Source organism: Macaca nemestrina, chromosome 5, assembly GCF_043159975.1.
Source record: "Macaca nemestrina isolate mMacNem1 chromosome 5, mMacNem.hap1, whole genome shotgun sequence".
Taxonomy (NCBI): Eukaryota; Metazoa; Chordata; class Mammalia; order Primates; family Cercopithecidae; genus Macaca; species Macaca nemestrina.
The window spans coordinates 132,144,341-132,432,698 of NC_092129.1; the positions used below are offsets into that span (position 1 = coordinate 132,144,341).

General features: G+C 36.0%; 1 long non-coding RNA gene across 1 annotated transcript; it reads right to left on the reverse strand.

Annotated features, from left to right (window-relative positions):
* Positions 1-76,337: 76,337 nt before the first annotated feature.
* Positions 76,338-227,163, reverse strand: LOC105490884 (uncharacterized). Its single transcript, XR_011623122.1, has 4 exons — positions 226,782-227,163; positions 95,318-95,427; positions 79,748-79,980; positions 76,338-76,595 (listed from the first exon to the last, which is right to left on the reverse strand). It is a non-coding gene; the product is annotated as an uncharacterized lncRNA (long non-coding RNA).
* Between the last annotated feature and the right edge of the window lie 61,195 nt (positions 227,164-288,358).

The following is a 288,358-nucleotide window of genomic DNA, read 5'->3' on the forward strand; positions in this document are numbered from 1 at the left end:
TTTTATGAGGCCAGCATCATCCTGATAACAAAGCCTGGCAGAGACACAACAAAAAAAGAGAATTTCAGACCAATATCCCTGATGAACTTTAATGTGAAAATCCTCAGTAAAATACTGGCAAACTGAATCCAGAAGCACATCAAAAAGCTTATCCACCACAATCAAGTCGGCTTCATCCCTGGGATGCAAGGCTGGTTCAACGTACTCAAATCAATAAATGTAATCCATCACATAAACCCAACCAATGGCAAAAAACACATGATTATCTCAATAGATGCAGAAAAGGCCTTCGACAAAATTCAACTGCCCTTCATGCTAAAAACTCTGAACAATGTATTGATGGAACATATCTCAAAATAATAAGAGCTCTTTATGACAAACCCACAGCCAATATCATACTGAATGGACAAAAACTGGAAGCATTCCCTTTGAAAACTGGCACAAGACAGGGATACCCTCTCTCACCACTTCTATTCAACATAGTGTTGGAAGTTCTGGCCAGGATAATCAGGCAAGAGAAAGAAATAAAGGGTACTCAATTAGTAAAGCAGAAATCAAATTGTCCCTGTTTGCAGATGACATGATTGTATATTTAGAAAACCCCATTGTCTCAGCCCAAGATCTTCTTAAGCTGATAAGCAACTTCAGCAAAATCTCAGGATACAAAATCAAGGTGCAAAAATCACAAGCCTTCTTATACACCAATAACAGACAAACAGAGAGCCAAATCATGAGTGAACTCCCATTCACAATTGCTACAAAGGGAATAAAATACCTAAGAATCCAACTTACAAGGGATGTGAAGGACCTCTTCAAAGAGAACTACAAACCACTGCTCAACCAAATAAAAGAGGACACAAGCAAATGGAGGAACGTTCCATGCTCATGGATAGGAAGAATCAATATCGTGAAAATGGCCGTGCTACCCAAGGTAATTTATAGATTCAATGCCATCCCCATCAAACTACCAATGACTTTCTTCACAAAACTGGAAAATACTACTTTAAAGTTCATACAGAACCAAAAAAGAGCCCCCTTTGCCAAGACAATCCTAAGCCAAAAGAACAAAGCTGAAAGCATCATGCTACCTGACTTCAAATTATACTACAAGGCTATAGTAACCAAAACAGTATAGTACTGGTACCAAAACAGATATATAGACCAAGGGAACAGAACAGAGTCCTCAGAAATAATACCACACATCTACAGCCATCTGATCTTTGACAAACCTGACCAAAACAAGAAATGGGGAAAGGATTCCCTATTTAATAAATGGTGTTGGGAAAATTGGCTAGCCATATATAGAAAGCTGAAACCGGATCCCTTCCTTACACTTTATACACAAATTAATTCAAGATAGATTAAAGACTTAAATGTTATACCTGAAACCATAAAAACCCTAGAAGAAAACCTAGGCAATACCATTCAGGACAGAGGCATGGGCAAGGACTTCGTGTTTAAAACACCAAAAGCAATGGCAACAAAAGCCAAAATTGACAAATGGGATCTAATTAAACTAAAGAGCTTCTGCAGAGCAAAAAAACCTACCATCAGAGTAAACAGGCAATCTACAGAATGGAAGAAAATTTTTGAAATCTACCCATCTGACAAAGGGCTAATATCCAGAATCTACAAAGAACTTAAACAAATTTTCAAGAAAAAAACAACCCCTCAAAAAGTGGGCAAAGGATATGAACAGACACTTCTCAAAAGAGGACATTTATTCGCCAATGGACACATGAAAAAATGCTCATCATCACTGGTCATCAGAGAAATGCAAATCAAAACCACAGTGAGATACCATCTCACACCGGTTAGATTGGCAATCATTAAAAAGTCAGGAAACAACAGATGCTGGAGAGGATGTGGAGAAATAGGAACGCTTTTACACAGGTTGTAAATTACTTGGTGGGAGCATAAATTAGTTCAACCATTGTGGAAGACAGTGCAGCGATTCCTCAAGGATTTAGAACTAAAAATACCATTTGATCCAGCAATCTCATTACTGGGTATATACTTAAAGGGTTATAAATCACGCTACTATAAAGACACATGCACACATATGTTTATTTTTTTTTTTTATTTTTTTTTTTTTGAGACGGAGTCTCGCTGTGTCTCCCAGGCTGGAGTGCAGTGGCGTGATCTCGGCTCACTGCAAGCTCCGCCTCCCGGGTTCACGCCATTCTCCCGCCTCAGCCTCCCAAGTAGCTGAGACTACAGGCGCCCGCCACCATGCCCGGCTGGTTTTTTGTATTTTTAGTAGAGACGGGGTTTCACCATGTTAGCCAGGATAGTCTCGATCTCCTGACCTCGTGATCCACCCGCCTCGGCCTCCCAAAGTGCTGGGATTACAGGCGTGAGCCACCGCGCCCGGCCACACATATGTTTATTGCTGCACTATTCACAATAGCAAAGACTTGGAACCAACCCAAATGTCCATCAATGATAGACTGGATTAAGAAAATGTGGCACATGTACACCATGGAATACTATGCAGCCATAAAAAAACATGAGTTCATGTCTTTTGCAGGGACATGGATGAAGCTGGAAACCATCATTCTGAGCAAACTGTCACAAGGACAGAAAATCAAACACCACGTGTTCTCACTCGTAGATGGGAATTGAACAATGAGATCACTTGGACACAGGGTGGGGAACATCATACACCAGGGCCTGTCGTGGAGTGGGGGGCTGGGGGAGGGATAGCGTTAGGAGAAATACCCAATGTAAATAATGAGTTAATGGGTGCAGGAAACCAACATGGCACAAGCATACCTATGAAACAAACCTGCACGTTGTGCACATGTACCCTAGAACTTAAGGTATAATAATAATTTAAAAAAAAAAAACAAAAACAAAAAGCCAACATTTGGTAGGATTTCTTCATCTTTCCCACATGAAGCACTGTCTCAAATATATGTTGTTATATAGCAGAAAGCATAGTAGGCTAGAAATAACTACATATATTCAAAGTCTTTCTTTTTGGGGGCATTGTCCAACTTGTATGGCCCCTGGAGCCCTGCACCCAGGATGGGATTGTCCCAGCCTATTCCCCTATCTAGTGTACTATGATGGCAGTGTATTCTGTGTACTTGTGTACTATTATGGCAGTCAATTTTTTTAAAGTTTTGTTTATATGGATTTAGGGGTGCATGTGTTACATGCATGTATTGCGTAGTGGTGAAGTCTGGGCTTTTAGTGTACCCATCATACGCATAGTATACATTGTATCCCCTAGATAATATTTCATCTCTCCTTGCTCCACCCTCCCAACTTTTGGAGTCTCCAATGTCTATTATCCGTTTCTACATGTCCCTATGTACCCATTGTTAAACCCCCACTTATAAGTGAGAACATGTGATTTTTGACTTTCTGTTTCTGAGTCATTTTACTAAGAATAATGATCTCCAGTTCCATCCATGCCACCTCAATTTTTATCTGTGTCAGTAATATACTTTATTATTGTTCATTTATGTTACAGGGTCTGTTAGGTCCCTTGAATAACATGATAGATATTGATATATCCTCTTCTCTTGGGAAAGTAGATTTACGTAGTATTTGAGGAATGCAACTCCCTCATTTTTGCAGGAAGAAAAGTTCTCTGTGAGCCTTTTATATGACTATCTCTGAAGAGTCACAGAGAGCATTGTATATACATGTGGGTATATACAATGTATTTAGTGAGAAATACAGCTTCTCACTAAATCATCTGTGATTTCTTTGCCTCCCTGGAGTTAGTGTCGGTACAATACAGTAAAATAAAGTAATTCTATACTGAAGTACAGCATGAGCCAAAATATAAGTTCTCTGTCCTTATAAACTCAGGAGTGCAGGTTTCATCAGAGTTTAGGGAGAATAGGATGAATATCCAATACCAGCCTAGCTTACAATAGTTATTCCTGGAAAATGCTAGAGATCTATAACTCCACATTTTCAGGATCCTGATACTTTTATGCAATTTTAGGGCCCAGAGTCCTAATGAAATATGCCCATTAAGGGAATAATTCCTCAATGCTTCTGACCTCATTCCTTTTGTAAAATAATACATCTTGGGGTCTTTTTCTTCAAGATTTCCCTTTTTCATGGCTTAGGACAACAATAGGTTGATGATATCTCACATTTTCAGAAAACATAATTGCTTTAACCAAGATGACATTAGAAGGCTCTACTGGTGAGGTATCAGGTATATGGAAAGCCAAAATGAGAGATTTTTTTTATTTGATGGGAGACAGTTAGTACCCTTGAAATTATAACTCATAAGTCAACTATTAATATGCCAGCCTTGCCAGAACATTAGATACTACAAAAACATACAAATCAACAAAGAAATGTAACCTCTAACCTCAAGCCCTTTGATAATATGTTAAAATTACATGGATTGTCTGGAATTATGTACCTACATATTCTATTAAAGACATATTATACTACCTGCTGGAAAAAGACTTAATCTTTAGTGTGCTGGGCCCTATGCAAAATGCTTATTTTGTAGAACAACAACAAAAAAACACCCCTTCCCACACATACAATAGAAATACAAAATACATTTTACACATAGTCGGTTAATGTTACATGGAGGGCATGTAGCTGGATCAGAGTAAGAAAGCTTATGCCACTTTTTGCTAGGCAATCACTGATGATTTCTTGCTTCATTCAGTCTTCTGTAGGTTTATGATCATCTCTGGCCAAGAGTATGAGATCATGTAGAAGAAAATGTGTGTCCACTGCTGTAGGTTGGTGGGTGTGGCTGGTGGGGACATCTTATAAGCTGGGCCAATAATCCAAAGAAGTCCATCAGAGAGGATTGAATGAGATAAGATATCGAAAGCTTGTAAAGCTTTTAGTGTGATGTCCGGAACATGAGTACTTGATAAATATACAAATTCTAGATTTTAAAATATGTTTCTCACAACATGCAGCTTATGAACTAGGACTTGAAAGATGGCAAAATTTCAATAAGCCTGCCCTGCTGTATTTGCATATAACAGGCACTCACTAAATGATTCCTATAGAAATCCATACTAGTTAGGGCACCACTAGTCTCTGTCATAAACTCACTCAAAGCTTTCGGAGATTTTTTTCAGTAAAAGCTTACTTTCTTGCACACATAACAATCCAGTGCAGATGTTCCTGGTGGGTGGGTTTCCTCCATGTGGTGATTAAGGGACCCAGTATCTTACTATCTTGTTGACCATGCTATTTCTTGGGGCCGTAGAGTCCTCTTCATTCAATGGACAATGGGAAGAGTGAAGGAAAAGAAGCCATATTTACTCTTAACAATGTAGAAGTGAAAAGCACCATTTCTGACAAAATTACATTATCAAGAACTTGTTGCATGGCTCCTTCATATACAAGAAATCTGAGAAAAATTCTGCCTGGCTGGACAACTGATTCTCAAAACTACTCACACTATGGAAAGGGATGCAGAAATTTTTGGTAAATCGCTAGCCATTTCTTCCATAGAATTATTAAAGCTTCCAGAATATAAAATAATAAATCTAAACAAATAGAAATGGTCTATATTCACTCACACATTTGAGTCTCATTAAAGAGTTGTGCAACTGTTTTCAGTTCTCTGACTTGGAGTTTAAGTGCTGCATGGACTGGCTCTTAGGGGGCATAATTTCACGAACCACCACCTACTTTAGTTGGACTAGTCATTAAGGTATTTTAAGGATCTATGGTGTTCTTTGATGTTTTGCTGAATCCTTTTTTATGTTCTGAAGCCTGGTGGTAAGCTGAAGGCTACTAAACATATAGACTTAGGGATTGACAGGGGAGAAGAAGCAAATAATTTATTTATGTTAAAGTTCAGCTTTGGTCATCTCTGTCATTAGATCAGATACCCCAAAACTCATCTTTACCTCTATTTCCTCTAGGCTAGATTACTACAAATCTGTGTTTGCTGGCTGCTGAATAAATTGCTCTCTGAACTTGATTTTTTTTTTTCTGTGTTCATCTGCTATTCTATCTTTTCGTGAAAGGGGCCATGTTTTGTAACCATTGTTCCATAACATCATTATTGCTATATGACACATTCTGAATAAATATCATAATTTGAAGTTTTTATTATCATTAGAATATATGATCATTAGAATAAAGAGAATATTTTAGCAAAAATGGCATTAAAATGAATTTTAGACCTCATGTTTCATTTTTCCTTTAATGAATAACCAAAGCTGAGTTATTTCCTGGGTTTCATAAGCACACTAGTTTGAAACCTTTCTTCATTCCATACATAGATTTTCTACTAAATATGATGATTTCTTATTAATTCTTAAGAAAGATAAGCCTGTAGTGTAAAAATAAGATATTTTAAACATCTGTTTTAATTTATATGTGACAAGGAATTACGGTGTTAAGTCATTACCTACACTTACTCTCAAATTGTTATTTTTAAATACTTTTCTTTTTGTGTCCCTCAATTGTGAGGATTTTTTCCCACATCACATCCTCTGCCCTCTGCAGGATGTGATGAAGTGCCCATATACATTTATACATTCATGATAGAAACCCTCTCACTTACTATTTTTTGCTCTCAGTTGTCATTCCAAAATTGATGCCCTAATTGAAGACACATGAGTGTGTGTGTTTCTGTGAGAGAAGATAGTTCATCAGTAATAGTCTGCCTTCTAGAATTAAAATTCCCCTTATAGACTTCAATTGGATAACAAGGCAGGGACATGGAAGAGGTGTTGATTTTTGTCAGTTTTAAAATAGAATTCAAATTTGTCAAAGTTATACAATCATGTAACCTAAGGTGTTTTAATTGCTGCTTCTAGATTTTCTGGTGATCTATGTCACCTCCATTTTCCAAATTATAGGGATATAAATCTTCCCATATACATCCAGACTTGAAGGTGATTGAGTTGGTTTGGGTTATGGATTGACAATGAGTATGGGTAAGGTCTTGAGTTTACCTAAGACAGAGGAATTGAACATATAAAATGTTACAGTTATGCAGGAAGTATTCGGGCAGAAGAGAAGAAAATTATATAATTCAGTATGCTCGGGTAGATAGTGAGGGTTCATTTGAGAATTAAGCCCAAGGTCTACTAGACATATCCATGTGGACAGAGCTTCCATTTAGTTATCGTATTACTCATGCTTAAATATAAACGGCCATCACTTCATATTTATTAATATGGCTTCTTCTTTACTTTTGCCATCTATTTTGCCACCATTCCATTGGCAGCCAGCTGACACCAGAGCCTGAAAACCCTATCTGTACCTCAGTCAGGCTCCCTGAGAAACAGAGCTGAACAGGGGAAAAGTGAAGAGTAAGTTGGAGGAAAAATAAGCATTAGATCAGCATTTATAATTTATAAAATAAAAAAAGATGAAATGCTATTTTTTTGTATATGTTTATTGTATCCAAGGCAAATCCACCATTATGAGATGTTGACATAATTAACATTTTGCCTCCACTTAAAAATTTTGCGAGTCTATATTAAGGGTATGGCACATATTAGTGGCTCAATAAGCATTTCATAATATACTGCACAAATAGCTATAAAAATGTATTCCATTTCTAATTTAAATTATTTTGGCTTCAAAATATCTACTACTCCTATTCCCTTTTTAAGCTCCATGTGAACAGAATCTAGTAAAATAATTCATAACAGTAATTTTTTATTTTTTTCCAGTTTAGGCAGCATTGGCCTTAGTGTCTTCACTTGTCCTTTTTTCTTCCTTTTCCCTTTAAAATGTAATATTAGCCTTGCTGCCAGGACTATCTTTTTGAAGCAGTCCAACTCTAAATTCAAATACATAGAAATAATCCACATATTCATCTCCTTTTCCAAGTCCTCTATCTTCCAAAAAGTTGTAGGCCAAAATAGGGAGCCCATTAACCCCCAAACAATGTAGGGATGATAAAAATATGATGTAGTGTAATTTTTATAGAGTCATATAGGTAAAATGAGCAATGGGAAAGAATCAATAAAGCAAAAATATTTCCAGGAAAGGAAAAAAGAACTTTTCTTTTGATTAAGCAGGCTTGTATTATAAATTATAGAGAATTATAGTATAGGAGATTATGATTTTGCTCTGTTTTGGGTTACTAATGGGAGTTAATACTCTTGAAAGGATTTGTTAATTTCTCTTTACTAAAAAGTAGTTTTCGGCCGGGCGCGGTGGCTCAAGCCTGTAATCCCAGCACTTTGGGAGGCCGAGACGGGCGGATCACGAAGTCAGGAAATCCAGACCATCCTGGCTAACACGGTGAAACCCTGTCTCTACTAAAAAATACAAAAAACTAGCCAGGCGAGGTGGCGGGCGCCTGTAGTCCTAGATACTCAGGAGGCTGAGGCAGGAGAATGGCGTAAACCCGGGAGGTGGAGCTTGCAGTGAGCTGAGATCCGGCCACTGCACTCCAGCCTGGGCGACAGAGCAAGACTCCGTCTCAAAAAAAAAAAAAAAAAAAAAAAAAAAAAAAAAAAATTAGTTTTCACGGGGCTGACTCTCAGTGGTGCTATTTAAAGCTGCAATACAGTATAACCAGATAAATTAGAGTGGAGAAAAAGCCACTGTCACGAATTTCGTCATGATTATAACCCCTCATTAATGTAAGACTGTTCAACCTTGCTTGTTGGTGCCATCGCAAATTTTTAAAAATATAAATAAAACAATAAGTTATACTACTCATCAAGTCAATGAATCATTAATATCAGAAGCCACTAAGTGAATTATCATAATCATACATATGCTTACAGAAAATTTATAGAGAATATTTAACTGACTAACACAAAATTATTCAGAAATTAATTTTGTAAGTTTCTCCTTTTAGTGGTGAAATGTCAGGTGTGTTTTTCCAGGTGATGATGGCAGAAATTATAATGTAATCTCTGAGAATAGAATGGGTTTTGAGCTCTTTTCCTTCTCAGAAATGTATGGCTGCATCATACCCTCTCTCCCTTTCTCAAGTAAGCGTGAACTCTTGTCAACCCTTGTTAGTTCCTCACTTTATCTTGTGCTAACCCCATCCAGTAGCGCAGGTTACCAAGCAACCACTAGCTGTCTCTGAGAGTGTCTGTGGCAATGGTACCTCCTGATAACTTCTGTCACAATGTCTCCTGTTAAGTTGTCAGGATCGGGGCACCAAGGTGGTTGCCATAGTCACTCTTAGTAGTGGCCTGTGGTTGCTGGACTGAGAGCAGAGTGCTGAGCTCCTAAGATAATTAATGACCTAGGCCACTGTAGCTGTCATTGTTTTTAAAGCTAAACAACGCTTTGATGAGTATAAACAGATTTACACCATGAAAATGTTTCTGATAATTAGGGTAATATTAACAAATATTCGAATGGGGTAAAATGTTATTCTTTCTATGATGTAACATTTGCAAGTATGGCATATGAAGTTTAGTTACCAGTGATGCGTGTCTCAACGCGAGTCACGTTTGGCAAGCATTATTGGTGTTTTACATATATTAGAAAGCAACTCTTTAAATTGTTTTTACATGGTGAATAGCTATGTCTTCATCTAGTAAGGTTTATAAATATGCACATATATACGGTTACTAGTTTAATGCTTAATTGGAGTAAGTGTTGCTAATACTAATAATAGCAAGAGTAGTTACTATTTGTCACTTGTTTATTACGTGTCAGAACTGTGCTAAGGGTTTTACTTATATTACTCATATATTCTTCACAAAGTCTTCTTGAATTAGATGAGATTCACTTCCTTCCTTTAAATATGAGGAAGCCAAAACAAGGAGAAGAAAAGTGAATTAATTAAACAGAGAAAGCTAAGAAGAGCAAGGCTGAGATTTAAAAAAATATTTTAAATTTATGCATAATAATTGCACTTATTTATGGAGTACAGTGTAATATTCTGGAACCTGGAAATAATATGTAATAATCACATCAGGGTAATTAGCACATCTATCTCTCCTCAAACATTTACCATTTTTTTTGTGTTGGGAACATTGAAAATCCTCATTTCTAGCTATTTGAAAATATGCAATAAATTATTGGCATCTATAGTCACCCCATAGCAGTATTATTCACAGTAGCCAAGGTATGGAATCAACCTAAGTGTCCATCAGTGGATGAATGTATAAAGAAAATGTAGTACGTATACACAATGGAGTACTATTCAGTCATAAAAATGAATGAAATTCTGTCATTTGTAGCATGGATGGAACTTCAGGACATTATGTTAAGTGAAATAAATCAGGCACAGAAATACAAATATTGAATGTGCTGACTCATGCGTCAATGCTAAAAGAGCTGGAATTTTAAAGCCCAATCTGCCTGAGTTCAGAGGACTTAAACAAATACAATTTTGAAGAAAAGAACTATAGGAAAGAGAAGTCTGGGGTGGATAAACAGTGCTCCAAGTGAGAAATTATTTGCTGTAAAATCTCTTATTTGCTACACTGGTTCTTAAAGTTGATAAGAATTAATCTGATGAGGAGTTTACTACATGCATAATATAATTAGAGGAATTCACAAAAAGAGAACACCCAGCCCTGAAATTTAAAAACTATTTTCCTTGGCCTCAGCGTGATTTGAGGGTCATCTATTTGAGTGATCGTATTGTGGTTCTAAGAAGTAACTGGATCCATAGTGACCAAGAACGAATATTTCTGATGATAAATAAGAGGAAGGAGAGTTCCCAAGCTTAGTGCACCAGGAGATGGGAACTGGGAGAAATGTTAAATGGGGTGGGGGAAATATCATGGATTATAAATCCACAGGAAAGATAAATTTTAAAGGTAGATGTAAGATGTTAAATATAAATTATTTGCTTCATAATTGCCTCATAATATTGCAAAGGAATTGGCTCTCAGTTGATGCTTAGAGAAGAAGAATAAATTTCTTTCTCATTCTTATTAAGATTTTATTGACATATAGATTAGCTCACTTATTTTATATGTAATTCTGACAAATGAACATAGTAGTATAATCACCACACATAACTCCCCTTCCCTCCCTCCCTCCCTCCCTCCCTCCCTCCCTCCCTCCCTCCCTTCCTTCCCTCCCTCTTTCCTCCCTTCCATCTTTATTTTCTTCTTTCTTTCTTTGTGCAAATTTCAAGTACACAATATAGTATTGCTAACTATACTGACATTTTTTTTATACATTAGACCTTGGGAACTTATTAATCTTGCGTAACTTACATTTTGTACAATTTTGTTTTTATTTTTCAAAAGTGTTTGGCTCTCCTAGTCTCTGGACTTTTCTATACAATGTTAGAATCAGCTGATTGATTTTGACAAAAATATTACACTGAGATTTTAGAATGAAGTTTTATTTCACCAATAGATCATTTTGGAAAGGATTGACATCTTTAAAATATTGAATTGTTCATTCCATGATGTGCTAGATCTCTTTACTATTTTGGTTTTCTTAGGTTCCTTTTATCAGTGTTCTTTTAGTTTTAGCATAACAATAGTGCACTTGTATTGCACAATTTACACTTAACTATTTTATATTTTTGAATATGAAATAGATATTTTAACTATTTCATTTCTTCATGTTTTTGAATATGAAACAGCTATTGTAATGGAATAAAACTAAAAAACCTGCTTCCAATTTTTCATTGTTAATGAATAGAAATAGGATTATCTATTTATGTATTTTGACAAATAATTAGTAATTATATGTATTTATGATATATAATACAATGTTTTGATATATGTGTACATTGTAAGATGGTTAAATCAATGCTAATTTACATATGTATTAACTCACATACTTATCAATCTTTTTTTGTGGTGAAAACATTTAAAATCTAATCTTGGCAATTCTCAAGTATACACTATAGGTGATTGATTTTTTTTATATTGATGTATCCTGTGACTTTGTTAAACTTATTAGTTCTAATAGATTTGTGGATTCATTCTGATTATCTATGTAGAAAAATATGTTGTCTGAGAATAGTTTCACTTCTTTTTTTAATCTCTATGGATTTTATTTCTTTTTATTGCCTTGTTGCATTCACTAAGATATCAAGTATGATGACAAATACAGGTGGTGAGGGTGGATGTCCTTAATTTGTACCTAATCTTAGGGGAAAAACATTCAGTCTTTCAACATTAAGTATGTTGTTAGCTGTAGAAACTTTGCAAATGTATTTTATCAGGTTGATGAAATTCCCTTCTGTTCCTACTTTGCTGAGAGTTTTATTTATTTATTTATTTATTTATTTTTAATCAGAAAATGAGTGTTAGATGTTGTCATATGTTTTTGTCTGCATTTATTGAGGGGACCATAGCATTTTTAATCATTAGTCTTATATTAGGTAAAGTACATTGATAGATTTTTTTTAAAAATGTTGAATGAATCTTGAGTTTTCAGGACAATACCCACTTAAAGGGGATATATTTTCTTTTTACTGTGTTGAATTTAGTTTTCTAGTATTTAGTTAAAAGTTTTGTATTTGTAGTCATTAGGAATATTGGTCTGTAGTTTTCTTTTCTTATGCATTTTTTTTCTGGTTTGGTATAGGGCAATAACCTTGTCTTAAAATGAGTTGCAGTTTCCCCCCTCACTTGTATTCTGAAAGGCCTTTTTGAAACATGGTATTATTTCTTTCTCCAACATGTAACAGAATATGTCAATAAAATTATCTGAGCCTTTCTCTTTTGGAAGGTTTAAACTATAAATTATCTTTCTTTAATAGATATAACAATATCCAGGTTATTTAATCTTCAGTAATTTTCTTACCTTTTGAGGAATTTATGTAACTCATCTATTTTGTCAAATTTACGGATATACAATTGTTTCCAATATTCACTTTGTGGTAGGCATAATTCCTAACACAGAATAGCCCCCAGTGACACTTGGCATATATAATTTTCTCTTCTGTGAATATGATGGGTCATTATTTCCATGATCATGTTACATTCCATAGCAAAGGGATTTTGCAGATGTAATTAAGATTACTAATCAGTTGATCTGAGTAGGACAGTCCTAAGTAATGCACCTTTTAAAAGCAAAAGTTTTTCACTGACTGACAGCAAAAAATGAATTCACAGATATTTGAAACATCAGAATGGCTTTATGAAGCATTGCTGGTTTAAAGATGGAGACTTCTGTAGGAAGAAATGTGGGTAGACTTTAGGAGCAGAGAGAAACTCCCACAACAGCCTGCAAGGAAATAGGGACCTGAGTCCTACAATGTTAAGGAAATAAATTTTTCCAACAACTTTAGTGAGTTGGAAATGAATTTTTCTCTAGAACCTCTAGTCAAAAGCCCAGCTTAGCCAACGCCTTGGTTTTACTCTTATAAAACTCTAAGGAGAAATCAGTTAAGCCCATCTCAACTCTATGGGTCTACAGAGTCATCCCCATAAGTCTACAGGACTTCAGACCTAAACAATTGTGAAATAATAAGTGGGTGTTGTTTTAAGTCATTACATTTGTGTGATTTGTTATACAAGGTATTGAAAACTAAAACACCTTTATTATTCATTTAATGACTATAGGGTCTTTAGTGACGACTTCCCTTCTTTCATTCCTGATTTTAGTAATTTGCTTCTCCACTTTGTTCTTTACAAATCAGGCTGGAGGTTTATTAATTTTATAGATCTTTTAAAAGGTCTAACCTTTAGTTTCATTGATTTTCTTTGTTTTTTAGTTTTCGAGTTTAAAACATTGCTATTATTTCTCTTCTTTTTGTTTGCTTTCTATTTCATTTGCTCTTCTTTTTTTCTAGTTTATTAAAGTAAAAGCTTATGTTATTGATTTGAGACCTTTCTTGTTTTTAATATTAGCATGTTCTCTAAGTGCTGCTTTAGTGCATCCTACACATGTTTGACATGCTGTGTTTTTGTTTTTATTAATTCACAATATATTCTAACTTATTTTGTGTCTCCTCCTTTAGCTTATAAAACATTTAAAATGTGTTGTGTAATTTCCAAATATACAGAGATTTTCTCATTGTATTTCTGTTTTTGATTACTCTTAATTCTGTCATGGTTAGAAAATATGCTTTACATGACTTCAATATTTCTTAAATTTGTTGGAGTTAACTTCACAGCTCAGAATACTCTTGATCTGGATAAATGTTCCTTGTGTTCTTAACAAGAATGTGTATTCTACTATGATTAGGTGGAGTATTCTATAAATGTCAATTAGGCCAAGTTACTTCATAGGGATATTCAAGGCCTCTATATCTGCATTGATTTTCTGTCCACTTTTTCTATTGATTACAGGAAGGGGAATGTTAAAGTGTCTGTGTACTTCATAGGCAAATTGCAAGTTTATCTATTTCTCTCATCAGTTTTGTCAGTTTTTTTTACTTTATATAGTTTGAAGCTGCGTCAGTAGACACCATTAGGGTTTTTATGTCTTTCTTGGTGAATTTACTCCTTTATTTATTCTTTGTTCTTAATTTCTTTTTGTCTGAGATAAATGTATCCACCTTAGCTTAATTTTCCTTAATTTTTTCAGAGTATATCTTTTTCTATGATAATACTTTTAACCTAATCATCCCTTTGTTTAATATGTTTCTTGTAATAATGATGGGTCCATGCTATTTCACCCAAAATAACGATTTATTTTACTTGATGGGTTCAGACTGTTTACATTCAATGTAATTATGGATATGATTGGATTATTGGATATTGCTGATGGTCTTCCTTTGTTTCTTCTTTGCTTCTTTATTCCTTCTCTTTTTGGCTTTATTTTCTATTAAGTATTTTTTATGATTCTGCTTTATCTCCATTCTCAGGTTATTATTTTAGAGCTCATTGTTTTACAAGTTTTCTTGTGGCTTTCATATGGTTTACAATCTCTCTCTTTAATTAATTATAGCTAATACAATAATTGTACCATTGCAACCTTCAAATAATATCATTCTGCTTCACGTGTAGAGAAAAATAGAATTTATTTTTTCTTCCTTTCAGCATTTTCTTTCTTTCTTTGTCATTATCTTCTGGCTTACATAGATTTTGACAAAAAGCTTGCTATAATTTCTTTATCTTTAGTCTCTTGAATAAAATGTGCTTTTTTCCTTTGGTGCCTTCAAAATTATCCCTTTATCTTTTTTTTTTTTTTAAACAGTTTGATTATGACACGTGTGTGTGCGTGTGTGTGTGTGTGTGTGTATTTACGCTGCTTAGTGTTCTCTGAGCTTCTTCATTCTGTTGTTGTTTGTTGTTTTAGAAGTTTCTCAGCCATTATTTTTTCAAATATTTTTTCAGTCTCATTCTCTCTTTGAGTTCTGAAATTCTACTTGTTACACCTAGGGTAGAATGTTTAATATTTTCCCACAGCCTTTGCATAGTCTGTTCTGCTTTTTTTTTTTTCTTTATCTTTTTGTGTTTAGGTTTGAGCAAATTTCATTGACCTCTTTTTGGTTCTTCTGTTGGTTGTGTTTAGTCTACCACAGAGTCGTCAAAGTTAGTCTTTATCTCTCCTCCCAGGTTTTTAATTTCTAGCATTTCCATTTTATGATGTTTTATAATTACCATTTCTTTGCTGAAATTCTCCATATGTTCCTTTATAGTATCTACCTTTTTCACTACAAATGTTATTAATCATAATTATTTTTTAAATTTCTGATAGTCCAACATCTGGTTTATTTCTAGTTGTATTAACTTCTTGGTTCTTAGAAGTATGTTGTTTCCTTTTTTGTCTTTTTGATGTCTTGTGATGTTTGATTGAAAGCTCAACATCTTATGTGGGAGATATAAGTAGATCTTATGCCTGCCCATAAACATGCATTTTCTTTTGCTAGGACTTTAATGTGAAGGAGGTTGAAATAATCTAGTCAGGAGTTCATAGACTTGGCTTTTATTAGTTGCATGATTGCCCTCATTGCACCACAAGCTTTCAATTACTCTAGCATTAACTTGTCTTTATCGTCATTGCCAGAATATTTTTCTCAATGTCTGTTCCACCTTTAACTTTAGATATTGTTTCCTCTTTGTATCTGTGAGTAAAAAAAGATCTCTTTCCACACTCTTGTACCATTTTTAACAGTCAACTACTCTCACTTGTTATTTGGTATTTGTTAACCTTATGTTAGTGGGTGAAGGAATACTCTCTGCTCTGGTTTAACCTCAGTCTCAGGCATGAGATGTGTCTTTAGGTCTTGGGTGTAAGACCTTTCAGTTTTCCCGCCCCCTCTCAGTGTTAGAAAACTCTGAGAGACTGGATCTAGAATGTTTTACAACCAGTCATCAAGGGTAGAGAACTTTTTTTTTTCTATTCTCTTTTTATAGACACAATGAATCCTCACCCTTGGCCTAATTGCAATAGCCCAATGAGGCTATTCTTTCTTATGTTTCCTTATATTTATGGTTAGTTGGTTGTTGGGATCCAGGAAAGTCGTGATTTTGCAGATTATCAAAGATTTTGTGTAAAGATAGGAATGGTACTCTTTCTTTCTTTTTATATCCTAAGAAGAACTCAGAAAAATTATTTTAAAAATAATTGTATTGAGGAATAATTGATATCTTAAGTGTCATACATGTAAATTATACAAGTAAATAAATTTTGACGTATGTATACGTCCATGAAGCCATCACCATAATCAAGATAATGCCCCTATACATTACTCCCCAAAGTTTCTTTATGGTCTCTTTGTAATCTCTACCTCCTGTAACTCTTCTACTGTCGTCCCCAGATAACTACTGATCTAATGTCTGTCACTGTAGATTAGTTAACATTTTCTAGAAATTTATATAACTGAATCATACAATATATATTTTTTCTTCCACTTCTTTCACTCAGTGTAATTATTATGAGAGTTATCTATATCTATCTATCTGTCTGTCTGTCTATCTATCTATCTATCTATCTATCTATTTGTGGTTTACTAATTTTTGTTGTGAAATGGTATTTAATTATGTGGGTATGTCAGTTTGTTTATCCATTCACCTATTGATAGGCACTTAGATTTTGTTTGAAAAGTGCAAATAAAGGAGCTAGCAGCAGTTATGAACAGTCTTATATGGCTATAGGCTCTCATTCCTTTTGGGCAAATAGATAAATGAGAATAGCTGAATTATGTGTTAAGTATATGCTGACATTTTAAATAATTGGCCAGTTTTCCAAATTGTGCCATTTTACATTGCCATCAGCCGTATACAAGAGTTAAAGTTTCTCCACATCTTTGCTAAAACTTGAGAAGTTTTTTGTTAAATTTAAACTTTTTTACTACATGTGTAGTAAATCTCACTAAGGTTTTGATGTGCCTTTCTTTAATGAACAATTATGTTGAATATTTTTGTGTGCTTATTTGTCATTTTCTTTTTCTTTTTATTTCATTAGTTTTGGGGAAACAGGTGGTGTTTGGTTGCATGAAAGAGTTCTTTAGTGGTGACTTCTGAGATTTTCGTACACTCATCACCCAAACAGTGTACGATGTTCCCAATGTATGGTCTTCTTTTCCTCATTCCCCTCCCACCATTTCCCAAGTCCTCAAAGCCTATGGTATTATTCTTATGCCTTTGCATATTCATGCTTAGTTCCCGCTTATAAGTGAAAACATACAGTGTTTGGTTTTTCATTCCCAAATTACTTTACTTAGAACAATGGTCTCCAACTCCATCCTGATTACTGCAAATGCCATTATTTCATTCTTTTTTATGGCTGAGTAGTATTCCATTATGTATATGTATAGTATATGTATAGTATATGTATATGTATATGTATATGTATATGTATATGTATATGTATATCTGTAAATCCACTTGTTGCTTGATAGACATTTGGGCTGGGCCCATATTTTTGCAACTGTCAATTACACTGCTATAAATATGCATGTGCAAGTGTCTTTTTTATATAATGACTTCTTTTCCTCTGGGTAGATACCTAGTAGTGGGATTGCTGGATCAAATGGTAGTTCTACTCTTAGTTCTTTAAGGAATCTCTATACTGTTTTCCATAGTGATTGTACTAGTTTACATTCCCACCAGCAATGTAGAAGTGTTCCCTTTTCACAACATCCTTGCCAAAATCTGTTACTTTTTGATTTTTTAATAATGGCCATTCTTGCAGGAGTAAGGTGGTATCTCGTTGTGGTTTTGATTTGCATTTCCTTGATAATTAGTGATGTTAAGCATTTTGTCATATGTTTGTTGGCCATTAGTATATCTTCTTTTGAGAATTGTCTATTCATGTCCTTTGCCCACTCTTTGATGGGATTATTTATTATTTATTTTTCTTCTGGCTGATTTGTTTGAATTCTTTGTAGACTTTGGATAATAGCCCTTTGTCAGATGACTAGTTTGTGAATATTTTCTCCCACTCTGTAGGTTGGCTGTTTACACTGCTGATTACTTCTTTTGCTGATTATTTCACTGCTTATTATTTCTCTCATATATCTTCTGTTGAGAATTGTCTATTCATGTTCTTTGCCCACTTTTCGATGGGATTATTTGTTTTTTTCTTGCTGATTTGTTTGAGGTCATTTTAGATTCTGGATATTAGTCCTTTGTTAGATACGTAGTTTGCAAATATTTTCTTCCACTCTGTAGGTCATCTGTTTACATTACTGATTATTTCTTTTGCTGTTTAGAAGCTTTTTAGTTTAATTGGATACCATATATTTATCTTTGTTTTTGTTACATTTGCCTTTGGATTCTTGGTCAAGAACTCTTTGCCTAAGCCAATGTCTAAAAGAGTTTTTCCAATGTTATTTTAGAGAATTTTCATGGTTTCAGGTCTTAGATTTAAGTCTTTGATCCATCTGGAGTTGATTTTTGTATAAGGTGAGAGATGAGGGTCTAGCTTCATTCTTCTAGTGACACGTCTGCTTAAATCTTTTGTCTGTTTTAATTAGCTTGTTTTTCTCTTAAGGTTGTGGCTTGAGAGCTCTTTATTGATTCTTGATGCAAGTCTTTGGCAGGTATATAAATTGCTAATATTTTCTTTTACTCGTAACTCTCTATTCTCTTAACAAGGTGTATTTCATGGAAAAACATTTTAATTTCGATGAACTCTACCAATTGTTTATTTAATGGGTTGTGCTTTTGGTGTCAAATCTGGAAATTCTTTGCTCAGTCCTAGATCCTGAATATTTTTTCCTTGGTTTCTATCTACAAGTTTTGTGATTTACATTTTACATTTAAGTCTGTGATTCATTTTGAGTTAATTTTCGTGTCAGATCTAATGTTTAGGTAGATGTTTATTTATTCTTTTGTTCCTTTACTATTTGTTGAAAAGGCTATCTTTCCTCCACTAAATTGCTCTGTCTCCCCTGTCAAAGTTAGTTGAGTACATGTGCGTGAGTCTTTTTCTGGGATTTCTGTTCTGTTTCATCAATCTATGTGTCTGTTCCTCTGCCAAAACTATATAGTCTTGATTATTATAGCTGGAAAGTAAGTCTTGAAATGGGGTAGACTGATTTCTCCCACTTGTTTCTTCTTTTTCAAAAGTCTTTTAGGGTTATTTCCTTTGTTTTTTTTTAAATACATATTTTAAATAATTTTTCCTAGATCTAAAAAATTACTTGCTGAGATTTTCAAAGGAGCTTCATTAAACCAATATACCATTTCTTTGGGGTTAATTTACACTTACCAATACTGAGTCTTTCAATCGATGATTACAATATGTCTTTCCATTTATTTAGTCATTCTTTGATTTCTTTCATTGGCATATAGCATTTTTTAGTATATGTATATCATTGTATCCTCTACATGCTTTCCGAGATTAATAGCTATACAGTTGTAAATGGTATTGTATTTTTAAATCTTTGTGTCCATGTGTTTACTGGTAGTTTGTAAAAACATCATTGTTTTTGCATGTTTATCTTATACCATGTGACCTTACTGTACTCATTTAATGATTCTAGGAGTATTTTAACACATTTCTTCAGATGTTCTATATAGGCAATCCTGTCATCTGCATATAGAGCTAGTTGTATTCTTTCTTTCTTTCTTTCCAATCTGTATATCTTTTACTGCTTTTTCTTACCTTATTACATTAGCTAGAACTTCCAAAACTATATGATAGGAGCCATGAGAATTCACATCTTTGTTCCATATTTTCAATCGTAGGGGGAAAACATTTTTTAAAAATCAAATGTATAGTGTAAAGTGTTTACAAAAATACATGTATTATTCATCAAATTGTGAAAAATCCCTCTCTATTCCTTTTTTTCTGTATGGGTGTTTATTTTTGTCAAATGTTTTTTTCTGTACCAATTACATTTTCATGTGATTTTGCTTCTCTAGCCTATTAATTGGTATCACAGTAAATTATATTAACTTTTGAATATCAATATAGCTTCGTATTTCTGGAATAAGTTCCAATTGGTCATGGTGTGTAATTCTTTTTATATACTGTTGGATTTGATTTGTTAATACGTTGTTAAGGAGTTTTGTGTCTACATTCATGAAAAATCTTGATCTATAGTTTTTACTTTTTTTAACCTTTTTTTTTTCTGGCTTTGGCTTCAGGGTATCACCAGCTTCATAAAAAAAAAATAATAATAAAAAGAAATATTCCTACCTCTTTGTTTTTTGAAAATAAATTGGGTAGAACTGGTGTTAATTCTTTAAACACTTGGTAGATTTCTCCAGTGAAACTCTGTGCGTCTGGAGATTTACTTTTTTTTGCGACTTAAAAATTATGACTTCAATTTCCTTAAAGGAAATTTCCTTAGGGCTATTTTTGTCAGCTATTTTCTATTGGGTGAATTGTAGTAGTTTGTGGTTTGTCTTTTTTTTTTTTTTTTGAGACGGAGTCTCGCTGTCTTCCAGGCTGGAGTGCAGTGGCGCGATCACGGCTCACTGCAAGCTCCGCCTCCCGGGTTTACACCATTCTCCTCCTTCAGCCTCCCGAGTAGCTGGGACTACAGGTGCCCGCCACCACGTCCGGCTAATTTTAGCTTTTATTTTTAGTAGAGACAGGGTTTCACCATGTTAGCCACGATGGTCTCGATTTCCTGACCTCGTGATCTGCCCGCCTTGACCTCCCAAAGTGCTGGAATTACAGGCATGAGCCACTGCACCTGACCAGCAGTTTGTGTTTTTTGAGGTGTTTCTCACTTAATCCAAAACCTACGTGTATAGAATTATTTATGACATTTCCTTTTTATTCATTTTGTTGTCTGCAGGGTCTAAGTAGTATACCGTTTCATTCTTGATCTTAGAAATTTGTGTGTTCTATTTTTAATTTGTCAATCTTCCTGGAGGTTTGTCAATTTTGTTGATTTTTTTCAATGAATCACTTGTTCTATTGATTTCAAATATTATTTTTGACTTTTTAATTATTTTTTTAGATTAAAATTTCTTTGATTGCTGCTCATCTTTTTTTTCTATCTTTCTACTTGCTTTTGATTTATTTTGCTGTTCTTTTTTTCTAGCTTCTTGAGATAGGAGCTTAGATTATTTGAGACTTTTTCCCTTTTCTCATACATGCAATTGGTTCTATAAATTTCCCTATCAGCACTGTTTTAGTTGTATCTCAGAAATTTAAAGGTATTTCTATTTTCATTTAATTCAATGTAATTTTAAAATTGTCCTTGAGTCTTCCTCTTCAATGGTTAGATTATTCAGAAATGTGTTTTAATGTTATCACATGTTTGGAAAATTTCCTGTTATTTAGAGATCTTTTTGTCATGAATAAATTTCTGGTTTAATTCATTGTTGTCAGAGAACACACTATGATCTTAATTATTTTAAGTTTGTTAAGTTTTGTTTGAAGGCCAGATATAGTCTATTTGGGTGTATGTCCCATGGCTACCTGAAAAGGATGTGCTTTGGGCTGTTGGTGATTGGAACAATTTATAAATGTCAAGTCCCATTACTGTACTGTTATTAAATTCTTCTATTAATATTCTTGATGTTTTTCATTTAATTGTTTTATCAACTGTTGAGAGAGGGGTACTGTAATCTCTAAGTATAATTGTGGGTTTTTAAATTTCTCTTTTTAGCTCTATCAGTCGTACATATTTTGCTGCTTTATTGTTTAATGTGCATATATCTAGAATTACTATGCTTTTTGATAAATTGACCTTATTATTATGTAATGTCCCTCTCTGTCTCTGATAATTTTCTTTGAATTCTTTTTTAAAAACCTAATATTAATATAGCTACTTTTGCTTTCTTTTCTCTAATATTTCCATGATATGTCTTTTTCCATTCTTTACTTTCAGCTAGTTTATATCATTCTAGTTGAAATGAGTTTCTTGTAAATAGCATGTATTTGGGACTTGTTTGGTAATCTACTTTGCCAAATTCTGTGTTTAAATTGGTACATTTAGAGCATTTACATTTAATGTAGTTATTGATATGTTAGGATATAAGTCTGCCATTTTCTTTCTTGTCTCTTTTTAATTCTTTTATATTTTTATGTTTTCTCTTTCTTGCCTTCCTATGACCTACTCAGTTTTAAGAATTCCATTTTGATTGCTCTGTACCGTTTTTGAGTATCTCTTTACATAACTTTATTAGCTGATTACTGTGGATGTTACATTATGTAGAGACAACTTTTCACAGACTACTGGTGCCATCATTTTACCAGTTTGAGTGAAGTATAGAAATCTTATTTTCCTTTATATTTCTTTCCTATCTCTCACTTATAATTGTCTTATGTATTTTCTCTATACACACTTAGAATTATTTCAGTGTTATAGTTTATTTTCAATCTTCAAACATAATTTAGAAAACTCAGTAGAAGAAAGAAAATCTATTGTGTTTGCCCCAATTTTTTCTTACTGTGATTTTGCTTCATTCCTGATTCTCCAATATTTCTCATTTTATCACTTTGTTTTTGGTTTGAAGACTGCTTTGCCATTCATTTGGGGTAGATAGGTTGAAGATAAATTCTCTTAGTTTTCCTTAATTCCCTTACTTCATTTTGATTTTCTCTTAATTTCTAAGGAATATTTTCACTCAATATAAGATTCTATGCTCACAGCTTTTTTTTTTTGAGCTTGGGTAAGTTCCATTTACTTCTAGTCTCCATGGTTTCTCATGAGAAATCTGCTGCCATTCAAATTATTTTCTCTGCATATTTAAGGTAGTATTTGTTCCTGACTGCTTTATGGCTTTTTAAATTTGTATTTAGCTTGCCAACGTTTGAATATGATGTGTCTTAGTGTGAATATCCTTGGATTTATCCTGTTTGAGATTTACTAAATTACTTGAATTCATGGATGTATTTCTTTGGTAATATTTAGAAATTATTAGTAATTATTTCCTTGAATACTTTTAAATTCTGCTTTTATTCTTTGTCTTTACAGGACTCAGAGGACATAAATGTTAGGTCTTGTGTTATAGTCTCACTAATCCCTGAGACTTCATTTATCTGTTTTAGGTCTATTTCCTCTTCGTTTTTCAGACAGGGTAATTTCTATTACTCTTTCCTTTTTTTTTTTTTTTTTAGACGGAGTCTTGCTCTGTCACCCAGGCTGAAGTGCAGTGGCGCCATCTCAGCTCACTGCAAGCTGTGCCTCCTGGGTTCTTGCCATTCCCCTGCCTCAGCTTCCTGAGTAGCTGGGACTACAGGCATCCACCACCACACCTGGCTAATTTTTTGTAATTATTTTAGTAGAGACGGGGTTTCACTGTGTTAGCCAGGATGGTCTCGATCTCCTGACCTTGTGATCTGCCTGCCTCGGCCTCCCAAAGTGCTGGGATTACAGGCATGAGCCACCGTGCCCGGCCAATTTCTATTACTCTTTATTCCAGTTTCCTGATTCTTTTCTCTGTTGCTTTCATTTTATTATTGAGGCCATCCTTTGATTTTTTTCATTTTGGTTAATTTGTTTTTTGAGTTAGAGAATGTTAACTTGTTTCTTTTCATATTATCAGTTTATTTACCGGGACTTTCTATTTCTTTCATGATAATTTCTATATATTTTTAGTATGTATCTTGGTATGATACACGGTTATCTTTTAATATTCAAGTTAAATTATTCCTAGTTCTTTGTATGACAAGTTATTTTCTATTGAAACCTGTATAATATGGGCCTTATGTTAAGAGATTTTGATCTCATTAAGCCCTTCTGTTTTAGCCGTCTTCTTCTGATACTTCTCTAGCAGGGGAAGTATGGAGAATACCACCTCATTACTGCCAGGTAAGGGCAGATGTTCCCTACTCAACTTCCACTGATACCCAAGGGTGGGGACTCTGTTGTTACTGCTGAGCAAGGGGTGTGAATTCTGGCTCCCGAGTGGACCTCCACTGATACCTCACTGGTTGGCACAGGTTCTGTTCTTCACTGAAACTCTGCTAACATCATGGCTGAAAGACATTACCACTGAGTGTGGTCGGCAATGTTATCACTGACTTGCACTAGGCCTGCTCTGGCATAATTTCTTCAGGGACAGTAAGGTGCACTTTATTACTACTGAGTGTGAGTGGAAGTTTGGGTTCCCGACGTGTTCTTCACTGACACTGTAGAGGTGGACGTGTATAAAGGAGCCCCTTTATAGGAGATAAAATTTCCTGGCTCCCTACTTGGCCTTCTCTGATGCCACCCAAGCAGTGGGGAGAGGAGGAGGCAGGCATGGGAGTTTGGAGCTCCTCTTACTGCCTTGGAAGGGCTCCCAGTTTGGCCTTTGCTGGTATGGAGGGAGGGAGGCTACAGGTTTTTTTGGTGATATTTCTTTAGCTGGAGCAGAGCAATTATTATCTAAAAGTTTTCTGTCCTTGTAGGTTGCTCCTTTCTATGTCTTTTAGATAGAGGAAAAAGGCTTTTTACTGAGGTTTTTTGTTTGTGCCTATTGTCATTTCTTGATTCCTGGCTTCTTCAGCTCCAAGTCTGGGATATGAGGCAAAAAGAAAACCCAGAGAAATCACCAACATGCTGTTCCTTGAATCCGAAAGTCCCTAACTGATCTATCTTCTTCTCCTCACCTTTCATAGACTTTTAATGTTTGCTTCATATATAATTTCCAAGTATTTTAGTTGTACTCAGCAAAAGGAATAATTGTACTTAGCAGGAAAAGTGTATTTACTTTATCTTTATGTTAAGTTTTCTTAGTTGTCCTATGGCAAAGCGAAAATTACACTGCACAAAGTTAAATAATCAAGGAAGACTTTATTCAAGGCTATTACAACAGAGGAGAGGTCAGAATTGAGTCTGAAGTCAACTCTACTGAAACAAAGGGCTAGAGAGCTTTTAAGTACTGAAGTGGGAGGAGATAATAGGATGTGTTTGCTAATTGGCTTTACCCAAAGAAAAGAATACTTTCTCATACTTCTATGACAGGAAGTTGTTTTATAATTTGGAGCAAGGTGGCATTGAAGTTAAACTCCTATCTTCTGGTAGCAACTGGAAGATAGGAGCACTATCTTCCTTGATTACATTGCAAAGAGATGGTTCCCAGGGATTGGAAAGAAACTTTTAAATGATTTGCACCTCAAAAGAATAGGGGAAGAATTTATAGTTACAAGTTTTCTAAAAAACATGCTTTAAAAGGGGAATCAGAGGCCTAGTGTCAGGTAAAATCATCTTCTAAACTTCAGTCCAGTTGAGGAAAATGTTAAGACTATCTTTGTCACCTACAGGTGATAAGTGCTATACTTTGTCTACTCACAGAATGGCTCCTCTTCTTCTGTTTCTGATACGCACACTCTGTAGATTACATGCATAAGTGTTATTATCATCCATTGCCTTCTGCCATTTATTTTCCTAAAGCTAAGTGGTGTCTTTAATATGTACCTGAGGAGAAACCTACTATATATAATGGGTATGCAAGTGAAAGGTAAGTACAATACAGACCTGTGGAAGAATGCTTAATAGAGCCATCTCATTTTTCCTCTCTATATCCCTTCTGGCTTCATCCCTTGGACTTGTGATTTCTGGCTGATACATTCAGATGTGTCTCTGCATTGTCTTGAATAATCTTCTGTTTCTGATTCTACTACCTGACTTTCTCTTGCCTACCAGTTAACGCAGAGAGTCTGATTCCTGGATGAACATCTTTTTTAAAGAAAAAAACTCTCAAATTTTGTATTTGACAAGACCTGCCTTACAGGGTGAGATATCAACAAGGTAATATATACCACTATCCTAATCATGTACTAAGGATTAGGGAAAGGGTATGAGAGCAGCTGGCAAGAGACTACTAAAATCCTGTAATTTGCCTTTTACATTTCTAGAGAGAATCCATATTCAAATGGCTGTTTCTTTTAAATGAGAGAATAGAGTTTAGTAAGCAATGAAAGTTGTAAATGTTTGTAAAGTTTTACAAGACTACTACTTCATACAAAGAAATGAAGTAAAGAACCAGAATATGTACATTTACCTCTTACTGAACTTACAATTCAATATGAGTATTGGCAGCCTTAAAAAACAAACTTTACCCGTATCTCAGAGGCGCTACATTCATCTTTTAGAAGCTAAAAAGGTTTGCATTGTTTTTAAATAAAGAGCTTGAGTGTTGTCAAAGATTGCTTCAGATCTCTGTCTTTCTTGGACTTGCTTAAGAAATGAATGATGCATGGAAGGACTTCTTGCACAAAGGCACATTTTCATAAACTTATGAGCACAGAAGCCCACAGTGCAAAGACAAACATATTTTTGTGTTTCAAATGGCTCTCATATAGTGATTATTATAAACACAGAAAAACATGTATTTTGCATAGAGGCTGTATTACAGTATTTAAAAGCGGCCTGATAATTGACATTACCTTATTTTCTCCTTTCAAAGGACCCCACCAGGGACATATACCTTAAAAATTATTATTTAAAAGACCACGGTATAGTCTTGAAAAACACTGAGCAAAAGAGAAGGAATCTGAATCTAAGTCTAGATTTTGTAACAATCTTGGTGCAAAAACTTGGGAAAGATATTTCATTTCTTTAAACTTGATTTACTATATTTAGGACTGCACAGATTTTTATTAAGGTAGTATTTATTGAGGAAATGACATACATTTATGTCGTGTTTTAATCATGCTAAAAGGGTCTTTTCTACATGTCATATCTGGGATCATGATTTGATCTTTGCTATTTTTGAATCTACGTAGAATAAAAACTATAGTGGGATTTGTTAATATAACACTACCTTGCTTCACTAGAGGGCAGTATGACAAATTAGACCATCTCTGTTAAATGTCTTCCATGTGAAATATCCCCGATGAATTGGTAAAAGGTGTTACATAAATTTAAGGCACTTTAAAGACCAGCCTGCCCAACATAGTGAAACCCCGTCTCTACTAAAAATACAAAAATAAATGAGTGTGGTGGTGTGTGCCTGTAGTCCCAGCTACTTGGGAGGCTGAGGCAGGAGAATCACTTGAACCTGGGAGATGGTGGTTGCAGTGAGCTGAGATTGTGCCATTGCACTCCAGCCTGGGTGACAGAATGAGACTCTTCCTAAAAAAAAAAAAAAAAAAAAAAAAGGTACTATTTTACATTATCAGATTTTCTAATCTTAGAACATGCATGATTTGAGAATATCCAGAAGTTTTTTGCTATTATTATCCCAAAGGTCACAGAGCCACTGAGTGGTAATACTAGGATATTTCAATCTTAACTCTCTTCTCTTGGAGACTCAGCACTTTATACTTAAATATTATGTGCTTAGGTGGAGTGTGGATTTTGAGTGCAAGGAGTCCAAAGATTGAGAGATCTGTAGTAAGGGCTGCAGTAATAGTCAAGCAAAAACATGCGATAGGAAAACATATTCTAGACTAAGTTGGATCTTTTTGTTTGTTTTTTGAGATGGAGTCTCACTTTGTCAGGCAAGTTGGAGTGCAATGGCGCCATCTCAGCTCACTACAACCTCCGCCTCCCGGGTTCAAGCGATTCTGCTGCCTCAGTCTCCTGAGTAGCTGGGATTACAGGCACCCACCACCACGCCTGGTTAATTTTGTATTTTTAATAGAGATGGTGTTTCACCATGTTGGCAAGGCTAGTCTTGAGCTCCTGACCTCATGATCCACCCACTTCGGCCTCCCAAAGTGCTGGGATTACAGGTGTGAGCCACCACGCCCGGCCTAAGTTGAATCTTAAATACTACCTTGTTTGTGGTTTGTGACTTATAATTATGTGGTTGAAAAAGAGTTTGCCTTTGTGCTAGGTATTCAAAGATTCTTACATATATCAATTTTATTTATCCATAAAACGGATATAGGGAGTTAAGCACTGCTATTGCTTGACATACTCTTCTGGACTTAGTTTCCTTATCCATGAATTGAAGAAGTTGGAATAAATGTGTTAAACGTAGTTCTTCTCATATGTAATAACCTTGATGCTGTAAAAGTTCAAAGGACAGGGGACCGGGCACGGCGGCTCACGCCTGTAATCCCAGCACTTTGGGAGGCCAAGGCGGGCAGATCAGGAGCTCAGGAGATCCTGGCTAACATGGTGAAATCCAGTCTCTAACAAAAATACAAAAAAATTAGCCGGGCGTAGTGGCAGGCCCCTGTAGTCCCAGCTACTCGGGAGGCTGAGGCAGGAGAATGGCGTGAACCTGGGAGGCGGAGCTTGCAGTGAGCCACCATGGCCACTGAACTCCAGCCTGGGCGACAGAGCGAGACTCCGTCTCAAAAAAAAAAAAAAAAAAAAAAAAAAAAAATTTAAAGGACAGGGAGTTCAGTTCATCTAGAAACTGAAATCTCAACTGATGAAAGCAGTAACTAACTCTAGGTTATGAGTGATAAAAGAAAACGATTACTTGCAACTCTTTTCCTTAAGGTTCAGGGTTGTGAGAGTTATTCGTGTCTTCACTTTCATTAAACTTAGGATTTATCACAAGGAAAAACATGCCCAGGTAACTTGCATGCATTGTATAGCCTAAGAATTCTGCTTTGATTTTCACTCTTTTTTGCTCTCTCTTACTCCATCTTTCTCTCAAAGTGAGAATCTGAAAAATCCTAACATTTGCCTTTTTTTTTTTATAGCCAGTGTTCTGCTGCTAAGTCTGTATTGGTCTATGATCCAATTAGACATGGCTGAGTAGAATTTTGTGATTTAGCTCATAGTCAACTGTGTTTGAAGTACCTAGAAAGGGGATATGGGCACAGCAGGCACCGGACGAGTAGATAGTTCTAAAATATCCCTTGTTGTGAGATTCTTGGGAAAATGTTCAAATGGAGTTGGAGACCCTGGAACTCTCATTTAATCATTCTCTTCTTTCTGGAACGGGTGAGTCTAGTAGATTATGGCCAGTTTTCCTAAGCAGAGAATGCCATAAGCCCCTTGCTGTTTCTTAAAAGCAAAGCTGTATTTACACGAAGTGGGTATGAATAACATTTTTAAATATCCTGCTAAAACACAATTAGATTAGAGATTCTGTTTGCTTTCACTTTTTAATTCAATCATGTGTTGCTTAATGACAGGGATGCTTTCTGAGAAATGCATCAGGCAATTTCATCATTGTGCAAACATCATCGAGTGTACTTAACAAACTTAGTGTAGCCTACCACACTCGTAGCCTATGGCTTTTTGGCTACAAACCTGTACAACATGTTACTGTACTGGATAATGTAAGCAATTGTAACACAATGGAAGTACTGATATATCAACACATCTAAATATATGTAAAATATAGTAAAATTATGATATGATCTCATGAGATGCCATCATATATATGGTCTAAGTTGACCAAACTTTCATCGCACATGCAATGGATAGGGTGGGGGAAAATTATTTATTCATAGATAGATTAGGGGAAAAATTATCCATCCTTTTGTATCTCAAATAAGGTAAAAAGAAGTTTTCATTGGTTTCCATCAAAAGCCTGAAATTTCTGCCTTGAAAAGGAATTAATACTCCTCCATTTGTTAGAACCTCTGTTTGTTAGGCGCTGAACTAAAAACTGGGTCCTGACCCAGGTCATTATCTGTAACCATTAAGAAGAATCAGCTACTGAGTTTGGGCGAATTTAGGTTTTAGAAGAACCCCTTAATCTGGGCAGAGAAGCTGGAGGCAGTGCTGAATATTCTAACATTTGGATATTCTTTGATATTGCTTGCATTTGATATGTAATAAAGCTTGAGAATGCTTTAACCAGCCAGCCTCTGGTTCTTGAAGCCTTCAGTTTTTGCTTCTATGTAATCAAAAGATTTGAAAGGTGGATAGGTCTAGGGAAGGAAGACATTTCTAATGTTTGCAGGTCCTAGTAAAACTTCTACTCGCATATTAAATTCTAGGCATTGCGAACCAATTGCCTCTACCGGTCAAGGTTTTCATACCTCCATTTTGCCCCCTTCTCTTTCTTTCTGGAATGTATTTTGTCTTTTTCCTTTTTGCTTGGCAATTTCCCATTACTTAAAGACTCATTATGAGTATGTTCCTCAATAGCTCTGAGGCTCTATTTTTCCATATGCAAATCAAAGATAATAGTAACTGCCTTACCTACTTCAAAGGGTATATATAACAAAAAAGGATATATTTAAAAGTGCTTTTGATAGAGATGTCATCATTAGATGAATAATAGCAGCAGTAGTAGTAATATCTGTGAGAAAGGCAGTGGTAGTAGTCCTTATTGTTAAAACACATGGGCCAGTGGTGGTTTTGAAAGAGGTGTGATTTAGAAAAGAGTATACCTGTTGATATATTTGTATTTCTTTAGTCCTTTACTATAGTCAGTTGATATTAGATTCTCTAAGTTTCCTAAACTCTAGTTATATTTTGTCTTGACTAAAGTTTTGCCAGGAAAAACATTTCATTCCTGGAAGCCAAATTAGATGAGAAATTTTCTGCCCTATTTCACATAGCAATGGTCTGTTAATCAACTAAATGTTAATGGAAAATTTTCCCAAAACTTTAAGAGTGGTAATAATTACCACTCTTATTCTGTCATGATTATGGAGCTAAAAAAATTAGCGATGAACTATTAGAGCTAGATTGGAAATTCATTTTGTGAATGAGAAAACTTAGACCTACCAGTGTTGAGACTTAGCCAAGCTTTCAAAGCTGGTTAGCGATAAACACAGCAGTAGACGCTATGACTTCAAACTCCTAGATTATTCCCTTTCACTATAATCTTTCAGATATCTTTCATTTTTTTATCCTTAGTGGCAAGGTACTTATACAATCTTAGTTTAAGGAAAAATAAAACATGCCAGCATGGGTAAATTCATTATCTGGTTAAATAGACTCTTTTCTATGAGAAATAAATTATGTCAATTTGTGTTAACTATTGTTTGATATTTCTAAGTGAGGTTGTATCAGATATAAATGGTGTTAAAGGACAAAACACAAGATGAAAGCAAGCAAATAATTATGTGTAAGGCCCTTCAGTACGTCCTTAAAGCCTTTTCTTGACATTTGTGGCACCAACTGCTTATTAGGCTGGCGTTCTCTTCCTGGCATCCCTTCCTCTCTCACGGTGCCAATCCTCCATTATCACTTCTGCAGAGACAGGCAAGCATCCACTCCAGACAGGGGTCATTTCGCATCCTGGTTTTGCCACTTTCTAGTTCTGTGCTTTTTACTTCTTTATGTCTCTATTCCCCAGAGATAAAATAGGGGTAATATTAATGCCTGCATTGCAAGGTTATTGTGAGAAATAAATGAAGAAATCATCTGAAACCCTTAGAACAGAACCAGGAACCTGACAGGCACTTAATAAATACTGACTTTTTATTTTCTGCCATCACATTCCTCTGCCATTGTTGCTCTCCTCTCTAAATGGAAATGATAATAAGTTAAAATTGAAAGGGCTGTGGCTCGTCTAAGGGGAACTGTTACACGAAGAGAAACTAAAGTTTAGAGATGCTCTGTAAGTTTCCTAGGTTAGAAGCAGAAGAGGCATTAGAAGTTAATTCTCCTGCAGATCATGTGAGATTTCAGTGGCTGGATGGTGAGGGCTGAAGGAAGTCTCTTTACTTCCTTCTTCCTCTCTTCCCTCCGTCCTGCGGAGTGTAGCAAATCACAGTATTTGGGTGCCCAGTATTGATGTTTTAGGATTTCTGGCCAGCTTTGTAGTACATATTGATGTCCCTGATAACATTGATCACCATTTTAAAAAGTTATATATTTTGTGGCCTAAGAAGAGTCCAGTTCTGTGAATTAGGTGAAATATATAATTGTTTATTTGGTGGCATTGTCAAACATAGGTGGGGTATTTTTTCTACTTTCATGTAGAAAATAGGAAAAAAGTAAGAGATAAACTAAAATTTAGGTTTAAAGAATGAAGTGAGTCTTCGCAATAGCAACATTTTCTGAAAAATGTAATTCTAACTGATAAACATTAGTGATTTTCAGTTGATGTTTGGAATCTTCAAAAAAAACAAGAACTTAGAAATGTACAGATGGTACTAACAATAGAACATTAAAAATTGCTGCTGCTTTCTCACTTCCTGTTACTGAAAAAGAAAACTATCTTCCTTTGTGATTTCTACCTAACATTGCAAGAGTTATGAAGGCAGTAGTGCTTTGTATACTTGTAAAATCCCCTTCAAGCTCTTTACATTTAGTTTCTCTGTCAAAATATCAAAAAAAGTTTGTTACAATTTTATTTAATAGGATGATAAATTAATGATTTCATGAAGCCATTTTTTATAATATCATCTAATAAGTGATATTGTAACATGACATTCTAATTTTTAATACTGTTTAGGTGAGAAAAGAAGAAACAGTACATGCAAAATATGGATATTTAAATTAGCAATTGACAATAAATGTGAAAGTTGCAGCTTGAGAAATGGGCTTCTAGGAAAAAAAATGAAGCAAGCCAGACTGCTATGTGAGAATAATTATATCATGTAATTTGCATGCAAATATATTTAAACTACAGAAATAATTTTAACTTATTCATAGCATAAAATTGACTTTGTATTGCCATTATTCCCTACCTAAAATATGTGCTATAAATCATGCTTTTAATGTCTAAGAGAATAGCTGAGGTGAAAATACAGTTTTCTCCCAGATGTACAAAATGCAATTGAATATTCCACGTTGAGAGAGGTAATTCTCAATTACAGCATATTGGAATTACTTGATAATCCATTATATGTAAGTAGTTTAAGCAAAATGTGCCTCTTTACAACAAATTAACTTTTCTTCAAAGGATGTATTTCTACTCTTTGTGTAAGGTAATAACTATTTATTTATAAACTATAAAACATATAGCACTGTTATGCCTACAGCACTCAGAAATTACTAGGCTATATATTCATTAAAGAGAAGTAATTACTTTCCAGATATCTTGCCTACAATCTTTTATTGACCTCATAATGCAATTTCTATGCTTAATAGATTGATGCAGCTGTTTATGCAATTCTTTTCACAACATATGAGTTTGCTACACAAGTTCAGTAATAATTCAGACAGGCATACTCGCTTAATAAGCTTAACAGGCAGGAACACAGAGCCTCCCCTACGTAGGAAAATATCAGTTGATAGCCCTAAGGATATGGAAAAGGAGGGCAAGAATGATAAAATGTTTTTATGGTAATTGATTTGTAATTGTTACTGCCCACATTTGATCTCACTGGGAAATAACATTTTTTGAGGATAGTCAATAAAATTGTTTGAATTCTGATGGAAAAGACATTTGCAGAGTTTAAATTCATTTTCTTAAAGATGCCACAAAAATATTAATCACTATGGGTATGAAGATATGGGAGCAATAACAGCAATGATACTGCAACAACCCTTTCTCCTTCCTTGGTGGGGTATTTTGTATTTTTAAATTTACGTGCTCTATGTTGTGTCACAGGGTTTTTCATTCAATATTTTTCTGACAAGAAAAACAAGGTATCGATATGAAATAAAAGCGTGAATGCAAACCTCATTGGAAGAGCAAGCAAAATTGAAGAGGAAGTCTGTTATGTGAATTTAAATTATAGTAGTTTGGAAATGGTCACTGCTTTCTATTAACATAGCAAATTGGCAGATTTATTAAAAATGACAAACCTTGAGCATCTAAATGAATGGATGTGTCTACATATTGACACATATATATTATTATAATTGTGTATATTATATGAGCACTTCAGGCAAACAAAATGAACAATTACAAGGAAATGATTAAAATCTATTTAAAAGTTAAAGTGATACATAAATTCTCATGTTCCTATATGCTGAAACAAAGACAATTATTTGTTTAGAAATATGCTGTAGTTTAAATTGATTTCTGCTCATTATTCTAGTCTAGATAAAGAACATATTCGGAGATAAGAAAATGTGTGATTCTGATATAGCCTTCCTTAATTATAAATTATCTTTATTTTTAGGAAGTCTTAAAAAGGCAAAAAGGTTGGTATCCATATATCCATCTTATTGTTTTCCTGTTTCTGGTTAACAAAAGACAAAGAAAAATTCAAGCAACATTTAAAAAGAATATTTATCATGATGATGAAGCAATTAGATCTAAAACTTTTGTATTCAACCACTTTAAAATTGGACTGCAACTTTGGTCAGGGAAAATACTAATCAGTGTTCTCTGCTTAGTATTAGTATCATATGGTGGTATCATTTTTTATTAACATAATACAAATATCCTGTGCAGTGCTACTTCCTTCATTGCTTGCGGCTTCAGAATCAAGATGTCACAGCAAATTTTACTTTCACTAATAGATTGAGACTTGTACATTACATTAGTCAGAGTGAACAGTAGTGTGGTATTATGCCAAAATGGCAAAAGCAGGCACATACAACAATACCCTAAATTACAGCTTGGTTCTCCTCCATCCGCAAACAATAACAAAAGGATAAGAAGCTTGGGTAGTTTATTACCTTTTCTGAGAAGTTTCACCCTTCTGCAACTTCTCTATATGCATTGTCAAAATATCACATTATACAATTCACTGGAAGTGAACTTATTGCTAAATACCCATTAGGTTCCCAGGAGATGCCTTACATTAATTGTTTAGTGAAAGCACCCTTAGGCTATCACCAGGGAAGCACATTTAATGCATAAAAAGAGAAGCTGACAGAGATCCCTGTAGAACAAGATACATCTACCAAGCTCAAGACTTCTCTAGGAAGAATCCTATGAGGCAGAGTCGAGGATGGTTATTTGGGGTCAGGGTAGTTTTTCTTTTTTTTTTTTCTTAGTAGCACAAACATAGAAGTCGTGTGGGAAGGGACAAAACGATGCTAGAAAATGATTAGAAAAAGACTACTCTGTAATTGTAAACAGAATTAGCTTAAGTATCTTGGTTCTGAGGCATCGATGTAGTTTACAGACAGAAAAAGAATTGCAAAAGTTAGAGACGAAGGGTATTATCCACCTAATGATGTTATAAAAAAAAAGAACAACGGCAAACAGTAGAGGGAAGAAAGATAAGTTTTAAAGTTTATGAGACGAAAGTGACTGGTAGCAAAGTTTTAGGCTAATGGCCAAATAGTTTGATAGAGGGAGAAAAGTCAAGTCACAAAATGAATGACAGTGAATTCTGGCAAAATATGTTTTCATGTCTGTCTGCCACATTGCCTCTCAAAACGTTTCTCGTTCTGAATATAGCAGATTTTTATCGCTTCCTTGTTTAATTACAATTGCTGGTAAAACTATTGTACATCTATTATGCACTATTATGTTTGTTTATTTCACATCATTTTGCTTAGAATGTTTCTAAAAAGGAAATGTAAAAAAGCAAACAAAATATGTGCTTGGTGTCATAAACCCCTCCACCTCCTTTTTTGTATGCAGTACTGAAAAAATTCCACTAGAGGGGGCACTAGTAAAACAAGAAGCAAGATTTTAAACTTTTTCATTCTTTTCTCTTAGAGGTGAATATGACTCCCTTCTCTCATACCTGGACAGGAATATTTTGAGGAGGTTATAGGAAAGCAGTGGATATGCCACATGGAAATAATTTTTAGATCTTTAAAATACTTCTATTAACTTTTTAAAAAAATTTAATGTTAATGTGCTGCAGTTAAATATCAACCTAAAGAACATAAATTCTTGGTTAAATATAGATAGAATTTTATGTATGTTTATATTATGACTACTGAAAGCTGAATTCTTAAAGAAGAGATGTTTGGCCCATGTGACTTTTCTTTAGGGACTCTCATCATTACATATGCGAATAAATGACCAGAATGATTCTTCAGTTGTCAAATTGAATTTACCTGAGGCACAGGCATGGTCTTAACTTCTGTTGTTTTAATCACAGGAAAAAAAATTTTTTTTAAGCTAATAGAAAAATATGTCATCTGGCACTTAATTTTTATTACGTGCCAAAAATTTGCCAAGCATTATAAACCTTCACATAACCATGAATTTGAGCTGTGTTTTATTACTGTTATTTTTCTTAAGTCATATTCATTTATGAAACTTCCTTAGTTAGTGACTAACAATGCTAACAAGACAGGGAGACCCTTTGATGTCAGAAGGTGTGAGTGGCATCCTGAGAATCTACTGTGAGCTTTGGCATCAGCGAGGAAAGGCCTGCCCACAAAGAGCTCCAGCCAGTCTCTCTTCCTAAACTCCTACATTTCCTAATACATAAGGTTGACAAAAATTTTAATTGTCAAATGTTGTAAAATGCCATGTGATATCAGATTAAATAAAATCATCTGTCCTAAATCCTTATCATAACACCTGGTGGAATATGTGTATTCAATAAATGTTAGCAAGAATTTTGAATTACCATTCATTCAGAGTCATTCTTTGTATCTTGAAATATATGGTTTGTTTAGATTTTTATGTTGTGCTACCTTTCTTAGTATTTCTATCCCATCTTTTTCTGACATTACCTAACACAGCTTTTCTAGAGGAAACTGGCTACTCCTTGCTTGAAGATTCTTTCTACCCTGACATACTAAAATGTTATGGATTGGTATTTCTTATGCCTTGCTTTTGGTAGACTGCCAGTATTTTCTACAAATGTCAGAAGAATGTTTTACAAAATTATGTGTAAGTTCCCCTAGCCATCAAAATTTCATTGTCACTAAAAATAGCTCTGAGGAGAATAACCATCATGTGCTATATATCAGAGTCATTAGAACATTCGATCTGGAATATGTTCTGGGAAATTATTTAGCACAAATACCTCAAACAAATGGAACCTGAGGCCTAGAAGAGTTAAATGACTGCCTAAGGTCGCACACTAGTCATGAGCTGGGCCACAATTCAAACTGGTGTCTCTGTTCTCCTCTCCTCAGATTCTTTTTTTTTTTTTTAACTCAATTTCTAGAATTGATCATTTCCTTGTTGGATCTGGGAAATTAAAAAAAATATTTTGTGAGTAGATAGAAGGTGATGAAACGTCCCAGACCTAACAAACATTAGCATAGCACTTCAGAGTTGATGAAATCCTTTTCAAAATATGGCCACCTTTACTTCATGCCTTGGTGGTAGGTGATGGAACTTTTTACGTTCACTTATACCGCAAGAAAATTTTGTCATATCTTTAATCAACTTCTTCATTCTGTTTTCACTAATTCCAATAGTAAAGTAAGAGCTGATACCCCTATTATGCAAAACACTATAGTTTAGGTGGACAGACCGCAACTGCTTTAAATGGTTATTTAGGGTACTCAGCTCACTGGTGCTATTATACAAGGTTTTTTTCCCTCCTCTGTTTTCCTGTTCTGTGACCTCAGGTTTGTAATGGACACGAAGAGTTGTGTTGGCGTTTAGTGCCTGGGGCAGTGCCACCAACATGGAGAGCTGTCATGATATCTCTACTCCTTTGATCCCTTTCCTCCAGCCTAAAGGAGGGAGGGAAAGAGGAGGGGGCAAAGATACTACTTTGATCTCTAATTCTCTGTGGCCAACCGCTTTTCTCCATCTCTTTTTCAGAACATACCTACTGACTCCCTTGGGGCTAGTTTGGTGAATTACAGAATTTCAGCATTAGAAGAAACTGTAGAGACTTCACATTCAACTCTCTTATTTTATAGATTCACAATGATTAAAATGACTAGCCCAGGGCCATTCAGTACCTTATCTATGTATTCACTAAACATGGTATTTTTAAAAAGATTCTACTGTGTTGTCAGGGTTGCACAAGCAGTTAGTGGAAGAGGTAGAAATGATATTTAGCTTTCTTGAGTCAAAGCCCAGTGTTTTCTCTTAGCCATGAAGCTTCCCATAAAACTATTGACCATGTTGTCAATATTAAACCAACAATTCAATTCTGAGTCTTTGACTTAACTTGTTTAGTTTTTTAAAGTAGGCTGAAAATTTTATTTTTGGGGGAGCTGTTCTTCAACGTTTAGATATTTAGTGAAATATCTGACTAATAGTAATAAAACTTGTTAAAATGAATTCTAATTTGTATGGAAGTCTGTTATTTGCTTAGAAACAACAGAAGTGTTTTTTCCATATGATACATTCACCATAAAATAGCCTTCCTAAAGTATACTTTACTTCCACTTTCCCATAATTTAAACTTGCATGATTGTTTTACTTTTTGTTAACTACTACAGATCATATTATTTCACAAATAATCTGTGTGCTCAATTTTTGAGCCTAATAAAGATTGCCAACCCTATACAGCTAGGGACAGTCACTGGTACATGATGCAATTTTACTAGTACTTCCAAAAAAAATCCTGTTTGATTAGTTTATGTTGGGAATCTCTATTGTTTCACAGTTCCTTGCTGAGTTTAGGATAAAGAGACAGATGAGGAGGAACCCAATTACTAGGTAATATATTTAAAAATATTTAGTTATCCAATTAAGTAAACTTATTGTCACAGGACCTTGAGTGATTGGCTGAAAGAGCACATTTTGATACAGCGAAAGAAGCAAGAGGTTGAAAATAATACCTAAGGACAGGTAGAATATTGCACCAGGCCCAGCCAGGGGGCACTGGGGGAACAGTAGGCACCAGAGGATGGTGGAAATGTGTGTGTCCAAAGGAATTAGGAAGACGATAAAACAGAGCAATGAAGGTCCATAGATTAAAACAAAACAAAACAAAACAAACATTGGCCCTCATTTACTTTTTTTCCTTTCTTCAGTCATTTTTAGTGGCTACAATGTATAGGACATTATGCTAGTTCTTTAAAATAGTGGTGAGCTTGTATTTTCATTCTAGCCTCTAGTATAACAAGTGAGTTGGCTACAAAATAAAACATCTGAGAAGTAAATATATATTCTAACCCTACAGGCAAAATCCACACTGTCTATTTGCACCTTTGCCTCAGTCTGTCCTTCATCCTTTCCCTGGCTGCTTTTTCAGGGGACACCATTCGGATGAAAGGGCAGAAGTGTGGAAGTGGGAATGGGGAGCTGTTTCCACCCACAGAATTGTCAACAGGTATGCACGTAGCATCTGCGACTCCGGGAGAGCTGACAGGCTAGGAGCCAGCTGTAGCTTATACTTGAAAATAATAATAATATCCACTTAGGGGTATGGAATTATTTATCACCACTGGTGGAATTTTTGCCAAAGGCAAGAAATGAAAACATCCGATGAAAAATGTCCTCAGTCCACAGCCCATCACACTCACGCACTGTACAAACTGATTAACTCTCTGGCCGAGAATAAACAGTACTATAGTTATTACTATTATTATTTTTAAATATTCTTTTTAAAGACTTTGGGAATTATAAGAATTGGAGCCAACACAGCAATGGACAAGATTTATATAAGTAAATTTAATAACAGAGCTTGTATTAAATTGATGTCTCTGAGGGGTCATTCCTTTCTTCCTTCTTTCTTACTTTCTTCATTTTTCTCTTGCTCTTCATCTCTCTTCCTTCCTGTAGTCATTCCGGGGCCCAAGACAGGGATGGGAAGCTGATGAGTGCTGGGATAAAGACTTACTAGTGGCATTTTAATAAAATCTGTAAGTGAGCATTTTATCTGGTTATGTTTATATGCTGAGTGTGTATTGGTACATATGTGGGGGCTATTGGTAGGTTCCTGAACTCAGCTTGACTTATCTATGTATTCTCATCCTGAGGTACTGTTTGTGTGCTATAAGGCACTGCCAAGCATTTGTATGTATGTGACTGGGCAAAGTAACCTGCTACTCAGGCCGGGCAACTCTGTGAAATCGGGTTACTGGATTTCTCTCTCTGTGAGAAAAGTCCATGTCCAAGGGTCTTGTTTCTGTATAGTGTTCAGCCTATGTTCTCATTTGAGACCTGGCTTTAGATTTCTAAAGTGGGTTTGTGAGCACCTCATTTGGCCCCACCTGTCTCTCAGTCTGTATTTCTCCTTGTTTGTGTTCTTGGCATTTAGACTGCTTTTTGTGTTGTTTTGTTTTGTAAATGTCTGTTTCAGATCCTACTCTATTTCTCATATCTGGGAATCATTTTAACCCTAAATCATTGGAGCTCATTTTTGTTTTTTTTTCTGAGTTTCACAAACCAGCCAGTCCCTGGGAGATCCCTGTTCTTTGTTCTCTTATTCTGACCTCTGAAGGGGCCAAGGAACCGCCATGTCAGAGGGAAATTTGGCTTGCTTTTCTTCTGTTTTCTCCTTCTTTTTTATGTATTTCTTCCTCTCCCCTTCTCTTCCGTTCTACATTTCCTTCTCTTTTCTCATTTCCTTTTTTGCCTCTGTCTCTTCGATTTATATGGGTATGCAAAAATGTCCAGAGTGGACTATTCGGGACGTGCCTAATTATCAGCGTAGATATGGTATCACAATGGGGATACCAATTACATGACTTAAATTTAACCAGTGCAGGGCCTCACTTTGCTATTTCTTCCTGAAGTAAAAAAATAATTCTTACGGAAATGAATCTTCTAAAATCTAAAGTTGGTCCAAGATGCAATGCATGGATTTGGGAAACATTCTAGGTTATGAATTAAAAATTGCTATCATAAGTTAAAAAAAAAACTCTGGATGAAACAAAATAAATTAATAAAAATAATGTTTATAAAACAACATTTAATGTACATTTTTTGGTGTTCATGCAAATGTCCTTTGGGCTCCACATTTTATTCTGTTGAAAAACATGTAACAACTCATACGAAGCTTCACATTATATGTAAATTCTTATTTTCTTTTAAACATATGAGCAAATTTTTCTAATAACATGGAAAAAATGAAGTTCACATCTTAACTGAAAAAATATATAGAAATACAGAAAATTTTTTTAGAATGTAGTACATAATTGTGAATCTTTAAACGATAAATCCCATAAATAATATTTTTTAAAATATTAAATAAATTTTACTGAGCACTATTTCTAGAATTGTAGAATTTTTCTGTTCACTTTTATAAGAAATGACTCTCAAAAGAGAAATAGTAAAAAAAATTCTAAATATATGTTCATGTTTTTAATCCTGACATCCAGAAATTTTGGGAGCCCTAAGTTTTAAAAAATTAATTTGGTATCAAAATTGACCAGAACTGACAGGAAGTTATTTATAGTCTTTATTTATCTGAGTTATTATGAATATTCATATATTTTGCTACAGAAATGTTAATGTGTTCAATGACGATCCAGCTCCAGGCTCTACTGAGCATTCTACATAATGTACTGTATACTGCATTCAAAATTTTGCAAACTTCTGAATTACAAAATACATTTGGCTCCATGCTTGAGGTAAGGGCTTGTGGACCTGTTGATGGATTATATTTTTGAAGTGGGTTATAGTTTTTTGGAATCTAAAGAGAATAAATCACATTCAGAAAAAAATTGTGGATTGGGTAGATTGGTCACTGAATAATATTTTTTAAATGGAACTTATTTTTCTGCCACATATACTAAGGGAAAACTATTTTGAAGTGACAGCATACTATAGTATCTGTTCAGCATTGTTCTAACCACATTGAAAATTAGATAAATCATCTTTGTAAATATGCTAATGACTCTTAAAAGAAACAAAAAGGTAAAGCAAAAGATCATAAAACCAGATTATATCTGGTTTATTTTTAAAATCCCATTATATATACTGTACATTTACTTTTGTTCAAAGGTAAAACTGTTATTGAAACCATTTTCTTTTTAACTCAAGGAGTTTCTATTAAGCATGTCTTTTGAAATTCCCTGGGAAGTGCACCATGCTCTGATCATCCTGGCTTATTTCTTCAACCAGTTGCTAAGTCTATAGGAACCTTCACATGATTAATGAACGGCCTCTTCACAAAATCCAACGATGAAAACATTTGACTGCTGCTCATCTGGGCAAACAAGAGGAGTTTGATCTCTGTGTGCTCTGCTGAGCTTAATACTTCACTACAGATACATATCAATACTCAATCTATACCTGCCTTCATATACGTCTGAGGAAACCCAGGGAACAAGAATTTTCATGTTCTCAAAACCATTGTTCTTAACTTTGGAGTACTGAATGAATACCATATATTTATGCATATGGGATGCCACTGCATTCGTGGAAACACAACTTTTGAAAGCAACATTTTAAACTTAAAAGCACATTATTCCTAGACATTAAAGTTCTGCACACTGTTTATGTTCAAGAATCTGCCTCATATAGGTATTTTAAGATATTTTAAAATTAATAAACATTGAATGCTTCTAATGTTATGATTGTTTTGAAAACTCTCCAAAGCAAAATATTAACAAGAATATTTCTTTCAAAGTTGTTTTCCAATATGAAAAATAATTTCTGCATGTGACATGTAGGAAGTACATCTGAATATATATGCATATAAACATAAATAGTAAGTATATATGTACATATAAGTATATATCTAGTATGTATATGTGTATATATAAATATGTGTATATAAGGACTTGCATATATGTATGTATATATTTATGTATCCATGCTATTAAAGAAATTTCTGTCATAATATACATTTTGTAAATTGTATTTTTATTCATTTCATTCTCGTTTCCAAGATGTGTTTGATACATCTCTGGTCACGGATAAACAACTCTAGATCTACAAAAGAAAAAATGGACAAGGCAACTCAGAAAGCAAGGTGCATTCAGTGAATGTCCTGGAGAATCCAGGAGTTTCTGTTAACTACCTGTAAGTTTCATTTTGCCTCCTCTCTCCCACCACTCCTTACAATATCTCAAGGTTTAGCTTTCTTAATCATGGCTTTTCCATTGTAGACAAGATGCTCCTCCTGCTTCTCTTCCCTAGTCTGTTTGCTCCCCTCTATTTGCCTTAACCCCAGGATCTCCCACATCCCACTTGTCCCTCTTCCAATCCTCATGCCCCACATCCTTTAACCTCAGTAAGGTCACCTTGGTTTTTATAGATACACATTCACTAAAGCTAGGAGTGAAGAGTCTGTGTCTGAGACTCATGCTTATTATTACCTTCAAATTATAAGAAATAAAACACGTTTTTTTGTATTTACTTATCAGAAACTTGTTTTAAAGGGTGAAAATATTTTTCCAGTTTATTTTTACAGTTTGACTTGCCAATAGAAAAAAAGATTTCAGAGAATCAATATGGTTTTTTTTCAACCATGGTTATTTTTCCTGTAGTAGAACAGCGTATTGTTGGGAACTTGTTATTTTGGAGACACAGCGAAGCCTCATTCTATTAAGGATGGCATCTATTTTATTTTTCTGAGATAAAGGGGCATACTAAACCCTTTTTTTCTAGCAGCTGGGAAATTATGCCATGATACACATACACACACACACACACACACAAAGGCATTCTGTTTCTCATATGCTATTCCCTCTGGTATTTCCAATCTGACCATGATTACAGGAAAATTGATAATGGTTTTGAGCCCATGGTGCATTTATTCTTATGTGAAACTGTACACTGTGTTCTATGCTTGACCTTCTGGTATAAATATCCTTAGAACACTAAACTGTGAGCTGTATTCTAGGCCTGATTCATCAGAAACAGGATAAGCTAGCCCACACAAGCCATCTTTGGGAGCAAGATAGAGGAATGTGTGTCCTAGCTGTGAGGCTTATCTGTACCTAGAAGCGTGGTAATTGAGATGGTGTGAAATGGCTGCCTGGTTGCATGATTTTAAAAAATTTTTCAGCTTTTATTTTAGACTCAGGGGTACATGTGCAGATTTTTTACATGGGTATGTTTCATGATGCTGAGGTTTGGGGTACAAATGGTCCCATCACAAAGGTACTGAGCATAGTACCCGATAGGTAGTTTTTCAACCCTTTTCCAGTGTCTAGTAGTCCCCAGTATCTAAAGATGTTACCATCTTTATGTCCCTGTGTACTCAATGTTTAGCTCCCACTTATAGATGAGAACATGAAGCATTTAGTGTTCTGCTTCTATATTAATTTGCCTGATTGTATGTTCTTAATGCCTCAGGTTCACAGACAGATGGGGCTTTATGGTCTTCTTCTACCTCATCCCCCCATATTGAATAATCAGTGTAGCTCTGCATATAACTGCCCTGCCATGAATCTTTGGGGATATCATATATTAGAAAATACATTCAAATGCACACTACCTACTGAGAAGGTTGAACCACAGTGGCTCTCAAATCCTGAAAATAGGACACTCTCCTGGCACTACCTCCTGAAAAACAGCTACTTATTGAAGGAAAAAAAATAATGACTCTGCAATTATCCAACATAAGGCAACTTCTATGAATGCAGCTCACCTAAGCTATTTTTTTTCCCTACTCCGAGAGCAAAATGAATACTGCAAGCAGTCAGAGTACTAATGGTCTCCTCCCCCCAACATTGTTTCCCTTCCTTCCTCCCCACTTGAAAATTGAAGCAAGGGACTGGAGAGACTCCAGGAGCCTCTTTACGCTATCACTTCACAGGCTAGAAGGTGACACCTTTGCCAGGAACTAACGCAGTCCGACATAATTCAATGTGGCCTGGAGTCATAGACCAAGGGTCATAGACCAAGATAAGAAAGGCATAGAAAAGTGGATGCAGACAGTATGCAACTTGAGAAACTCTTCCAAGGATCTATATATTACTCCCCCTACATATCACAAAAAAGAGGGGCTTTCTTATTTTAGTTGGGAGTTTGGTTATGAGAGTCACCAATTGGCCAGGCACAATAGTTCACACCTGTGATTTTAGCACTTTGGGAGTTCAAGGCAGGAGCATCATTGAGCCCAGTAGTTCCAGACCAGTCTGAGCAACATAGCAAGACCTTGTCTCTATAAAAGAGAATACTTTTATTTTTAAATTAAAAATCACCTATAAATTTTCAGGTATTGAATGAAGTTTCTCATAAACCTTAAGAAGAAGTGGGGCCAGAAGGAAGCATTTTTCTTTCAACAGAATGATATATTACTCCAAGTGTGGAGGACTAGAATCCAGAAGAAGACTCATTAAGCCAGGCATTCAATTGTGGAGAGCTAAGGGGTTTGCACAAGATCTCACAGCATGCCAGAGAGATACTGGGATCCTAGTTCAGGATATTTTCGTACTCACTCTTATTTATTTATTTTTTGAGTTACTAAGAAGTCAAATTTCGGCAGCCTTGCAAAGCTATTGCAGCTCCTCTGCCCAGTTTAATCTAAGTAACACAATAAATCTATCTTGTAAAGAATATCAATTTATAAATATCCACATTAAGAGGTCTTTACACTTATGACCATGGTGATACTGAACATTTAGTAAGTGGTCGTTAAATAATCACTTGCTATAATGATGTTGCCACAGAATGCCCAAAGTTACCAATATGAAAGAAAGATTTTAAAAACATTTTCAGATGAACAAAAAAGATTAGTGAGATATTCTGGAAAATTCAGAATTTCTGTACTTTTTGGTTGAGTTTATTTGGAAGTGCTATTAAACATGTAATTTTGATTCCATCATAATCGTCCTCTGGACACATCCTCATCCCTGTTTTTTCAACACAAAAATAGAGAGAGAGAGAGGTTAACATACTTGTCCAGTATTACACAATCAGTCATAGGGAAGTTTCCCATATCCTTTAGAATTGGTCTTCAGTGTTTTAGATGTTATATTTTTCCTCCAACTAGATGATATTTTGAGAGTTGACATCACATCTTAACACCACAGTGCCTGGAATTTATATGGGGCCTTCAGTGAACAACTTCTATCTCCCTGCCAATTTCACTGGATAGTGATACTTAAATAGACATTTTAATGAAATATGAGTTACTACCATCCCATTCAACTCCATTTGAGAGTTATATGTTCTGTGTAAAAGTAAAAATACTGATTTAACCTTGAAACCCTCTATTTCAATCATCCTTTAGACATTAGTTGTAGAACAGTAAAGGAGACAAACTCTTCTGGCCAGGGTTGATCATCAAAAATAGATTATGTCCCCAAATAACTTCCCAGAATAACCTGAGCTAGTTTCTCTTTGGCTCCAAATGTCAAGCAGCCCCTTAGGAAAGAAATCTCAACAGCCATCCAACATAAAAAGTTCTGGAAAGCTTAGGGAAAAAGTCAAATATTCCACATTTGCAGATCAGACCCTGCAAAATATCTTGACTGCTAGAGAATCTTTGGGGATATCATATATTAGAATATATATTCCAACGCAACACTATCTCCTGAGAAGGCTGAACCACAGCGACTCTCAAATCCTGCAAATAGGACACTCTCCTGGCACCACCTCCTGAAAAAGAGCTACTTGTTGGAGGGGAAAAAAATAACTCTGCAATTATACAGCACAAGACAACTTCTTGAATCCAGCTCACCTAAGCTATTTTTTTCCCCTACTCCGAGAGCAAAATGAATACTGCAAGCAGTCAGAGCACTAATGGTCTCCGCCCCCGCCCCCTCCACATTGTTTCCCTTCCTCCCTCCTTGAAACCTGAAGCAAGGGACTGGAGAGACTTCAGGAGCCTCTTCACGCTATCACTTCACAGGCTAGAAGGTGACAGCTTCGCCAGGGACTAATGCAGTCCGACATAATTGAATGTGGCCTGGAGCAAAGCAGCTGCCTGCAGCCACTCTTGATTGTAGCTGTCATCAGGTAGAGCCTGCTGCAGGAAAATACATTCCAGTGGAACACCACCCCACCACTCAGCTCCATAGTGATAGCTTATTTACCCTGATGCTGTGACCACAGTTTTGTAGTTAATAATTGTCAGTATCACACTGCTGAGTGAGTGCAGACACTGGGTCTTTGAATTATCAATAATCTTTTTAGTGATCTCTCTCTCCCTCTCTCTCTCTCTTTTTCCCCTCTTGTTCTCTTTCCTCTGGAATGAAATTATACCCCAGAATTCTGTTTATCTACCAGAATTTTATCTGATTCAAAATACTCCATCTATTTTCTACTTTGTTTAATCTAATACCTTCAACATTTTTTTTACAAGCAAAACAAGACACAACTAAAATTGACCCTCTATTTTCTGTTTATTACAATGTTAGAAAATTACTGGTCAAGTTAAGTTTTAAGAGTAGAACTTCATCTGACGTTTTTGGATTTCTCTTTACATGATTACAAAAGCTCATTAAATGCAAATGAATAATTCCAAGTATTGTGTTTTCCTCTAAATATGTAGACACAGATGATTTTATGGGGTCAGGTTAAATTCTATGCAAAGAATTTAACTCAAGAGTAAACATTTTGTAAGCAAATAAAATAATATGTAAGAAAATAAACCGTTATGTTTAACATTTATATATTTTGATATGAAAAAGCAAGCTGTGTGATCCTGTAAATTGAGATACAGGTCAATTGAAATGGAAAGCAAGTCAGTATGATTTGGATTTTGTGAATTATCTTATTTAATTTTGTGTTATTCTTGATTTACTAATTCAGTGTTAAAATCATAAAAACATTTCTGACTTATTGGTACCTATTTGACTTCGAGATAAGAATTAAATTGTTCATATTGCATTTTCTGCAATTGCTCTTTAGTTCCAACTAAAATTCTAATGTCAAATTGTGGTGTGAGTTTTCTTTTATGGCTAGGTAAATGGAGATGCTTGCTGACTAATGCAAGCATACATGTGTCAGATGCCAATGCTGAAAAAAAGAGTCCTAGCTTCTTAAAACCAATTTAAAATGATAAAATCTGCTTATTTCTTGGAAAGTTCAATTATTTCCTCATTATCCCACTCCCACCCAATTATCTAGTGTCTCTAATCAAATATTTCTTACATCTATCTCAGTGGCACCAACACGCTGCCTCACCCCACAGAAAAATATTTGATTCTGCCACTTAGGAAGGTATTTACTCTAGAAGAATATTTCAAATGAGTGACTAAGGTAATACCTTTATGACTAAGCTCAAATCCAGCCAGACCATCATCTGTGTGTGTGTTTTTGACTTAAAGCAACAAAAAAAGTTTCTTTTCTCAGTATTCTGTATGTAGGAGTCAGAAATTAAGGGGATGACAGGGCCATACTCTCTCTGACAGTTCTAGGGGAGAGCCCTTCATTGCTTCTTCTAGCTTCTGATGTTTGCCAGAAATCCTTCTCATTCCTTGGCCTGTTGATGTATCACACCAGTAACATGGCTGTCTTCCCTGATGTGTGTCTTCACATTGTCTTTTCTCTGTGGACATCTGTGCCTATCAGATTGTCATTTTATTGGGACCCAAAGACCAATATTTTGCCTTTTGGTATATAGCTAAGTCATGGCTAAACCAGTTACTATTTACTATTTGACCCCATATACCATGTCCTTAAACTTAAGAAAAAAGATGTGGAAAATTTAACTATTATCTGCTGAATTCTAACAGCAGTATAGACAATAAAACTGGATTTTTTTTTTTTAAATTCTAAAATATCCCCTTTAAGGTCCATATAATTGAGATATGCTACCATATCTCTTAAATGTCTTGAGGTAGCTACTCATCTCTCTAACACATGAAGCAAATTTAGGAGAACTTAGATTATTTATTTTTTCTCTAATAGAAGGAAAAGTGATATTTATTAGTTCACTGTGTGTGTCTTAGGCATTTTCATGTTTTATTTTCTTTGGTATTCTCTCCAGCCCTTCAATGTAATCTATGCTGTTTGACAATATTAAACTAGAAGTTAGATAGTATTAAGTTCTCAGTTACAAATTCAAGATTTTCCATCTTTACTGTTAGTAGCAAATCAATAGTATCTATGGGCTGACCTGTTTAAAGAATAGACTCTACATAATTACAGGACTTCACTATAGAAGTAAATTGCAGCAAACACGTGTATTCTAATATTTTTGCATGATATTTTTTTCCTGAAGTAAATTTCCTGCTTGCTCTTTTCTGTAGATATTAAGCTATATATGTTTCTGTGGGCTAAGATTTAAGGCAATTATCTTAGCAATTTGATTTGCTGGAATTCTAGCATGGAAATATGTGGGTGGGGTAAATATTTGGTTTGTAAGGAAGTATTGCTCTGACTTGCTCAGGTCATTTCTGTCACCCAAAATGTCACGACTAATTCCAACAACATCAGGCTGTATGAAGAAGCAGAGATTGAGGTTTATGTGCTGACGCATAAGTTTAGATAAAAGTCTCTTCCAAAGTGGATAGTTTTTCTCAGTATCCCAAGGTAAAAATATTAAAATTTGATGGGTGTGCACAGTACTGAAGGCTGACGCCTTAAGAGTTAAAATCCACTTCTGATTGATTCATACATGGTAAATCATCCACTCCATTAGTCATCCCTGAAACAAATAGAGATGATATTATGACCCCCATCCCAATCCTTCAATTAATCTGATCATTTACAACCAATAGACAGTGTCAACATTAAAATTTCATCTATCTCCAGAGGCTGAATTTCATGAACTGTTGTTCACAAGGCTACTTTATTTTGCCTGAAAAATATCACACAAATCTATTATTACTTTCTAGATATTAATATACAGCCATTTATATGTGTATAAATATGACAATAATATATACATATATTAAAATTTCTCAGTGAAAGGATAAAAAATTAGGCTGAGCATGCTGGCTCATGTCTGTAATTCCAGCACTTTGGGAGGCCAAGGTGGGTGGACCATGAGGTCAGGAGTTCAAGACCAGCCTGGCCAAGAGGGTGAAACCCTGTCTCTACTAAAATACAAAAATTACCTGGGGGTGGTGGCAGGTACCTGTAATCCCAGCTATTCTGGAGGGTGAGGCAGAGAACTGCTTGAACCTGGGAGGTGAAGGTTGCAGTGAGCCGAGATTGTGCCTCACTGCACTTCAGCCTGAGAGACAGAGTGAGACTCCGTCTAAAATAAATAAATAAACAAGTAAATAAATAGAATAAAAAATTAAATTAGTTAAATGAACCCAAAATGTATGAAGAGATAGTTCAGCGTTTTATGTGGAGACATTCTAACATTAAGAAAAATCTTTCCATGTGGCTCTATGCAGAGTAAAGAAAGTGATCCCCGGTGGCCCAAGCCTGTAATCCCAGCACTTTGGGAGGCCGAGACGGGTGGATCACGAGGTCAGGAGATCGAGACCATCCTGGATAACACGGTGAAACCCCGTCTCTACTAAGAAATACAAAAAACTAGCCGGGCGAGGTGGCGGGCGCCTGTAGTCCCAGCTACTCGGGAGGCTGAGGCCGGAGAATGGCGTGAACCCGGGAGGCGGAGCTTGCAGTGAGCTGAGATCTGGCCACTGCACTCCAGCCTGGGCTACAGAGCGAGACTCCGTCTCAAAAAAAAAAAAAAAAAAAAAAAAGAAAGAAAGTGATCCCCAAACATTTTAGGTGTTCTTTTGGCTCAAGAAATTTGGATAGGATCTATCAGTACTGCAGTGCAGTGTCAAACACATCGTTTTACAGATGTTGCCTTTGCCAGTATATGTTCACTTCAAGTTACAGACAAAAATCATTTACTGATAGTTCTGCTATTTTAATTTTAGATATATATGTATATAATTTTATTAAATGTGCCATTTAAACAACAGTAGTCTATTTTTCTTATATGAATGAAGGCTTTGAATATTTACCTCGTCAGGCTTGTAGGCAATCTGTACTCCTCATTCTGTACTTAAAAAAAAGTAATTGCATTTCACTCTCATATTCATTACAGCATTATTCACGAAAGCCAAGATATGGAAATAACCTAAGTGTCCATCAATGGATAAATAAAGAAAATGTGCCACATGTATATGAGTATAATTTGGTCTTAAAAAAGAAGGAAATCCTGCTATTTGCAACAACTTGGATGAATCTGGAGGACATTATGCTAAGTGAAATAAGCCAGACACTGAAAGACAAATACTGCATGATCTCACTTACATTAGAAATATAAAAAGATCGAACTCATAGAAATAGAGTAGAATGGTGGTGCCTGGGAGGTGGAGGAAATGGAGATGTTGGCCAAGGAGTACAAAAGGTTAGTTATATGAATGAGTTTGGGAGATCTATTGTTCAGTATGGTGACTATAGTTAATAATAATGTATTGTAGACTTGATATTTGCTAAGTGAGTAGATCTTAAGTGTTCTTAACACACACACACACACACAAACGATAACTATGTTAGGTGATAGATATGTTAATTAGCTTGACTTTGTTAATCCTTATCCAATGTATATCAAAACTTTACATTGTATATCTTAAATATTTATCTACATTCCTCACTCATAGCCCTCAATAAAGCTGGAAAAAAATTAATTGCATCTTACCTGTCAGTAATCAGTTATTTTACTATTAACCAATGTGTCAGATACCATCAGCAGCTGTAGCTTTTTTTTTTTTAACTTACCTCACATTAATTGATAACTTTGCAAGTATTTGGTAATGGAGCTACAAAGAAGTCTTCATAAGTCGTTAACTTAGAGGTATCATTCTAAAAGAGCAAAATAGTTTATAATCTATAGGCAGAATTGTTCACCATCCTACATTATTTTAACATAATAGACGTTAAAAATAATATCTGTGCCATTGAAAACAGGGTTTGGGGGATGGAAAGGCATCAGATGAAATAATCTCTGCATCTTTTAAAATATAACCTCCATGAGGTGCAGCAGTCTTGTAAGCAAGGGGAAAGAACGGCATTTGCCCAGTGGTTGCTACGCGGCTGCCGACAAGGAGATTGTTCTTCTCAGAGGAGGACTCCAGGATCCATCACTGAGAGTGCGACACAAGTTTGCCGTATTTTCATGAACATGAAAAAAAGTATATTTTTAGGAGTCGGCCAACTATGACTAGTCAGCTGTCGGATTGTATTTAGATTTGGGGAATGCTGTGAGAGGACTGAAACCACTTGTTTCCCTCTCTGTCTTTCTCTACTTGTCACTGCAATAAAGTTAGCTCTGGCTCCAGGGAGCCCTTGGTAAAGTACAATGCCCAGGGCTATGGGAGATGGAGGCCTCAATAACTGATATGAAAGGTCCTTAATTAAGCACTTAGCATTTCAAGGCAGTCATCACTGCTCGCCCACAGCCCGAGCTGGCAGTCCGTCACCGCCGATAGGCCACCTAGAAGACTAACGTGAGTTGAGTCGAGTCTTTTGTACTTGAGGCGAGCCGCCCCGAGGCACAGGCTGATCCGGTGACCCTCCCAGATACACTTTCTCTGCCGGAAGGAACAGGATATCGGATGTGACAACACTGCAGCCGGGAAAGGATTCCCCCTCCCTGCCGTCCACCCCACACCCTCCGAAAGATCAGGGATTTGAGAAGAAAGTTAGAATGACAGTGGCACTTTCTTGGCTCAGCAGATCAGTATGAATATAACCAAACCCAATGAATGAATAATGATGAATGTATTATGAAGCAAAAGGGAACCCCCCATTCATTGTAAAATGCCAATTATTTTGCAATTACCCAGGGCCTCGAAAAAGTTAACTAGGAAAGAAACATTTCCTTTCTTTTTTCCCCTCACAGCACATAATTCTCTGGGCATGAGAAACCAGAATAAACATAAATGTTTGGGGAAGTTTATCTTTATATTAAGGAGCTGGGAGACTTGGCAGCATTAAAATGGAAAGGGTTAATGGAATGAACTATAGATTAAATTGTAAAGCAATCAAAGAAAACCAAACAGTTTATAGCAGACAACCATCTTCTGGTGTTTGGGTCTGTGTCAAGCCATGGATGTGGAAAATTAAAGCCATACTGAGAAGGGAAATGAACCATGTCTAATACATCCCCAGCAATAAAATGTTTTCACTAGGACTGTAAAACTGTGGCTTACATTAGGAAAAAGAAAATCAAACTATATGTCAATTCCACATCATGGGACATGAAGTGTCCACAAAAATTTATATTACTATTTAGAAGTGTTTCATTCTGGTGTTTTATTGTGATTGGATGCGCCCTCCTCAGTATCTTTTGACTGGTATGAAAATGATTTGAACTACTTTTTTAGCATTTATTTTACATCTATTACCTGTTCTATTACTTTTTATTATTTTATTGTGCTGTGTAGAGGATTTTGCACAGTTTTCATTATAATGTAACATTAAGTCAATTTATTTGTGTATTACATGCTGTATAATTGCACCTTTTTCTAGAACAATTTGGATTTCATTATCTAACAAATCAGCACTGTTACATTTCTAAAAGCTCTTGTTAGAAATCAAGTGCGTTTTCAAAGTAGGACAACAGAGGTCAAGTTTGCACCAAAAAGATTCCTCACTAATGCGGGAACTATTTGAACATCAGGAGAAGGTCATATTGAAAAGAGGGAAATACTTGTTTCTTTGAGAAAATATTTAATTATTCACTATTGTACTAGGTTAAGATCAATAAGGATCAATACTGCAAGAAAAAAGATCTTGTAGAACAAAGGGTTCTGACATGGAACAGATAACAGTGAGATATAGATCCTGGAACAAACAAATTAATCCAGGAAAAATATCAATTGTAACAGTGTTTGGTTTATTATTATTAAGAATATCAACATACCATTTGGCTGCTTAGTTTACAAGGACCATAAATTGTAAAACTACCAGGCATAATGAAGTGTACATATGTTTTTACAGAGCTGTTTTATAAACTGATCTATGCCTAACATAGAGGTAGCATACATTATTTCAGCAGTCACACAGGTAAAATGCAAAACACCAGCAACCACTAAGAAATTGAGTTGTTAAATCCTTAACAGAATGTGGATTGATGTTTTATAGGCATAATTATATTTTACAATTTCAACGAATTAGGATGTAGAGATGGTAAGTTCTTTGACACCGCATTTTCTAGACTGCATGGTTGGTATTTATCCTACACTATTTTAGCTTGTTTATTAACTTCTCATGAGTGTTTTCTTTTCTGTTTTTATGAGACTCTCAGTGGACTTAGGGGAGGAGCGATCTTATACTTCTCCACAACCCTGCAGCCTAATAGAGATCATTGTAATATTGGCTTTCTGCTGTTAGCGGTAGTAAACGTCAAAAGACATTATTCCACTGTTTAAGACAGTAAGTTACTTATTTTATTTAGATTCCAAGACATAGGTTGCCAATATTATTTTTTTCTTCTTAGGATATGTGGTATATGGGAACTTCAGATATCGAGAGAAAATTCAATTGTTATTTATCAAAGTAAATATCAGATTTTCCTTTAATGAATTTGGAGATGTGTATAATCAAATCTATGCCAAATAAAAGCGTTTTAATTTAAAAGAATACATTATTTTATTTAAAAAACAAAATGTTTCATTCAATCTGACATTTTTACCTGTTATAGAAATTTTACTCAAAATGTCCTCAAAACTTTTACAATATCTCTTTGTGAGGACTTGTATGCTTCCTTCCATGATCACACTGTAAGTAATATGGGATAAAATGCTTTAGCAAAATTTTTACCACAATTTCTTGGACAGGTGAATAATATTGCATCATATGTTGGCCTTTTCAACTAAACTGTTTTCTTCACAAATAACATCTTTTAATGACGTTTCTGTGATGTGCTGCTTTGTTATTCTTATACATAGCAACTCAAGCTGTTGGGAACAACAATGAACAATAACAAAATGCATCCTTGTATTCAATGGCTGAGGTACACTTGAATGAAGTCATCAAGGTAATATATTCTTTGGATTTTCGATATATGCTAGTTATGCAAAAGTCAATCAATTTATTGGCCTCTACTTTATCCAGACCCTCATTCCTTTGTAAAACATACTGCCTGATGCTGGCAGCTAGTAGCCTTCATGCTAATAGTCATGTATTTCTGCTTCTATCAGCTGAGGTGTATGGTAACAGTTAGTTCTGTTTGTTCTCAAAACTTTGTACTTTTCACGATAATTATATAGCATAAGTGCTGTATCAACTAATAAACATAAGCCAAGTATTTGCCTTTATGAAAACTGTTGAATACTTTAAGAAGACTGAAAAAGTAAATTGAAATAAAAGATATTCGACGTTCTGTAAGATAGAAAAAAATGAAAACATACTCAACTCTGTGCACACTGCTTTGCAGATCTCAGCAAGATACTCAATTCTAGATTAATCCAAACTCAAAATAGTACACAACACTTTTTTTTTTTTTTTTTTTTTTTGAGACAGAGTCTCGCTCTGCCGCCCGGGCTGGAGTGCAGTGGCCGGATCTCAGCTCACTGCAAGCTCCGCCTCCCGGGTTCCCGCCATTCTCCTGCCTCAGCCTCCCGAGTAGCTGGGACTACAGGCGCCGCCACCTCGCCCGGCTAGTTTTTTGTATTTTTAGTAGAGACGGGGTTTCACCGTGTTAGCCAGGATGGTCTCGATCTCCTGACCTCGTGATCCGCCCGTCTCGGCCTCCCAAAGTGCTGGGATTACAGGCTTGAGCCACCGCGCCCGGCCAATAGTACACAATACTTTATAGGCATAATTTTTTTCTTAAACAATAGGAACTTCAATCAGGAGACCAAAGAAAATATCTTGGTCTTACCTTAAAAGATCAATGGAAGAAAGAATGGATTTTTAACACTTCATAAGTTAAAATAAATGTTTCATGGATGCATATATGCATTTTATTATCCCCCTGATAATGATACTAGTATACATGGTGCTAGTTGAACTTAAGAATTCCTGGGAAATATATTGATACTCCACATCAGTATAGATACATACCACAATAGAAACCCAAATATCTAGATTTATATGTATCATCCAGAATCATAACTAAATAAAATAAAACAAAATGAAACATAATCATTTATCTAAAAAGTGAGCTAACATATATCTTTCATATTGAGAAAATAATAGGCACTATCCCAATTTCTTAGTTTAATTTAAAAAATTAAGTATAAGTTTTGAAAGTATTTACCTTTGCTTTAAAAAATGAACAACAGGGGGCGGAGCAAGATGGCCGAATAGGAACAGCTCCAGTCTCCAACTCCCAGCGCGAGCGACACAGAAGACCGGTGATTTCTGCATTTTCAACTGAGGTACTGGGTTCATCTCACTGGGGAGTGCCGGACGATCGGTGCTGGTCAGCTGCTGCAGCCCGACCAGCGAGAGCTGAAGCAGGGCGAGGCATTGCCTTACCTGGGAAGCGCAAGGGGGAAGGGAATCCCTTTTCCTAGCCAGGGGAACGGAGACACACAACACCTGGAAAATCGGGTAACTCCCACCCCAATACTGCGCTTTAAGCAAACAGGCACACCAGGAGATCATATCCCACACCTGGCCGGGAGGGTCCCACACCCACGGAGCCTCCCTCATTGCTAGCACAGCAGTCTGTGATCTACCGGCAAGGCAGCAGCGAGGCTGGGGGAGGGGCGCCCGCCATTGCTGAGGCTTAAGTAGGTAAACAAAGCTGCTGGGAAGCTCGAAGTGGGTGGAGCTCACAGCAGCTCAAGGAAACCTGCCTGTCTCTGTAGACTCCACCTCTGGGGACAGGGCAATAACAAACACAGCCGAAACCTCTGCAGACGCAAAGGACTCTGTCTGACAGCTTTGAAGACAGCAGTGGATCTCCCAACACGGAGGTTGAGATCTGAGAAGGGACAGACTCCCTGCTCAAGTGGGTCCCTGACCCCTGAGTAGCCTAACTGGGAGACATCCCCCACTAGGGGCAGTCTGACACCCCACACCTCACAGGGTGGAGTACACCCCTGAGAGGAAGCTTCCAAAGCAAGAATCAGACAGGTACACTCGCTGTTCAGAAATATTCTATCTTCTGCAGCCTCTGCTGCTGATACCCAGGCAAACAGGGTCTGGAGTGGACCTCAAGCAATCTCCAACAGACCTACAGCTGAGGGTCCTGACTGTTAGAAGGAAAACTATCAAACAGGAAGGACACCTACACCAAAACCCCATCAGTACATCACCATCATCAAAGACCAGAGGCAGATAAAACCACAAAGATGGGGAAAAAGCAGGGCAGAAAAGCTGGAAATTCAAAAAATAAGAGCGCATCTCCCCCGGCAAAGGAGCGCAGCTCATCGCCAGCAACGGATCAAAGCTGGACGGAGAATGACTTTGACGAGATGAGAGAAGAAGGCTTCAGTCCATCAAATTTCTCAGAGCTAAAGGAGGAATTACGTACCCAGCGCAAAGAATCTAAAAATCTTGAAAAAAAAGTGGAAGAATTGATGGCTAGAGTAATTAATGCAGAGAAGGTCATAAACGAAATGAAAGAGATGAAAACCATGACACGAGAAATACGTGACAAATGCACAAGCTTCAGTAACCGACTCGATCAACTGGAAGAAAGAGTATCTGCGATTGAGGATCAAATGAATGAAATGAAGCGAGAAGAGAAACCAAAAGAAAAAAGAAGAAAAAGAAATGAACAAAGCCTGCAAGAAGTATGGGATTATGTAAAAAGACCAAATCTACGTCTGATTGGGGTGCCTGAAAGTGAGGGGGAAAATGGAACCAAGTTGGAAAACACTCTTCAGGATATCATCCAGGAGAACTTCCCCCACCTAGTAGGGCAGGCCAACATTCAAATCCAGGAAATACAGAGAACGCCACAAAGATACTCCTCGAGAAGAGCAACTCCAAGACACATAGTTGCCAGATTCACCAAAGTTGAAATGAAGGAAAAAATCTTAAGGGCAGCCAGAGAGAAAGGTCGGGTTACCCACAAAGGGAAGCCCATCAGACTAACAGCAGATCTCTCGGCAGAAACTCTCCAAGCCAGAAGAGAGTGGGGGCCAATATTCAACATTCTTAAAGAAAAGAATTTTCAACCCAGAATTTCATATCCAGCCAAACTAAGTTTCATAAGTGAAGGAGAAATAAAATCCTTTACAGATAAGCAAATGCTTAGAGATTTTGTCACCACTAGGCCTGCCTTACAAGAGACCCTGAAGGAAGCACTAAACATGGAAAGGAACAACCGGTACCAGCCATTGCAAAAACATGCCAAAATGTAAAGACCATCGAGGCTAGGAAGAAACTGCATCAACTAACGAGCAAAATAACCAGTTAATATCATAATGGCAGGATCAAGTTCACACATAACAATCTTAACCTTAAATGTAAATGGACTAAATGCTCCAATTAAAAGACACAGACTGGCAAACTGGATAAAGAGTCAAGACCCATCAGTCTGCTGTATTCAGGAGACCCATCTCACATGCAGAGGCATACATAGGCTCAAAATAAAGGGATGGAGGAAGATTTACCAAGCAAATGGAGAACAAAAAAAAGCGGGGGTTGCAATACTAGTCTCTGATAAAACAGACTTTAAACCATCAAAGATCAAAAGAGACAAAGAAGGCCATTACATAATGGTAAAGGGATCAATTCAACAGGAAGAGCTAACTATCCTAAATATATATGCACCCAATACAGGAGCACCCAGATTCATAAAGCAAGTCCTAAGAGACTTACAAAGAGACTTAGACTCCCATACAATAATAATGGGAGACTTCAACACTCCACTGTCAACATTAGACAGATCAACGAGACAGAAAGTTAACAAGGATATCCAGGAATTGAACTCATCTCTGCAGCAAGCAGACCTAATAGACATCTATAGAACTCTCCACCCCAAATCAACAGAATATACATTCTTCTCAGCACCACATCATACTTACTCCAAAATCGACCACGTAATTGGAAGTAAAGCACTCCTCAGCAAATGTACAAGAACAGAAATTATAACAAACTGTCTCTCAGACCACAGTGCAATCAAACTAGAACTCAGGACTAAGAAACTCAATCAAAACCGCTCAACTACATGGAAACTGAACAACCTGCTCCTGAATGACTACTGGGTACATAACGAAATGAAGGCAGAAATAAAGATGTTCTTTGAAACCAATGAGAACAAAGATACAACATACCAGAATCTCTGGGACACATTTAAAGCAGTGTGTAGAGGGAAATTTATAGCACTAAATGCCCACAAGAGAAAGCAGGAAAGATCTAAAATTGACACTCTAACATCACAATTAAAAGAACTAGAGAAGCAAGAGCAAACACATTCGAAAGCTAGCAGAAGGCAAGAAATAACTAAGATCAGAGCAGAACTGAAGGAGATAGAGACACAAAAAACTCTCCAAAAAATCAATGAATCCAGGAGTTGGTTTTTTGAAAAGATCAACAAAATTGACAGACCACTAGCAAGACTAATAAAGAAGAAAAGAGAGAAGAATCAAATCGACGCAATTAAAAATGATAAAGGGGATATCACCACCGACCCCACAGAAATACAAAGTACCATCAGAGAATACTATAAACACCTCTACGCAAATAAACTGGAAAATCTAGAAGAAATGGATAATTTCCTGGACACTTACACTCTTCCAAGACTAAACCAGGAAGAAGTTGAATCCCTGAATAGACCAATAGCAGGCTCTGAAATTGAGGCAATAATTAATAGCCTACCAACCAAAAAAAGTCCAGGACCAGATGGATTCACAGCTGAATTCTACCAGAGGTACAAGGAGGAGTTGGTACCATTCCTTCTGAAACTATTCCAATCAATAGAAAAAGAGGGAATCCTCCCTAACTCATTTTATGAGGCTAACATCATCCTAATACCAAAGCCTGGCAGAGACACAACAAAAAAAGAGAATTTTAGACCAATATCCCTGATGAACATCGATGCAAAAATCCTCAATAAAATACTGGCAAACCGGATTCAGCAACACATCAAAAAGCTTATCCACCATGATCAAATGGGCTTCATCCCTGGGATGCAAGGCTGGTTCAACATTCGCAAATCAATAAACATATTCCAGCATATAAACAGAACCAAAGACAAGAACCACATGATTATCTCAATGGATGCAGAAAAGGCTTTTGACAAAATTCAACAGCCCTTCATGCTAAAAACGCTCAATAAATTCGGTATTGATGGAACGTACCTCAAAATAATAAGAACTATTTATGACAAACCCACAGCCAATATCATACTGAATGGGCAAAAACTGGAAAAATTCCCTTTGAAAACTGGCACAAGACAGGGATGCCCTCTCTCACCACTCCTATTCAACATAGTGTTGGAAGTTCTGGGTAGGGCAATCAGGCAAGAGAAGGAAATCAAGGGTATTCAGTTAGGAAAAGAAGAAGTCAAACTGTCCCTGTTTGCAGATGACATGATTGTATATTTAGAAAACCCCATTGTCTCAGCCCAAAATCTCCTTAAGCTGATAAGCAACTTCAGCAAAGTCTCAGGATACAAAATTAATGTGCAAAAATCACAAGCATTCTTATACACCAGTAACAGACAAACAGAGAGCCAAATCAGGAATGAACTTCCATTCACAATTGCTTCAAAGAGAATAAAATACCTAGGAATCCAACTGACAAGGGATGTCAAGGACCTCTTCAAGGAGAACTACAAACCACTGCTCAGTGAAATAAAAGAGGACACAAACAAATGGAAGAACATACCATGCTCATGGATAGGAAGAATCAATATCGTGAAAATGGCCATACTGCCCAAGGTAATTTATAGATTCAATGCCATCCCCATCAAGCTACCAATGAGTTTCTTCACAGAATTGGAAAAAAACTGCTTTAAAGTTCATATGGAACCAAAAAAGAGCCCGCATCTCCAAGACAATCCTAAGTCAAAAGAATAAAGCTGGAGGCATCACACTACCTGACTTCAAACTATACTACAAGGCTACAGTAACCAAAACAGCATGGTACTTGTACCAAAACAGAGATATAGACCAATGGAACAGAACAGAGTCCTCAGAAATAATACCACACATCTACAACCATCTGATCTTTGACAAACCTGAGAGAAACAAGAAATGGGAAAAGGATTCCCTATTTAATAAATGGTGCTGGGAAAATTGGCTAGCCATAAGTAGAAAGCTGAAACTGGATCCTTTCCCTACTCCTTATACGAAAATTAATCAAGATGGATTTGAGACTTAAATGTTAGACCTAATACCATAAAAATCCTAGAGGAAAACCTAGGTAGTACCATTCAGGACATAGGCATGGGCAAAGACTTCATGTCTAAAACACCAAAAGCAACGGCAGCAAAAGCCAAAATTGACAAATGGGATCTCATTAAATTAAAGAGCTTCTGCACAGCAAAAGAAACTACCATCAGAGTGAACAGGCAACCTACAGGATGGGAGAAAATTTTTGCAATCTACTCATCTGACAAAGGGCTAATATCCAGAACCTACAAAGAACTCAAACAAATTTACAAGAAAAAAACAAACAACCCCATCAAAAAGTGGGCAAAGGATATGAACAGACATTTCTCAAAAGAAGACATTCATACAGACAACAGACACATGAAAAAATGCTCATCATCACTGGCCATCAGAGAAATGCAAATCAAAACCACAATGAGATACCATCTCACACCAGTTAGAATGGCGATCATTAAAAAGTCAGGAAACAACAGGTGCTGGAGAGGATGTGGAGAAATAGGAACACTTTTACACTGTTGGTGGGATTGTAAACTAGTTCAACCATTATGGAAAACAGTATGGCGATTCCTCAAGGATCTAGAACTAGATGTACCATATGACCCAGCCATCCCATTACTGGGTATATACCCAAAGGATTATAAATTATGCTGCTATAAAGACACATGTACATGTATGTTTATTGCAGCACAATTCACAATAGCAAAGACTTGGAATCAACCCAAATGTCCATCAGTGACAGATTGGATTAAGCAAATGTGGCACATATACACCATGGAATACTATGCAGCCATCAAAAAGGATGAGTTTGAGTCCTTTGTAGGGAATGGATGCAGCTGGAAACCATCATTCTTAGCAAACTATCACAAGAACAGAAAACCAAACACCGCATGTTCTCACTCATAGGTGGGAACTGAACAATGAGATCACTTGGACTCAGGAAGGGGAACATCACACACAGGGGCCTATCATGGGGAGGGGGGAGGGGGGAGGGATTGCATTGGGAGTTATACCTGATGTAAATGATGAGTTGATGGGTGCAGCACACCAACATGGCACAAGTATACATATGTAACAAACCTGCACGTTATGCACATGTACCCTACAACTTAAAGTACAATAATAATAAATAAATTAAAAAAAAAATGAACAACAAAAGACTGCATATATTTTGAATTATTAAAGAGGAAAATGAAAAAGTAAAGATTTTTTGCCAAAGACAGAAAAAAATAAATGATTTACAATTAAAAAAAAAATAGAAGACCACTAACATAATCCATGTAGCATATGGGATTTTATACATATATAAAATGTATTATTTAATATATGTAAAATATGTAAATATATCTTAAGATAAACATAATTAAAAATATATATGTAAAATTGAGTCAATAACAAAAGCAATTACCACACAAATAAAACAACTCAAAGTTTATAAGTACAAAAATAAAAAATACAACAAACCCAACAATAATCTGTAATAAAATTGTTAGGATTATTATAAGTTGAATTCAAGTTAAAAGCATAATATATAAATAAAAATACCAATAACTTTAAAAATAGTGACAAAGAATATGATAAAAAATAATTACACTTTTGTATAAACATGTAATGAATTTACATGTTTCAAATCATACAACAGAGAAAGCTAATTTCTGGTATTTTAAGAAGAATTAGACATGTAATGAAACTAGCAGAAAATATTAACATAAATTTTGATTTATTGATAAATTTGTAATACAGATTATAAGTAATGATATAAGTATTTTAAATAATGTAATACAATTAATATTCATTTAATAAGCACATTAAAATTATTTATGCTGATGAGAACACAACTTTTTTACATGCTCATAAAATGTTTTTTAAAAAAGTGACATTTATAAGGAAAGAAAGAGAAAATAAAAGTGGAAATGTTGCAAACCACAATAATATTTGTATAACAAAAGTAGTTCTAAATATCAACGTTGAAAATAATTGAAAATCTCTTAGTCATTTGGAAATTTCCACCTCTGCTCACCCAATTATTCTAAACAAGATTTTGTCAAACTTCAGTTTGTCTAGGACAGCATTTCTCAATGTAGTCAAAGACCACTTTATTAGAATAAATGTGGGTGTCTGTCAAAAAATGAATATTCTTAGCACTGAATGCAGTCATCCCAAACCATAGTTTTTAAAGATGGTATTTGGGAACCTGTGTTTACCATCTAGGTGATTGTTGACCAACAGAGATCTAGATATTAGTGATAATTATCTCTAAATTCTAAGATTGGAAAGAAAAACCAAAGGCTTCTGATGGAAGATGAGAGAGCATATATTTATCTTTTCTTCTCTGAAGACCTTTCTGAAATGCCATAAAAGGGATAAACATACAAATCCCCCAAAAGTAGGTAGATACTAGATAAGAATAGGTAACAGATAAATGCTGAAGAGCAAGAGAGTGTGCTTCAGGCATGAAGAGGTTTCAATGAATCTGGAAGATTAAATAAAAAAGGAATGGAAGCATAATTCATGTAGCAAGTCAAAGACAGACACAGCTTTGATATCTGAAAAGCAGAATATGGACAGGAAGTCAATTTGCCTCTTAGAATCTTAGAGGCTTAGATCTAGGAGAAAGTGGAGAACAAAGAAAAAACGTGGATAAAAATAGGAGGACTTGTTAACATTTACGTATGGGAAACTGACTCACAGCCACTTCCTCACCCGAAATAAGTAATAATACAACCAGATGTCTCCTTCTTCCAGTCTTCAAACATTCCAGGCAGGAGAATGGAGGTTTCTTCTATGCAGAAAGTGAATGGCCTCAAAGAAAAAACTCTATATTCTGTATTTTGTGCTCCCCTGACAAGTTGGCTAGCATTCTGATTGCCCTAAAACCAAGTGAAAAAGTCAGTAATTCAGAAATTCAAAGCTCTCAGTTTGCTGTTTAATGTCTTATAACTATGAATAATGAATCAAGAATTATCAAGCATTTGAAGAAATTCTTTACCAGGAAAGAGGGAGACTCGGGCAAAACAAAACAAACCGACATTACAGTAGCCAGACATAATGAAGTTCTAGTAAAAGATATCCATAAAGGTATTGAATAATAAATTCTTAAAAAGACCAGTACATTGTGACCAAGAAAAAAAAATCAAAGAACAATTCCTGAATTTAAAAACGCGTCAGCAGAAAAGCTAGAATTATGGTGAAAGAAATCTGTTATTAAGTAGAACAAAAAGATAAAAAGATAAAAATTATGAAGGATTATTCTTTAAACTTCAATATCTAAAAAATAGGAGTTCTCAAAAAAGACAAGAAAGAAAACCAAGAGAAAGAAATTATCAAAGAAGTAATAGAAGAAATTTCCCCAGACATGAAGGTAGTAAGACTCTAGGTCTCTGGAATCCAATGTAGTAGTTGCTTATTACAAACTATCACAAACTTACATGCAAAATAAAATAAAGATATATTATCTGTGTAACTAAATGATTCACACAAGCACAGATTTTCCAAAATAAAGTAGGAAGCTGAAAGGTAATGAAACAAAACCTTAGCAGTTCTAAGGAAAATAATTTTTAACCTTAAAATCTAAAATCAGACAGCTCTGTATCAAACTATGTATAATTATAAAGAAAGAATATGGATATTTGCTGATCCACAGCAGTCAGAAAATTTACCTCCCATGTACTGTTATAGTTAGATATTTGTGTATGTGTTCCAGCAAAATCCAGAATCAACCAAGAAATAGGAGAAGATGGGAATCAGAAACCTGGGTTCAGTTCAGAACAGCAATTAAGCAAAGTTGCAAGGTAAACTTTCTTCCCAATCTCACTAAAGTGCATTATGGGAAAAATTCATCTATCACTGTAAATATGGCTTTGACTATATTTCTTGCAAATTGGATTATAATAATAAGAAAAGTTTACTTGTTATCCGGTTTTAGATTATATTATGAAGTCTCTCTTATTATATATTCAGGCCTAAATTGTTTTGCATAAATTTTTATGCTTCTCCCACTATTAGACTAGAAATGCTTATTCTAATATATATCCAATTGTGTCTTTGAAAAAGGATGTCTGGAAGTTTGTTTATTAATCAGTTGTTATATGTTGTCTCTGGGTGCTGGGATTTTGGAAAATTATCTATCTATTTATCTATCCATCTATCTATCTATCTATCTATCTATCTATCTATCTATCTATCTATCTGCCTGCCTACCTTCCTATTTTTATAGTACCTTGTATTATTGCTTGAATTCTTTTTGGCATTAACAGGATTATAAACTATAAATATACAGGGAATTGCAAAACATTTGATGTAACCTAAATGACCATAAATGGGAGGATTGCTTAAATAAATTATGGTCCATCAACACAAAGGAATAATACATCGCTATAAAAATGAAGATACTTGAGTACTGAAACATCACAGGTTTTTAAAAGTAGGAGATCCTAATTTTTTGTAAAGTATAATTTGTATAAAAATGATGAAAGAAAAATGTATATTTGTATTTATTTATGCATAAAATAAAAATGCATAACTTGTCTCTGAGGAAGAAATCTGGATGATTTGGGGTCAGGAGTGAGAAGAATTTTCACTCTATGTCCTTTTTTAAAAAATAGACAATTTTTTATATGACAATTTTAGGTTTATGGCAAAATTTCACAGAAGTTACAGAGATTTCTCTGACTTTCCTTGTCCCTACACATTCATAGCCTCCCCCATTATTAATATCCCCCGCCACAGTGGTACATATGTTAAAACTGATGAGTCACATTTGTACATCATTATCACCCAAAGTCCATATTTACATTAGGATTCACGCATGATGTATATTCTATGGGTTGTTTTCTTACAAGTTTATAGTGACATATATCCACTTTTAAAGTATCATACAGAGTAGTTTCACTGCTCTAAAAATCCACCTTTCCTTCCCCGTAGCCCCTGCGAACCACTTATCTTTTTACCACCTCCATCGTTTTGCCTTTTCCTAAATATCATATGGTTAAAATCATATGGCATGTAGTCTTTTCAGACTAGCTTCTTTGACTTAATGAGCATTTAAGTTTCCTTTATGTGTTTTCATGGTTTGAAACATCATTTCTTTTTAGTGCTGAATAATATTACATTGCTTAGATATATCATCATTTATCAATCATTTACGTAATGAAAAAATCATTGGTTCCTTCCAAGTCTTGGTGATTACTAATAAAGCTGCTATGAATACCAGTTTGTAGGTTTTTGTGTGGACCTAAGTTTTCAACTCCTTTGGGTAACTATCAAGGAGGATAATTGCTGGATTTTATGGTAAGAGAGTATGCTGTTTGGTAAGGAACTGCCAAACTGTCTTCCAAAGTGGTTGTACCATTTGCATTCCCACCACAAATAAATGAGAGCTCTGTTGCTGCACATCCTTGTCAGCATTTGGTATTATCCATGTTCTAGACTTTTGCCTGTCTAATATTGTGTAGTGGTACCTCGTTGTTGCTTTAGTTTGCATTTTCCTGCTGACATATGATGTGTAACATCTTATCATATGCTTATTGGCATCCATGTATCTTCCTTGGTGAGTGTTTGCAAATTTTCAAATGAGAGTTTTTTTTCTTATTGTTGAATTTTAAAAGTTATTTTTATAATTTGGATAACAATCCTTTACCAAATATATATTTTGCAAATATTTTGTTATGATTTTCAGCTTCTCTTTGACTTCTCTAGGTTATGTCTTTTAAACAACTTTTTCAAAACTTTTACTTTGGGGTCCAGAGTACATGGGCAGATTTGATATATAGGTTTACTAGTGCCATGGGGGTTTGATGTACAGATTATTTTATCACCCAGGTACTAAGCTGAGTACCTAATAGTTTATTTTTTCTACTCCTTGCTCTCTTCAACCTTATACCCTCTGGTAGGCCCTCCCTAGGTTCTGTTGTTCCTCTCTTTGTTTCCATGTGTTCTCATCATTTAGCTCCTACTTATATGTGAGAACATGTGATATTTGGTTTTCTGTGCCTGTGTTAGTTTTCTGAGGATGATGGCGTCCAGATCCATGTATGTTCCTGCAAAGGACATGATCTCTTTTTTTTTATGGCTACATAGTATTCCATGATGTATAGGTACCACATTTTTTTTTTAATCCAGTCTACCATTGATGAGCATTTAGGTTGATTCCATGTTTTGCTATTGAGAATAGTGCTACAGTGAACTTATGTGTGCACGTTTTTATGATAGAACATTCGCATTATTTTTGGTATATAACCAGTAATGGGATTGCTGAGTCGAATAATAGTTCTGTTTTTAGCTCTCTGAGGAATCACCACACTGCTTTTCATGATGGTTGAAATAATTTACACTCCCACCGACAATGTATAAGTGGTCCCTCTTATCCACAACCTTGCCAATCTCTGTTATTTTTTGACTTTTTAATAATAGCCATTCTGACTGGCATGTGATAGTATCTCATTGTGTTTATGATTTGTATTTCTCTAATGATCAGTGATACTGAACTAAGCTTATTTTCACAGTATTGTTGGCCTCATGTACGTTTTCTTTTGAAAAGTGTTTGTTCATGTCCTTTGCCCACTTTTTAATGTGGTTTTTTGTGGGTTTTTTTTCTTGTAAATTTGTTTAAGTTCCTTATAGATGCTAGATATTAGGTTTTTGTCAGATTCTATAGGTTGTTTACTCCGTTGATAGTTTCTTATGCTGTGCAGAAGCTCTGAAGTTTAATTAGGTCCCATTTGTCAATTCTTACTTCTGTTGCAGTTGCTTTTGGTGTCTTTGGCATGAAATCCTTGCAAGTTTCTATGCCCAGAAAAAGTACTTCCTAGGTTATCTTACAGGATTTTTATAGTTTTGGGTTTTACACTTAAGTCTGTAATCCATCTTTAGTTGATTTTTGTATGTGACGTGCAGAAAGGGTCCGGTTTCAATCTTCTGCTTATGGCTAGCCAGTTATCCCAATACCATTTATTGAATAGTGAGTCCTTTCCCCTTTGCTTGTTTTTGTCAGCTTTGTTGAATGAAAATCATATAGTTGCAGGTGTGAGGCCTTATATCTGGGCTTTTTATTCTGTTCCATTGGTCTACGTGTCTGTTTTTGTACCAGTACCATGCTGTTTTGGTTACTATAGCCTTGTAGTTTGAAGTCGTATAGCGTGATGACTTCTGCTTTGTTCTTTTTGCTTAAGATTGCCTTGACTGTTTGGTCTCTTGTTGGGTGAATTTTAAAATATCTCTTTTTTTTTCTAGTTCTGTGAAGAATTTCATTGGTAGTTTGAGAGAAATAGCATTGAATCTGTAAATTCCTTTGGGGAGCATGGCTATTTTAACAATATTGATTCTTCCTGTTCATGAGCAACTGTGTCTTTTGTAAAGCAGTAATTTTTTTTTCTTTTCTTTTTTTTTTTTTTTTTTTTTGAGACGGAATCTCGCTCTGTGACCCAGGCTGGAGTGCAGTGGCGCGATCTCGGCTCACTGCAAGCTCCGCCTCCCGGGTTCACGCCATTCTCCTGCCTTAGCCTCCCGAGTACCTGGGACTGCAGGCTCCCGCTGCCACGCCCAGCTAATTTTTTACAGTTTTAGTAGAGACGGGGTTTCACCGTGTTAGCCAGGATGGTCTCGATCTCCTGACCTCCTGATCCGCCCGCCTCAGCCTCCCAAGTACTGGGATTACAGGCGTGAGCCACCGCGCCCGGGTGCAGCAATTTTTAATTTTAATGAAATCCAGCTTAGCAATTCTTTCTTTCATCTTTTATGCCTTTGGTATTGCATATAAAAAGTCATCGTCAAACCAATGGACATCTAGAGTTTCTTCTATGCTATATTTTAGGAGTTTTATTGTTGTGTATTTTACATTCAGGTCTGTGATTTAAGTTAATTTTTGTAATAGATGTAAAGTCTGTGTCTACATTCATTTTTTTGCATGTGGATGTCCAGTTGTTTCAATTTTATTAGTTAAAGATTTTGTTGTATTGTACAATTCCTTGCATTGCCTCTCCTCCTTTGTCAAAAAGCAATTCACTATATTTATGTGGGTCTAATTCTGGGTTCTCTGTTCTGTTCCATTGATCTATTTTTTTTTCACCAAAACCACATTGTCTTAATTTCTATAGCTTCATAGCAAGTCTTGAAGTCCTGTAGTGTCAGTCCTCCAACTTTGTACTTCTTTAGTATTGTGTTGTTGATTCTGGTGTACACCCTTTTATAATTTCTGAATTTTTAGCTATTTGCATGTATTATTTATAATTAATATTAGCCAGGCATCGTGGCTCATTTCTGCAATCCTAGGACTTTGGGAGGCCAAGGTGGGATAATTGCTCAAGGCCAGAAGTTCGGGATAAACCTGGACAACATAGTGAGACCCCATCTCTACAAAGAATAAAAGAATTAACTGGGTATGGGAGCACATGCCTGTAATCTCAGCTATTTGGAGGCTAGGGTGGGAGGATCACTTGAGCTCAGTCCAAGGCTGCAGTGAGCTATAATTTTGCCATAGCATTTCAGCCTGGGCAATGGAGCGAGATCCAATTTCTAAAAAAAAATAAAATGAAATGAAATATTTTTAAAAAACTATATTAGTATTATCTATTAACCTAATTTACATTTTAATTAGGCATTGCTTAAATGAATTCCTAATTAGGCATTGTAGAATGCCTAAAATGCTTCCCCTCCCAACTTTTAGGGTAGAAAACTTGTAATTATAAGAATCAGTTAAAGGTTTAGTTCTTTAGATATTTTTCTAATTACTACCTACTCTTCTCAGAAGGTCAAAGTCACATTCCTCCTCTCTTCTGCCCCAGAATCTTGTGTGTAAATCTCTTTTAGTACTTTGAGTGCTGTATTCCACCCTTTCAATTCATCTTATCTCAAAGAACAGCATCTCCATCTATACAAGTGACCCTGGTTTATCTATTCATCCTAATTTCTTCATCTCTCCTATTCCTCCTATCTCATCAGCAATGTTTGTTTTTCATGTAAGCCCACAGGTGGCAGAAAGTATTATAAACTGATCATGTAACCCTCCCAGGACAAGTGACTGGTTTTCTCCTGATGGAAATGGAGCTGTCCAGGGGTCAGTAACCATCAAACAAGGTTGACACATTTGAAAGAAATGATGTAAAAATCGATGTGTCTAGTACAATTATCAAATTAAAATCTTTCAATAGCTCCCACATTTTCTTAATCATCATATTAAAATGGTTTAGCAAGCCTAATCTCATAGTAACCTTCTTCTCTTCTGTTTCACCCATTTTCCCAGCCATAATGAACTTCTTGTGTCTCCCATGTGCCAAGGTTTCTTAAGTCTTTCGTCTATTTACATGTTCTTTTCTTGGTACTCTATTACTTCCCTCTTGAGTTCCTCATTTCAAGCCATTCTCCAAACGTAAATTTGGCTATCATGTATTTTAAAAAGCCTGTCTTGAACCCACCAGTTTCTGTTTAAGGATAATCTGTTGTGTTCCATTAGCTTTTTTGTATTTACTTTGATTTTGGGATTTATAATGATTTTTCCCATTAGGGGTGAGTCTCTCAGTGGCTAAGATATTTTTTCTGTGATCACTGCATTCTTCATGTTAGCATGGGACTGACTCTTGTTAGTTAAGGCTCTTTGTGTGCAAGAACCAGAAACTTACTTAGGCTTGCTCAGTTGAGGTGGAATTTATTGCAAACATACAAGATAGTTCACAGACATTGGAAATGAAACACACCAGACATCACAGGAAATGGAGTTAGAAATGAAACTTCCTTCTCTCTGTCTCTCAAGCTGAATTACTTTTCATCTCTCACTGATTCCCAAGTGACACATGAACATGATCTTCTCATCTTTGCTTTCTCTCTTTCTCCTCTTTGACAAAGTATAGAGAAAAATGTTATTTTTTTTCCCAAAGCCTCTTTGCCTTAAAAACAGAGCCCCATTTTTTCTTTTAGGTAACTTCCTTTTCTTCCTGAAAATAGCCAATAGTCCCCAGCTCCAGACAAGGCATTTCATGTGACTCAAACTAGGCTTTAATATTCTATATTTTCCCAGGAATTTTAATTTTGAGTGAAGTGACACACTAAATGTGATTAAAGCTGATACTCCTCTGGTAGTAACATTATAGAGAGACTTGATCCTTATTTATAAGGAATGCCTGAGTCCCTGTATTGAGATTCCAGAGTTGCCTCCATTCTTTTCTTTCATTATGTGAACTACCCAGTCTCCTTACATTTTCTTTTTGACATATAGCCAGCTTCTGTTGCTAATAATCACAGAATACTAACTGACATTCTTGTTTTCTCTGTTTCCACATGGTCAGTAGTCTCGGAGCATTACATTTCTTTACTCTCAGTTGCCTGAGTCTCTGTGTTTCTTTGTTCAAATTCTAGTAAGACAGTTTAGTTTCTGGTTATCTGTGTAGTGGTAGTCTTTAATTTAGGTATGCATACTCGTTCGTATCAGCTGTGACCAGATGCAGTGAGGACCCATTAAAAAAGTGTGGCTTCCTAGGGCTACCCTTGAAAGTAGGCCCATGAGCAAGAGAAAATGCTGTGGGACAATAAGAATCCTGAGACATGTGTATTTCCTTGGCACACAGATCTGTGACTCTCCTGTAGAACCCTCTATGTCTTCTTTACATAAGTTGAAGGCCACTGGCAAGATAGGTAATAAGTGTGGATATACAGAGAGTATATTTATGGGTCCAGCTTACTGATTTTGGTTCTGGAGCCAGAATTTGTGAGTTTCAATTCCAGCTCTGCCACTCATTAGCTGTGTGATCTTTGAAAAATTACCCAACTCTTCGAGTCTCAGTATCTTCATTGCTAAAATGAGAATAATAAAACTATCTTATTCAGTTATTGTGACAATGAATGAGTTAATCAATATAAAATAGTTAAAACAGTGTCCAGAAGATAGTAATTTTTGAATGGATGTTAGCTAGTATTATAATTTCTTATTTTTGTTATTATTATTATGTTTGGGATGACACAATGGGAAAAACATCAGGAGTGAATGCTATGTAATCTTGCTAACTTGATATTTGGGAATGAAGAGGAATTAGGAAAGGTTTTAGTTGCCTACTTAATTTGCATAAAGTTTTTCTCATCATAATGTCTGATATGGTTTGGCTGTGTCCCCACCCGAATCTCATCTTGAACTATAGTCCCCATAATCCCAAAGTGTCGTGGAGAGACCCGGGGGAGGTAATTGAATAATGGGACAGCTACTCCCATGCTGCTGTTCTTATGATAGAGAGTGGGTTCTCATGAGATCTAATGATTTTTATAAGGGTTTTTTTTCCCCTTTTGGTCATACTTCTCCTTCCTGCTGCCATGTGAAAAAGGATGTGTTTGCTTTCCCTTCCACCATAATTGTAAGTTTCCTGAGGCCTCACCAACCCTGCAGAACTGTGAGTCACTTAAACCTCTTTCCTTTATAAAGTAGCCAGTATCAGGTATGTCCTTATAGCAGCATGAGAACAGACTAATACAATGTCATTAGCAAGATAAAGAATTTCCATAATTGGAACACAAGAAGAACCATTCTTCAAGCTGTATTTGGTTACATTTCTGCCCTACTAAGTCAGACTTCAGCTCTTCCTTGCCTCACTCCATTGTTGTGATTTTACTCATAGGTAGGAACTGAACAGTGAGATCACTTGGACTCAGGAAGGGGAACATCATACACTGGGGCCTATTATGGGGAGGGGGGAGGGGAGAGGGATTGCATTGGGAGTTATACCTGATGTAAATGACGAGTTGATGGGTGCTGACGAGTTGATGGGTGCAGCACACCAACATGGCACAAGTATACATATGTAACAAACCTGCACTTTATGCACATGTACCCTAGAACTTAAAGTATAATAATAAAAAAAAGAAAAAAAAAGAATGTAGAATTTTTTAGCTTCCTCTTCCTTACTTTATTTGTATCTTCATATGACTTATAATTCATATAATATAGCACACATAATATATATTTCTATTAAGTAAAAACATTCAAAACATTAATGTCTGGAGGAAGCTGTACCTCTAGATGGGATGGCAGGTCCTGAGGTAGACAGATTGGACGAGATTGCCTGAAGAATCATGTATTTGACCTTTACATAACCAGTCTTTCCTTCTTTGTGCCAAACCCAGCATCAGAGAACATAAATTGCTATCAGGACATTTACATTTCTGTGTAAGCCACAAAGGGTTCAGGTTAATTAGCCATATCCTCTTAGGATTTCCTTCTTCCATGGAGCAGGTAGACTTACTTCCATACACTAGTGACAGGGGCTGCCTTTTTCTTCTACAGAAGAGCCTCATACCTGCTTTGTCACCAGGAATCATCACCCAGGATTGTAGTGAGGTTCACTGTTCTCTTCTGAAAAATTTACCAAATATATTCTAGAAGAACAGCATATATGTTTCTTAAAATTTATTATTTTACTACTTGCCTGATTGTAAAATAATTTATGCTCACTGTAGAAAATAATAGAGAAAGATAACACAACTTTCTGTAACTCCACAATCCATAATTCATCATTTTAAATATGTTGATATGGTGTTATGGTATATATACATATATTGGTTTTTGTCCATGGTTCCTGGCTCATAACTCCCACAGCCCTTGTTATAGTCGTTAGAGGGAGCAGCAGGCCTAAGGAAACAGAATATCTATGAGTTTCTCCTGCCCTTCCTTCACCTGCCCCAAGGCAGGACTCTAATATCCCCCCACTTTTCTGATTGTGGATCATAAGACCCTCTCCAGAGAGGGTCTCTCCCTATACCCTTGGAGAAGGAATGCTGATGTCATGAAGCTTCCATAAAAATCCAAGAGGACTGGGTTCCAAGAGCTTTCACATAGATGAAGGCATATACGTTCCTGGAGGGTGGTGTGCTGGGGGAGGGCATGGAAGCTCAGCTTCTCCTTCCCTCATACTTTGCCCTAGGCATCTTTTCATCTGTATCCTTTGTAATATCCTTGATCATAAACCAGTAAACATAAGTAAGTGTTTCTCTAAGTTCTGTGAGCTGCTCCAGCTAATTAATCAAACCCAAAAGGGGATCATGAAAACCTCAATTTGAAGCCGATTGGTTAGATGTTCAGGAGACCCAGATTTGTGACTGGTGTGTGTCTGTGGTGGTTGGGGGAAACTCTTGGGGACTGAGCCCAGAACCTGTGGGATCTTACACTATCTCCAGGTAGATAGTATTAGAATTGAATCAGAGGACACCCGGTTGGTATCCCCTATTTAGTGAGTGGGAAAAACTCCCACATATTTGGTCACAGAAGTCTTCTGGTGTTGATGATTGTTGTGGTAGTGTGACAGTGGAAGAAAAATACAGTTTAAGAGAGTTCTTTTTCCCCTAAACAGTTATTTCTTTTCAGTATTTTTGCTACATCTGTATGGATTTCCTTTTTCTATTATTTCTATAACTGAGATTTGCATTGCAGTGAGAAAGTAAAAATTGGTCCTGCTGATAACTAGGGAAAATGAAAGTATTGGTGAAGAATACAATACAATTTTTTCAAATAGAATTTCAGTGATTTACTCAAGATACAGATGCTCATAATAAGACAAAGACAAGGGCACACTGTGACCAAAAAAACAACACTTCCGTTTTGAAATCACTGCTTCTTTACCAGAAACAAATCTAGACCCATATTAACCTTCTCACTTTCTGGATAAAAATCATAACCAAATAAGAATATTTAAGAAAGTATCACAAAATAATCCTTATTTTGAACAACCAAATTGCTCATGTATTTGACTGTATACAATCTAAAACTGGCTTCTATAAACAGCCTCTATCAACTCCCCATTATGAAGATGCTTCTAAATTTTTTCTTCAGTGTATTTTTCTTTGCTGCATCATGCTAAATAAACCTAATTTTGTGCATTCTTGATGGTTTCCTTGGTTTCAACAGTACTCAGGGTTTTATGTAAAGAATATTTTGGCTTCTGAGGAATTCCTAGAAACCATCATTTCAACGCCTATGTAGTATTCTACTGTATGGTTCTGTCATTGTCAGAAATGTAGTTTTTGTCTGTTTAAACTTTTTTTTAACAGTTGTATTTTTACAAACAATTTTTACAGTTGTACTTTTACAGTTGTATTTTTAAAAAAAAAACAGTTGTATTTTTTTTAACAGTTGTATTTTTGTCTGTTTAAACTTTTTAAAATTACAAATAACACATGAGCATATAAACATTTTCTGGGATTTCTACTTGTTTACTTAGGATAGATATATTAATGCATATTTATAATACAGAGTGTAGAAACATTATTATGCTATTTTATGCATGTTACTAAGTTGTTTCTGGAAAGAATATTACACTTTAGATATCAGTTAGCCATGAATGAGCATCCACTTTATTGCCCTTTCACCAGCATTGAGGATTATATTTTAGCAAATCTGTCAATTTGACAGGTAACAAAAAAAGTCTTACTATGCATTAATATGCATTCCTTTCACTACTTTACCCAGTACGTAGGCCTAAGGCTTCATGGCTATGTATTGAAAAAGGGTCACATGTACATCAGTGCTCCAAATATTAATACTCATTTGGTTGGCAGGAAATTTAGTCTTTTTCCTGGATTTATCTCCCTAATTTTATCCCCCAAAGACCTGGTAACAATAATAATAAGAGCTTAAATGTACTGAGTCCTTGCTATCTATCAGTCACTTTCAAAGTACATCACATGCAAATACTCATTTAATCCCCATAATCATAATTTATGAATTAGGCACTATTATTATCTTGCGTTTTTCATATGAGGAAACTGAGGAACAGAGGAGATAGGTAACTTGCCTACGTTTCTGCAGTTAGCAAGTGGTAAAACTGGAATGTGACGCCAGGCTTTCCTTGGTGAGGGATGAAGGTTTTAATAGACAACTAAAGCTGCTGACCACAGATCTGCAATTACTGTTCTGGGTTTTAGCTTCTGTTCCAGAAGCCACTCCCATTCTCCTAACTAAATACTCTTCTTGCTCCTGCCTGGGCTGTTGCCAACTCTCTTTGACCTGATCAGCTTGAAGCTTACCTTCTCTCTAAATAGCAGAAAAGTTGCATCTGCTTCTCTTGACTATCTCCACTGGGACTCAATATGTTCCTTTATATGACATCCCTCTTTACTAGAGTGTACAAGCATCCTCAAGGTGTGGGGATGGTCCAGAGGTTGAGAGGGCACAGCCTCACCTTGCTCTTGGCAACTGCTCCCTCTAACTTCCATTCCCTGCCACTATCGTCTTCTCTGGGAATCCCTTCCAGTTACAATTGCTGCATTACACATCACCCCAAAAACTAGTGCTTAAAACCACACAATTGGCTGGGCACGGTGGCTCATGCCTGTAATCCCAGCACTTTGGGAGGCTGAGGCTGGTGGTTCACAAGGTCAGGAGTTCAAGACTAGCCTGGCCAAGTTGGTAAAACCCTGTCTCTACTAAAAATACAAAAAAATTAGCCGGGCATGGTGGTGAGCACCTGTAATCCCTGCCACTCAGGAGAGTGAGGCAGAGAATTGCCTGAACCCGGGAGGCAGAGGTCGCAGTGAGCCGAGATCGCACCACTGCACTCCAGCCTGGGCGACAAAGTGAGACTCCATCAAAAGAAAAAAAAAAAAACACCTGCAATTATTTATTATGGTTACTGTGGGTCAAGAATTCTGGAAGGGCTTAGCTAGGCATTTGTTGCTCAGGGTCTTTCATGAGGTTGCAATGGCTACAGAGGGCGGGAGGTCCATATGAAAGGCTTCTTTACGCACATTATTGGTGCCTAGTCTGGAAACACTGAAACAGGAAGGGGCTGAAACAGCTGGGACTCCTTGGCATCTCTTTCTCTCCCTCCAGCATGGAGCTTCAGGATAGCTGGGCTTCCTACATGGTGGCTCTGTGCTGTAATGGCAGACAGAAAGAAGGGGGTTGGGGGAGAGAGGGTTTTGAAAACATGTTTAACATTCTCTCTCTTTGTCTCTCAACATTTAAATTAGTATTGCACATTTGTTACAATTAATGAATGAATATTGATACAATATTATTAACTAAAGTCCATAGTTTTAAAAATATTTTCTTAGTTATTGCCTAATGTATTTTTTATATTCCAGGACTCCATCCAGGGTGCTGCATTACATTTCTCATGCTTCCTTGGACTCTTTTTAGCTGTAAGAGTTTCTTAGACTTTGTTTTTGATGATCTTGAAAATTTTGAGAAGAACCGATAAGGTATTTTGTAGAAAGTCCCTTAATTGTGATTTGTCTGACATTTTTATCATTACTAAACTGAAGTTATGGGTTTTGATGGGGAAAACTACAGAGGTAAAGTGCCATTTTCATTCTATAATATCAAGAATATATATTACCAATATGAGATGTCACTGTTGATATTGACCTTGATCACCTGGCTGAGATAGTATTTGTTAACTTTTTCTACTCTAAAATTACTCTTTTCCTCCCTATCCAAACTCATTGAAAGGAAGTCACTGCCTGTAGTTACACTTAAAGAGTGGAAAATTAGGTCTATTATATTTTAAATTGGTTTCTCTGCCATTTTTATACCTATATAATTTAAAAATATATATCCTAGATATTATTTTGGATTCAACAGATATATTATATGTATTGTAAGTACCTTCTGCCATACTGCGACTTTTCCTTTTGAATTATGTTCTTTGATAAAGACATTCTTAATGAACTCCAGTTTACCACTTTGTTATTTTATGGTTTGTAACTTTTGCATCCTATGTAATAAGTCATTGTCTACCCTCAAACTATGAAGATAGTCACCTGTATTTTCTTCCAAAAGCTTTATTATTATATCCTTCAAATTTAGATTTAGAAACCATGTGGAATTGATCTTTGTGTATGGTATGAGGCAGGAGTTAAGGTTAATTTGTCCTCTTATATGGATATCTAATTAACAGTGTGCTATTTATTGAAAAAAAACTGTATCACTATTGCATTTTAGTGGGATAATTATAGCTTTTTGAATAGGTAATATATTTATGTGATTTAAATATCAAAATGATACCAAATGTTACATATTGGGAACTCTTGCTCCCACACTTATAGCTGTTCTTTTTGTTCCCACCATCATAAATAGCTGCTTTTATTAGTCTCCAATATTTCCTTTTGAAAGTAAATACAAATATTTTATGATGGCCTTTCCCCTTTAAACACGAATACAGCATTTTATACTTAGTGTTTTTATTCAAGATAGAAACAAAAATTTAAAAAATCCTTATGTAAAATTAAAACATATTCAAATGTCTAGAATAATGAACTCCCTAGTGGCCATTCTTCAACCACAATATTTATCAATTAATGGCTACTCTTGTTTCTTTTTTCCTACCCAATATTACTCATCTCCCAACATGTTGAATTATTATGAAGTCAACCTCAGATACCATATAATTTCATCCATGACTATTATGTATTTCTAAATGAAAAGGACTCTTTTTAAACTCACAAACATAATATTGGCATGATATTTTCAGATGTATATGTTCGTAAATTTATACAAATTTGTTGATTTGGGATTTTAAAAATTACTTTTGTGTATGTATTTCACATTATTTTTGCTCAGGTATCCTTTCCTATGATCACTAGTTAAATATTTACAATAACAGGTGTGGTGGCTAATGTCTGTAATCCCAGCACTTTGGGAGGCAGAGTGGGGTGAATCACTTGCTGCCATGAGTTTGAGACTAGCCTGGCCAACATGGTGAAACCCCGTCTCTACAAAAATAATACAAAAATTAGCTGGGTGTGGTAGCGTGCAGTCTTCAAAAGCTGACAATTTGGATACTCTTTTGATAAGAGTTTCAATAGAGTTTTGATTTTTATCATTTATTCGAATATGTTTAAAGTTGGGGAAGTATAAGAATTAATCTAGGCTGGCACAGTGGCTCATGCCTGTAATCATAACACTTTGAAAGACCTAGATGGGCGGATAACTTGAGATCAGGAGTTCAAGACCAGTCTGGTCAACACGGGGAAACCCCGTCTCTACTAAAAATACAAAAATTAGCCAGGCATGGTTTCACGTGCCTGTAATCCCAGCTACTCGGGAGGCTGAGACACAAGGATCACTTGAATCTAGGAGGTGGAGGCTGCAGTGAGATGAGGTGGTGCCACTGCACTCCAGCCTGGGTGACAGAGTGAGACTCTGTCTCAAAAAGAATAAAAAAATACATACATACATACATACATATCTACAACCTGCATGGCAACATGAGATTTTAGGGTGGACTTTAGCAAATCATGTAATTTAACTCTATTATTTTACAAATAGGGAAACTGAGGAGCAATAAGATTAAAGTGACTTGTTCAAGGTCTATGACTAGATGTTGACTAAGCTCACACTAAAGCTCATGTCCTCTAATAAATTAAGTGTTCATTTCACTATTACTCTATTTTTTGGTGTTAGGTTAATTTTAATTGAAAGTCATACAGATTCATTTAATTTTTCCAATAAAATTCATTTTTAACTTCTCACTATGGATAATGGGCGTGCCTTTTAAAAATTATTCTGGTACCAGATAGATGTTTCTACAAATTGCATATTAATCTGTAAGAGCAGAGAAATGTATAGTAATGCTAAAGCAATGTGGCCTAAAATGGGTCCTGCCAAAGGCTAAGAGAATGTTATCCCCTTTTCTAGTACTGAATGCATTTTAGCTCTGTAGGACATTACAGGCCATGTCCACTTTTGATCTCATTTTTTTTTGGAATTTAGTATTACTCACATTTTAAAAAATTATTATATAGACCATGCTGTTGCTACAAATTCATAGTTTTAATTATGTTGTTTCCTTTGCTTGGAATGATCTTTTCACTTTTTTTTTTCTTTCTTCCCTTATAAAGTCATCCTTTAAAGTCCATCTCAGACATTATCTGAAAAAATAGCAAGCTCCCAAGTCTCAGGTTTCACTTTATCCTATTCTTTGGTGCTATCTCAGCACAGTGGCATGTCTTTATTATTAAGATTATCAGCTTACAAAAATAAACATATTACATTTATTTTCTTGTTTTAATGTCTTATAATATTACCTTCAAGCCCCATGGAAGGGTAAGGAGAGAGAAGTAAGTATGAGTAAAAAATCCAGAAGGAAGAAGCCACACCAATACTGATGCATGGTCCTAGAGAGGAGAATCTACGTGTATGTGTGTGTTTCCTGATGAGGGTGAGACTTGAGAATCCACACTTGCACCTATATGCTTTCTCTCCAGTGAAAAAAATGGAAGCTGACATCTCAGGGCAATTCTTTGTCAGAAATATACATCTGCATGAAGAGAAGAGAGTTAAAAATTTAATCTGCAAAGCTATTTAGAGAGTGGATAGGCCTTGACAGGCCTCCCAAATGTATTACAAGAACAAGAAGAGTGGAGTTATGGGAAAAAAAAGCTGTTGCAGCAAACAGAATGAAACTAAGCTTTCTTGACAGAATCAGTTTGCCAAACGACTTTAAAATTGCACTGTCTTGTCCCTTTTTTTCTTAAATATACTCTAATTTAAATGTCTAAGAGAAAATTTTAGGATTTACTTCTTACCTTTAAAAAACTCTAAGGTAAAGACAAATCAGTAATATGTATAGTGGTATTTGGTAAAAGGGTTTATGAAACAATATTAAAACCTATCAAGCCACTAACCAGTGATGAAAAAGTAACAAGAATTCTAACGGTATCTGTGATAATCTGACTGATAATTTTCAAACTGTTACCCCATACCTAAAACATTGCTTGACATGAATGAACAGAGAAAGACATTGTAAATCAGCTTCAAAAATACGACAGTGTGCTGTCACTTTGTACTCAATATTCCTTTGTATTTTACCTAGGACTTTAGAAATTTTGCCCTTATATTGCAACTCCCACTCATCATTGTTACAGGGAAAAGTGCTGTTCTATTTTTTGCCTTACACTTGACACACACACAAAATATATATATATTTCTTCATCTTTTAAATTTATATTTATTCTTCTGAATGCTAAAATAAACACAGATAGGCATGGTTTTTTAACAGGTGGTGTTTAAGTAGGTAGATCACCATTATCAATAGCTAAAAACGTAAAGTGCAAAATCATATTATCTTTATGAGAGACGCAGAAAGAATTGTATAATAAAATTTAACATTTATTGAATGATTTTAATATTTCAACAAAGTTATGGACTCCACTGCCATTTTTACAGCTCTAATTTTTATATCTGACCGGGCCTCAGCCTGGGCAAAAGCTCACTACTTACTTTAGCAATATTCTTCCTATTAATATTGTAGAAATTTTTTTCCATTAAAGTCTTAACAGCTACCGAAGCATAACTTTTAAGTCTTAAGATGTAAGCCTACCTTAAAATGTTGCTTTAAATCTTTAATATCTAGGGTTTAACCATGGTTTCCAAATTTTCCCCTGAAGTATTAACTTGTTAAATATAAATTCTGATCCTTTAGCCACCAAACCCATCATACCTCATATCTACTTTTCTTAACCTATCATATTCTTTGTCAGTCAGTTCTGGGCTATCTTGCTCTCTGCTCAGGTTTATTCAGTGCAATAGAAAGATTAAGGTGTATCATGTTGTGGTAGTGATCAGGCTGCTTATAGATATTTTCTTTTCCCTTCTTCTGCATGAGTATATTTTGAAATTAGCTGTGGTCATGCGCCTTACTTTGGTCAATGAAATATGAGCAGAAGTGATGTGCTTCACTTCCTGGAAGAAGATATAAGAGGCAGGGCAGGATTTTCCATGTTCCTTTCCTCTTTTTTTGAAATCTCAGAAACAGGTATTAAAACGTATCTTCTGTCAGACTTTGCTTTTGAACACTATGATGAGTACAGTCTGTCTCTGTTTTCCCCAGCCTCTGCTGGTGACACCTGTTGGCTCTTTAGTATGAGAAAGAAATGCATTTTTATTATATTAAGCCACTGAAATTTTGGGATTGTCAGTTACTAGAACATAATTCACTACAGCCTAATTAATATACCGTATTTTCAGTTGCTTGGAATGTGGTTCATAGGGAGAAGAATTTTAAACTAGATGCTGAATTTTGTCATCTACTTTTTCTGAATCTATTGATTTTTCTTTCATTTTCTTAATATGGTATACTACCCTGATTGATTTTTAACTGCCTTATTACTCACATACCCTATATTTTAGTTGTTTTAAGTGTAAAATTCAGAGATTTAAATATATTTATAGAGTTGCACAATCACTGCCTCAGTCTAATTTCAGAAAACTTTCATCTCCCTAAAATTATCTATTTTCTATATTTGCGGATTTATTTTTTCTGTACGTTTCATATAAACAAATCATCCAATATGTGGTATTTTTGTGGCTGACTTCCTTCAGTTGACATCATGCTTTCAAGCTTCATTCATGTTGGAACATGCATCAGCATTTATTTTCTTTTTATTATTGAATAATATTACATAGTATGAATATGCTGCATTTTGTTTATCCATTCATCAGTTAGTGAGCATTTAGTTTGTTTCCAGTTCTTGATATTACAAACAATGTAGTTATGACCATTTGAACACAAATATTTATGTGGATATATGCGTTTATTTCTCTTGGCTAGACACTTAGGAGTGGAATTGTTGAGTTGTATGGTAAGTTTACACTCAACGTTTAAAAAAAACCTGCTAAGCAGTTTCCCGTGGTGGAGAAAGCACTTCTTTGTTGAATAGCACTATTAGATCCATAACTTTAAGGTCATAATATGACTTTCAAGAGGAAAAGTATTCAGAAAATGAATCAGAATAATCTTTCTCTTTTTCCTCTCTCTTTAACTTATACATACTCACATATACATCAGCTTTTCATGGAGAATGAAATCTAAGTATGTTTTACCTACTTAATAATTCCTGGTAGGAAAATAGCCTTTAGGCTATGTCTTAGTCTATTTTCTGCTTCTTATAACAAAATAGCTGAAACTAGGTAATTATTAGAAAAAAAATTTCTTACACTTCTGGAGGCAGGGAAGTCCAGGGTCAATGGGCTGCATCTGATGGAGGGGACTTTCTACAGAGCCACAAGGCAGTACAGGGCATCATCACATGGCGAGGGGGCTGAACACGGTAGCTAAAGTTTCTCTTCCTCTTATAAAGTCACCAGTCCCATGCCTATCATAACCCATTAATCTACTAACTCAATAATCCATTAAGTAGGCTCTGCCCTCATAACACAATCATCTCTTAAAAGCCCCACCTCTCAAAGCTGCCACACTGGGTACTAAATTTCAGCATGAGTTTTGGAGGGACGAACATTTGAATCACAGCAGGTTCCCTGTTGTACCTGAGCATACCATTTACTGAATCTCCATATAGAAAATAATGCCTTAAGTGATTTGAGGTCACTGTTGGGATAAAGTCTAGCATGTAGAGTAAGGTGATATTGCTCCTCTAAGATTCCTATTACACACTCCGAATTACCAGTGATGCTTTAACTGTTTAAAAACCATCTGTCTTGTTGGATTTTATTTTTATCATGTGCATACATTACTGTTCCTAAAACAACAAAAAACCAGTTTTTCCTAGTATATAAATCTAAGTGGCTTGATTAAATTTCTCTCAAGTCATTTAAAGAAAAATCTCTTTATGTCTTTTTCTTCTTTTATCTTTTGCCCTAATGTTACTTTTCATTTAAATTGACCAAAGGAATTGACTCATTTTTATTTGTTACAAATAAATATTCTAAGTATTCTCTAATATATGTATGTATGTCCTACGCAAGGACCAAGCCTAAAAAGTGAGACCTAAATTATAATGCTTTCTATGTAATCCTAACTACTGGTGGAGAGCAGAAGTGAAAATAAGAGGGAGATCAAACCATAAAAAAGCGTGATGAGGAGACAGGCCAGTGGACAGAGGACAAAACCAGCAGAGAAGAAAGTACAAGGGCTCAGTTTGGACTTAGAACTCATTGAAGCTCTAAGTTCTCTCCGACCTACAAAGACAAGATGTGGTTTCCTTCTACCTACTGCTGAAAAGCAGGCTCCAAAGTGAAGCGAAGTTCTATGTGTCACAGGTTTCGATCACAAGGCTGGACCTAGGTAAACAGATATCCCTAAGGTTTATCATTGTAGTTACGTGTCTCTAGCCAGCTTGTACTCAATGTCATAAGCTACGTGACCTTGGACAACTTACTTAACAAGCTACAGTGACCTTGGATAATTTACTTAACATGTTATGCTTAATATTTTATATTCAAAATGGGGATAATTGTTGAGTAAATGCCATAGGTCACTTTGTGAGAGTTCATTGAGATAAGGCATGTAAATTCTCCATAAATGTTGGCTATTGTTATTAGTGATAATTGGCTACTATTCTGACTGGTAGAGTCCTTATTCTTTTTTCTATTTTAACAGCTTTATTAATATATCATTATCATATCAGATGACTCACCGACTTGAAGTGCATAGTTCAATGGTTATTAATATATTCACAGATACGTGCAACTATCACCATAGTTAATTACAGAATATTTTAATCACTTCAAAAAGAAACCCTGTACCCTTTAGCTAGCACTCCCCTTTCTCCCCAATTCCCCCTTCCCACCAGACCAAAACAATTACTAACCTACTTTCTGCTTGTATAGATTTGCCTATTCTGAATGTTTCATGTGAATGGAAACACATACGACTTTCTGAGACTGGTTTCTTTCATTTAAGAGAATGCTTTCAAGCTTAATTCATATTGTAGCATGTATCAGCACCTCATTTCTTCTTATTCCTGAAAACTATTCCATGGTTTAGATATACAGGTTGAGAATCCCAAATCCGAAAAATATCTGAAATCTGCAATGCTCCAAAATCTGAAACTTTTTGAGTACCAGCATGTACTCAAAAAGAAAATGCTCTTTGAAGAAAATGCTCTTTGAAGCGTTTCAGATTTTGGATTTTCAGATTAGGGATGACCAACCTGAAAGTATAATGCATATGTCCCAACATCTGAAAAAATACAAAATACAACACATTTCTGGTTTCAACCATTTTAAATAATGGACATTCAACCTGTACCACATTTTGTTCATCCATTTAGCAGTTGAGGGACATTTAAGTTGTTTCCACCTTTTGGCTATTATAAATAATACTTCTATAATTGTTTTGTGGACATGTTTTCATATCTACTGTCTAGGAGTGGATCACTGAGTCATATAGTAACCCTGTTTAATTATTTGAAAGAAATTCAGACTATTTTCTAAAGTATCTTCACTATTTTTTCTACCAAGGTACAAGGTAGATTTCCTCACATTAACTGGTAGAGTCTTCTGTTTCCTTAAAAGTAAAATGAATATAATTTAAGTCGACAAAAACTTCACAAAAACTTTTATTGCTAGAGGGTAGATCTTATAGAATTTTAAAGTTGTCACAGAAACTATATAAGGTCAAAGATAATGAGCGAAAATCACAATTCTTTCCTTTTGGAAGTCTTCATGTCTACAGTCATTTAAACTCACCACATTTTATAGGATGAGCTTATAATTTATTGTCAAAACTACAACACTTTTAAGAATGAGAGGTGTTTTATCTATAATAGTACTAGGACCATAAGAGTACGCTGAGGCTGTCCCAGGCAAACTGGGACATATGGTCATCCTGTATATAATGAAAGATCTCACTATGGACTCACACTCATTTGGGAATATGTTCTATTTGTTTTCTTTTATTATCAGAGGTGATAAATTTGCATTAATCTCACACTTATATGCAAGCATACATGAATGTACATGTTGAATTAAGTTAAAGGTTGTGTCTCTTCCCTCAGAATGAACCAAAATAACTCATGCACACAGGAAATGAATCCTAGCATTTTTAGCAATCCATGTTGTTTTTCCAGCTAAACTGACATGATTGCATCATAATATTGACGTTTTTATATAGTGTCCATGTTTTAAAATGCTTTTGCATGCCCTATATCACTTTTCATATTATTCTACCCTCCATCTCCAAGAGTGCCTATTACAGTGTTAGGCATATAAATGTTGCCTTCCCACCAAAAATGTATATTAGAAAACTAGTTTCTGTCAGAGCACTTAGTAATATAAGAAAGTTGCAAAGGGGCCAGTCTTTGTATCTAAGAGACTGGGATGTCTAAAACAGACTCCCCCCATGCAACTTCTATTCTCCTAATTTTCTTTTTTTCTCACTTTTTCCCATCATAATTTCCAGCTAACCAACCAACCAACCAATTGACCGACCAAACTCACCTCAACATCCTCAGTCTTAAATACAAACTATGTTATTACTTGGAATTCTGATTTCAGAGAACATATAAGGTCAGTTTTACAAATTATAATGTGAGATTCTGGCAGAGTACAACCAAGAAAATGATAAACAAACAGAGATGCACCTGTTACTGCCCCAGGAGGGAAGTACTGAACACCGGTTGCCCTAATTCACCCTCTGGAGGAGTTCCTTTGCCAGCAGCACAAAAAGAGTCATAGCCATTAAAGAACAAACAATTGTGAGAGAAAGACTGAGAGGGAGGAAAATGATGCTGCCTACTTTGAATACACAGGAGGGTTTCTTCAAGAATACTTGAGTTGAGTGGAAGCTTGACCCTCAAATAGTTGCCTAGGTCAACAGGACCTGAGGCAATCCCTGGGGTAAGGTCTGGTCAAATAAGTTAAAGCCGCCTTCAGGGCACTTTCAATTTAGGCACCAATTTCCTCAAGACTAAGGACAAGAAAACAAGGCTGCTTGAGTGCAACTTTCTCCTTTGCCTTTTTACTTGTTTACTTTGTTACTGTGAGTATAGTATATTTAAGAGTGACTTCAAATGACTGGGAAAGCTCATCATAAAGATGTTGCTTCTGATCATGGTCTGATCATGGACTAATTTTTAGCCATCCAAATACATTCCCTGGGCTTCAGGCATGATGACACATAACTTTTTAAAAGACATTTTTACTTACAACCCCTTAAGTTCTAGGTTTCCTTTCACCATAAATTCTGCAAACATTTTCTCAGTGCCAGTTTAAGTGTAGGGGGAATTGCTGTCTCTCATTACAATTTCAGTTTTTAGTCCTCAACTAGTTCTATGGCCAGTTCCTCCCATATATCCCTGAAACTGCCTTAGGTCTCTTAGGGCTGATTTGACATCAAGCTTGAGAAATTCAGAATGTGTTCTTTCTTCCAAACAGAAAGTGTTCTATGCTCATTAACTGTCAAAGTAGAATGTTTTTAAAATCTTTATTTTTTCCATGTATGTAAAGTCTCATGTTCCTATCAATACAAAAACTGAAAAATAGAGAATTCTGTAGTTTTATACTATCATTGACACGACTAACCAAAACTTTGCCTTGAATAAGGTTTGGTGATCTTAATATACCCACTAAATCTCTGGTGTATTTGCAACTCATTAATCTTTTTTCTTTCTAGAAATTCTCTACCTTTTTTGGCTTATAAGACACTGATATTTGCTGATGCTCCCTATAATCCTCTGGTCACATTTTTGAAGTCTCTGATGGCTTCTCTTTCCCAACATTTCACAATTTCATTCTTGGAGCACTGTGTTTCTCATTGTATGCAACAGAGCAACATATAAGACCTGATTATTAGACAGAGTTGCCCATGAAAATCTCCTAAGAAAGAGGCACATTTAGGTGCAAATATACCATATCCCAATAGGTCCACAGCCTTTTTCTCCTGTATTGAAATCCATCACTGCTGATGCCCAGATGAAGTAGTGGCTTGCTCTTAAAGGCCAAGTTGTATACAAAGTTAGTAACTTTAAAGATGAGAAACCTATGTAGCAAGGCAAGACATCAATCACAGGACAAGGATAAGGGTGCTGAGACTAAAGGAGAATATATTTCCTTTGGAATGTGAGCTGTAGTCACTACATTTAATAAGTTGTACTCTTTACCTTCCTTTGCAAAGCATGTAAATTTGAATTTGTAATAGTAAAGTGTATGTATGATCAGGCATTGTTATTCTCACAGGGTGATTCAGTCCATGGTCACCATTTCACATAGCATTGCTAGGTATATGTGTATGTTTGTGTGAAAGCTGTTAGTATTAATATTAGCATTATTTTAGTTTTGCCTTCCTGAATGAATGTGATAGGTTCTGAGCCCACAAAACACACAGGTAGTAGTTACAGCTAAATGCTTCTTGTTACATGACATTATTCCATTCACCCAATAATTATCTATTCAATTCTAATGTGTGGCAGGCTCTACACCAAGTGTGACGGATAGTGAATCAAACTAAGCAAAAGAAAAAAAAAAAGAAAAATCCCTGTTTTAGTACAGCTTATTACCTTATGGAGTTTGGTAAATGTCTGTATTCATTTTGTTAAAGAAGTTATTAGGCATCTTTTATGCATTAAGTACTGTGTAGAACTCTAACAACATATGCACAAAAACATGGCTTCTAATTTTTAGAGGCTTTCAGTTTAGGGTTAGCACAGGAGGGGAAAGGAATAGACAGATAAAATGATTATTACAATACAATGATCATTACAATATAGCCGAACTGTGCAGAGTCATATGGTATTAGAGAAGACGACATTATTGTAGTAAACTAATCTGCACTGGGAGGAAAAAGGAAATATTTACCTAAGATTTATCTTAATTGTGTAATTTATTTATTGATATCATTGATTTGTTCTGCTCGTTACTTCTGTTAAAAAAAAGCCATTACACTGAGTTTGGTGGTTAAGGATGATTTTATGAAAATAAATGGCACTTAAGTTGAGACTTGGATGTGGTTATTATTTTAATTAGGGGGATAGATAGGAACAATGGGCATTGAAGGCTAGAAAGCCAACATAAACTAAAATATAAGACATAAATTATAAGCCATAATAATAAGTGAGAACTGTAGTTTTCTCAATTAAACAGGGTTTGCATGACAGGGAGAGGTAAAAAACGAGACTAAGCAGTGAAGTTGGGGATAGTCTGCAGATTAGTTTTAAAGCTAGGAAGAAGTACTTGTAACTGATACAATATCTAACTATCCATCCATCCTGAGGACTTCTATTAAGTGTTTGCATTGCAGTTATCATGCTGTGTTCTGAGGATACATTAAAAAAGAAGGAAAAAATATAGACTTAACCCTCAAGTTTATAGTCTAATTTGAAAACAGATAAGCAAATAAGAAATAGAGCACAATATCATAACTTGTATAACATAAAAACATACAAAGAAGAAAATCTGGAATCTGCTTGGAGGAGCCAAGAAGGCTGCTGTAGTTTAAATGTATCCCTTCCAAAATTTAGATGTTGCCAATGTGAGAGTATCAGGAGGTGAGGCCTTTAGGACGTGATTGACCCATGAGGGCTCCTCCCCAATGATGGGACCAAATGTCCCATGGAAGGCAAAACTAAAATAATACTAATATTAAAAGGGCTTGATGGAGAGAGTTCCTCTTTTTAGCCCTTCTGCTTTCTGTCACATGAGGACACAGTGTTCCTCCCTGGGAAGACACAACATTCAAGGTGACATCTCCGAAGTAGGGAGGCCAGGACTTCACCAGCTAGTGCCTTAATCTTGAACTTTACAGCTCCCTGAACTGTGGAAAAAGAAATTCTATTTTTTTCTAAATTACTCAGTCTCTGGTATTCTGTTATAGTAGTACAAAAACAAAGGGTATACCCAGTTTGACACCTTGAGCTAAATATTAAAGGAAGGGTAAGACAGTAGTTTGAGGGTATTGCAGGCATAAGAAACAACAAAGACACAAAGGAAAAACAGATAATAGCTTTCTGACAAAAATTGTGCATGGTTCTAAAATGCTACAAATTGAAATTCTTTTCTCTTTGAGAAGAAATGGGGAAAGGTGATACTGAGAGACAGGAAGGAACCGGGACTTTTGAGTTTTATCCTTAGTTTTTGATATGCTCTGGAAGGGTTTAATATGGAAGATTTTTATACTCAAATTTTTGTTTTACAGGTTTACTCTAGACACAATGTGAAAAATATCTTGTGGTGGCAAGGCTGAGATAAGCCTGGCTGCAAGAGGACTAGTTAAGAGGATATTGTACCAAGATGTGGTGACTGAAATGGAGATATAAGAGGCATAAAGTAAATTACAAGACAAAGAGGGTGAGGAAGTGGAGGCATATAGGAAAATTACAGTTTCTGCCTAGGTAACTGGGTAGGTAGTGGCACCAGTAGGTAGTCTAACAGATGACTTATCTGGGCTGGATCAGTGACTCCAAAGCTATGAAATTACAGGATATCTTTTCCCAAGAAGCATATTTGGTGTGAGTTGATAGACATTGGGCAATTTCTCTGGATGAAGAGATGAAATCTGAAGCAGTGTTTTCCAAACAGAAAGAATGAAGCCAAGGACAGCAGAGAAGATAGCATGAAGCTAGAACAGTAGAAGAAATGGCCAGAGTTTATGACAGTGTTTATGGCCAGTATATATTCTATAACTGTTATAACTTCAAGATGATCTAGATGAGAGAAGAGATTCAACCACATATTTTTAAAGACCACTCTTCTCTATAGAAAAAGATGAGCAATGTGTCCTTATGTATTTTATAAACATGACTCCTTCAAGGCATTTTTTGATATTAAAGTATACAAATTTTTAATTATTCCATTTTATGAAGAACACTGCCTTTTTGCAAGTGTGGCTTTGCAACAAGAATTTCATCTAAATTCTAAAGAAGAGAGACTATAAAATATTCAATATGACTTGATTTTATAGTGAAATTTCAAAAATAGACGAAAAATGTGAAACATGGTACACAAAAGTAACTCATGCAGGGGTATATGAAGAAAATAATCCCATGAATCACCATTAATGATCTTCTGCTAATGAAAAGTCAAAGATGAAGAAATGCTTTAAATTTGATATGTATTTAAATTGCAAAAGACTGGGAGTTTTCTTTTATTTGAAATGTAGAAAGGTGTTTATATAGAGAGAGTGAATTATGTACTTCCTTGATTTTTTTCAGGGTTTTCTTAAAACATAAAACAACAACAATCATCAATCCAATTAGAGGAAAATCATTGCGATGAACATCTGTTGGTTTTGCCAGTCAGCATTCATGCAACCTTCTTTAATAAAAATTTCCTTTGGGAAACTAACCTTCCTCCCACTCTCAGCAATATGATTGGATGGATATAACCCACATCTCTCTCTAGGGATGTGCCCTGATTGTAATGAGGCAATCAGCAGAGCCCCTCTCCCTGATGACCATGATCAGTTTAGGTTTGGGCACATTTTCCAAACTGCAAAGAAGAGTTAGATAAGGTCTCTTGGAAAAAAAGCCCCCTACTATATCTCCTAAGGATGCTAAGTGGGGCAATTCTAAGTCTTCTTCTAGATAGTGGTGCAGTAGTAGAAAGACATGAGACCTCGAATTGATGCATCCTCTTTGTTTTCATAGGGGGTAGAACTTTGTGGTTCTTGGGGGAATCACCATGTAAAATCAAAGATAAGGTTTGAAGTCAGAGTAGGGATGCTGGGTCTTTGTGACAATGTTTTAGTTGCATTTCCCTATATTTTCAAGCATGTTAGCTAATTTAGTTACTAACTAATCTTCTGTTGGTACTTAAGAAGCATGTCAGTGGACAATACATACCCTTTAATCATTAACAACTTGAAGTTGCTTATCTACTAATGAAGATAATATCATTAATGTAAATGACTCATTCAAGATTCTGAATATGACAAGGACATTATTAGAGAAGCCGATTTAATACTGCAATCAAGGTAAATGATGGATGTGTTTTTATAGCAAATTTAATAAAATTGAGCCATATTCAGTTTACATGACAGAGTGGGAGTCAGCATGTCCTTCAGTCAATAAACAAAACCTAAGAACCTTGAAAGCTGTTATAACCTGCTTTAAGAAATTTCACGTGCCTAAGTACCTAATTTTACAACTTTCCCAACTGATGAAATATAGGAAGTGGAGCAAAAGAAAAAAACAAACAAACCAAACAAAAACAACAACATAAAAACCCCAAATGTCATGACTTTCTATAGTGTCTCTTCGTTGCTTGAAAGAATAAAGTGAAGAACTAATCATATAGAGTCTTATGACAAGAGAACTCAGGGAGGTAAAGTAATTTATACCATTTTGAATGAGTATTCCATTTCCTTGGCCTCTACAAGGCTTATATAATGTGAGCATGAGGTTTACTCCGAGTTAGAAGCAGACCATAACTCATTTCTGGAGTATCAGAGGCTGCTCTGCATTTAGACTATTATGTGTTTATGTTGGGGCAACTCTCCCTGGGACTGTATTTGGGTCACAGACAACAGTAGTAGTGTGACAATTTCAGGAGAAGAAGTGAAGAATAGAGCTTTAAGGAGCAAATCATTGACTATCAAATGCCAGGCATAAAAAGTTCAAAGTCCTTGCCAAGCATGTACAAATAACAGTTATACCCAGGCCTATTACCCTAGAATAGTGACTTTTACTCTATCAGACCAAACATTTCCTTTTCATAATTGGTGTTTTGTAATCTTCCCCTTAAGATCCTTGAATGAAAATCATAGATACTGTAACTTAACTGTGCATGTAATTAAAAATATAATTGTCTAATTTAACATCCAAAAAAACTACACAAAATTATATGTTACATGTATTATAAATTTCAGTATGTAAAAATTAGGCTCACCTACACCAGATGATATACTGCGTTGGTCAGATGTCTACAGATTCATAAAATTATGAGTGCAGAAGGAACAAATAGAGAAAGAATATGGTATGATTTACTGGCAATTCAAATATGGGAATAGTCTTGCCATTAGCGATTTTCACAAAAATGATAACTCTTCAATCATTTCAAATCAAATAATGTCTAATTTTTCCTGGATTTCCATTCTTGGAAATTTTAGGTTATTAAATTTCAGGATATTGAGGTTGCAAAACTTTTTTATATTTATATGTAATATGGAATTAGGATCTGGGTACAGATATTTATAAAATGATTTTTTAAGCTAGTCTCTTATTTATGATTTGTAACAGATGTTGGAGCTACCACTGCCAGTAGCACCCTTTAATTATTGTGACAACCCCAAACATCCCTGCCCATTTTTAATACTACCCATAGATAGCTGTAATGACTTCTCTAATAATCAGTGTTCTAGATATTCATAGTTACTAAAATCATAAATCACAATGTAATCTAAAACTCTATATAACGATGTCATTCACAAGGCCAAATGGGAATTCAGGATAGGAATATTGCTTGGATAGTTTACAAATATGTAATTCATACTCACAGAATCTACTTTTTAAATTATGTTCATATACATATGTGCTTTCCCTACAAGATTTTTTTTCCCACTCTAAAGTAAAAGAATCAAGTGAGAAGTACAAAATATTTGAGGTCATAACCGCCATTTCAAAGAAAAATATTATTTTAAAAGTAGAGTGTCATTTTTCCTTTCACATGTTCTAATATTTGAGTTAGAGTCTAGCGTATGCTTGAATTCAAGCATGCAATTCCAAGAATGGCTTTTATTTTGGAATTGGGTTGTGCAGATAGCCGTTACTGCATGTGTGGTATGCCAGTCTGATCAATAGCCTGATGAGGCATGTGTGGCCTGCACTGCCCAGCCCTACCATTTTCAACCTAATTAGCAGCTGCTCAAAGATGGGAAACAGGTGCAGATCCAGGGCCAGACCAGGGAAGTCTGCCTGTAATTAACAAGGAAAAAAGGGTCAGATATTGGGAAGAATATCAAATCGGTCCACTGGGGTTAGCATGCTGGCCTCAAAGGCATAGTCACCTGAGATCTTAAGCATGCTAATGTAAATTATGCAAGCTTTCAAACAACGTGGCTGCATAATCAGTTGGCAGAGTGGAAAATGATTTTTTTTTTTGCAATAGAGTAGAGAAAAAGGGCATCTACAAAACTAATTTTTTATCATCATGTTGTGGATTTTGGTAAAAGGACTATATAGAAGTTTTAGCAACAGTTTCTGTGAGGCAGTCATGAGCTGCTTAGAAGTTGTTAATCAATTACAGTTCTTCAAGAAATAGGTAATGTTTGGAGGAAAATTCAGTGATCAGGTTGTTTAGAGAATTATGCACTTACAGATATTTGCAAGTAGACTTATTAGACCCATGTGGTTATGCATAATATATTGGCTTTAGCCATTGGGAACTTTTTAAATTACTCAATACAGTATAGTCTGTTTAAGACTAACAAGAACTTGCTAAGCTTGGAGAAGGTGAAAAACCCAAATTCCTGAGCAAGGAATGAAGGACAAAGTTGTGTGCCAGATTCAGATTCTGGCTTTAATAGTCAAGTTTTTGGTACAAAGTCATTCTTTCTATTCCAATTAATAGACCTTAAAATTTACCCTAGCTTTGCGAAAACTTTATACACTGTCCTTTCTAATATTTAGCATTTAGGCTCCCAGTAAACTATCACCGACTTGGTGCCAAATTTCTCATGGTACCAAGGAGTTTTATATTTTCAGTTGAGCAATTGCCGGCAGTATCATTTAACTTAGTGACATTAATTTTATGGTAGAAACAACCCTTAAACATCAGATGCTTACAAAAACAAAAGTTTATGTTTCACTCACAGTGCATGTCTTTTGGGTTGGCCATGGGCTTCATATTGATTTCATTACAGGCCTTAACTCAAAAGAGCAGTTCTGCTTGGGGACATTACTCATTTTGTGACAGGGGAAACAACATGGCAAGATTTGGGGGTGGTCTTCATCTCTTCCACCCATATACCACTTGATGTGCCATGGCATCAAGAAGACAGAATGTATAATCTTTCTTTGAGGGGAGCAGTGAATACTTCGAACAAAAATAAAATCAACTACAAAGATGTAGACAGGATCTAGATACATTTTTAGACAGCCAATGCTTGCTGTGGTGAGAATACAGATACTACTTTGTCTAAATGAGTGTGTTTTATTATCAGAATTAAATAAAATACTAGCTGCTATTTTTTTCAGATACATACTATGTGCTAGATACTTAATATATATTTTTTCATCCTCATAGCAACACTGAAGCCTTGGGATTATCATCTCCATTCTATGTAAATCATGGCACAGGGATTTTGATTTGCTCAAACCTCCACAGCTAAGTAAGTGACAACACCGGGGTTACAACCCAGCTCTGTCACTGAACACACTCTTCTAATACACTTACTGCCTTTGAAGATGTGGCAGGTCTGACAGGTATCTTAACTCATGGGATTTTAACAAAATCTGTTCCATGAGAGGATGTGCGGGCTGCCTGGAGAGTGTCAGTCGGTACCTCTGGGGCTAGATGAAGGTGCTTGAGTACAGAGCACAGGACACACTATTTCAGGATTGCGTCAAGATGACTAACGTCTTTCTAGGGTCCCTTTACTGCCATACATTTATGTCAGGATTCTTAATAATGCCACTGATTAGTGGCCTTTTTTACTGATTTTTTTTGTTTATATGTGTATGTTTAGGATGTTTAGGAGCACCTCTGGCCTTTACTCATTGGATGCCATTGAAATCCCTCCCCCAATTGTGAAAATCCAAACTGTCTCTAGACAATGCCAAATATCCTTGGGGGTATGTGTACATGTACAAAAACAGACCCAGATAAGAGCCACTGCTTTATATCCAAATGGCACAAATTAACCCTCCTGGTATGTGTTGTACAATAATCATCAATTCTTTAAACAACATGAATTGATTACTTACTATATGTTGGACACTTCACTGGCTTGTCTGCGGAAGGGGTGGTATGAAGATAAGTAAGGCCAGTTAGGTATTCACTGAGTGCAGTTCATAATTCTGAATCCATAAAGAAGCTTTGAAACAAAAGGGAGAGAGAGAAAGATTGGAGAGTCTAAGATTTTTGTGTGGGCAAGAAAATATTGAGGGGTGATGTAATTAATATATCTAAATACAATAAAGAATTTTGAGGAATATTTGATACTAAATAAAAAGAAGGCAGTTTACCATTTATTTCTGTCTCTGCCCTGGACCAACTCTGACCACCTTTATCCAGAGACATGTCAAAGCCTCAAATGGCTTCATATAAATTCCATGTCTGAAGAATTTAGGTATCAATGATGCTAAATCTAGAAGGAATACTAGCCCCCTCTAACTCTGAGACTGAGATCTGCCAGAAAAGATATCAAGGCACACCAAAAAGGTCTCTTTTTATGCTTAGGAAGATGATGAGCAAGAGAAGAGAGAAGAGAGGGAGAAAAGGGAATAATGCTAGAAAAGAGAAAAGAGGGACCTGAAGCAAGAATCAATGTGATAAAACAGGAAAATTAGCAAATTTGGCATCACAAATAATGAGTTCAAACCACAAGAACCCAGGTCAATTGTACATGAAATATTACATCATCTCTAGAATGGAAGGAATAATCATTGCCATCAGTGTAGGTTATAAGAATTAATTGATATGCTACATTTACTCTTAAGGCGTATTTTAACAGTTTTAAATGAGCATGCACATTTAATGTACTTTTTAAAGGTTTCCCAATTCTGCCATATATTTTTAACATGGAAGGCCAGAGGGAAAGTAGGCTTTCTGCTTTGAAGATTCCAGTTTACTTAAATTTTACATACATGTTTGAAGGTTAGGTTAGGGAGACTTGGGATAGGTGAGGAGGAGGTGAAGTGGGTTCCTATTAGAGGAGCTTACATTGGTTAAAAAATGGAATGAATGAGCAACAAAGAAGAGATATTTTGAAACAATCATAGATTTAAAAAAATAATAAAAAAGAAAAGCCATTATGCAAAATTAGAGCCATTTAGCTTTAGGGGGGAAATGTTGATTCCTGGTTGAAACAAAAAACAAAAACAAATCAGAGAGAAGGGAGAGATTTCTGTTCGAGTCCCTCCAATTCTGTTTATAGGCTCTGTAGGGTTGGTTAGAGCATTTATTCTCACTGTACACCTTTTTATTGTTAAATTCCATTAGAATTTTAATGTCTATTAACATTATAAATGACTTGGTAGGACTTGGATCACTTACCTAATTTTTCATCATTAGCTTAGGATGTTAATTACACTTTAAATAGGAATGATCTGAGACTTTCTTGTTTTACTTAGAGAACAAGGCACATGGAATATTAAGTACTATACTTGATTATATTACTTTTCATGTAGGAACAGCTTATTGAATATTGGTTGATCCTGAAGTACAGTACTTGGAGTCCAGTATACAGTTAAGACTGCTCTTCTGAGTTTAAATTTCCTTTTGTGGTGACTAGCTTTGTTTAAGTACAAAGTATTATTTTTAACTGCATGATATTCAAATGTAATAATTGTGTGATCAAGGAAATAATTTATTTCATCTCTGTTTAACAGATGAAAAAACGGAAGTCTAGGCAGTACAGTATTTTTGGGTCACACATTAAGTAAATGTAAGTTGGGACTCTCATTTCTAGGTAATCTTGAAGTATTCAGCCCCAACTACTTTCTTACCCTTATGTCCAACACACAGTAAGCTAAAGCATCTCTTTTACAGGACTGAAATGGTCGTATAGGTGCCCTATATCACATTGCATATTTATAATACTGCAGGAAAATGGCTATATCTTATAAATTAGAAGTAAATAGAGTAGCATCATTAAAAATTTCAGTTAAGTTCAACAGCTGCCCTCAATCCTTCTTTTAAAATTCAGAGACTCAAAATAGACAGGCTAAGATTTATAAAAATAGATTTGTCTGTCACTTCTAATTTTTCATTTTGCAAACAAGTTGTGCTTCAATGAAAATTTGCAGATAGATTGAGCATCTGGCAATAGGAAGATTGTCATGATTTCCATGTTTGTAGTCAGACTACAAAAGATAATTGGTAAAGATAATCTTTCGTTTGAATAGCCTAAATGATTTTACCTCCCTAACCCTGATGACAGATGGTGGGTATCATTATTATCAACTCAGTTTTATGAGAAGAAGGAAACTGAAGAACCAAAATGTTGACTCACTCATTGCTGAAGCAATGTCTCATTCTGGAATGAGTTCCAGTCTAGGGTTGCAAGCCTGGCTTTTCTACTAACTGGCTTTGTGATCCTGAACACATCTCCGAATATTTGGAGCTTTGTTTACTTAGCTGTAATAGAACAGAGTAGAGTAGATCCTCCCTCCTCAAAGTATGGTCCTATGGATCAGCAGTATTGGCACCACCTGGAAGCTTATCAGAACTATAGACTCTCAAGTCTCACCCCAGACCCACAGAATCAGAACATCCATTTGAAAAAGATCCTAGGTAATTCCTATGAACACTGCAGTTTGGGAAGTCCTAGATTTGGGGATCTTAAGGATTCCTTCCAGTTATAACATTCCATCAACTTGAGCACAGCAACTGTCCTACAAGCCCTCCTAGTGTGTCTGGCATGGAGTACATTATGGAATATATAAATAAATAGGAAGTTATTCTCACCTATTCTAATTTCAAAGACAAGTTATCTTGGCCAATAGGACCTTGAAGTCTTGGAAAACCTTTCTGTAAGTTATTTACCAGGGTTAAGTCATTTCCCTCACATAGAAGCATGAGAGTCCTGCATTCTCATATCCATTTCCTCATTTTAAGGAATACTGTCTTATTTTTACATGGAAAAATAGTTGCTCCAACCCTCTTTCTGTGGTTGCTGATTCTGTGGCACAAACACCAAATAAATCTGTTCATTTCCTTGAAGCTGCTTGCCTTCCCCTTTCGCAGCCCACCCATTCAGGCATCACATTACTGCCAGGCCATTTGCACCATCTGCTCATTAAGTGTCAGTTGATGGGAGGACGGAGGACACCTGGTGACCGTGAAGTCAGGCCAGTACACCGAGGGAAATCTGCAAAGTGGTAGAAAACATAAAATAAAACAGACCTTGGGAATCCAGAGGGTTGAGTTTCAGAGAAAGGCAGAATGAGTGAAGCAGGTCAAGCTTCTGAGGCCCAGAGCAGCCTTTTAATTTCCTGACCTTGTGCTCTGTGAGCACTGCCCTGTGAAGGGAGAGAGATTCCTTAGGAAGCAGGGGCACATACATTTTCTGCTGACCAGCTCTTCCTGAAAAGCAAATGGTACATGGTGAACCTGCTATGAGTACCTGTTGGAGTGAAGATTGTTGAATTTCTGAAAGGACACTTTTGTTTCCAAGTTGCTAGCTAGGCTATTGCTTCTAATTCCACAAAGCATCCATAGTCAACTGTTTATTATTTTTGAAAGCAGATTCAGACAGAAAGACCTAGCTATGTCCTGCAGAAATATGGCCAGAGGGCTTCTTTCTGGAAAATTGGGCCTCAGAGAACCACATGAAAAGCCCGAGGACAATGTTAGGACAGACAACTGTAGCCACACTCTGAGGAGCCTCAACAGTCAGACGTCTGCTCAGCTCTGAGTTACTTAAAACCAACTGTCACACGTTTAGGTCATGGCTTCAATTCTTAACAAGAGACAATGACTGCGTTCTGTTCTCAGCTTACGATGTTAAAATTGATTAAAAGCATTAGTAGTGGTGGGCATGAGAATATTTTGGTCTTTGAACCTTAACAGAATCGTATCACTTCAGACTCCATTGTTAATAGTTAATGAGACATATTTTAGCAGGAAATATGTGGTAATTAAGAGAATAGACTCTGGGCTAGAATTCTGACTTCATAACTTGTGTGACTGTGTGCAAATTACCTAATATTTTTCTGCCTCAGTTTTCTTATCCATAAAATGGATAATAATAGTAATCTACATCATAGGTTGTAAAGACTGAATGCATTAGTCATGTACAGTATAAAGAAATAGAGCCCGGCACATAGTTAACTGCTATAGAAGGGTTTGCTATCATTATTGAAGTGAGGTTGCTTTGAAATGTATTTTCTCTCATTTTCACCCATGGAGGGTTAGATAAGCTAATTAAAGAAACTATTATGATCAGCATTCCGTTGGATTCCAGGACCAAAGGAGAGATGATAAACCTCTTCCATCTCTCCGTTTCCTGCCAAGTCTCCTTTCCCATTATCTTATTATCTGACTCCTAGCTTCTGTCAGAGAAAATAAGAAAAAAGAAATCTATGTAATGATCTTTCCCTGTAGTGGCTTCGTTGTCAGCATCTGCTCTATCGCTAGTAGGTATTGATGTATTGAAGGTTCCCTCAAGCTTGTTCAAACAGGGAATTAACTCTAATTCTCAGCAATGCCAGAGGGCTTGGTTTGGGCCAAGGTACCTTGCTGCCCTTAAAACTAAGTCCAGGTTCTGGCAATGGATTAAGCAAAGGGTTTCAGACTGAAATGCCCATAGGTGCCAGACAGGTTACCTGAATGAATGAAGCCAGCTAGAGTAAAAAGCACATCAGTCTTTCTTATTCGTCGCTCCAGATAAAGATATGGCTACAGAAATACATTGTTCCCCTCATAGGCAAATAATTGTGCCAATGCAGTCATTAATGGCTATTCACACCAAATCTCAGTTTGAGAGAAAATAAACAGGACTGGGGCCTATGGAGAACTGGCACCCACATAACCGAGGTGGCTGTTTTTCAACTGTGACCATTTCCTGCCATGTGAGCCCAATAGTGCCAGATTTTCTGATTTTTAAAGAGAAGCTCCAAATCTAAGTATTGGGGGGAAGAAAGTGAAAACTCCAGAGTTTTAACCATCAGCTGAAAATCTCAGCTGGCAGACCATGGAGGACAAATGAATCATGTTTACCAGTTGAATTTGACCTGCAAGCTTCAATTTTGGGTTAAATTTCATGCACTTAGATTCATCTCTGTCTGTCAGTAAGTTATTAGGAACCCTGGATGTAGGAGAGGCAAGGTTCTGCAAAGAGAGAGAGCATGAGAGCACAAAGTTATATATATATATGTGTGTGTGTGTGTGTGTGTGTGTATATATATATATATATGTTTGAGACAGAGGTTTTGCTCTGTCACCCAGGCTGGAGTGCAGTGGCACGATCACAACTCACTGGAGCCTCAATTCCTGGGCTCAGGTGATCCTCTCACCTCAGTCTCTCGAATACTGGGACTGGGACTACAGGTGCTCACCACCACACCCGACTGATTTTTTGTGTTTTCAGTAGAGACAGGGTTTTGTCGTGTTGCACAGGCTTGCTGGAACTCCTCAGCTCAAGCAATCAGTCCACCTCAGAGCTTTTTACATCTTGTTCAGGAGATAGGAGTGGCTCATATGAATACTCTTACACCTTTTATCCCTTTAACTTGTTATTTTGAAATAATTAGACCTAAAGAAAAGTTGCAAAAGTAATAAAAATGCTTCTTACCTACCATTCACCCAGATTCTCTAAATATGGTTAATAATTTACCACATTTGCTTTCTCATCCTCTTCGTCTTGTTTTTTCTATCTCTCTCTATATATGTATATACATATGCCTCTTTCTCTTTATATACATATATTTATACGTTAAAATATATTTCTCTGAAACACTTGAATATTCAGTATCATTTTGTTTCCAAATAGTTTAGTGTATTTCCTAAAGACAAAAATATCCTCTTACGTAGCACAGTGCAAATCAGGAAATTAATCATAATATAATATTATCTCTATTATGTTTATTCAAATCTCACATTCCAATTTCTTCATAGAAAAAGATAAAATTTCAGAGGTGTGATGCAACAGAATGTCATCCACTGCATTTTGTGGCCATGCCCTGTGTTCTCTTATTTTTAATTTTTTGATGACTGGAAAAAGTTCCTCTTTGTCTTTCATAACAAAAGGCAAGTCTATTTTGTCTTTTATAACATTAATATTTCAGAATACAGGCAATTCCTCAGTATTTTAGAAGAGAACAGACCGTCTTTCGATTTGGGTTTGTTTAATATTTGCCAATGGTTAAATTTAGATTGTGCACACTAGGCGTGAATCTCGGCAGGAATACCAAGAAGTGACGTTGTATCCTCAGTATGAGGAAGACTCAGTGGGAATATTGGAGGAAGACTATTAGTTTGAGTTGGGAAGAGAGGCATTTACGGTACAAGCACTTGCCCTCAAAACCAGCATTTTGCTATTTTTGTTCTTTTAGCCTTGTTATTAAAAGATCCTGTCCACGTTCTTCCCGTCTGTATAAAAGTTTATCCCCTCGCTCCTCTTCTCGCACAACCATATTTGTTTTAATGAAGAAATTCTCAGACTCTGGATCCATTTGGCATTGGAATCACATGCAGGCCTGTGAGGTTTGCTGGATTGGTAGCTGAAATGTCTCTCACTTGTGAAGCACCAACAGGCATTTGCGGTCCTTTCACGTGCCTTAGCTCAATTGTCTTCTCGCCTTACAGAAGCAGCAGGAGGTCATCTATGGCTTAATCATGTAATGCAGGTTTCCTATTTTAAAGATAAATATAACTGAGATCTGGTGAAGCAAAGTGAGATGCTAATATTGCAGATATATATATATAATGGCATCTCACTCACAGGCTAGAATTTGAGATTATTTTTTCTTTCTTCCTTGTCCTAATCTTCAGGAAGAATTTGAGATTCTTGACCCTTCATCTAGTGCACTTTCTCCCATACAGATTTTCAGAGCTGTATAAATTCAGGTCCAATTGATGAAGTAGTTGCAGGCACTTCTGAATTATTAATAATGATTATATGATAATATTAGCCAAATGATATACTGCTTATCATATACAAGGGATTGTTCTAAGTGCCAACACATATTAATGCACATAACATTTAATTCAATATTTAAAATGGAATCAACATTTACAATTTTTCCCATGTGGTAATTGTAAAATTTAGATTTTGTTAATTAATGGAAAATGGAATTGTTTGTAGCACTTTAGCACTCTTCGGTTTTATTTGTTTAGAATGCTCTGGATAAATCATTTCCTCATATAACTTTCTGCTTTAAGCTCCTTCCTTGTACATTAGGGGAGTATTTTTCAGGCTACATCTTACTGCTTTTGGTTCAAGGCTGAATGTGACTTTTTCTTGCAGTGTTTATATTTGCACTGAAATGGTGTGGACTCATATGATTAGGTAAAGTTTGTTGCTGGAGGCAATATTATGCAATTGCTTAAAATCTTACTCAGTTCAGATGGTTAATAGTCTTCAGTGGCATTTAACTCCTGTTTTGTGTTCATTTGTATTCAAGTACTTGAAGACAGGAGTTTAGCTAGCTTCCTGGGGTGACTTTCTGCGTGATATTATTGTTTAAGCTACGTAAACATTGGGGGAAAAAGAGAAAAAGAAAAAGGAGAAAAAAAGGATGGAGACATTGTCATTTGTTACCCATTAAATGTTTAGGAAGTCTTTTTCCTAAACATGAACCAGAGATACAATTAACCTGAAAGGCATTGTTTTTTGCATAAATCCAATGTGGAGTCTCCCTGTGAGGGTTTGACATTGAGCGTGGTTGGCTACAGTGGCTCACTGTTCTAGTTCAGGTCCTGATGATTTTTCTTAAAATCCCAGCAGTATGCCTTACACTTAGTTAATGCTCTAAATATAATAGAATGAATGGATTGGACTTAAGAGAGAACTGAAATACAGGAGAGTTTGAGGCAGGGGTTGTTATAGGGGAGGGATATGTGTCATACTGGGAAATGCCAAGGTGAGCTCTGCTAAAGATTTAAAAAGTTATAAGTATTTATAGTTAGGAAGAAACAGAGGAGAGTGAAGAACCAAACTATTAATAGAAGTGCCCACTCTGAAAATGATAATTTATTGTTGCTATCCCCACCTCTCCTTCCCATTTCATGAGTGGTAGGAATGATTAGTCAATCATGGAAGTTTTTCCAAATGAATTGGAATACCCATTTAGAATTCGTTTTCCTATTTCTCCTAAAATTCTTCTCAAGAAATCATTTTGTGCAGCCACTACTAACTAAATAGAATTAGTATAGGACTTGAAATCCATTTATAATTATAGTACAAAGCTAAAGATATTGTGAAATTAAAGACATGTCACCTCTGAAGTAAGACAGTAAGGGACAGGTATACGTGCTGAAGCAGGCCTGTGAAGTGCAGTCGAATACCAGAGAAAAGAGGGGATCCCAGTAGGGGAAAAATGGATCTTACAAACTCAACTGGATTGGCATGGATGGATGAATGAATGAATAAATAATGAGAGGTACATCTGAATTAGTCAGAATGTTTGTATTCCCCTCATGGCATTTCCTTCATTTTTAAACAACCTTGGGCAAGCCCCATATGTCAGATATTTACTAGCAGAGCAAAGATTAGAAGTGTGGCAATATCCTGATAATTCAGGCAAAACCTCCACTTCTGTTTAGGGTACGGAAAATACCACTGGGAAATAGAATTATAAATAAAAATGAGTTTGAAAAAATAATAGCATGCCATTATCATCTTTATGAATTTATATGATAACTTTTACTTAGGAAAGTAAATGGAATTCCATCAATGTTTGTAAACTATTACTGAAAGTACAATACAACACATGTTAGAATTAAAATACATTTGTTAGAAAACTTGAACTCTTGTTTCTGAGTTATTGGGATATAATACTCCTTGTCAGTAATAGTTTGATTAAACCATTTTAATAAAAAGGAGTACATTTTTTAGATTTTATATTGAAGAAGAAAATATGTAACAAAGAATGCCTTCATTTTGTATTTTCACAAAGTTATTTGGAGTTATGTTCACATAGGTTTTTCTTTTCTTCATTTAACTTTTATTTCGATTTCAGGCATACATGTGTAGGTTTTTTATATAGGTAAACTTGTGTCATGGAGGTTTGTTGTACAGATTATTTCATCACCTGGGCCTTAAGCCTAGTACCCAATAGTTTTCCTGATCTTCTCTCTCCTCCCACACTCCACCCTCTCATACACCCAGTGTATGTTGTTTCCCTCTGTGTATCCATGTGTTCTCATCATTTAACTCCTACTTGTAAGTGAGAACATGAGGTATTTGGTTTTCAGTTCCTGTGTTAGTTTGGTAAGGATAATGGCCTCCAGCTACCTCTGTGTTTCTGCAAAACATGCGATCTCACTCTGTTTTTATGGTTGCATAGTATTCCATGGTGTACATGTACCACATTTTCTTTATCCAGTTTTCCATTAATAGGCATTTAGGTTGATTTCATGTCTTTGCTATTGTGAATACTGCTGCAGTGAACATATGTGTGCATGGGTCTTTATGTTAGAATGATTTATATTCCTTTGGGAATATATCCAGTAATGGAATCGCTGGGCCAAGTGGTATTTCTGTCTCTAGGTCTTTGAGGAATCACCACACTGTCTTCCACAATGGTTGAACTAATTTATCCTCCACCAGCAGTGTGTAAGCATTCCTTTTTCCCTGCAACCTCACCAGCATCTGGTTTTTTTTTTTTTTTTTTTTTTTTTTTTTTTCACTTTTTGATAATAGTCATTCTGACTGGTGTGAGATAGTGTCTCATTGTGGTTTTGATTTGCAGTTCTCCAGTGATCTATGATGTTAAGCTTTCTGCATATGATTGTTGGCTGCACATATGTCTTCTTTTGAAAAATGTCTGTTCATGTCCTTTACTTACTTTTTAATTTGTTTTTTTTTTTTTTTAGTAAATTTTTTTAAGTTCCTTATGCTGGATATTAGACCTTTGTCAGATGTACAGTTTGCAAAAATTTTCTTCCATTTTGTAGGTTCTATTTTGTAGCGTCTGTTCACTCTGTGGATAGTTTCTTTTGCTGTAAAGAAGCTCTTTGGTTTAATTAAATCACATTTGTCAATTTTGTTTGCATAGTTTTAACTATCTTGGTGAACTTCATTTTGAGGAACTCACAATTTTACTTTTCTGCTCCTTACTTTAGCTCATAGGCACATCCTCACTTTCTTTTGAACTTTTTACTATAAATTAAACAGAAATTCTATTACACATATTTTAGTTGTCAAAAATTAAAAATACGTAAAATTCTACCACCTAAAGTCACCTTGTTAACATTTTGGTGATATTTTACACTTCTATAAAACACAGAAGAGAATATTTATATGTACTCGTTTATAAAATGACTTTTTTTTCACACAATATGTTGTGATATTCTTTCTATATCAATAAATTTATTTTTTCATAAAACATATAGATACATAATTTTTCAGTACTGTTCTACTGCATGATTTTAACATAAGTTATTTAACCCATTCTTATTTTGGGTATCGCATTTGTTTCCAAATTTTGAAATAATATAAAGAAATATGGTAAGATCCTTCAAGCAAATCTTTGATTTATCTTTAATAATTTATTTGGAATTAACCTTGGAAATGCTATTGCAGGGACAAATAATGTGCTCATTATTAACACTTCAGCTGTAGCTTGCTGAGTTGCCTTCCAGAAAGGTTATAGCTGTTTGCATTCTAAACAGCTGTGTGTGGAAGACCAAGAAGTCCTATCGTCACTTGGTATTATCCTTTTTTTCTTCCTTTATTTTTCATCATTGCCAATTTAATAAATGTGCTGTTGTATCTCATTTTAATTTGATATTTTAAATTTTACTAATGAGTTTCAACATATGTTTATTGACCATTTGTATTCCTTGAGATATTCATCGCATATGCAGATTTTCCCCAGTTTTTCCTATTAGTATGTCTATTTCTCAGTGATTCAAAAAATTCTGTGTTTTTAACATATGAGTTCACTTGGCTGTGTGAATTTTAAAATTTTAGTAGATTTAAAATCTTCTATATTAGGATGTTGAATGAGAATGAAAATCCACAGTAATTACTACTTTCCTAAATTGTTCTTAATTTAATGACCGCTAGCAAAAATACAACATTGAACGTGTAAGGAATTGGTCTGACTCGCCCTCTTGATAGTCTGTCTTTACTGTTAATGAACTAACCTGTGTACCTGAGCAGAGAATGAAACTTAGTCCATCCAAGACTAAAATTGAAAGCTGAATCAAATCTATATCTTTTAGCTAACAAGGCCATTTTTCTTCATTATCTAAATATTTTAGACTAAAGTACGTTTGTCTCATGGCCTCCTTTATTTTCATTTGCTGATTTTTTTTTTTCAATTCTGCATTGCCTAATAATGCTAGCATAGACACAGCCAGAGTATTGATGATCTGAGGAGTTCACCTTCAGATGAAACAAATATCAGAGATCAAAGCGATTTTGCCTTACGGGGCTCACATCCAGGGTCAAGTGCAGGATCTTGGTAGGCCTTCCTGAAGGATGGTCTGGAGAGGAGGTGGGAGTGGCAGCGTCTTCACCAGCTCTGCAGTGAAGTGCTGTCTGAGTCTGACCCCCATGCTTAAGAATCATCACACTACATCGTGATTCTGCACCAAGCTCAAATCTCAGAGCTTCATCTTTGATTCAGTTGGTACAGCGGGATGGATATTCATATCTTTATAGACATGTCGCCTTCCCACCCCTAATTTTTTTTCCTCATGGTGTTTGGTGTTAGGGTGAAGGGCGAAGGCCACATTTGAACATAAGTCAGGTTTTTTTATTTTATGTGGGGGAAAGCCGGGGGCGTTTGCAGAACTTAAAACAGAAATCAAACCTTTAAAGGTCGACTGTATGTGTCCTGCCACTCATATTCTCTTCTGGCTTCTAACTTTCCTTAGGCTGAAAATATATCTAGAGCCGCTGGTTCCTTTGTTCTTTGGAAAGTTCATTTTTTATTCCTTTAAAAATACTGTTTTTTGTTTTTGTTTTGTTTTGTTTTTAAGAAAAGGGCAACAAACAAAGTTTTCGCTGATCATGTTTCAGAGGCTTGTTGCTCACAACTCTGCAGAACAAAACAGGGCCTGCCGTTATTTCTGTGAGTGTCACTCTGCACCCTAACTCAAGAGGGTCCTCCGTGAGCAGGAGTTCCTAGGCCGAGTTGTTTGCCGACTACGAAATTAGGAAGAATTGGGTCAGAATTGGTGGCCACCTAATTTTAAAATGAAGCTAAATGAGAAAATATATCTGGAAGGAATGCTAATTTAATATTTTTAAATATTTCCTTTTATGAACCTAGCTCCAAAGTTTGGCATGACATTTGCCTCTACTCTGGTACCTTTTGGTGGCTATAGCCATATAAGTATTATAGATTAGAAGTTATAATTTATTAAAACAATTGGTTGAGTGCCAGGAATGCTGGTTAGAAATCTCTGCCACATTCAAAAGGCAGCATTAAAAATCAGAATAAATGAATTATTAACTTGCTTTTTATTCTACAGCATGTACATAGACTTATATTTGTCACAGTGGTTTCATTTCAATATGTAAATGGTAGAGATGTTCCAGGCTACTCTGGGAAAAAAATACTGTAACAAGGTATTTTCTGCATTAAATGGATTTTATGCTTTTATTTTAGATAACAAATTTTGATTAATTGAGCATTTTTGCTCTATTCAATTCTTAAGAAAAACACATAGTTCTTACCCATGGACATTAATCAGTTGGTTCTCATTTGTCTAAAAGATTTCCATTTCTCTCTCTTCCTCTCTATCCCTATTCTCCCCTCTCTCTCTTTTCTTTTTTTTTTTTTCTCAAGAGACAACTTCGCACTCTGTTGCCCAGACTGGAGTGCAGTGGTACAGTTTTAGCTCACTGCAGCCATAAGCTCCTGAGCTGAAACAATCCTCTCATCTCAGTCTCCTGAGTAGCTGGGACTACAGGTATGTACCACCACACCTGGCTAGTTTTCAATTTTTTTTTTTTTAATGGAGATGGGGTCTTGCTATGTTGCCTAGGATGATGTTGAACTCCTGGCCTCAAGCTATTCTCCCACCTCAGCCTCCCAAAGTGCTGGCATTATAGGTGGGAGCCATCAGGCCTGGTTATCCCCCATTCTTAACCCTGGTCATCATTCAAGTCTCCACCTTTTTCATTAGTTCAATTTATTGTGGCTGTATGTTGGAAAGACAATATGAAACAAACAGATAAGCCCCTTATCATCCTTGAGCGTACAATCTATAGAACTCTTTCTTGATTCTTGCTACAACTGCTAACACCCCAATTGGAAATAATTGTTTTAACTTTTATATATTTCTTAGACACATTGAAACTTAAATGTTGGCTGGGTGCAGTGGCTCACACCTGTAATCCCAGCACTTTGAAAGGCTGAGGCATGTAGATCACGAGGCCAGAAGATCAAGACCATCCTGGCCATCATGGTGAAACCTGGTCTCTACTAAAAATACAAAAATTAGCCAGGTGTAGTGGTTCACACCTGTAATCCCAGTTACTCAGAGAGGCTGAGGCAGGAGAATCGCTTGAACCTGTGAGCCGAGATCGCACCACTGCACTCCAGCCTGGTGACAGAGTGAGATTCCGCCTTAAAAAAAAAAAAAAAAAAAAAAGTAAATGTTTATGATAGTTATTTATCTACTTTACTAGAATGTGAGTGTTTTTTAAATCAATAGGATCCCTTTTTGCACCTACGTTCTGAACCAGTTGAGATAAAACAATGAGGTGAAAGGGATATAAAGTGACATAATTATTTTTGATTAAGTGATACTACGGGCAAGTAGGGTGCCTAACAGAATTCCAGAATTGGACAGTTATTTATCCAGTAAAAAGCACCCTGGAATAGGCAAACACTACCATGGGCCAACACTGCTAGGGATGGGGCAACATGGCAATGAACATCTAGCAAGCCCTGAAACTTATAAGGGAGAGGGACTGGGTCCCAAGATAAAGGGACAAGAAAGGGAATGGGCTATATGACCAGTCTGTCTTTTCAAGCTGGCCATGAGTGAATAAGAAGTGTTGAGTTAGGCCAAATGTGCAACTCACTTCCTATCTGGAGAAGGATGAAATGTTCTCATCCCCAAAAATTTCATTTATTTCCCTCCCGGGGGTTCCCTTTTGAATTTTTTTTTTTTAATCCTTCAAGGTAGTTAAAACACACTGAACATTTGCTAAATATTTATTAAATACATTTATTCAGAAATAAATTCATTTCAGGCATTTAATTGAAAATGAAGAAATGAACAATCATTCTTGGGCTGAGTCCATTTTGTTATTTAGAACCTCATAAATAACATATACCATTTTGTACACATTTTCATTATATTTACAATGTCAAGATAAAACCTTCAGTTATTAGATTCAGCCATATCCAGACTTCTGTATTCACTGAAGCAAAAACATAAATACATCCTCCAATGGTTCTCAGTGAATAGAATGATAAATGTTTCAAGTCCCTGTAGGCTAAATGACTTGAGGAAGGTCTTTAAAAGCCCTCAGAGTGACTCGAGGAGCTTTTCAGAAATCTGGAAGCTTGTTATGACATCATGGACTGAAATCTGAGGTGTGGTAGAAAAAAGGAACTATATGAAGAGAAAGTTAGGAGGTAGGGAAACACTGGCAACTTAGCTTGAGAAAGCCCGACACTCTTTCTGTCGTACATCTTAAATATTCTTAATTAACCTATGTCTGCATCCACCAAGCACGTGATGTCAGTCTTTGCTGATAATAGAACAAACATCTGCAGCAAGGAAGCAGCCCTTCATTTAATCGGGGATACAGTCTGATTTTCCTAACAGCAAAGTTTGCCTTAGGGTTTACCATTAATTAATTGTGTCTAAATATTAACTGACATCCATTCTCGGGTGTGAGCAAAACTCCCCTCCAGGGAACGTCCTCTGTGGAAAACTTAACATTTCCATTATGAAAGCCAAGAGGACAAAATGCTTTTAGTAATGTGGCTGTTGAGTGCAAAAGAGGGGGCAAACCTCTCCTATAAATCAGGGAAGAAGAGATACTAAGAGAAATGGCTCCAGGGAAAGCGATAAGTTGGGGAGCTGATTCATGCCAGATTTCAAAGAAATTGAATCAAAGAAAGAAGGAGAAATGGCAGGTTTGCTGAAGAGTCTTCTTGATTTAGAACTGTAGAGTCCAAGTAGTGCAAATTGTGACGGACAAGAAAACTCTTATGAGAACTTCACCTTGGTGATGCTTTTCTTTCATAGGAAAAAGTCTGTCTGCAAGAATAACTAACAGCTGATGGTCCTGGACCATAGAGAAAACTTATGTTGTCTGTTTTTCTTTTATTTCTAGTGAACTGACTTTGGTTGTGAGATCAAATTACACAGTAATGGAAACAGTTTGCCTTACGTTCAGCAGTGAAATAACACGTTTGATTTCATGCTACAATTTCTTATTCCTTACAAGGAGTGATTTTTGTCCTGGGGAAATAATTCAAGAAGGATCTTTTTCTCCTTTTGGTCAACTCTGTGAAAACCGAGAACATCTGTATCAATATAACTTAATCATTTGTTCTGAAAAATTCTTAGCAAGGAAGATAAGACCACACACAATAAACAGCTTCACTGTTTGCCTCAGGAAATTCTTGTACATCAGTTTATCCAGGCAAACATGCTTAACTGGGCAAATGTCTATCTATACAGAACAATAGGTTGCTCACCTGAACTGGTAACATATCTATCATGGCAACAATGATCTCTTCATGACAGACTTCAAGACCTTTGCCTCCTTGTGTCACCAATACAAAAAACTGTTACATCCTAACTTTGCCCAGTCCTAATTAATGGCCTCTTGAGAGACCCATCTTAAATTACTTGGGCCCAAACTCCCAAATTTTACAAGGACCTTTCAATTTCTTTCCTCTTTTGGGACACTATCAGGACTCTATTCAGGTAGTGTTCTCTTGAGCCACAGTAAGATTAATTAACTCCATTTTTTTTTTTTTTTGAGCAACAAGATTGTCTTTCTGGAAAAGAGAAAGTTCAAGTAACTGAGATGCTAGCGTGCAGGTTAGAGCATCCACACAGATATTAAACACTTTTGGGATGTTGGCCAGATTTTAGATTTTAGTATAGGAGAAATTAGGCATTTGAGTTGTGAGTTAAATCGGACAGTAGGATGACTAGCATGAGGAGAAAAAGGAGGTACTATAGCTGAATAACAAAAGTCTCCAGAGAGCATATTTTGAAACATTAGGAGAAAACTAACGGTCTGGGCATAGGACTGAAAACCAGTAACCAATCTTCTCTCTTGACTTTAAGGTCCGTGTAATGTGAGAGAATGGGGTTTCCCTCAGGTTTCCATGGAGGCACCAGGTTTGGGTTACAAAACAAAAGTGGACACGATGTGGTAAGTATTTATCTTACTCTATCTTCCATGAGGAGTTCAGATGGCATAGGAGAAAGGTTGAAGAATAATCAAATATTGGATTCCTATTTAAGAAGCGGGGAACACGATAGGAACAGAGAGTGAGGAACAGCATAAGGTTTGTCAATAATAATTCAGTAACTAGAACTTCGTAGGACTCGAAATTCTTCTGTTTCTGAAACCTTAATGTCGACTCCCAATTCTCTGACCACATGTCGTTTATTTCCAGCTGCCTCAGTTTTTTAGTTTCATCATACTTGTATTTTGTTTTATTTTTTATTTCAATAGGTTTTTGGGGAACAGGTGGTATTCGGTTACGTGAATAAGTTCTTCGTGGTGATTTCTGAGATTTTGGTGCACCCATCATGCAAGCAGTGTACACTGTACCCAATGTGTAGCCTTTTATTCCTCAACCCTCTCCCACCCTTTTTCCTGAGTTCCCAAAGTCCATTGTATTCTTCTTATGCCTTTGCATCCTCACAGCTTAGCTCACACTTATCAGTGAGAAAATACGATGTTAGGTTTTCCATTCCTGAGTTACTTCACTTAGAATAAAGGTCTCCAATTATGAGGTTGATGTCTCAGCTTTTCTTTTTGTTTTATTAGCTCTCTACAGTCTTGTATTATTATTATAATTATTTACCTGGGATCTACTGCTTTTAACATTCTCTCCATTTTTTTTAAACTTCCTTTCTTTATTATCTTTTCATGTTAGCAAAATCCAGTCCTAGATGGATTCTACTTATTGCCTTTCCAGCTTCTCCATCTGGGCTCCAATTTTTCTGAGTACTGCTACATAATAATCACCACACATACATTCATGTTCTTCAACATCAACTGGGCCCTTGACACAGTCTGAGAAATTTTCTATAGGTTCTTGCAAGCACTGCCTCACCAATTGTCCACAGCCAAATTTTGAAATCTTCTCTGCTTTTTAAAAGCTACTTACCCTTCTATCTTCTTCTCACTGTCAATATTACTGAAAACAAAATAAAGCAAAATAAAACAACACGTTGGAGGCAATCAAGTTGGAAATTTCTTAATTTTACTATAAACACTTCCAGTAGTTTATAGTTACTTGATTCTGTCTTTTCTTCTTGTTCTGAAATTGTGAAAAATAGTTGTTTTGAGACTGATTTCCTCACCTGTGTTCTAGCTTCAGTCCAGTCTCACCTTCTCAGATGTTTGGCCCATCTATACCCTCATTCCTGTATCTCCACTCTCTTCTTTTGAATCAGTCTTTAAATATGCTCAATTGTTTTCAATGTTAAAAAGAAAACAAAGAATCCTTTCTTGACCTTTGCTCTTAGATAGCTTGTGCTCACTTTTCCTCCCTTCTGTTAATAGCTATGTTCCTGAGCTATACTTGCTCTCTTAGGTTTCCAGTCTTCCACTCCCTCCTCAGTTTCTACTGTTTAAATATTGCCTCTGAAATGCTACGGAAGTGGATCTAGTAAAGGCCACTGATGACCTTTTTTTTTACCTGCATTATTTATTTTTATTGAACAAGGAAAGCCTCAGTATTTATTGAAAAGTAAAGATGGACATTCTAGGCAAGGGAATGTGCCATAAATAAGCTAGGTCAGCATGGAGTTTAAGGGTGTTCTGGATAGTGAGAAGATTTGTTTTGACCAGGGCACAAGTCTTCTATAGAATAATAGGGAGACAGGAAATAAAAAAAAGAAAGTATGTTGGCTAGATTGTTGGAAAAGTCCTTAAATGAATGCTATCATTTATAAATAAAATCTAAATGAAATTTAGATTTCATTGCATAGTGGTCAAGGCCCAATGAAACTTTGAAAAGAAAGTGATACATGATAGATGTTTGTTATCATTCATCTGTCAATGTGACTCGGCTTAACCTATGCTTGTGGTATCAGTAACAGCATCAAAGTCATGGCAGTTAGGTAAGCAGCATGAAAAATATTTCTGTTTTGTGCTGGACGCTAGCTAGAAATTCCAGCGGAAATCCCAGAAGGTTTATAAAGATTCAGGACTACCCTTGGAAAAAGGACAGTGTAGACATGGCAGATTCGAGATTCATTTCCGCAAAGGTGAATGTTGAAGTTTTCATCATGCTCTCTGTTGGGATGAGCAAATAACCTCTAGACAGACCCTTCCTTTCAATTTACTTTTTTTTTTTTTAAGTACTCAGAGAATTCCTTGTAGTATATTTGTACAAAGTTGCATTTTATCTTACATTTAAAACTGTTGTCATTCATAGTTGATACTGTTTTGTTACACTGATAGGTCCTTTTGTGACTGGTGGGTAAGACCCATTTTTCCTTTTGACAGTTGGCTTGCAATTTTTTTTTCTGTATCTGCTGAATTGCTTTCTTGCTCTTGCAAATACATTCAACATCACAGTTCTTCTACATGACAGACAGAGAAGGCCTTGGCAGATTCCAACCTCAGGAAGAAATTATGTCTTTCTCTATAGTACTATCAAGAGATTCATGTATATATGCCAGGAGACACCTTTGGATTCATAGTGCACTTATATTAAATGAGGGGCATAAGATGTGATATTTTTTGATGTTATTTCACTCTAATAGATCATTAGATACTTAATTGATTCTTAGAGAGTTTAAAATTGAATTCTTTTTATATTTCATGTTATTCCACAGACATATTTCAAAGTAAAGTATAAGGGTCGGTAATTTAGATTTGATGATTACTTGCAAAGTTTGGGATATATAAGCAGACAATAGTAAGTTTAAAATATTCACGACCAAATATCAAGTTTCTGATTATGTAGATAGGAAAGTAGATAAAAATTATAGAATTATTGAAAAATTATATGAAGTTTTCAATAGTTTGTAAACTATTTTTGTTGCCTGTTACTCAAAGGTATTGATTCTCCTTTGATACTGCATGCCATTTTCATTTAAAATGCATCATGATTACTTTACAGAATGCCAGATTTGCCACTGTTGTTTCTTTCTCAGAATATTGTATTTCTTAAAATCTCTTTCAATATTCATTCTGAAACACTTGTTTAAATTTACTCACTTTAATAAGCATACACTACATACACATTTGCACAAATATACTATAATATACATGCTATTACATTCAGCATCTTATTAGGTTTAGATTCTGAATATTAGTTACTGAAAGACCCTTGAAAGTATTAGTTACTTCAGTAATATTAGTTACTGAAAGCCCCTAGACCAGGGCTAGGTCTTTCTCACTATCCTCCCCACTCACTCACATCACGCACAATAACTTGTACATAGTAGTTATATACAATAGATGTATCGAGGTGTTCTGTTCCAATGGAGCTCTGGTGCTTCTATTGACTTCCTCATCTCTATTATCTAGTGATGACCTTTTTTATGTGTATATATCTTTGCTTGCTAAATTTCATACCTAGACTTTGGATAATCAATGCTGCCACTGTATAATCTTTATCATATTACTTCAATACCTGGGGGAAAAAGACAGCTAAATGATCTCATCTTTCTTTGCTTCCAGAGAAATCCTGATAATACTCTTCGCTTTAAGTCCAAGAAGTTTTCGCATTGGGATGAGAAGCAGAAGATCAATAACTCTTAGTTATAGAGTAGCCATAAGATATGCATTGGCTGAAGAATACTTTGGTTTTTGAGTGGAATGAAGAATTGCTCTAGCTATGCCATCATGATATCTGCCCATATTGTCATGATTTCTCAGACTATATCTTTTTTTTTTTTTTTAACTGTTGTGACTAGCCATATCAGGGCAGAGTTCATTTTTTCCTGAGATGCAATTTGTTAGAATGGAATACATATTAGACTAGAAGGTATAGAACGATAGTTATCAGAGTTCACTTCCAAGACCAGCAGGGTCGGCAGCACCAGGGAACTTTTAAAAATGCAAATTGCCTCGTTTTACCCCAGACCTATGGAATAAGAAAGACTGGGGGTAGAGTCTAGCAATCTGTGTTTTAATAAGCCCTCCATGGAATTCTAATGCAAAGAAAAGTTTGAGAACTGCTGTTCTAGAGAATGGATTTTTGTTGTTGTTGTTGTGTTTTTTTTTTTTTTTTTTTTTTTTTTTTTTTTTTTTTTTTTTTTTTTACGAAGTCTCACTCTGTCATCCAGGCTGGAGTGCAGTGGCGTGATCTCGGCTCACTGCAACCTCCGCCTCCTGGGTTCAAGTGATTCTTCTGTTTCAGCCTCCCAAATAGCTGGAACTACAGGCGCGTGCCACCATGCGCAGTTAATTTTTGTACGTTTAGTACAGACGGGGTTTCACCACGTTGGCCAGGATAGTCTCGATTTCTTGACCTCAGGTGATCTGCCCACCTCAGCCTCCCAAGGTGCTGGGATTACAGGCGTGAGCCACAGCGCCCGGCTGAGAGTGGTTGATCTCTTAGAGAGATTGTTCAATTTTGAGACTGTATGAGTTTGAGGACTTGGTTCCTATTTTCACCTCTGCACTGATTAAATGTACAACATTGAATCTCGGTTTTCTCCCCTATAAAATAAGGGATTTGTACACAGTTATAGGTAATATACTTTAATTCTAAACTCTGGCAGTATGGATGCCTCTCCAAACCTAACTATCGAGGAGGAGGTTTTTTCCAGTTACTCCTGTGGTTACTGGTAACTGTGTAGTACACCGTTTCTGGTTCCCCTGTCCTCACTTGATTTGGCATTTAAAGTAAGATTGGGCTGACTGAAACAAAGTGTTTATATCTTGATACTTGATTTATTTGTACACTTCAGTAGCCTTTTTCAGTGGGAGGCTTACTAGAACTTTTGGCTTCGCATCAGCAAACTTATTGTTTGATGCTGTCGGCCAATTCCTGGCTTCAACCTACCAGTCCAAGACATTCTGGCAAGGAAGATGACTGGGCGCAAATGATACTCATGAAATTTATTTTTTATTATCCTTCTTCTTGTATCTCATTAGCGGGGAAGTGGTAGCAAGTCTGAATAAGATAGACATTTGATATCTTGTAGAGTGAGCATATTGGTATTGAAGTTTATGACCTGTAGATATGAATGCCTGAAATGAGTTCTAATGGATGCCCAAAATTAGTTATAATGGTTAAATTCAAACTTTTCTATTTGTTCTAAAATAGATACAGTTACTCTTCTAGTCACCTAGGCACAGAAACTTTTGAGTCTTCAAATAATTTCTTTCCTTTTTATACCAGTAATCATTGAATACTAAGTCATAACAGTATCTTTGCAATTGCAATATTTTAAATTCTATTTGCTTTCTATTCTCTGTGTTGCTACACATAACTTCAAAGTCCATGTATTCAGCTTTTGCAACCTATGTGTCTACTATAACAATAACTTCTTTTTTAAAAAATAGAAACCAAGTAGTATTTCAACCATGTCAGGAGAATTAAATAATGGGCACCCCCTGTGACAACCTTATGATAAAGGTAGACAAAAGTTTGTTTCCTTTTCTTCTTACAGTAACTTCTTAATTGTACCTGGCTTCATTCTCCTCAAATCCTAACAAAGACCATAAAAGAGACTTGAATCTAAAAAAGAGACATTTCCTATGAACCATTTTTTGCCATTTGGAGTTTAATAAATAAAGGCCATTCAATTTCATTGAATAAACAGAGAAAAATAGTTTAGTCTTTTTTAGAGCCTGCCTCTGCAAGTTGAATCTATTTCCAGAGGTAACTTTGTAGAGATTTTAATTTGACTCTCTCCGTATTGTAATAATAGCTTATAAGAACACATGACTTCAGTGTCCCAAACTGTCTGTTTGTAAGTTTGGCACTTTTTCCAAACAAAATATTATTTTCAGGAAAAAAAATCCAAGGCCAAAAATAAAGCAGGACTATTAAATTGTGCTCCAGTTTGTGTAAATGATCTAACTTTCTTTTAGTCACCTGGGTCTGGAATGGCTGCTTTAGCAAATTTCTTACTCTATCACCTTGTTAAAAATATAGACAGTTGTATAACTTTGTCTAAGCTCATGCATTATTGAGTTGATAAATCATAGTGGCTTTGAAAGAGCCAATATGCTCCAGCTGTCTCTCATGCAAATTAACTGCATGTGCTAAAACTCCTTATGGAAATTTCAGTGGCTAAAAATATTATGCACAACTAAAATCCAATGTTATTTCCGCTTTTCTCCTCTAATATTTTCCCAAATAGTGGAATTTGAAGTAATTTTCAAGTTTGATAACTTCTGGGTTTTATTTTTAAAAAAGAACCCATATATACACACAAACACGTATACAAACATAGATACACAGTCAATTCTCAATATTAGTGGTTATGTTCTCTAAAGTCATTGTGAACACTGATGTAGCTAAAATGGAGCCATTGCTCCTAAGAGAAATGCAGGATTAGGTTCCTGTGAGCCTCAGGTCACATTTTTTACATTTTTGTCAACAGATCAATACCTAACCTTGCTTTCTGTGTATTTCTGCTTAAAAACACTATATTCAATATTTTGTTGATTCACTAACATAGAATTTAGGGCTACCGGTACTATATAACTTACGCCTGAATGAAGCATATCTAACATGCATCTTCTCCACGAGGCACTAGCTTTCTTGTGCTTAGGAACAGCTCTTTAGTACTACATTAGGGGTTCATTTTAAAGAGTCACGTCCCTAACAAAAATGATAAAATGCAAAAAACCATGACACTACCACAATCTATGCACATGTCCATGAATGATCACAAAGGTAAAATTGAATATTGTTTGATGGGGTTGGGGGAGGGGGCAGTTAGATTAATAGGTAATTAAATACATATGGTATGTGTTGAAATTTACAAACCTAAACCCCAAATAATACAATAAATCTAAAAGGATGCTTTTCAAAATTTAAAATTAGATTATTCTGATAACTCCTACTCAATAAAATTTAATTTCTCTTTAAGTATATTTATTTTTTATGTATTAATAATCTAATACTGTTACATTTAATTAAATTTTAATTTATTTTTGGCTTTATGGCATATGCTATTTAGCATAAGTAGCATTTGGTTAGGCACTTGTAATTGCCTTATTATTCTACAATCTCTTCAGACTTTGTGTGTGTGTGTGTGTGTGTGTGTGTTTTTGTCTCTCCAGACTTTTGAATGTGCTAAAGTATCAAGTACAGGACTTCATAAGCAGAACGTTCTCAAAAAATTTTGTGCTGAGTTTTTGATGGAACGTTTTCCTTCTCAATCCAAACTAGCTATCTACAGAGACTTAAATCAACTCCCCTACATTTTAAAAACCTTGCTGTGGTCTTGTTAGACAGTAAAACTTTCTGACATTTGTGAAACCTTATCATTATGTCCATGTTTTTAGTCACTTTGAAAAGATTACAATTTTGACATATATGAGTTGAATTTTTTAGGAAATTGAGAACAGCACAAATCAATGCCTGAGTTGTAGTACACTATTTTTTAAAATTCTGATAACATTATTTATATAGAGTGAAAACTTTGATAAGAAAGCTTCATAGATAATTAATTGCATATGAAATGTGTTAAATATTTGGAAAACCAAACCCAAAATAATACATCTACAAGGATGTTCTTAAAAGTTTCAAAGTGCCCCATTTTGAGAACGTATTCAATAAAATTTTATTGTTCCCAAATAGTCTTTTTATATATTCTGACCATATTTTGCTTCTGCTGTTTTTTTTCCTTCCATATACATTACCCATTATTTTGATGATCAAGACTGTTTACTTTTCCTTGATTTTGTTTGTTTGTTTCTTGGCTATTTATATGATAAATTATTTCTGATTAGAGATTCCTAACAGTCAAATGACATTGCATGATCTCACTGAGACACAGTTTATAAGCTGCACATCATTTTTTCATGGACTAAATCTCTATATTTTATAAGTAGATTACTTTTTTATCTCTTCAACTTATCAATCCATCCAATGAGCTATTAAAACAAAGTCACCTCCTGTCTGCTTTGAGCTTCTCTTCTTTAATTCTAAATGTAGTCTTTAAAGGAATATAAACTAGAAAAATAAAGTAACTTTCTAATTCCTATCATTCTCTCCTGGGTTCAAGCAATTCTCGTGACTCAGCCTCTCGAGTAAATGAGACCACAGGCATGTGCCACCACACCTGGCTACTTTTCTGTATTTTAGTAGAGGCGGGGTTTCACCATGTTGCCCATGGTGGTCTCAAACTACTGACCTCAGGCCATCTGCCCACCTTGGTCTCCCAAAGTGCTAGGATTACAGGCATGAGCCACCGCGCCTGACTGACTATAACTTTTTAAAATCAGATGTGTTCTTTTTTATTTTGAAGTTCTTCAGGTTCACTAAGGAAGGATGAAATCTTTCTCTATATGGTATTACTCCAATTTTTATGGTGAAAGTATACATGCATACTATTTTCAATGTTAACATTGTATCTTCAAATAAGGATACAAGTAAATGTATCCGTAAGTGAATTATTTAGGTACTAAATATCATTCTATGTCTTTTTCTCTGACTTAACATATTTCAAGTAGATAAAATGTTCAGATACTCTAAGAAATTTCCAACATTTCATGTCAAGATATTTCAAGATAGGTTGCAATTAATTTTTGTTTTAATGGAAGGCTCATTTTTGTTGTTTCCTTCTGAAGAAGCAGGATTTTGGTGTAGTTACATATTTTTCATTACAAATGCAGTAGCTAGAGCATAACCTATATAAGAATGTTCTGTATGAATTTGAGAAGGGCATTTTCTGAGCTCTAGAGATTTAGCTGAGTATTAACAATGCAGTACTCATGGTATCACATCTATTAATGCCTCAGTAGGAGGGACAGACATGAAACAAGTGGAGAAGTAATTCACCCTTCATACTATCTTGGTGCTATAACAAACCAAAAGGGATGAAAATATTTGTATAAACTGTGTGCCTTCTTTGATGCATACTTTAAAACTGCCTTGGAAATCTCCAGATTAAAAAAAATTGCATTTCTTATAAGTTAAGTAAGATAAATACCTTTTCTATGTTTATGTGATAAACTCCCTCTGTTTTCCTAGACCTTGATTCACAGGTCAGCATGAAAGCAAAGTAATAGTGTCTATGAATTAAATAAATTCCTCAAGCACAAAGGAACCACCATGATAATTCATGATAATTGTGTTACAACTGGAGGGGCATTGGAGAACATTATGCCTAACTCATTTATTTCTTAAAGGAATAATTAGAGGTAAATTTTAGCTAAATATTAGAAAAAATATGTGCATCAACACACACAAAAATTTGCCTCTTCCTTTTTCAGTTTTTGTTTAGATTAAAACAGAATCTTTCATATCCTCGTATAGCAACATCATAAGGAGACGTGGGAATTCTCAGTGGTGGTATATCTATCCCTTCTGCGTATTCACAGCACTCCAGAGTGGGAAAGAGGAGTGTTTTTTATTTTATTTTATTTTTCTCGATGAGACAAGTCAGGAAGCGATCCTCCTGGGTTTGCTAACTCCAATAAGAGCAGATTAACATTCCAGAGAAGAAAGTGGCTATTTGGCTTCATGCAGCAAGAGCACTATACTTGGCTGTGTCTGAGGCTGTAGCTAAAGGGGGTGGGGGTGGGGAGAGAGAATGTTATTCATTTTAGGAATAATGGCATAGTTTTTGTAAATACATTCATTTAGTTTTAGAAAAATGACAGACTTTTAAACCTATTTTACAATCCTTACTATACATCACTAAATGGCAAAACTTTGGATACATCTGATTTTCCCCATGATTAATGGACTATATTTTAAATATTTGAACTCAGAAAGACACACAAATACTTGCCCCCAGTCTGATGAAATAAGATCATTTATCAGCTCTGCTTTATTTGCAAAAGAAGGTTCAGTTGCCCTTTATATTACTGTTAGAGCTCAAGACAATGTTTCTTTACTTATGAGCAGATGTTTGAAATCCTCCAGGAGGTTTCTATAAGACTATGGAAATGAACTTGGCATGGGTACTGGGCTCCCAGGTGGAGCGGTGCACATGAGCCTCCTTAGAAGTATTAGATCAAGGCTAGTCAGGGAGAGCAACAGAGCCTAGCCACCAAAAGCCGACCGCTTTGGTGAGTGACAGGTACAGGCTCCTTCTGAAGCATGAAAAGGAATGCTAAATGATCTCCCTGACAGAATAAATCTTCTGTTTGTTTGGTCTGGACCAGATGTGCTACAGGCTGATGTGGAAATGTCTGCTCATGCCAATTTCACTTTAAATCACAATTTGGCAGGCTGGTTAGTTTTGAAAGTTGCAGCCCATTTAGCACTTTAAACAGAAATGTTTTCTAATGGTCTTTTCATTTAATTTGCAAATCCACACCAGGGTCTAAATAGGGCTGTAAGAAGCTATTCTCTGGAGAGGTGGGTCACTTGATGAAAGAATTCTGTCTTAAGATAGAATGGGATATATGGTTTTATTCCCTGTGCTCCCCTGAGTGATCTCTTTATATAGATAGTGTAGCTCTAAGTGTCTAGCACTGTGCTGAGTGTAGTGCCACAGATTTATTTCTATTTTATACACAAGTCACTTTAAGGTTTTAAAGACAGCAGTACATATTTCCATTGTACTATGCAGTTCTCAAAATTTTGAGTTAGTAAAGATCTGAAAAGACCCACTCTTCCAATATAGGTTGCATGTTACATACTTTAAATCTGTGGGCACTCATAGACATGACCACTAAAGAAATATTTGGGAAACTTAAAATTTTAGGAAAGTGAAAGATTTCCTTCTGAGAAGAGAAGTAATTCGTTCTTGAATTACTTGAAAATGTAATTATATTTTACTTCATAGAAGTGATCTTTGTAGTTCTCATTAATAAATGGAAATGTTTATCAGTACTCTTATTCCTGATTTCATGAGGATAGGAATCTTGGTCTAGTTTATTCATTTCTGTATCCCAAGTGCCTAAAAAGAAGACTGATACATAGTAGTTGCTCAATAAAATACATTAAATACATTAATTGTTAAATACATTCATTCAGATACCTAACTGTATTTTTATTATTCAGTTGGAGATTAGAGAGTTACTAATACTCCAGAAAGAATATTGATTTCTGTTGATTCAGATATAAAACTTCAACTGTTACCTATAGTTCTTGATCAAAACATCTCCAAGGACTTCTCATTAAGAATGGGAAAGGAGGCTGGGCGCAGTGGCTCACAACTATAATCCCAGTACTTGGGGAGGCTGAGGCAGGAGGATTACTTGAACCCAGGAGTTTGGGACCAGACTGGGCAACACAGCAATACTCCGGCTCTACAAAAAAAGAAAAAAAAACTTTAGCAAGGCATGATGGCATGTGCCTATAATCCCAGCTACTGGGGAGGCTGAGGTGGGAGGATTACTTGAACTCAGAAGTTGAGGCTTCAGTGAGCTATGATCATGCCACTGCACTCCAGCTTGGGCAATAGAGAGACCCTATCTCTAAAAATAAATAAGTATAGAAATCAAAACTGTGCCTGGCTACACACACACACACACACACACACACACACCTTTTTTTTTTTTTTTTGAGACAAAGTCTCGCTGTTGTTCCCCAGGCTGGAGTGCAATGGCGTGATCTCAGCTCACTTCCACCTCTGTGTCCCAGGTTCAAGTGATTCTCCTGCCTCAGCTTCCCGAGTAGCTGGGATTACAGGTGCCTGCCGCCACACCTGGCCAATTTTTGTATTTTTAGTAGAGACGGGGTTTCACCATGTTGGCCAGGCTGGTCTTGAACTCCTCACCTTAGGTGATCCTCCCGTGTCGGTCTCCCAAATGCTGGGATTACAGGCGTAAGCCACTGCGCCTGGCAACATTTTTTTAAGTCAAAATACCAATCTCGAAGTAGAAAAAATTAAAATGTATTTGAAAGTTAAAAGGGCCTGATGTAACGATGAGTTGATGGGTGCAGCACACCAACATGGCACAAATATACATATGTAACAAACCTGCACGTTATGCACATGTACCCTACAACTTAAAGTATAATAATAAAAAAAAAAAAAGGGCTAGTTTTTAAAAAATATATAAAAGCTCACCAAAACCAATAGAAAAGAAAGCAAAATATGCTGAACTTCATATTTAGTGAAAGGGAGGCTAACTAGATATCTGACAAAATGTTGTATTTTCACATGACACACTAACAAACAGCAAAAAGTCTGACAATATGCCAAGTATAAAGGAGTGGAGAAACAGGAACTCTGCTGCATTATTGCGGGTATAAATTGCTGCATCCTATCTCAAAGGCATTTTAGTAGTAGCCCTTTAAATCAAAATTACAATCTCATGTGCTTTCACCTAACAATTCCACATCTAGAAAATTATGAATATATTTGTACCTATGTATAAAATTGTATGTTTAACAATAATCAAGAAAATTTTATGTAATGTTGTCTGTAGTAGCCAAAAATACACTTGGCCCTTCATGTATGTGGGTTCTGTATCTGTGGATTCAACCAACCTCAGATGCACAATATTTAAAAAAATACAACAATAAAAACAATACAAATAAAAACCAATACAGTAGAATAGTGATTTATACAGCATTTGCATTGTATTAGGTATTATAAGTAATCTAGAGATGATTTAAAGTACACAGAAGGATGTGTGCAGGTTATATGCAAATACTATACAATTTTATATTAGAGACTTGATCAACCGAGGATATTGGTATCCACAGGGACCCTGGAACAAATTCCCCACACATATAGAGGGATGACAGTACTAGAAATAATCCATCTGATAGTCAATCAGTAGTATAAGACCGGTTAAATAAGTTGCTGTACACTTATATTATGGGAAATTATGAAGCCATTGAAAACAAAGTCATGTAACCCTAACTACTGGTGGACAGCAGAAGAGAAATGGGAAGGAGCTCAGACCAAAAAAAAGCGTGATGAGGAGATGATGAATTTTCTTTATTCATTCTGTGCATTTAAAAATATACTTTAGGGTGGGTGTAGTGGCTCACACCTGTAATCCCAGCACTTTGGGAGGCTGAGGCAGGCGGATCATGAGGTCAGGAGTTCCAGCTCAATCTGACCAACATGCTGAAACTCTGTCTCTACTAAAAATACAAAAATTAGCCGGGCATCGTGGCATGCACCAGTAATCTCAGGTGGCCACTCAGGTGGCTGAGGCAGGAGAATTGCTTGAGGAGGCAGAGGTTGCAGTGAGCCAAGATGGTGACACTGCACTCTAGCCTTGGCAACAGAGCAAGACTCTATCTCTCTCTATATATATACATATGTGTATATATATGTATATGTGTGTGTATATATATGTAACTCTCTCTATATATATATATGTAACTTTATAGTATCCAGAAAAGTTTGAGAATATATATATATTTTTTTTGTATATAGGTGTGTATCATGGTGAGGTTAGTGATGCCTAATTAAACTCTTAATTTAGTCTTCAAGCAATCTGTAATATAACCCTAAGTTTTAGTCACATTTACAAACATTGGAACTTATCTAGGGATTTTTACTAATACTGATGTTATATTTTCAGATGCCAGATGTAAACGTTTTTCCCATGTGTGGAACTTTTGGGCCATTAAAGTGCTATTTTTGTGGAATGACTGTTCTGGTGCAATAAATATTGTCCTAGGAACTTGAAAAGGTGTATTATTCTTTTACAAAATGAATATTTTGTTTTTTAGTCACTGCAGGAATGAACAGCATAACCTGGATGAGTTTAATGGGCTCACACTGAGTGTAAATGGTGGTGGCTGCCTTTTCAGTGCCTAATTACTGCCACGTTAAAGGTGCAGCTCCCAGGTGACTCTTGTCAACGCTCACCTCCACTAAGTGCTTGGCTGTTACAATTAGCTGAAATCATAGAGGCACTCCTAAATACCTTAACAATTGTGTTGTTAATATTAAAAGGGTAAATTTCTTTCAATCATGTAAACATAAATATTGAAAATGAAATGCAGATGTAAGAAAATTCCGTCCTGAAAGGCTCTTTTTCTGAAACTTTTTAAATGCAATGAATTATGTAAAGACGTATACAAATGCCATGAAAATTTTCATGTTGTTGGCTGTATTTCAGCTGTAAGGGTGGTTGCCCTAATTAATTTTGCCACTGTATGACTGAGCCTTCTAGCAGACATGTTGGATGTATTAGCAAATTAATGCACATGGACTGGCAACATGGTGAACAGAGTGTCAAGCTTTTCTGTTTTGTCATGTGGGAGGGTAGAAAGCTAGAAGAAATGCATGAGGAGAGAGTCTGAAGTTTTAACAGTGGCAATGAAAGCATTTTGGTGTATGCTGATGGACAGTGATCATTTAGTGTGGCAGAGAGCCATGTATATACCTTTAATACATCTGTCTGTGTTTGATGTAGTCATTGGTATAAATAGACTGCATGAGTTTTATGCAATTACTCAACTGTGTAGTTTCTCAACGTAGGCTTTAAAGATCCTTAGAAGATTTGTAGATGGACTTCAGGATATCTGTGAACCTTCTGGAATCAAATAGCAGGTTTTTATTGAATGTTCACTTTGCCTCTGTTGAAGAACCCATAGCATTCACTAGATTCTCTATATGATGAATGTAACTCACATATAAGTGTAGTTTATTGATCTGCACACAAATGTTCAAGTTAGTATATGCTGGCAAACTCTCTGGAGCAGTAAAAAAATCTGTATAGAGTGCATAGCTATAAAGGGTATGGGAAGAAACAGGCTCAGAAGGCTTTATGTAGCTTCTAAATTAGTGCTTATAGAAATTCCTGGTTATTTAAGGCAAAGGTGATGCTCATCACGGTAACAAAGGTAACACAGTCCACTGTGTCTACCTTTCTAAGCTACAAATGTTCCGTACTAACAGTGCACCTGAATACATTTAACTTGTTTACCCATGTAGATAGTTTCTTCCAGGGCTTCCTAGAAATAATCGCCATGGGAACCCTTCATTAAGCTGCCCTAAAATCTGTAATCATAAGAGGTTAAAACATATTGTTCCAGTGTTTGTGTTTTCATCCTTGTTGCCTTTCCGACTTTGTCAATAAAATCTAAACATTAAATATGTGGGACCCCCAGTTCACATTTTATTTCCTTGAACATACTAAGATGAATATATGGGAATTCAATGCATTCAGAATTTATTCCTTTTTTGTTTGACATTTATTTGCAGAATGCTTTCCATGTACCAGTAACTGAGTTTGTTTTTCTGAGTACAGAGATGAACATGACATGAACTGTCTTTGATGAGCTCATAGATTAATGGGGGTGGGGGTTAAGAGAGACAGAAAGGCTGGGCGCTGTGGCTCACACCTATAATTCCAGCACTTTGGAAGTCCGAGGCAGGGGGATTGTTTGAGCCCAGGAGTTTGAGACCAGCCTGGGCAACATGGTGAAATCCTGTCTCTACAAAACTTAGCCAGGTGTGGTGGCACATGTCTGTGGTCCCAGCTGCTTGGGAAGTCGAGGTGGGAGGATCGCCTGAGCCTGAGGAGGTAGAGGCTGCAGTGAGCTGTGATGGTGCAGACAGAGTGAGACACCATCTCAAAAAAAAAAAAAAAAAAAAAAAAAAAAAAGAGGGAGAGACAGAGAAATAAGCTTATGAGAAAGGAACTTATGAGTGTTTACTGTTTCATATCAAACTCTCAAATCAATCCCCATCTTTGAGATTATAATGTAAACACTTGACATGTGTATTTCAGTGATTTGCAACTTTTGGCATCTATCAGATCACCTTGCAGTCTTTTAAATATACAGTTGCTTGGAGCTGCATTCAGAGCTTTTGAATCAGTAATTCTGGGCATGGAGTCCTGGTGTGAGCATTTTGAAGAGCTCCACAGTGCTCCTATGTGCTATATGTTGAGATTGTTTGAAGTTTTTGTTTGTTTGTTTTGTTTTGTTTTTTGAGACAGAGTCTCACTGTCGGCCAGGCTGGAATGCAGTGGTGCAATCTCGGCTCATTGCAATCTCTGCCTCCTGGGTTCAAGCGATTCTGCCTCAGCCTCCCAAGTAGCTGGGACTACAGGCAGGCATCACAACGCCAGGCTGTTTTTGTATTTTTAGTAGAGATGGGGTTTCACTGTGTTAGCCAGGATGTCTTGATCTCCTGACCTTGTGATCCGCCCGCCTCGGCCTCCCAAAGTGCTAGGATTACAGGTGTGAGCCACCGCGCCCGGCTGATCGTTGGAAGCTTTATTAAGTGTTCGCTATTTGATTTGAGATGGGCCTATCACATCAGCATTTAGAAAGTCAGCCTGGTTACTGTGAACCACATACCAGAAAGAATTTTGTCTGTACCCAGTGTTCTGTATATTGTGATGTGTTAACTTTAGACATGGAGGAGTCTTGCATTTACGGTAGTTTTGTAGCTAAACTTTGTTTTTCAGAGCAGATTATTTTGCACCTGGTTACTAGAATCCCATTTACTCCAAAGAGAAGATAAACTGTGTCAACTGTTAGAAAGTCATTAAAATATATCTCAAGGAATAGTTAAGTCCTCATAGAAAACTCTGACACCTGTTGTCTTTTACAGCAATCCCAAGTCTCTCACACATTTTCTTTATTTTTTTTCCTCTTGTTCTTGGGAGATGATTTCCATGAAAATGAGATCTTTATTTCTTGAGAGTTCATCTGTTCCTGCTGCTCAGAGGGGAAAAAAAAATGCTTAAAATTTAAGCTCTATGAGTTGCATTAGAATGCTTCTCGGCATTTTCCACAAGGATCAGTAGCTTTTTTTGTGGTCTACTAGGAATTCAAGCCTTGCCGCACACCAGCTGCTGTTGGGATGAAGGTTTGCTGGTGCTCTTTTCTTGTGGACAGCCTTTCCAGCTCAGGTGATTGCAACTGAGGAAAATATTGGATTCTTCCATTTTCTCTCAAATATTAACCTTATCCTGTAACCTGGTAATCCCTGAGTCTGATGACAGCTTTACCAAAGAGCATTAAGTTTCAGATAATGGAAATAACACTTTATATGCAAGAGCTTATTTTATAATTCTTTTTAATGTCTCACTTTCCCCTTTATTTTATATCCCTTTCTAACCACAAAGAAAGTACTATTGCAAGTGAATGTAACAGAACTTTTCCAATTAAGTACTTGCCTAGATTGGTATTTGCTGATATATTGACTAATATGTTTTCTTGGTTTACTAGCTGTTTTCTTCTTGAATCCAGCATACTAAAATAGCTGAAAATGTTATGTCCTATTTGTTTCAACTTAGAATATGATAGCATGAAAAGAAAAAAGCCTATGCTTATGTAACATTGTGATTTAATTTATTTAGATTTCAATGAAATCGATGATATATGGATCAATTTCTTTAACAAAGGCTTATGAGATTCTAGAAGCTATACACATAGCAAGGTGTATTTTCAAGTATTAGAGGAGTTATGGCACATACTAAAACATGAAAAATATTATAGTCCTATCACTCTCTTGACCCATATAGAATTTATAATAAAGTATTATGCAAAATGAAGCTTTCAGGCTAGTTTATGGATTGCACTAACTAATTACATAAAATAATGCAATGAAACTACATGTTCTCCTTTACAATTTTGTTAGTGAAGAAAAAATTATTTCTCTAATTCATATAGCTATGGTCTCAAGGAGAAGTTGGAAAGAGCTCTGTAAAAACGCACCTGCTATTTTGAACTCTCCTGTCTTCTTGCAAAAGTTTTCTTCATTGAGGCTGACATTGATGGCTAAACATCTAAAAGCCATTCTCCTCTGCTTTTTCCATTGGCCAACCAGGAAAAAGGCTGAAAACATCGGTTTTTTTCTTAACTTCCTTCCAGCTAAAGAGTATTATCTGAACTAGACCTGACCAACGACACATGAGGGGAATTATGCTGGAGATTTCTGGAAAATTATTCCTTCTTGATAAAAGGAGAATGACATACAAATGTAAGCTCCCATTTTATTTGATTGATTCTGTACATGTTTTGTGTGAAGATGCAATACTTTGAACTATTGCCTACATTTTGAAACCACAAGGAGACATCATTAACTTCTTGAGGATAACAGAGCAGAAGGATTAGAAAAGCCTGGGTATTTGATGATATCAAGGAGCCACTGAATCAACCCTGGAACAGTCTACCTTAATATTTTTCTTCTGTGAACTAGTAGTAAATACCTAATAATGGAGTCATTTTCAGTTGACGATTCTAGTTTTTCAATCAAAAATATCTTAACTGATAATTTGGCAAATGCTACAAGAACTTACAAAGGAGATTAGCTCTATATGTTTGAGAGGAGACTCAAGATTTGTCAATCCTCTAGTTGTATTTAATCTGTCAGTAATAAAATTAGATAAATTAAGAAGAAAATCTCAATTGATAACGGCAATTCTGCAACCAAGGACAAAAATTATTATACCTGATATGGATAGGAAGCCTACACCAATACAATTTAAATGAAGAAATATGATATTAAGTGGTGCAAATACTTGTTAGAAAAACCAGAATTTCATAATATTAAAGACCAAAGGAAAGTCACAGTTAGACATGTAATGGAAAATCTGAATTGAAGCCCATGTACATATTCTATTAGAAAACAAATTCAGCCTTCAATAATGTTTTTGCTCTAGTTCACTGGAATGAAAAAAGAAAGAAAACCAAAGACAAGAAGCATTTTACATAAATAACACAGATGGGCAATACAATTGAGTTTTAAAAAGTTTTAAATTTATAGCGTTTTCATTGTAACAAATATGAAGTATATTCAATTTCACGTTAAAAAATATGATTTATCAGCAGGGTGCCGTGGCTCATGCCTGTAATCTCAGCACTTTGGGAGACCGAGAGGGGCGGATCACGAGGTCAGGAGATCCCGTCTCTACTAAAAATACAAAACAATTAGCCGGGCGTGGTGGTGGGACCCTGTAGTCCCAGCTACTCGGGAGGCTGAGGCAGGAGAATAGCGTGAACCCGGGAGGTGGAGCCTGCAGTGAGCCGAGATCGGGCCACTGCACTCCAGCCTGGGTGACAGAGTGAGACTCCATCTAAAAAAAAAAAAAAAAAAAAATTATATATATATATATTTATATATGATTTATCAAGGCATGGTGCTTTAACATGAGCAGAGAAATCAGGGAAAACACTTGAAAAAAATAGAATTGGAAACCTACTTGGCATTTGTGTAATTGAAAATGCAAGTAAATTTGTGGATACTGATAGAATTATATGCGGCTCTATCAGCAGACAAGCAGAATTTTACACTAAACAGGGTAATTTAAGTAATTCAGAAAATAAAAACCTACACAAATGGAATGAACAGAACAAGATACTGTCTGAAATGACACACAAATCAAAATGAACATATGTATTGATGGTCTAGACTTTAAATTAATGCCTTGACTATGCGACTGGTGCAGCCAGAGTAAGAATATTCCTTTCCACTTCCCATACCTAAAAATTTCCTAAAATCACCATTTAATGCCTATTAGTTAAAGATTGTTACATGACATCTTTTCAAAACTTACTATTTATATGTATATATGTCTCATCTCTCCAAGTAGAATAATAAAATTAAACACTTACTTAGTGCTTACTATGGGACAGGCACTGTTCTAAGTGCTTCATTTTATTAACTTGTTTAAATTTCACAACCAACCAATGATATGGCTAATAATACCATTCCCATTTACACGATGATACATATGAGTTACAGTGATGTTAAATAAATTTATCTGGAATCATATAGCTTGTAAATAGTAGGTCCAGAATTGAAACCCAAGAATCCGGACTTCAGGCTCACCTCTCAATCATGCCATTTCACTAATTCTTGCTTTTTAAAGAGAGTGAAGAAAATGCTCGTATGTTTTTAATTTTCCCTTCCGCTTTGCTCAGGTTTCTAGCTCAGTGCAATGCATATTGTGAATATTCAACCTGAATTTATGAATGAATGGATAAATGATTGCTTGAGTGCAGGGACTAACATAAAACCATTTGTAGGGGTTTTAGGGCAATCACACATCAAGTGATAGAAAGCATCCTCATTGAAAATTACAGTGTCAAAATTTAAATACCTCCACATATAAATAGTATAGTGTGTACTCTGTTCTCATACAGCTTTTTGAGACATATGTACATGTAACAATTATAATCATCAAGTGTAAGGACACCAACTACAAAATTCCTTTAAACAAAACCCTGAGTCTATAAGGTTGGCAATGAAGATAAGAGGCCTTAGTTAGGGTACAGTCTAAGCTTCTATAAGAGAGATGCAAAAATAAAGTGGCTTATGTAATTCAGAAGTGTATTTTACGCTCACAGAACAGAGGTACTGAAAGGCTGCCAGAGTCTTGTCATCCTCAAAATACGGCTTCCTTCCCTGTATCTAGTTCTTGCAGTCTGAAAATAGAGAGGGCAAAGGAAGTTCATTCCCATTCCTTTTAAGGGCATAGCCTGGAAGTGACAAACATCAACTATGCTCGTATCTTCAAGCAGATCTAAGTCATGTGGCCACACCTAGTTGCAAGGTGCTGGGAAATGTGCTCAGTAGATGAAGGGCACATGCGCTTATAAAACTTGAAAACATTATTCTTAAACAATTGAAAAATGCATTTTGGGGGACAGTAGTAGTCTCTGACCCAGGAGGAGCCACAGCATTGGGAAGAAGAGTGGGACTGTAGAGCCTTAGCTTTTTTTTATTTCTATGTTCACCTTCTCTTTAAGGAAATTTTCTTGATTATGTCTATGGTTTTGGATCTGGCCCTAGTCAGTTATGCTTCCTCTTTAATACTATGGCCCCAGCGTGGACCCAGATGTGACCTGGTTGAAACATTTATATCCTTATTTTAATAATTAAAAAAAATAAAAGTAATAGTAAAAGAATTCCTGCACATGGTTAAAAATAGAGTACAGGTAGAATTACAAGGGCAAGCAGTACTCTTTTGCTCCATAGTGCCTTTCTGAAAAAGTAATATCACTTTAATTTCTTTAACTATGTCTTCTAGCAACTATATACCTTTCTCAAAATACCATATTTATGTCTAATGTGCTTTAGTTTATAAATTTAAACATTATCTATTGAGTCTTAGTTCACTGACCAATAATGCCATACCTCCCACCCAATATAAATACATTAACATTTTAGTTACAGTATCCATTGTCTCTTTAATCTTAAGTAATTTACTTACACATTCATCTCTTATTTGGTCAATTATAGAAAGTATTTCTTGATTCTCTACTTTGAAGGTGAGAATATTAGCACTTCTGACATTTCTTTCAGCTTTCATCTTCTATCCTAACCCACATTTTGTCCTCTTTATTCTTAAATGTCAAGCTTGATAACACTGCATTATCTTTATTAATGATAATTAGGTATCTCACCATGTGTTATAGGTTGTTTCTGAACATTGAAAAATTAATATGTATTGTTTACATTTTTATGACTAAGGGGAATGAAATAGGTTACTACCTGGTTTGTATCCTCCCAACCCTTGGAGACACTGGTAGGGAGGGAAAAGGGGGAGGTGGAAGAAAGGGAAAAATAACTCATTTTGGTATAAAATTAGACTTTATAGATTTACAAGTCATGGCCTGTTAGAAAGTGTCAATATTGGCTCTACAATTATCAGAGTATAAAAAGGTATTTCATGAGTTGAAAGGCCTCCCTTTGGGTAAGCAATGCCCACATGTGCGACTTTGAGACTGCAGCTGTTAAATCTGGGCCAGATATGTCCTAATGTTGTAGAGAGGAACTGGGAAGCATTTCTGGTGGTCTTGAATTTCTCCATGTCCTTCTGTGTCTCACGGTAATCAATATTCCTTGAATTAATACTAAAGTTTGATACTAGGTAAGATCTCGGTTGCTTAAGAGTCTGACTTGGCAATCCAACACTTTGTCTATTCTCATTTATTTATTGTCAATCATTTACAGAAGCAAAAAGTGTGCCATAAATATATCTTATTTCTCACTGAGACTATTTTCCTTAGAGTTTCTAAGTGCCTATATTTTCCTTGCAGTATTTGTTTTCATCATACCCTCATTTCCCTGAAGTCCATTCTCTTAAGAAATGTTGGACTGAAAAAGTCTTTTCTGTGTCCTTGCATCTCTAAAAGTATCTGTAATAATATTTCACATTTGATCGATTAACTGGCCACTATAGAATTCCAGTAAAAAATAACTTTCTCTTAGAATTATGCGGGCAATATAACACAGACTTTAAATTTGACGTTGAGAAGTCTGAGACCACTTTGTGTTTTGCTTGGCCAAAGGCATGTAGTATGTTCCCTTAGTACATTTCACAAATAATTTTATTTGAAAAAATTTGATTTTTATTAGCTTTTTCAAAAGGACAACTGGAATTGCCAAGGTGTCATCTGAAATTAAGCAAGTACTTCATCTATCACTATCTTAGTTTTCTCATTGAAAACTGGGGACAGAAAAGATTACTAAGTTTTTTTCTGGTTTTATAAATAATGATAATAGTAAGTGACATCTTTTCAAAAAGGTTTTGTATCTATTTCTATTGTCCTAACTTGCCTTAACAGACATTTGAATAGTAGACAGGGCCATTACTGTTATTCCCATTTTATTGCTGAAGAAACTGAAGCACAAAGATGTTAAATAACCTCCTAAAGGCAAAACAGCTTTGTTTTGTTTAATATACAATTTTAAAAGTTGTTTAAGGAATGTTTAAAACAGAACTTTGTTTAAAACAAAGTCTACTGTATTAATAATTGCTAAAAGTATTATTTTAAGAACATAGCACTGTAAGGAGTCTTCTCTCATATCATAAAATGATAATCCTACTCTCTACACATTGAACAGGTTTTTAAAATTGTAAGCATTGGTGAATTTGGGGGATGAAAAATGAGATCAAAATACATATACACATATGCTACCAACAAGTATCATAGTTTAGTGTAGTAATGCTTCATAGTGAAATAATTTGGAAATTTTGACGAGATTTTACTAAGCAGTACAGATAAAGGAAAGGAAAACATTTTGTATCTTTAGTACAAGATGACTGACTTTAATATTAGGCGAAAGCCCGTCTCTACTAAAATACAGAAAATCAGCCGAGCATGGAGGTGCACGCCTGTAATCCCAACTACTTGGGAGGCTGAAGCAGGAGAATCTCCTGAGCCTGGGAGGCGGAGGGTGCAGTGAGCTGAGATTGCACCACTGCACTCCAGCCTGGGTGACAGAGGGAGACCCTGTCTCAAAAAAAAAAAAAAAAAAAAAAAGACAAGGAAAAAGAAAAAAGAGCATTCTTAGAGAACATCATGTACTAGGCCTGATTATTTTTATTTTATATTAATTAATTTTCAGAAAAGTCACATGAACATTCAACAATTTCTGGTAATTCTATTACTGACCTGGAAATCTGTATATCTTGTTGAACACACTAATTTTTTCCTTCTCTAGTCTCCTTGGACATCACACATCTCTTCTGCTCATTCTTACTGGAGACATTGTGCCATACTTCATTGGGGAAAAATAAACCATTAGATGGAACCCCCTTTATTTTCTACTATGGAACCCACATATCTCACTGAATCTATACATATTTCTTGTTCTCTTCTGTTACAATTATAAGCCTCTTCTCTTCATTTCAGCAGTCATCTCCCCTCTTGTGTTCTGCAGCCCATCTGCCCTTAACTATGAAAGACTTTGGCCTACTCAGGTTTTCTTCTCCCCTGGATAATTAATCTCTTCCAATCTTCTGGATTATTCTCATCAACATGTAAAGTTACTCTAATGACTTCCATTCCACAGAAACAAAAATGCTATTTTCATTTTTGCTACATTTTTCACTTCTCGAGATTTTATTTTATTCTTTTAAAAATCAGTTTTTGTTCTTAACCTATTTTCTGGATTTTGGTCCTTTCTTTAGCTCACTGAAAAATTTAAACACACTTATTCTACAGCCCCCTTTCAGATTGCTCTGGTTATTCAGGATAATTTATGTGGTTTTTCAGGTTCCTTCTGCATGCCCAAGACCTGTGGCATTACCTAGTTCAGAACTGACTTTATGTTTGCCTTTGCTGAGGGTTTCAAGTTACACACTGCATGGAGAGTGCAAGTTTGGGTCCCCTACCTATGTTGGGCAATCTTTGGATTCCCCTCTCACATGTCTCTTTCCACTTATGATTTGGTGTAAGCAGTAAACTACTTTAGTCCTATGCCAGGGAGGGGAGATTTTTCTGGTGCCTGTTCTTAGATTGTGTTGTGATTTCCCAGTAGAAAATTACCCATAAAAAAGCAAAGCAAAACAAAACAAAACAGGCTATATTCTGAGTCCCCACAGATGGGCTCACATGCACTGTAGTAGAAAAGCAATTGGCAAGAATCAAACTCAGTTTTGTTTATCCACAATCTGCCCATAATGGAAGGGAAACAATTTCTTTAAGGCCTTGGTTTTCAAAGTGCGGTCTCTGGAGCAGCACTTCCCATATACCCCCACAAACAAACAAACAAACAAACAAACAAAACACCGTACTCCAGATGGATAGGATAAGAATCGGCATTTTAACACTGTCTCCTGATAATTCCTATACATATTAAAGTTTGAAATGCTATATGTTGAGGACTCTGAGACTAAGTTTCAAGAGAATCATGGAAAATAAAAATTTTAAATTTTTTGCTCTATTCATCCAATTATGAGTAAAAATAGGCTCTGTAACAGTCATGTCATGAGGCCAGAGAAAACAATACACTTTCTTTCTAATGTAAAATATACAATTTAAGATGAGGAGAATAAACTGTAACATAATTTTTATTTTTCTTTTCCCCTAATATATAACACATAGATAATAATTTACATATTTATGAGGTACATGTGAGTGTTTGCTACCTGCAAAGAATATGTAATGTTCAAGTAAGAGTAACTGGGGTATCCAGTTACCCCCATCACCTTGAGTATCAGTCATTTTGTTTTCCGAGACAGGGTTTTGCTCAGTCTCCCAGGTTGGAGTGCAGTAGCACAATCACAGCTCACTGCAGCCTCTGCCTCCCTGGCTCAAGTGATCCTCCCATCTCAGCTTGCCGAGTAGCTGGGACCACAGGTGTGTCCCAGTCACCATGCCTGACTGGTCTCAAACTCCTGGGCTCAAGCACTTCTCTCACCTCAGCTTCCCAAAAAGTTTGGGTTACAGGCATGAGTCACCACATTCAGTGTGTTTATCATTTTTATGCCTTGCTATCGTTTGAAGCCCTCTTTTCTAAGTATTCTGAAGTATACAATATTATTGCTAACTATAGTCACTCTAGTCTACTATCAAACATTATAACTTATTTCTTCTAACTGTATGTTAGGACCCATAACCAATCTTTTTTTACCCACCCACCATCCACCCTTCTCAGTCACTGGTATCAATATATCTGCTCTCTATATCCATGAAATCAAGTTGTTGTTGTTTTTTTTTTTTTTTTAGCTCCCATAAATGAAGGAAAACATACTATACTTGTCTTTCTCTGCCTCGCTTATTTCAGTTAATATAATGACCTCAAGTTCCATCCATGTTGCTGTAAATGACACTATTTCATTTTTTAATGGGTGGATTGTATTTCATTTTGTACATATATATATATGTATATGTATATATATAGATATATATACAGATATATATAGATATATATATTCAGATATATATATAGATATATATACACAGATATATATATATCGCATTTTTATCTACTCATCCATTCATTAGGCACTTGGGTTGATTCCATATCTTTGCTATTGTGAAGAGTGCTGTAATAAACATGTAAATACAGGTATCGCTTTGATATACTGATTTTTTTCTTTTGGATAGATACCCAGTAATGAAATTACTGGATCAAATGGTAACTATTTTTAGCCCTTTGAGAAATCTCTATATACTGTTTTCCATAGTGGCTGTACTAATTTACAGTTCCATCCACAATGTATAACAATTCCCTTTTCTCTGCATCCTTGTCAGCACCTGTTATTTTCTGTGTTGTTAATAATAGCTGTCCTAACTGGGATGAGGTGATACCTCATTGTGTTTTTGATTTGCATGCCCTTGATGTTGACTATTTTCCATACACTTGTTGGACATTTGTATGTCTTCTTTTGAGAAATATCTATTCATGTTCTTTGCCCATTTTTAACAGAATTATTTGCTTTTTGTGTTTGTGTTGTTATCGTTGAGATATTTGAGTTCCATATATATTCTGAATATTTGTTCCATGTTGGGTGAGTAATTTTCAAATATTTTCTCCCATTCAAGAGGTTGTCTCTTCATTCTGTTATTTCTTTTGTTGTGCAGAAGCTCTTCAGTTTAATATAGTCCCATTTGTCTATTTTTGCTACTATTGCCCATATTTTCGATGTAGAAGTCACAGTTTCTTTGCCTAGGCCAATGTTCCAGAGAGTTGTCCCTGTTTCCTTATAGTATTTTTACAGTTTGGGGTCTTATATTTAAGTCTTTAATCCATCTTGAGTTCATTTTTGTATATGGTGAGAGATAGAAATACAGTTTCATTTTTTTTTTTTTGCTCGACTTCAGTTTTAAACTTCATTCCAGTTTTACCAGCACCATTTATTTATTTATTTAATTTTGAGACAGAGTCTTGCTCTGTCGCCCAGGCTGGAGTGCAGTGGAGTGATCTCGGCTCACTGCAAGCTCCCCCTCCTGAGTTCACGCCATTCTCCTGCCTCAGCCTCCTGAGTAGCTGAGAAAACAGGCGCCCGCCACCATGCCTGGCTAATTTTTTGTATTTTTAGTAGAGACGGGGTTTCACCATGTTAGTCAGGATGATCTCAATCTCCTGACCTCGTGATCCACCCACCTCGGCCTCCCAAAGTGCTGGGATTACAGGCATGAGTCACCGCACCCGGCCTACCAGCACTATTTATTGAAGAAGATATCCTTTCCCCATTGTATATTCTTGGCAAATTTGTCGAAGCTCAGTTGGATACAAATATGTGGATTTATTTATGGATTCTGTATTCTGTTCCATCAGATTATGTACCTATTTTTATACCAATACCATGTTGTTTTGGTTACTATAACCTTGTAATATATTTTGAAATTGGGTAGTATGATGCTCCCAGCTTTCTTCTTTTTGCTCAGGATTGCTTTGGCTAGTGGACTCTTCTTTGGTTCCATATGAATTTTAGGATTGATTTTTCTGTTTCTATGAAATAAAATGACATTGTTATTTTGATAGGGATTGCATTGAAGCTGTAGATTCCTTGGGGTAGTACAGTTATTTTAATTATATTAATTCTTCTGACCCATTACCATGAGATATCTACAATTTCTTTCATCAGTGTTTTGTAGTTTTCCTTGAAGAGATATTTTACCTCCTTGGTTAAATTTATTCTTGGGTATTTTAGTTTTGTTTGGAAGCTATTATAAATGGGATTGCCTTCTTGACTTCTTTTTTTTTTTTTTTTGGTTGTTTCATTAGTGGTATATAGAAATGTTACTAATTTTTGTATGTTGTTTTATATCCTACAATTTCAGTGAAAGTTTTCATGAGAGTCTGAGAGCTTTCTGGTGGACTCTTTTGTTTTTTCTAGAGAGATTGTGTCCTCTGCAAAGAGTCAAATTTGACTTTCTATTTTCCAATTTAGATGCCTTTTATTTCTTTTTCTTACTTGATTGCTCTGGCTGGGACTTTCAGTACCATGTTGAATAGTAGTAGTGAAAGTGGGCATCGTTGTCTTATTCCACACTTAGAGGAAAGGATTTTGACTTTCCCCCATTCAGTATGATGTTAGCTATAGGTCTGCTATATACAGCCTTTGTTATTTTAACGTATGGTCTTTCTATTCCCTAGCTTAAGAGTTTCTATTATGAAGCGATGTTGAATTTTGTCAAATGCTTTTTCTGCATCTATTGAGATATTCATATGTTTTTTTCTTCATTCTGTTGATGTGATGTATTACATTTATTGTTTTGAATATATTAACCATCATTGCATCCTTATGTAAAATCCTGCATGAATGTTGTGTGTCCTCTTTTTGGTGTGCTGTTGGATTCAGATATTAGTACTTTGTTGAGGATTTTTTGCATCCATATTCATCAGGGATATTGGTCTTATTGATATTATTTATTTGATGTGTCCTTGCCTGGTTTTGATATTATTTATTTGATGTGTCCTTGCCTGGTTTTGATATTATTTATTTGATGTGTCCTTGCCTGGTTTTGACATCAGGGTAATGCTGGCCTCACCGAAAGAGCTAGAATTGTCTCTTCTATTTTTTGGGGGAATAGTTTGAGGAGAATTGGTATTAGTTCTTTTTTGTTGTTGTTGTTGTTCTGGTTTTTTATTATTATTATTATTATACTTTCAGTTCCAGGGTATGTGTGCACAATGTGCAGGTTTGTTGCATATGTATACATGTGCCATGTTGGTGTGCTGCATCCATTAACTCGTCATTTACATTAGGTATATCTCCTAATGCTATCCCTCCTGCCTCCTCCCACCCCACGACAGGCCCCGCTGTGTGATGTTCCCCTTCCTGTGTCCAAGTGTTCTCATTGTTCAATTCCCACCTATGAGTGAGAACATGTGGTGTTTGGTTTTTTGTCCTTGCAATGGTTTGCTGAGAATGATGGTTTCCAGCTTCATCCATGTCCCTACAAAGGACATGAACTCATCCTTTCTTATGGCTGCATAGTATTCCTTGGTGTATATGTGCCACATTTTCTTAATCCAGTCTATCATTGATGGCCATTTGGGTTGGTTCCAAGTCTGCTATTGTGAATAGTGCCATAATAAACATATGTGTGCATGTGTCTTTATAGAAGCATGATTTATAATCCTTTGGGTATGGTATTAGTTCTTTTTTATATGTTTGATAGAATTCTTCAGTTAATCCATCCAGCCCCTTTTCTGTTTTTGTTAGGAGACTTTATTACTATTTCAATCTTGTTACCTGTTATTGGTCTGTTTAGGTTTTATATTTATAACTGATTCAATCAGGGTAGGTTGTGTATTTCCAAGAATTGTTAGTTTTCCGGTTTGTGAATGTATAGTTTTCACTACAGTCTCTGATGATCTTTTATATTTCTGTGATATTTGTTGTAATGTCTCCTCTTTCATGTACGAGTGTTTATATGGGTCTTCTCTCTTCTTGCTTACTCTAGTTAGAGCTTTACGTATTTTGTTTATCTTTTCAAAGAACAAACTTTTCATTTCATTGATCCTTTGTATTTTTTTTCTAGTCTCTATTTTATCTAGTTCAACTCTGATGTTTCTTATTTATTTTCTTAGGCTAATTTTTGATTTGGTTTATTCTTGCTTCTCTAGATTCATGAGGTGCATCATATATTGTTTATTTGAAATTGTTTTTACATAGGCATTTATTCCTATAAACTTCCCTTTTAGCACTACTATTGCTGTGTCCCATTGCTTTTGACTTCTCATGTTTCAATTTTCATTTGTTTCAAGAAATTTTTAAATTTCCATTTTTATTTCTTCATTGACCCAATCATGGTCAGAAGTACGTTATTTATTTCCCTGTGTTCATATAGTTTCTAATGTTCCTCTTGGTATCAATTTCCAGTTTTATTTCATTGTGGTCTGAGAAGATACCTGGTGTGCTTTTTATTTTTATTTTTAATTGAAACTTGTTTTGTGTTCTAATATATGGTCAGTCCTAGAGAATGTCCCATGTGCTGATAAGAATGTGCATTCTAAAGTGTTGGATAAAATGTTCTGGAGATCTTGGAGGGGGCGCCCAAGATGGCCAAATAAGAACAGTTCCAGCCTCCAGCTCCCAGCATGAGCGACACAGAAGATGGGTGATTTCTGCATTTTCAACTGAGGTACTGGGTTCGTCTCACTGGGGCGTGTCGGATAGTCAATGCTGGTCTGTGGGTGCAGCCCGAGCAGCAACAGCTGAAGCAGGGTGAGGCATTGCCTCACCTGGGAAGCACAATGGGGAAGGGAATTCCTTTTCCTAGCCAAGGGAAATTGAGACACACAACACCTGGAAAATCGGGTAACTCCCACCCTAATATTGCACTTTACCAAGGGTCTTAGCAAACGGCACACCAGGAGATTATATCCCACACCTGACCCAGAGGGTCCCACGCCCATGGAGACTCCCTCATTGCTAGCACAGCAGTCTGAGATCTAACTGCAAGGAGGCAGCGAGGCTGGGGGAGGGGCACCCGCCATTGCTGAGGCTTAAGTAGGTAAACAAAGCCACTGGGAAGCTCGAATTGGGTGGAGCCCACCACAGCTCAAGGAAGCCTGCATGCCTCTGAAGACTCCACCTCTGGGGACAGGGCATAGCTAAACAAAAAGCAGCAGAAACCTCTGCAGATGTAAAAGTCCCTGTCTGACAGCTTTGAAGAGAGCAGTAGTTCTCTCAGCATGGAGGTTGAGATCTGAGAATGAACAGACTGCCTGCTCAAATGGGTCCCTGACCCATGAGTAGCCTAACTGGGAGACATCCCCCACTAGGTGCGGACTGACACTTCACACCTCACACGGCTGGGTACACCCCTGAGACGAAGCTTCCAGAGCAAGAATCAGACAGCAACACTCACTGTTCAGCAATATTCTATCTTCTGCAGCCTCCGCTGCTGATACCCAGGCAAACAGGGTACAGAGTGGACCTCAAGCAAACTCCAACAGACCTGCAGCTGAGGGTCCTGACTGTTAGAAGGAAAACTAACAAACAGAAAGGACACCCACACCAAGACCCCATCAGTACGTCATCATCATCAAAGACCAAAGGCAGATAAAACCACAAAGATGGGGAAAAAGCAGTGCAGAAGAGCTGGAAATTCAAAAAATCAGAGCACACCTCCCCCTCCAAAGGAATGCAGCTCATTGCCAGCAACGGAACAAAGCTGGATGGAGAATGACTTTGACGAGTTGAGAGAAGAAGGCTTCAGTCGATCAAACTTCTTAGAGATAAAGGAGGAACTAGGTAACCAGCGCAAAGAAACTAAAAGCCTTGAAAAAAGAATGGATGAATGGATAACTAGAATAATTAATGCAGAGAAGACCTTGAAAGAACTGATAGAGATGAAAACCATGACATAAGAACTATGTGACAAATGCACAAGCTTCAGTAACTAACTCGATCAACTGGAAGAAAGGGTATCAGTGATTGAAGATCAAATGAATGAAATGAAGGGTGAAGAGAAGTGTAGAGAAAAAAGAGTAAAAAGAAATGAACAAAGCCCCCAAGAAATATGGGATTATGTGAAAAGACCAAATATACGTCTGATTGGTGTGCCTGAAAGTGAGGGGGAAAATGGAACCCAGTTGGAAAACACTCTGCAGGATATCATCCAGGAGAACTTCCCCAACCTAGTAAGGCAGGCCAACATTCAAATTCAGGAAATACAGAGAACGCCACAAAGATACTCCTTGAGAAGTGCAACTCCAAGACACATAATTGTCAGATTCACCAAAGTTGAAATGAAGGAAAAAATGTTAAGGGCAGCCAGAGAGAAAGGTCGGGTTACCCACAAAGGGAAGCCCATCAGACTTAACAGCAGATCTCTCAGCAGAAACTCTACAGGCCAGAAGAGAATGGGGGCCAATATTCAACATTCTTAAAGAAAAGAATTTTCAACCCAGAATTTCATATCCAGCCAAACTAACTTTCATAAGTGAAGGACAAATAAAATCGTTTACAGACAAGCAAATGCTTAGAGATTTTGTCACCACAAGGCCTGCCCTACAAGAGATCCTGAAGGAAGCACTAAACATGGAAAGAAACAACTGGTACCAGCCATTGCAAAAACATGTCAAAATGTAAATACCATCGATGCTAGGAAGAAACTGCATCAACTAATGAGCAAAATAACCAGCTAATATCATAATGACAGGATCAAGTTCACACATAACAATATTAACCTTAAATGTATATGGACTAAATGGTCCAATTAAAAGACACAGACTGGCAAACTGGATAAAGACCCATCAGTTTGCTGTATTCAGGAGACCCATCTCACATGCAGAGAAACACATAGGCTCAAAATAAAGGGATGGAGGAAGATCTACCAAGCAAATGGAAAATACAAAAAAAGCAGGGGTTGCAATCCTAGTCTCTGATAAAACAGACTTTAAACCATCAAAGATCAAAAGAGACAGAGAAGGCCATTACATAATGGCAAAGGAGTCAATTCATCAGGAAGAGCTAACTATCCTGAATATATATGCACCCAATATGGGAGCATCCAGATTCATAAAGCAAGGCCTTAGAAACTTACAAAGAGACTTAGACTCCCATACAATAATAATGGGAGATTTTAACACCCCACTGTCATCATTAGACAGATCATCGAGACAGAACGTTAACAAGGATATCCAGGAATTGAACTCAACTCTGCACCAAGTGGACCTAATAGACATCTACAGAACTCTCCACCCCAAATCAACAGAATATATATTCTTCTCAGCACTACATCGCACTTATTCCAGAATTGGCCACATAGTTGGAAGTAAAGCACTCCTCAGCAAATGTAAAAGAACAGAAATTATAACAAACTGTCTCTCAGGCCACAGTGCAATCAAACTAGAACTCAGAACTAAGAAACTCAATCAAAACCGCTCAACTACATGGACACTGAAAAACCTGCTCCTGAATGACTACTGGGTACATAACGAAATGAAAGTAGAAATAAAGATGTTCTTTGAAACCAATGAGAACAAAGATACAACATACCAGAATCTCTGGGACACATTTAAAGCAATGTGTAGAGGGAAATTTATAGCACTAAATGCCCACAAGAGAAAGCAGGAAAGATCTAAAATTGACACCCTAACATCACAATTAAAAGAACTAGAGAAGCAAGAGCAAACACATTCAAAAGCTAGCAGAAGGCAAGAAATAACTAAGATCAGAGCAGAACTGAAGGAGGTAGAGACACAAAAAACCCTCCAAAAAATCAATGAATCCAGGAGCTGGTTTTTTGAAAAGATCAACAAAATTCATAGATCATTGGAAAGACTAATAAAGAAGAAAAGAGAGAAGAATCAAATAGATGCAATAAAAAATGATAAAGGGGATATCACCACTGACCCCACAGAAATACAAACTACCATCAGAAAATACTATAAACACCTCTACGCAAATAAACTAGAAAATCTAGAAGAAATAGATAATTTCCTGGACATTTACATTCTCCCAAGACTAAACCAGGAAGAAATTGAATCCCTGAATAGACCAATAGCAGGCTCTGAAATTGAGGCAATAATTAATAGCCTACCCACCAAAAAAAGTCCAGGACCAGGTGGATTCACAGCTGAATTCTACCAGAGGTACAAAGAGGAGCTGGTACCATTCCTTCTGAAACTATTCCAATCAATAGAAAAAGAGGGAATCCTCCCTAACTCATTTTATGAGGCCAACATCATCCACATACCAAAGCCTGGCAGAGACACAACAAAAAAAGAGAATTTTAGAACAATATCCCTGATGAACATCGATGCAAAAATCCTCAATAAAATACTGGCAAACCGAATACAGCAGCATATCAAAAAGCTTATCCACCATGATCAAGTGGGCTTCATCCCTGGGATGCAAGGCTGGTTCAACACACACAAATCAATAAATGTAATCCAGCATATAAACAGAAGCAAAGACAAAAACCACATGATTATCTCAATAGATGCAGAAAAGGCCTTTGACAACATTCAACAGCCCTTCATGCTAAAAACTCTCAATAAATTCGGTATTGATGGAACGTATCTCAAAATAATAAGAGTTATTTATGACAAACCCACAGCCAGTATCATCCTGAATTGGCAAAAACTGGAAGCCTTCCCTTTGAAAACTGGCACAAGACAGGGATGCCCTCTCTCACCACTCCTATTCAACATAGTGTTGGAAGTTCTGGCTAGGGCAATCAGGCAAGAGAAAGAAATCAAGGGTATTCAGTTAGGAAAAGAAGAAGTCAAATTGTCCCTGTTTGCAGATGACATGATTGTATATTTAGAAAACTCCATCGTCTCAGCCCAAAATCTCCTTAGGCTGATAAGCAACTTCAGCAAAGTCTCGGGATACAAAATCAATGTGCAAAAATCACAAGCATTCTTATACACCAGTAACAGACAAACAGAAAGCCAAATCATGAATGAACTCCCATTCACAATAGCTTCAAAGAGAATAAAATACCTAGGAATCTAACTTACAAGGGATGTAAAGGACCTCTTCAAGGAAAACTACAAACCACTGCTCAGTGAAATAAAAGAGGACACAAACAAATGGAAGAACATACCATGCTCATGGATAGGAAGAATCAATATTGTGAAAATGGCCATACTGCCCAAGGTAATTTATAGATTCAATGCCATCCCCATTAAGCTACCAATGACTTTCTTCACAGAATTGGAAAAAACTGCTTTAAAGTTCATATGGAACCAAAAAAGAGCCCGCATCTCCAAGACAATCCTAAGCCAAAAGAACAAAGCTGGAGGCATCACGCTACTATACTACAAAGCTAGAGTAACCAAAATGACATGGTACTGGTACTGGTACCAAAACAGAGATATAGACCAATGGAACACAACAGAGCCCTCAGAAATAATACCACACATCTACAGCCATCTGATCTTTGACAAACCTGACAAAAACAAGAAATGGGGAAAGGATTCACTATTTAATAAATGGTGCTGGGAAAATTGGCTAGCCATAAGTAGAAAGCTGTAACTGGATACTTTCCTTACTCCTCATACGAAAATTAATTCAAGATGGATTAGAGACTTAAATGTTAGACCTAAACCAATAAAAACCCTGGAAGAAAACCTAGGTAATACCATTCAGGACATAGGCATGGGCAAGGACTTTATGTCTAAAACACCAAAAGCCACGGCAACAAAAGCCAAAATTGACAAATGAGATCTAATCAAACTAAAGAGCTTCTGCACAGCAAAAGATATTGTCATCAGAGTGAACAGGCAACCTATAATGGGAGAAAATTTTTGCAATCTACTCATCTGACAAAGGGCTAATATCCAGAACCTACAAATAACTCAAACAAATTTACAAGAAAAAAGCAAACAACCCCATCAAAAAGTGGGCAAAGGATATGAACAGACAGTTCTCAAAAGAAGACATTCATACAGACAACAGACACATGAAAAAATGCTCATCATCACTGGCCATCAGAGAAATGCAAATCAAAACCACAATGAGATACCATCTCACACCAGTTAGAATGGCAATCATTAAAAAATCAGGAAACAGGTGCTGGAGAGGATGTGGAGAAATAGGAACACTTTTACACTGTTGGTGGGACTGCAAACTAGTTCAACCATTGTGGAAAGCAGTGTGGCGATTCCTCAAGGATCTAGAACTAGAAATACCATTTGACCCAGTCATCCCATTACCAGGTATATACCCAAAAGATTATAAATCATGCTGCTATAAAGACACATGCACATGTATGTTTATTGTGGCACTATTCACAATAGCAAAGACTTGGAATCAACCCAAATATCCATCAGTGACAGACTGGATTAAGGAAGTATGGCACATATACACAAAGTATACTATGCAGTCATAAAAAAGGATGAGTTTGTGTCCTTTGTAGGGACACGGATGCAGCTGGAAACCATCGTTCTCAGCAAACTATTGCAAGACTAGAAAGCCAAACACCGCATGTTCTCACTCATAGGTGGGAATTGAACAATGAGATCACTTGGACACAGGAAGGGGAACATCACACACTGGGGCCTGTTGTGGGGAGAGGGGAGGCGGGAAGGATAGCATTAGGTGATATACCCAATATAAATGACGACTTAATGGGTGCAGCACGCCAACATGGTACATGTATACATATGTAGCAAACCTGCATGGAATATAATTTTCCATCCCTTTACTTTCAGTCTATATGTGCCTTTATAGGTAGAGTGTGTTTCTTATAGGCAGCATATAGTTGGATCACTGAAAGAAAATCCCTGAAAGAAAATCACTGGAAGAAAATTCACTTTTAAGTGGAGAATTTAACTTATTTATATTCAAAGTTAGTATTGATATGTGCAGTTTTGTGCCTGTAATATTGTTGTTTTCTGTTTTTTTTTTTTTAATGTTCTTTTTCCTTTCTTTTTTACTTATTGATTGTCCTTGTTGTTTGCTGATTTTCTGTGGTGATGCCATTTGAGTATTTTCTCTTACTCATTTGTTTGTTTACTTTACCACTGAGTTTTATATTTTTGTGTATTTTTTATGAGAGTAACTGCCACCATTTCACTTCCAGGTTTAGAATTCCCTTGTATTTCTGGTAAAGGAGGTCTCTTGGTGATGAATTCCCTTGGTGTTAGCTTGCCTGGGAAAGACTATTTATCTTTCATTTGTGAGAGATAATTTTTCTGGACATAGTTGTGTGGTAGTTTTTTTTCCCCTTATATCCTCCCATTCCATACTGTACGGTTTTTGCTGAGAAGATCACTGTTATTCTGACTGAAGCTCCTTTATAGATGACTAGCTGACTTTCTCTTGCAGTTTTTAGAATTTTCTCTTTAATTGACTTTAGATAGCTTGACTATAATGTGCCATGGAAAAGACATTTTTTTCATTGTATATGACTGAGAATTGCTGGATCTGTTGTACAGATGTTTAAATCTCTTTCTGGATTTTTGAAGTTTTCATCCATTCTTTCACTAAATGGATCTTCAGATACTTCTGTTCTCTCTTCACCTTCAGAGATACCAATAATTTGTTTACTTAGTCACTTTATGGTGTCCCATATATTACCAAGACTTTTTTCTACTTATTTTATTCTTTTCTTTTAATTTTTATCTGACTGAGTTATTTTAAAAATTTGTCTTCAATTTCTGAGATTCTGACTTTGTTTAATCAAGTCTGTTGTTGAAACTTTCAAATATATTTTTTATTTTACTCAAGGAATTCTTCAGTTCCAAAATTGCCCTTTGGTTCTTTTTTATATTTATCTCTTAGGTAAATTTCTCATTCATACCCTAAATACCCTAAATTTGTTTTCTGATTTATTTGTATTGTTTTTTTGGAATTCTCTTATATATCACTGAGCTTCATTTGTATTATAATTTTGAATTCTTTTCCTGGGATTTTATTAACTTTTTGATTGGAATCTGTTGCTGTGAAATTATTGTGTTCTCCTGGAGGTGTCATATGTCCTTGCTTTTTCATGTTTCCTGTGTCCTTATTTTGCTATCCATGTATCTGATGTAATTGTTACTTCTTCCAGTTCTATGAATTTGCTTTCGTATGGAAGAACTTTTTCCTGAAGGTGTATCAGTGGTGTTGGTTGTGTAGGGCTCTTGGGCTTTGATTCTGGGTATGTGTGATAGTCTAGTCTCTTTACAATTTCTTCAGCTGTCAATAGTGTCAGTGGTATTTGTAATTTTTTTGGTGGTTTAGCATGCAAACCACCGTGTGAGGGCAGGGAAACAGGGTGGGCCAGTCTTCAGTCTCCAGTGGTGGTAGTGGTGGACCAGGCATGCCTGATCATGGGCCCCAGGATGGCATATTGTAGCAATTGATCAAGTGGGCCAATTCTTGGGCCTCCAGCTTGCTTGCTTGGATGTCAGTCTGTGCAGTGGTAAGCCAGCTGGGTGAGTGGGTTCTTGGGTCCCTAAGAGACTCTTGGGTGAGCTGGTGTTGGTGTGATGTGGACAGTAGCAGTAGTAGTAGAAGGACAACTCTTTGAGTACTAAGTGGTGCGCATTGGTGTTGGTGGTGGCTGCACTGTGGTATCACCACCCACAGTTGTAGACATGCAACTCTCAGGCTCTCTTAGTATGTGTGGCAGCAGCACCCAGTGCCCCACACAGAGTGGGGGAAGGACCCCACACTTCATGCATGAGACACACTGGGAAACAGAGGCCATACTACCAGTGAAGGTATAGTTACCACTCACAGTCCCAGACAGGCAGTCCTCTGGATCAACCAACCCAGCCTCTGGCATCAACAGCAGTGGCTACGCCTGTAGCAGTGTACAGAGGAAGGGGGTCCTGCCATCTGTGCATGAGCCTGAGCACACAGGTTGATTGCCATTGGAAGGGGATCTCGCTTTCCACTTGCAAGTCTGAGCACAGAGCTTCTGGCACTGCTGATGATAGGGTCATGTCTCATAGTCTCAGATGGGGAATTCTGGGCTCTGCAAAGTGCATACTTTAGTTTCCTTTGTCCCAGGAACTGCATTTTAAGTGCACTGCACCATCGTTTCCCTGGGAGGAGTACTTCTCGTGGGCCAGAGTACTGGAGACCCCATAGCACCTTTGGGTCCAGCCAGATCCATGCCATTGTAGTCCTCTGGGTGGACACTGGGGAATGCCACTGGGTACTCCTGAGATGTGGGGATATGTTGGCTGTGGTTCCCAGGGCAGGATGCAGTCCTATGATAGCTGTGCTCTCACACTGCCACCCTACTACAGCAGCTTAGGTCTTAGTGGGGGCGGGGGTAGGGTGAATGACCCAACATGAGTTTTCTGTTTGGTTCAATGCCTTTTTGGGGTTTCCAAAACACTGCCCATGCTAGTGCCAAGGTTAATGTGTATAGAGAAGCTCTCTCATGGTTTAGACTGCAGCGGTTCATGGACTGCTAAAGTTCTTTTACTTACACTTTGCCGACAATACAGATCCTCTTTGGGCTCCTGGCTGATCTTGGCGGATTTGGCCACTTGCTTTAATCTCCTTCTGTGCCTCAGCTGTTTCCCCTATAGCATAGTTTTTCTTTCCCACTCCAAGAATAAAATCACCTTTTGGTATTTCCATGTTCTATGTAACAGTATTCTATTGACCATGTACTTTTGGACCGTGTTATCTTTGGAGTTTCTTCACCTCAAGAGAAGTGGTCTGTGGGACATTCGTTATTTTCTCAGTAGCTTCATGTAGGTCCTCTGTGTTTCCACAGCAGATCCTATTCTTCATATATTTAGAGATAATTATGCCTGCCAAGTGATTTTTTTTTTTTTTTTGAGACGTGTCACCCAGGCTGGAGTGTAGTGGCCGGATCTCAGCTCACTGCAAGCTCCGCCTCCCAGGTTCACGCCATTCTCCTGCCTCAGCCTCCCGAGTAGCTGGGACTACAGGCACCTGCCACCTCGCCTGGCTAGTTTTTTATACTTTTTGGTAGAGACGGGGTTTCACCGTGTTAGCCAGGATGGTCTCGATCTCCTGTCCTCGTGATCCGCCCATCTCGGCCTCCCCAAGTGCTGGGATTACAGGCTTGAGCAACCGCGCCAGGCCGATAAATTTTTAAATGAGCAAAACACGATCAAAATGTGACTACAGACCTAATACCATAAAAACCCTAGAAGAAAACCTAGGTAATACCATTCAGGACATAGGCATGGGCAAGGACTTCATGTCTAAAACACCAAAAGCAACGGCAACAAAAGCCAAAATTGACAAATGAGATCTAATTAAACTAAAGAGCTTCTGCACAGCAAAAGAAACTACCATCAGAGTGAACAGGCAACCTATAATGGGAGAAAATTTTTGCAATCTACTCATCTGACAAAGGGCTAATATCCAGAACCTACAAATAACTCAAACAAATTTACAAGAAAAAAACAAACAACCTCATCGAAAAGTGGGCAAAGGATATGAACAGACAGTTCTCAAAAGAAGACATTCATATAGCCAACAGAGAACATGAAAAAATGCTCATCATCACTGGCCATCAGAGAAATGCAAATCAAAACCACAATGAGATACCATCTCACACCAGTTAGAATGGCAATCATTAAAAAGTCAGGAAACAACAGGTGCTGGAGAGGATGTGGAGAAATAGGAACACTTTTACACTGTTGGTGGGATTGTAAACTAGTTCAACCATTATGGAAAACAGTATGGCAATTCCTCAAGGATCTAGAACTAGATGTACCATATGACCCAGCCATCCCATTACTGGGTACATACCCAAAGGATTATAAATCATGCTGCTATAAAGACACATGCACATGTATGTTTATTGCAGCACTATTCACAATAGCAAAGACTTGGAATCAACCCAAATGTCCATCAGTGACAGATTGGATTAAGAAAATGTGGCACATATACACCATGGAATACTATGCAGCCATAAAAAAGGATGAGTTTGTGTCCTTTGTAGGGACATGGATGCAGCTGGAAACCATCATTCTCAGCAAACTATCGCAAGAACAGAAAACCAAACACCGCATGTTCTCACTTATAGATGGGAACTGAACAATGAGATCACTCGGGAAGGGGAACATCATACACCGGGGCCTATCATGGGGAGGGGGTAGGAGGGAGGGATTGCATTGGGAGTTATACCTGATGTAAATGACGAGTTGATGGGTGCTGATGAGTTGATGGGTGCAGCATGCCAACATGGCACAAGTATACATATGTAACAAACCTGCACGTTATCCACATGTACCCTAGAACTTAAAGTATAATAAAAAATAAAATAAAAAAAAATTTAAAAAAAAACCACTTTTTATTTGTGTAGATGAGAAATACCAATCTGAAGTGTTATCTTCTTGTAAGGTTTTTGTCTGGTTTGAGTGTCGGAGCAATAGTGGCCTCATGGAATTAGTTGGTAAGGATTTCTTCAGTTTTCTAGAAGAGCTTACATAGAATTGGTATTATTTTATCTTCAAATGTTTGGTAGAATTTATCATTGAAGCCACCTGAGACTGGGGTATTCCTTAAGGGAAGAATGAGAGGAAGGAGAGAAAAGATGTATTTAACTACACATCCAATTGTTTTTAAATGATATAAGGCAATTTATATTATTTACTTTTTCTTGAATGTGCTTAGGTAATTTGTGTCTTTTATGGAATCTATCCATGTCATCTAAGTTGTCAAATTAATTTGTAAGATTATAAAATATCTTCTTATCCTTTTAACATCTGTAGAAACTGTAGTGATGCCAGCACTCTCATTTATGATATTGTTAATTTGTGTTCTTTCATATTTTCCTGATTAGGCTGGCCACAGTTGTATCAATAGTCTGATCTCTCTCTCTCTCTCTCTCTCTCTCTTTTTAAATATATCATTTGGCTGCATTGATTTCCTCTACTTTTTTCTGTTTTCTATTTCAATTATTTCTGTTTTTTATTATTTCCTTGTTTACACTTATTTGGAATTAACTTGCTTCTATTTTTCTGATTTCTTAAAATAGAAACTGAGATAATTGATTACGAATATTTTCTTTTTTACTAATAAAGTCATGTAGTGCTATACATTTTCCATAAAAACAACAACAACAACAAAAAACAACAAAATGTGACTAGTCACCTGAGCGAACAGTGTACCCTTTTAGAGCAGGGATACAGCTCTTGGAGTGAATCATAACTAATGTTTCACATGTCAATTCAAAACAAAAAAAATTGAGTCATCTTATAGGAAAAAATTATAATAATTGTAATAATTAATGACTAGCATTTACTGAGGTTGTACTAAGCATTTAATATGAGTATCCTTCTTGACTGTCACCTATGAGGCAGGCTCTACTTTCTTTCCATTATTATAAAGATGAGGAAGCAAAGTTCCAGAGACTCTAACGCACATGGTCTCTGTAATGGTTAGGAAAATATTAATAGCTGAAGTTTGACTTCAGGTCGTGTGGTTTCAGAATTCTGGATTTTGGTTGGTTGCGGACACTCACGACTGTAATACTAGCACTTTGGAAGGCCAAGGCGGGTGAATCACTTGAGGTCAGGGGTTCAAGACCAGCCTGGCCAACATGATGAAACCCATCTCTACTAAAAACACAAAAAATTTACTGGGCATGGTGGCACTCACCAGTAATCCCAGCTACTTGAAAGGCTGAGGCAGGAGAATCATTTGAAACAGAGAGGCAGAGGTTGCAGTGAGCTGAGATCTCACTATTGCACTGAAGCCTGGGTGACAGAGTGAGACTCTGCCCCCCCAAAAAAGGACTCTGGATTTGAACTGCTGTGCCATACCAGAGAGGATTTTTGTGCTTAGGATCTATCTATACACAAGAGCAGTATTTCCTAGGCTTGTCTGTGATTGGCATCTAGAAGATTTCTTAAAAATGTTTTTTTCAGGTGCTTTCCCTTGGGGTCATTACTAGGAATCTGCGTTTAAGAAGCTTTACAATAATTCTTATCAGCAATGCTTTAAACAAGTGTTTTAAGAGATATTAAAAGACATGAATATATGGCCTCATTATGTAGCTTAGAATTGATGAAAATGAGGTACTTTCTTTTATTTTCCTAATATAAGGAAGAGAGGAAGCTCAGGAGACTAACTAGGAAGAGCTTTCTGTTGGTCTGAAGGGAAGCAAGTTACATTTAACCAAAAATAATAATCGCATATTTAAAATAAAATATTAGAGATGAGTTGATAATAGAGGGGAGCCTGGAAGATGACATTGTAACTTCTCTTATCTTTGCTTCTACTAAACATCTATCAAGAGTTTTGACACCTCATCATAGCCAGGTAAGAGGTCTTTTATGACTGGACATTCAAAGGTGTAAATTCTTGCCTAAATATTCAATATAACATTCTTTTTTGTACTACATTCCTTAAACCATTATATATATAGGAAATATGGATTTTAGAATACTCTGTACCTCATAAAGAGAGCAAATAATACTATGTCAGTAAACTACAATAGTCATATAACTCAAATGTTCTTTCAATGAAGAGAAAATCAATATTGATTCAGGAAAGGTTTTAGATATATTGCTAAACTCAAGAGCTCAAGGTGAGAATGTTTTGGAGAGTCAATATTTGAAGGAAATTGAATATCATGATGAAACAACAGAAAAACTCAAAAGGTAGAACATTTCACAGGACAATTACCTGGGCTCTTGAAAAAGTTGGTGCGATAAAAATAAGAATCAAAATTGTTCTAGACTACAAGAGACTAAACAGACACAGCTAAATGCAATGTGCAGATTTAGGTTGTATCCTAGTCAAAATACAACAGCTATAAAAGATAATCTTGGGAGAACTGAAGATAACTGAATATAAATTAAATATATGTTATTTTAGAACAATTATTTGTTTTGTTAGGTCATGATGGCAATTTTTTTCTGGTTCTTATTTTTAGAAGATGTGTGCTGAAATATTTAAGGGTAAAATGTCATGATGTTGTAACTTTCAAATGGTAGAGTTTTATATATGTATGCATACATGTAGGTACATATAGGGAAAGGGAGAGAAAATATTGCAGAAAATCCTGTCAACTATACTATTTACTACTAAAATGAACAAGATCTCCTTGGAGATATGGTTGGGGTAGAAATGCACAAGATGAGTCTCAACATATCATTATGGCTGATGTCAAGGAAGCTATCACAGACTTCTAGGTTTGTATAAAGAGACCAATGAGACAACGTGAAAGGTTTCCTGTGCCCAAACATGGAAAACTTCTGCATCAGTAAGGATGACTACTTCATATATTTAAACATATAAACTGTTCAGATTCATTAGTTCTTAATGATACATTAAAAAATAATTGGTCATCCTTGGAGGATGAAATATTTTGAAGATTGATAAACAAAGATTAGGACTGAACATATATTTTGCCTTTTCTATACAAATGTACTACTGGGTTAGTAAATAGCAGATGAAGGGACATTTCTCTTTATAGATCTATTTTAGCTTATACCTAATGAAGATAAAATGACAAAACTAAAATATCAATATTTTGCAACCCCTAATGAATTAATGGATCTAGGTATTACATATCAGTGGTTGCTAACATCATGGAAAGAGGGACAACCAACCATAAAAATAATAACCTTGTGAGGTAATGAATTTGTTAATTAGCTACATGTAACCATTCCACAATGCATATTTACTTCAATACGTATTTTACACAATGAAACCTTACAGTGTTATCTGTCAACTTTGAATCTTTTTTTTTTAAGCACAAGCAAATATACAGCCCCTTAATAAAGGAATGTACCAACTTCTAGGAAAATACCCTTGCCAAAAATGTCTACCCTGAATCTAATAAAACCTTTTAGATCCGACTACAAATTTATAAGAAATATACAAGTCAGAGGAACATATTTTAAACAAAACAAAACTTCATAGGATACAATCATAAAAATTCACACTATGGGAAAATCTAGAAAACATAACCTAGTTTTGTCAACCAATGAGACATAAATGCGATAGGGAGAAAAAGCTTTAGATTAAACAAGTCTTAAGAGACATATTGTCTAGTTATTATATGTGGACCTTTTTTGGATTCTGATACAAACAAAATTTTTATAAAATGATGACATTTGAGCATTTACTGAATGTTCGAATCTATTACGGCTGTTTTTTGGTGGTATAGTGTTATTGTAGTTAAGCGACTTCTATTTTTGGGGAGTTTTTATTTTTTAGAGATATATGCTAAAATAACTACAGAAAAGTGATGTGTTCCATAATTATATGGAAAGGGAGAAGGTGGATGACATAAGACTTTCCAAGAGCTGATAATATTTGAACATAGGTGATACGCAACTTTCCTTTTTAAAAATGTAAATTGTATTGATAGTCTGTCTACTTTTAGTAGAGCAATTAAAATATAGATTGGAATGAGAAAGTAAAAATATTCTCAGTATTTTTCTTGAGGATATGCTACAGCTCTTCTTAAAAAAGAAGAAAACTATGAAGTTGTTACTATTACTACTTGCATTTTACAGTTGAGTAAACTCAAATTGAGGGAGATAATGTTAATTGCATAAGGTCACACACTATGGGTTGCCATGAAGCCAAGTTCCAAATATAGGCACTTGGACCCAAGACTCTTGTGCTTAACCACAAGGATGCATATCCCTGGGTTGAGATTTTCATGAGTCTATTTTGAGCTAGAACAATTGGCAAAATTTTCTTTATATGGAACTTATAGGTAACTTTATGGCTTATTTAGAGACTGCAGATTCAAAATTAGGTCTAGGCCAAGAAGCAAGGCTATGTGACATAGATGCTAATGGTTTATATCTCTAGAGTCCCACCACATATGAGCTGAACCTGTTTGGATACATAAAAAAATACAGGAATGATTACAGCTCCTTCATATGGATATTAGAGTATGAATTTTTGACATGGTAAGAATGGGTAATCATGTTATTGTTCCCTTCATCCATATGCAAAATAGGGAATGGAAATATTTCCTTTTGTGTTGGGGATGCTTTCTGTGTCTAAGAAGCAAGAATCTAGAAAATGTTTTTCATTGCATTGGCTGTAGTAACATTGTTTGGAATCTTCAAGCAAGATAACTGACTCGTAAGAATGAATATAAAAAGAACTCCAGCATATTAAACATCTTCCTTATGCTAATGTGTTCTGATATTGGAAACAAATTGATTACATCTGTAAAATAGAAAAGAAAGAAAAATGATACCCCCCAGGATGCAACAGGGAGAGTTTAATAAGCTGCCTTAAATCATTCAACCTACAACACATCTAAAATGTTAATTAAGCAACTGTTTTTTTTTTTTTTTTTTTTTTTTTTTATCTTCACCTCTGCTCTGTTGGCTTTAGTAAAAGCCTGTCTGCCAGCGTAACTCTCTACAGGTACCTCCAATTCTGTTTGAAGTTGGTGATCTGGGCTTGGCTCATAACATTCACAGTAGATTTACCTGAAAGATCAATAAAAGCATGTTCAAAGCTAGATTGGCTTCATAGAGCCCAGGATTTTTATTAATTCATATAAACTTCCTAAAACTTTCACTATAAAGAAAAAAGGAGGAAACTTGAGAATATTCACATTGTAAGAAATTGAATTGGTATCATGGAGTTTCAGAATTGGTTTGGAGCCTGTGAATCCCCTTACATGTCAGAATTTGTGGAAGTTCCAAATGCTGAGTCTTTCTTAAATCTTCTAGGAGTTCTTAGAATCGTCAATCACATCAAAAAGTGTTTGATAAGTGCCAAGCTCTTTGTCCTGGATGCTGTGCAAGGTTAGTAACATGGATTTTGCTGTTAACAGATGCCACTGGCCTCAGTAGAATATGTGTATCTTGATGTTAATTACAATTTTTTAAAATAATTTTATGAAACAGTTTGAAGAGAGTATAGCAAAGAAGAAATTAAATCAGTTAAAAAGGTTTGCAAATTCCATGTGAAGAAGAAGTAGAGTCCTTGGACCTGGGAAAAGAAGCGTGAGGTAACATTTCAGGAGGCAATTAGTATTGGAGAAAAATAAAGAATGCATTTTGGAACCCAATAGAATCCTGGCTGGAGTGGTCCCGAGAAATTTGCTACTCTCTTTGAGTCTCAATTTCTGTATCTGTAAGTTAGGAATAAGACAAAAACAATTGTGTGACTTAAAGAAAATAGTTTGTTTTCTCATTTGCAGAATTATGGATTTAGAAGAGCTATTTTGAAATAATCCCTCCTGAACTATGATTCTTATATTTTAAAAGATGGAATAATATAAGGGGAGATATTTTTGACATATTATGGGATTTGGAGTGTCTTTCATGAAAACAGTGGCATTTGCACAGCTTGATGTGTCCAACGTAAAGGTTGTTGACACATTAAGTAAAGCAGGGAGGTCCAGACATAGGGCATGGAGTGGGATGATTAATAAGTAATTTCATTAGTATTTATCACTTACTGGAAATGTGATCTCATGTAAGGACAACTGTTAATTTTTCTCTGTTGGAACAGGCAATCTTCTTTTTTTTTCCTTTAATTTAAAGACCATATGGTTTAAGAGTGTAAAATTAGGACCTAGAAACTAATCAACCAGCAGAGAAGCTTTGATCTTTAAAATGCTGGAATTATCTTTAATCAGAGGAGATTTGTATTGTCTAAATAGTGGGATTAAGGCAAAATTATCATCATTTTGTGCACTAAAATGTTGATTCTTTCTTTACTAATGGAAACAATCCTCTGAAAAAGAACTCAGTTTTCTTTTTGAATTGAGTAACTTTTTGCATTCTAATTGATTCAGTGTTAAAAGTTATTTTATCATCTTAGCACGGTTTTAATATCAGTATTCATGAGTGAAATATAAATGCTGTCCTATGATTTTATTATACTCACTAATATATTAACTCTTCTGTAAGTATTGCTTATAATTTATGAGAGGAAATTTTTACTAGAACTGTTTTTTCCTCTAGAGAAACATCCTGGTATCTGAGCATGATTGTCACCTTTTACTCTGTGGGACTTCCATTAAGAGCTCCACAAAATGTTGATTTGAAATGTATTTTTCACAAAGATTTAAAAAATTGTAACCAAAACAATATGTATATTCAATAGAGCCATACACCATTTTTTACTACCAACATGTTAATATGGGTTACCAAGTTGACTAAGTTTTGTGCTGGTTATGGAAAATAGTCTCCTAATATTTGCATATATTTGGATATCTTGTAAATGTGCCATTGATCATCTATTCATTCATTTAATATTCGCTGACTGGGTTTCAGCCAGGTTTTAAAGAAGCTGGATATGTGTTGGTGTCCTAAATTTCAGGATAGGAAATTTGTATGGCATTTTAATTTGCTTGTCTTTTAAAATTGATGCTCCTACCCATCTCAGGTGGCAAACACTTTATTATTTTATTATTAATTAACTCATTTATTTATTAAACATTCATTGAGAAATTTCTTTGTGCCACATTGAGGAACTGAAATCGTATACAAAACACTGTCCCTACTCTAATAGAATTAAAACTAATTGAAGAGACAAATAAATAATCACACAAATAATTATACATCAAGGAAAACTTGCTTTAGAGAAAAATATTAGAGTTTAGAATGCAGAGTCAGGAAAGACCTGCTTTATAAAGGGGAGTTAAACTGCAACCTGGTATTGCACACGTATGTTTATTGCGGCACTATTCACAATAGCAAAGACTTGGAATCAACCCAAATGTCCATCGATGATAGACTGGATTAAGAAAATGTGGCACATATACACCGTGGAATACTATGCAGCCATAAAAAGGGATGAATTCATGTCCTTTGTAGGGACATGGATGCAGCTGGAAACCATCATTCTCAGCAAACTATCGCAAGGACAGAAAACCAATACCACATGTTCTCACTCATAGGTGGGAATTGAACAATGAGATCACTTGGACACAGGAAGGGGATCATCACACACCAGGTCCTATTGTGGGGGGTGCGAGAGGGATAGCATTAGGAGATATACCTAATGTAAATGACGAGCTAATGGGTGCAGCATACCAGCATGGCACATGTATACATATATAACAAACCTGCACATTGTGCACATGTACCCTAGAACTTAAAGTATATATATATAAAAAATACCATGAAGCATGATTAAAAAAAAAAAAAAAAACTTAGGTGAAGAGTTGGAGAAGGGCAGCCTTTGTAAAGGGTCCCTGGGAGGGGAAAGTGCCTGGACCATTGGTGGACCTTGAGAAGAAGGTCAGCCTGGCTAAGCTAAGGAGGTGAGGGAGGAGACAAGATGAAAAGGAAGGTAGGGTCTCATCATGAAAGCTCTTAAAGGCAAGGCTAAGGAGCTTAGATTCCATCCAAGGTCAATGAAAATCCACTTAGAAGTTTGAGCAGAGTACTGATAACGTTTTTAAAAGATTATTTTAATAGTTATAAAGAATGAATTGGGAGACCTATTTGGGAATTAAGAAGATCTATGAGGCTGGTATGAGTTCAGATGAGAATTGATGGTGGATTAGACCAGGATGCTAGTGGTGAATGTAGAGAAAACCAGGTGGATTTAAGTCCTACTTTTAATGTGAAAGTGGAATAACTCGATAATAGATAAAAATATGTAAAAAGGAGGAGTGTCAAATGATTCCTGCATTGTGAACACCTGGGTGGTTGATGGTGAGAGATAAGAGTAAACTGGAGAAGGAAATTTTGGGAAAAAGAATAAAACAATTTAATTTTCAAATATTCGATGAGTTGCTTGAGACACATCTGAGTAGCAATATCAAATAAAGAGATTTGTTTAGATCTCAGAAGGGAGTTTTGCGAAGTGCATATAAATTTTGGAGTTATTAGTGGATGAGGAGTAGCTGAAAATGGAGGATGGGTCAGAGTTATCTGTTGGACACAATATGTTTAGTTAAAAAATTGTGTTTACATCTTGTGATACCCTCTATATATATTTGCATCAAATTCTTACTGTTAAACAGATTCTGCTAAACTCTGTTACTTTATGGGGAAAATGATTGCAATTTCCCCATATCATTAATTTTATTAATATTATTATTATTAATAAAGAATTATTGCTGTCAAAGTCATTTGCCTGAGAACAACCTAGGTGTGTACTCAGGAGAATATCTGGGCCTAGGAAGATGTATCACTGTTGGTGGCTTTCTTCTACTTTCTCTGAGACTTTAGTATATATCCAAAATACAAACACATGGAGAAATTCTAGAGCTTCAAGGACCAGTAAGTGATTTCTTTTAAGGAGTGATTACCTGTAAACTAAGTGACAGTGGAAAATTATTTTTATTACATTAAGTTTTCCTCTTCACCAGGGTGGTTTATCCTGACAAGCACAAAGAGGTTGAGCTTTAAACCTCCCTTCTCACTTATAGCCTGGTACTTTTGCATGTAGCAGTGGCCATTGTTAAAGGGCATCAAGCAAAGCATTCCACGTTTGTTTGTTTGTATGTTGCTTTATTTGGCCAAATCTTTAGTAAAATATAGATATTGTCACTTGAAACCTATTACAAGCTTCTTTAGGACAGGAACCCGGTATCACACATATTTGTAGATTATTCCAGGTTTGGTAAAGTATCTCATAAAATGTTTTGAAAATAATATTGGTTTATTTCATTTGTCATTTTGCACCAGAAACTTCATATACCTTATGGAGAATGAAGAGATAACTTTTACAAATAAATATAATTAGATCTTCTTTGACTTAAGATGAAGTCTTTCAGATAAATACTTAATTTTATTTGGGTAACTTCTGAGGCAATTCAAAGTTCACATATGGTGAGGTTTTTTTGTTTTGTTTTGTTTCTTTCTAAAGGAAACTTCCTTTCTCTTACTCCTCCCCAGAGTACTGTCTAGCTCAGGGGAAAGTTAACATACCATGGATCCATGGGCATGCATCCACATGCATCTTCTTATCTTCCTTGGTCTCAGTTAAAGCACTGCCAGTTTGGAATAGTTTGTCTTGTCTCATCTCTGGACTTCTGGAAATGGTGTTCATCGTGGGGGCTGATGTCTCTTGTTTCTCTCGGACATCACTCCAACACTTGTTGCTGAAGCACACAGTCACTATCCTAGTCTCTGGTTGCAAGGGAGCTAACTTGTGATCCATCCAGGTCTTTGACTTGCTCCAGAACTCTTGACTCTCCTAGAGCCTCCATGCCCTTCTCAAGGCAACGACCTCTGCATGATTCTGGAGTTGTAAGGTTCTGCAAGGCTTAGCCACTAGGCACCTGTTTCGTATATCTAAACTGGCCTCTGCTGTCAGGTTGACTGTAGCCTCGTGTTCAGTGCCTGCCATCTCAGAAAAGTTTGTTGTCTTTTCTATGCCTTGTGCAAGGAAGCAGGGTGCTGTCCCTCATGGTCTTATATTTTCCCCTGATCCATGTGGATGTTTTCACATCCCTGATACCCAACTCCCTTGAAGATGGTCATGATTGGTCTCTTGCTCTAGTTTTCTTCTCTTTTTCACATACGCACTAGAATTAGAATGGCTCTTACTATCCTCTTTGTCTACTCTCTAACATTTACCCTCCCAGTCCTATGGTAATTGCATGTTTAGTTGTTTTTTTTTTTTCTCTTTTTTTTTTTTTTTGAGACGGAGTCTCCCTCTGTCGCCCAGGCTGGAGTGCAGTGGCGCGATCTCAGCTCACGCAAGCGCCGCCTCCCAGGTTCACGCGATTCTCCTGCCTCAGCTTCCCGAGTAGCTGGGACTACAGGCGCCCGCCACCATGCCCGGCTAAATTTTTTGTATTTTTAGTAGAGACGGGGTGCCAAATTGGTTTTCGTAGGAGCGGTACCATTTTATGCTCCTACCAGCAAAATATCCTACTCTGGTGTTGGCAACTCTGGATAGAGATTCTGTAAAAGTGGGATTCTGATCCCATTTGACTTATTAACTAATTATACTAACTACCTTGATGACACAATTTTTCTAACTCCAGTTTTCCTCACTTCACAATGGACATGAAGAGAAATGTCATTTGACTACTGTGAATATACAATGAAATATCTAAAATATAAAATCCTTGGGAGAGACTCCCATCTTTAATAGGATTTTATGGTTCTAAAACCTTTTGAGAGTGTATCATATCACTTAATTAAAGTAAAAGAGTGTTCTACAAGTGAAAACTATATATCTATATCTATGAATTCCAGCATGAACATCACTGGGAAATGACAAATCTAACATAAAAAATAAAATGTCAAATTATCTTATAATTTACTTCATATATTTTTAATAAGAATTTTGAGATAATTGTAGATTCACATTCAGTTGTACAGAATAACACAGAGATATTCCACATATCCTTTGCCGAGTTTTCCTCAATGGTAACAGCTTGCAAAACTATAGTACAATATCATAACCAGGATATTAACATTGATATAGCCAAGATACAGAACATTTCACTTTTTTTAAAAATTATACTTTAAGTTTTGGGGTACATGTGCAGAACGTGCAAGTTTGTTACAGAGGTATACACTTGCCATGGTGTTTTGGTGCACCCATCAACTTGTCATCTACATTAGGTATTTCTCTTAATGCTATCCCTCCCCAAGTCCCTCACTCCCGACATGCCCCAGTGTGTCATGCCCCCTCCCCATGTCCATGTGTTCTCCTTGTTCAACTCGCACTTATGCATGAGAACATGCGACGTTTTGTTTTCTATTCTTGTGTTAGTAGGCTGCGAATGATGATTCTCAGCTTCATCCATGTCCCTGCAAAGACATGAACTCATCCTTTTCTATGGCTGCATAGTATTTCGTGGTGTATATGTGCCACATTTTCATTATCCAGTCTGTCGTTGATGTGCATTTGGGTTGGTTCCAAGGCTTTGCTATTGTGAACAGTGCCACAATAAATATACGTGTGCATGTGTCTTTATAGTAGAATGATTTATAATCCTTTGGGTATATACCCAGTAATGGGATTGCTGGGTCAAATGGTATTTCTAGTTCTAGATCATTGAGGAATCGACACAGTCTTTCACAATGGTTGAACTAATTTACACTCCCACCAACAATGTAAAAGTGTTCCTATTTCTCTGCATTCTCTCCAGCATCTGTTGTTTCCTCACTTTTTAATGATCGCCGCCATTCTAACTGGTGTGAGATGGTATCTCATTGTGGTTTTGATTTGCATTTCTCTAGTGACCAGTAATGATGAGCTTTTTTTCATGTTTGTTGGCTGCATAAATGTCTTCTTTTGAGACATATCCTTTGTCCACTTTTTGATGGGGTTGTTTTTTTCTTATAAATTTGTTTAAATTCTTTGTAGATTTTAGATATTAGCCCTCTGTCAGATGGGTAGATTGCAAAAAATTTCTCTCATTCTGTAGGTTGCCTGTTCACTCTGATGGTAGTTTATTTTGCTGTGTGGAAGCTCTTTAATTAGATCCCATTTGTCAGTTTTGGCTTTTGTTGCCATTGCTTTTGGTGTTTTAGTCATGAAGTCTTTGCCCATGCCTTTGTCCTGAGTGATATTGTCTCGGTTTTCTTATAGGGTTTTTATGGTTTTAGATCTTACACTTAAGTCTTCACTCCATCTTGAGTCAATTTTTTTTTTTTTTTTGAGACTGAGTCTGGCTCTGTCGCCCAGGCTGGAGTGCAGTGGCCGGATCTCAGCTCACTGCAAGCTCCGCCTCCTGGGTTTACACCATTCTCCTGCCTCAGCCTCCGGAGTAGCTGGGACCACAGGCGCCCGCCACCTCGCCCGGCTAGTTTTTTGTATTTTTTAGTAGAGACGGGGTTTCACCGTGTTAGCCGGGATGGTCTCGATCTCCTGACCTTGTGATCCGCCCGTCTCAGCCTCCCAAAGTGCTGGGATTACAGGCTTGAGCCACCGTGCCCGGCTTGAGTCAAATTTTTTATAAGGTGTAAGGAAGGGATCCAGTTTCAGCTTTCAGCATATGGCTAGCCAGTTTTCCCAACACCATTTATTAAATAGGAAATCCTTTCCCCATTGCTTTTGTCAGGTTTGTAAAAAATCAGATGGTTATAGATGTGTGGCGTTATTTCTGAGGACTCTGCTCTGTTCCATTGGTCTATATATCTGTTTTGGTACCACTACCATGCTGTTTTGGTTATTGCAGCCTTGTAGTATAGTTTGAAGTCAGGTAGCGTGATGCCTCCAGCTTTGTTCTTTTTGCTTACGATTGTCTTGGCTATGTGGGCTCTTTTTTGGTTCCATATGAAATTTAAAGTAGTTTTTTTCCAATTCTGTGAAGAAAGTCAATGATAGCTTTATGGGAATACTATTGAATATATAAATTACTTTGGGCAGTATGGCCATTTTCATGCTATTGATTCTTCATATCCATGACCATGTAATGTTTTTCCATTCATTTGTGTCCTCTCTTATTTCCTTGAACAGTGGTTTGTGGTTCTCTTTGAAGAGGTCCCTCATATCCCTTGTAAGTTGGGTTCCTAGGTATTTTGTTCTCTTTGTAGCAATTGTGAATGGGAGTTCACTCATGATTTGGCTCTCTGTTCATCTGTTATTGGTGTATAGGAATGCTTGTGATTTTTGCACATTGATTTTATATCCTGAGACTTTGCTGAAGTTGCTTATCAGCTAAGGAGATTTTGGCCTGAGATGATGGGGTTTTCTAAATATATAATCATGTCATCTGCAAACAGAGACAATTCGACTTCCTCTTTTCCTAATTGAATACCCTTTATTTCTTTCTCTTGCCTGATTGCTTTGGCCAGAACTTCCAACACTATGTTGAATAGAAGTGGTGAGAGAAGGCATCCTTGTTTTGTTCCGGTTTCCAAAGGGAATGCTTCCAGTTTTTGCCCATTCAGTGTGATATTGGCTGTATCTCTTATTATTTTGAGAGACATTCTATCAATACCGAGTTTATTGTTAGTCTTTAGCATGAAGCTGCTGTTGTAATTTGTCAAAGGCCTTTTCTGCCTTGATACAGAACATTTCTATTATGCCACAGTGTCCCTCAAGTTGTCCTTTTATAGCCACACCTACTTTAGACCCACCCATCCCTTCATTCTAAACCTCTGGCAACCACTAATCTGTCTCTGTAATTTTTAATATCATGTATATTATATAAATGGAATTGTATAATATGCAACCCTTTAGGATTGGCTTTTTAAAAACCTCAGCATAATTCTCTGGCTATTCATCAAAGGTGTTGTTTGTTTCTATAGTTTGTTGTTTTTTGCAGAGCAGTACTCCATGGAATGGAGTAATAGAGTTTGTTTAATCATTCAAACATTTGAGTTATTTTCAATTTTTGGCTATTAGGGATAAAGCAACTACAAATGTTTGTGTACGGCTTTTTTGTTTGAACTTAAAATTTTCATTTCCACAGAGTAGTTACCCAGGAGTGCAATTGGGTTGTACAGTAGTTTTTGTTGTTGTTGTTGTTTTCTTGTTTCCTAAAACAACAAAAAAATTATTTTTAAAGATACTGCCAAACTGTTTAATTTCCATGAGTATTTTTTTAATGGTCTGTTTTGTTTGCATCGTTGCCAGCATTTGGCGTTGTCACTTTTTTAATTTAAGCATTCTGATAGGTATATAGTGATATTTCATTGTATTTTTTATTTGCATTTCACTAATAACTAATGAAAGTAAATGTCTGTATATCTTCCTCCATGAAAAGTCTGTTTATATCTTTTGCTCATTTTATAATTTGATTTTTATAACTGTTGAGTTTGAGTTTTTTTATGTTTTAGAAACTAGCCTTTTATTGGATATATGACTTGTAAATCTTTTAGGCCAGTCTATAGCTTCCATTTTTATCCTTTTTACATGACTTTTCACAGACAAACATATTTGAAACTTTGGTAAAGTTCAATTTATCAATATTTTTATTTTATGGGTCATGTTGGTGGTGTCAAGTCTAAGAAATATTTGCCTACCCCTAGATGATTTCTAGATGATTTTAGATTTTCTTTCTCTTTTTTTGTTTTTTTTTTCTAAAAGTTTCAGTTTGAAGTCTCAGCTAAAGACTTTTTTTTGTACCACCTATGAATATTCAATTGCTCTAGCCCCTCCTGTTGAAAAGACTATTCCTCCCATTAAATTACTTGTGCACCTTTGTCAAGAAGTAGTTGGGTATATTTGTGTGGCTCCAATTTTATATTCTCTAATCTGTTCCACATAGATCTATGTGTTTGAACCTCCACTTGACTGCAGTAGTTATAACATAATTCTCAAAGGCAGATAGTTTGATTCTTCCCACTTCATTCCTGTTTTTTGAAATTATTTTATCTATTAAGGTTCGTTTGATTTTCCATATACATTTTGGAATAATCTTGTATGTATCCACAAAAAAATTTGCTGGGATTTTGATAGTAATTGTGTTAAACCTGTATATCAATTTGAGGACAATTGGTATCTTATTACGTTGAGTTTTCTGATACATGAACACACTCTAGATCTTTGTCATAGATTTCTTTCATCAAAATTTTGTAGCTTTCAGCATATAACTGTGCATATATTTTATTCAATTTGTCACTGTGTTTAATATTTTGAGTAATTGTAAATGGCACTGTATTTTTAGTTTGCTGTCCACAGGTTGATTGCTGCTATACAGAAATGTAGTTGGTTTTTGTACATTTATTTTATATTCTGTGACTTTAACTCATTTATTAGTTCTGGGGGTATTTTCATAGATACTTTGATATTTTATATTTAGACAATTATGTCATCTACAAATAGGGATAATTTTATTTTTCCTTCTGCAATCTGTTTACTTTTTTTTTTTTTTTCCTGTCTTATTGTACTGGCTACAACTTCTGGCAATATGTTGAATAAGAATAATGAGAATGGGTTTCCTTGAGTTATTCCCAACCTTAGGGAGAAATAATTCAGTTTTTCAACATTAAATATGATATTAACTTAGATTTGTTGTAGATGATTCTTGTTGAGTTGAAGAATTTCCCTTTTACTCCTATTTTCTGAGAGTTTTTTAAAAAATATGAATTGTGGTTGTTTTATTTTATTTTTTCTGCATGGATTCATATAATCATGAGATTTTTGTTACCCTGTTAGTATGGTGGACTACATTAATTGATTTTTGAACATTGAACCAGCCTGGAATCCTTAGAATAAAGTGCACTTGGTCATAATGTATGGTTTTTAAAAGTGTATTACTGAATTCCATTTGGTAATATTCTGCTAAAAATTTTATATTTACATTTACGAACACTATTGTTCCATAGTCTCACCCTCCCTCCCTCCCTCCTTCCCTTCCTTTTTCCTTCCCTCTCTTCCTCCCTTCCTTCCCTCCCTGTTCCTTCTCTGTCTCTGTCTTTTCTCCCTCTCTTATCTCTCTTCTTTTTTCCCTTTCTTTTGTGTTTGCCTAATTTTGATATTAGGATAATACTTGCTTGCTAATAAAGTTGGAAATGTTCCCTCTTCTTCTGTTTTCGGGAACAGATTATGTAGAATTAGTGTTAATTCTTTAGATGTTTGGTAGACTTTTCCAGTGACATCAATTTTAACTGTAGATTTCTTTCTGGGGAGTTGTTAAATTATGAATTTAATTTTCCTAATAGTTGCCAGGCTATCAAATTATTTTGTTCACATTGGGGGAGGTGTAGTAGTTTGTGCTTTTTGAGAAATTGGTACATTTCCTCTAAATTGTCAAATTTATGTGTATAGACTTGTCTAATACGCTCTCTTATTTCCCTTTTGATATCTGCAGAAACTGTTTCATTCCTGGATATTGGTAATTTTTAGGTTCTCTCTTCTCTTTGTCTTGCTAGACGTTTGTTAATTTTATTAATCCTTTTAAAGATCCAGGCCTTCATTTCACTGTCTTTCTCTATTGCTGTTATTTTTTCAATTTCTTTGTTTTCTGCTTTTATCTTTGTTTTCTTCACTCTACTTGCTTTGGGTTTTTCTCTTCTTTTTCTAGGTTCTTAAGATGGGTGCTTAGATTAGCGATTTGAGACTTTTTCTTTGCTTTCAAATAAACATTTAGTGCTGTAGATTTCACTGTCAGCATTTCTTTGATTTTATCTCACTCATTTTGCTATGTTGTATTTTTATTTTTATTCAGCTCAGTGTATTTTTTGATTTTTCAGTTAGCCTTTCCGTTTTACATATGGGTTATTTAGAAGCATTGTTGTTTAACAACCAAGTTCTTAGAGGTATTTCCTGTTTTTGTGTTGTTGTTGATTTTTAGTTTGATTCTCCTGTGATCAGAGACTACATTCCATATGAATTTAATTGCTTTAACTACATTTAGATTTATTTTATGGCCCAGAATATAGGCTATTATAGTACCTAATTACTGGGAAAACAATGTGTATTCTGCTACTTTGGGTGGACTGTTCTATGGCTATTGATTAGATCCTATTGTTTGGTGTTGTTAAGGTCTATGTCCTTGCTGATATTCTACCTTAATTGCTGTTATCAATTATTCAGAAACGGATGTTAAAGTCTCCAAGTAAAATTGTAATTTTTTTTGTTTCTCATTTGACTTTTATCCGTTTTTGCTTCAAATTTATTACAGCTCTGTTTTTTGGAGCATATATATTGGAATAACTTTGTTTTCCTGGTGAATTGACCCTTTATCATTATGTAATGCCCCACTCTGTGTCTGATAGTATTTTTTCCTTTGAATCTTATTTTCTTCTGATGTTTATATAGCCACTTATCTATTTTTCTCATTTAAATTTTTATTTTGACGTAATTTCAAATTACAAGAATAATTTTAAAAGTATGTATACCCTTACTGATTTTTCACTTGTTTTCATTTTGCTTCATTGCATTATCATTTATTCATTCATTCTACATATATATGTATTTTTTTTCTGAATCATTTGTGGATAAGTTGAGACACATTCCTTTCATCTTAAGTACTTTAATATGTATTTTCTGGAAACAACTACATTCTTTTAGAAAGTCATAGGAAATTATCAAATTTAGGATAGTCAACATTGGTACTATATAGCCCATACTTAAATTTTATTAGTTGTTCTAGGTTTTTTAGTCTTGTCACTGCAAATATTATGCGTCATATAATTCTTTGTTATGGAGAAGCCACTACTGTTTTACTTATTTTATTTAATTATTTTTTAGAGACAGAGTCTTGCTCTATAGCTCAGGCTATAGAGCAAGAGCATGACCATAACTTACTGTTACTTTAAACTCCTGGGCTCAAGTGATTCTTTCACCTCAATCTCCTAAGTAGCTAGGGCTATGGGTAGGTACCACCATGCCTAGCTAATTTTTTTTCCTATATTTTTGTAGAGACAGGATCTCGCTATTTGCCCAGGCTGGTCATGAACTCCTGGCCTCAAGTGATCCTCCTGTTTTGGCCTCCCAAAGTCCAAAGTGCTAGGATTATAGGTGTGAACCACCCCAGCCAACTGCTGGTTTTTTTTTTTTGATTAATGTTTGCATGATATATATTTTTCTATTATTTTACTTTCAACCTACCTATATCATTTTACTTTAAGTATACATTTTATATACAGTACACAGTTGGGTCATATTTTTAAATTCACTCTTTTAGTCGATATATTCAGATTGTTTACATTTAATATAGCTGTCAATATGTTGGAACTGAGATCTGTCATTCTATTTTTTGTTTTCTGTTTGTTTTGTCTGTTTTTCTTTTCTTTGGTTTTACTTTTCTGCCGTCCTGTGATTTGCTTGAACATTTGTTAGAATACCATTTTGATTTATCTATACTGTTTCAGTTTATTTCTTTGCTCTAGGTATTACACTAAATGTACATAACTTATCACAGTCTACTTGGGTAGACATTTCACCACTTCCACTGAAGTTTAGAAACATTACCTTCTTTAACCCTTCTTTACCTTGTCCCATTTACAATGTAAGTGCTTTAAATATTTTACCTATATCATTTAAAGTCACAATAGACAGTTATATGTTTAACCATTAAATCTATTGTACAAAACTTAAATGGAGAAATAAAATGTATTATATTTTTACTCTTTTGAATGTTCTTATTTCCTTTCTAATGTTCCAAGATTTTATCATTTTCTTTCTGTTTAGAGAACTTCTATTAGGGTGTTTTTTTTTTTTCTTCATCTGAGTATGATTTAATTTACCTTCATTCCTGACAGATTTTCTTTCAGATAATAAAATTTTAGTTTACAATTCTTTTCTTTCAGCATTTAGAAAATATTCACTTCCTCTGGCCTTTGTGATATCTAATTAGAAATCTACTGCCATTTAAATAGCTTTTCACCTAAAATTAAAGTGTCATTTTTCTCTTGCTGCTTTCAAGATTATTTTCTTTGTCTTCAGTTTTGAGAAGTTTGACTAAGATGTGTCTTGGTATGGATTTTTGGGGGGATTATTTTGTTGGAGGGTTGCTCAATCTGTAGATTTATGACTTCTGTCAAAAAAGATGGAGGTGAACTCCAGAATCCCCACTTGGTCTCCCCTGAAACTCTGAGGTGAGGAGCCTCCTGGTGGCTCAGCATGGATGAAAGTCCTGGCTCTCTACTAAGCCTTCCCTGATACTATCACACTGTTGGGGATGGGTTTGGGGTGGTGGATGGAGTGAATTGGTATACCTCATTATACCCTAGACTCTCCACTTGGCCTTTGCTGGCACAAGTGGGAACAAATTTAGCGTTTCTTCTATGGTGTTCAGATACAGTACAGTGGTTAATGAAATAATGTTTTCTTTTATGCCAGGCTGCCCCCTTTCTGGTCCTTTGGCTATGGAGAGCATGATTTTTTCTGGGCTTTTTTTTTTTTTTTGGTCTGCATTATTTGGCATTTCTAAGTTGCCTGCATCTTCAGCACCACGTCTGGAATATATCAGGTAAATAGAAAACACAGAGCTCTTACCACCTTGTCTATTTTTGGATCCTGAAGTCCCTAGCTAGTCTGCCTTTTTTTCTCTCTCATTGAGAGTCGTCTTATGTTTGCCTTATATTGCCTCATACGTAAGGCCAAAGGTTTTCAGTTGTCCTTAGCAGGAGGAATGGTGAAAAGTAACTCCACTTTCCCCAGAAGTTTTGTTTTGTTTTTTTTTTTTTTTGAGATGGAGTTTCACTCTTGTTGCCCAGGCTGGAGTGCAATGGCATGATCTCGGCTCACTGCAGTCTCTGCCTCCCGGGTTCAAGCAATCCTCCTGCCTCAGCCTCCTGAGTAGCTGGGATTACAGGCTCGTGCCACTATGCCTGGCTGATTTTTTGAATTTTTAGTAGAGATGGGGTTTCACCATGTTGGCTAGGCTTGTTGTGAATTCCTGACCTCAGGTGATCCACCCGCCTTGACTTCCCAAAGTGCTGGGATTACATGCGTGAGCCACTGCGCCCAGCCTTGATCTTTCAAAAAAAAAAAAAAAAAAAATGCAGATTTGTTGGAATCTTTTTGTATGTCTTTTTTAGACCCATTCCCCTCTCTTTCTCTGGTTTTTAATTTTTCTTGATTGATTCATTTTTATATATGTAATTACACCATGGTGATTTGTTTATTTGCTTGAAAATAATTTTGAAATCTATCCAGGTGAACACATAAAGTCTAATTTCTTTCAGATTGGTGAATGGCTACTTGGGGTTTGCGTAACAGAATAGGAAACTGTTCAATGCTGGGTTGACACATATATCTCAGAGAAGTGTATTGTGTATGTGCTATCTTCTGTGGTCAGGAAATAGCTTTGTTATTAATGGGTAAAAGTTGCTAGAAGAAAGAGAACCTATACCTGGTAGATCTAGGAGAGGGCCTGGACACTTATCCCAGGACTGCACCATCAAACAAGACTACAGCATCAGCACCACTGGGTTATGGCATGGGTGTGTAATGGATGTGTAGAACAGGTAAGACATGTCAGCCCTGGTCTCATGAAGTCTTTTCAGGGTGGGTTGAAAGACCCAGGCTAATGTGCATGCTGAGAGTTAAAGAAAGACATGGGCTTTTCTCTGCAGATTGTCTCATCAATTGACTATGGCAGAGAGGCTGGGCTTAGCCCCCAGACTACACGTCCCATATTGTAATGACTATTTATGGAGCTATTAGCATGTCTTTCTTTAAAAGTAATTAGGTAATACGAGTTAAAGAGATACTTAGCAGGTCTAAATGTTGATTAATGTGACTGACCAGGGGTTCTTGAATTCTTTGATTTTTCTGTGCTTTTTCTTGGTTTGCCAGCGGCCAGTTTAGACTGAACTGGAAGATGGTGAGAGACTCTTGGCCTTCTGGGAAACTCAGTGACATTTAAAGACTACTGGGGTCTAGTTTGTGCATATCTCAACTAATTAAAATCAAATAACAATTGTAGGGACTTGGTCTCTAGAATTTTAATAAGTCTTGAAGCTAACGAACCATTAAAAAAATTCTATATTGAAGCTCTCTTTGCAAATGAGAGTTACAGTTTTCCCATCTGAGGCTTACACCCAGACCCCTTCTAGATCTTAAGCATCATGAGTTTCCATGAGAAACTCTTATTGTGGGGTGGAGGAGATAGCATAATAAAAATCTTATTTTTATAATCTTATTTATATATTTCTACCATCTCCTTATTTCTATATTGTGATGGCTAGGGATTCTCTGCTGTTCTCTTTCATTTTATATTTTTATTTTGCTAAGATTACATTTATGTACCTTTGAGCAAAAATATTATTGGAGCCACATGACTGAGCTAACATTACATTTAGAAGTTATTTTATTAGGCTGCATTTTAATTTTATTCAATTTGTCTTCATTAAACAACTGTTTGCCCCCTCAGGCATTTTAGAGCTAACTTTCTGACTCTATATTGGTTCCCATGCTGTAAAAGTTAAAGCTTATTTGAATTTTTGCCTAGGACTCTTGAAAATACACACACAAAATCAACCTGAGAAATTCTAATGTGTCCTATGTATAACTGCTTTGGTAACATTTGTTTCACACCCAAGGGTACACGTATCCTTAAGTGTTAATAGTAATATTTGAGTGAAGTATTTTCTCTAACTAAAAGGTATATGCATGTGTGTAATACATATATGTGTTCCTATACGTATATACGTGTATTTATGTAAATATGATATATAAGTTACAGTGCATAAATTCTGTCTAGGACTACAGAAGCCAATTATTCTAAGTGCTCCTGTGGTTTCACACATGGTTTCACACTCCATCTTTACCTGCCCCACCCTCACCCCTTTCCTCTTCCCTTTCTGTAGCAATTCATTGGAGGAAGTAGAAAGAACAGGCAGTAGAAACAAAGAAGAGGAGAGGAGATGGAGATGACGTGGGCCATTCTCACAACTCTTCCTTGAATGCTTTCATTTTCCGCCATGCTGGAGTTCTATTTCTCCATGTTTTCTTTCCAGCCTTCCCAGGGAGGTGCTGAGAAACAAATCCAGATGCCTGGATCCTACCACAAATGCTGAATGCATAGGAGATATTCGATCACTTTCCATTTTTGTTATTCCAACTTTAAGGATCGATCTTGTTTTTCAGGGCCCTTTTGTAGATTTAAATCTGCAAGTATTTTATATTTTCTCTTTTTAATGGATATCCTTGTACCTCTATTGTTTGATTGTTTTCTACATCAGATTTCTTCCCCTTTCCAATCCTTTCTCCACCTGAAAGTATTGCAGTTGTATTCAGAATCAGGGACAGATAAGTAGGTGAAAAGGGGGTATTTTTAATCTCTGTAGCAAAATAAAAAAGTTCCCGTTTTGTTATCTAAGCCATTTAGAATTATTTCTTTGTTGTCTTCATTAGTGCCATATTCATGATATGTTACTTTGAATTATGAGTTTTGTACTTTTTTTTGAAAAGGCGTGTTGATCAGGATAGACAATTTCATTGACAATCCACAAATATCAAAAGCCTCCTTCTAATGGAATCAGTTTTTTGCCAACTAGAAAATAAAATAGCACTGTCATCATGGATTTTATGCTTTGGTATAACTTGACTTCAACTTGATATATTCTTTGGTAACTCATGATTTTTAAATTTCTCAGTCTTGCTTATTAATGGAGAAAAAAATTCCCAAGAATATAACTGAGAAAAGCAAAGAAGGAAAAGTAACCTTCGTTGAACATCTACTTGGTTTCAGGCACTCGCCAGGGGAAGCAAATGTGCACTCTAAGTATGAGTGGGTACTCAAGAATGTGACAAGCGAACAACTGCTTAATTATTCTTGAATAGTTGAAATACAATCCTCTCAAGAGTGAAGAGTACCTAAATCAAAGCATAGGATCTCTATTAGAACAATATCTTAAACGTTTTGAACTCCATCTTAGACAGTAGTATGGTAACGTTAATGTGGGATAACGTGATAATGGTAAAAAATGTTGTGAATTTCATAGATGAGTAGATTGATTTAACGGAAAAAAGACTCCTCATGGTTTATCCCCATTCTAACTATATAACCTTGGAATAATCCTGAACAAGTTTGAAGCTTCTGTTGCTCCTCTGTGAAATGGAAGGCAGCAGTATGCAGAATGAAATGATATAGTAATTGCTTTCTTACCTGCATTACACAGATTATAGCCATAAGTAATTTTGGGTATATTCTTTAAATTTACTATTATTGCCACCAAATAATGTGGCTTATTCCAAGTAGAATAGAGGGAATTTGGCTTTCTGATAATTTACTGTAAATTACTGTTTCTAATATGGCTTATATATGGAACAAAAGCCATCACTGCAAATAGAAAAACAGCAATATAAAAACCTGTTATTTCTCCTTTCATGTGTGGGGGAACATTCTTTAATATGTTATAGGAAAAGGAGCTAAGCATGTTTCTGAACATGGGTTCAGGTCCTGACTCTCTGGCATAGATATAGCATTTATCCTCTCAATTTTAAAGCAATGGCATTAATAACTGTCCTGCCTAATTCATGGTGACATCAAGATTAAATTTATTTATATGCAATATTTTTCTTTTTAACTAACGGTAGACAACATCACTTTGACATATAAGAATATATGAGTAGCTTTAGTATGTGAAATAATTTTCCTGATTGTTCATTATTTCGTTTTCTTTAGATTGGCATTTATCATCATATAGTAGTGAGCTTCTGAAAATTTCCTGTATCCTTTGGAATATCCCACTGCCTTATTTCTTCCAAATCTATATCCCCTTTTTATAAACAAGCAAAATATGCATGAAAATATGAGAGTATTTACAATTTTTTTTCCCTGAATGATATTTTGACGCATAGTACTAGGAAAGTAAGACTGAATTTGTTGAGGCTAACAACATTTTTTTTTTCTTCACAGATGTTAATGAAACTTTCAAAAAATGTCAGTTTTCTAAGATAAAAATTGATAGTTTAACGTTTTCTTATTCCAATCCTTGTTTTTGAACATTTCAGCATTTGTTAAGCTGAAGTGTCTGTCAGTAAATAATATTCACTCCTGCTTCTTGCTCTCTCTTTTTAATGTTGTGAAAAATTTGACTCTGATGGAAAAATACTGATTAACTATTCCAAAACTATTTTGATCATATTCCAAGACCCAAGTGGTGCATGAATAAGTTCTTTAAGTTTTATATTTTAAAAATAATTGGATCTTTCTAATCCTAGGTGTCCATATCCTATGTGTTAGCTGGCACAGAACTAAGTAAATAACCCTTTTTTGTATTTGCATTTTAATTTCCCTTTAACTGTTTGCAATCTATGTTTTCATACAGAGAATATGCCTGCATTATAAATAGATGTCACTTGAGCTGTCATTTCAAAGATCTATGATAGAAATCTTAAAGTCTAGAGACAATGTTGTAAGTGGAAATTTAGTTAAGAGTTTTTAAAATATTTTTTAACTGTGTTGCTTGAGATGGAAATGTATATAGCTCCCTATTTGCTAATCACAACTTGTGGCATGCTGCTTATTAATAGGAATTACATTTATGCATCAATTTGATTTAAAATTTACAAGATATTTTTAAACAAAATTATACATAAAGCACAAAACTGCGTATTTAACACACTTCCCTTTGTGTACACACATAACCAATACATACATAAGAGTTCATAAACATTCTAACAATACAGATAGAGGTCTCTTAAACATATGTCAATTTTCTAACAAATGTTAAACATGCTTTATGAAATTCAAAAGATATATTAGGTAAATGAAATAAGACTCCGGGATGTTTATTTATAATAAATGCTCTAATTAATAGGGACCATATTGAAGTATTTCTCTATGAATTGTACTTTAAAAACTCTATTATATTTTTCCTCTTTCTTGGTGAAATACATTTTGCAGTGGGAAATATTTTAAACTAAAGACTTCCCATCTGACCCTGCCAAGGTGAATTTTTCCCTCACAGCCTTGACTTGCAGTCGAAGTTGATGTGAGAGTTTGTCATGGTTGTTTTGACAGTCCGGTCATCCTAATCCAGGGATTCAGTCCCTGTGGTTTGTCAATTATCCTGCTAACCCTACAGCGAGAGCAACACTCAAGGCACTGAACTGTCAGCCAATAACCAAGAAATAATGTCAGGAGCCAGAGAGGCAGGAATGAGAGGGAGATGCTTTCGATAACAGAAGTCAATGTATCACTCAGCATTTATTTTATTTATGTGGGCCCATAACAAATTAATTATTGGAAATCACATGACATAATGTCATCCATTGCTTTGGAGATTCTTTTGTGTCTAAATTTAAAAAGCAAAGATTCAACTGCCTATGTGAGTTTTGCTAACCTGAGGTTCTGAAATACAACTCTATGCTAAAAATGGCTAGGTCACCTGAACTTAATTTGATAGTGATTTTTTTTTCATTTGTTTCATGTTTACTGTAGATCTTTAGGAAAAAAAATAAAGAATGCACCTGGGTGGGGACTGTTGGTGTGCTGCTCATGGAATAATTTTTAAAGTTACTAGGAGTCCCAGTTATAGGGAAACTGACACAAATCTGGGGAGGGAATTGTGTCTTGTGAATGATAAAAAATGCTTTCTAAAATCAAGAATTTCAAAGAAAAACTGCTTTTGAACAATCTATGATTTTAACAGCGTTTAATGAATGAAATAAAAGGGACTTTTAAGTGACAATGGTATTCATCTTAAAATGAGAAAATGATAAATCTTTAAATCTGTAACTACTGTTGAATGTGGCTCCGTGGAACTCTCAAGCGACATCAGCTAAAATCCATATAGGATTGTATTTTGCTTTAGTTCATAATCTCTCTGTGTTTCAGTGTGTACCAATTCAAATATCTGCTATATACATAAACTAAATGGAAGTCTATAATTAACAAATCAACCCTGGGATCTTCAAATAAGCACGTGTTGGTTATAGTCCAATGAGACTATTTACTTGCATGTGTTTACTCAGGAAAATGATGAATAAACCAAAATCCTTGCTCTGTAAAGTCTAAAAAGTTTGAAATTTAAACGTATTTTATGAAATTCCAATAAATACACTGGCTCTTGAAATTTAATGAATAAAGAACATAGTTTTCCTGCTTTGAGATATTATAAAGTAACTTGTAAAGTAATACGTATTTATTTTGGTCAATAATCCAAAATATATTTAAAAAAAGGAAAATCTAAATATAACACAGTCATATATAATTAAGTTTAGAATGTGGTATATTTTCCTTGGATATATATTATATATATAATATATATTTTACTATATAATATGTAAATATATATATTTACATTCTGATGTATTTTCACATTTTCTCTCTCATTTTCTTTGTATATAGAAGAGAGATCATTCTGTATCCAACTTTTTAAATTTAAGTATATTCTTATAGCTAATTACTTGCAATTATAATTTTAATGACATCATAACATTTTAATATATGGATATATATAATTTGCTTACATAATACTATAATGTTGGATTTTGTATTAGGTTAATTTTGAAAAGGCATAAGATGTGAAAAATAGTTCCTGTTTCTGATTTATTTTTTATTTATTTTTAATTTTTATTTTAGATGGATTCTTTCAAGTAAAATTGGTCAAAATGTCAATTATTTTGATCATCTAAAAAGATTTCAAATCCTTTTTAAGGTTAATTATTAGCGTAAGAAATTACCTTAGCTGCTAAATATATTACTAACTGCTTTTTTTTTTAGGCTCTTACCTGTATGGCAGGTATGTAATTATTAGTCAATAGGTATTCCACAAAACAAAAACATGTCCTACCTGAAGACTAATCCTAGAGTGAGATATATTTGTGTTGGGGTTTCTTTCTTTCTTTTTTTTTTTTTTTGCCAGTGCTAGTAGCCTAATCAAAACTAATGTGGTGGGTGACAGGTCCCATTTTTCTGGGTTCCGATCTCACTTTTACTTCATGCTAACTGTTAGTTCCTAGACAGACTACTTACATGCTTTAATTCCTCTTTCTGTAAAATGAAGGTGATATTATTGCCCACGTCTTTGGGTTGTGGGGAGTGCTCAGTTGAATAACGTGCACAATCTGTAAATACAGTGCCTAGCCCATTACAGAGCCCCCAGTGAATATCTGCTGTTGCTATTATTTGATTATAGCCGTTAGTAAATAAAATTGTATTGAGATTTTACAAGCTTTGCATTTCTTCTGAGGAAGTAAACAATAGCAATTGTTTTCATTATGTACATAAACAAGTTTTTAGATGTATCAATAAAAAGATTTTTTTTTTTTAAAGCACAGTTAAATATAGCAGTAATTATTCTTGCCTGTTGGGAACAATATAAAGGTAAAGTACCAGTAAGTATCTCTATTTGGGTTGTGTTATGTGTGTTATCAGCATAAATGTTAGGGTACCATGTTGGTATTATGTAATGTAGCCCAAAGCTTCTCAAACTTTCATGTGCATATGCATCATCTGGGGATCTTATTAAAAGGCAGATTCTGATTTGCCAAGTCTGAGGTGGGACTTGAAATTCCATGTTTCTAGCAGATCCGAGGTGATACTGATGATGCAATGGCTATGCTTTTGAGTAGCAGTAATTTAGGATGTAAAATGAAGCTGTTGGAGTTTAATAATGAGAAGGGTTTTTTTGTTGTTGTTGGTTTACTGTTTAGCACCTTGCTTTGGGCATTTAGAGTATTTGCATATTATAAATTAGAATCCTTTCAGTGTTCTGCAAAAGTGGGCAATCAATAAGTTTATTTAAAACTAATATCCTCAAACGTGGCAGTGGGGAGAATAGGATTTAAAAAGAAAAAACAACAAACAAACCTATCCACTCATCTTTGTCTGTCTCTGCAAATATGACATGAATATTTTGTGCCAGGTTGTGGGATTTTTCACCTCTGGCTGCTTCTCAATGCCACAGCCACCGCAGAACAGAACAGCCTATGCTTTTCCTTTCATCCGGCCTCCATCAAGGCACAGAAGTAGGCATCAAGACCCATCAATATTGTTTAATGATCACTGTGATAGGGACAACCCTCATATTTCTTGCTCTGATTGTGCTTTTTGCCAATGATCCTTATTTGCTTATCACAATCTGGGTATGCAGCAGTGCCTGGAGGTATATAAAGTACTGGGCAAGTTTGCTAAATTTTCCTAGAGCATCATTTTACTCAAAGATTTGGAAAAATTCTATTAATATAAATATGGATCATTTATAGCATAAAATTCGTGTGCATTTAAAAAATAACATGCGAGCTTTGGGATAGCCAACCCTGGCTATGTTCCTAAACCTCAGGGATATTGTTTCACATTATTCTGTGATTAGTGCTAATTTCAGGGGGAAAGTATGAAATCTGTTAGAAGTGAAAAGACAAGAGAAGAAATTCAGGGAGGCATAATGACAAGAAAATAAGCCAAAATACTGAGTTTCTGATCCTTGTTTTGCCACTCATATCCTTTATAACGCTTCACCTCTCTGGGTGTCATCCATTTTCTTATTTGCATAATGAAAGAGTTAGACTGATTTTGGGGTCCCTCCAAGCTTCTGGCATTCTATGATTTTTATGATTGAATCACTGTTTTCCACTGAGAATTTTATCCTAATTCATAGGCGGCCAGTTGACTATTTTGTATGGTAGAGTCTTCCCCAGCCCTGGCTTCTATGGTAGTCCCCATCTGTGACCAGAGCTGTCAATCATTCTGTGATTATTTCCACTGTTTTGCAGAGTCAAAGGCCTACCCTAGAGATGGAATTTCATTTGAAATACAGTTGAGCACACATAGTGCTGAAAAATGTGTTACCCCAAATGCAATGGGGTAAGTCTCCAAAAGAATTTACCCCCTAAATTTAGAGTATCAATGAGGCTGTGTAAACCACCAGGACCGCGACTTGACAATTTGTCAGTCAACTTCAGCAAAACTATAGAGGAACAGCACAATGAATTAATGAATAGCAACAAATCCCCATGACAACATGTTAGTTCATTAAAATTTTATCAGCATTCTTCCTAAGGAAAGTGTGCCTTCTGTTCTATGTTGAGTTTCTTCAACATTGTTTTACAGCCAATTCACAGCATTCTGGTGCTTCAAAATTAGTTCCTGTGGAGAGTGAGATACACATAGACTCTATATTGTGTCACACATGGGTCTCCTGGGTGTCACGATGAAATATTGCCTGCATTTTTTGTGTATCTTATGGCTTAAACATTAACAAGCATTTCCCTACTGCCTTTTTATGAAGAGCAGGTTAATTAGCCGAAAATCCATCTCTGTGTTAATTTTTTAGCAAACGCATTAAATTACATTTTGTAAATATCTTTTTAATATTTGACAAAAACAGGCATCAAATGGGAAAACAACCGAAAAATATTTTTGCTTGCTGTCAGAGTGGCATTCTCCCTCTGGCTTGGGAAAACAAAAAGTCACATACAAGCCTTGACATTTTCCTTGGATTCTTTTTTTTCTCTTCGAATGTTTTGTAGTATGTAACCCAGATGCTAGTGGTCTGGGTGCTCTCAAATCTTCCAGTATTATAAGAAAACACTTTCCTTTTAAAATTTAGAAAAGTAGTCTCATAATCCCATCCTACGAACAATAAGAAAATCGGCACGGTTCCCAAAATTTTCAAGGGGTTTTAGAGCCTTATATTCATCTATTCAATATCTGTTTCTATTGAATTTCTGATCTCACATGTCTCTCCTTTTATAAAATGACCTAAATGGACTTATATATGGAAGTCAGTCCTCCTAGTCTATTGACTTAATATATATACTGTGGTTGGAGATTAGAGTAATTTAGCAATCTCTTTATTTACCACCACAAATGAAAGATTATGATCTTCCCTGAGATCACATATTTAGATGATTCATCTAAATACACACTTAAGTATCATGAGATCTTTTATTTTTCACGGAAGTTGAATGAATGATTTTCAACATATCATATAGGCCATTCAATATGTTTACAATGGACACTTCTTATGAGTTAGTTAATTGGTGTTAATTATATTGTGAAATTTAGCAAAGTATATCAAGTACAATAGTATATTTCCCTTGACCTGAACATTTTATTTATAGGATATTACAAAATAATCAGACATTTGTACGATAATTAATGCACAAGAATATTCATGACAATATTGTTCATAATAGCTAGAAAAATGAATTCAATCTAAATATCTAATAAAAAGAATGATTAATATAATTTGTTACAAAGTGAGTTGGTGTTTTTTTTGTATGCTTATTTGTATTTTCTAATTTTTTATGAGGACCAGGTGATATTTACTAGTTCCTTCAAAAAGGAAAAAAAAACTTCAAATAAAAAACGTTAGATAAATCATGTGCAGAAATTACTTTTGTAAGGTAAGTACATATATAAAAATCAAATTATTTGCATTATTTATAGCAGGATTTCTCAATAGGTTAACTATATATATTTTGGTTCAAATATTTCCTTGTGGAAGCTATCCTGTGTATTGTGGGATATTTTATAGTGTCCCTGGCCTCTACTCACACGATGCCAGTAACATCCCTACACTATGACAACCAAATGTCTGTAAATATTGGCATATGACCCCTGGTGGACAAAACTGATCCCCAGTTAAGAACTGATTTATAGGTTTTGTACAGATTATGAGGACTGAAAATAATTGGGCATTTACCCTTCTTGGTATCTGTTGTATCCTTTATCTGTGTGTGCTGATTTGATCTTGATCTTTTTTCAGTTTCACATACCTCATCTAAGATTTCCCAGGATTTAAACAGATACTTTCTACGATTTCAGCTGGAGTCTGAAGATACTTGTTTCTGTTCAAGTCCCACTTTAAATTATGTCTTAGGAGGCCTTAGGAGACTCAAAGTGGAATCTTCTGAGCATTCCTAAATATCTGCTTAGAAATATCATGTGATAAAGAGGGACCTTCTCAATACACTGATGTTCTTCACTTAAATGGATGGCCACAAGAAAAATAAAGTAAATATCTTAAAAAAAAAGAACTGATTAATAGGTATTGCTTGATTGATAGATTTCACGTATCATGATTCTTAATTCATACATGGAACATTTATTTGCTCTTACATGTTTTTGCTTCTTGTAATAGTTCCCTTTTTCATGCCTTTATCTTGAAGAATAAGTTGTGTTTTCTTCGCTGCATACAAAGCCCCAGCTCGGAAACTGGATCGGAGTATTTGACAAAGGGTGAATGGTTTAGAAGACTGGATCTTAAAGGGCTATCTGTTAACATCGCCGCCATGGCTAGTTGCTAAAATCAAAGCTATCAAGGGAAGACTTGTGCCTCTAAACCCACAAGCTCTACACTGTAAGTTTACCTTAAAACAATAAAAGACTAGGTAGATTATTCCAAAAGTTCTGCATTTTAAAAATGTCTAGTGCAAATATAGATGTATTCTTATTTTCAATAGTTAGGCTGACTCTGGAAAATGTATGATTCTTAGGATCAGAAGATGTGCCTTTGAGTTCTGAGTCTGCCCCTTATCTGTTAACATGACTCTGGACAAGTCTTTTAACATCTTAAAACTGAAGTTTTGTCATTTGAAAATAAGAATAATATTAACAGCCCTACTTAATTACATGATTAAAATAATAATGAGTGAATTTATAGTTTGAAAGTGCTGTGTAGACTGCCAAGGACCCCACACCCAGGGGAATTCATTTCTTATGGAGGTTATCAGTGGCTGAAGTTGCCATGGCAACTTTCTGGCTTGTGATGGTCTAAAAGCAAGGCCTAGTATACACATGCCATCTATTTACACCTACCAAGTAAACAGGGGGAATTAAAGAACTTAACCTGAATTTTTTTACTTGCATTTTCTGAATGTTTCTGTTCCCTATATCTCAGTACTCACAATGAAAATAAAATAAATCTTAGATATTGGTGGATATGAAATTTAAAGCTAAAAAAGAAAAAGGAAAGAAAGTAACATACAGGTGAATTCTTCAAAAAAATAAAAACTTAGGAAACACATATGTAAGGGTATTTCAAGAATTTCCAGTGTGAGACTTCTTCTGATAATTGTTTTCTCTGCTTTTTTCAACCCTGTTAGAATGAATCAACCAATGGGGCTTGTGCCATATTCCCTAGGAGCCTCTGCTACACTGTAATATAACTAAACATTAGAATATCTTTTTTGTGATTACCTGTCTCACAGCTTCTCTCCGAACCATCCTCTGTGGATTTCTGAAAATTATTGCAAGCTAGCATCTGAACCAGAAATGGAAGATATGCCAACTCTCTTGCCTGGTAACACTAGCTGTTCAAGATGGTAGATTGACAAGCTACGAAATCAATAATAAAATGGATCAAAAGACATATACATTCAGCCATCTTATTTGACTTTCATTTGTTCTTCCTTTCTTTTCAGTTCTTTCAAATTAAAATATCAGGTTGGGTTTCCCAGATATGATGTCAAAGAGAAGATGAAAATAAATGTTGAAGGAAAATGTAGTGTGAGTGTGTGTGTGTAACAATCCATAAAAAAAAGAAAGCACCTAGTTATTCCTTAGGAATAGCACACGTCTGAAAAATTATTGCTTAATGTATTCTTAAAGGAACAGCTTAAAAAGAGTTAACAGCAATAAACTTAAACACATAAAGATGTATAAGAAAGGTTTATCTAGGGAAATCATTGAATCAGTTTTGGACAGGTATGATAATGGCAGAATATGCACATGCATATGTATTGATCCAGCACACAGATGGAATCAGCAATGTCAAGTTCAGGAAAGAGATACATTGGAAAAATAGATATATATTTGATCACTATACTAACATTGGAAGTTATAAGAATGGATGAGATGACCAAGATTAAGAAGCAAGCGTACAAAGTTATAAAATGATCCGCAATTGTCATGATTTTTCTGCTTTTATTGCTTCCTTCTACACTAGAGCTTAAGCTCTGTGAAAGCAGACTATCCAACATTCTTATTTACCATTGCGTTCTGGCACCTACCATGATGCCTGGGGCATGGTGTCACTGGATGAACAGGCAGCAGAAGATGTTATTCATAAATTAGTGTATAAATTACTTGTATGTTGTTGTTGTTGTTGGTTTTAATTGGAGTCATCTCATTAACAAGAAAATTTAAAGATAATTTTTCCTCTTCCCTCAGATAGGTCTTTATATTGCTTATTTGTGGATTTACAAATGGTATGGAAGTCAGCATGAATAAATTTAAACATATCTCTCTGTTTTAGGCTGTATGGGCATAGACTGTCATGGAGGCACACTTGCCACTTTGTATGAAGGGTCTGTGGTCCCACAAGTGATTACATAAGTGGAACTGATTTAGAACAACAAGATTCAGTGCTTTGTTGCTTCTTCATGGGAATAGTCCAAACTCAACAGGGGTCTCACTAGACTAGGAAAGAATTGTGAAGGGAGATCGCTTTTTTCCATCTTTGGTGAGGCTTAGGTGACCATTCATTTGGGAAAGAACAGCCATTGCTAGAGTTTATTTTGCTTTATAGGTCAAATGATCAATATGTGAGGGGGACGAGTACTGCAGGTGTATCTCAAATCCTAATACACCAAATTGTTTTTTATATTGAGATAATGCCTCCTCCCATCACCTTTAGCCTTAAAACCACCCCTGGACGATAGAAATGGGTGTTATGGAAGAAGACTTACATCTTTGCTTTAAGTTGGCATATATTTGTGCACTACATGCTCCAGATAAGAGGAGTGAAACTCATACATATATACACACACACACGCACACTGTTTTATCGCTAAGACTGTAGACACTACATAGCTACTGGGTAATAGTTAAATAAAATGTATACCTGTCAATCAAGTTGGAACTTATCTTCCGTATAGTCTTTGATTACAAAGAAAATTTTTGCTAAGGACCCCTCCCTAACTTTTGAAACTTGTTGACTTTCCACAATCACTTTCTCCTTATAGAAGAAAGAAGAGAAACATGGTGAGTATGGAAGAAGCAAATTTGATGATGATAGAGCCCCTTTTCACTAAAATTACAACTTGGTTATGACTTAGCTTTAGAATGACATTCCAAAATGCATCTTGACTTTTAAAGACAGGACCTTTCTTGACTTCAGTGTAATTACTAATTCTACTGAAATATCTCTCCCCCACTTTATTTCTTCATTTACATATTGCCTCCAACTTCTGATGGGGATCTTATGAGGTGGCAATTGTCCTTCTATATTTTATTCTATGCTGCCATGATTTTTAAAACAGATTCTACTTTGGTACTATTAATTTCTTAGGTGTGCTTTTCTTCTTTTCCTAGTCCTTATGATGTTTTCTGCAATCCTAATTCTGATGTCTCCTGACTCACATGTTGTATTCTTCAGGAATCCTTTGGTTTAAAGAGATGGAAATTTTGAACTGGAATAAACATAGAAGGGAGTGTGGTAGGCTGAATAATGCCCCTCCTAAAATTGTCTATGCCATCATCCCCAGAACCTGTGAATATGTTACCTTATGTAGTAGAAGGCACTTGGCAAATACAGTTAAGGACTTTGAAATGAGGAGATTAGACTCCTCATCTAATCACAATGATTCTTTTTTTTTTTTTTTTTTTTTTTACAAGTTTTTGTATGGACATTTTTTACTTATTATACTTTAAGTTCTAGGGTACATGTGCACAACATGCAGGTTTGTTACATATGTATATATGTGCCATGTTGGTCTGCTGCACCCATTAACTCGTCATTTACATTAGGTATATCTCCTAATGCTATCCCTCCTCCCTCCTCCACCCCACAACAGGCCCCGGTGTATGATGTTCCCCTTCCTGTGTCCCAGTGTTCTTATTGTTCCATTTCCACCTATGAGTGAGAACATGCGGTGTTTGGTTTTCTGTCCTTGCGATAGTTTGCTGAGAATGATGGTTTCCAGCTGCATCCATGTCCCTACAAAGGACATGAACTCATCCTTTTTTATGGCTGCATAGTATTCCACGGTGTATATGTGCCACATTTTCTTAATCCAGTCTGTCACTGATGGACATTTGGGTTGATTCCAAGTCTTTGCTATTGTGAATTAGTGCCACAATAAATATACGTGTGCATGTGTCTTTATAGCAGCATGATTTATAATCCTTTGGGTATATACCCAGTAATTGGATGGCTGGGTCAAATGGTATTTTTAGTTCTAGATCCTTGAGAAGTCGCCACACTGTCTTCCACAATGGTTGAACTAGTTTACAGTCCCACCAACAGTGTAAAAGTGTTCCTATTTCTCCACATCCTCTCCAGCACCTGTTGTTTCCTGACTTTCTGATGACTGTCATTCTAACTGGTGTGAGATGGTATCTCACACAATGATTCTTAAAAGTATCACAGTGATTCTTAAAAGAGGCAGGAAGGAGGATCAGTGTCACAAATAGAAAATGTGACAGAAGCAAGAGGTTGAATGGTGAGAGGAAGGTGCCATAGCCAAAGGATGCAGATGGTCTTTAGAAGCTGAAAAACGAAAGCAAGAGTCTCTCCCCTGAAGACTCTAAAAAGGAAAACAGTCTTGTAGACATCTTGATTTTAGCCTCTGAACTTCAGAATTATGAAGTAATAAATGTGTGTTGTTTTAAGCCACTAAATTTTGGTAATTTTTACAGCAACAATAAGAAAATGATATAGGTTATTTAATTTGCTTGTATCTGGTTCAGGTAGAACTGAATCCAGTTTTTTTCCTAATTTGAGATAATTCATTCTTGTATAAATCTTATAATGAAACATCTTTGATTTAGTGTAAAATGATGCATAATCTTGTGAAATGAACAGACCACAGAAAAAATTCCACTTTATGGAATTTTTATTTCCCCCCTCGTATTTTTAGTGTTTCATATATTTCTAATTCTACAGGATTTTCTTTTATCTAGTCTTTCCAAAGCATTCAACTTTTCAAAAAGGTGATACCTTTTCTTCTTTTCCCTCATAGTTCATTAATTTATTCAATATTCAATACAATTTTACAATTACAATAAATTTGAGAAGAAACACTGATGACTCTTAATTATGATACTGTTAAGCTAGACAGAACCACATTCAGTGTGATGATTACCTTATAATGTTTTAATGAAGGCATGAAGAGTAAGTCAGAATATTTTTGGAATATAGATCAATTAAGCGAAAATATACAATAGCTCCAACTGACATCTCTGAAGTACGTTCCATTGGCCTGGCTTGGTGTACATCCCTGTACTTGACATTATCACTATGGCCAAAGGGATATAGCACAGATAACATTGGGTGGTTCCCCATCAGTCAATTTCAGCAATCTCTATTTTCCTTCACTTTTTCACCTTCTTCCCACTATAGAAACTGAATAAACCAGATACTTGATTTTTCCATTCCCTATTGCTACCAAGGATAGACATGTAACCCAGTTGTAACTATTGAGATGTAAACAGAAGTCTGCTCGGGATTTCTGAGAAAGGATTTTGTCTCCAGTAAGTGGTAAGGTGGGAGGAAGATGCCTTTCTTATTCCACCCAAGCATGCACCGTGGCCCCAATGTCTTGCTTGTAGGTTCAGTCATGTGACTATGAGGGACAAGCTAAGAGAATCTTTAGGACAGCTATACAACAGTTTGAAATTACGGAGCTGCTGAAGTAACCTGGAATTTGTTACTGAATTATGATGTGGTTACTTTACTTTTGTTTCCTTTTGTAGATGAATGCTGCTTTACTGATGGAGAATGGAACAAACCGAGAGGCTAAATGGCAATTATCTGCTCACTTTTAGAGACAGTGTGTATGTATTCGTTGAATAGTTATGAACTGACACAGCCCGGACTCAGTCATTACCCAAAGGAAAACAAAAATGCAATTATTCAAAGAAGGAGAACACAAATCTTAGATGAAAATAACAGAAATCAATGTAACATGGAATCTAAAACACTCTGCTAATTTTTTTTTTTTTTTTTTTTTTTTTTTGAGACAGGGTCTTGCTTTGTCTCCCAGACTGGGGTGCGGTGGCGTGATCTCAGCTCATTGCAACCCCCGCCTCCCAGGTTCAAGCGATTCTCCTGCCTCAGCCTCCTGAGTAGCCGGGATTACAGGCATGAGCCACCACGCCTGGCTAATTCTTGTATTTTTAGTAGAGATGGGGTTTCACCATGTTGGCCAGGGTGCTCTCAAACTCCTCACGTCAAGTGATGCACCCACCTCGGCCTCCCAAAGGGCTGGGATTACAGTTGTGTGCCACCATGCCTGGCCAAAAAAACTCTACTAATCTTATATCGGTCCAAAGTTAAAATGCAAGTAGTAGTTATTGTTTCCAGAGAAACCTGAAGTGCTAAACTCTACCACTCTGTTTCCCTAAACTTTGCTAATGTTTCCTTTCCTTTCCCCATTTTCCCTAAGATGCTTGTCACTTGTAAATTAGAAACGTATATGCAGTAGGAAGATAAGTTGACGTGAGCTAGAGTCAAATGAAATTGTCAAAAGAACGCCAGTCATTTTTAGCCGCTGTCTGAAGTCTGTCTGCCTGTCTCTTTCCTGTAGTCTCTGTAAGACAGCTCTTGTTAAAGATATATGTCATGTCAGTCAAACACCATAGGTGGTGTTTGGAGTTTGCGGTATTGACAATAGATATTTGCTTTTGTCTCCCATAATCCCATCTTAAAGGAATGTGGTAGGTACAGATAACTCTTGAAAGAAAAAGAGACAGAAATGATGGACAAAACATTGTAAATAGAGGCAATATTGCCCATTGTTTCTTGACTTACCAAATGGATCAGCTTTAACAAAAATTTGAGTACTAAATCATTTTTATGACTGATTTTATAAAACCATGTAGCTTTGCAGCCAGGCAGAAAAATGCATGGCTTCCTAAGTTACAATTCAATAAAGTCACTTACAATCTACTAATTCAAGTGCATAGTTTAAAACCCTGTGAAGGGTGATATAAAACTTAGAAGACAAAAATTCCTGCATTTAAGTGACTTGTAGTGGTGGAGGATGTGGGAAAGAAAGGCAAGATAATTTTATAATTATAATTCAAGGAAATTAAGTAAGAACCAGAATAGAGGAAGAAAATATTATAGAAATTCTGATTGGCATCTGGTTTGAGGGTCAGGGAATCTTCAAGATGAGGATGATATTTAATGCGGTATTATTTGTGGGGACTCTGAAAATGAACTCTATATTAAGACAGGAACACCTGTATGTTAAGCCCAGACCTTTAGTGAAATAGGTAGATGATCTGGAAAAAATTCCCTTTGTTAATTCAGATCTATCTGTAACATGAACAGTGTTTTATTAGTGATAATATTTGTCTGTGATTACTACTTTATGTGTATTTAAGTATAGAACTCTAATTAAATACAAACGGATTGGCAGGTACTTTTATAATTAACTGGTATGAGTACTAACATCTTATTTTATCTCTCTCTATATATTTTTGAGACGGAGTTCTTTGCTCTTTTTGCCCAGACTGGAGTGCAATGGCACAATCTTGGCTCACTGCAACCTCTGCCAACCGGGTTCAAGCAATTCTCCTGCCTCAGCCTCCCAAGTAGCTGGGATTACACATGCACACATATGTTTATTGTGGCATTATTCACAAGAGGAAAGACAAAACAAAACCAATGCTGATTAGCATAACAGGGAGAAAAGAAAAAGTAGATGCCCATTTTAGAAGTATTTGAGAAATTCTGTATCCCCAAAACAGAAAAAAAAGATAAAGTCAGCTAACCAGACTGCTATAGATATGTCTTCATTTGTTATATCTTCTTTAGCCTACATGCCTTCCTTTCCTTCAGATACACTGAATGGTTGGCCTACTTATCACTCAGACACAGCTGAGAGAAGGGCTGAAGTTAGCTCAGACTGTAGTTTAAAAAATATAAGGAGGTCATGGAGGCACGACTATATTCTCAGGTCTACATGCACACTGAATACTTACTTTGAACTAGGCGCTATGCTTGATGTGTGTGTCTATACACACACACATATATACTCATTTAAATTTTACAATAATCCTAAAGGGAAGATACTGTTATTGGCATTTGACAAATGAAAAAGCTGATATACAGAGAGCATTAGTAATGAGATAAGATGCTACAGTGGAAGCTTCAGTTTAGACACTGAAGTGATATGTATTGTATCAAAGGAAGTATTGAGATATACCACATGTGACTGGTAAGGGTTTAAATCCTCAGTGAATCTTAAATCTGTCATAAACATGGAGGGCATAGAAAGGATCAGGTTATTGGAGACTGGGGGAGAAGTATTTTTTGAAGATGATTTCCTTGGACAGAGCTGTGAGCTCTACCTCTTCACAAAAGGGTCAGAGTTGAAGGTATTTCCTTTTTGGAACCAAAAGAAGATCAATGACTGAAGTGAAAACGGTGTAAAACGAGGCTAGAGAGATGACTAGGGTCCAGTTCATGCAAATATTCGGTTTCTTTTCTCAAGATAGTGGAAAATTGTGAAATACTTTACACTGCAGGATGACATATTTACAGGTGCATTTTTGCTACTCTGTGGAGAATGAATGGGCCACAGCCAAGAGTTGGAGCAGGGAAGGCAGTTGGGAAGTGGTGGCAGTGGCTCCACTGAGAGCTGATGGCCTGGACTGGCAGGGTGACAGTGACAATGATGGACTCAATATTTATTTTGCAAATTGGATGAACAGAATGAGTTTATAGATACTGGAGTGAGGGGAAAAAGCCAATTTCTATGGTACAAATTTAATGGAAAAGTGTGGGTAATATCACACTGAACCTTCTAGGCTCTCTGAAAAAATGGCTTTAAAATAATTCAATCCACCACCAAAATCAGCTCATGAAAAGATGTCTAATGTCCACTCTTCTGGCAATTAAGGAGGTATTTTAAAGGAAAATATATGTCTTGTCATTTCAAGAATCCATATTCAAGTCAGGCCCTGAAGTTCCCTGCTAATGGCACTTAAATATCTTTAGGGAAAATGAATCTGTTGGTTGCTAAAATTGCCCAATAAACATAATACACTTAGCTTTGGAAAAAGCACAAATAGAATTTACCCTGCCAATTGGCCCCTGCCTCCCTTGCTTTTTTTTTTTTTTTTTTTTTTAACTTCCTTGGTACATTAAACAATGCATACCCTGCACTGGCTTACTCTTGGTAGTAATCTCAGTGGCTCTGAGTCTTTCTTGAATTTACTTCTTCCCAGTGATACATTTCCAGAACGCATTTTCCTTTTTATATCTGAAGGATTTCTTTACTCTGCAAAATCAGACTTACTACTCATGTGTCCCATGGTATATTTAGCAAGACACATTTTTTATTGCTACCTATACACAAGGTAAAAATGTATATATATGTATTTTACATATGTATATAAAATGGTTGACATTAATTATACCACTAGAACATCCCATTTTCTGACATGATTTAAAAAAACATTACTATTATGTTATTTTTATTTTTAGTTTTTTAGAGTGGGATCTGTCACTCAGGCTGGAGTGCAGTGATGCTATCATAGCTCACCGCAGCCTGAAGCTCCTGGATTCAAGCAGTCCTCCCACCTCAGCCTCCTGAGTAGCTGGGACTACAGGCACACACACCATGCTTGGTTTCTGACTTGATTTTAATTCAAATTTGGTATTACAGACTACTGGTTTGCCTTAGTTTAATAAATCCCTTTCCTCTTCCCTTCCCTACTTGCCTACCTTCCCGGCTTCTTGCCTTCCCGCCTTGCTGCTTTCTTTTAGTCTTCCATCATTTTATCCAATAAATATGAGGGCCCACCCAGACACTGGGCTAGGCACTGGTGATTTAAGAGTAAAAAAGACAGATAAGAGTCCTTTTACTTACAGCTCTTACATGTAGCAGACAGAGACTATTACATACAAAATAATTTTAGATATTAATAAGGATTATCAGAAAACAACACCATTCTCAGTGAGAAAACAGAATGCCATTTCACACAGAATTCCCATTGACAGCATATCTGAGGAAATGCTATTTCAGTTGAAAACTGAAGGATAAGAAAGAAAGAGCCACATACACTTCAGGGGAAGTGCTTCCATCAGAGGAAACAACAAGTAGTTGTCACAGGGAAGGTCACTACAGTGCAAATGGTACTTTGTAAGATGTAGAAAATGATGACTCTTTCTCAAGACACTGATGGAAAGTTACTGCAATAAATACATGAATACGTGAATAATTCAAATGTGACCTTGACCCCTAATATTATGTTCAGTGTATACTCTGAGCCATTTTATGTTGCAGCCTGGCAAAGGCCCAGAGGTAGGAAATACATTTGCATGTTCATAAAAGTAAAATATATCTCATGATCCTAGATTGTATTCAACATGATGGAGAAATAGGCAGGAATCAGAGTCATGGAGGAGTTTTATCCCCCCAAGCAAGTCAACAATGTCACGACACTGATAATGTATTTATCCAGTGTCCTCTACCTTACCATAATGGTGGCAGAATGGCTGCAATATCTCCATGTATAACATATTTACACAATTTCTTTCAAATACAAGACATGGGGAGTAGTTGGGGAAGATAATTTTTCTATTTGATATCTTATTTTCCCTGTTTTGCTTAGATGTCCTCTTAATCCCTTTCTTCTTTCCTTTTCTTTTCCTCTCCTCTCCCTCTTTTCTTCTCTCCTCCATCTCCTCCTCTTCCTTCACTTTCTTAACGCTTCCTTCTCCCCCTTCTTCAGTTTGGGGAGGACAGTGTTCCCTGGATTCCCTTTAGAGGACTTCATCTTATGTTTATTGGACAGTGCTGGCCATTCCTATATACCATAGACAGGGACCACCTTTTCTGATATCCAGGGACACACAACTAAACTTAACACCTGCCCAAAATCTAAGCCTTATTTTCTACAGGGGAGATAATAAGCAGAACAGTATCTACTAAAGTCTTATGACCTTACAAAAGAGCCTGGAGCAATCAAAACCTTCAAAGGCTGTTCATAGGACAAATGATACCATGTCATGTGTCTTAAAAGACAAGTCTGAGTGCTGAATGGTGAATGTATTGAAAACACAAAAGTGGTAGCAGAGAGACAAGTTAGGTGGTTTTTTTCAGAGGATCAGAGATTTAAAGGTGACTAACACTAATGTGGTAATAGGAGAAATGAACCGAAGAGGTAATGTAATCCCATGGAGACAGGCAAGGAAGCAACTCCGTTCATTTTGCATCTTCAGCTTCTGGCTTAGAGCTGGACACAGACTGCAAAACACTATCATTAGAGGAGAGAAAAGGGGATGGCCCATTATTTTCACCTTCTTTATTTTCCTTTTATGTATGAGATGACATCAAATCAAATCAAATTAAAAGAATTGCTTTTCCTTTATATCAGAGACAGGCTTAAGTTTTGAAGAAAAATTTTTGTACATCTTTGATTAAATGGAAACCATGCCTCATCACCGAGTCTTATGACTTGTTTCTAGATTTTTTTTCTTTATTCTTGTTCATGCCCTTCCTTGCATGCAGCACCTCACAAAGGCTCTCAAAGACTTTTCACTCGGTTTCAGAAGGTGAAGCAGTTGAAACTTTGGCTGCATCTGCTATGACAGTGTGTGTGAAAAGACCAGTTCCTCACGGAGAATGCTATTTCTCTCCCATTGACTTCATAGGCATAAGAGAGACTTTTGTGTAAAAGTGGCAACATGCTGTAAATCTCTACTTCCTGTGTGCCTTAAATACGCATGTCAAGTGTGCTAAATTTATTGACAAAATCCACACTGTTCTTCCTGATGTCAGTACAGAAACACAAGAGCTACAGATGGTCAAGCTGTGTTTGGGTCTGCCTTACACAACAACAACAGAATTGCCTTTTAGTTCATCTTCCATAATCTTTATAGCTGATGGTGAAAATATCATGGTTTCAGCTACTTGGTTGAAGCCTGCAGCATTAGCAATGGCCTTCACTTGGAAGAGTGAAATAGCTGTATGGTGATGTAATTCTTTTAGGGTTACTTCTTCATTATTTGTAAAAGCTTCATATCGTCTTTTAGAAGACTTAAGAAGCAATATAGAACTTCGATGCCAGAAAAAGCTCCAGAGAGCTTCCTCTGGCCAAAGGGGAAGTCCAGAAAAACTATTTTAGAGTAACACATTTTCCCTTATTTTTGCTATTAAGATTTAAAAATACCTGGCCTTAATACTTGATAACCTCCAGATTAAACTTTTTTTTTAAAACTTAAGCTAAAATTTACAAGCATTACTAAGTGAACAATTTGATATGCTTTGTCAAATGTATGCACTGATGTAACCAACTTTCCAGTCCAGGTATAGAACAATTCTACCACATTGCAGTAAGTTCTCTAATGCCCTCTTTCCAGTCAACCACCTACCCCAGTTGGACATGGAGAGGCAACCTATCACCATATATTTCCTATCACCATATATTTCTTTCCATCTGTTTTTGAAGTTTGTGTAATTTATATACATTATTTGTGTTTGTTTCCTTTCACTCAACATAATATTTTTAAGAGTCATGCCTGCTGTTGTGTGTATCAGTGGCTTACTTATTTTTATGAGTCAAGTAGTATTTCATTGTATAAATATAACTCAGTTTTTCCATTTTCCTGCTTGTGAACATTTGGGTTCTTTACTTTTTTTTTAATTATTAGAAATAAGGCTACTAGGGAGATTCTTCTACTGATCTTTTGGTGGACATGTTTTCATTTTGGGGGGGAAAATACTTAAGAGTGGAATTGCTGGGCCATGAGGGCGATATACAATTAATTTATAAGAGACTGCCAAACCATTTTTACATTGCCATCAAAGATTTGGAGAGTTTCCATTGCCCAAATTCGCACTAACATTTGGTGGTGGTGTCAGTTTTCTGCTTTCTTTTTTTAAAAATATATTTTTAAATTTAGTCAATCTAGTAGGTATGGAGTTTAATCTAGTTGTGAGATTACTTTTCATTTCTCTGACGAATAATGGTGTTGAGTCCTTTTTATGCGCTTATTAGCCATGCATGTATCATCTTTTGCAAAGCATCTGCTTGACTTTTGCCCTTCTTATAATTTTTAAGTTAATGTTTTGTAAGAGATTTTTGTACATTCTGAATATAAGTCCTTTGTCAGATATATGCATTGCATGTATTTTCTCCCAGCTCGTGGCTTGCATTTTAAATTAATAGTGCTTTTGGATGAACAGAAGTTTTAAATTTTGATTAAATCAAAGTATCAATTTTTATGTTTACTTAAGTCATGGAATTCAGTATTTCAATATACTAGGTTTACCTCTACCTCCATTTTTTTTTTACCATAATAAACTTTTGAATTATGTGTAATCAACCTAACTAGAAACTTTGATCAACCAAAACTTTTTATGTTACTTCACTAATGAGAAAAAGGAGACAATAAGTCTATGTTTCTTGCATGGTAGCCTAAATTCATATAAGGCCACTTTCAATTATAAACATCTGCATTGCTGGATAAAATATAACCAAAACATTACTTTTCATGGAAATTTTAAAAATACATAAGAGGGGAATAAAAAGGCCAAAGACCTCAAGTGAGAGCAGTAAGAATGCAAGTTGATGGAATAACTGCTGAGCAAAGTGTTAGTGGTAAGTATGCAATGGACTGAGATATTGGTTTTAACATTGAGAGGCCGAGCTGTTGAAATCCTTGCAAGACTTGGAGATATGGCCCAGGGTCTATGCAAGGTCATGAGATAAAACCAACCTCTCTGTACAAGTTTGAAAATGCTCTGTAATACAGGCAGTAGAAAATTGTACCTCTTTGAAGGTTGTCCTGGTCGGGGCTCTGATTATTTGGAAAAAAGTCTCCCATAAAAACATATGAAAGGACTTCAAGCTTGAACAATGTAATGGCCAAGTAGAAATCCAAGTTAAGGCATTAACTTAGCAAGTAGCTCTCTACTTACAATGCCCCTGGACATCTGGTAAGTGCAGAATGCCTGTGTAGGGGACACTTTCACAAATAGGACTTTCTTCCCCCAGATAAAACAACGACAGCAAAAATGAAACAAAAACCCTATTGCTGATAATCTCATAGCAGGCATTTATTTAAAATATTAGAACATATTCCACAGGAGAAAGAATAATTAGACATAATAATCGGGATCTCTATTTCTCTGAAGACTAAAAACAAGAGGCAATAGGAAAATATAAAGGGTAAGTATAAATTGTGTTTAAAATGACAGAACATGGATATCTAACCAATACATAAAGTATCAGGAAATAATAGAACACAAACAAAGATATGGCATATCAAAAATAAATCTAGAAATACAATATACAGGTTAAATGAGTACCAGGTTACTCTGAAGCATTTATTAGTGAACTAAAAGACAGATTTGAGAAGCTCATTGGGATCATAGCAAAAAAGTGATTAAGAAATAGAAATTATAAAGAGACTAACAGTAAGTAGAATAATAAATGCTGACATATGTCTAATAGCTTTTCCAGAAATAAGCACAGAAATGGGGGAGTGCCAATACTCAGAGATAATAGTTGAGAAGTTTCATGAATTGTTGGAAGTAAAGAATATCAGATAAAGAAACACAAATCTAAAGCAATGTATTTAAAGATCACTGCATGTGTCGTTAAAGATTTGAAAAACACCAAAGATAGCAAAAAAATTTTAAAGCAAATAGAAGTAAAATATGACTTACCTACAAAAAATAAAACCAACAAAAAATCCCAAACAGACTTAGTGAAAATTGTCTTCATACAAAACTAATGACCAGAACACAGAACAGTGTACTGAAAATATCTCCTAAGTGACAGCTTTGCAGGGTAAAAACTGTTAACGTGGAAGTTTTTATCCTGCAAAACTGTCACTTAGGAGATAGGTGAAAAAAGTTATACCAAACAAAAGCTAAGAAAATTTACTATGCACTGATTCTCAGTGAAATATGTTCTGAAAAATGAATTCCTGTATAAGGGAAAACAAATAGAGAAGCTAGGGCCTTGGCAGTGATGCTGGTTAAATTCAAGTTAGTTATACCTGTTAAATTTTCAGTGCAACCACTTAAGAATAGAAATACCAAATATGTTTTCCAATTTCATAGAGGAAAAAGAAGAAAACAAAGGAGATTTGATTATTCAAATGAAAGGCAGGGAGGAGGAAAAAAATAAGCAAGAGAAAATTATAGAAAAGAGAAAGCATAAAATAAAATTGCAAAAATACATTTAAATGTATTAACAATAATAGAAAATGGACATACTGAGCATGGTGGCTCAGGTCTGTAATCCCAATGTCTCTGGAGGTAAAGGCAGGAGGATTGCCTGAGGCTAAGTGTTCGAGACCAGCCTAGGCACCATAGTGAGACTCCTTCTCTATAAAATAACAAAGTTACTTGTGCATGGTGGAATATATCTATAGTCCTAGCCAGGAAAGAAGATTGCTTGAGCTCAGTAGTTGAAGGTTACAATGAGCTATAATTGTATCACTGCACTTCAGCCTTGGTGACAGAGTGAGACCCTGTCTCTCTTAAAAAAAAAAACTTTAAAAAGATTCTTAAAAATGGAAATTATCAGATCAATAAAAATTCCAAATATAGTATCTAGAACTGTAAAATACAAACATATTATTATTAATGATTTATAATTACCTTATATGTGGTAAAGCATAAAGACATGGTTTGGGGGAGAGACACATGATATTCCAATTATTAATTACATCTCAGGACAGAGGAGCTGCTTCAACTAACCCTGTGACGTTTTATTTTCTAAAAAACGTGGTGGGTACCTGGAAATCTTCTGTATATTTAAAATACTTCAAAAATAAACATAAATGAAAATGAATCACAAGAACACAGGTTCACATTAAATATTTTATACAAAATAAACCAGTTTCTAGGAGATGGTCCTTGGTTAATACACATTTAGCCAAATATTTATCTCAGAAGTCTACAATTCTTACATCTACAGTACAATACTGTAGTTCCAGATTTTTAAAATTTATATGATTTATATTTTTACAGTGGTGATCCTGAGTTATGCAAAAACCTCAGTCATTAGAAAAATAATCCATTATGTTCCTACTTTAGTGTAAAATTGGATAAATATACTTTGGAAAAATTTTTTTACAAGTGTTAAAATAATTTTTTTGTAAATCTGAAATTAAGTAAAAAATAAATTAATAATAGCTTTGCACTTCTTGTAGATTCAAGCTTTGGGGAACTTTTCCATAAATATAAATAGATTAGATACATATTAGCCTTTCAACCAACATATTTTTTTCACCAATAAAAATTCCTATACAGTATTAATAAATAATATACAGACAAGAACACATTCTTTTCTATAGTTGTAAATGCCCAATTGACATGTTATTTAAAAATATATCTATTTGAAGTCCTAAGAATTTTTAGTATGATAGTGTTTTTCCTGTTTTTAATGGTAATATGGTTTATTTATTGAGCACCTATTTGCTGAAAAAAAAATACACACACAGTCTAAAAACACTCAACTTGGTAATGCCTACCTCCAACGATAAGAAAACTCAAATTTCAAAAATCTTCGGTCAATTATCAGTGCTTTACAAGTGATGTTGTTTGGAACAAAGATTTTGACGAGACTCTGTCCACTGCATTATACTTTTGCACACAGATACTTGAAGTGAAAGTGCACTGTCTTTCTTCATTAAACAAACTATCCCCATGGCCAGTAAAGCTTAGCATGTATTTTCTCACAACAAACTTAACTGTTCTTGGATTTTGGACGAGTGGTATTTGATGTATTCTGTCAATGAAGGTTTTGATAATTCCCCATGTACTACATAGCATGTCACGTAAGAGTAATCAAAGGGGTCAAAATTTCTTTTTGTTCTGCACATTTGTTCTCTCTGCCCTGCTGCCTGGTTTTCAGTGATAGTCTCTTCCAAGAATGTCAGGCAAATAGGTCAATGAATTCATGGCCCCCAAAATTCCCAAAGACAAAATATCAATAACAATAAAACAGAAAACCACCTTATTGATGAAGAAAGAACTGCTGGTCAACATATTCTTCGTCCACCAAAGAAGAAATGAGAAATAATTTCAACTATGAGACAGACAGAGAGAGAGAGGAAGACAAAGAATTCTACATCAGACAAGTACATACCTACTTTGGGCACACACTCAGCTAGTTCTGGAGATGGCCTATCCTTTTTGTCCTTGCTTTAATCATCTCATTTATATGTAAATGTGTTTATCACTGCTGAGGGGTGAAAGAATTTGGATTTGGAATATGGAAGAAAGTCTGGGATAAATATATGGATTTGTGAAAAGTTTACATAGGGATGTAAAACAAAGTGGAAAAGGAGACCCTAAAAAAATTTGAAAAAGTAGACTAAGAAGAGCTCATATAGAAAGGAATCTCAGTAGAACCTGCATTATCTATGATCACAAAATCAGTGCCTCTACTTTTCCTTGTTGGGGATGCCTCATGCAATGTATCTTTTCTTGAAGAGGAAGACTTTCTATCGTGTCCTCTTAGAAGGCTATTCTTAGTACTTTCCAAAATGATAGCTTATGCATTAGCTGAAATAATATTAGCTGCTTTAATAAACAAATCCCCAAATCTTTGGGACTTAGCAGAATAGACATTTCTTTATCTCTCATGTAAAGTCCCAAACTGGTGTTCGTGATCAATAGATAGATTTTTTAAAAATCAGTGGTTAAGATATTCAGACTCTTTCCATCTTACATTTTTGCCATTGTGAACACTTGGCCTTCAATACTGTTATGTTAATCTGTCTCAAGTCAGAGGATGGAGGATGGGGGATCACTCATGGGAAGATTTATAATCAGGCTGAAAGCAACACATGCCACTTTACGAGTTGCCACACGTAAGACTGTGATAAGTGGTCTCACTGAGCTTTGCAAGAAGAAAAACAACAACAACAACAACAACAACAACGACAACAACAAAAAACAAAACTCTCCTGGTGGAACAATCCACCAAACTCAGGTATACCTTTCGGGTAATTATTTCCTGTGTCTTCACTGATGCCTGATATTCTATTATTAACCAGCTTTCATTGGTTTGTATCCCTGTTGCTATGTAAATAATAGAATTAGGAATTTGGCACATTGATGGATATTTATCTGTTAGCGTAAATTATCACTCCTGAATTTGTAAGTCATAACTCGTTAATAGTTTTTGAAATTAATTAAGTCACATTGTGATCTACATTTAACAAGGATAAAAACGAACAGAATAGAATAAAAAATGTCACAGTGCATTACATAAAATACAGGTAAATATCATTTTGTGTAACTTTTGTTTCAATTATATATTCCATAAGCTCCATATTATAATTATATAATATATAAAATATATTATGTATATATAATTAAAACAAAAATTATATATTATCTATCTGGACTATATATGTGGATTAATATGTTGCATATATTTCTTTCTGTGATTGTTTTTGTAAAAAAGTGAAATAATAGTGTCACTTGTTTACTTGCATTTTCATACAAGGGTAGAACTTAAAGTGGACATAGAAAAGAAAATAAATCTATCCTACTTCACAGTTTTCCTTGGGATTGCCTATTGTGAGTGAAAGGATAATCATTTAAGTTGCAATATAACCTGATTTTTCTTCTTCCTGTGGGTAACAATGACAAAGTAGGAAATACGTGAAGCATCCTAAAAAATTACCACATTTCTATACAAGGCAAAGAATGAGTCCATAGGAGAATTACAGGCTTAATTCTCAATCTGTTTGCCTCTGTCAGTTTTGGATGGATAATTTTTTAAAATAGTTGTTTCAGGAAGTATCAATATACATGCACAATATCAATGCTGTCATCTAAAGTTTTTTATATAAGCAGGTGGTTTTGGACCTTGCCTGCAGCAATAACCTTTGATCATTTAGGGGCTGCTGATGTACCCTAGGCAGCTCCAGTTAAACAGTTATTTGTAGTCATTTAAATACACACCTTTAAACTACATCTTTAATCTTTTTCACTTATAATAGGCTCACAGTATGAAAATATTTGAAAAGATTTTCCCCCCCAGTTATACTTCACCTTTTTCTTTCTAGGGACATATGTAGTAGTTTTTTTCTCTATGAATGTAATTGAAATGGTACATAAGCATGAATATTTGATAAACAGAGTTATAGACAAGCCTAGTAAAATCATTTGAGGTGATTTCCACTAGGAACGAAATCCAACTAACTTTTTACTTGGCTCTAACTTTTGAACCTAAAATCTGAAGTTCTTCAGGTATCTCAGAATTATATAGATCTCTGTTTCATATCATATACTTCAGGAAAAATGAAATAAAATGTATGAAGTAGTTAAAGACGAGGAGAACATAAACTAAAAAGAATGGTCAGTTTGGTCTCCACTTCAATATATCCCATGTTGGAATAGCTATGTCATCCCTACAAAGTGGGAATAGATAAGCCTTTTCACATTAAGGCTCATCTATTCCCAATTTGTAGGGATGGCACAGATATAAGGCAATAATGTCACAATAAATTCCCATGTGTTACCTGAATGTATGGTAGGTCCCAAGTACCCAGCTGATTTTGGTGGGAGATGCAAGGTTAGTTCAACAAGAAACTTCTAATCTCATGACTATGAATTAGGAAAAAGAATATATGTGTTTTGGACACAAAGAGAACTGTATTGAATCCTGGCTCTGCCATTTATTTTTGTGTGACTATAGGCAAGTTAATCAATTTTTCTGTATCTTGTTTTTCTCACTTTTGAAATAGAAATAAATGGTACTTTATCAGTGAAATATATTTATTGTTGTGACAATGATCTCGACTCAGATTGGCTTATGCAGAATTTTAGAACTTTTTAAATTTTCTTTGACCCACCTAATAGAAAACTTAGAGGCAAGTCAGCATCTAAGAAGATGTTTGATTTAGGGTCATGTGTCTTCAAGGTTTCAGATCTCTTTCCCTGCATTTCCCACAGTTTCGCTGTTAACTTTGTTTGTTTGTTTGTTTGAGACAGAGTTTCACTCTTGTCACCCAGGCTGGAGTGCAATGGTGCAATCTTGGTTAGCTGCAACCTCTGCCTCCAGGGTTGAAGCAATTCTCCTGCCTGAGTCTCCTGAGTAGCTGGGATTACAGGTGCCTGCCACCACACCGGGCTAATTTTTGTATTTTTAGTAGAGACTGGGTTTCACCATGTTGGTCAGACTGGTCTCAAATTCCTGACCTCAGGTGATGCACCCACCTGGGCCTCCCAAAGTGCTGGGATTACAGGCGTGAGCCAACGTGCCTGGCCCAGTTTTGCGGTTATCTACTTGTGAGCTTCAATATTATGCAAGTTGTTTCAATAGTAGAAGAAATGAGTGGAAAACTTCCAAACCACATAATCAAACAGTGAACCAGAGAGAGGAGAGAGCATATGTATTTAAAATAGTTCACATAGAAGAAAACTTTCTTATCTAGAAATATCCTATGAAAAGCTCTTCTTGCCACAAATTTGATCACATGACCATCTCTGAAACACTCACCGTGGCCAGATAAGTGAGATAAGCTGGTAATTTTAAGCCATTTAGGGTTCAACTCTTAAGTAAAGGGTCAGTCTATCCTGCAAAAATTTATGGCTGAGATCTGGTTCTCCGAAATCCAGCTTTTGTTTAGGGGAAAAAGATTCTAGAGAGGCAGACATCTGCTTTTTACCACCTTATTACCCCACATTTGTATGCATTCTTCTTCCCATAAAGGTATGTTGAGGTCTATATCCAATGTACTCATCTCATCTTCCTTCCAATAAGGAGAGCATCCATACCTGCATCATTGAATAGGGAAGAGTTAACACCTCAGGCTTGGCTGTTCAATGCTAACACATCTTCAGGAGGGACTGATTGTGTTGTTGACCTTTGGCCAACTCCTGGGAACATAGTGTTTGGATATTCCTTCCGTTACCAATTAATAAGGTTGTTTTGTACACCTAGGGCACTGAACCATGCTGTGCTGACTTGTCAAGAGAGTTTGTGCCCACATTGTGATTTCTGGTGAGCTCTTGTTTCCTTCTGGGAGTCTGGAGTTAATCATGGCTGGTCATGCAGGTCAATGTACCCATGTGATCAGCCCTCAATAAGTATTGCACCCTAAGACTCAAGCGTCTTCCTTGGCAAAAACTTTTTGAGTGCTGCAGTTCATTGCTGGAGGAAGAGCATATCCTGTGTGACTTCCATAACAACTTTAGAAATAAGTGCCTGGTTACCAACAGACTCCACTTGATGCACCTTTTCCCTTTGCAGATCCTGCTTTGTATCTCTTTCCTTGTAATAAACATTATCCTGAGTGCAACTGCTTTTGACTCTCATGAATCCTTCTAGTGAATCATGGAATGTGTTTATGGTTGTGCAATCCCTGAAACAATCGCACTGCTGCATCCAGATCCAAACATAGGATTCTCTAGGTTGGGGCTCAGCAAAACAATTCTGAAATATTTTGGGCTCTGTGAATCTTACTGTCTCTGTAGCAATTATTTGTGTCTGTTAGCTTTTGCACTGCAGTGTTAAAGCAGCCGTAGACAACATGTAAACAATTTATATGGCTGTGTTTCAGTAAGATTCTGTTTATAAACACAAGTATGGAAAGCAGGTGGGTTTGGCCCACACACTGTAATTTGTTGACCCTTGCTCTAGGTAAGGAGCCATATTCTTAGATTTGTTTAGATTTAGCTTCTTTTGGAGTGATCTGACAAGGTTTAACTTGGAAGCTTGATTTCTTTCAACACAATCACTGTATCATGTGTATTAGTCCATTTTCACACTGCTATAAAGACACACCAGAGACTGAATACATTATAAAGAAAAGAGGTTTAATTGGCTCACAGTTCTGCATGGCTGGGGAGGCCTCAGGAAGCTTATAATCATGGCAAAAGGAGAAGAGGCACATCTTACATGGTGGCAGGAAAGAGAGAGAGAGAGCAAGAGCAAGGAAAACTGCCTTATAAAACCTTCAGACCTTGTGAGAACCCACTCACTATCACCAGAACAGCATGGGGGAATCTGCCCCCATGATCCAATCATCTCCCACCAGGTCCCTCCCTCAACATATGAGGATTATGGGAATTACAAAATTCAGGTGAGATTTGGGTGGGGACACAGAGCCAAACTGTATCACCATAGTAATAGCAAATAAAAATACATATTAATCAATGATCTGCATCACATATTATTTTCCACTGGACCAGAGTAACATGGATTTCTTGCTCGGAGAACCAAGTAAGTTCTTAGCTAATATGTTGCTTCTACATTTCCTGGGAGAAATCTTTGTCCACTGTCATTATGACTACATCTTGAGTAAGAATTTGGGTGTTACCTACTTTTGGGTCTTCAAAAGCTTACTTTCTCAACACACTGTAGACTGAAAATTGCCTATGGGGTAGAGCCATCAACATGCTTAATTCCTCAAAAATTCCTCCCAGTTGGGGGTTTTGCCCTCAAGCTACTTTCTTACTGCTTTAACTATTTTTTTTCTTTGGGTTCTTTTGTTAAACTCCAGGGGATAGGAAACAAAACTAGGGATGTATTTAGATCACGGTCTTTGCCTCTCTAACCTGTCCTGAAAAGTTTGTTTTCAAAATTAGGTGTTGGTTCAACTGCTTCATTCAAAAAAAATTCATTTTTTTCAGAAAATGTTAGGGCATTAGGCTGATAGGGTAAAGTGGAGGAAGGGGTCATTCATGTGCATCTTTACAATTAGGGGGATGGGTCCCTTTTTATGTAGTAAAAGCGCAAGAGTTTACTGAAGAGGTGCCTAGGCAATAAGACTTCCCTCAGGCCCCAATTTTAGAGCCCCAATATTATAGTATCTTTTTCTCCTGATTTTATTGTAACTAATTTTAGAATGGGGCTGATAGTTTTTTTCCCCGCAGTGCAAAATTCCATATAACCTCCCTTTCAGTCACTTTGTTTGACACAGGACAACAGGATCACCTTGGGAAAAGTAAATATTCTTCCTTTTCTTATTTTAGACAGCTAAGTTTTGGTCCATATTATTCTTTTGCCTAGGTATTTATGGAAGAATGTCCCAGCTCAGTTTCTTCATCAGTAAAATGGAGATAATGACTGTACCTGTGTAATCAGTTATTTTCAGTCTTAAAAAAGATAATGAAAGTAAACAGAATATTGCCTGCTGCAGCATATATAGTTAGTAGATGATGGCAAAAAAATGCTAGAAGAGGAAGCCAACATACAAGTATCTTTAAATTTTCCTACTTTGTGCTTTAATGCTTCCGCTTCAGTAGGTACGTGGTCTGAGCCAAAGCTACAACTGTTACCAGTTTAACAACAAATTTTTACAGCATATAGCAAAGATTGCCAGTTTTCTAGCTCTAAATAACAGAATCACAATTGCTTTCTCTCTAATTTAGTCAATTCCACATGTTAGGTTATAGCTCTTTCAATACCCCATTTCTGTTTCTAAATGTCATATAAATAAGAATCATTTAGCTGCAAAGATGGAAAATCCAAATCAATGTGGTTTAGCCAAAGAGAAGCCCTTATTGGTTGAGTTAACAAAGAATTTCAAGGAAGACTGGATGCAGGCACTGCTTAGAGATTCATGATGTCACCAGACCTACAGTTATTTCTCTATGAATTTATTAGCTCCACTCTTCTGTATTCATTGGTTTTATCTTTAGCCTGTCTTCCTGCAAGGTAGTTAACTGGCTGAGAGAAATTAGAGACTTAACTGTACTCACCACACTACCTAGACGAGGTATACCACACATCTGTTCTAGTTACTCCCCAGAAAGAGAAGAGGCTCCTTACGAGGACATAAACTTTTCACTTTATTTGAACATCATCAAAGATAAAGGTTCTATCTCATTGACTGCTATAGATTATTGCAGACTGGCAACAAAACTCCATTCTTGTTCCTGTATACGTTTATTTTTGAGGCCAATAAATTTAAGACAGTTTCCAGACTCTCTTTCCAGTGATCACTGCCTGCTCAAAAGAGCCACCAATATACGATGTACAAGATGGAAAGAAGCCAACATCTCTACTTTGTTGATTTCCTAGTTCTGCAGGTAAGCACAGTTGTGGATATTTTGGTTTTGTTTGTTCCACATTTAATGGTATCAGAGTTTCCAAACCCTGCCTTATGAGAATAAGAGGCAGGACAAGAGGCTTGAATTGTAGTTGATGTGATGTGATCTTGGGAGCAACTGCTGGCTTTCTGATGCCTGCATTTTGGAGGAAACACTGTAATACTGAAGCCAATAGCTGGACCAGCAGCCTCCTGATGACCCAGCTTTCTGATAGGAGAGAAAGCAGTGCCTTATTAGACCAGTTCTTTGGTGGTGTTCTTGGAACTATTTGTAACAGCTGAGCCTTGGTCTGGTTCCCACAGCTCCTCTGATGATGTTACAAGCATTTTATAAATACTTTCTCTTTAACCATCTAGAATAGTTACTGTCCTCTGCACCTGAAGCAATGTCCTCCTATATTCTAAATGCACTTGGCACGTGGTATATATACACAAATTATTTTTTACCTAGCTGATTTTTCCCACAGAAACCTGTATCCAAACTTTTCCTGTGTTTTGTCAAATAAAATTTGTCCCAATTAGACATCTATTACTCACTGAAGTATTGTGACTAAAGTAATGGGCTACACTAATCCCAGGAAACAAGGTTAGAGTATAGCAAACCATATGGCTGAGATCAATGGGGGAAAAAAAAGTAATTTAGATGCTGTTTGTGGAGATCAGGAAAATAGCATCTGGAGAAGAAAATGTTGTAGCCGAGAATACTATTTTTAAAGAATTTTGTGCAACCTAAGAGATAATACTCACTCGCTTCAACTAATTTTATTTGTCGGACAAAAATAACACATAAGGAATATTGACAGAACAGTAAAGAGGAATTATCTGAGACAATGCAGTTTGCTTACCCTCTTTCCTCATTAGCCACTCACTCATTCTTCATCAGTATCAGAATCCCAGTTTATAGCTCAAGTACATTGCTGCCCAAGTTAAAGACATGTTTCCTAACTCTCTAGCAGCTAGCTATAACCAGGTAACTAACTTATGGTCATTCGGATGTAAGCAGAAATTTTGTGTGTGACTTCCAAAGAGTTCCTTAAAAGAGAAGACGCAAATATCATTTTGACTCCTCCACTTTTTTACTGTGCTGGCTTGCAAAATAGATGTGATAACTGGAGTTTTGGCAGCCATCTTGGGCCATGGGGTACCGTTGATGGTGTAACAGAAGGAGAGACCTTTGTTTTTATTATGACGGTGGAGCCACCATATCCATTCTGGGAAGCTTATCTCCAAAATTCCTTTCTGACACACAAGAAAATTTCTATTGTGTTTAAATCAGTGCTGTTTTGGAGGTTTGCTGCTCAATGTAGGTGAACCTAATCATATCTAATACATATATATTCAAGTCCTACGAGATGGGAAAGTGACTTTAAATGCTGCAATAGGATGTACCTTCTAGACTTATGAAAGAAAACAGAAATGGAAGAATTGAGTGAAAATAGAGAGTAAGAAGTAAAAAAAAAAAAAAAAAAAGGACAATTGTATTAGTGTCAAACATTTATATCATCTTGTCGATATTTACCTTTAGAACTTTCAGACAGCATCTGAGTTACTTTCCTTTGTGAGCATAGTGTACTGCAATCTCATCCAATCAGATCACTCATCCTTGGCCTTAAATCAGAAGCAAATGATGCCAAGAGCAGTAGAAACTCTTTCCTGGATGTGCAAAGTGGTGTCACCCAGAATGCAGTGCCAATTTTTGACTATGTTTAGGCTGCCACACCAGAATACCACATACTGAGCATCTTATAAACAGCAGAAATTTACTTCTCACAGGCTGAGAAGTGCAGGTTCAAGGTGCTGGCAGGTTTGCTGTCGAATGAGGTCCCACTTCCTTCACAGACAGATGTTTCCTCAATGCAACCTTGTACGTAAGAAAGGCAAATAAGCTCCCTTGGCCTCACAACCTAATCGCTTCCCAAAGGCCTCACCTCTTAATACCATCATACTGGGGATTAGGTTTCAACATTTTAAGGAGACATAAAAATTCAGATAATGGTAGCTGGTATGGTTTAGATTTGTGTCCCCACCCAAATCTTATGTGGAACTGTAATCCTCAATGTTGGAAGAGGGACCTGGTGGCAGGTGATTGGATCATGGGGGTGGATTTTTCTCATGTTGTTTCATAAAACTGAGTGGGTTCTCATGAGATCTGTTTAAAAGTGTGTAGCACCTCCCTCTTCTCTTCTCCCTACTCTGTCCATGTAAGACGTGCCTGCTCCTGCCTCCTCCATAATTGTAAGTTTCCTGAGGCCTCCCCAGGCATACTTCCTATAGAGCTTGTGGAACCATAAGCCAGTTAAATCTCTTTTCTTTATAAATTACCTAGTCTTGGGTGTTCCTTTATAGCAGTGTGAGAACTGACTGATAAAGTAGCCAACAACATGGGTATAGTTAGATGTAGGATTGAGAAATTAGTGGTAGCTGAAACAGGGTTCTTCATTGCAGAAGTTTCCTGGTTGGACTTTTGCTATAGCTCTGGTTATGTTGCCACTGTTTGATTCTTTCTCTTCCCCAGTCTTGTTAGTAGTTCAAATCTGGGAGCTACCCAACATCTTTTCAAAAACTCTACTTAACTGTATTTGCTTATTATCACAGGGTTCTTCATTGCAGAAATTCCCTGGTTGGACTTTTGCTATAGTTCTGGTTATGTTGCCACTGCTTGGTTCTTTCTCTTCCCAGTCTTCTTAGCAGTTCAAATCTAGGAGCTACACAACATCTTTTCAAAAACTCTGTTTAACTGTATTTGCTTTTTATCAGCCAGAATCAGTTTGCATTCATTGCTAATGGGCATATCTTCTAATTAATCATGCAGTATGTAGTACTGCAAAGGCAAACTTTTATTTAAATAAAAAAATTTAAACCTGTCTTTTATTTTTCTGCATTGATTTTAAATAGCATCCATATGTTTCTTCAGGGGCTAGAAGTCTTAGGAGTCTCTTTGATTAGTCTTTTTGCCTTTCTAAATTCATGTTTCAAAACTAATTCATTTAAACTTGAAAAAGATGAATTTGAATTGAAATCATAAACTCTTATGTTTCCTATTGTGATTTACCAAGAATAAGAGTTCTTAAATCCACATATAATAAATATCCTATCTAAACCTATTCTACATGTGAATTTATTTAATGTGTATGAAAGTAATGAAAAATGAATAGGACATCCTTTCTGTAATCAGTGAGGTCAATCTTTCCAAAATTTTGTCAATAAAACTTCTGCTAACAAAATAAATAAAATGAAAGACCTTTGAAAAATTGTGATCACTATGTGCATAAAAGGTGTCCTGATTTTGTACGTTTTAATTGTGCATAGTGCAATAAATCATTAGTTCTCACAATTTAAAAAAATGTATTTGTGGGCTGGATGTGGTGACTCATGCCTGTAATCCCAGCACTTTGGGAGGCCGAGGTTGGAGGATCAGTTGAGGTCAGGAGTTCGAGACTGGCCTGGCCAACATGGTGAAACCCCGTCTCTACTAAAAATACAAAAATTAGCTGGGCGTCATGGCAGGCACCTATAGTCACAGCTACTCGGGAGACTGAGGTAGGAGAATCTCTTGAACCCGGGAGGCAGAGGCTGCAGTGAGCCAAAATTGTGCCACTGCACTCCAGCCTAGGTGACAGAGCGAGACTTCGTCTAAAAAAAAAATGTACTTGTTATTAGGTCCAATTATTTCATTTGAGGGTAAGAAGATGTAACTAGAATATCCTCCAGGTCTCACAGAAAATCTTGATTTAAGACATCATAACTACATTGGAAAAACATTTTTCACTTCTATTGACCCTCCTGCTGCTAAATTATTTCCATATTTCTAAGGTACAAGAATAAATTTAATCAGAATCACATAAAAGTCATTCTATTATTTTTATTGAACTCAATTATCAATGAATGTTTATTAAATGTCTATTACGAGTCAGGCACTTACTAAAAGTCTATTGGGTAAATATGACAGGCAGAGATAGACTAAGCTATATTTGAAGCTCTTACTGTGAGATAGAGCAATAAGGTGGAAAAGTACAATAAGGTGGAAATAGCTCAGATGTTGGAGCTAGAAACCTAGTTTTAAGTTATTCCTCTTTACTTAACGAAATGCATTATGCTACTTTATTACTTACATAGTGAGTAATGTAACTGGCTCTTACACTATCTGTATCCCAGTACTGTTTTTTTTTTTTTAAAGAAATAGTGGGTCATTGAGGAGATTCATGGAAACTATGTGTCTAATTTGTTTAGCTCACTGCCAGCCATCCTACAGGCACACAGTAATTTGGTACAGTTTCTTAGTGGCATGAATACCAGGCAGTGTGATGCATACCATTTTACTGTAGCAAAGAAAGCACTGGATTGATAGTTGAGGAAACTGAGTTCTGATATTCATTTGACCCTGAATGAATTCACATAATGCCCTCAAACTCTCCGTGTCTCAGTGTTTTCCATCTTAAATTAAGAATCGAATCTATCAAATGAACAATAGGAGGTAGCAAAATGAATAAAATGAAAGACCTTTGAAAAATTTTGATCACTATGTGCATAAAAAGTGTTCTGATTTTTATGTTTTAATTGTACACAGTACAATAAATCATTATTTCTCACAATTTTTAAAAATGTATGTGTTGTTAGGTGCAATTATTTAATTTGAGGGTAAGATGTTACTAAAATATCCTCCAAGTCTCACAGAAAATGTTGATTTAAGACATCATAATTACATTGAAAAGTAATCTTAAGGAAGACAGTAATGTGGTTCAAGAAGAGATTTAAAAGATAATTTTAGCTATAACATTTTGGACAGATTGAAGAGAAGGCTAAGACAGGTGGTGAAGAATGGGTTTTGGAATACCAGATGTGAAATGACAAGGGCAGGAACAGAGATTTAACTGTGGAAAAATAATAAGTGCTAGAAATGTATTTCTGATTTTCCAAAGGAAAACTGTTCAGCTTGCCTTTGTGTGTAGAATTTTGCAATATGGTCTTTTACATACAACTAATTCCTGACTAATAAGGCAGAGAATAACTTGTTTATTAATTTTGTTCATCTGGTAATAAACCTGTTGTTGTATTTTGCTTCACTGCAGCCAAACTCTCAGTTCTCCTCCTTTTAATTTTTGCAATTCTCCACTGCTACTCTTCAAGAAATGCTTTTCAGTAAGTGGGAAATGTGTACAAAACAAGTGTGGCAATTTTTGAAGAGAAAATCTTTATTTGTAAAAGGAGTATTTATTGGAATTTACATTGAAAATAATCTTAAGGGTGGAAATTATTAAAAATGGAAATTCAGGCAGGGAAACATTCAGCAATAACTGAGGGTTCCAATTTGTAGGGCTTACATTCTAAGCATTTCAGTATCTGCAACCCTCACTGCCATTTTTTTTTCTATGCAGCTCAATAATCTTTATTAACTATAAGCCAAATGCAAAATCTGTCATTGAAGGGTTCCTGAGTCTTCTTCCTATTAGGTCAGATCAATTACACTGACATAAAAATAAGAACTCTTTGCAATGTGAACATCAGCTCTAATCTAAGGAAGTGGCTGATGAGAAAGGGTGTTGCCCATCCTGGGTTCAGACGTAGAACAGCAGAAACAACAAAGAGCTGCCACAAAGATAGAGGTAGATTGGAAAGATCCAAGACAGATGCACTCAGTTGGTCAAGGCCAAGGGCTTAGCCAATGCCTTGCTTTAGCGAGACTAACAGTTGACCCCAAATATTTGTTGCCTTATTATCATTTATTTAAAAGAGAGCATCTCACTCTATCACCCAGGTTAGAGTTCAGTGGCACAATCACCACTCACTGCAGCCTCAAACTCCTGGACTTAAGCTATCTTCCCATCTCAGCTTCCGGGGTAGTTAGGACTACAGCTGCATACCACCGTGTCCAGCTAATTTTCAATTTTTTTTTTTTCCTAGAGATACGGTCTCACTGTTCAGTCTAGTCTTGAACTCCCGACCTCATATGACCCTCCTGCCTTGGCCTACCAAAGTGCTGAGATTATAGGTGTGAGCCACTGCTAAAGGAAAATGCAGGTTATTAGGATTATCAATACTCTCCTTTTAAATCATTTGTACAATTTTGAAAAATGGATGTTAACTTCTCAAGCTCTCTCCCAGGAAATTCTTCTGGCTACCTCCTAAAGGTTAAAAATTCACTAGGGATTTTCCTTGAGCCCCTAATTGCCTTCTCATGTTCTGTGTGAGATCTTGGCCATTCTCATGTCTCTAACCTTTACTAAAGATACTCATGTCAATGTCTCTATTCTAAGCCTCTCTCTTTCTGACTTACATTCATCTGCCAACTACACATCTCTACCTGGAGGTCATACAGGTGCTTCAATCTCAACGTTTCAAATTGTGAGCACATTCATTTCCTTTTCTAATTTTACTTCCTCCTGTATTCTTCTGTCTTATTTGATGGTATCACTTTCCATACAGCAGTCATGCAAGAAGTCAGGTAGTCACTACAGAACGTATCTTTCTTCCACATCACAGTATATGTGTCACAAAATCTAGCCGACTTTCCTACCTAAATAGCTCTGGGACATGTCCCTTTTCTCTTTGTCCTTATAACATTGCTTTGGTTTAACCTTCGTCTTACGCAATAGGTTCCTAACTTCTCTGCCTATCTCTAGTCTTCTCCTGCCAGAGATAATTCTCAATCCTGCCACTAGAGAGAACTTTATAAAACTTAAATTTGACCATGCAACCTATTACTGTACCCTTCAAAGGAGTCTTAGCTCTTAGAAGGTAAATTTCTAATTCTTTAATATTACATATAAGGAACTTCATATCTGACACCTGCCAGCTCCATCCCCCCAGGCTATCTTTTGTTGTGCATTACCTAGAATGCCACACCTACCTTGTTAACTCATCCCACTTTGCTGAATTCCTGCTAATTTTATGAAATTCAATTCATGTCACCTTTTTAAGGAAACCTTCCCTGACTTTCATACTGGTTCTCAAGAGTGTACCTCAGGAGATGCCTTGTTCTGAACTTTTAAAATAGTTTTACACAGGTCCATCATTGCCCTCATTGCACTGCCTTTAGAAATCAAAACAACTGATTATAGTTTTGTGACAGTCTTCCAGGCTATGTTGTGGGTGACTTGAGGACAGGGACTATGGTTTGTTCTTTATAGCCGACATGCTTAGCACAGAGAATTTAATACAAAGTAGTAACAAAAAAGCAAAACAAAACAAAAAACACACACACATTTTTTTCAATGATGGATGAATATATAAAGGTGCAAAAAATAAAGAAAGAGGAAATAAATGTACTGCTAAATACTTCAGTTATTATTACTATTTGCCATTTCTCAATTTCACTAACATTTTGATCAAGAAGTCACAATACACAAAATCATAGGGTAGCCAGAGGAAAAAAAATACCTAGGCCTTCTTGTTTGAGGGCATTTCTATACACGTATTTGCATTTCTCCACATTTCTAGATCTCTGAAGTTTAAGCCCATCAGAGTAATTTGAAGGATAATTTATGTTTTTTCTTAACTTCCCATTTTAATAGTCTAACTACTATTTGAATATTTCAAAATCACTGTAAAATGTCTCGATAAACATATTCAGATCATAATCATTTTAAGACAAATGTGATCTGCTCTGTGGATCTGATGATGGAAAGGATAGTCCCTTATAACCTTTTTATAATTTTTTCTTTGTATCTTTTATTTTTGTCCAGAGGATTAATTTGCTGTACTTAATCCTATACTTAATTTAAAAAGTTAAAATTCTCAACGTAAGCATAACATAGATTAATGAAATTAATCTAAATATTACATATAAGTAGTAAGATGCCACCTTCTGGCTCTCGAAGAAAGAGAGAAAATCGATGGTACACAAATTGATATATTGAAAGTGACTCTCAGTTCCTTAAGGTTGATTTTGTTCCCCACCTTTAAACACATATGGTGTATCATGCTGTACCATCAGGCTGTGTCGGCTACACATAGTATAGCCATAGTAAGGAAGAAGCAAAAAATGCAAGACTTTGATCTTCAAAGTTGCCTAATTTCCCTTTGCTCAAAAGCAGTTGTTAGAGCTACAGAGTTAAAAAGTCTTCTAAAGAAATGCAAATGGATGTGTGTGCAACTTCATACTCAGGCATAATTCTAGAGGCCCAGGAAATATTGTCACCATAAGTCCAAGTATCAACATAGGTCCACAGAGAGAAAAGAGAATCGTGTTCCTTTCTTGACTAGAGATTAAGCTAGTGGATTTTCTTCCCCTAAGGGAAGAAAAGACTCTTTTACTTTCCTTCTGCTTCTTTTCAAACTCTGGGTTCATAAGCCCCTACCTTCACATAGTGATCAAAAGTGATTTATATAAAGTGACAGAAGAGTTGCACTTTTAAATCTGTGCTCTGTTCAGTCTCACCAGATTGGTAACAGGGCTGAGCAATTAATGGAGTTTGTCAACTCTATTAAGTGGAGTTTTGTTGATTGGAGAATAATTCTATGCTATCAGGGTGTTTTATTGATGTATGAGAAAGAAAAAATAAAATTCAGAACATGTAAGTTCTTGCTGCAGCAGCTTGAGGGAGACTTTCTTAGAATATAAAAATTAAACAAAGAATCCTCAGGAGCCTTGTTGTTAAATGGAAGAAATTTAAAGTTGACAATTATTTGTTTAGAAGATCATCTTCTTGAATCACTGAGTATGCAAACGTGAACCTAAACAGTACTTCGGGTAGAGGATGGAGAAATGAACTGCTCTGCATGAGAAAATAACTGTAATAGTAAGTTGGAGGCTGCCTGGAACAGGACAATAACATTGAAAGAGATAGCAAAAGAACGTAGAAACTTGGGTCAAAGCAGGCCTTGATCAATGAGAAATTACTCCTGGTAGGAAATGCCTAGTGGAATGTAAGTGAATAGTACCTAGTAACTAATTTTAACCAACCTTAAAGTTTTATTGTATTATGTAGTGTAATTATCACCCTTAGCTGCCAAAAATCTTCAGTAAAAATAGGCTCTGTAGATACACAGCCTGTGGTAGCTATACTTTGGAGAAATGAAAATAACTAGGAGAATGTTGTATGTGATTTGCAGTAACGTAGAAGAGGAGCACCATAAAGTAAAACTAAATATTTGACTAACACACAAAAAAGAAGCAACAGGTAACTAGAAAAAAATGTAAGCAACTTAAAAATCCTCTGAGAAATTAATGAGTTGAGTTTAAGCCTTTTTAACAGAAATGTAAATGGTAAGTTAAACCTAGCAGGAGGGAGAATGTCCAGTTTCTGGGTACCTTTAATGAAAGTTATTGTCTCACATACAGACAAGTCCTTAGAAATGTTTATGAAATGGGTGAATTCTACAACATTCACAATAGTAACATCTAATGGAGATCAGACAAATAAAACATACATCCCTTTGGATTTATAGTTTCTTCTTTATTGAGTATGTGTGTTGAGCACAATTATTTTACTTTTAAACTTTAAAATCCTGCATTTTTTCCTTTGGCAATACTTTTGAATAGAATTGGGTTATGCATTTAAAACTAGGAATCGATGGTTTGTAAATAACTACATTTTCAGAATTAGTTTTTTTCACAAAATCTTAAATGGAAAAGGTAAAAGGATGAAAATACTATAGCCTCCCTGAACACTTATAACTGTCATTCAAAATGCCTTCACCTTTTGTTTCTTCAATAACAATGAACTGCCCCCCCCACTAAAGTTGCTTCGTAAGAGAATGCTGTTTACTCATTCTTTCAATAAGCACTTTGGAGAGCTTCTCATGTGCTCATTCCAGTTTTAAGAAAGACAGAAGACAAATCTTTAAAACAGTTTATGTAATGAGTGAATTCTACATTATGCAAAATTATGTTATGGAAATATTTAAATAAATCTAGAATAGAAAAAGAATATATAAGCAACATTTCCATCATAAGACCCTTCACTAAAATCTAAATGTTATAGATATTCCAAGTAAAGTAAATGCCATTCTAGACTAGAGTTTGATGAGGAAATGCAGAGTTAGAACGAAAAGTACCTATTGAAAGGAATCAGCATTAATTTACTAAGGAAAAATGTGTCAGTCTATCTCTTTTCAAGTTTTTGTTAGGGTTACTGAGAGGTCGAAAAAATAAAATAGATATAGTGTACTTGGAATTCTGGAGGCAGTCTACAAGATACTTGGCAATTTTCTCCTGGACAAGATAAAATATAAAATATATATTGTTACAGCTTGTTAGACTTAATGGCTTATTAAGTGAGAGAACCCCAAAGACTTCAATAATTGGGTTTTATAATATACAATAAAAGTTCCATGGGGAGGGACTTCCCTCTTCCCTTTACTATTTATTATTCTAGTTATTGACACAGATGAACATATGAAAAGCCAGCTTTACTCAATTTGAATATAATAAAAAGCTAGAATTATTCACCCATCCAGGATTTCAATAGTATGAAAATCCTGGACTAACTGGTAAGATACAGAAAGATAAAAGTGAGTATTGATTATTCTAGTGATCTATAGTAGTAACACCCAGCCAACTGCCTAAATAAAGGATGAGAGGGAGAGGTGTAACAGCAGCAAAACGTGAAAAGACTTAGGTTTTCCAGATTCCACTGTGTTCAAAATAATTCAGCAGTGTAATATGTCAGCCAAACACAGTTAATTCTAATTTCTTGCTATGGACTGCATTATGTTCCCCCTGCAATTCATACGTTTAAGTCTTCACCTCCAATGTGCTGATATTTGGAGATGGAGTATTTTGGAGAAAATTAGTCTAAATGAGGTCCTGAAGGTTGGGCCATTTTGATGGGATTATTGTCCATATAAGAAGAAACACCTGAGAGCTTTTGCTCTCTCTCTTACTTATTCACACCCCATCATGTAAATGCATAGGGAGAAGGTGGCTGTTTGCAAGTAAGGTAGAGAGCCCTCACCAGAACCTAACCATATTTGATCTTTAATCTTGGGCTTCTAGTCTCCAGAGCTGTAAGAAAATAAATTTCTGTAATTTAATCTACACAGTCTATGATATTTTGTTATGGCATTGTGAGTTGACTAATAAACTTAACCTGCCTGAGAAGTATTCCTTGATCTTAATTTTTTTAAAGCCTTAATTATATTTAAACAGTTCATTTTGTTTTTAACATATTTTCTATTGTTCTTGTCTCATAATGTTCTTTGTGATTGAATCCCTCAGACTCACTACAAATTGTCAATCATATGGCAAGCATGCCTCAGACTTACTCTCCAGAATTGAGAACATACATTTTTAGAGGGACACATGTCTGGCCAAACAGCTTAATCCACATGTGCAGGACTAGTATGTCCTGGTCAGCATATTTATGCTATAAAATTTATAATAAAAATTGTATTCAAAGATATGAAATACAACACGTACACATCTTTTTTTTTTTTTCTGAGACAGTTTTGCTCTTGTCGCCCAGGCTGGCATGCAGTGGTGCGATCTTGGCTTACTGCAACCTCTGCCTCCGGGTTCAAGGGATTCTCCTGCCTCAGCCTCCTAAGTAGTTGGGATTACAGGTGCCCCCCACCATGCTTGGCTAATTTTGTGTATTTTTAGTAGATACGGGGTTTCATCATGTTGGGCAGGCTGGTCTTGAACTCCCCTCAAGTGATCCACCTGCCGGGATTACAGGTGTAAGCCACGGTGCCCAGCCTACATGTATACATCTTAAGCCACAGTTAAAAAGGTATTGGGGGATAAGGGTTGGGGATAGAGTTGTAAATGGTAAAAATAAAGGGGGTTCATGGAAGCAGTGTGAAGGTAATGGTTTAATTTGGGAATTAGAATTTTTTTTTTTTTTTTTAAACAGAGTTTCAATCCTGTCACCCAGGCTGGAGTGCAATGGCGTGAGCTCTGCTCACTACAACCTTCGCCTCCCAGGTTCAAGTGATTCTCCCGCCTCAGCCTCTTGAGTAGCTAGTATTACAGGCACCTGCCACTACGCCCGGCTAATTTTGTATTTTTAGTAAAGACAGGACTTTGCCATGTTGGCCAGGCTTGTCTTGAACTCCTGACCTCAGGTGATCTGCCTGCCTCGGCTTCCCAAAGTGTTGGGATTACAGGCGTGAGCCACCGCACCTGGCCAAAAATTAGAATATTTTCATTTGACATACTTGGACTATGACTAATCTGTAACACCCAGTGAACTAAGTAAGTTGAAGAACTTAGTCTGAAATCCATTATCATATTCATTTCTTTTAACACTTGTGCAAATGTCGCCAATGGCACCCCATGTATTTCTGTGAATTCCCTTTTTTAGTACCTTAGTAAGGGAGTGTGAAAGAAACCATGATAAAATTAATGCTAAAACACTTCCATAGGCAAAAAAAAAAAAAAAAAAAAAAAAAAGAAAAGAAAAAGAAATCTGCCTTGAAATGAGTCCTGGAGGAGGAACAAGCAGTCCAATGTGAACTTTTGCTTGCTGTGAGTGTTTCTGTTTTTCTAAATGTAGGCCCACGAAAGAGAGGTGAGAACCAGTGCAAAGCTGCGGTATCTAAGGAAATCCTTTGCTTCCCACTGTCTTGGAGCTGGCGTGTAGTAAATTGCTAGAGGTGATATACAACATATGGAAGATGAAAGGATGTGATAAGACAGACATAATTTATCTCTGTCTCTCATTTCTCTGCTATTTTCCCACTCCTTCCTATTTATAAGTATTATCAAATTTTATCTTCCTCCTCTCTCTTCCCTTCTGTATTTGATAGCATTGACATCGTTATTGATTCTGGTTTGATTTTCAAACTTAGCTTGATTTTGAGGAAAGGGGAAAGAAGACAAATTGGTGCCTTGAAATAGCAATGAAAACAGTATAAACATTAATACAATGGAGTGGTGGGATTTAGACTACACTTAAGCTAAAGAAAGCGAGAGAAAAGAAAGAAAAGGCATCAAGATTGCGGCCCTCTTGTCAGACTTAATCTCCAGCTGTTTTGAATTTCCCATTTGAGATTCTAAAAAGCAAACATACTGTGGACATTTTAGGACGTATGGAGACACACAAAGATTTTCTTTGGATCATTCTCTGAAGCTTCTATTCTACCACAAGTAAACCCAGAGAGCATCTGACTCACAGATGGCCTCTAGAGTTTCTGCAGGGACTCACATGTGGGGGTGCAAGGCTAACTTCCCCAGAACTTCTGGTCTTTGGCAACAAAACCCCAATAGTTTAGCCAATGCTGGGCTTAACTCTAAATTCAGAATACTTCTGTGTCTGACTTTTTTGATACTACCACACATTTTTAAGAGAAAGTCAATACATAATTTATTTTTTAGATTTGCAGAAAAGTTCAAAGAATTCCTGTATATGCTTTAAGATTCCCTACTGTAAACATTTTATATTTGTTACATCATTTTCTATTTTCTTATCTACACACACACACACACACACACACGCACACACAAACACAATTTTCCCTGAAATGGTTAAGAGTAATTGGCAGACCTGATGACTCTTTACCCATCAGGGTGTAACTTGTGCTCAGATTTACTCAGACAGCAAAGTTCTTTAACATACATGACAGATTGAAGTTCATAACAATTATTTTTTAAGGAAGTTTTTGGGAACAACTTTATCGTAAAGCTCATATGTACTTAATATTTTTGTTTTACTCTAAATGAACAAGCATAGATACCAAGGTTTGCATAGTGACTATCAGGAGAAATTTGGAATGTGAAAAACCTGATTTAATCAAATTACCATTTCTTGTTGTGTTAATTATTTTTATTGATACATAATAATTGTACATTTCTTGGGTATATGTGATAATTTGATACATATGTACAATGCAAAGTGACCAAGTCAAAATAATTGAGATAGTCATCACCTCAAACATTTATCATTTCCTTTTGCTGGAAACATCCCACATCTTCTTCCAGCCAATTTGAAATATATAATAAACTGTTGTTAGCTATAGTCACCCTGCTGTGCTATTGAACACTAATATTTATTCTTTCTAACTGTATTTCTGTTCCCATTAGCCGACATCTCTTTTTACCCACCCCTCCACCCTTTCTAGCCTTTTGGTATCACCATTCTACTGTCCACCTCCATGAGATCAACATTTTAGCTCACATATTTGGGTAAAAACATGTAATATTTTTCTTTCTGTGACTGGCTCATTTCACTTAAAATAATGTTCTCCAATTCCGTCTATGTTCCTGCAAATGGACAAAAGTTCATTCTCGTTTATGGCTTAAAAATATTCCAGTGTGTGTACATACCACATTTTCTTTATTCAGCTGTTGATAGGCACTTAAGTTGATTCCATATCTTTGCTATTGTAGACAAGGCTTAGTAAACATGAGAATGCAGTATCTCTTTGATACACTGATTTTCTTTCTTTTGGATAAATACCTAGGAGCGAGATTGCTAGAGCATATGGTACTTATAACTTCAGTTTTTTGAGACATCACTACGCTGTTTTCCATAGTGGCCATACTAATTTATAATCTCACCCGTAGTGTACAAGCATTCTCCTTTCTCTGCATCCTTGCCAATATCTGTTATTATTGTGATTTTTTAAGATAATAGCCATTTTAACTGAGGAGAAATAATCTCTCATTGTAGTTTTAATTTGCATTTCTGGGATGATTATTGATGTTCAGCATTTATTCATATACCTGCTGTCCATTTCTATATCTTCTTCTGAGAAACATCTATTCATATCCTTTGCTCATATTTTATTTTTTAAAACTTATTTACGTGGGGAAAATCTAATAGTATACAAACTAAGTCCTTGCATTTTTTGCACATAGTCAAATTGAGATAGTGGGGATACGAATAATGCTTTTTAAAAAAATTAATTTAATTTTAAGTTCTGCAGGATATAGAGGTTTGTTACATAGGTAAATGTGTGCCATGGTGGTTTGCTGCACCTATCAACCCATCACCTAGGTATTAAGCCCTGTTTGCATTAGCTATTTATCCTGATGCTCTCCCTACCCCAGGCACCCCAACATGCCCCAGTGTGTGTTGTTCCCCTCCCTGTGTCCACGTGTTCTCATCGTTTGGCTCCCACTTACAAATGAGAACATGCGATGTTTGGTTTACTGTTCCATTGTCAGTTTGCTAAGGATAATGGCTTCCAGCTCTATCCATATTCCTACAAAGGAGATCATCTCATTCCTTTTTATGGCTGCATAGTATTTCATCATGTATATGTACCACACTTTCTTCATCCAGTCTATCATTTTTGGGCATTTGGGTTAAAATTTGATGTCTTTGCTATCGTGAATAGTGCTATTTGCCCATATTTTAATTAGGCTGTTATTATTATTTTTTATTGCTGTCACGTTGTTTGAGCTCCTTGTGTATTCTGGTTACTAACCCCTTATAGAATGGGTAGGTTGCACAAGCATTCTTATACACCAATAACAGACAGAGAACCAAATCATGAATGAACTCCCATTCACAATAGCTTCAAAGAGAATAAAATACCTAGGAATCCAACTTACAAGGGATGTGAAGGACCTCTTCAAGGAGAACTACAAACCACTGCTCAGTGAAATAAAAGAGGACACAAACAATGGGAAGAACACTCCATGCTCATGGATAGGAATAATCAGTATCGTGAAAATGGCCATACTGTCCAAGATAATTTATAGATTCAATGCCATCCCCATTAAGCTACCAATGACTTTCTTTACAGAATTGGAAAAAACTGCTTTAAAGTTCATATGGAACCAAAAAAGAGCCTGCATTGCCAAGACAATCCTAAGCCAAAAGAACAAAGCTGGAGGCATCACGTTACCTGACTTCATACTACAAGGCTACAGTAATCAAAACAGCATGTTACTGGTACCAAAACAGAGATACAGACCAATGGAACAGAACAGAGCCCTCAGAAATAATACCATACATCTACAGTCATCTGATCTTTGACAAACCTGACAAAAAAAAGAAATGGGGAAAGGATTCCCTATTTAATAAATGGTGCTGGGAAAATTGGCTAGCTGTAAGTAGAAAACTGAAACTGGATCCTTTCCTTACTCCTTATATGAAAATTAATTCAAGATGGATTAGAGACTTAAATGTTAGACGTGAAACCATAAAAACCCTAGAAAAAAACCTAGGTAATACCATTCAGGACATAGGCATGGGCAAGGACTTCATGTCTACAACACCAAAAGCAATGGCAACAAAAGGCAAAATTGACAAATGGGATCTAATTAAACTAAAGAGCTTCTGCACAGCAAAAGAAGCTACCATTAGAGTGAACAGGCAACCGACAGAATGAGAGAAAATTTTTGCAATCTATTCATCTGACAAAGGGCTAATATCCACAACCTACAAATAACTCAAACAAATTTACAAGAAAAAAGCAAACAACCCCATCAAAAAGTGGGCAAAGGATATGAACAGACACTTCCAGGACATTTATACCGCCAACAGACACATGAAAAAATGCTAATCACTAGCCATCAGAGAAATGCAAATCAAAACCACAATGAGATACCATCTCACACCAGTTAGAATGGCAATCATTAAAATGTCAGGAAACAACAGGTGCTGGAAAGGATGTGGAGAAATAGGGACACTTTTACACTGTTGGTGGGACTGTAAACTAGTTCAACCATTGTGGAAAACAGTGTGGCGATTCCTCAGGGATCTAGAACTAGAAATACCATTTGACCCAGCCATCCCATTGCTGGATATATACCCAAAGGATTATAAATCATGCTGCTATAAAGACATATGCACACATATGTTTATTGCGGCACTATTCACAATAGCAAAGACTTGGAATCAACCCAAATGTCCATCAGTGACAGACTGGATTAAGAAAATGTGGCACATATACACCATGGAATACTATGCACCCATAAAAAAGGATGAGTTCATGTCCTTTGTAGGGACACGGATGCAGCTGGAAACCATCATTCTCAGCAAACTATCGCAAGAAAAGAAAACTAAACACCGCATGTTCTCACTCATAGGTGGGAACTGAACAATGAGATCACTTGGGCACAGGAAGGGGAACATCACACACTGGGGCCTATTGTGGGGAGTGGGGAGGGGGGAGGGATAGCATTAGGAGATATACCTAATGTAAATGACAAGTTAACGGGTGCAGCACACCAACATGGCACATGTATACATATGTAACAAACCTGCACGTTGTGCATATGTACTCTAGAACTTAAAGTATAATTAAAAAAGTTTCAACATCCAAAACACGCCAAAAAAAAAAAAAAAAAAAGAAATGGGTAGGTTGCATTTTTTTTTCCATTCTGTAGGTTGTTTTTCACATATTGTTTCCTTTGCTGTGCAGAAACATTTTAGCTTGATGTCATCCTATTTGTCTATTTTTGTTTTTGTTGTCTGCGCTTTTGAGGTCTTATTCAAGAAGACTGTTTAGACAAATTCTTCAAGCATTTTCCCAATATTTTATTTTAGTAGTTTCATAGTTTCAGGTCTTACATTTAGGTCTTTAATCTATTTTATGTTGATTTTTGCATATGCTGAGATATAGATATCTAGTTTTATTCTTTTACATATGGATATACAATTTTTCCTGCACAGTTTATTAAAGAGACTGTTCTTTCCTCATTGTGTGTTCTTGGCATCTTTGTTGAGAATCACTCATAAAAAGGAATGAGATCATGTCCTTTGTAGGGACATGGATGAAGCTGGAAGCTATCACCCTCAGCAGACTAACACAGGAACAGAAAACCAAACATGGCATATTTTCACTTGTAAGTGGGAGCTGAACAATGAGAACACAAGGACACAATAAAGGGAACACACACCAGGGCCTATTTGTCAGGGGGAAGTGCTCGTGTGGGGAGGGAGAGTATCAGGACAAATAAGTAATGCGTGTGGAGCTTAATACCTACGCGATGGGTTGATATGTGCAGCAAACCACCACCGCACACATTTGCCAATGTAACAAACCTGCATGTTCTGCACGTGTCCTGGAACTTAAATAAAAAGTAGTTAAAAAAAAAATCAGTTTGCTGTAAATCTGTGGATTTATTTCTGGGCTCTCTGTTGTGTTCCTATGGTCTATGGATCTTTTTTTTTTTTTTTTTTTTTTTTTTTTTTTTTTTGAGATGAAGTCTCACTCTGTCACTCAGGCTGGAGTGCAGTGGTGTGGTCTGGGCTCACCGCAACCTCCGCCTCCCAGGTTCAAGCGATTTTCCTGCCTTAGCCTCCTGAGTAGCTGGGAAGACAGGTGTGTGCCACCACGCCTGGTTAATTTTTTGTATTTTTAGTAAAGACGGTATTTCACTGTGTTAGTTGGGGTGGTCTCAATCTCCTTACCTCGTGATCTGTCCACCCCGACCTCCCAAAGTGCTGGGATTACAGACAGGAACCACTGTACCTGGCCTGGTCTATGTGTCTATTTTTATGCCAGTATCATGCTGTTTTGGCTGCTACTTTGTAGTGCATTTTGAAGCCAGATAGTATAATCTTAATCAATACTCTATGCATTAAGTAGAGAAATGATAATAAAATGATGGAAATTTCTTTTTATTCATTGTTAACTATGAATAAAACCCACAAGTTGACCTACCGATCCTACCACCTTGCCTCTAAATTATCTACATTTTAAAAATGAGTACACTGAGGCTTGGAGAAGTTAACTAAATGGCTCAGAATCACACAGTATTTTAGTGTGGGGGAAGGGGGAAGATGGTAAAATATTCTAGAGGAATGGCCATGGCCCATAATATTCTAACAGGCAATTTAAAAAATGGCTTCCCATTTTATAGAGTAATCGTCCATTTATGACTTTCTTACAGGTCTGTAGTCTACTTTCAAAATTTGTATTTTTTTTGGAAAATTAACTGCTGTATCTTTGAGATTTTAAATTTTTTAGACTAGCAATTCTTATTAGAATAATTAGGGGATACTTTATCATCTCTCTGGGTCTATGGTTGCATTGTTTTCCTTTTTCCCTTTGGCTATAAATTTGATTCATTTAGTTTTTTAAAAACATGCTGTTTTTTTCCTGAGAACTAGCTTCTGACTTTATCACTCTATATTTTTCCTTTTTCATTTTCTTTTGCTTTTATCTTTATTTTTCTAGCTTCTTGAGTTGAAATTCGTCACGTATACTCTGATTGCCAAAGCCAGTGTGTTTTCCTAAGTCCCCCTGTTGAATTTCTATTCTTCTGAATTACTTAGTGCTCTTGGACAGAACATAGTACTTCTAAAAATTTTATTTTGATGGAGTCTCTGTTCCCAAGCTGGAGTGCGGTGGCACAATCTCAGCTCACTGCAGCCTCTGCCTTCCGGGTTCAGGTGATTCTCCTGCCTCAGCCTGCCGAGTAGCTGGGATTACAGAAGCATGCCACCACACCCAGCTAATTTTTATATTTTTAGTAGAGATGAGATTTCAGATGAGGGTTCGCCATGTTGGCCAGGTTGTTCTCCTAACTCCAGACCTCAAGTGATCTGCCCACCTCAGCCTACCAAAGTGCTGGGATTACAGGCATGAGCCATAGTTCACGACCAGAACATTATTCTTGAAATATCTTGTTATATACACATATATATACACACACACATTTTTAACTTCATAGTTTTTTTTCTTTTTCTGACTTCTTAGCCTACGCTTTAGTTTCATAATTAGTTCATCTTCTCATCTTTGGTCCTTGTATTACTATTACTCTGTTTCAAGATGCTGACAAAGATGTATCTGAGAGCAGGAAAAAGACAGGTTTAATTGGATTTATAGTTCCACATGGTTGGGGAGGCCTCAGAATCACGACGGGAGGCGAAAGACACTTCTTACATGGCAGCAGCAAGAGAAAATGGGGAACAAGCAAAAGCACAAACCCCTGATAAACCTGTCACATCTCATGAGACTTATTCACTATCAGGAGACTAACATGGGAAAGATGGGCCCCAAGATTCAATTTCCTCCCCGTGGGTCCCTCTCACAACATGTGGGGATTCTGGGAGATACAATTCAAGTTGAGATTTGGGTGACGGCACAGCCAATCCATAGCAATCCTCAAGAATAAAATTAAAAATACCCTCCAAATTTGGTTACTGGTTCTCAGTTATTTTCTTTTCTCTTTCCTGCGGTTACAACAACTTCCTAAACTTTAACTGCCATTTCCAAAATTTGATTTTTAACAACTTCATTGAAGCAGAATTTACATACCATAGTATTCAGTCATTGTGTGTCCAAAATTGGTGGGTTCTTGGTCTCGCTGACTTTAAGAATGAAGCCGCGGACCCTCGTGGTCTGTTGGAGTTCTTAAAGATAGTGTGTCCAGAATTTGTTTGTTCCTTCAGATGTTCATATGTGTCTGCAGTGTCTTCCTTCTTGTGGATTTGCGGTCTTGCTGACTTCAGAACTGAAGCCACAGACCTTCACGGTGTTACAGCTCATAAACGCTGGCACGGACCCAAACAGTGAGCAGCACCAACATTCATCCCAAAGAACAAAACAACAAACCTTCCACAACGTGGAAAAAGAGTTAAGTCCACTACGTTAGCTGAACTCAGGCAGCCTGCTTTAATTCCCTTGTCTGGCCCCACCCACATTCTGCTGATTGGTTCATTTTACAGAGAGCTGATTGGCCCATTTTACAGAGAGCTGATTGGTCCATTTTACAGAGTGCTGATTGGTCCACTTTGACAGAGTGCTGATTGGTGCGTTTATAATCTCTGAGCTAGACACAGAGTGCTGATTGGTGCGCTTACAATCCTTTAGCTATACACCGAGTGCTAGACAGAAAAGTTCTCCAAGTACCCACTAGATTAGCTAGATACTGGGTACTGATTGGTGTATTTACAAACCTTGAGCTAGATACAGAGCACTGATTGGTGTATTTACAAACCCCGAGCTAGACACAGAGTGCTGATTGGTACGTTTACAATCCTTTAGCTAGACACAGAGTGCTAGACAGAAAACTCCAAGTCCCCAACCTGTTAGCTAGACACAGAGTATTGATTGGTGTATTTACAAATCTTGAGAGAGACACGGGGTGCTGATAGGTGCATTTACAATCCCTTAGCTAGACATGAAGGTTCTCCAAGTCCCCACTAGACTCAGGAGCCCAGCTGGCTTCACCTAGTGGATCCCGCACAGGGGCTGCAGGCGGAGCTGCCCGCCAGTCCCGCTTTGTGGGCCCGTACTCCTCAGCCCTTGGGCGGTCGATGGGATCCCGACAGGAGCTGCGGCGCTGGGGGAGGCGCTAGCAGGGGAGCCTCGGTGGCTCAGGAGCCCACGGCTGGGGGTGGGGAGTAGGCTTGAGCATGGCGGGCTGCAGGTCCCGAGCCCTGCCCCTCAGGGAGGCAGCTGAGGCCCAGCAAGAATTCGAACGCAGTGCTGGCTGACCACCGGCGCACCCTCTGCAGCTGCTCGTCTGGCTGCTACGTCCCTCACTGGCCGGGCGGGCGGCGCTCGCCGGCGCTCCGAGTGCCGGGCCTGGTAGCCCACGTCCACACGGAACTCGCGCTGGCCCGCGAGCCCCGCGCGCAGCCCCGGTTCCCGTCTGCGCCTCTCCCTCCACACCTCCCCGCAAGCAGAGGGAGCCGGCTCCAGCCTTGGCCAGCTCAGGGAGGGGTTCCCACAGTGCCGTGGCAGGCTGAAGGACTCCTCAAGTGCCACCAGAGTGGACGCGGAGGCCGAGGAGGCACCGAGAGCCAGGGCTGCTGCTATCATGTTGTCACCTCTCAATTGTAAGTGTACAATGTAATGGTTTTTGGTAAATTTAGAATTGTGCAAATGTTACCACAGTGCAGTTTCAAGGGTTACTTCCATGACCCCTAATAGTTCTTCCATGCCCATTGGTAGTTAATTCCTGCTCTCACTCACAATTCAAGGCAACAAACATCCTGTTTTTGACTTCTGTAAATTTGTCTTTTTTTGGACACATAATATAAATGGAATCAGAAAATATAGTCTTTTGTGTTCGACTTCATTTACTTACCATGCTTTTAAAGTTCATCCATGTATGGATAGTTTATTGCTTTTCCTTGTTGAATAATATTTCATTATATAAGTATACCATAGTTGGTTTATCCATTATTTAATGGATATCTTGATTTTCTAATTTTGGCTTATTATGAATAATGCTGCTATGAATATTCAAGTCTTCGGGTGGACACATTTTTATTTTTCTTGGGTAGCTTTCTAAGTGTACAATTGCCAGATAACATGGTAAATTCAAGGTTAACTTTGGAAGTAACTTCCAAACTATGTTCCAGATTGGCCATACCATTTTACATTCCCACCAGGAATGTAGGAGGGATCCAGATCTTCCCACATGCTTGCCAATACTTGGTTTTCTCTGTCTTTCTGTTTGTAGCCATATTAGTGGGTGCCAACTTTTATTTTATTTTGTTTTTATGGATATAATTTTTAAACTTAGTATCATTAGCTCTGCCCTGCTGTTACAGATCTAGTTCTACATTTTCACTAACTTGCTCCATATTTCCACTCAGACATCTCATAGTCATATTAATGTTAACATGGGAGAAACCAAACCTCTCTATCGACTTCCTAATATTGGTTTACTTTTAGAAGTTCTTATTATTTATAACAGGAGCATAATTTTCACTCTCAGTTTTGAATATTCCAAATTAATCTTTATGCTTTATTTTATCAGATCTTTTGATTCAATCAACCAGTGAAAATTATTTTTTAATATCATATATATTTTCTTCCTATTCTCATTACCATAATCGGTGCTAAACTACTTCAAAAACCTTCCGATCATTTTATTTTATTTTCCCTACTCTCTGTATTGGGACTTTCAAGATATGAAAGTTTTTACTTTTTTTTTAAATCATTGTCACTAGAGATTCAAATCATTTAATGTCCCCTTACTCTTTTCAGTAGTGTTACTTCTTAAAGAAACTCTACAGGACTCCAAGCTACCTTTCTCATCTGAAGAAACTTTTCACCTCCAGTTATACTGAGATTCCTATGAACATGTTTGCACATGCCAACCTGGAAACTTTAGTAAAAATTTCACTCCACCCATTTTATTTGGAATTACCGTCTTTTGCTTGTCTGCCTCTTTACCAATCCTTAAGAATGACTGAAGTCTCACTTTCTGAGTGAACAGTTTACTACCTGCCCAAGCTAATATGAGCCCTTCCAATTTGTTTCGCATGTACTTACTTGAGCACTTACAGGCCTTGTGCTAGGTGCTCAGATACAAAGTGAATTAACACACAGTATCTTTTCTCAAAAAGGTTAATTTAGTAAGATAAGGCAGATATATAAATAGACAATTAGAAGTAATGTGTTACTGTAGTAATAGAGTTGTGAACAGGATATTTTAATAAAAATAACAAGAAGGGGTACCAAGCCTACTTAAATTAGGCTGGGTTTAAGATTAGGAAAAGATGATAATTAAACTGAGACTTGAATGATGACTAGGCCAGCTGGATATGGGAGCAGAAAACTCTAGAAATGAGGCCCAAGTATCTAAAAGATATCAATGTAAGAAATAGCTTGTGTGTTTGGAAGTTATCAGCAGAAAGGATCTTGACACGTGAAGTATAAGACATAGATTGGTGAATGAAGTTAAGAAAAAAATCAGAGACCAAGGCATGAAGGGTCTTATATCTTGTGCTGACAACCCTGTCGCTATGCTATGAAGAGCTTGGCCCAAAAGGGCTTTAAAATTATAGATAAAACAGTCAGGTAAGTGTTTTATGCTGTCTATTTTAGCAACCATGTAAAGGATACATTTTATCAGAACCAGATTGTTGAAAAGGAGACTAGTTAGAAATCATCTCGGTGATGAGATAGTTAAAGCTTAAGCTAAAACAGTGTAATGGAGATAAAGAGAAAGAGAAGACTATGATAAGTATTTTGTAAATATAATTGACAGGAGTTACTAGATGGTTTAATGTAGAAAGAATAGTGACTCAGGAAAACATCAAGAATAATTCTGATATGGTTTGGCTCTGTGTCCCCATCCAAATCTCCATCTCGAATTGTAATCCTCATAATCCCCATGTCATGTTTAGGGCGAAGCCTGGTGGGAGATGATTGTATTATGGAGGTGATTTCCCCCATACTGTTCTTATGATAGTGACTGAATTCTCACTGGTTGTTTGATAAGTGTGGGGCTCCTCCCCCTTCATGCATTGCTCTCTGTCGCCTGCCGCTGTATAAGACATACCTCTTCCCCTTCCACCATGACTGTAAGTTTTCTGAGGCCTCTCCAGCCATGTGGAACTGTGAATCAATTAAACTTCCTCTCTTTATAAATTACCCAGTCTTAGGTATCTTTTTATAGCAATGTGAAAACAGGCTAATACAAATTCTCAGATACTTCTGGCTTTGGTGACTAAATACTGATGGTGACATCAAATGAGTATATATTTGGTACCACTCATTTATTTCTTAATATTTTGTAGCATCATCTTTTCATAAACATATTATTTATCTTTCTGTACTGCTAGATCAAAGCACTTGAGAGCAGAATTCAGTTTTCGAATGTTTTACAAAAGTAAAAATGGCAATGGCTTTATTGTTTTTACTTCTTCATAAAAATAGTGATTGTTCATGTTTTAAAAAGTTAGGAAATTGCAGGAAAGAGTAAAAAACATCACCACCACATCATCTCAAAAATAGCACTAACTAAAGCCAGTACTGGAATTAGAACTGGGATTTAATACGTTATGTGCTAAAAATGCTCTTCTTTTCTTTTTTAACCATATTATCATGTACATCTTTCTATGTTTGATTTATGAAATGACTAGTTACTATTGCCCTACACTGATTAACTGTAAATTTTAACCAATGTCATCTCAAAGACTAGGTTGGATGTTTCCAATTTTTCAATAAAATAATCAATACTGAAAAGGATAGCCTTATATATATATCTTTAGAATTCACTGTTAGTGTAATGTATCTATTCCCTAAGAGTAAACTTTCAAAATACTACATAAGAATTTTTCCTGGCAGAAACCCTGACTTCCTCTCCTGGGTTATACCCAGCTAGTTTATCAATGTGCATCATATTGTGGTAACAACAACCTGTTTATAACTCAAAATAAACCATGTTATTTCATGATATTAGGCCTTCATACATACTCTTTCCATTGCTAGGAATACCCTCACCTTAGTGAATTCCTCAGTCTAAAGATCAGCTCAAAGCTATCTATCCTTCCCTATTTCTGCTTTAAAAAGTTGATCATCCTCTGGATTCTGCTGTTTATATTTCTGTTTTACGGCTCCTCTTACCCTATTTTGTAAATTTTGGTTTGCATGTCTATTACATTTAGGGACTTTTTGCATTTAGGGACTATAATTTTTTTTCTTTTTCTTTTCTTTCTTTCTTTCTTTTTTTTTTGTGATGGAATCTCACTCTGTCACCCAGGCTGTAGTGCAGTGGCATGATCTCAGCTCACTTCTACCTCTGCCTCCCAGGTTAAGGTGATTCTCCAGCCTCAGCCTCCAGAGTAGCTAGGATTACAGGCATACACCACCACATCCAGCTACTTTTTGTATTTTTAGTAGAGATGGGGTTTTACCATGTTGGACAGGCTGGTCTTGAACTTCTGATCTCAGGTAACCTGCCCACCTCAGCTTCCTAAAGTGCTGGGATTATAGCTGTGAGCCACCCTGCCTGGCTGGGATGTGTTTGAATTAGTTTCTTAGTTCTAGGTTCTAGCACTCTTCTTGGTACATAATTAAGGCTCAATTTATGATGGTTTACTTCAGTTGACATTGAGATATTTTCAAGGATCTAATAACTTACATGGTCAAACTTAGTTTAATGAATGAAGAATTTAGAAATTCTCCTGAAAGCAATGAAATCTGAAAGAAAAGAACTTGAATGACCCCTTGCTCTTTATTGCAATAGGAAGAGAGTAAAACACAGCCGATTAATTTTGGCAGGGAAGTGGAGGTTGAGGGGAAGCAGGATTTAATGTTATAAATAATTAATTTTGTCATTATGTCTATATATTCTCTAATTACCCCAGGAGTAAAAAAAAAACCTCTTAAGTGTCTCTTTTAAAAACAAAGTAAGACCTTGGTTTATTGTTAAAATGTATAATTTTTCTGTAACAGTTTGTAACACAAGAACCCCTATACTATTTAAAAGTAAATATTTAGTCTTTTCTCAGAGTTCTAAACATTAATCATGATATTTTCAGTATATTAAACTAGATACTTTTAGAATAAAATTTCACAACATTATGTTTAAAACGAGTATGCCTTTTATAACACATCAACATGATTATCATCAATATCAACCAAATTCATATTGCACACTGTATATAAAACAAAAGTTTTTCTGCTTTTCATACCTTGTAAGAAACTGCATGAAGTTGTAAATAATCAAATATCTGAAAGTAGAGCTGATTGAGTCTTAGTCATGCCATTTATTTGCACAGGATTTTTATGAAAACATTAAATACGACAACCTGTATGAAAGTTACTAGATCAGTTAAAAGAATTTTCTCAAAATAATTTTTTTCCTTTTTTGATTTCTACGTTCCTATCTCTTTTCCTATCTTTCCTATCTCCCTTTTTATGTTTTTTCTCCTCTTCCCTCTTTTCTCTTCCCACTTCCTCCTTTTCTTTTAATTTCTTGCTTCTTTTAGATCAGCCTTCTCTGTCTTTTGTTCTTAAGCTCCATATAGCTCGTTTGAGAAGTTCGAGCTCATATTCTTCAAGGTTTAGGTTCAATAAAAAAGACAGTATTTCTGTTTCTCCCACAAATTCAAGGATTCACTCTGAATTTAGTTGGAGTCTGCTAAATCAATCAGTGTCCAGGAGATTTTGGTATGCTGACTAAAGTGGAAATGTATAGAAGAGAAGAGATAGGGCATTTTTCTAAATGAAATATTGGGTGCATTACAAGAAGAAAAACCACTGGAAGCTGGATTGTCAAAAATCAACAAATGTTGATAAATATTCTTTGTTTAAGGACCTCACAATTAAATGATTAGAGAAAATACATAATACATACATACATGCATGTATATGTGCACAGCTAAAAACAATCCCAGCTAGAATTGCTAACTGATAAATAAATCATCTTAATAATGATTTCTAGAGAGAGGCAGTATTTCTGGTGGTTAAGAACACAGTCTCAAGCGAAAAACCCTCAGGGGTTGATGCCATCTCTACCACTTGCCAGGCTACTGAATTCTCCTTGTCTCAGTTTTCACATTCATTCTGATAATAGTATCTACCGTATATGTTTTTAAGGGTTAAATTAGCTAATGCATATAAAGCATATAGAACTTTGCTGGCATATCTTAAGTAAAGGCAAGTGTTTGCTATTATTATTGAAGGAATTTTATAGAACCTCTGTTGTATCATAACTAAGATTAAGACTCAGACAAGCTGAGTAAAATAGGAGGTGCATTCCACGTAGAAACAACCAAGGGGTTAAAAGTATGAGGAAATGGGCATTAATGTTCATAAGACAAGTATCCCCAAGGACAGCATAAGAATATAATAATTCACCTCCCATCATTTTTGTAAAATTACTTAGATTTTCTCACACTGTTTCTTTTCCTTGGTATCCTTTGATCTTATACACCCATTCTTTTAGGTCTCTTCATTTTTCGTCTTTTAAAATCTAGTTAAAATTCTACTTCTTCCTAGGTATGACTATGTCTATTAAGAGGGGTCACTATCTAAAACAATCCTACCACTTCACTAGTTCTCTTCTCAAGGTCATTAGTGACCTTGTTTCTAGAGCCAGTGAATACTTTTTGTGCTCAACTTGCTTGACTTTTTAAAATTATTTTAACCTGTTAATTATCGAGCTACTTTCTTCCAGAAGTGTTTGTCAGTATCACTGTAATATGATCTCTCAGGTTTTCCTCATTTATTATTATTTTATTTATTTATTTATTTATTTATTTATTTATTTATTTAGAGATAGTCTCACTCTGTCGCCCAGGCTGGAGTGCAGTGGTGCAATCTTGGCTCACTGCAAGCTCCGCCTCCTGCGTTCACGCCATTCTCCTGCCTCAGCGTCCGGAGTAGCTGGGATTGCAGAAGCCCGCCATCACGCCTGGCTAATGCTTTGTAAGAGACGGGGTTTCACAGTGCTAGCCAGGATGGTCTCTTCCTCGTTTATTAATAGTCATTCCTTCACAGTTATTTTTTCAGACTCTTTCTCTTCTGCTCTTGATATTAGTGCCCCTCAACTTCTTTCCTGGGCTGCTTTATTTTACCATGATCCATAGTTTATCACCTTCTTCTGTGACCCCAAATTTAATTCATAGACAAATGGCTTCCTTATCTGTGTTGCCAATACAGTTTTCTGTCCTGAAACCAAAATCTGTACAGAGTCTCCACTTATGGTGGTTCAACTCAAAACTTTGCAACTTTATGATGGTATGAAAACAATAAACATTGAGTATGTTCCTCAACCTTCAATGGAGTTGGTCCAGATAAACCCATTATAAATTGAAAATATTGTAAGTCTAAAGTTTTCAGGCCAGGTGCAGTAACTCATGCCCGTAATCCCAGCACTTTGGGAGGCTGATACAGATGGATAATGAGGTCAGGAGTTCGAGACCAGCCTGGACAACGTGGTGAAACCCTGTCTCTACTAAAAATACCAAAAATTAGCTGGGCGTGATGGCAGGCACCTGTTAGCTACTTGGGAGTCTGAGACAGGAGAATCGCTTGAACTCGGGAGGTGGAGGTTGCAGTGAGCCGAGATCGTGCCACTGCACTCTAGCCTGGGTGACAGTGCAAGACTCTATCTCAAAATAAATAAATAAATAAATAAAGTTTTCAGCTTACAATAGGTTTATCAGCATGTAACCCCACATAATTTAAGGAGCATCTGTATAAACATCTGCCAACATCTCCAATCAGATGTTTAATTGAAATAGAAATTTTCAACCCATCTAAACTGGAACTGTTTTTCTTCCCCAGCAAACCTACCTCTCCTCCTGTGTTCACTCTTTTCTACGCAGATGCCTGGTCCCAAACTGGGTTTTCATCTTTATCTCCTCTATATCTCCAGCCTTCTCAAAGATGTCTTGGATCTTTCTGCTTAACTATCCTAGGGCCACAAACTTGTCTGGCTACTATCATTTTCTACCTTGGATTCTTGGAATAGTCTCCTAAATGGTCATTATGATTCCAGGCTTGTTACACTCTCATCTATTGTCCATGTTTTAAAAATGTCTTCCTAATGACCAATTGTGATTATATCACACTTCTGTCTGTAGCTATTCAATGGTCCCCTATTGTCCTCAAGCAAAGATTAGAGTATTATAGGCCCTTCATTATAGCTATGCTTTCATCTTTAGTTTAATTTTACATTATTTCTTTTATCTTTCCCTAGTATTAGCCACAGAACCCCATTCTGTCCTTCAGTCTTCTATTCATATTGTTCCCTTTCTCTGAAATTGTTTTTCTCCCTGTTTTTGTTGTATTTGACACCATTAAATCATTCTCTTCCACCTTCTCTAATATTTTGTTTCCATATCACTAAACTTAACCAGATTATCTGAAGGCCTCTCGTGCAGGGTTTTTTTTTTTTTTTTCCTTAAAAGCTCTTTGCCTTCTAAGACCAGGCAGTTGGTTGTCCTGCCCTGGTAAAAATCCATGAGGACCTCAGGATTTCCTAACTTGCCTTCATTATCTTTCTCATTCAACCTTTATCCTCTTTTGGTACTCCTTGTTTCAATTGTTGACATTCCATATACTCAGCTGTCTATGATAAATTCTAAGAATTATCCTTGATTCCTTCTTTGTTACACATGTGTCCAGTGAGTGTCCAGAATTTCCCAAATTTACTATTTAAATATTTTCCAAATATCATGTTTCCCTCTGTTGCCACTACCTTGGCCTCAATTTAGGTTTTCATCTGTAATTATAACAACAAAAAACAGATAGCATTGTTATGGTACAGTACACTTTTAAGTATTTTACATGTATTATCTTGTTAATTCTTACAGAAAATTTCTTTGAAATAGAGACCATTATTATTGTCTTTAAATAGATGAAGAAAGTTTGGCAATGTGTACAAGCTGACAGGTGCCACAGTATTCATTCATGCATTCTTCTAAGAGCTTTAAAATACAATGACTAATAGAGTCCTTGATCTTGTGATTTTTACTCTTAAAATCAGATACTTATTTGTAAAATTTTTATTGAACTTTAATGAAAATATGTCACATAGTCTGCTTGAAATCCTGTGTTCTGTATTGAAATAATTAACAACATTTTCTAAGGCTCTCTCCTGCTGACATTAATGCTGCTTTTCGAAGTGAATTTGGCTCAAAAGAGTAGTAATCAGAAACAACTACTGAAGGCAGAACACTTCTCTCTCTTCCCTTTCTACAGTGGTGTAAGCTTCCTTAGAGCTTTTAATCCCCAAACTCTGAAAGGGTTTCAGCAGGCTTAATATTTTGTTTTTCAGCCTACCTAAAGGAAAACTCAAACAGTGCTTCCACTACATAACCAAGCTCTTATTTTCCACCTTATCCTTGCTAGCCCATTAGATGTCCACCGCTCTCCTCCCAAGCAACTTTCCTAATTATGTCGGTGGTGCACAGCTTGCCTTCTTAAAGACTATGTTTTTCACTCTGTTCATGCCATTTCACTGGAGAGGAAATCTGCATCCGTGCTCCAATAGAAGCCATAAGGTCACTATGTGAAAACTTGGAGGGCAAAAAATGTTGTCAGTAATGAGATCTCAGGCATTTGGAAAGTTCACAGGGTCCTTTGTACAACAGGGAAGAATCCCTCTGCTTCCTCTGGTGCTGTTTCATGCTAATTTCAGAACATCAGCCAGTATAAGGCATCTCAACTGAAACTTCGGTTCACAGTAGAGCCCCTTTCATCCTTTTTTTGCAGCTAGGCAGTTAGGTTTATCTTGTTGATCTGTGGAAAAAAGGAAAAAAAGAAAAAAGAAACACAGTCACATGAATATAACAGATGGAACAAATTGAAGGGTTTGCTTCTACCACTTTTCTCCTTATAAAAATGAGAAAGAAAAATTGTTTTTCGATGGGGCATAATTATTATGATTATTTAATATATAGAAATTATATGACATTCGAAAACACTAAGATCTTTGTGAGTTGCTGATATAGTCGGATTAGCCACAAAAAGATTATGTCCCAATTACAGGATTTTTGTCATTATTTTGCCATTGATTTTACCTTTTGATTCCTCTGGTTATTCCACTAAGGGAGCAAAAGCAAAGTTTGCCTATTCTCCAATTTGTGACCTGTTTGATTCTACTACATAGAGAAAGCCATGAGGTTGGAGCAAAGGAATAATTGCCTCTCTGACCTCAGACTGTGTACTGTGTTGCCACCGCATCGTATTTATTTATTTATTATTATACTTTAAGTTCTGGGATATATATGCAGCATGTGCAGGTTTGTTACATAGGTATACACGTGCCATGGTGGTTTTCCACACCCATCAACCTGTCATCTATAGGAGGTATTTCTCCTAATGCTATCCCTCCCTTTGTCCCCCACCCCCCAACAGGCCCCAGTGTGTGATGTTCCCCTCCCTGTGTCCATGTGTTCTCATTGTTCAACTCCCACTTATGAGTGAGAACATACTGCATCACGTTTAAACTGTGAACTTTGATTTGAATACACATACCCTTGAGGAATCCTGGAATTGCCCTCCCATAGAGTTACCTCATTATACCTGTCATTGTCCTAGTTCTAAAACCATGTAATGGTATATCTAGGAGCACACCTTCACAGTTCAGGAAAGAAAAAACATGAGTAAATTTTGTATCACGTTGGCTTTTGAGTCCCCTCTTGCTTCCCAGACTCCAATGTTTGAATTATAGAATCAAATAAATTCTTGCAAAATTATATAACTGGGTCCCCCACCTTAAGTCCAGAGAGTATCTCAGATTCTCACTCTCTGCTCCTTTTTCATTAGTCTTTTTTAAATAAGTGTTTTTCTATTGAGAAATAAGTCACAACCTTTAAATTTGTTAATCTACAAGTGGGAGATTAACTCTGATACTATGATGCCCTCCAGGCTCCTATATAAGGCAGTCAGGGAAAGGTGCTTTGAGGTGTGAGAATTTTTTTACAGAGCACAAACCACTGAGTCAAGTGGGCTATGGTATGAGTTAGCAGTTAAGTTGTTTGAAAACACCAGACTATTCATTTTTCTACTGTGTTGGTTTCATCTGATAGACAAGAATTTAGGATAAAGCAATTTGTGGAACAGGAGCATTTAAAGGGCGTTATAAATAATAGCTTATAGCTTAAATCAATGGTACTTTTTAGTTAAGGATTATGACTTTTTCTAATTTATTATTTGTGTCATTTATACTTTTACTGGGTAAAGTTAATGATAAAGATCTCCTCATCTTCTCTTCCCCTTACCTAACTACCTACCTGCATACCTTCTCATGTTTCAAGAGTGGTGTTATGTATTATTTCTTTAGGGAAACTTTTTCTGACTTGTCCCCTAATCCTCACTCTGTTCTGCCCAGGCCATTTCATACTCATCCTATATTGTGTTTTGGCTTTGTAGCCCTTACTCAAAATATAATATACACATATTTGAATTACTGGTTTAAGGGGTGTCACTATCAGGAAACTGTGGACTTAATCAGGATGGAGCTGTATTTATTGTTCAATATTATAATCCATAGTGACAATATGTATATAATGTATATATTATAAATATATGTATACAATAATTGTTGACTCTGTGAATGATTCACAAAAATGTATTTGACACTTGAACCGTTGCTATAACCAGAATTTGTAACAAGGAACTGTAAATTTTTAAAGAATTTTTAATTCTAAAAATGTAGAGGGAAAATCATAAATACTCCAAGAGAGAATAAAGAGGTAATTTATAAAGAAATAACAGTGATATTAACAAAAAAAATTATCCATGGACACCCTAGATACTCTCAGTAAATGGCATAATTTTGCAAAAGTTCTGCAGGAAAAAATGTTTAAACATAGAATTCTAAAATTAGATTCAATTTGGAGATAAAAAGACTTTTTAAAATAACAATGAATTCAGAAGGTTTGCCATTTTGTACATTCCTTTGAAAATGTTATTGGAGGATATACTTTACTAATCTAAAGTGACTATAGACACACACACACACACACACACACACACACACAGAGAGAGTACCTCTTTCTCTCGTGCCAACATACACATCCAAAAAATCAAAAGTAAAACTGGAAAATAAAATCCAAGGTCTGTACCTGGAAGATGTTTGAGTTAGACATGACAACCCTAGGCACACTTGGGATGAGGGAGAGGCTACAGATAATACCTAGATGTTGGTAGCACTTTAATGAGTTTGCTCAAAATCTAATGGTCACTATTATAGTTTGTATATAAGAAAAATTTCTGCACCACTTAACAAAAGAAAAATCTGTCAATTTGGCCATAAAGAGAAAGCTGGGGCCAAAGCAAAGATCATAGAGGAAAAGGTGGCAAGATACATTCAAATGTAGCAATAATTAACATATTTAAAAGACAAGACACAGAACGTATTCAAGAAAGGTTTGGCTGTGCACTGTTAACAAAAGACACAGCAAATGAACAATAAAATTTAGAAATAAAGGGATATGGGGAATATATCAGGCAATAGTAAGAGATGGAAGTAAATGTACTAGCTTTAATGTTGAATGTAGAAACCAATACAAAAAATTGAAATCATAAAAGTATGTCATAAATAATATAATTCACCATTATGTAAATCTTGACTCTTTATACCAATTTAATTTTTAAATTAAGGCTATCTTAATATTAATAATTTTTGGTTTTTGAGACGGAGTCTCGCACTGTTGCCCGGGCTGGAGTGCAATGGCGCCATCCCTGCCTCCCGGGTTCACTCAATTCTTTTGCCTCAGCCTCTCGACTAGCTGGGATTACAGGCGCATACCATCACACCCAGCTAATTTTTTGTATTTTTAGTAGAGACAGGGTTTCACTATATTTGCCAGACTGGTCTCGAATTTCTGACCTCATAACCCACTCTTCTCGGCCTCCCAAAGAGCTGGGATTACAGGTATGAGCCACTGCTCCTGACTAATATTAATAATTTAATATTTTTTACAGTAGTAACAGTTTATATTAATAATTCAATATGTTTTATTTGCTTATTTATATATAATATACTTTAATTTCAAAAAGTAAAGTACTTGCTCATACAAATGGGTACTGAGGGTAAAAGTCTGCATAGATTGCAGAAATGTGGCTGAGGACTCCAGGGCAGGACTTGAGAGAAAGAAGTGATTTGAGCCCAAACTTTCCAGGGCTCTTTCCTCCTTACCTTCCTCCCTATTCAGTGGATCATTTTGGCTTTTAGTAAAGGAGAAGCTGGTCGTCTTGTTTTTCAGTAGTGATGTCATTCTTTAACTGAGGGAACAAGATATGAATGACTTAAGCACGCTCAAATCTTCTTTTCACCCTTTACCAATTGTTCTCCTTTTCCACATTACTAGTCTATTATTCTAATAAAAAAATGATGCCATCAAAACTGAGGCTTTTGAGCAATAAATCACCCTCCTGATTATGAGTTAATCCTTCCTTCAGAAAGGCATGGACAACTTTGTCCAGTGACAACAGTGAATTGTTAACTTACTGTATAGATGATTTAAGTTGAGAGTCCATAAACACAATTAAGGATGAAAATGACTAAGGCTTTGATGTTGATAACCACCCATATGTCAATAGGCCATGGTTAAAACAAATGAGCTACAGAAGTCCAAAACTCAGATGGTGTATAAAAAGCGAAAGATCTTAGAAATGGAAAGAATTATGATCAGAGTGATGGGAGAGGTGAATCGTCTTGAGATCAGTACTTTGGACGACTTTAAAGTCAAAAGATTTAAGAAAAAGATTCTAGGAAGCCTGAATTAGAGATTACTTAATACTTTTTTTTTAAAGACAGTATTAATGAATTGATTTTTCGAGCCTAAATCTCAAGATATTTTTAGAACATAGTCTTTTTTATTTTATAAGAAGTAAAAATGTATTTCTTTTCTGCTGCATTTTTGCCCTTTTTGCCCTCCTGATCCATATAGGGCATACACAAACAATATTAAAAAATGTATTTAAAAAATTAAGAGGTACCTTTATGATTTTTAAAAATATAAATTATGAAATACTTTTCTCTATTTTTGTCTTTGCATTAGTGTGTGAATTTTAATGTTTTCTCAAATTAATCATTTGAAATAGGGATGTTAACTTATTTGTGTGAACATGTGCCATTGTTTTGTGGTAAAGGCTGATATGTGATAGTTAAAACAATAAGAAACTTCTAGAGAGCTTCGTATCTACAAATGGAACCAAATGAAGTAATTAGCAAACTATGAGATGATTCAAACATTGCTTTCACATTCCTCATTTCCTGCATATTTTGTAGTACATCTGCAACCTTTCTGCAAAAAACGGAGATTCAGTGTTACTCTTCATACTTTTGAATTTGGTTTCCTCTCTCAAATAAACCCAGCAGGTCACAGTTGTTACAGATGGGGAACCAAGTTATAATTACCATCAATTGCATCGTCTTCTCCATTGTACCAAATGCTGCATGTTTCAGGCAGGCCACTCCGGAGATTCTTCTCTTGGAGGCCTGCTTCTGCCTGAATCAATGTGCATCCCCTTTGATATTCCCACAGTGTGCACAATATACCCTTGAACACACACTGCTCAGGGTAATATGTCTCTAATGCAATGAAATCAATGGGAACACAGCCTTTTTTGCCTGACAGTATTGTCAGGGTGTATTATCTGGTTTAGGCTGTGGCTTCAGTTCATAGCAGTCGTCAGTTAAATTTCCCTTTCTGAAGCTGAGCAAAGTGTGGTAATGTCACAGCCACAGGCGACTGCCGTTCATAGGATGGTTACCAGAGAAGCATAGCCTCCTGGCTTGTCACACTGTATATATCTCAGGGTCTTCTCTTCCTTCCTAGTCAGAGGTTTCCAAGAATGTTGCCTGGAGCAGTCAAGGGATGCAAAAGAGAGAGATTTTTGTTCTGCACTTAGCAACATTACCACACTTCACACTCAGTTTCTGATAAGGGAAAATTTAACTGACTTGCTGTGAACTCAATCTATCAGATAATACACTCTGACAGGACTGTGGATAAAGGCTAGAAAACCTACTAATTTATATTTCATTATCTCTGCACTTGGCTTAATCTGTTATCTTTTGCTAAGTGTTACGAAGATAACAAGGAGAACTGAACTGAAAGGGGAAAGGGGAACCCTGACCCCACAGGGGAGGCAGGAAGACTCACTGGATAATTCTGCCTCCTGTCTTAAGAAGTTATATGCCAGGGGGTAACTGTGGAGCCTGTGTGTAATATTAGAATAGGCAGGGCAGTCTTGCACAGGTGAGGAGTGGATGGCCACTTCTGGCATCTGCTGCTTCTTGCTTCGCATGAGAAAACAAAATAACAATAATGGAATTGTGAAATAGCACATGGTGATGTCCAGGCAGGTTCTAACCCATACCTCACGTAGTACACTCAAGAGTCAAAATAAAACGATCTTTCCGGGTCGTAGTCATTGTTATTGAAAAAGATACTCCTAAATACTGATGTGTGTTCACTGGAACCAATGAGGTAATAGGGAAATAAGAGTTAATTCAGCGATAACTGTTCTTTAGGACACAGGATGGCCAGTTGTCATAAACAGTCCGGGGGCTGGGGGGGAAGGGTGGAGTAAACGTCTGGTTCCTATACAGGAATGTAGTGGTACTATCTGGCATTTCTTTACAATTATGGGTAATCCCACTTTGGAGCTGTCCATACTTTGAAAATGAATGGTAGAATACAAATAATAACCACAGGATTGGAGGGACTCTAGAATTATGCTGAAGAATATTTTACCATGTATTCCTTTTTTTTTATTATTATACTTTGAGTTCTAGGGTACATGTGCATAATGTACAGGTTTGTTACATATGTATACTTGTGCCATGTTGGTGTGCTGCAGCCATCAACTTGTCAGCACCCATCAACTCATCATTTACATCAGGTATAACTCCCAATGCAATCCCTCCCCCCTCCCCCCTCCCCATGATAGGCCCCGGTGTGTGATGTTCCCCTTCCTGAGTCCAAGTGATCTCATTGTTCAGTTCCCACCTATGAGTGAGAACATGTGGTGTTTGGTTTTCTGTTCTTGTGATAGTTTGCTAAGAATGATGGTTTCCAGCTGCATCCATGTCCCTACAAAGGACACAAACTCATCCTTTTTTATGGCTGCATAGTATTCCATGGTGTATATGTGCCACATTTTCTTAATCCAGTCTGTCACTGATGGACATTTGGGTTGATTCCACTATTCAGTGCCGCAATAAACATACGTGTGCATGTGTCTTTATAGCAGCATGATTTATAATCCTTTGGGTATATACCCAGTAATGGGATGGCTGGGTCATATGGTACATCTAGTTCTAGATCCTTGAGGAATCGCCATACTGTTTTCCATAATGGTTGAACTAGTTTACAATCCCACCAACAGTGTAAAAGTGTTCCTATTTCTCCACATCCTCTCCAGCACCTGTTGTTTCCTGACTTTTTAATGATCGCCATTCTAACTGGTGTGAGATGGTATCTCATTGTGGTTTTGATTTGCATTTCTCTGATGGCCAGTGATGATGAGCATTTTTTCATGTGTCTCTTTTTACCATGTATTCCTTAATATTATCAAGCAGTAGGTCAGACGTTGGGAATCAAAACATTTATAAAACTATCTCTTTTGAAGTGTCTTTTTTCCTTAAAAGAGAGCCATGCCCGCACCTCTCAGAGAGGGTCACCTAACTCTTTTGTTGTTCTATGCTGACAAGAAGGATAGTGGTAGGGGATTAGGTATATGACTAGAGAGTTCAGTTGAAGTTTAACTCTTCTTGTAAATTATTCTAAGAGAAATTTGGACTTTGTATCTTTGTTTTCAGAATGGCTAACCTGTACCTCCCAGTACACGGTAAGTGATTCCTACACTCTCAGTTCTACTTCCACATCTGTAAAGTGAAGTAGTGGGAGGATTAAGAATATATACCCTAACCACACTTTAGGGATGAAATGTGCCAAAGAGGAAGTCACTATAAACACAGAATGGTAGATATCATAAAGATTATTTAGAGGAAAACAACTAAACCAGCAGCCAGAATATCTGGAATATAATCCTAGCTCTGTCATGGACTCACTGCAGTTCCTTGGGAAAACACTTTCCCTGAAGTTTCAGAGGCATCTTCCATAAAATGATGATATGTAAATAGTTTCTCTCCGAGACTTCTTTCCATTTTAGTTCTGTACAATGTATCTAAAGAAGTGGAAATCTCCCAGGTGGGTTGGTTGAGTACCCAGTACCTGATTCTCTGACTCTCACTCCAATGTCTTTCCTTTTTTGTATGATGCTACCTTCTGCCACCTTTAAAAATAAAGTTAATTCAAATAGTTGGAAAATTACCTTAAAGAGTAACCATTGGGTCAAGAATCACAATGAATAATGCTAGTTGTTATTATCGGGTGTATTCAGATAGACTGTCAATCTTGAAAAGTATCAAGCAGCTACTGAAACAAATAATCTATGTAAATTTCAAAGTATGGTTCTGAAGTACTCATTTGAAATCCAAGAATAACTGTATGCCATCTTTAAAATATGCCTTTCTTTCATAATGCCCTCCAGATATTCCAGTTGAGGTAACTTCAACTCCCAAGTTTTTCTATTCACACAAAATTTGGTGACCTGATTTTAAACCTTTCCTAAAAACTTCTGGATCAGCTCTTCATATTCTGCTAAACTATTTCTAACATAAGCTGCCCTGAGCCTCACTTGGTTGTTTTGGCCATTTCTCCTGGGAACTTCCACAGTTACCCAAAGGGAGGTAGTGACAAATATTTCATCATTTTGATTTTTCTCCACCTCCTACACACAACCACTTTTATTTCTAGGGGATGTGTGTGTGTGTGTGTGTGTGTGTGTCCTTAAATACAAACTAGAAAGGCCTTCCTGCTCTGTCACAGTTCCTTTTGCCATCAACTATTGCTACTATGCTATGCTAAGCTTTCTCTTCCTATGAAGAGCTCTCCTATCAAAATTAGTGAATAAAGTTGATCCTGCAGTTCATCGTTTAACTTACAAGCTAACACTCAATTTGGAGGTACCGACGAAAGCTATCTAATATTAATTGGGATTACTTCTTCCTCATTCCTGATGTTTTTCTTTCCTGTGAAGGGAGCTTTACGAATATAAGTCCAAGTCTCTCTCCAATACACTATTTATTTCATCCTTGGGGAGATGAAGATAATCACTTGCCTGGTAACTTTGAGAGTAATAGCTAGGCACATGTGGCTTAGCTCCATCTTTCTGCTCTCTCTTGTCCACTCTCCCACTAGTATCTCTATTCTCTGGAGCAGGAAGTGGATGTGTGAAGTCCACTTGGGCCCACCTTGCTTGGACTTTGGGATTAAAAATTCTTGGATTCAGTTATGAGGCCCTTTGTGCTCTTGCACTAAAATTCTTTCTCCAACTAAATCCTTATCGGTAATAATGGTGTCCCGAGTAGCTGACCTCCTGAGTAGCTGGGATCACAGGTGCCCGCCACCATGTTGGGCTAATTTTTTGTGTGTTTTTATTAGAGATGGGGTTTCAGCATGTTGGCCAGGCTGGTCTCGAACTCCTGGCCTCAAGTGATCCACACATCTCAGTGGATCTATATTTCATGTTATTCAGACTTTGGACAGAAAAAGGTGTAGTTAGTTATTAAAATCCCCTTAAAGAAAGTACCTCCAGCACCAGAAAGGGTTAAAATGGGAAATTATTAAACTCTTAGTAATTATCTACTACGTGGTAAGCATGTTGTTACACATTGAGGTAATACAGATGAATTGGAAATAGTCCCTTTTTAAAAAGAAGCTCAGAGAATAAATTGTAGGCAAAACTGGAGACATTAGAAGAAAGGACACAATATTAAGACACAGAAATGTTTTTCTCTATTAATCAATTCTGAATTATCGAGGTGTGTAGGGTGGAGGTAGGGAGAGAAGCTGAAAGAAAAAGATAAAATACACATTCATAAGGAGATTCCACTGAAATTCACTTAGCCAACAGTTTCACATTTTTGCATAGTTAACTTTTTAAACAATTATTTTAAAAATACAAATCTTCATAAAAACATAACTTTTTCTGTGGACCCAGAAAGTTCAGCTTAAATCTTATAGCTAAATAGACAAATGAAAACTGAAAAATTTTAAATGTAATTTTTATAAGGGCTGTGTATGACAAACACACTCCTAAAAGTTGAAAGCTTTTCTTCTGATATCTGAAACAAAACAGGAATGCCCACTTTTAACATGTTTAGTTAGCATAGTACTGGAAGTCTTTGCCAGAGCAATTAGACAAGAGAAGTAAATAAAAGTCAAGCATCCAAACTGGAAAGGAAGAAGTAAAATTATCTTCGTTTGTAGATGACATGATCGTATATATAGAAAACCCTAAAGACTCTACTGAAAAACTGTTAAGTTTAATAAATAAATTTAATAAAGTTGCAGAATACGAAATAAACATACAACAATTAATATTATTTCTTTACACTTTAAATTATCTGAAAAAGAAATGAATATAACAATTCAATGTACAATAGCTACAAAAAAATGAAATACTTAAAAATGAAGTTAGCTAGAGAGTTGAAAGACCTGTACACTGAAAACTATAAAACATTTATAAAATAAATTGAAAAACACACAATAAAATATGTATTGCCTGTTCATGAAATGGAAGAATAAATATTGTAAAAATGTCCACACTACTCAAAGTGATCTACAGATTCACTGCAATCCCCATTAGAATACTAATGCCATTCTTCATAGAAATAGAAAAAAAATCTTAAAATTTGTATGGAACGCTAGAAGACTCCAAATACCCAAAGCAATCTTGAGGAAAAAGAACAAAGTTAGAGGCATTAAACTACCTGATTTCAAAATATACTACAAAAAAATAGTAACCCAAACAGCGTAATACTAGTGTAAAAACAGACATGTCAACCAATGGAACGGAATAGATAACCTAGAAATAAATCCATACATTTAGAGCTAACTGATTTTTGATGAAGGTGCCAAGAACATACAATGGGGAAAGGACAGTCTCCTCAATAAATGGTATTGGGAAATCTAGGTATACACTTGCAGAAAAAGAAAATAAGATCCTTGTCTCTCACCATACACAAAAATGAACTCTAAGTGGGTGAAAGATTTAAATGGAAGACTCAAAAGTATAAAAGTATTAGAAAAAAGCATAGAGCAAAAACTCCGAGAAAGTGGTCTGGGCAGTGATTTTTTGGATATGTTTTCAAAATTTCAGTCAACAAAAGCAAAAAGAGACACATAGATTACGTCAAACTAAAAAAGCTTCTGCACAACCAGGGAAACAATCATTAGAGTGAAGAGATAATCTACAGAATGGGAGAAAGCACTTGTAAACTATATATTTGGTTAATATCCAAAATATGTAAGGAGCTCAAATAACTCAATAGCAAGAAAACAAATAACTTGATTAAGAAATAAGCAAAAGACATGAATAGACATTTATCAAAACAAAACATACAAATGACCAACAGTTATGTGAAAAAATAAACATCACTACTAACCTTTAGGAAAGTGTAAATCAAAACCACACAATGACAAATCACCTCACACCTTTTAAAATGGCTACTATCAAAAACACAAAAGTTAAGTGTTGCTGAGGATGTGGAGAAAAGGGAACTCTTACACTGTTGGTGGGAATGTAAATTAGGATAGCCCTTTTGTAAAATAGTATGAAATTTCCTCAAAATATTAAAAATAGAATAACCATATAATCAACAATTCCATTACTGCATATATATATCTAAAGGAAATAAAATTAACATGTCAAACATATATCTGTACTCCCATGTTTATTGCACTCTTCACAATAGCCAAGATATGAAATCAGCTTACATGTCCATGAGCAGATAAAGAAAATCTGGTCTATATACAGAATGGAATACTATTCAGCCATAAAAAAGAATGAAATTTTGCCATTTGTCACAACACGGTGAACCTGGGGGACTTTATGCTAAGTGAAATAATCCAGGCACAGAATGACAGATACCACATGTTCACACTCACATGTGGAATCTAAAAGATTTGAACTCATAGAAGCAGAGAGTGGAATAATGGTTACCAGAGGCTAGGGTGAGTAGAAAAGAGGTAGTGATGGGGAAATGCTGGTCAAAGGATATGTAATTACAGTTAGATAGAAGAAATAAGTTTAAGAGATCTATTGTACCGTGTGGTGACTATAGTTAATGATGATATATTATACTCTTGAAAAATGCAGATAGAGTTAAATGTTAAGTGTTCTCACCACAAAAGTGATATGAGGTAATGAGCTTGTTAATTAGCTAGATTTAACTATTCCAGAATGTATGTATGCTTTAAAACATCATGTGGTACACGATAAATACATACAACTTTATTTGTCAATTTAAAAAAATGAAAAAATAAAACATGTAGTTTTAAATTACATGTGACAAATTAAATGTTTCGGGAGCTAGCAGATGTTTTATCATGCAAACAGAGTAGCCTTAGTTTCCTGATTTACTAACTCCCACCTTGTGGGGTTTTTGTAATGATTAGAGGTGATCAATTGAAGGACTAGGCATGAGGTAAATGAGTAATCCATAAATGATAAAGGTTGGGATTTATATTGTTGGAAATGTTTGGTTCGGATTTGGGGAATTTCTTAATTCTGTAGTTTATAAATACCTGTATGTTTTTGTTGCATAAGGAAAATAAGGCACACATCTTAACGCTTTCTTCAGATGTTTTTGATTTTAATCTATCAAGGCTGAACATGATCAAGATGTAGACAGAGTGAGATTATTTTGGGGCTGGGATCAAGAGAAGAAATGATATAAGTCAGAGAAAAGGCAGAATAAAAAGTATATTAATTCATCGTCTCAACTATCCTGTGACTTTTTAAGAATAGACTCTAGACAAATATTTATCATTTAATTGATGTCTGTTGACTTAAATTTTCTTTGCTTCTAAAATTTTTAGCAAAAATTATTGACCTTTTCATTTCTGTTTGATAAATCTCCCAAAACACTACAAGTTATAGAAACAAGTTTTAGCATATCAGTTATTCTTATCAAACAAAATTTTATCTATTCCATAAATCTGAATGAAAACTTTTTCCCAAAAACACATGCCAATATCAGAAACAATAAACTACTAAACCCTAGTTAGAAGATTTTATTAATTGGCAAATATTAATGATAAAGGCATATGCTATATAGAAATCATAATTACGTTGCTATATTCCTAGTTCTTCCTGTTGGGGTAGATTTTGGGGATGGAGTTACTGGTTAGAGAGAGAGAACGTAACATTTTCACTCTGAGGGAGCTGTCACAGTACTATATCATTCTGTTTGGGCTTTCTCCTCCCTCTACCCCCAAAATTAAGTAGAGTTTTGCTTTGGATCTACTAATATTCACTCATTTTTAGATTAGCCAGCAACAAAGGTAATATTTTCTCTGTTTAAGCTGGTTATCTGTAGACAGAAGTTCTTACACATAGCCCCTGGTTGAATCATATCCCATTTACCATGCACCACTTTGGAGATGCTAAAAGGCATTCTCACAGTCAGTAATATGTGTGTGGTCCCAGTAAACAACCCTGTGTGCTTTATTCAGGGTCAGTGAATTGCATAGGGTGTGTTCCATTTTTAGTCACCAACTCTCTCCTTGCATGTCATTGCCCTGACTTTCCAGAGTGGATTTGGTTGACTGAATATTGTGCTGGAAGCAAGGGCAATCCCTATTAGGTGAAATCAAAAGTATACACCACAAGGAGCCTGCTGCACTAAATCCCATGAGAGTTCATAATTCAAGGAATGCAGCTCTCTATAGAAAGAAAAATTATGGAAACACTAGAAAGCTTAATTCGGGTTTTGTTTTAGTAATTTTTTATTATAACATACACATGCACACACCATCCACTCCCCATTTCTAGAACTGACCCTAGAAAATGGATGCAGAAGGATAAAAGTCCTGGCCTGTCACACTTTAAGTCTCCTGCTATCTATCCATCCGTGTGCAGTCTACCTAATCATATCATAAACACATGTGTGCATGCACATGCAAACACACACACACGCGCGCATGCATGGGAGGAGCCATTCCTCCACTCTCCCCAGTTGGGAAGGCTCACCGTTGTTCCAGCCTCCACTAGACACTGATTCTAGATGTTTCCCTTGTTTAGAGAGGCAAGTTTTATAAACAGCATATACTGTATCTATATCGTGAAAACCAACAATCCTCAAATCTGTGGCTTAATTCAAGAGAAATTTACTCATGCTTCATTATGTCACTGATCAAAAGAGACTGAAATATAAATGATTATCATCATCATGACAACAAAAACAAACAAAACGGTAATATATGTTGGACATGCGCTATTAAATCTCATGACCTCTCCATGGAGTAGATACTAGGAAATCGAGGTATGGATACTGTGGCTAAATAAGATTAAGTAACTTTCTTGAGTCTTTCTAACTTAACAAGCCTTTTATATTAGATATGTTCACTATCAGAGGCTGACCCTGTTTCCTGTTTCCAACTCATGATTGCCTCCTTAGACTCCCTACATTTTATTGCCCAAAGCAATATTATAGAAAGATTTCAACTGGCTTGTCCTCACTCATCATTCATCACTTCAGCAAGATCATAATATAATTGACTGCTATCAACTTGCTTTTAGATCATGATGTGTTAAAAAGACAGGCTTATCAGGTGGTCAGTGATTCATTGATTGCCAAATCTCAGGGTTGGTTCTCAGTTTTGGATGTTGTTTGATTCATCTTTCAGTTTATCAATCCAATGTCCTTCCTGGGAGATTAGCCTCTTTGATTGAATTTGAATATGGCTTTATGTTGGACTGGTTTTCATCTTCCTTTTGAAAACCACTTCCCTCTATTTATAAAGGAAAAATCTTATCAGAAAGGCGAAATGAATTGGTGATGCCCCGTGGCTTCATTCTCATGTGTGCTTCATGCTGTCTTCATCTGTTTCCCATCAAGAAATCATGGAGATTATGGATTTATTCTTCCATCAGGTAGACTTTCATATAAAATAGATGGGGAGATTAAGTTCTTACTTTTAATCTTCATTCAGAAAATGTTTTCAAATCTTTTTACTGCTTTTTAGAAGAAATATGCACTTGATTTATGTTTCATTGAGATTATGTCTATAGGAGGTAAAATTTTGAATCTTGATTTCCATGAAGCATATTTAGCACTGTTCTATCACTCTGTCCTCTGATAAAAAGTGATCATAGATCTCTGCCTATAATCATGTAACATGTATGGGAAGAATATAGGTCCCTGTCTCTGACTTTGTGCTTGGCCATGTGACATATTTTGTTCATGGTCAGGTATGAAATGAATGTTTAAGAGAAATCGGCCATTTACATACACTCTTACTCTTTTAGTCATTTTCCTCTGACAGAATAATGGGCCTCTCACACAAAAGCGCTGCTACTTTAGCCTGAACCCTCAGGATGAGGAAGACCAGGGGGCAGACCTGAACTCAATTATTATTTTGAAACAGAACAATAGCTGCAGACCCACACCCACTTACTTGTAACATGAACAATAAATAATATTTATTTTTGGAAGCTACTTACGGTTATTTGTTTTAGGCATCATCTAATGAGAGTGGAATAGTTCACATTCGCTTCTGGCAGAATAAAGAAAAAACTCAAAGTAGGTCTTACAAAACAATTTCGGAGATCTTGTGGTCTGCTTGGGCAATGCATGGCATCATAGGCTAGTATGGAAATAAAGCCATGATTAATCAAATAGATTGACTTTATATCTTAATTATTGGTATCGTTGATTATACTCCCTCAAACATTAATAAACAAAGCATTTGGTTTTGTAGGAGATGCTATCATTATATGCTTATAGTGCACCATTTGCTAATGGCCTTATGTGTTGACTTAAAAACATTTCTTTGAATGTGAACTCTACAGACTTAAACAAGTAACCTAGACAGCACAATATAGACATAGTTTTTCTGTTGAGTAGCCTGTTGAATAATGCTTGTGTGTTCATTTGTTCAATAGATAATATTTCATTGCACACAATATGAGTTGGCCATTTTGCTATGATAATGTCAATTAGCTTGTTGGATCTTCACAATCAGTCTGTAAGTTAGCATCTATTATTTTCTATATTTTCCATTGAGAAAAGTGACTTTGTAATACAGGTCAAGCATTTGCTGTGTTTTATAAAACGAGTAAATAATCAAACCGAATATGACTCATATTTGTTCTCAGATTTTAGAAACTAAACTCTTAGCCACTACTACACTATCATAATTATTGGAAACTGGTAGCAAAGTAAAAATTTAAGAGCTTTTGACTTGGGACTCACATTGCATATTGACAATATTACATAATGCATATTTATTATTTTATTTCTTTTAATAAAACTAAATATATTGAGCATCCAACATGAGGTAGACTTTTTCCTGAACAGCAAGAGACAAGTTAGCCAGAAAAATTACCCTCAAGGGAAGAATTCTGTTGAATATTCAAGAAATATTAGAGAAAAGCTCACAGTGTCTTCAACGCTTTGCAAATCCCCCAAATTACTAAGAGGAATATAATGTTTTTCATTTGAAATTCTTTGTGTGGATATCTTCTGTAATATGTGGCAGGATATTTAACTGTGTGATTTCAGGTTGAAATGTTTTATTCTGCTTAACACAGACAGAAAATAAAAAGCCACACTTCTCCCCAATGTTGGACTTATGTATCTGGCCTTGGCCTATATTAGGGGCTGGAAGGATAATTTCTGGCATATGTGTCACTCCTCTCATCCTAATCTATTCCCAAATTCACTGAAAAACAACAAGATAGGCTGGGCCTTTTGGCTTATACCTGTAATCCCAGCACTTTGGGAGGCCAGGAGTTCAAGACCAGCCTGGCCAACATTTTTTTCGTTTTGTTTTTAGTATAGACAGTCAACCCCGTCTCTGCTTGGGAGGCTGAGGAATGATAATTTCTTGAACGCGGGAGGTGGAGGTTACAGTGAGCTGAGATCACACCACTTCACTCCAGCCTGGGTTACAGAGTGAGACTCTGTCTCAAAAAAAAAAAAAAAAAAAAAAAGACAATCTCATAGCAAATCTTAATATTCTAATTTTTATAAGACTGTATCCTCCAATTATTTCCTTATATTACATTGTTGTATTTTTTTTTAGCAAATAAATCTACAAGTTTCTCATTTAAGGCTTTTATTTGCTTTATAAATCTCCTCTTTTGGTTTACATCTTGAAGAATGTTCATTTTTATTTTTACAAAAAGAAAATTTGATATGTGAGCATTCTCTCTATGCTCATTGGAGAATCTATACTCTTTTTGTAATGCTAATTCTTATCCAACAGACTTCCTAAAAACAAAATCATTTGTTCTATTAATCTAAACAGTAACATGGTAAATTGGGTGATTAAATAGTCTTAGTGTTTTTTCTGGTTTTTTTTTTTTTGAGACAATCATATTGCCTTCAATAAAGGTTAAATTTAGACTAAAATCTAAACAAAAACTGAAATTTCAAAGTGAAAAAAAGTCAATTAGGTGCTTCTATTTAAAATGCTCAATAACTTAATAGATCATTGTCAGCAGGCGTTTGCTCTACATTTTCACATTGAAATTATTTTAAGACATTTTTCAAAATTATTAGAATGACCTGAAATGGCAGTCATCTTAACTTTGGCATTATAAGAGCAAACAATATTAGATAGTTTCTGCATTGCTGAAAGGTTCTACATTGCTTTAAGTTCATAAATTGAGCTGGGTCTGCTAGACTTTCAGTTTGGGAAATATAATTTTCTTTAGAATATTAATAGATGTTTTTAATTTTTGCCTTTAATATGATATCTTTGTGTAAATAAACCAATGCAATATTTTTTTCTGGGTCCAACAACTTCCAGGGTTTCTGATACTGCAGAATATAGACACTTATGCCCAACATATCTTCAGTCTGTCCAGTCTGGCTTGGTGCACATGTACCCAAAAAACAAACAACGCAAAATGTACATAGAGCTGGGAAAAGTCATTAAAAATGTATTCATTGAGCACATTTGAGGGGACTATAAAACACTGCACAGTTTCTAATTATAAATGCTTCAGTTGCATCTCAAAGATCCAGTAGTCCTATAAAATGAAAAAAAAAGAGGAGATAAATTTCTTCTGAGAAATTATTTTTAGATAAAAAGATCCTGTAGCAAATCAAAGTCTGTAACAAGTTTTTGGTTTGAAATAATCCAGAAATCATTTATATTTCATAATTGGTTTAGGGATACATAACATTTTTAACAGGAGATCTGCCTTCTGAATTGTTTGCCTAAGGCAAATATTAAAATTAATCTTCATTCCCTGACCACCAGCTAACTGATTGCAGGGAGTGTAAGCCCAGAAGAGCGTGTGACTGCTAAAGGATTGGTCACAGATAATTTGGAAGGTGATTAATCTACAAGCAGAAATCTAATGAGTTGATCATACAAGTGCTATCTGAGATTTTATAAAACTAAGGTTCTTCCCACAGAATAATAATAGGGTTCACAAATATAATTCAATATATATTTATCTTCCTATTCTCCAATGAAGAACCCAAACTAAAACATTTCCTCAGTCTTAGTATTTCGGAATCTTTCTCTTCTGTTTAATTCATGTACCAAGTGTTGGCACCACAATTTTCGTACTAAACCATCTTGCAATTGTCTCACAAACTTTCTGTGACAGATTTTTGGTGATAGACACATTTTAATGGATTCTGTTCCAACAAATGTTGACTTTCTGTATTTTATTCCAGGTTTCTTTCTGTTTTGATAGACTGATAGAAATGTGTTCAAGATGGATAGCTGGTTTGCAAAGGGAAACCCATTTTCTACCTGTGGACTCCATTTTAAGAATGGTTCCATGAAGAACAAAAATGTCCAGAAACCAAATTTAGTAGACTGTTCTATTCTACTACTAAGTTTGGAAACACAATTACTTAAAATTTAAGTATTTTTTCATAACTCCAGAAAAAACATTAATAAATTTGATAGAAAATAACATTATCTGTAATCCCAGCACTTTGGGAGGCCGAGGTGAGTGGATCACGAGGTCAGGAGTTCAAGACCAGCCTGGCTAACATAGTGAAACCCCGTCTCTACGAAAAATACAAAAATTAGCTGGGCATTGTGGCACATGCCTGTAGTCCCAGCTACTTGGGAGGCTGAGGCAGGAGAATCGCTTGAACCTGGGAGGCGGAGGTTGTGGTGAGCCAAGATCGTGCCACTGCACTCCAGCCTGGGCAACATAGAGAGACTCCATATCTGGAAGAAAAGAAAAAAAAGATAATCAACAAAATCTTATTGTACTCATTTATAATTGAATTGTAAGCACTTTAACATGAATCTGTATATTTTCTTCATAAAGAGTCTCATAGGATTCACTAATCCTTCTCATGTCTGTGTTATAATGAGAGCAGTTCTCAGGAAAGTAATTATTCGTGGCTTGGTTTCCATTTGAATATTTAGTAAACATCTTAATTTTTGCTTAGCCTAATTTATATTGTTTGACTTTATCCCTTTTGTCCTTTATAATTTTAGCTTACTTTTCTCTGAATAGCTATAAACAAGGACGTAACCTGGAAGATAAACTTAAAGCACTGTATTTGTGTCTTTGCATGATATGGTCCCTGCCAATGTTTCAACATCTCCATCTACTACCTTAGATCCCCACCCTTTGCCACACTAAGCTACTCTATTCCTAGGACCCCTTAACTCTTCATGACTTCTGATACTTTTTACTTGCTGTTTTTCTCTAAATTGAATAATCTTCCCCCAGTTTTTCTTATGCTAGATTTCTTAATCGTCCTTATTATGTTTCTGTCTAAATGCCACCTTCTCTGAGAGGCCATTCTGCTTACTCTACCTAAGTTAGTCCCCTGCCTTTAATATCCATATCATTAAGCTATTGGTGCTCATATAACACTTTTCAAGGTCTGTAATTATCTCCTAATTTTATTTGTTTGCATCTTTTCCATTCGCCTTCTAGATTAGAGAATGTGAGCATCAAGAGGTACAGTATAAGTGACCCAACAGGAACGTGAAGTTTGGGAGCACAGTTGTGGCATTTGTGTACGTTTAGTAATCATGAGTAATGGATACAATCTAACAATCCAGATTGTTAGATTGGGCAAAAGATAAGTCAAGTGGTATAATACGCATGGCCTCCAGATGCCCATTTTATGTCTTGCACAGCTACTGAAGGAGTTTCACTAGGCTAAAGGATGACTGAGTCTCCTTGCCATCTGGCTTTTATCCTTTAAGAACCCGGAGGCCTCATCGTCAATAACTTAATCTGAATTTCACACCTTAACTCTTCCATCATATGAATCCAAGTGCCTGGATTATAATTATTGAATGCCTACATATGGGACTTAAGATACTCTAACTTAAGACTTACATGAATTGTGGGCTTTCTAACCTAGAGGATTTCCAATGACAGGACTTTGACAAATACAAGATCTATAAAAGCAAGAACTCTTATCTCTCCTCACCATTTAATCACCAAAAACCAAAGAGTGTGTGTGTGTGTGTGTGTATATATATATTATTTTTTCTTTTTTTTTTTTTTTTTTTTTTTTTTTTTTGAGACTGAGTTTCGCTCTTGTTGCCCGTACTGGAGTGCAGTGGCACGATCTAGTGCAGTGGCACGATCTCTGCTCACTGCAAACTCTGTCTCCCGGGTTCAAGCAATTTTCCTGCGTTAGCCTCCCAAGTAGCTGAGATTACAGGCATGTGCCACCATGCCTGGCTAATTTTGTATTTTTAGTAGAGACGGGGTATCTCCATGTTGGTCAGGCTGGTCTCGAACTCCCAACCTCAGGTGATCTGCCCGCCTCAGCCTCCCTAAGTGCTGTGATTACAGGCATGAGACAGAGCTCCCGGCCAAAAGCAAAGTATATCTTATATGTAATATACCGTAAGTGGGTAGCAAAATTAGTTGTGTGTATGCAGGAATGAATGAATGAACAGAATCAGTAGACAAATGAAATAACTATGTAACATCCATATTTGGGTGTCATGTAGATGTAGTTTTAACTTTAGTATTCGAAAGCCTCAATTTTGTCTTTCAACATGAAAGAATTCTTTATTTCCCCAAGTGTGGAGCCTTTTCACCTCTTCTCACATTCTTTCCAAGAAGCAGGCATATGCTTAGTCAAGAAAAGAACACTTTGCCTCAGTGGGTGGGCTGTATGCTTCCAAACCTAAAACTGATGCTTTACAAGTATTGCAAAAAAGCAAATTATCAGGGTAACAAAAACAGACTCAAGCAACGCCTTCTGCCAGATTCTCTCCAGATCTGTCCTCCAGTAGGAGTATATGCCTGGGGGTGGGGAGGTGGGGATAACTTGCGTGCCATGGATCTTAAGCAGCCCTTCACATGAGCGCAATGAGAGAAGACATTCTTACCCTTTTTTAAAAAAATTTTCCTTCTCAGTAGTCCTCACATAAACCCAAAGAGAACTTCCCTCCATGGGTTTAATTAAGTAAAAGCACTCTCTGACCTGTCAGTCTGGGGACTGGATTCATCCTAGGGCCTTCACCTCATCTGAAGTATCTCTGATGAAGCTGCCAAGTTTTATTCTGCTCTAATTAAAAGTTGTGAAAAGATGTTTTTAAAGTTTATTATTTTTCACTTGAATATATGTGTAATTTTATTTAGGCAGATTCTTGAATTGCCTTTGGAAATACTATTTTTTTTTATTGAGACAGTCACCGTTTATCATGTAGTGAGTTGATTTCTTAGTATTAGGATATTTTTCTCTATTAAACTAAGAAAATATTATTTCTTCACAAATTTTAGGGGAAATTCTTTGCTCAGTATGTCCTGCTTAGATCACTGTCACCTGACTGTAGTCATTTTAGCTTGTAAATAAAATCCATCAATACTAAATTATGCTCATTTATCATATTTCATGGACTCCTGTCTTGGCCCATTATGACATAATTGTCAAATGTAACATGTTCTTACATGAGAAATCTCATTCCCAAATGTGTGCTACACTATTAAAGAACAAGATACATAACAAGGACACTTTCTGTGTTGGTTAAGGTTTACACTTTTGGTGTCTTTTGCCTAACATCTCAAGAGATAGTAAAACAAATGACTGACTTTTGTATTAGTCTATTCTCACACTCCTCTAAAGAACTACCTGAGCCTGGTAATTTATGAAGACAAGAGGTTTAATTGATTCACAGTTCCACAGGCTGTACAGAAAGTATGATTGGGAGGCCTCAGGAAACTTACAATCATGGGAGAAGGGAAAGAGGAAGCCAGCATGTCTTACCATGGCAGAGACAGAGAGAGAGCAAAGGGGGATGTGCTATACACATTTAAACAACCAGATCTCGTGAGAACTCATGCACCATCATGGGAAAAGCAAAGGGGAAATCTACCTCCATAATCCAATCACCTCCCACCAAAGTCCCTTCCCCAACATTGGGAATTACAATTTAACATGAGATTTGGGTGGGGACACAAAGCTAAACAATATCAACCTTCAAGACTGCAGTTTCAAACCAAACAGTCATAGTAATAGGTCATCAGAAGTTGGCTGGAAGTTTACTGACCTGTTTTTCACACATAGGACTTTTTAGAATAGAAGAATCCTGAGACTCAATATGATGAAGTCTCTGTGACCCAAAACAAAATTTCTCACCTGTGTGAAAACTTACCTGAGTGAATACTTCCAACTTTCTGGTGATGTCTGTTGTAGTCTATTGACATAACTATCATCTTATGTCTGCCCATACTCTAGGGATTAATTCCTACCCAACATGGGCATTTCCAGAATTTTGACTGAAGATGAGGCACACACACAAAAGTAATAGTATTTCTACAATGCAGAATATAAGAATACAGCAAATACATTGTGCTAACTATGCTGCAACTGTAGCGTAAATGAAATAAAGCAATGGGTATTTTGAGGTAGGAAAAATGACTGTGGGCTGGGGCGGGGGGGGCATTTTTTTTTTTACAAGAGAATGTGATTAAAGTTGGATTATGAATTGATTAATAGCCAAAGTGGAAAAGGGAGTTCTTTATTATAGATTGGAGGAAGGGCATTCTGTACCGTAAGACATGGTTGCCTCAAATGGCTCTGCTTTGTGCCACCTGCAAAGGAGACACCTGGTAGTTGAAATTCAACCTGGGGTCTGTCTCTTAGCACTAACAAAATGGTGCAACTAAGCCACACACCTAGGTCTCCTTCAGCCCAGAGGCAGCATCAATTTCTAATTCATCCACCCAGATGAAGTACTTTAAAAACTTTATCCTAATGCTGATCTTTCTCTACATTTTTGTCTCAGAAAAATCACACATGTCCTTGTTTCTTTTTTCTTTCTCTTTCTTTCTTTTTGAGAAAAGGTCTCCCTCTGTCTCCCAGGCTGGAGTGCAGTGGTACGATCTTGGCTCACTGCAATCTCTGCCTCCTGGGCTCAAGTGATCCTCCCACTTCAGTCTTTCAAGTAGCTGGGACAACAGGTGTGAGCCACCACACCTGGCTAATTTTTTTTTGTTTTTTTGTACAATGGGGTATTGCCATGTTGCTCAGGCTGGTCTCAAACTGCTGAGCTCAAGCCTTCTGCCCGCCTTGGCCTTCCAAAGTGCAGAATTACAAGCCTGAGCCACTGTTCCCAGCCCACATTTCCTTTTTTCAAATTTGTACAGAGACATATACGCTGAGTAACTGCCATGTGCAAGTACAAAGAGATGGAAAAGCTCAAGATTTATTTAGGGATTCCTGAACAAACCCTTTGTGGCAAAGATCAGCAAACAACAGAGCACAGAGCAAAACTGCCTTCCACCTGTTTTTGTAAAATTTTATTGGAATACAGTCACTGTCATTTGTTTTTATATTGTCTGTGGCTACTTTCACCCTACAACAGTCGAGTTGAGTATTTGAAACAGTGTTCATGGCCTGCTTATTTGACTCTTTACAGAAAATGTTTGCCAATGCTTGCTTTGTAGAAGAGCATGAGAAAAAAATGACCTAAAAGGACATGTTCTAGTCTTCCTGAAACCAATTCAATCTTTTTTTTTTTTTTTTTTGAGACGGAGTCTCGCTCTGTCGCCTTGGCTTGGAGTGCAGTGGCCAGATCTCAGCTCACTGCAAGCTCCGCCTCCCGGGTTCACGCCGTTCTCCTGCCTCAGCCTCCCGAGTAGCTGGGACTACAGGCGCCCGCCACCTCGCCCGGCTAGTTTTTTGTATTTTTTAGTGGAGACGGGGTTTCACCATGTTAGCCCATGTTGGGATGGTCTCAATCTCCTGACCTCGTGATCCGCCCATCTCGGCCTCCCAAAGTGCTGGGATTACAGGCTTGAGCCACCGCGCCCGGCCTAAATCTTTAATAAGATAATAGTTTATTTGAAGCTTCTCATAAATACCAAAGCAGTTTACAAATGTGAATCACAATGTTGACACTCTGGCTTCCTGCTTAGGGTCAGGAAGAAAAGTCCTTTCATGATGCTGTGATGAGGAAACCAGTACACCACCACCAAGATGAGACAAATGATGATTTATTGATTGGATAATTTTAAATAACAGTAAAGGCATTACCACGTTCACCTTTGTTCATTCTAATTTTATAATTACCTGATTTGGGCTCTGTAGACATGGTGAGAGGACGGGGCATTTAGGATATTTGACTGTTTAATTTGGGGCTGGCCCACCTCAAAGGAAGGTAGAAAATTGTCCACACAATGGGGGTTTCACAAATATGTTTAAAATGAGAAAACGTGAAAAGTAAAGATAGAATCTCAGTTGCTGAATAGCTCACATTCCAATAAGTAGTTCTTTTCTGCTCTATTATTTATTCCAGTCTTTTTACCCAGCAATCAAGTTATTCCCTGAAAGAAAAAAGTAGAGCGTTGAGCTGGGGGTGGGGGCTGGGGAATGGATGGTGTTCACTAGGGGGTCTATCTGGCACAGGTCTGGATCATAGTGAGAAAAACTGCTTGGGTGTAGAATTAAAAGAACTGAAGTGGTAAGAAGAGGCAGAGGGGAAAAAAAAGGATCAAATTCAAGAAGAAGTAGAGATAATAGAATAATAACCCTCCAGGAAAGGCCAGAATATGGGAGCTCTGCTTGAGGCTTTGGAAAACTGGAGACCTCTTCTATTTTACCTGTGGATATTAAAAGCCCCACCGAGGCCTACTGACCCTTAATGGTTTGAACAAAAATTCTAGTCACACACACCTGCTTCAGATAATTTTCCACGACACACCTATTCTGTTACCATGAAGGCACTCATTGCTGCCTTCTCTCAACCTCTGTCATCATGCTTATATTCTTAAGGATCTCTGGGCACTACTTGCTCACATTGTCGTTGCCTTTCCTTGCTCTTGGGTAAATTTTAAGTAACGTAACAGGGTTGGGAATTTCTACCACAAACTAAGAAAACTCTTCATCTGTTTAAGCAGAACTATTGCTTCATGTTTTGACATGCTTGTGAAATATTTTTTCTAGTAGTTTTCTCTTTTGGCACATCCTGACCTCTGCAAGCAGTTTTGGGTGGGTGTGTTTTCCAGACTGATTCTGTAGCTCTCAATTAGGTTTGTCCCCAGCAGGGCATCTGTATGATGTCCATAAGACAAGGTTTCTCGCAGGAACTATATGGCTATTCTCTATTCCGTAGCAATTTTATTCTGACATGTGGGGAAAGCAATTCTAATCTGTGAAAATAGTACTAAATTATAAATGTGCTGCAGTTTAGTTTTTCCTAGGAAACTCCATGAGAGAGTATACCAACAAAACACGTCTACATTATCAGCACTCTAATTGGCCCAGGTTGACTTAAGGTTATGACTTCTTGCTCCATAGGTCAGGTAGTATGCTGTATGTGTGTGTGCGTGCATGTGTATTCATGTATGAATGTGTTGTGTGTGTGCGTGCATGTGTATTCATGTATGAATGTGTTGTGTGTGTGTGTTTATAAAGAACAACAAAAAAATGTAACTTTTAGGATTGCAGAAGAGCTGTTTACTCAAACTTAAGGAACCATTAATTGGTTTGAAAATAATGTCATGGTTCATAAAAATGAAGTTTTAAATTACACGTATTGGATATATTTGGAATTTGTCAACAAAAATAAAAGATCATGATAGATTCAAATATGTTTGGAGAAACTCAAATGTAGTGGTAGAAATGTGGAACCTCATTATAGGAATGTGAAATCAAATAAAATTAAACTGTTAGAAAAACCAGCAGCAATGTACTCATCACAAAATTTAAATTAGGATTTTTTACACTTTTTTTCCATATGCAAAACTTCAAGGGTGACATAAAAAAGAGTAAGAGATGGATCCTGCTATGTACAAACTCTTCCATTCATTTTATTCATTTATTAATTCATTCAACCAAACTTCACTGAGCAGTTACTCTATGCAAACCATTCTGCTAGGAGAAGGGAAACTAACACTTCTAATTTAAGACTTTTAACACACGCACAGGTTTAAAAAAATAAGAAGACCTGGAATATTAAATCTGTGATCCCAACCAAGAAAAGTGAAGTATCTGCCCAGAGTGAGCTAGAGCTGAAGGAACTCAAAAAGACATAGAATATTTTAATACATTTTCTCAATTATTTTTTCATCAAATGTCAAATTTAGACATAAGATTCCCAGGATCAGTCATTTAAATATACAGACAGTTGCTTTGAAGTGACTCTCAAATATTGTGGGCTTGTAGACTCTGGATACTTTTGTATTTTATTATCAGGGCCTTAGAATAATAAGGGGAGGTCTTCACTTCCTCCTGACAGACCTGCACATGGTACTCTCTGATGATTCTTATTATGCTTTTCCATATATATGGGTCTCCATGCAAGATCGACCCTGACTATCATTACACATTTTCACAACTGAAGAAAGGAAGAAAATGCAAGCAAATGAAATTCAAAGCTATGTTTTGCTCCGACTTGACTCTGGCTTTGGAATAATTACTTTCTTCTTACTTTGTCATAGCCATCTGTAGGAAGTAAAAGCTCTTCTAAGATATTATTAATACCAAAATAATAATATTACCAACACCCACTAACCATTTACTGAATACCTATCCCAACCACTGTGTTTTGCACTATAATACATTTAATCCTATCATAGTCAATGAGGTAAGCTGTATTATCACCATTTTCCAGATAAGGAAATTGAAGACCCTAAAAGATGTTAACCAATTTGACTCAAATAGCATAAGTAATAATCAGTGTATTGAAAATAATATTCAAATCTAAGTTTTGTGCCTCCCATGCCTTTAATGCTACCTCTATTTTGACACAGCCTTACTTATTTTTGACCAGTTTAGCCTCCGTAACAATTTGGGACCACCATGGGATAACATGGGAGTGCCACTCCAAAGTCTTAATGAGCCCATTTGTTTTCTGCCCATTTCCTTCTCTTTCAAATCCCATTCCTTTGGTCAGATAACTGTCATTTTTTTTCTTTTTTGTATCTCTCTTCCATATTTTTGCCCTTTGAATTAATGCTTGGGGGGACTTAGCTTGGACTTATTATGGCTTTTCTCTCAGGCTCTGTATTTCAGATGGTAGTTGACTGTATCCTGGGCTTCCGCCCAGTGGCAGTCCCAAATTTTTCTGCTCCTATCCTGAGTGCTTATAACCTCCATACTTTCCTGAATCTTTAAATTTCATCTTTTAAGCTTTATTTACTTCTCAACTCAGGTCCAAGTTGAAAATTAGTTTCATATGGAGTGTGTGTGTGTGTGTGTGTGAGAGAGAGAGAGAGAGTATGTGAACATCACTTTTTATTTCTCTTGTATCAAATACCTAAAATTTAATTTTATAAGAAATTTCTGTTTTCCAAAGTGGCCAAAGTGGCTATACCTTACATTACCACCAGTAGTGAATGAGTTCCAGTTGTGTCACACATGCTCATTTGAGCTTGGTATTGTCATTAAAAACAAACCCTAGACATTCTTGTAGGTATGTAGTGGTATATCATTGTGGTATTAATTTGCATTTCCTTAATAATTCATGATGTTGAATATATTTGCATGTGCTTATTTGCCATATATATATCTTGGTGGTAAAGTACCTGTTCAGACATTTTGCTCACTTTAAAACATTTGAGTGTTTTCTTACTTTTGAGTCTTGAGAGTTCCCAATATATTCTGAATACAGGTCCTTTACTAAATATGGAATTTGCAAACATATTCTCTTGTTTTGTGGTTTGTCTCAACAGTGCTTTTCTCTTAACAGTGACTTACACACAACAAATGTCTATAATTTTTATGAAGCCCAGATTGTCTTTTTTTCCTTTATGAATTGTACTTTTGGTGTAATATCTAAGAACTCTTGACACGACCCAGAGTTACAAAAATTTTCTCCTATGTTTACTTTTAAAGTTTTATAGGTTTACATTTTAAAGTAGATCTATGGTCTATTTTGTATTAATTTTTATATAAGGTGTGAGATATAGGTTGATATTTACTTTGGGGCATATGGATAGTCATTTGTTCCAGGACCATTTATTGAAAAAAATTGTCTTTACTCCATTGGATTATCTGTGTACCACTGTAAAAAAATAATTTGATCTTATCTGGGTATATTTCTGGACTCTGTATTTCATTTCATTGATGTATATGTCTATCTTTAGTTGTTACTGTTTTAAGCCATTAAATTTTGTATTTGTTATACAGCAAAATGTAACAATATGTGACACAGTCACTGTCAAGAACTTTGAAAGGGCTGAAATTTTACTCCTCTCGAAAGCCTACAAGTTAGCCTGCCACAGTTTCATGAATCCTGGTGGAAGATCCAAGACTTCTGGGTCAAGGTGAAGACAAATTTACTAATCAAACCAGTAGCCGTAACCAAAGTATTCACGTTTTTGTGCTGGTTTCCTAAACCCCAGTTCTCACAAGGTGATGCGAAGAGGGCCAGGTGACACCTGTACACACAGGCATAATTTAATCACTGATGCGCAAGAGATACAGTACTACCACGATTACTATAAGTGGTAAGTGACATCATAGTACCACTTATGTATTTCAGACTCCCCTTCTTTCTGTGACTGATTTTTTTTTCCAGAATCAGGTCAGACGTTATCTTCCAAGAAGCCTCTGGTTCTTTAGCCTTGAGTTCCTGTAGCATCATATGTAGTATTATGACTCTGAGTATATGTCTTCCTTAGTAGGTAGTGAACTCTTTGAGAGTAGGCTCTAACTCATTTTCCTTACACTCTAGTTTGTCAAACTATTAAAACGTTTGATGTACTTGGAACCAACCCAAATGCCCATCAATGATAGACTGGATTAAGAAAATGTGGCACATACACACCATGGAATACTATGCAGCCATGAAAAGGATGAGTTCATGTCCTTTGTAGTGATATGGATGAAGCTGGAAATCATCATTCTCAGCAAATTATCGCAAGGACAGAAAACCAAACACCGCATGTTCTCACTCATAGGTGGGAATTGAACAATGAGATCACTTGGACATAGGGTGGGGAACATCACATACCGGGGCCTGTCATAGGGTGGGGGAATGGGGGAGGGATGGCATTAGGAGAAGTACCTAATGTAAATGATGAGGGGTGCAGCAAACCAACACTGCACATGTATACATCTGTAACAAACCTGCACGTTGTGCACATGTACCCTAGAACTTAAGGTATAATTTAAAAAAGTATATGTTAGGACCCCTTCTACTTATACTATAACAAGTCCCATTTTCAGGAAGGCAGTTACTTCATGGGTATTTTCAGCTACTTCCCTCAGTACAGAAATAACTTCTTTGGGAAACAATAATCAAGAAAAATAGGGCCTTTTATTCCAAATATTCCATTTGTTCCATTTCTTGTGAAATCATCAACATATTGCAGGCATGGTAACTGTATCAAAAGATGCACATGGAATGTGTTTTAAAGCAATGCTTCAAGTGGAAGTGTAAGCTGAGTAAGAACCTTAAAATGACAAGAAGAAATGTGTGATAATTTAGATCCTTGGGTTCAAAATTGATACCAATATTATAAATAAAGTATATAAATAAAAGACAAGAGATTAATGGACTTCGATTTGAATTTCCAAATATTCATCTACTCTTTGGGAAATTAATCTAATAGTGGCATTGCTAATTGCCTTTATTGGCTGGAAGTGGTGGACTCTACATTAAGAGATATGTTTCTGGCAGGCACAGAACTTGTTTCAACCTAAGGAATTGACCTAGAGAGTTGAAAAAGTGTTTTTTTATTTTTTGGGGGGTTTGTTTGTTTTGTTTTGTTTAATTAAAGGATGAAAGAATGAATGTGCATGTGTTCCAGAGCTCACTTGATGGATTTCACTGTCTTCCAAAGGGCATAGTGTAGATTTAGGCGTTAGAATTTGGAGACAGATGTCAATTTTAGAAGAAGTGAATCAACAAATAAATGCTTCATTTTTAATCTAATAAGTTATCCATGCAATAGGCATTCTTTGCCTTCTACCACTGAAATAAAGAAAAATTTACATGCATACAAAATACCTTATTTGACTTAGATTTAGTCAATATTTTAAAAGCTTCCTTTGAAAGTTTCTACAGTCTTTTATTAATTACAACATCCTCAGATTGTCTCCTTCAGAATGAAAGCCCTAAGAAGTCAGAGATTCTTTTTAACCTACTAATGTAACCAATGCTGTGCTTCATATTACCCAAAAGCTTGACGCGTTGTGCATAGTAGTGATTCCACTTTGCTAAGGGATCTTTTTTGGCCTGAGTAATGATCTTTGGAATATTGGCCATGAAAAAAATAACTGCAAAGATTCTGGGTGGTATTGCTCTAAAGAGCCTAATTAATGTATTTGGATGGTTTCACATTATTTCTGTTGAGAACAGCGCCCCCTCTGTCAGCCTCCCACTCCCTCATAACTGTATCTTTATTACAATCTAGTAACTGCTGGGAAACTGCTTTCTCTAAAATGCCTTTCCCTGTGGCTTAAAGATTTTTTTAAATAAATAAATACAGTTTATGTTGGGCATCCTCTACTTGAAGGGCTAATGATTATTGACTAGCCTCCAGCAGGCATCAGGGAGTCTTGCCTCAGGCCCTTCCAACTAGCCCCCAAACATGCCGAATGTTAACACATGTTTCCGGATTCTGGCTGGGATTGGACACAAACAAGGCAGTCAGAATGGACCATTTAGTGTACAAGTCAAGATGACAGATCTCTGCTTAATACAAGGAAGAGAAAAATTCGCATCTTACTGAAAACGGCAGAAGAGCCCCGGGTGCTTTCACTTTGTGATTCTGCAGCAAAAAGTGGGTTGTGTCAATATAAGTCTATGTCACCAGCTCACAGCTGCCACACTGAATTGACCCTGTTCACGGCAGACATAAAGGCCTTCCATTTCCAAATTCTCTCTAATGCTCATCTGTGAATGGGAGCAGAATGTGGAAAAAAGCCAACAAGTCTTCTTAACTATAGGAGGAGAAGAGAGACAGAATTGACTTAATGCAGCACAGCAATCTGTGGTGTGATTTCCACCATCGGGCAGCCAAACCAGGAATGTTTGATCCTTTTGGAGTCCTAGAAGGAGAATGCTTTGACAACAGAAGCTTATGCTTTGCAAATCATGAGCCAGAAATTTTTCAGGCCTCTCTAGATTCTTTGAAATTGCATAGAGCTACATTAAATAATCCAGCCCTGTATTTCAAAACTAGATGGTTTAGATAGTCTTTCTTAAACTGAGTGCTACAGAATATATGCAGATTGTTAACAGGAATTCCTTGAAAAATTTTTTTCAATAATCAAAATAATGTTTGGATAGTCTTAAATAAAACGGTTTATGTGATTTCTTCATTTTAGGACATTTCAGTGATATTTTTGAACCCAAAACTATAAACAGGTAAGAGATATACAGAAATTTTGCGTTTTCTTTGAATGCGGAGACTTCTTTTTTGAAGAATGGGTTGGAGTGTTCCGTGGAACACCCTTTAGTAATCTGGACTATGAGGAGAAGCAGCATTTAAATCTTATTCTGTATTCTTTTAGTGTTGCCAAATTAAAATATACCTCTTTCCCAATATTTTAAGTTCATATGTTTATTTCAGCAAATGTTATTGGGTACCAACTACATGTAAGGCATTACGTCAAAAAACTGCCACAAATCTGAAGATACAGAAAATACTATGGCATATATTCTGCTCTGTACAGGTGATGATCTGGTAATATTGAAAACACTGAGTACTTTAAGGGCAAAACAAGTATCCTCCAGATTATAAGCAATTTTTCCTGATTTTTGCTGTTTCTTCAAAATAAGAAAACAATAAATTGATTGAAAGGGAAAAATACTATTCCTATTAATTGGAGAAAAATACTTATTCTGTCACCCTCTTTGCAGCAGTGTTGTATGTATAACCATCCCAAATATCAGCTGTTTCTAAAACTCAATGCACTTGCTCTTTTCCCTAGGTGATCAAGAACTCATCTTCTCTTACAGTCTGCTTTTAACAATGTGTCCTATATTTTGTTTGGTAGAGAACAAGGAAGAAACTTAACGCTTATGAACCATGTGAATGCTTCAATTTGTTATGATGTTTTCCCTAATGGTACATAAAGTTATGTGAAGAAAAGTGTTCGTCTCAATTCAGTCCATTCAGATGCACACAGTTCCCACTTACATACTTCATACATTTACGGAGTCTGATTAACCAACGTGTCCAATCCCTGCTTGATATATATTGTGACTTAAATGCATATGCCGTATTGCTTAATTTAATTCAGATATTGAGTGATAACATTGAAAGGGTAAACAAAGGAATAAGTATTCATTAGTTTTGAAATAATGAGCAGCAAAATACAAACTATGCAACAATAGAGGTGGGCAATTTTAAAATATGTTTATAATAGAGTTAATATAAGTTACGACTATGCCTGGCATGCTGGCCACCTGGAACATGAGGGAGAATAGACTATTAAGGAGTTTTTTATGTACTCTTGGAAAAAAATTGAGAATGATGTTGAGTAAGAGTAATCCATAGCATTCCATGATACTAAATTTATAGCTGGCCTTCAAATAAGCAGCATTAAATAAAAACATTACCATGGAAACTATTTGAAGAGGAATTGTGAAGTCCTCAGGCAAACAGTAAACAATCAGTAAATGTTAAAGAGTACAATAACTGAAATAGGTCCAAAAAACTATTTTCACTATATAGAACACATTAATAAAATTTAAATGTAGCGTATAAAGAAAGTAGTACTTTCACAAACATTCAATGTGCACTTTTACTGTGTCAGGCACTGAAGCTATTTGGGGCTATAAAATGAAATGCAGCAGCTAATATTTAGGAATTTGAAGTTAAAAGGTAAAGTTCAGTGTGTATGCATAAGTAAAAAAAGTACAGTTTAATATAAAAAATTACAATATAATACAATATCTTAAAGCCAAACTTGCATACATAATGCCAAAGTAAGTTAGAGAAAGAGGCAATTACATTTGGAGAAGAGGTGGACTTCATGGAGATGGTGGGATACACCTGTGTCAGTTGTGAAACATGAAATTGCAGAGGAAGAAAAGGCATTTCAGACAAGGGAATAGCATGTGAAAAGTCACAAGATTTTTCTGGACTACAACAAATTTTTTGACATATATGAAACAGTATAAAATATTACTAGTTTGATTTAGAACAGATTGGTGAATAAAATAGACTGATAAATACCTGAATATTATGTTTCCTGCACATATACGGACATCATGACATTACTATAGTACTGTTTCTATACTTGTTAACACTTCATAGAGACATGTTTAGATAATAAAATAAGTGAACCTACTTCTCATTATTATCTATTGGATTATCTAATATGAGACTATTCTGATTAAGCCCAAATCACCTTTCAATTGAAGGGAAAATTTAAAAAGTATACATTCAATGAATACTAAAAGTACTGTGCAAATTTCATGCTGCTACCGGAGTTTTACTAAGTATCTGTAATCACTTTCCTTTAGTCAATGTAGTTTCTTAATATAAATTATGTTATACCTTCAAACACATGTATGTTTTGTAACAATTATAATCACAGCACCAATGGCTAAAATGACAGTTTAAGTAATTATTTTACTGACATACATCATGTTTAAAAATTCCAAAGCAACTGGCCATGAGATTCATGTAAAAAGCACGATTGTATTTATTTTCCTAGCATTAAACTTAAGTCTCACACAGCAAGTTTCCTTAACACAGCATGGCAAGTGTTTCTTCAAATGTCGATTTCAATGTTATTTATTAATAGAACAGTGATTCTCTATTGTTAGGTCACAGGAAACGATTAGAAACATGAATATTTGGCCCAGTGTTTCCAAGGCCTTGAAGTCCCCCAACATAAAACTGAACCCTCATGGAAATCCACTAATGAGAACTTAAATGGAAATAATCTTTTCAGAAAACCTGGATTCTGTTATAATTCATCCAACAGTGTTTCCTGCAGACTGCATTTAAAAAAATTAGTTATCCTAAAGAGCAGAGGAAAAACAAATGTAGTAATCTTTTTGGAGACAATAAACACAGTATCTCAATGTCAAGGAAACAGTGTCAGCAGTAGTTTTAATATGAATCCATACATCTTAGATATAGTGCCTCCTTAAAAGCCAGTAATCAGCAAGATGGGAATAATTATGGTGGGTATCTGTGGATGAAAAAGAGGACTCATGTGGAACAGGAAACTTACTGAATCAAACAACAGAACACAGTTAAAACTCCAAATTAGGTGTTCTGTTTGATTTCCAACCTATGACTCACTTGAGGTTTCTTTCAGATAACAGATATCACTGCAATCTGCACTATATTTCCAATATCTTTGAAGAAGTAAATAGCTTTTCTAGCCATCTCCTTAACTACCTTGTACTGACTGACAAGAGGAAGATGCAGTGATATCAGAAAGCACAGATAAGTTTATCTGTATATTTTTATAAAAAAAGAATTAGAACATATGATATGACAGGACTTGAAATTGGACCTGAATTACCCTTTGTTTTTGGTGGTGAGAGTAAGACTTCAGTAAAGTGGTATGTATGAGGAGACTGGTATATCCTCTCACCAATCAAACAACCATTGTAACAGGTTAAAAGTATAAAATAAAAAAAGCACTAACAATCATTTAATATGTCTGGAAATTATCCTAAAATCATGCAACCATACAGAAAAATGTTGATTCAAGAAAATTTACTAAAACTTGATAAGAACAGAAAGTTGGTAGCATTTGAGCTATTACCTGCTCCCTTTGCTCCCTATTTCTAAGTTCTGTGTAACAGAAGCCTTACACTGGGTTTGTGTAGATAAGAACAGAAGTCTTTCTACTTCAAATTCCTTGACTAGAGCTATAGTTTCCCTTTGCAGAAGCAGGCCACAAGTAGTTTTCATTCCTATTACTTACAATTTTAAATGTCAGACTGTCTATTCCAGGTAGGTTCCATCCGTTTGAGAGGAATGGAGCTCCCTTCCCTGACATAGCTCCCACTTGTAGGGCAGAAGCTCAAACCCATGCTTAGCAGGCCAAAAATATTGGTCCCTGATAGTCCTTGTTCAGATAGCTCATAGGGTGGAGGTTCTGTACTAGTAGAGGTAAACTCAGAAGACTAAAGACTAACATCTCCTCTGAGTATTTCATTCATGAAAAAGAAGTGCCTTTCTGAGTAAAGCATGTTCTTCCTTACCCCAGCTCTGGTGCAGTTACACAGAGATGCAGCCTAGAAGAACAGGCAAAGAGATCTGCAGCTCTACTGAAGGGAAATTATATTATTGAAACAAACCCTAAGGAAGTACATGCCTAAGGATATTGTCAAAAGCAATAAAGGTCTGGGTGGTGAACAATAAAGAGAAGGCTGCCAGGTCCATGTTATTTGTAGAAATAAGCCAAACAGTTGGCCAGCTAGAAGTTTAACAGCGAGACATAGGGAAAGAGATAGCTAAAATGAGCCCTCTGGGATCAGAGCAAATGACAAGCCCCAGAAGGAGATCTATATCCAGAATTACTACAATGTATTTTCAAAAATGTCCAGTTTTCAGCAACAAAAGAAAAAAAACTATAAGATATAGAAAGAAATGGAAAACATGATGCATTGAGAGAAGAAAAAAATCAGGCAATAAAAATAGCCTTTGGGGAGTCCATTTGCTAGACTTAAAAAAAGTCTTTCAAGCCACTTTGATAAATAAGCTCATGAACTAAAGGAAACAATTTGTGAACAATTATAGAAAGGAATAATGACAATGTCTTATCAAAGAAAGGCTATCAATAAGGAAATTAACTTTCGAAAAAATTCTGGAATTGAAAACTTTAATAAGTGAAATGAAAAATTTACTAGAGGGGGAAAAAGTAGATTTCAGCTGGCAGAAGAAAGAATCGTTGAATTTGAATATAGATCAACAGAGATCATACAGTGTGAAAACTGGATATAAAAAATTAATAAAAATGTGAAGAGCCTCAGAGAATGGCGGGATGCCATAAACATACCAACATGTGCATAATGAGAATAACAGAAATAGAGAAGAAGGAGAAAGAAGCAGTAAAAAAATTCAAAAACATAATGGCTAAAACATTTCAAAATTGGTTAAAAGAAACATTAAGCCATATAGTCAAAACACTAAGCAAACTCCAATCTGAACTCAAAGATACTCACACCTAGACTCAATGTGGTCATAATAAAAATGTTGGAAGATAAAGATGAAAAAAATCTTAACAGCAGTAAGAGAAAATAATGACTTACCATATTTGAGGAAATCCTAATGATGAAACAGCTAACTTTTCATCAGAAACAATGGAGACCAGAGGGCAGTTGTAAGATATATGCTGACTTGAGCATGGAAGAAGAGAAGGAATATCAGTCATAAACTGGAAGAGACATTTTTATGAATTGAATAGATACCCAAATAACAAAAAAATGAGAGAATTTGTTTCTAGCAGACTCATCTTAGAAGAATTATTAAATTTCTTCAGGGTGAAAACAAGTGGTACCAGATAGTACTTTGAATTCATGTGACAAAACACTGAAAAAGTTGTTAATTTATAATTTTATAAAATACACATTAATCTGCATACTTGTCTTTCCTTAGTTGTTTTATAAGAAAAAAAGCAATTCATTTAAATGATATAATGAAATGTGGAGTCTATAATATATAGGAATGCAATATGTTTGAGAATAATTGCACAAAGAAGGCAGGTGGGAACAAAGGGCTATTGTAATGAAATGACACTAGAAAGTATCTACAGAAGAAATGAACAAAAATGGGTAAATAAAAGAGTTAATGTAAAGCTCTATAAATGTATTATTGATTTTTCAGCTTCTTTAAGAGGCGTAAGATCCTATAAAGTAATAATAGTAGCGTACTTTTGGATTTTCTGTTTTAACTTTTGGGTTTTTAACATATATGCATGTAATATGTATAGCAATAGTAGCACAGAAAAGGGAAGAGCCATATATAAGTAAAATTTTATATCTCTCTGAAATTAAGACAAAGCATTGGTTGGAATGTAAACTAGTTCAGCTACTGGAAAAGTATTTTGGAGATTTCTCAAAGAACTTAAAAGAGAACTACCATTTGACACAGCAATCCCATTACTGGATATATACCCAAAAGAAAATAAATCATTCCACCAAAAAGACACATTCACTTCTATGTTCATAATAGCACTATTCACAATATCAAACACATGGTATCAACTTAGATGCGCATCAATAGTGGACTGGATAAAGAAAATATGGTACATATACACCATAAAATACTGTGTCACCATAGAAAAAAACAAAATCACATCTTCTGCAGTAGTATGGACACACCAGGAGGCCATTATCCTAAGCATTTTAACGCATGAGCAGGAAACCAAATACCACGTATTTATCACTTATAAGTGGGAGCTAAACATTGAGTACACATAGATTTAAAGGTGGGAATAACAGATGCTGGAATCTCCCAGAGGAGGGAGAGAAGCAGGGAGTATGAGACTGGAATACCACCTACTGGGTACTGTGCTCACTACCTGAGTAATGGGATCATTCAGACCACAAACCTCAGTGTCACACAATTTATCCATATGACCAACTTGCACATGTATCCCCTGAACCTAAAATAAAAGTTGAAACAAAAGTAAATAAAGCAGCCTGTTAAGATGAAGATTATAAACCATAGAGAAACTTAAAAAATGCAGCTATTAATAAAAACAAAGTAAATAAAACATGATAATTGAAAGTATCACCTAATGCAACAGAAAGAGAAACAGTTGAAAAAAAATCCACCAGACAAAACGAAAATAAAAGCAAAATGACAGTGATAAAAGAATAACATTAACTGTGAATAGATAATCCAATTAAAAGAGAGAGATTGTCAGACTTATTAAGATATCAGTACCCAAATATATGCTACTTACAAAAGACATTTTAGATTTAAACATATACAAATGTTGAAAGTAAAGAGTGGAAAAATATATACCATACACACTGCAGCTATAGGAGAATTGGAGTGACTATAATACCAAGCAGAATTTATGTTGAAACAAAAAATGTTACTAGAGATAAAGAGGAATACTTTACAAAGATAAAAGGGTTGATTTCCAGAAAACATTACAATGATAAACAAAGTTATTAACAGAGTCCCAAAATACATGAAGCATAAACTGAAGAATTGAAGGGAGAAATAGACCCTTCAACAATAAGAGTTGGAAACTTCAATATTTGGTTTTCAACATTGGATAGAAAGACTAGACGGAAAATAAAATGCATTTAGAAAACTCTGTGTAAACCACCTACACCTGACAAACATCTTTAGAATACTCTACCCAACAACTGCGGGATACATATCCTTTTCATGCACAAAAAAAACAATCTCCAAAATAGATGATGTAACAGGCTGTAAGATAAGCCTTAATATATTTTAAAAGATTTCAATCATACAAAGTATGTTCACTTAACAGAGGAATTACATTATACATTAATAACACAAGGCAATTTCAGTAATTCACAGATGTGTGGAAATTAAGTAACATTGTCATAAATAACCAATGATCAAATAATAAATCATAAGAGGAAAAATACTTTTGAGAGAAATGAAAGTAAAAGTACAACAAACTAAAACTTAAGGTATGGAGATAAAGCTGCTCTGAGTTGGAAATTTAAAGCTGCAATCTCCTATATTTAAAAAAATTAGAAATCAAATAATAACCTACTTTTTCACCTAAAGTAACTAACTGGAAAAGTAAGAGGATTTCCACTGCAGTGGAAATAGAAGAAATGGAGTATAGAAAAGAGATAAAATCAATAAAACAAAAAATTGGTTCTTTAAAGAGATTGACAAAATTGACAAATTTCTGGCTAGAGTGATGAAGAAAAGTGAGAAGACTGAAATTTTAAAAATCAGATATAAAAGAGTGAACATCACTACCAACTATACAAAAATAAATAGCATTGTAAGGGAATATTATCAGAAATGGTATGTCAACAAATTAGATAAATGAACGAATTTCTAAAAATATACAAACTACTGAAACCAATGGAAGAGTAAAGGAAAAATATGAATAGCTCTATACCAAGTAAAAAGATTGTATTAGTAGTTTTAAAACTTCCCACAAAGAAAATCCTAGGATCACGTGGTTTTACTGATGAATATTATGAAACCTTTAAAAGGAAATAGTATTATTTGGGGGGAGGAGGCAGGAAGATTGCTAGAGGCCTGAGTTGAGACTAGCTTGGGCAACATAGCAAGACTCAGTTGAAAGAAAGAAAGGAAAGAAAGGAAAGGCAAGAAGGAGTACTAATCCTTTTCAGACTATTCCAAAAAATAAAAAGGAGGAAGAAACACTTCCCTGATAATTTGATGAAGTCAGTATTTCCTTGATAAATAAACCAGATAAAGACATTGCAACAAACTACAGATCATTATCTTTTATTAATATAGATGTAAAAATTGTCGATAATATACTAGCAAGCCAAATTCAGCAATATATACAAAGAATTTTACATCAGAATCAAGTAGGGTTTATCATAGAAATTCAAGGTTCATTAAAAATCTCAAATCTAATTGCAAGACTTCAAGCTATGAAACTCTTAGAGAAAAACATAGGAGCAAGCCTTATTGACACCGAACTAGGCAATAGTTTCTTAAGTATAATACCAAAAGCACGAATTACAAAAAAAAAAAAAAAAAGATAAATTGTATTCCACAAACATTATTATGATTATTTTGATACAGAATCTTGCTCTGTCACCCAGGCTGGAGTGCAGTGGCATGATCATGGTTCACTGCAGCCTCAAACTCCTGGACTCAAACGATCCTCTACCTCAGCCCCCCAAGTACCTGGAACTACAGCCGTATGCCACCATGCCCTGATAATATTATTATTATTATTATTATTATTATTACTATCATTTTGCTGCAAGCAACATCATCATGAACATGGATAGCGATAGAATGAGAGAAAATAGTTGCAAATAACGTATCTCAAATATATCTGGAATATAAAATGAACTGCTATAATTGAATAATAAAAAGATTAGTAATCCAACTAAAAATGAACAAAGAATATGAATAAATATTTCTTTAAAGCAGATATTTAGGTGGCCAATGAATACATAAAAATATGTTTTACATCATTTTTCATCAGGGAAATGCAAATAAAAACTACAAGATAACCCTTCATACACATTAGAATGGTTACAATAAACAAAACAGACAATGACTAGTGTTGGCAAGGCTGTGGAGAAATTGAATTCCTCATATATTGCTGTGGGGATTTGAAATGGTGCAGCTGCTTTGGAAAACAATTTGAAAATTCCTCAAAATGTTAAACATAGACTACGACCCAGAAATTCCATTCCTAAGGATATACTCAAGAGGAGTTCACAGAAGAATTATTTGTGATAGTCAAAAATTAGAAACGAATCAAATATCTATCAACTGATGAATGAATAAAGAAAAACATGGAGAATCTATAAAAAAATCGTTGTAAATTAAAAAAAAAAGGTGTAGTTACATGGATGAACCTTGGAAATATTATGCTAAGTAAAAGGAGCCAGGCACAAAATGCCACATATTGTATGTGGATACATTTATATAATTATATACATGTATATAACAAGTAAATATACAGAGACAAAAAGTAGGTTAGTGATTACCCAGGGTTTGAGGAGGAAGAAGTGAGAGAGGTAATGGGGAATATAAATGAATACAAGGTTATCTTTAGGAGTGGTGGAGATATTCTAAATTTAGATTGTGTTGACACAGCTTTGTGAATAAACTGAAACTACTCACGTGTACACTTAAATGGGTGAATTTTATGGTATCTGGGAATTATGTCTCAAGAAATCTGCTAAAAAGGGGAGAAGTTGTGGCCATCAATTTGCTGGAGCTATAAATGGTAACCAGTGTCATTAGTAAGGCCCAACTTCAGAAAAATTGTAAGTAGGAAATTAACCTCCTTTTCTTAAGAACCATCCAAGGTGACTACTGCTGATCAACTTTCCACTTATGGCTAACCGGTTTTCCCAGCACCACTTATTAAATAGGGAATCCTTTCCCCATTTCTTGTTCTTGTCAGGTTCATCAAAGATCAGATGGTTTTAGATGTGTGGTATTATTTCTGAGGGCTCTGTTCTGTTCCATTGGTCTATATCTCTGTTTTGGTACCAGTACCATGCTGTTTTGGTTAGTGTAGCCTTGTAGTATAGTTTGAAGTCAGGTAACATGATGCCTCCAGCTTTGTTCTGTTGGCTTTGGATTGTCTTGTCTCTGCGGACTCTTTTTTGGTTCCATATGAACTTTAAAATAGTTTTTTCCAATTCTGTGAAGAAAGTCATTGGTAGCTCAATGAGGATGGCATTGAATCTATAAATTACCTTGGGCATTATGGCGATTTTCACGATATGGATTCCTCCTATCCATGAGCATGGAGTGTTCTTCCATTTGTTTGTGTCCTCTTTTATTTCATTGAGCAGTGGTTTGTAGTTTTCCTTGAAGAGGTCCTTCACATCCCTTGTAAGTTGGATTCCTAGGTATTTTATTCTCTTTGAAGCAATTGTGAACGGGAGTTCATTCACGATTTGGCTCTCTGTTTGTCTGTTATTGGTGTATAAGAATGCTTGTGATTTTTGCACGTTGATTTTGTATCCTGAGACTTTGCTGAAGCTGCTTATCAGCTTAAGGAGATTTTGGGCTGAGACAATGGGGTTTTCTAAATATACAATCCTGTCATCTGCAAACAGTCAGGGATGCCCTCTCTCACCACTCCTATTCAACATAGTGTTGGAAGTTCTGGCCAGGGCAATCAGGCAAGAGAAAGAAATAAAGGGTATTCAATTAGGAAAAGAGGAAGCACTGGCACAATTCTAAGTTATTCGCCTATGTCATCTCACTGGTACTCTCCCTGACTTACTGATAAGAGCATTATTATAATCTCAATTTTAGCAATGAACAAACAAAGACTCAAGAAGTTTAAGATATCCAAATGATAGGGGATGCAATTTGAATTGAAATATTTTTACTATTTTTCCTTTGATTTAACATTTGATCATTTTTGTGAGTGTAACTCAATACAGAGACAGGATCTTAGCATAAACTAGAGGCAGCAATGGTGAGGTAGAAAGCGGGGAGCTATAGGGACTGGGTTGTAGTCCTATCTCTTCAAGTGGTTGTCTTGGTGTTCTATGGAGGGGCTGTATATGCAAAGTGACCCCCAAATGCCAAAGGACCCCAGAAACCAAAGCAGGAGGTAAACAAATCCTGTTTGTCAATATAAGGTAGTTTATCAGGGAGAACGGACAGAGTTGTGGTCACAGGTGGCTGCAGGACAGGTACATCTCTGCCCTGCAACCCTCCAGATTCAGGGCTTACATCTAGGGGAAAGTATTTGTGCTTTGGAAGGAATGTGTAGGTGGTAGGGGCATCACAGCCTATGACTTCTGCTTTGGCATCAAGGGTTGTTTAGGAGGAAAGTTACAGTAGGTGTTCTGACAGAAAGGGTGACACACCATCTGTACATTTTGGAGGCATTCTTAGACTCAGGGTTAGTCAGAAGTTACGTGGTAGATTAATATTTAAAATAAAGTCACTCCCGTCTCTATACTTGGACACAGTTTCTCTTCAGCAAATCTAATTTCTTCCTTGTGTGAGTGTTAAGCTCAAATGAGCAGATTATGTAAAACGGCTTTGAACATAATAAAGTGCTATAAAAAGTCAAGGCATTATTAATATAAATAGGTCAGAATAAGTCAATCTGTAAAGTTTTATCATACCCTTCATGCTCAGAAAGGTAGCAGTGTGGTTTCAAATCAATAATTCACAGTGTATAGTGAGGCGGTGTGGCTTGGTGTGGGAGAACAGAATGCCAAGGCCCAAAAACTCAGAGATCTAGATGCTTCTACCAATGTGCAGTATAACCTCAGACTCTGCATTTGCAAAATTATGAACACATTACTGACCTGGTTTGTAGAACTGTTATTAAGAGACACTGATAAAAAGTGATTATAAGGCATTTTGCAAATGGTGTTGTGTGTAAAACTATTCTTATAGTTCATCAATTTTACTTAAACATACATTTCTATATGCAGAACTTTTTAAATTGTAAAGTTTAACTTGAAAAGTTTGAAGATTGATTATTGCAATTAAGAGAGACTGTGGGCTGAATTTTAGAACTGTACTTTTACCTTTTCAATTATCTGGGTTGGTCACTCTAAAATTAATTTTGCAATGAAGTTCTTACAGTCATATATCCTGTTAGCCTATCTGATCAGATATTTTACAACATTCAGAACAAAATAATGGACCCATATTACACAGTGACTTGCATCTACATAGTAGGAGTAAACAATTTTTTATGGTTTGTAGAGTATAATTCTGGAAAAAATATTTGTGGAACTTTTAGTAAGAGTGAGTAATAAGTAAATTATACCTTGAAATGAGATTTTCTGCCGGTTTTCCATAGTTCAGATGATCTACACTGCTAATTGTTTTGTGTATACAGTTGTGATCATTACAATAGCTATAATTTAGTGAGAACTCTGTGTGTCCCAGATGCCAGTCACCTTACTTATATTTAATTCTCAGAGCAACCTTAACTGAAAGGTATTATTCCTATATTCATTATAAGATATCCAAGGCATGTGACAAAATATCTAGGCAATATTTCAGCATAGGTCTACCATATAAGTGCCTAGACTTTGGTATGTAGCACAAGGCAGTGTTACCATCCTTTGTCAATGTCTGTGTTTCATCTATTAGCAGACCTCTGTGGTGGTAAGATGGATTCCATTTAATCTAACAATAGTGCTTCTCAAAGTGTGGTACCTGGACTAGCAGCATAATGTCAATGGGAACTTGATAGAAATTCACATTTTCAGGCCCCACCCAAGACCTACTGAATCAGAAACTGAGTTTTAATATACACCCCAACTGGTAATGATGCAAGCTAACTACTGAGAACCATTATCATACACTGATGGTCCCACCTTTCATTCATTCATTCGTTCAGTATTTAAAGCATATACTAGATGCCAAGCATATAGTAGTCTGGGGAAAGAGATTTCAATGTTTATCTGGTCATTTGATTGCTGCTGGACACAAGTGAAAATTCAAGCAAGAACCTTGCTATGATGAATTTCAACAGAAAATTTGAGAACCAATTGTTCATGAGGAGATATCAAGAAATAATTTTCAATAAACATTAAAAGCCAAGTATTCAGTGGCAGTCAAACATCTTCCTGGCAACTCTGGTGGCTACTTGGATGAGAGGGGATGACTGCCAGGGATGCAGTCTTCCTCATTTAGATTTTCAAAAAGCACACTTTAATGCTAAGTGGGAGATATTCTCATCCTAGAACTTAGAGATATGAGGCATTATTATATTAATCAAATCTCCTCAAATATATAAACCAGACTCGTCTTTATTTCCACATACCACAATTCCAAACCCTAGAAGGCCAGGACTATTAAAAGTTGTGTCATGGTTCTGGTAGCACTTGTTTATATGGGAAGTGGAATAAATACCATCTTCTTCATAGGATTATTAAGGTCAGACAGCAAGGAACCTGACGTATAAGAGATGTGACTGATATTGCTGGTTACCTACTGATACTGGTTTTCCCACTTTATTTTTTAAAATTAAATAAATAATAAATTAAAAAATAAATAAATAATTTAAATAATTTAAATTATATATATAATTTAAATAATTATATATAATTTAAATGTAAATTTTAAATAATTTAAATAATAAATAAATAAATAATAAATTAAATAATAGGACTCTGATGTTAGAAGGGCATGGGGCCACCTGGCTTAAGACAATGGTGTGTGGTCTCCCTTGTGGTTGTTTTAGTCATGCTACTGAGTTCTACACATAAATTATGTCACTTCTGGTCATAACAGTAAAGGAAAGGAATGAATCTATATTTCTCTTGCCCTTTCTTCTCCACGTAAGCCCTGAGGGGAAGAAAGGGCAAGAGAACACAGCTGTAAATTCTTTAGACCCAGAGATAGAATCTGAGTTTTGTGTGTTGCAGAACCTTCCCACCTGAGTTTTACTGTTTCCTTTATTGGACTGTTCAGTGACAGAAGCATCCGTTCCTGTGTTGTTTAAGCTCTTCTATTTTTAGCCTTGTTGCAGTAGTCTAGGCTATCCCCTAATTCAGTATCACCTGGGGATCTAGTTAAAATCTAGGTTATACTTCAGGATGTCTCAGGTGAGATTCAAAACCATGTGTTTGTAATAAATTCCCAAGTGACATTGATGCTGTTGGTCCATGAATTTCATGTCAAGTAGCATGACCCTAAGTAATGCAATAGACATTTAATATAGATCGTTCAATTTTTTTTTGTTGTTTCTTTTCTTTCTGAACCCTCTTCAAATAAGTGGCTTTTACATTTCAATTAAATGTCACCAAGTTGTTCTTATAATGTAAAGAGAGAGTGATATAAGACAAGCCAAGAAAAATCTCTGTAGCTTTACCCTGAATGCTTATAACTAGAGTTATGTGCTGGTAAAGCAAAATTGGCCTATATGGTAATATGTATTAATAATTTATCAAAAAACTGAATTATAGTTATATATTATTTGCTTCATGATAACATTGTACTCAAACTTACTCAGCCAGAACTCATATACATGCTTGAGATCAAAAGAGAGACCCGGGGATCATCACTGCCCCCCTTCCATCCCCAAGAACAGCTCACGGCGTGTTTTTTGCTACTAGTGGGTCACTGATATTATGAGCATATGTGAGAAAGCACAAGTGGCCTTATTGGGACCCCTCCAAAAGAAGAAGCATTTCCCTGCCTGTCCTCAGGCCTCCCTTCCCTCTCACCATGTATCTGGACTGGGATTAAGTCTTTAATGGAACTAGAAAGTAAATTTATTTCCATTTTTATTCCTATGTGTAATTTTTTAATGGTAACTATAACACACTTCTTCAGAAATTGCTAATGTGTTTTCATTCTGCAGAAAAATAAGGAGAAAACAATAAGGTATTATTTTCTTCATGACCAGCAACTACTATGTTCTGGGGTATTTCTCATAGGAAAAATGGATGTTGGTATCTAACTAAGCAGTACGATTTCAGGAGCACTTGATATCTCTTCTCTCAAAATGTGTCCCCACGTGCACAGTGATATTTAAATGCCAAAAGAATGGCTTTTTTTCTTTTAGGTAAGGGCACTTGTCCTCAAGATCATGGTACTTCTAGGAATTCATGTAGAAAATTCAGTATATATGTTAAACTACAAAAAGTTATTTGCTGTGTCTTATGTTTCAGTGTAAATAACTTTTTTTTCTCTAAGGAAAAAACTCTTAGTTTTCATTTAATTTCCAAAGGGGTTTGTGGTTCAAAAAACTTACAAAAAACAGAAGTACTTCTTATTTTTAGGGTGTTAAAGTGTTTCTCATCTGTTCATTAATAGGAAATAATTTATAATGATTCCTTACCAATAACTTTTGATTAGAAGAGAATATTAGAACTGTGCTTTATGAAGAAAATGACATAAAAATGTGTTAAGGAAGAAAAAGACTGAAGCTTCAGTTTCATGATTTTGCCTTTGAATGGAGGAGAAAATAGAACACCACTGTATTTCAACACTTAATACTTTAAGCTTAAACAATTGCAGTAATTTTCCTAGCATGTCTTCCCCTGCAGACTTGCCTTTTCTTCAATTTGTGCTGTACATCCCCAGATGGCATGGTGGGATTCTTCTTAAAATACTCCTTTCATTATTTAAAAATTCTTCTGCCACCCTTTTAATCCGTCGTTTAATATCCAATCATCTTAGTCTGGAGTTCAAGATACTTAACGACTGTGACCAAACAATTGCTTTTTAAGCTTTGACCAAACAATTGCTTCTTAAGCTATTACTCCTACCATTTCCAAATATTTTAAGTTTGAACTAAGCTTGAACACTTGCCATTTCTCACCTAAACTGTTTTTCAGTTTCTGTATCTTTGCCAGTATGAAAATTATTTCCTGAAATGACCTCTTTTCATCTTCGCCTACTAGATCCTGTCTTTGTAGGTTATGATTGTCCAAGAACTTTCTCTGATGTGCTAGATAATTCTGTTGTTGAGATGGTTAAACTGGGGCTATGCTTTCCAGAATTTCTTTCCCTATAGAGTTTCAGGTTAGAGTTGGATAAAGGAATTAGTGAGTTTGGGGAGACAGAAGTAAAACAGTAGACTCTTTGAAGGTCTTTGCAGTCAGGAAAAATAGCAGACAGATGGATCATTTCCTCCAGGGAGGGTGATAGTGAGCCACTTGATGGCAGGTTGATTATTTTGGACTACTCCATCAGGAAAGAGTAGTGCTTTGTTTTCAATGAGACACAACTTTCTCTGTATTTGGATTTGTCATCCCTGATTACAAGGCTTCTGCCAAAAGCATCATCCATGGAAAGGTAGAATAACATACTCATCATCATGGAATTCCACCCGACTTTGCTTCTGACCAAAAACTGATTTTACAGTAAACGAAGTATGCCAATGGGCTCATTTATAGATTTCACAGGTCATAGTAGCATGTTTCCAAACTTCTTGAAGCAGATGGCTTTATAAAACAGGGAATAACTTTTTTAAGGTTCAGTTATGGCACTATCTGGGTGGCAACATTTTGTAGGACTGGAGAAATGTTCTCCAGAAGATAGTTTATGTTCTAAATCAGCAACCAGTATGTGGCACTGTTTCTCCCTTAGCTAGATTCATGGCTTCAAGATACAGGGGTGGAAATGGGAATAACTTCTATCACTGTTACCTCTAATGATCCCCTGGTAAAACTTTTGCTTCCTGTCCCTATAACCTTGTTTAGACTACTAAACAAGAAGAACCATGGAAAATTCCATTGAAAGACATAGCAATGGTTTCATTAAACTGGAAACTACTACCTGGCCTCTTATTAATGACCCAATATGCAAATAAGGGGGTTGCTTTACTGAATGAGGTGATTGATAAAGCTATCAAGGAGAAATTGGGTTGTCAGTACACAGTGGTGACTGGAGTATATATGGATTGCAAATGTTCCTCTAGGGCACTTTTTAATAATTTCATATTCTTTAATAAAAGATAATGAATACCTATAATATCACAATGCAGGCTGGATTGCTAATGTCAAGAATAAGGGTTGGGGTCACCCAACCTGTTAAGAATTCATGACCAGCTGGCATGACCAGAACTAGGGTAAGGTAAGGTACCCATCTCAAGCATAAAATTTCAGTCGCTCCAAAATTCAGGAGTCAAGGTAAACCATATTTTAATTCAATATTTTTAAAAGCATTGAATTAAAAATCATAAAAATAAATTAAAATCCTATGATAAAAAATCAAAATTTTAATTAAAGACAGGCTCCGACTCTACACTTGAATGACTCAGTTCACTTGCTTTACCTAATCCCAGTGGCCTGTCAGTTCCCATCTTGCCAGATGTGCTGGGTTGTTCTATTTTCAACTTGGTTAAGTTGGGCACTATGTTTCCTAAATCCTCCTCTCTGTATGGTTTCAAGTTATGGTTGCCCAAAAGACTTGCTCAAGATTTGCGAGGCAGAGTGAAGCAGTGATCCAGTAGGCCTTAGTCCCCAGAAGTTTACTCCCAGATTGACAAATAGGTACTTGGTGTTTTGCAGCTCGTCTCTCTCCACTCTTTGAGCAGCTCTTCTTTCCATCTGCAGCCCCAGAGCTGACACTGGATGCTTTTCTCCTGGCACAAAGAGGCACAGCCACCCATAGGCAACCAAGTCCCACAGACCTTTCTGTAAGCTCCTTCTTCTCAAAATGGCCACAGTGCTTTAGAGGTGCTGGTTATTGCCTCTTTTTCTGGAATCCTAACTCCATCTTCTGGATCTTTGTTTTCCTAGCAACACTCACAATTATACAATTGTGCATTGCATATACAATGCAAATGCACAATTATTTGCATTGATAATGACTATGTTTCTCTGACTGAAGCTTAATTGACACATGTGATTTTCTTTCATCTTGAGATATTTTTAAAATTCCATTTGATTTCCTCTTTAACCAAGAGGTTGTTCCGGGATGTGTTATTTAGTATCCATGTATTTGTGAGTTTCCTCATTTTCTTGTTACTGATTTCTAGTTTCATCCTATTGTGCTCAGAAAAGATACTTGATATAATTTCAGTTCTCTTAAATTTATTAAGACTTGTTTTGTAACTTAACGTGGTCTATTCTGGAGAATGTTCTGTGTTCACTTAAGAAGCATGTGTATTCTTTTGCTATTGGGTAAAAAGTTCTATGTATATGTTTGTTGAGTCCATTTGATCTGCAGTGTTATTAAAGTCCACAGTTCCTTTACTGATTTTCTGTCTAGATGTTCCACCTGTTGTTGAAAAGGGGTATTGAAGTTTCCTACTATTACTGTATTGTTTTCTACTTCTCCCCTCAGATCTGTCAGTATTTCCTTTATATAGTTAAGTGCTTTAAAGTTGGGTGCTTATATAATTATAGTTTTCTTCCTGCTGAATTGACCCCTTTATCATCATGAAATATCTTTCCTTGTCTCCAGTGACAGTATTTGATCCTTTTTCTGATTATTTCATTTTTAAAATTTTTATTTAAATAGCTTTAAGGGTACAAGTGATTTTTTACTACATGAATTATATAGTGGTGAATTACGAGATTTTAGTGCACCTGCCACCCAAGGAGTGTACATTGTACCTAATGTGTTTCTAATCCTTAGCCTTCCTTCCACCCTCCCTCATCCAAGTGTCTAAAGTCCATTATATCACTCTGTATTCCTTTGCTTCCTCATAACTTAGCTCCCACTTACAAGTGCGAACATACGGTTTTTGGTTTTCCACTCCTATGTTACCTCACTTAGAATAATGTACTCCAGCTCCATCCAAGTCGCTGCAAAGACATTACTTTATTCCTTTTAATGGCTGAGTAGTATTCCATGGTGTATAAATGCCACATTTTCTTTATCCACTCATTAGTTGATGGGCACTTAGGTTGCTTCCACATCTTTGCAACTGTGAATTGTGGTGCTATAAACATGTATTCGCAAGTGTCTTTTCCTTAGAACAACTTCTTTTCACTGGTAGATACCCAGTAGTGGGATTTCTGACTCAAATGCTAGATCTACTTTTAGCTTTCTAAGGAATCTCCATACTCTTTTTCCATAGAGGTTATACTAATTTACATAACCATCAATAGTGTGTAAGCATTCCCTTTTCCCCACATCCATGCTTATATTTATTGTTTTTTGACTTCTTAATAATGGTCATTCTTGCTGGAGTAAGGTGGTATTCCATTGGGGTTTTAATTCGCATTTCCCTGATGATTAGTGATGTGGAGCATTTGTTCATGTTTGCTGATCATTTATTTTTGTATATCTTCTTTTGAGAAATGTCTATTCATGTCTTTTTCCCACTTTATGATGGAATTTTCTTTTCTTGCTGATTTGTTTGAGTTCCTTGTAGATCCTGGGTACTAGATTTTTTTGTCAGATGTGTAGCTTGCAAATATTGTCTCCCATTCTGTGCATTGTCAGTGTACTCTGATTATTATTTCTTTTGCTGTGCAGAAGTCTTTAGGTTAATTAGGTCCCATTTATTTATTTTTGTTTTTGTCACATTTGGGGTCTTAGTCATAAATTATTTGCCTAGACCATTATCAAGATGTATTTTTTTCAGTGTCGTCTTCTAGAATTTTTATGGTTTCAAGTCTTATATTCAAGTCTTTAATCCATCTTGGTTGATTTTTGTATAAGGTGAGAGATAAGAATCGAGTTTTATTCTTCTACATGTGGCTTGCCAGTTTTCCCAGAGCCATTTATTAAATAATGTGTCCAACCCCCATTTATGTTTTTGTTGAAGATTAGTTGACTGTATGTATTTGGCTTTATTTCTGGAATCTATTATTTTCTGTTGGCCTACATTCCTACTTTTATACCAGTACTATGCTGTTTTGTGGTATCATTTGAAGTCCAGTAATGCAACGGCTCCAGATTTGTTCTTTTTGCTTAGGATTGTTTTGGCTATTGAGGCTCTTCATTTGGTTCCATATTAATTTTAGGATTATGATTTCTAATTCTGTGAAAAATGATGTTGGTACTTTGATGGGAATTGCATTGAATATGTAGATTGCTTTGGGCAGTGTATTAGTCAGAGTTCTCTAGAGGGACAGAACTAATAGGATAGATATACATATAAAGAGGAATTTATTGAGGAGTCTGAACTCACATGATCACAAGGTCCCACA